The sequence below is a fragment of the Phascolarctos cinereus genome, unplaced genomic scaffold, assembly GCF_003287225.1.
Source record: "Phascolarctos cinereus isolate Bilbo 61053 unplaced genomic scaffold, phaCin_HiC Scaffold_2;HRSCAF=192, whole genome shotgun sequence".
Lineage (NCBI taxonomy): Eukaryota > Metazoa > Chordata > Mammalia > Diprotodontia > Phascolarctidae > Phascolarctos > Phascolarctos cinereus.
The window spans coordinates 60,488,459-60,738,197 of NW_027555625.1; the positions used below are offsets into that span (position 1 = coordinate 60,488,459).

At 40.2% G+C, this 249,739-nt stretch overlaps 2 protein-coding genes across 5 annotated transcripts; one reads left to right on the forward strand and one right to left on the reverse strand.

Annotated features, from left to right (window-relative positions):
* Positions 1-16,217: 16,217 nt before the first annotated feature.
* On the forward strand, positions 16,218-30,367 carry ESRP2 (epithelial splicing regulatory protein 2). Its single transcript, XM_020989292.2, has 17 exons — positions 16,218-16,527; positions 16,639-16,803; positions 17,213-17,341; positions 23,920-24,033; positions 24,141-24,255; positions 24,505-24,600; positions 24,704-24,758; positions 24,848-24,958; positions 25,072-25,202; positions 25,622-25,666; positions 26,237-26,538; positions 26,645-26,866; positions 26,990-27,188; positions 27,614-27,803; positions 28,184-28,349; positions 28,856-28,964; positions 29,460-30,367. Exons 1-16 carry the CDS (start codon positions 16,411-16,413, stop codon positions 28,943-28,945), a joined length of 2,247 nt encoding a protein of 748 aa, XP_020844951.1. The 5' UTR covers positions 16,218-16,410; the 3' UTR covers positions 28,946-28,964; positions 29,460-30,367.
* A 3,012-nt stretch (positions 30,368-33,379) lies between these two features.
* NFATC3 (nuclear factor of activated T cells 3) lies at positions 33,380-219,508 on the reverse strand. 4 transcript variants are annotated; one of them, XM_078149410.1, is made up of 11 exons: positions 219,378-219,508; positions 218,725-218,986; positions 168,704-169,838; positions 155,071-155,233; positions 115,359-115,558; positions 112,300-112,472; positions 111,679-111,819; positions 105,509-105,564; positions 103,212-103,338; positions 84,692-85,738; positions 33,380-36,602 (listed from the first exon to the last, which is right to left on the reverse strand). In XM_078149410.1, the coding sequence occupies exons 2-11, from the start codon at positions 218,822-218,824 to the stop codon at positions 36,481-36,483; spliced, it is 3,264 nt and encodes a 1,087-aa protein (XP_078005536.1). In that variant the 5' UTR covers positions 218,825-218,986; positions 219,378-219,508; the 3' UTR covers positions 33,380-36,480. The 4 variants fall into 4 exon arrangements, with proteins under 4 accessions (XP_078005536.1, XP_020844953.1, XP_020844954.1 ...); XM_020989295.2 differs by lacking the exon at positions 219,378-219,508 and adding an exon at positions 64,392-64,496 and having other exon boundaries at positions 36,514-36,602; positions 218,725-219,100; XM_020989294.2 differs by lacking the exon at positions 219,378-219,508 and having other exon boundaries at positions 218,725-219,099.
* Positions 219,509-249,739: the final 30,231 nt, after the last annotated feature.

Here is a 249,739-nt window from a genome sequence, read left to right on the forward strand (position 1 = left end):
ATAGCTTAATATACAATATAAAGGTGGAGGTTGATTGCATAAATCAATCGGGTCACCACCACCACCACCACCCACACACAAAGACATACTTAAATTAAATGATAAGATCTGGTTCACTAGTTGCCAACATGGCCTAGATACCTCCTTGAATTACTCAATGATATTTCAACTAGATTCAACGAGAAACCTATTCAGATCAAGTAAGAGACTTTTTGTTCAGTTGTGTAAGACTTTGTGACCCCATTTGGAGTTTTCTTGGCAGAGATACTGGAGTGGTTTGCCATTTCCTTCTCCAGCTCCTTTCACAGATGAGGAAAGTGAGGCAAACGGTGTGAAGTGACTTGCCCAGGGTCACACAGCTAGTAAGTTTCTAAGGCCAGATTTGAACTCAGGAAGAGTTCCTGACTCCAGGCCTGCCATTCTATCTACTGTACCACCTAGCATAGAGAGGAATAGCACCCTTCAATCCTCAGTCTCAATCTTCTCTTTTCCCTGTCCCTCAACTTAGGCCAGAGAAGCCTTGTGAACTTCAAAGGGTCAAGACAATTTAGATTTTTTATACAGATTTCTAGCAGTATCTCAGAAATATCGACAGCAATGTCTGTATCAGGAGCCAAAGAAGGACTAGCTGAGATGAAGAAAATAGATTCAATGCTCTATGAAGAGCCCAGAAGAAATGCTACACTATATTTGAGGGGAACATCTTGTGGACACCAAAAAAAAAAAAAAAGATTTCCAGAAGCTGTTACTCTTTGATCTGCTTTGGAACCATGTGAGTCCTATTTTCCCTCAAACTTTGTATGTACATGTGGGAGAGTGTGTCCTAACCTGTTACAGGATGTTTTGTGTCAACTATACCACTTCAGAAGGCGTTATTTGCTGTATTACTGATAATCGTGGTGCCAAGCACACTGGTGGGGGCTCATACTAGAAACATACTAGAAAACCAACCGCAACTCCTCAGGGTTAACCCTAGAGCCCTGAAGAGACACAGAAGCATACTCTGGGGACTTGCAGTGAAAGAGGGATCTGGGAGAGTGCCTTAGATAATACGCTACACAAAGCAAACACAAAGTAACTTGGGGGAATGTGGGCATTAGTGCTGAGTGGGATCAAGGAAAGGTCCCACGGAAAAGTAAGGATTGAACTGAGCTTTGAAATCAGTATGTATTCTAAGCAAGAGAGACAGACATGGGGGACGGCCTGGGCAGACACGAGGCAGGAGATGGGATGTTGTGTGGGAAGATCATTAAGCAGGCCAGTTTGGCTTGACTATAGGATTCTGCTGAGGAAACAATGTGTAGTAAGTCTGGGAAATCTTCGTGAAGGGCTTTAACTGTTAGATAGGGAAGCTTGTATCTTATCCTAGAGACAATAGGAGTCAGGAGGGGGACCTGGTCAGATCTAGGCTTTATGAATATCACTGCCATTTGTGTGGGCCAGAGACACTTTCTTTTTAGAATGGTGGGAAAGAGTGTCAGAATTAGAGTACTTGGATTCAAGTGGCCATTTACTACAGTGGGACCCTAGGCAAATCACTATGACCACAGTTCCTTCATCTGTAAAAACAGGTCGGTGGGATAAGAAGACCTCTAAAGTCTCTTCCAATCCTAAATCTGTGAAACTCTCCTCATGTGTGTTAGAGGCTCCCTTGGGGCAAGATTCGATCTTAGCACTTGGCTAAGTGCATTGTACATAACAGGAGTATAATAAATTACTCTTGATCTTGTGGAATTGAATTGGTCCAAACATACAAAGGATCAAAAAAATTTAGAGCTGGAAGTGACCCTAGACATTTTTTTTTTTTAGTTTAGCCCTCTCATTATACAGGGGAGGAAACAGCCTGGGGAGGAGCAAAGATTTGTCTAGGGTCACTCAGGTAGTAATTAGTAGCAGACAGATTTGAAGCTGGGCCATCTTATTCAGGTGTGTCTCTCTGAGGCAAGCCAGCCCAGGTATGGCTCCTGAGAACATTCGGCCCAGCCCTGGGGCAAAGAGGTCTGAGACCAAAGCTGGTGATGAAGACTGGAGGCTCTCCCTGTGTCCACCACTCATGGCTGGAGAGGAAGAGCCCTGTGCTGAACAGAGCTTGGTGTGTTCAGCTTCTTTGCACCTTAACTGGTATTCTCCTACACCTTCCTCCCCAACACATACTCTTCTTTCCAGTGACACTGGCTTCATGGCTGTTCCATGAATAAGACATTCATCTCTTAGCTCCCGAATTCTCTCTGGCTGTCCCCCCATGCCTGGAAAGACCTCCCTGGCTTCCTTAAAGTCTCAACTAAAATCCTATTTTCTATAGGAAGCCTTCCCCAACCCCTCTTAATTCTAGTGCTTTTTCTCGGTGAATTATTTCCGATTCATCCTGAATAAAGTTTGCTTTGTATAAATGTTTGCACATTGTCTACTCTACTAGACTGTAAACTCCTTGAGGGCAGGGATTACTTTTTCCTCACTTTTTGCTTCACAGCGTTTAGCACAATGCCTGGAATGTAGTAGGAGCTTAACAAATGTTTATTGACTAATTCCTGCAGTAGCAACAAATATTTATTGAGCAGTTATGTGCTTGAGAGAGGCCTGGAGCTGCAAAAATGTCAAAAATTGGTCACCCCAAAGTCGACTCCCTTCCGTCTCCCCTTCCTCCTCCATGCGAGTTTCCTAGTCTATCGGATGCCGTGGGAATTAAACCCCGCCCTGACCCCTTCATCAGCCAAAGAGGATCCCCTCGGTCTCCAAGGTGCGTTCTGAACCCTCCCCAGAACAGTCACACATTTCTCATTTTGGAGGCGTCTGGTTGCTCTTCCCAGCCCCCAACTGACTAAGTTTCTCCCTCTGCAAAACAAGGAGGGGTCTGGCCAAATCAAAGTAGGTAGCGTGAGAACCTGCAGTAAATCCAGCTGCCACAGAAAGGGCAGGGGACCAGGATGGGGTGGAGCCGAGAATTAAGGAGCTGGGCTTTGAGATCGCCAGATGAAAGTAGTCGGGCTTCTGGCGACTGTTATTAACCTAGAAAAAACAGCTGAGCGGAGGGGGGGGGCGTGCGGCGTGTAGGTTGTGGGAAGTCCCAGAAAAGTCCTAACGCCTTGCTTTATTCCCCCATACTCTGGGAGGAGGGGGCGGTTAATCGGTCCTGTTTTAGACCCCCGGCTCCCTCTCCACGAGGCGTCCGTAGGTCCCCACGTCCCCCCACCTCCTCCAGCAGGCAATGGTCTGAGGCAGCTTGGGCACTTGGGCGTATAACTAACTATACGCCCTCACCCCTTTATGGACGAGGTCACTGAAACAAAGCCGGGGTGGGAGCATGTCATCACACAGGGAGGGCAGAGCCTACTCCTCGAGGTCCGCAGACTCCCTCTGACTCTGACCGTCTGTCCCCCACTTGGGCGGTCCACACTGGCCCCGCCCTTCATTCTCCGTCCCGGTCCGGTCTCCGCCCCATCCGAACCTGGCCCTTCCTCCCATTCAGACTAAATTTATTCCTCGTTAATTAGGTGTCTCATAACTCTTATCCCAGAATTAGCCTCTTCTGACTCCTCTCTCTTTGAACCTGGACTCACCGGTGCCTAATCCCTCCCCTCCCAACCTGGCCAAGCCCCTAACCTGAGCCGGCTTCTTCCCTTCTGGCCTCGCTTCACAATCCCCATTCCTGGCTCCTCCTCGTTAGACACTTAACAAGTGTATGACCGACTGACTTCCCTGCACTACAATTGAGAGAAGCTGGATGCAGGCGCTGACCCAGAAGCCCGAACCCAAACTAGCAAAGAAGGAGCCGTGAATGGGGATGTGGGGGAGGCAAGCAAAACTGTAGGGGTTTTGCCATTTCCTTCTCCAACTCATTTTACAGATGAGGAAACTGAGGCAAACAGGGTGAAGTGACTTGCCCAGGGTCACGTGGCTATTAAATGTCTGAGGCCGGATTTGAACTCAGGAAGATTAGTCTCCCTGATTCCAGGCACTTTAAAAAAATTTTCCCCCCACTACATGCACTTTGACACCTAGTGAGGTAGGTGCTATTATTATCCCAATTCATAGATTACTGAGGCACCAGAGATGCTAAGTGACTTGCCCAGGGATCAACAGCTACTAAGTCTCTGAGGCAAGATTTGAACCCTGGACTTCCTGACTTCAAGTCTTCCACTATCTATCCTCTATACCACCTAACTGCCTGATTTAGGGGCAATCTTTATACAGTGGAAACAGCAAGGAGACTGACTGGCTGGAAGGCGGAATTTATGGAGGACAGTAATATGTAATAAAGCTGGAAAGCTTTGGAAGCCAAACAGAGGAGCTTTTATTTTATCCCATCTAGGCATAAAATGGAGCCAGCGAAGTTTCTCTATGCTTTAGGAATATCATATTTGCAGCAGGATGGAGAGTTAGAAGCAGGATGGAGAGCAGATGAGAGAAGGGAGAGTCTGGAGACACGGGGACCAATAATTAGGAGGCTGTCCCCATACCCTGGGTGAGAGATGACAAGGGTCTGAAATACTGTGGGGTGGTGACCATCTAATTAGAGAGAAGGGGATGAATAGGGCTGTATCACGGAAGTAAAACTGACAAGACTTGGCAACAAGCCGGATGTGAGGGACTCCAAACCTGGGGGACTGAAGGGATGGGGTTGTCCTCAACAGAATTAGAGAAGTCACTGGTATAGGTGGCTGGAGAAGAGGTCTGGGACAGACGCTGAGGGAGTGGGATGGACAGTCAATCCAGGAATGGTGAAAGGATTGGGACCATGGAAAAAGAACTGTCAATGGGCTTGAGTTTCAAATCCTCTTCTGATATGAGCTGTGTGATTGTGGGCGAGTCACTTAACCTCAGTTTCTCTCCATTTGGGAGTTCAGACTAGTTGATCTTTGGGGTCCCTTCATCTAAGATCTATGACAGCCAACGGCAGGAAGGGCCCAGTTGAGATTACACAAGGTACATTGGTAGTGGACTCAGTCAACCCAGTTGTGTGACCTTTTTCCATCCAAGCATGCATGCAGGAGCAAGAGAAAGCAGATGGTAGAAGTTACTCAGGACTGAGGTTTGGAAAGGGATAGGTGTCCACGCAACAAAAGAAAAATGGATTTGAGGATGGAACAAAGTATGAAGTTGAACTGGTTAACTATCAGGACGAGATTCTGAAGGGAGGGAAGTCAGTCAAGAAGCATGTATTAAGCTGCTGCTAGGGTACCATGCCCAGCGCTAGGCAGAGGATAAAAATGAACAAAAAACCTGCGTCTGTTCTCTAGGAGCTCACAGTCTAAAGGGAAGAAAACATGCAAACAATTCTGTATAAACAAGATACCGGATATATACTAAGAATGGGAACTGGGAAAGGCTTTTTGTAATAATTGGAATTTTTGCTGGGACTTGGAAGCCAGAAGGAAATGAGGAAGAGAAATCTAGGCACGAGGAGACTGCCAAGGAAAATGCTAAGAATTAGGAGATGGGGTGTCTTATGTTTAAGGAGGACAGAGACTACCAAGTGATGGAGCTAGAGAAGCAGGAGGGAAAGGGTAAACAGCAAAGAGGTCAATGTCACTGAATCCCACTCAAGGGGAAAGGAAGAGGGGAGAGTAAGGAATTTAAAAAAATTGGAAAAAGGGGAAGGGACTAGGGTATGAAGGGCTTTAAAAGCCAAATGGTGGATTTTCTATTTGATTCTGGAGGTGATAAGGGAGCTATTGAATAGAAAGAAGGGCAATATGGTCAGAAATGCAGGTTTTTTCGGTCTAGGAAGATCAATGAGACAGGTGAATGGCGGCTGGACTGTAGTGGCGAGAGCTTTGAGGCAGGCAGATACCATGAGGATATTGCAATGGTCCAGGCATGAGGTGATGAGAGCTTGCACCAGGATGATGGCAGTGTCAGAGGGCAGCAGGGGAGATGACAGTCAGTTCATAAACATCTATTAAGTGCCTACTGTGTGCCATGCACTGTATGAAGCACTGGGGACCCAAAGAAAGGTAAAAGACAGTTCTTGTTCTCAAGGAGCTCGATTTAATGAAGGTAGAATTGACAGCACCTGACAACAGTCTGGGGAAGGCTGGGATGACACGGAGGTTTCCAGCCTGGGTAACTGGGAGGATTCCAGGGAGCCAGGAGGCTGAGATGAGAAAGGAGAGAAGTCCAAGGAGGGAGAATATGACTGAAAAGAGGCCAGAGCAGAGTGATGGCCTGGGAAAGCAAGGAAGGGTAGAATTATATCAAGGGCTGGGTGAGGCACGGGAGAAGGATGGATGGTTATGGTCAGATAGAGGAATAGCAGAATTACGGATAATGGAGGTAGAACACTTGTTTAAGAAGTGGCTGTAATTCCACACTGAGAGTTAAAGGGGTTGAATGGGAAGCAAAGGGAGGTGCCAACATGTAAATTGAAATCTCTACCTGTAAGGGTGCCAAAGAGTGGAAAATAGTGGACCAGGTGCTGAATTCCCTGAGAAAGTTAAAATAATCTGGCAGGGATTACTGTAACTGGCAGGGAACAGCCACAGGGATCTGGATAGGCTGACATATTTGAATGGAGTGGTCCTCCAAAGAGGAGAGAGATCATTGAGTGATGGTGGTATGGAAAGTGTAATGAGGAGCAAGAAATGTGCCTCCTCAGCCCCCTCAGTGGGGGAAAGGGAAGAGAGAAGAATGAGTGGAGATCCATTCATTGATGGAGAAGGTAGCTAGGGATGCAGCGTGTTTGGGGAACCAGAATTCAGTGATTAGATGATGGAAGGATTGTGAAAGGCATATGTCTAATATAAAGGGCAACAGAATTGGGCTCTGGAGTCAGGACACAAGGAGGGTGGATTGACATAAGAATGAGAAATGTGGGGAACAGCTAGGTGTCACAGTAGATAGAGCTCCAGCCTTGGAGTCAGGAGGACCTGAGTTCAAATGTGACCTCAGACACTTGATACTTACTAGCTGTGTGACCCTGGGTAAGTCATTAACCCTGACTGCCTAAGTAAAAAAAAAATTTTTTTAAAAAGAGAGAGTAATGTGGGAGTGGAGATCACTGTGATTCTTTTTTTCCCTCCTTTAATAGTATTTTTTTCCAATTACATTTAAAGATAGTTTTCAACATTCACTTTTATAAGATTGAATTCCAAAATTTTCTCCATCCTTCCCTTCCCTCCCCAAGACAGCAAGCAATGTGACATAGGCTATACAAGTACAATCATATTCAACATATTTCCACATTAGTCATGTTGTGAAAGAAGAATCACAGCAAAAGGGAGAAAAACCGTGAGAAAGAAAAAACAAAAAAAAAGTGAAAATGATATGCTTTGACCTGCATTGACTCCATAGTTCTTTCTCTGGCTGTGTGGACAGCATTTTCCATCATGAGTCTTTTGGAATTGACTTAGATCCTTGCATTGTTGAGAAGAGCCAAGTCTATCAAAGTCAGTCATCGTACAGTGTGGCTGTTACTATGTACAACATTCTCCTGGTTCTGCTCATTTCACTCTGCATCAGTTCATGTAAGTCTTTCCAGGTTTTTCTGAAGTCTGTCTGCTCATCATTTCTTAGAGCACAATAGTATTCCATCACATTCATATACCATAACTTGTTCAGACATTTCCCCAGTTGATGGGCATCCCCTTAATTTCCAATTCTTTGCCACTATAGAAAGAGCTGCTATAACTATTTTTGTACACATGGGTCCTTTTCCCTTTTTTATGATCTCTTTGGGATACAGCCCTAGTAGAATCACTGTGATTCTGAATGGGGTCATGGAGCAGTATGTACGCCCTTCCCAGCAGCCAAGGTATTGCGGTCTTGATTATGGTCCTGAGCAGGAGGTGTGTCTGTCAGTGCGTGGGGGTCAGAGTGCAGATGGAGACCGCCTGGTAGGATCTGAGGGTCAAGGCAGCAGTAGGGGAGTCCCAGCAACTAGTTGATAATAGGCATATTGAGGTATTTGCCCCTTTCAGTACTTAGCTAGGTCAGCTCTGCCTCAGGCTGACACTTTGTACAACAGACTTCCCCCACTCCCCAATTCTCTATATACCAGGCACTTCCAATTTACTCTGAATAGAACTTTTATGTACATAATTTTGTGCATGTGGTTTTCTTCACTAGATTGTGAGATCCTTGAGGGTAATAAATGTTTTGGGCTTTTATTTATATACCCAGGGCTTGGCAGAGTGCCTGGTAGCACTTAGTAAATGTCCTTTCTGGCAGCTAGGCTTTGGAGTCCAGAAGACCTGAGTTTGAATTCAGCCTCAGACACTTACTAGCTTTGTGACCCTGAGCAAGCCACTCTGTCCACCTCAGTTTCCTCTTCTGTAAAATGGAGATAATAACAGCACCTTGCTGTCAGAGTTGTTGTAAGGATCAAATGAGATACTAACTGTAAAGTGCTTAGCAGAGTGTCTGGAACATAGTAGGCACACTATAATTGCTAGCTATTATCAGTATTATTGTTATCTTCTATTTACTTATACGCTTAGCTGTCTCTTTTAGAACGTAAGCTTATAGAAGACAGGGACTGTTTCCTTTTTTATCTTTGCATCCTCAGGACCTAGCACATTGCCTCTACAAACCTCAGTGATCCCCATTGCAACCCTTCTCCTGTAGATTGCCCCCTCTATCATCCCTACCCACTCACTAAATCTTCAGCCTTTTCCTGTGTATTGGCGGATTCCCTACTGCCTACACGTCTCAGAAGTGACCTGAGTTCAAGGTTCTTCCCCCTTACTAGCCAGGTGACTTTGACTGAACAAGTCAGTTTCTGGCTCTGAACATTCATTTCCGTTTCCTCATTGGTAATAATAATTACACAACAAACCTTTGAAGGGTTGTTGTGACCATCAGTCAGTCAACAAGTAAATATTTATTAAGCACCTACTATGTGCTGGGCATTGTGCTAAGTATTGGAGATATTTAGTCTAATGGGGGTGACCACATGCAAACAATTATGTACAAACAAATGTAGACAAGATAAATTGGGGGTAGAATCAGAGGGAAGACATGAAGATGAAGGAGGACCAGGAAAGGTTTATAGAACGAGGGACTTTAGCTGAAACTTGAAGGAATTCAGGAAAGCCAGGAGGTGGAGATGGGAGAGAATTCTAGGCGTGGGGACAGCCAGTGAAAATGCTTCTAATAAGGAGATGTTGTGTCTTGTGTGAGGAATAGCAAAGAGGTCAGGGCCACTGAATCACGGAGCACTTGGGGTGAAGTGTAATTAGACCGGAAAAGGTAGAAGGGGGCCAGGATAGGAAGGGCTTTAAAAACTAGAAGACTTTATATTTTATCTTAAAATTTTTTTATTATATCGTTATGCATGACTAATGTTTAACATGATTGCACACGTATAACCTATATCAGACTGCTTGCTGCCTTGGGGAGGGGGAAGGGGAGGGAAGGAGAAAAATTTGGAACTCAAAATCTTTTTAAAAACGAATGTTGAAAACTATCTTTACATGTAGTTGGTGGGGCAGCTAGGTGGCACAACGGATAGAGCACTCCCTGGAGCCAGGAGGACCTGAGTTCAAATTCAGCCTCAGACACATAATACTAGCTGTGTGACCCTGGGCAAGTAACTTAACCCCATTGCTTAGCCAAAAAAAAAAGTTTAATTGGAAAAAAAATACTATTTACAAAAAAAAAATTATACTGTGTTATGGAAATGCTTGTTTCATTCCATAAATTAAAATTTTAAAAATAATAGGGAGCCACTGAATGAGGGCAATGCAACCTTTTTGATTGGGTCTACTACATATATTTACACAGTCTTAACTGGGTCCTCACTGCTGCCAGGCAATTCAATTATCAATTCACTCTCCCACTCTCTACAGAGGCTCTTCCAAACCTTTTCATCCCTCCTGAAACCTCCTGCTCCACCCACTCTCAGCTGAGGACCCTGTCTCATCTTTAGCAGACAAAACTGAGGCCACTGGCCATGAGCTTCCTCTTCTGCCCTCTTCTTCCTCAGTTCATATCCCTCATGTCTCCTGCCTCTATCTCCTTCACCTGTATCACGTGATGAGCCTTAAAAGACTATCCCTTGTATCTGCTCAAGCAATCCCATTCCATCCTGTCTCCTCCAAAGTATCATCCCTTCTCTATCACTTCATTTCAATCTCTCCCTGTCTACTAACTCCTTCCCTACTGCCTACAAACATGCCCGTGTCTCTCCCATTCTCAAAAAATCCTCGATTGATTTTTTTCCATCTCCAATAACTATCTTTCTATATCTCTTTTACCTGTTGTGGCTGAAGTCCTTAAAATGCTTGTCTGAGGCAGGTGCTTTCCACCCTAATTCAGCTTCCACCCTCATCATTCCACTGACACTACCCTCTCCAAAGTTACCGAGAATCACACACAATTGCCCAATCCAACTGCCTTTACTAAATCCTCATTCTCCTTGACCTCTCTGCAGCCTCTGACACTGCCGATCGCCCTCTCCTTCTCGATACTGTCTTCTCGTGGTTCTTAGGAGGCCACTCTGTCCTACCTTTCCGGCCAGTCCTCTTGCCTTCTTTGCTGGATCCTCCTCCACTCTTAACCATAGGTGTCCCCCAAGGTTCTGGCCTGGGCCCTCTTCCCTTTTTCCCCTCTATACTTCTCTTGGTGATTTCATCAGCTCCCAAGGATTTAATGACCACCTTTATGCTAACAATTCTCAAATCTACCTATCCTATCCTAATTTCTCTGCTGACTGCCAATCTCACATCTCCAACTGCCTTTCAGACATCTTGAAGTGGATAACCAGCAGACTTGAACTCAACATGTCCAAAACTGAATGCATTATCGTCCCCCAAAAGCTTTTTCCCCTCCTACTTACTGTTGAAAGCAACACCATCCTCGTAGCTGCTCCGGCTAGAAACCCAGAATCATCTTTCACTCTTTACGCCCTCCTTGAATATGCAATCCGTTGCCAAGGCCTGTCCATTTCACCTCTACAGCCCCCTCTGTCGTCACTCTAGTGAAGACCCTCATCAGCCTCCACCTGAGCTATCATAGTCTACTGGCGAGTCTGCCTGCCTCATGTCTCTGCCCACTCCAAATTACCCTCCACTTTCCTTCAAGTCTGCTCTATTTCACCACCCCCATGTGGTGTGGCTCGCTATCATTTCCCGGATCAAATACAAAAATCCTGTGTTTGGCCTTCAAAACTGACCTTTCTAGCCTTCTTATACCTTACTTGCTCTCGAGTCCTCTCAGACCCAGTCATCCTGGCCTCCAGGCTCTGCCACCAACAAGACAGTCATCTCTCGGCTGTGGGCATTTTACATGGTTGCCCCCCACTCCTGGAAATGCTCTCTTCTCATCTCCACCTACTGGCTTCCTTTAAATCCCCACCAAAACCCTTCTTCTTCAAGAAGCCTTTCCCAAGCACTCAATTATACTGCCTTCCCTCAGTTAATTATTTCCTATTTATCCTGGGTAGAGCTTGTTTTTACATATTGTTTGCTCTTTGTCTCTCCCCTTAGACTGTGAGCTCCTTGGGGGTAGGCACTACCTTTTGTCTCTTTCTGGATCCCCAGGGTATTTCACAGTGCCAGTAGTAGGCACTTAATAAATGTTTAAGGGGTGGTGAAGTAGATACAGCTCCAGGCCTGCAGTCAGGAAGATTAGCTCTCCAAGTGAAAATCTGACCTCAGACACTTAGTAGCTAGCTGTATGACCCTGGGTAAGTCACTTCCTCCTGTTTGCCTCACTTTCTTCATCGGTAAAATGAGCTAGAGAAGGAAATGGCAAACCACTTCAGTATCTTACCAAGAAAACCCCAAGTGGGGTCACAAAGAGTCAGACGTGGCTGAACAACAACAATAAATATTTGTAAGACTGTATTGAGGGATGAGAATAGAGATGGGGTACACAGGAGGGATAGTATGAAGGCAGAAATGACAGGGTTTGCCAACTGATTCCTGATGGAGGGCAAGAGTGACTAGAAGGATGATGGTATGATTTATAGTACTGGTGAAGTTAGGAAGAGGGAAGAGTTGGGGAGGGGAATCATGTGTTTAGTTTTGGACACATTGAGTTTTAGATGTCTACTAGACCTCCTGTTCCATATGTCCAATAGGCATTTGGAAATACTCCACTGCAGGCCTCCAATTCTAGACTGAAGGTCTCTAATTCCAGACTTGGAGGTCTCCAATCACAGACTTGGAGATCTGTTCAAGACTGGAGGTCTCCAACTCTTGGTTTCCTTCAGGTCACAGCTAAAATCTCACTCATTACAAGATGCCTTTCCAGGTCCCCCTTAATTCTAGGGCCTTCTTTCTGTTGATTATCTCAAATTAATCCTGTATTTATCTTGTTGATATATAGTTATTCCTAATTAACATAGACTATGAGCTGCCGGTGCAGGCACAGAGTAGACACTTACTAAATGTTTCTTGACCAATAAAAATTTGTTTAATTTAATTTTCTAATTGAATCGAGAAAGTAGTGGGGGAGAACGGAGGATGCTGAGAGGAGTTCTGAAGTGTGGAATAAGGGAGAAGGGGGAGCTTACTGTGAATGCCTTTAATTTTCTCATTGAAGTCAGAGGAAATTCTTTGCTAAGCAGAATAAAGGACAGGAACTTAAAATAAAAAAAGAAGAAACTCACACTTTCACACCCTTCCCCAAAGGCCATGATATCACCCCTACACACACACACACACACACACACACACACACACACACAAATTCACTTTCCGCAACACTCCACATTCTAAACATTCAATTTCACAAGACACCCTAAACAGAAAAGACATTCGATTTTTGAAAATATACCCCCACACCAGCCACTAGATTACAAGAAGCCCACTCCACACACACACATTTACTTTCACGTGCACCTCCTCCCTCCATATACAACGATACAGACACTCCCTTTCTCGAGCACACCACAACACCGAGCACGCTCCCCTTCCAACACACGCACCCAGGATAACTCACACACACTTTCGGCCCCGTCCTCCAAGCGGTGGGTGGGGCGGGGCTGCTGCTCCTTCTCAGTTCCCAGGCAACCAGAGCTCTGGGATCTCCTCGCCAGCAAAGCCAAACAGTCTCAGGAGGGTTCCCTCGACCTCCCTCACCCCAGTCCCAGCACGTCCCGCAGTCCCAGACAATTCACAGAAGCCGCTTCAAAGCCCACTCGGTCTGGGCGTTCGTGGGTGTAGGATCCGGGAAGGGGCCGGCGGGGAAGGGGCTTTGGGAGAGACCATCAGGCACGCTCCAGGAGCCTTTAGTTAGCCCAGGCGGGTGGAGACAGGATTCAGCAAATCCCTCCCCTCTCCTCGAGCAATCCAGTGCTTCGGGGAAGGGGGGGTGATCAGGGTGGGGCCAGGAATCCCCACGACCTGGCTGCTGGACAGAGGTGCCCCACGGTGGCCTGCTGGGGGGAGCTCGATATTGGGTCCCCTCCCTTGCCTCAGTTCTCGGGTAGGTGAGATGATCTCCCCCTCCCTATTTTCCAAGGGGCTTTCAAACGAGGCAGTATTTGTAAAGTGCTCAGCACGGTTCTTGGCCCAGGAGTAGGCGCCACATAAACGCTCATTCCCTACAGTGAGATGATCTCCCCCTCCCCACTTTCCAAGGGTCTTTCAAACGAAGCAATATTTGTAAAGTTCTCAGCACGGTTCGTGGACCTGGAGTAGGCGCCACATGAATGCTCATTCCCTACAGTGAGGTTATCTCCTCCTCCCCACTAAGGGACCCTCTAGCCATGCCGGAGGTGGGGAGTGGGGACAGGGGGATATCCCGAGAAGAATAAAGCATGAGTGTGGAGCTCCGGGGAGGGGAGAAGAAGAGAGGTCCTGGCAGGGCAGGGCCCGGGGTGGGGCGGAGGAGGACGGGGCGCCCGCTGGACAGCCGTCGTCCCGCTCACCTGCGGCCGCGGAGCACGTGGGCCGTCGATTCCCAAACTTCAGGACACTGGCCAAAGGGCGCGAAAGTCTTGGGGGAAGGGGAGGCCAGGTGGCGGAAGGAGCCGCTTGGGACCCCGCCCCGGTCAGGTTACAAATTAGCCCGAGGTCTGGCGCTGGGCTCCGGCTGGGGGACAGGTGGAGAACAGCGGCGGGCAGGCAGGTGGACAGAAAGGCGGGCCGGGGTCTGCACTCTCGGTTCGGAGATTGCCTGGGAGTGAGGGGTCTTTCCCTCCGCCGCCATGCCTCTCTCCCGCCTTCCAACGCCGCATCTTCTGCATGGGGGAGGGGACCATTCCCTGGGGTCTGTTCTAGCTCTCCCGGGCTCAGCTGGCGGCTCCCCTTCTGTTTGGAGAACCTGGATCCAGCCCTCGGGGAGAGCCCTGTCTAGAACAGCCACCGACGCTCCGCTTTCCTCGTCCTGACGCCCAGCTCTGAAAGCCAGCCGGCCACAATCAAACGCAGCATTCGCTTCTGTTTTGTTCTCTGTTCCGGAGCGTTAATCCCGAGGCTTCCCCTTAGATGAGCAGCTCCGAGCCTGCGTGTCTCCTCTCTCAGCCCCCTCCCCTCTTTCTGCACCTAGGATTGGAGCACACAGTAGGCTCGAGAAATGCTTCCGCAGCTGGGAACTAATGCAGTGCATGGACTCGCAGAATTTGAGTGGCCTTAGAGGTCGGTTGCTCTAATTGCTAGTAGTAGGGCCATTATCAAAAACGAGGGTGGGGGTTTGAAGGGCAGCAGGGTGCCTTCCTGCTCCAACATTCTGTGTTCTAAGGGCCCTTTCCGCTCTTCCATTCTGGGATCTTAAGACTGCTGTCTACCTCTACATACCTGCTCCCTGGGTCACGTAGGGAGGAAGTGGCCTAGTGGAGTCGTAGCCCTGGATTTGGAGTCAATGACCTGCGTTTATGTCTTTGCCAACTTACTAGCCCAGGTGACCTTGACTGGGCAAATCATTTTCTGACTCTGAACCTCCTTTTTCTCGTCTGTAAAATGGCGGTAATATTTACACTATGTATTGTTGGGGGCATTCAGTCAACAAGCATCTATTATACACCTGCTAAGTGACAGACACTTTGCAGAGCACTGGGGAATCAAAGAACAGCAAACAACAGTCTGTGCTCTCAAGGAGCTTACAATTTAACAGATGCAAACAACTGTACAGAATAAACAGGATAGTCTGGGAGTAGTCTCAGAGGGGAGGCATTGAGAGTAGACACTGGGAAAGTCTTGTAGAAGGTGGGATTTTACTTAGGACTTGAGGGAGCCAGGGAAGCTGGGGGGGTGCAGAGAGGAGGAGAGAATTCCAGACTTGAGGGACAGCCAGTAAAAATGCTAAGTAGAGAGATGGAATGTCTTGAATGAGGGAGACAGCAAGGAGGCCCATGGATGCTGGATCTCAGAGTATCTGGGAATAAGGTGTGATTAAAGATAGAAAGAAGCCAGGTTATGAAGGATTTTAAAAGCCAGAGGATTTTATATTCGATCCTGGAGGTAATGGGGAGTCACTGGAATATATTGAATAGGGAGGCAGGTGATGTGGTTAGACCTAACTTCCAATGAAAGAGTGTATGCAAAACACTTTGTCAACTTAAAAGTCTTAATAAATAAATTAACATTAGTGTGTCTGGCCTGGGAAAGGCAGCCCCTTCTGAATGTTAACTTAAGCAAATTATCATCAGGGAAAGTAAACTTTGCTGGAGAAGCAGTCTCATAAAGTCCTTCTGTTCTTTGAACAGACAGGCACTAAAACCAAGTTACAGGGAAGGTGCAGGGAGGATTCAGAGATGAATAACACCTGCTTCTTTGCCCTCCAGGAGTCTATAATGTAGGGGAATAGAACCTGGGCACCAATAATTGGAACAGGAGGTGTAATGATGATAATGGAAGTGCTATCGGAGTTCAGATGTTGGGTTATCGTAAGTTCGGGGCTAAAGTCCCCTCAGGTGGACGCTTAGCAGCCACAGAACAAGAGTGGATCTTAATACCGCACTTTAGCGCTGGAAGCTCTAAAGAGGAAGCAGTCCGAGCCAGGACTGACCTGGAGGTGACCCCCGAACAGGGCCTTACTGTCCCCAGGTGACCTCGTACAGGCCCAAGTTGCCATTTTGTCCCCGTTGGGATATTTCCACCGGGCTTCCTGGAATCAGCAGCGTGGGCCGAGGGCCGAGGGCCGCAGGTGAGGGAGGACGTGACTTTGCCGTCCGTCCCCTCCGCCCTCCGGTTGGGGCATTCGGAATCCAGGCGCACCTGGCGGCCGGGGCCAGCGAGGGGCCGGCGGCCTAAACGGAGGGAACCGGGAGGGGCGAGGCCGGGTGGGGGCTGGGGTGGGTGAGTGTGTGTGTTGTCTCCTCTGCCTCCTCCTCTGATCTCCCCAAACCAATCAGGCCAGCTGCGCCGGGCCGATCCTCCCCTCCCCAGGTCCCTCCTCCACCACCCCGCAGGAGCCAATGCCCGCTCCCTAGGGGAGCCGCCTCCAGTCACGTGGCCCGGGCCGGGGCAGGTAACTCCGGCGAGGGCGGGGGCGGTGGGGGGAGCCGGAGCTGGCTGGGCCCTTGCCATGAAGCCAGAGGGGAAGAGCCCTAGCGCGGTCACCTCGCCTCCACTTGGCCCCGCGCGGAGAGGCGGCGGACGCAGGGCTGGAGGCGGCCGGACGGAGCAGCAGCCCTGGCTTCAGGTAGAGCCGCCCCGTCTGGGTTCCCCCCTCCCGGGTCTCACGGGGTCCCCTGTGTCGTGCTCCCGGTGCTCGGTGGGTGTCTCCGGCCCTGACCCGTGTCTTTGATTGTAGCCCTCCCCTCCCCGGGCCATGACGCCGCCGCCTCCTTCTGCGCACCCTGACTCCCTGGTGGTCTTGTTTGGGGCAACCGCTGGTGCTCTGGGGGCTAAACTGGGCTCGGATGAGAGGGAATTAATTCTCTTGGTGTGGCAAGTTGTGGATCTTCACAGCCGGAAGGTAGGGACGGCGGGGCCGCGGCCGGGTCGGTGCTGGTCGGTGGTGGTGGCGGCGCGGCGGCGGCGACGCTGGGGGCTGCGGGCGGGCTCGAGGCGCGCCGGGGCTGGGGGCGGGCGCTCCCGGGCCCCCGTCCCGGAGCCACAAAGGCGAGCCGGCCCTGCCCTCGGGGCGCTTCCCGAGCTGGCCGCGAGCTGCGCGCGCGTTGGCGTGCTGGGGGTGGGGGTGGGGGTCCGGCGGCTCCGGCCGCTCGGGGCCCCCCAGCTGGCTCCTTGGGGTCATGGGGGGGAAGGACGCGGGGCAGGCTTTGGAGGTGGGACGGGAAGGCCGCGGCCCACGGGGCGCGCCGGGGCTGGGGGCCCGGGCCCCCCGCCCGCCGCTGACTGCACCCCCTTTCCCCCCGCGGCCGCAGGTGGGGACCCTGCACAAGTCCCTGGTGCGCGCTGACGACACGGAGCTGAGCGAGCAGTGCAGGGAGGCGAGCGGTCTGAGCGCGGAGGGGCTGGGCCGGGCCGAGCCGCTGGACAAAGTGCTGCAGCAGGTGAAGGGTTAACGTGATTGGGGCTGGGGTCCCCGCCCCTCTCTGGCTTGGCTGCTTAGACTCTCTGCCTCCTCCCCCCCTCAGCACGTGTAGCTTCCCTCTGCCCCCACTTAGTTCAGCAAAGCTCTCCTTTAGGGAAAAACTTCCAGGGAAGGACTCGGCGCCGGAGGGGGGAGGGGAAGGGATCGAAATCTGCTCAGTTTGGGCTACTTCTCTCCCCCTCCTCAAGTATTACCCCTACCCCCGTGAGGCAGTTTGAGGGGATCCCCTGACTTTGGCGGGGGAGGGGGGCAGCTGGGAGTACTTGGGAGTTCCAAAGAGGTCTTGTTTTTGACGCAGAAGAGAGCTGGGTCGTTTTTTGTTTTATTTTTTGGGGGGTTCCAGTGTATATTGGGTGTCTGGGAAAATTCAGGTGGGGGTGTTGTGTTGGGGGGGTTGGCTGCCCCCTTGTAGTTAAGCCAAACCTGCCAGGGCAGTAGAACTAGTTTCTGTTGTTTTAAACTCTCAGTGACTGGGGTGATTTTTTGGGGAGGAGGGGTGGGAGTTTCTGCGAGGGGGGAAGAGTACTTCAGGGATGGGGGTGAGCCCCTTCTCCTGTCCAGCCTGGTCCCCTGCCCTGGATGTGGGGATGGGGGAGGGCAGGCTGTCCCCTCCAACTTTCGCAGGTCTGAGCTTGTCCTTGGTTTCACCAGAGGTTGGGGGTATATTATCCCTGCCTTTCCTATGAACCCCTTTATGACTTGAGCTACCGGGTCCAAGGCAGGTGGGATGGCAGGAAGGCCCCTAGGGGGGTGGGTGGGCATGGTGGGGTGGAGTAGGTAATTCAAGGGCCTGGGAAGAAACAGATTTTCCTGTCACAGTGGGGCTGGGCCAGGCATCAGGCCTAGGCTTGGGATCCAGCCTGGTGGGAAAAGCACATTTGGGAGAGCTGATGGTGCCTTTCATTTCTGCCTTGTGCTACCCTCATCATGGGTCTTTGAGGCCTGATCTCTGTTCTCTGTAGTATTTTTGCATGGTCCCCTTTCCTCCTGATCTAGGAAGGGCCATATCTTTCCTCTTAAGTTTCCCCTCCTCCTTCCCAAATTCAGTCATGCCCCAGGGGAAGCTCATAGTTGTATGCCTAACGTTAGAGGGGAGATGCTCAGCATTTTTCGCGCCTTCCTTCCTGCCCCCCCCCAAATATTTCAGATATAGCAGGGGCCTAGACTGGTGGACCTCTTCTGGGATCTATAGGTGACTCAAAAAGCTGGTGTGGGTGTGAGACTTTCATAGGCTTCAGTGGGGTATAATTTAAAGAGCACTGGTTTTACAATCAGAAGACTAGGTTTTGAATCCTGGTTCTACCATTTGCCTATCTCCTCCAGCCTCAGTTTCCTCATCTAATGAGGTAGTAGGTGTTTTTTTTTTCCTCTAGAGTCCCTTACATTTCATAGGTTCAGTGAATTTTCCCACCTCCACCCCTCTCTGATGGCAACTTGCCCTGACCTCTGAATAGGGAGGATAAGGTAGGGACAGGTTGTTTGGGTTCCTGGCTCCTTGCTGACTAAATGTGCCTGTGGGCTTCTGCTTGTGCTCTCAGGGGGCCCTACCCACTACATACATATCCCAGGTCACCCCATTGGTACTTGAGTCTAGGGGGGAGCATTCAGCCCTTGATTCCTGGGTTTGAGGGGAGGGAACTTGGATATCTGTCCTTTAGCTTATTGGCAGGGAGTGATGAGACAACCTTAGGGAATCCTAGCTATTGGTCAGGAGAGGGGGATATGCTGCACAGAATGGGGACTTATTTAATCATAGGGGAACCATGAGGTTGCTAACCGCTATGATCTCCCCTACCCGCAAGACCAGAGGTTCCTCCCTAGGAAAAGGAGATCCTTTTCTGGGGGATGGGGCTGGTGATGGATAAAAAGCCTGGTGGTCCGTCATCTTGGCCATTTGTCTGTGGGAGAAGGCCCCTTTTACTTTTGGGGGGCAGATGAGGACAGGAACAGTTTGGGAGTGGATTTTGAGTGTTTGAATAGACACTGATGGCCTGGATCCCTCTCCATTATGCCCTTCCCACCCCATCAAGGCAAGGCTGCTACCTTGCCAATATTTGTATTCATGACATTCCCACTTGAGAGTTCAGGTCTTGCTTGGTGTCTGGGTCTGGGTATGTCAGCCTGCCTCTCCCGCTTTCCCGAAACCCCTTTTCATTCTCAGTTTTGCTTTATAGGGTAGGGGAAAGTGACTCATTTTTCATGATTCCTCGCTCCCTCCCTTTCCCAATGGAAATAGCTTGATCAGCACTGGAGGTGGGGTGGGGAACAAGTCAAGAGTGAGAAAAATTGGGTGTGATGGGTTCCTCGTCCCCTAAGGTAATCAGTTGGAGGTTCCATGATTCTCCAGTAGGGCAGTTTCCAGCGGAGATTCTCCTTTGACTTGGGAGGCCCAGGGACCTTGTTGGGTAGGATGGGAAATGGAGCTCTTCACCCTCTTGATGTTCTTATTTGTGGCTTCTGACCCCAGTCTTTCTAAGCTATATATCCCTACTACTTTCCCAGCTTCTCCATAAGGGGGAAGGGACAACAGTGGCCTCACATTTGGCCCCAGTGGAGCATGCTAGGGAGGAAGGAGCCTTAGCCTTGGAGTCCAAAGTCCTTGGTTCAGATTCTACCTTTAAAATAAGGGGATGGGAATAGAGAATCTCTAAAGTGTCCCCCAGTTCTCACATCCTGGGATCTAGGGGGTGGAGGCTAGGCAGGGCTGTTTGGGAATGGGCCTTGCTCGTCCTAAGTAGACACTTGGGAACCAAGGATTGGTGATTGCTATGTTGTAGGCTGGTCAACAGAGGCAGTATCTAGGAGTTCTCATGCTCTGTTCCCATTAGCCCTGTTCCTTTGTCTTTTCTGTAGAAGGGTGTCTTCTAGGAGGCAGTTAGGTGGCATAATGGATTTCCTGGGGTTAGGAAGACCCGAGTTCAAATCCTGCCTCATAGACTAGCTTCGTGACCTTGGGCAAGTCACTTAACCTCTTCCTTGGTTTCTCCAGTTGTAAAATGAGGATAATCTCACAGGGTTGTTGTGAGATAATATGTGTAAGTGCTTATTAGCCCAGTGCCGAGCACATAGTAAGTGCTTAATAAATGCTTATTCCCTCCCCTGCTGATCTCTCCCTGGGAGGTGGCCCGCTTTCTGTGTTCTGGGTCCCTAGATTGGGAGCCCTGGCATATAAACGTGCCAGTGAAGGTGTGTGGGCAGAGGCCTCCACCATGAGAACGCTCCCTTTGCGGAGGCTGGCCTAGCCCAAACTCCCAACTGTGGGGAGACGCCTTAGCGAGCCCAGGCCTGTCTGAGCCTGGGCGCCGCCTCTGCCCCTAGCCTTGTGGGTTCCCTTGCTTAAGTCTCCTGCTGTCTCCCTTTCTCAAACGCTGCTCTTTGGATCAGATTCAGCATTTATTAAGTGTCTGTTAAGTGCAGGACCCCCTACACTTGCTGTCAGTGAGTATTAAGTGTCTGCTGTGTGCCGGGCATTGTTCTGAGGGTACGACATGGGGATCCCTTCTGCCAAGGATACAAAGATGGCCTGCCTTCAGGGAGGAGCTGAGAGAGAGAGAGAGAGAGAGAGTGAGAGAGAGTGAGTGTGTGTGTGTGTGTTGTATAGTGTAAATGTGATGTGTAAACAGATGCCCCACTGCAAGGTAGTAGGTAATTAAAGGTACAAATGAGGAGCAGGCAGAGATCTGGGAGCTTGAAGGAGAGAGCTCTTTTACTGAGGCTGGAAAGCTTGCTTCCTGGGGGAGGGAGGTGGTGTCCCAGGTGGCCCTGGCACGGCAGGAGGGAGGGACAAAAGGGTTTCAGCCCGTTCAAAGCCTGGTGTTTGGTTGGAGCAGAGGGATGAAGCCGGGAGAGCAGGGAATGACCGGTGACAGAGAGGAGGCAGGTGCCCTTGCAATGCAGGCAGTTTGAAGGGTGTAAGGTGAAATGAGGCTGGGCAGGTAGGCCCCAGAGCCTCTTGGTAGAGGGCCTTGAACGTCTGGCTTAAGGACGTTCGGTGGGGGAGGGCAGGCCTTCAGACTTCCATCAGCTTCAGTTAGAACCAGCATCTTGGGAGGGAGGGCCCCCGTCCACTCTGATGAGCTGATGACCTTCCCCCAGGATGGGGAGATCATGGCATTGGGGTTGAAGACCCAGAGGAACAAATGTCTTGGTTGAGGGGAAGGCCTGCTTTTCCTCGTTCCTAGCTCTGTAACCTTGAGTAAGTCTCTTACCTCTGGGTCTCTATAAACATAATACCTGTAGCATCTTCTCATGGAGTTGCTAAAAGGATCCAATCAGAGGTGTTCAGATAGGCTCTTTTTCTTTAAGCAGGAGGGTACCAGACATCAGTGGAGTATCATTGTAATTTTTTCAGGTGAACTGAGGCTCAGAAAGGGATAGACCTGAGCTGCTTGACAGTTTTTTTTAAAATTTTTAGGCAATTGGGGTTAAGTGACTTGCCCAGGGTCACACAGCTAGCAAGTGTCAAGTGTTTGGTCTGAAGCCAGATTTGAACTCAGGTCCTCCTGACTTCAGGGCCAGTGCTCTATCCACTGTGCCACCTAGCTGCCCCTTGACAGTTTTGTTTTTGTTTTTTAACCCTCTCTCCCATCCCCACCCCCAGCCCCCACCTCCAGTTTCCTAAGCAAACACTGCCTAGTACTCGGTGGATGTCAATACAGCCAGGGCCAAAGCTCATTCTGTCCTGGAAGGTTTGTCCTTGGGGAAGGGGCAGTCTGTTAGCCAGTCCCTGAGTCAGGCAGGCTTCTCTCTGGGCTCTGTCCATGGCTCTGGGGGCTGTGAAAAGGGGCTCTGAGGTGAGGCGGGAGCTCTACTAAGGCTCGTCTGACGTCCCCTCTGAAGCCTCTGCTGCTTGGCGTTGGCCCATGGAGAGCTAGGGGCAGGGCTGGGGTTGTCTGTTTGTTTTGTTTTTTGTTTTTGATCCAGTGTAGCCAGGATTTAGGCCCTAGATCTTTCTGTGGTTCTCTTCATGGCCTGGGCCCCAGAATTGCCCAAGATTAGAGCTTGTACTGGCTGAGCACACAGGTGACTCCACTGGGTTTATAGATCTGGGGTTCCCTCCCGTCTCCCTTTCTCTGTCCCTCTGTCTCACAGGGGATGTTTTTAGGGCCACTTGGCTAGCTCCTAATCTGGGCCCCAGAGTCCCAGGGATGGGGAATGAGATGAAACTGTTGAGGTGGGTCCTGGACACAGGCTTTCAGTAAACAGCTGCTGGCATTCTTTTGCTGCCTTCTCTCCATCTCTTAATTTCTCGTTATTCTTTGGGGAGGGGGAGGCAGTTATTGGGCTCATTTATAGGGGGCATTTATAGTGCTTTAAGGTATATAAAGCATTTTACAAATATTGCATTCGATCCTCCCCACAACCTTGGGAGGTAGATGTGCTATTACTATCCCCATTTTACAGATGAAACAACCGAGGTTAAGTGACTTGCCCAGGGTTACCCTGTTAAGTGTCTGAAGATAGGTTTGAACTCAGGACTCCAGGTCTAGAACTCTATCCATTGTATCACCTGGGTGCCTCACTGTGCACCCTCATGAAAGCTGTGCTGGGTGTTCATTTCTTGGATTTCCTTCAGGCCCAAAACCTCCCCCCTTCCCCATCTGAACTGGGTCCAGGGTAGTAGCCAGTTTGATCCGTGGAAAGGCGGTGGGGGGAAGTCTATTCCCATCCTGTTCCCCCAAACCCCACACACTCCCAACCCATTCCCCCAAACACACACACTCTCTCCAGGTGTGGCCCAGTGACAGAATCTTGCTGGACCAGTTTTTCAACCTGAATGTTCTCTTATCCTCCCCAATCCCTTGGTTAATGTGGACAGATGTGGCCACGTGTCTTGTGCACTCAAGCTTGAGTGAGTGTGTGTGTGCGAGAGAGAGCTCCACACACACACACACACACACACACACACACACTCTCTCTCTCTCTCAAGTGGCTGGTGTTTAGTGTAGGAGACATACTTGGGGGTGGAGGGGAAGCAGGGTGTCTAAGGCTAAGGCCCTGGTAATTTCAAAGATTCCTCCTCCCTTCCCCCCCATACACACATCTGATTTCTTCAAGGGTCCTCGCCTTCCTAGAGGAAGAGGGAGTTCTAGGGGTTTACTTTGGTGCTTTTGGGGGTATTGGGAGAAGACCCATTCAAGGGCAGTAGGTTTTTTTGTTCAGTGGTTGCCTTCAGAAGGCTGATGCACTGTGGCCTGCTTTCTCCTGGTCTCAGGCCTGGACTGGGGTGGGGAAGCACTGGGAGCCACTGGGGTGTTTGCCAAGCAGGATAGGACTGAAGCAAGCCCAAGCCTCCTGTTCCTTCCCAGCTCCTGGCCCTGAGGAGGGAGGCCTGCTCTCCTCATCCTACAGCCCAACCAGTTACTCCGGCTTGGACCCTGGGGGCCCCCCCTCACCCCCAGACCTCTCCCTTCATGCTCCAGGCTGCCGGGTCCCCGCCTGGGCAGGCCAGGGGAGGAAGAAGTCGGGAGAGAGTTGGGGAATGGCGGGCGTGCCCGGGCCGTGCCGCTGACCAGCGCCCTCGTCTTCCTCCTCCAGTTCTCACAGTTGGTGCTTGGGGATGTGGAGCTCCTGGGTGGAGGCTCCTACTCGCTCTGCACAGATGGGCCGCTCCTGGTTCGACAGGTCCTCCACCCGGAGGCTTCCAGAAAGGTGTGAGGCGGGATGGGGAGACTCTGGGTGCTGGCGAGCCCTCGGGACGGGCTTTTGGGCTCTGCTTTCTGCCTCTCAGCTCACCACCCCCACCCCCTCGCCCTCAGAACCTGGTGCTCCCCGACTCCTTCTTCTCCTTCTACGATCTGCGTAGGCAGTTCCACGTGCGGCGGCCTGAGGCTGGCCCAGCCCGAGACCTCACCGTTTCTACCATGGCCCAGAGTATCCTTACCCTCCCTTGATCTCTCTTGGGGAGAACTAAGCAGAAATCAGCTGTGGTTGGAAGGGGGTGTGTCCGTGTCCGTGGGCGTGTCCTTGCTCTGTGTCCCCACAGAACTTGGAGACGCTCGGGGCCTCAGGAGAGGGCCTGGGGACCCCTGTGGCCATGGGCACAGGGTGTGTGCTGTCCCTGTGGTTGTTCACTTCCACGTAGAGAGAGTTTTCCTTCACACATCCCCTCCAACTTCCCAGACTTGGGGCTGGAAACAGATGCTGCTGAGGATGACTTTGGTGTGTGGGAAGTGAAGACCATGGTGACCATCATCTGCCATCTCCTCTCAGAACAGAGTGAGTGCCCCGCTCCGGCGCTGCCCCTGGCACTCTCGGTCCCCCTTTGTGCCATGAGGCCGTCCTCCCGAGCCCCCGCCCCTCATCCGTTTCTCTCTCTCAGATCACAGCTTTATGGAGCCTGAAATCGTCAAGTGCAAGTATGACTCTGGACCCTGGTAAGATGCCTGGGGCCGGGAAGGGAGAGGGGCCCGGGCGGTCCTGAGGAGGGGCCTCCTGACGGCGCTTCGCTTTTGTCCCTCCGCAGCAGCAAGGCCGAGGTAGTGGACAACGAGACGGTCGTCCGAGCGAGAGGCCTTCCGTGGCAGTCCTCTGACCAGGACATAGCCCGGTTCTTCAAGGGGCTCAACATCGCCAAGTGAGGGGGCCGTGGGGGACGTGGAGGGGAGGATAGGACGTCGCCCACCTGCAGGGGGAGAGGGGCGCCCCTGGGAGCCTGGCGTGACCGTGCCATCTCTGACCCCCTCCCAGGGGTGGTGTGGCACTGTGCCTGAATGCCCAGGGCCGGAGGAATGGGGAAGCGCTCGTGCGATTTGTGGACTCGGAGCAGAGAGACCTGGCCTTGGAGCGTCACAAGCACCACATGGGCGCCCGATACATTGAGTGTGTGTGTGTGTGTGTGTGTGTGTGTGTGTGTGTGTGGAGAGGGTGGTGTGTGTGTGTCTCTATGTATGTGTGTGGGTGTGTGTGGAGAGGGTGGTGGGTGTGTGTGTGTGTGGGTGTGTGGAGAGGGTGGTGTGTGTCTCTGTATGTATGTTTGTGTGTGTGTGTGTGTCTGGGTGTGTGTGGAGAGGGTGGTGTGTGTGTGTGTCTCTATGTATGTGTATGTGTGTGTGTGTGTCTGTGTATATATGGGGGGTGTGGAGAGGGTGGGGTGTGTGTGTGTGTTGTGTGTGTGTGTTTGTGGAGAGGGTGGTGTGTGTCTCTGTGTGTATGTATATGTATGTGTGTGAAGAAGGTGGGGTGGGCCTGGGGGCTGCTTACGCCAAGCTAACAGGCGTGTGTGTGCCTCCTACTTGGCAGGTGTACAAAGCCTCAGGGGAAGAGTTCCTCAAGATTGCAGGGGGTGAGTGACTGCTGCTGGGGAAGGGGATGGGGGAAGGAGAAGACGGGAGAGCCAGGTTCTGGTTCTCTTAAGGCCGTTGATCCGCGTAGCCTTAGACAAGTGGCTTCTTTTTGGACCTTAGAAATCTCTGTAGTCTTATAGCTGGGAGATGGTGTGAACCTGGCGGAGGCTTCTGGTGACTAGTCTGTTCCGTGCCAGGCACTCTGCTGAGCACTTTATAAACACGATTTCACTGGAGCCTCTCAGCAGCCCTGGGAGGCTGTTATTACCCCATTTTACAGTTGAAGCTGAGGCGGAGTGGCTGTCTGAGGGTTGCCCAGCGCTCTGTCCACTGAGCTGCCCAGGCGCCTTATGACTCGACAGGGGGACCCTGTTACTTCCTTGGCAGTGTCCTGGGGTTTGGCACACACCAGGCTGTCCCGCTTCTTCACCGTGTGACTTTGGGAAAGTCATTTACCTTCTCTGGGCCTGTTTTCCCTGGGTGGAACCCATGTCCTCTTGAGTCCTAAACCTCTGGTCTGCCTCTTCCCCCCCTCCCTGTGTCTCCTTCCACATCTGTTCGTTCCCCAGGCACGTCCCATGAGGTTGCCCAGTTCTTGTCTCGGGAGGACCAGGTGATCATTCGCATGCGGGGGCTACCATTCACAGCCACGCCGGCAGACGTGCTGGCCTTCCTGGGTCCCGAGTGCCCAGTGACCGGCGGTGCCGAGGGCCTGCTCTTTGTCCGCTACCCGGATGGGCGCCCCACGGGTGACGCCTTCGCCCTCTTTGCCTGCGAGGAGCTGGCTCAGAGCGCGCTCCGTAAGCACAAGGGCATCCTCGGCAAACGCTATATCGAGCTGTTCCGGAGCACGGCGGCCGAGGTTCAGCAGGTATCGGCCGACGGCCGCCCCAGTCCCTGCGGCGATCCCGGTGGAGGGAGGTGTGTCCGCCTGCCGTCTGACACACCCTCTGCGCCTCCCCTTTGGTTTCCATCAGGTCCTGAACCGCTACATGTCAAGCCCGCTGATCCCGACGCTCCCAGCCCCTCTGATCCCCGTGCTGCCTGCCCCGTTCCCCTTGGCGGGGGCGGGCGTGCGGGACTGTGTTCGTCTGCGGGGCCTGCCTTACACTGCCAGCATTGACGACATCCTGGGCTTCCTGGGCGAGGCAGCCGGAGATATCCGGCCCCATGGGGTGCACATGGTGCTAAATCAGCAGGTGAACAGGGCGGACCTGGCGGGGGGCAGGAAAGGGTGTCCTGAAGAAGGAGGGGAGCGGCCGGGAGGCAGGTGGCCATGTGGAACGGCCTGCAGGGGAATAAACGAGCGTTGGCACGTGCAGGGCCGGCCATCCGGAGATGCCTTTATCCAGATGAAGTCCGCAGACCGGGCACTTGTGGCCGCCCAGCGGTGCCACAAAAAAATGATGAAAGAACGCTATGTGGAGGTTTTTCCCTGCTCCGGGGAGGAGATGAGCCTTGTGCTGATGGGGGGTACTCTGAGCCGAAGTGGCATGTCCCCCCCACCCTGCAAGTTGCCCTGTGAGTGAATGCCTTCATTGTCTCTCCACCACCACTGTCCTGGGCTGCTGGGGCATCAGGGTGGGTTTCCTTTCAAGTGGGAGGTCAGAGCCCTCCTGTAAAAGCTTGGGGAATTAGGAAGGGCGCTTATTTGGAGCAGGTAGAACTTTTTGTCTTGCCATGGAACAGGGAAGACATTTCTTTTTCCCTCCTTACTCTGGGACTGACTTCTGACTAGGAGAAAAGGAGTGTGTGTGTGTGTGGGGGGGGGGGCCTGGCTTTGATTCAGCCCCATGGTCTTTTGTCTACCCCAATAGCAGTCAGGATTTAGGTATGAAACCCGCTTCTGACACTGTTCTTTGGGACTTCTCTCTGAGCACCTCATTCATCTTCCATACAATGAGGGAAGTTAACTCTATATCTTGGCCCATGTTTTTTCTTCCCAGGTCTCTCCCCGCCCACATATGCTGCCTTCCAGACAGCCACAGCTGTGATCCCCACTGAGGCCACGGCCGCCCTCTATCCCCCATCAGCCCTTCTCCCTGCGGCTAGGGCTCCCTCGGCCCCAACCCCCGTCACCTACTACCCCCCGCCAGCCACTCAGCTCTACATGAACTACACGACCTATTACCCCAGGTATGAGTGGGGCTGCCCTGGGGGATCTGGTGCATGGGCCTCAGAGCAGCTCTGGGCACCTCCTTCCCCACCTCTCTGACCCTCACAAACTCCTGACGCTCCTTCTTTCCCCTTCTCTCGTTCCATCCCCCACAATGCCAGTGCCTCTCTGCCCCTGACAAATACACCAATCTGGGCCCACTTGGTGGGTCCTTTCTTCCTTACCCCATGCTCCAAGCCTCTGAGACTAAGTGTTTGTAGCTGGGAGTGACTGGTAGGTGAGCTACCCTGGGGCAGAGCAGGGGGATGAGAGGAAGGAAGCTGGCCTCTGACTATACTGCCCCAGCCTACTGCCTACCTCCCCCTTCTCTTTAGAGACCTCTCGTTTTCCTCCTCCTCAGCCCCCCAGTCTCTCCTACTACTGTGGGCTACCTCACCGCTCCCTCGGCAGCTGTGGCCCCAGCCCCTGCCTCTGTCCTGCAGCAGCCAGGAGCCCTGGTGAGGATGCAGGGACTCCCGTACACAGCTGGCGTGAAGGACATTCTCAGTTTCTTCCAGGGCTACCAGGTGAGTCCCCTTGGTCCCAGAGCCTTCCCTGGACAGTGGCCCCAGCGTGGTGACCCGTTCTTCTTAGTCCCGGTCTCCAGAGGGAGAGGGATGGTCGCTCCCCGGGGCCTGAGAGATTCTGGTTTGGTGATGGGCTTGGAGATCAGCCTGGGAAGATAAATTTGCTTCTCTTGGTCTTAAGGTTTACAAAGTCCCTTTCTTTGGAGGGAGATCATGCAGATATTAGCCCTAGTGTGCAGATGAGGAGGCTGAGCATGAACGTGCCTGGCCCAGCCCTAAACAGAGACTCTTAACTCTAGTGCCCGCGTTCTTACCATGCAAAGAGTGGGTCTCTTCTCTCTGCCCTGGGGCTGGCACACCTCAGCTAAGGGGCCCAGGGTAAATAGAGGCTACAGGGTTCCCCTTGAGCCTCGCTCTGAGATGAACCCCCCAGAATCTGCCCTTCTGACATTGCACCCTCACCTCCATCTTGGCATCCTCCCTGATCCCTCTGTCACCTTCTGTAGCTTGCCCCCGATGACTACGCCAATCTGGTCCCAGTTGGTGACCCCCCCCGCCCTGTTCTACAAGCCCCCAAAGAGTGGGTGTGCTTGTAGCTGTGAGGGACCCGAGAAGGTAAGAGGCCGTGGGGGGCCCCTTGCCTCCTGCCTGGCTGTTGGGCTCTGACCGCTCCACTAATCAACTGGTTCTTCTTGCCAATCAGCTAACCCAAGGGCCTTGGTGGGTGTGCTGTGATTGTGGGACCTGCTGGGATAATGGGGGTGGGGGCAGTGATCTTTTTCCAACTTTTTAAAAAACAGATTTTTCTGTCCCTGGCTCCTTAAGACTTTCTGTTGCTCTGCTTCCATATTCCCTCCTGTTCATAATGTGACGGTGGTGGGATTATAACATGTTTGTAGTGATGTAAGGTTCACATGGGTTGCAGGGCTATCTCTTCCGATTGCCTAGGAGCCACTCTGGACTAGGGTGGCTGGCCAGGTAGACTTGACTTCCTGTGCCTCCACCCCAGCCTGGCCCAGTCCCCTCATGCCTTGCAGCTACAACCCCACACCCTCTTCCCGCTGACTTCTTCTGGAGGACTCAGCCCCTGCTCCCCCTGTCCCCCCACAGCTCCCAGCAGACTCTGTCCTGGTCCTCCACAGCTTTAGCGGCCGGCCTCGGGGCGATGCCCTCGTCACCTTTCCCAGCCTGGATGCTGCACGTCGGGCGGTGGCTGAGGAACACGGCCGGACCCTGGGTGGTCAGCATGTCCAACTCTCCCTGGTATGACCCAGTATGCCAGGGGAGAGGGTCTAGACCCTTTTGTCTCTGACACCCAAGTGCCTTGAAGGGGAGAGGGGTGGAAGGGGCCTTCCTTCCTTCCCCCCTCCCCTCAAACAGCCCCTTCCCCTGTATAACCTGTGATCCTTGCCTCCTGCTCTCAGCTCCCCCAGCCTTTGAGTTCTGCAGAGGTGGACGACCCAATCCCTTTCTCCCCTCAGTAGTTATGGGTGGCCTTGGGTTCCTAGCCCTTTGTGCCCATCCTGAAGCTTGGCCTCAAGTTTAGGGGGTTGGGGTGAACAGCCCAAAGTGGGGCCTCCTCCCCACCCTCTGCACTGCCAGGCTGTAACCCTTTTAAGTTATATATATTTTTTTAATTTAAGCCAATGCAGAAGGGAGTCCCTGTTTACACATGTGTGCACATTGTACATTGTGCCTATATGTGGGACTGCTCTGGTCAAGACTGTGCATGGTCCAGGGTTTGTGGGTTGTAGGCCTGTCTAGCCCCAAGGATAGAAATGGGCTGCGTCCCTGTGTCCATCTGTTGTGGCTTGTTTCAGAGGAGACCCAAGCTGTGGCCCTTATTCTTCCCCTTGAAGAAAAGGGAGCCCCAAGGCCTGACCTCCCTCTCCCCCCATGGGTGTGAGTACGGGGTAGGTAGGGCTGGGAAGAGCATCCCCTTCTCATCCTGTATTGACCCAGACAGGCAGCCTTAGGCCTGAAGGGAGGAGGCCTTTGAATAAAAGATGGAAACACTAGCACTGCTTCTGTCCTGATTCCGAACCCATCCCCTTGGGGAGGATGTTTGGAGATGCTGATGGGGGGAATCCACGTCCTAATAATACACAGAACTGGGGCCCTTAGGTATCATCAACTCATTTTAAAACCAAGGAAACAGGCCATAAGGAGAGACTTGCCTACCAGGTAATTGAATGGACTCTGTTTAATGTCCAGCGCTTCTTCCTGGCACGGTTTTCTGTTACTGCGCTCTGTACCTCCCAGGCTTGTAACTGAGGGTTTCTGCTTCACTCCCCCCCCCCTCGCCCCCCACCTGGAAAAATGTGGACTACATATCTCTCAATGTCCCTGCGGGGCTCGGGAGCTAGTGACTGCTGTTTTGCCCAGCAGAGGGCACTCCGGGATCATGGGCCGAAAGCCTGGGACACAACCTAAGCACAGTCCTGTCCTCTTTCCCCAGCCCTTCCAAAGTTGGTGCCATTGGGGGGTGGGTTGGGCGAGCTGTTGACTGAGCAGGCTTAGTCTGGAAGGCCACTGAGAAAAGATGATGAGGGTGTTGATAAGTTTCTTGGGCGAGGGGGATGGATGTTTGGAAAAGGGAAAGATTGCCCCCTTCTGGGGTTGGGAAGAAGGTGTTGCTTAGGTGATGGGCGTGATAGCCACTCAGTGTCTGTTTAGGGCCCAGCTCTATGTGACTTTGAACAAGTCACTGAACAAGTTACGGTAGGCCTCAATTTACTGGAAGAATTGGGGTTAAACAAGATGACCTAAATGTTCATCTAAAGTTATGTTTTGTTTTTTTTTTCCTGCAAGGCACCATGGCGACTAGCCTACCTTAGGGCAAAGATCTGCCTTTAAAGGCTACCAGGCACATACTGGCCCAAACATAGGTGTGTTGGGCTTTATTCTTGAGACTATAGTTATCTCCATTGGAAGAGAGTGTTTACTTCTATCCGGAGTTCTGTATGCCAATGAAATCACAGGTCTGGGCTAAAAGAAATTTCATCGTACACTAAATATGGCCCCTAAGCTAGGCAGAACGCGGTGGCAAAGATTTGACAGAGTTTAGCATGGCTTTGATGTGTGAGGATTCAGCTTGCCTAAATGATTTCATTTGTGCAACTACTAGAGATTTCTGTGACCCAGAGAAATTTTTTTTGTATTTTTTCCCCACAAGTGTGATTTTTTCCCAGTGACCCTTATCTCCCATGATAGTCTTCCCCCATAACAAAGTAGAATTAAGCACAGGAAACCAATACGTTAGCCATGTCTGACAAAGTGCCATCACTTACCTCTGCTAAAATAAGGGATGTTTTATTCTCTCCTAAGGTTGGAATTGGTCACTATATACATTAGAATTCTGATGTCTTTCAGTGTTTTCCTTTATTGTGCTTTTCTAAGTTTGGTTTTGCTTGTCTGAATTCTTCATATTTGTCACATTTCTTTACATTATAAGAAACAATATTAAGAATTCAGAGAAGCTAGACTAGTTTTCCATAATTTCATGGAGAGGGGTAGGATTTGGGCAGGAGGATAGAGAAGGGATGCTGAGGATAATTTTCCCTAATAGGCATATGTTCCTTTCTTTGCACACTTACATCCTTGACTGATTCTAACACACTTCTGTGGGAGAAAGAGGCTGTATTAGCCTCAGTAAAAGAATTGGGGTTGTGGTGGTGGGGAGATTTCAGTATGAGGAACATACAGCAAAATGGACAGTGGGGGTAAAGATGTTTGAGGAGAAAGTGGATGAATTTTCCAAGAGAAAAGGCCAAGGAAAAAACTGAGGGTGACTCAGTTAAAAGGTAGAATATCAGACAACAAGCCACTGGAGAGTTTAGGACTAAGCCAGTGGGAGCACTTGGCAGGCGTCGCCAACAGACTGAGACCAGGCTGATTTGGCTGTTGAAAATCCCATGGGGACAGTGGAAAGTTTGTTTCTTTTACCAGCATGAGAATGCATCTTTAATAATCACCATATTTGTAATAATAATATATAACACAATAACTATTAAATACAGTTTCATAAGGATTTGACAAAGTGTTGGGGTTTTTTTTGATAGGGTACTCATGACAAACAGCACAACCAGTCGGCTAAGCTGTTTTTATGAAACCAAACAAACCCCTCAAGATCTTTTATGTCCATAATCTCAACCCTCTCGCATTATATTTTTCTACATGTCAATGAGGCAAATAAGTCTAGTGTGAGATTTATATAAATTAAGTGCAGTGGGTCTCAACAAGTGCTAGTAAAAACTCCGACAAAAACTGCTTTATATAAAAGTATCTACTATAAGGGCAGCTAAGTGGTGCCATAGTGCATAGAGTGCCAGGCCTGCAGTCAGGAAGACGGCTTCCCAATTCAAATCTGGCTTTGGTGTAAGTCCGGGGAAAGCATGTAACCCTGTTTGCCTCAGTTTCCTCATCTGTAAAAATGAGAAGGAAGTGGCAAACCACTCCAGTATCTTTACCAAGAAACCCCCAAATGTGGTTACAAAGAACTGGACAAGACTTAACCACAAAAACCTACATATGTTTCAGATTTGATTTTTTTTAAATTTTGTAAATTTTAAAAAGATGGGTGGCTGGAAGAGGGTATTACAAGTCAGAGACAAAAAAGAGTAAACAGTTCTAGGAAAATTGTTTTGGCATAATTTTCGGGACTGACCAAAATGACAAAGTTGTCACTAGAGTTGGGAGCATCTTGACATGAGGTAACTTGGTCAAGTGTAAAGTCTAGCATTCAAGTCCTGGTTGTGCCACCTGTGACATGCACAGTGGATGTAGGGAGTTAGACTAGACCTAAAAATCCTGAAGAGAGAGAGAATGGTGTTTGACTGTCCGCTCTGCCAGTAAATAAATGTGACCAATTTCACTGGGTTTTGATTTTTTTGTTTTGTTTTTGTATATCCCATGCCTGACACGTTGTTGATTGAGTCTAACTCTGCTATTTTCCTGGTTGGGAGAGGCTTCGGGGAAAGCCAGAAATAACTTTGCCTCTGGCTTTGCACTACTGATTAAATGAAGACACATTTGATCTTTCATCATTTATTTCAGCACTATGATTGAAAAGCCTCAAATACTAGTTCTTCCCTTTGTTTTATGCAAGTAGCACTGCAATCATAAAACTTACAAAATGTCTGAAATACAAAATGTACATGAAATTACAATACATAGCTCTGTAAACATAATCTAGCACAGTTTTATGAATCTTTTCTTTAATATAAAACAGTTTGCGGACCCATCTCTAAGCCTCAAGGAATGACGTCCATTCTGAATATCAAAAATAGTTTCAAAGCATGGGGGCCACTCTGCCCTCAGTCCCTTTTTCTCTTTGGTTTGCCAAGGAGTTCCACTGACCCTGGTCAAAAGGTTACCAGGAGAAAGCTAATGGACACTTTGGGGATTTGTTTTTCAGAAAATTTCTCACAGCCCACCTGTCAAATGCACAGATCATCCATGGGCTCCCTAATTTTGTGCCTTCCCTCTTCCTCCCCCCACCCCACCCCCCAAGGTGGCTAATGTCCCAATAGCTGTCTTCCCCCATCCCATGGCCGCCACCAGGCCCACCCAGGGTTCTGTGAAGAATTCCATTTGCATAGCCCAACAGTGGAGGGTTGTGTGCTTTTTACACCATTACATTGCACAAGGTTTTTAACAGTCTTTAGGATACAAGCCACAAAAATATTAAGACCCTTACACTGAAGCTTTTAAAAAGTAGATACAAAACTGTTCACATAATATCCAAAGCTGTATTTTTATTTTATGTAGGTCTACAGGCATCAAGGTATTTAAAGGCATCAGAAAATTTAGTGCATAGCAACTTGGGATCGTACAGGCTTTCATACTGGCCCTACTGCAGAGCGCCTCAGTGGGTGAGGGACACTAAGGATAAATACAGTGGTTAACTGAGAAGGGTTCCCAGCTACATTCTGGGCCCGGGAGCTCTAGAAAGAACCGTGTGCACTCAGAGTAACAGGTTCTTCACTCCAGCAGTCCTCACTGAAGGTCCTTCATGACAGATTGTTCACAGTTATGAAACTTGCCAATAGTAGGTGAGGTTTAGGAGTAGCTTCAGGAAGCAAAACCATGACCAGGGTAGGGACAGTCCAGACAGAGCTAGCTGGGTGTCCCTCCAGTGACTTTCATCTTGAATCCTAGGACCAGGCTGGTCAGCAGTGAAAAGGTGAACAGTACTCATCAAAGATAAAACTGCACCATCCAAAAAAGCAAACCACTCTTGCAATTACAAAAACTAACTTAAAAAAGCCCCCTACAATGACCATGGCTTAATTTGTGATGGCAACATTTTTTCCCCTTTGAATGGCAAGCCCATTCTAAAAAATTCCACTGGCAAATGATGTTCAAAAACAACAAACTTCTTGAGGAACTTTAACATTCGACCCCAGGAATGTTGGGTCTACTTTTCTCAAAGGGTACTCAGCACCAGGTTAAAGCCAGTCACACTTCATGGATTACTTTGCCTCCTTATTGAGAAGTGCTTGGTTATTAATGAGAATCACCCCAAAATGAAGTCAGCCACAGCAGAAACAATATCCCTGCATAAAGTTGCACTTAACAGTGGAAGATAACTTACACTACATTCCATGGCAACTAAATACCCTGGGAACACAACTGAGTCCCAAACAATGTTCTCCTACTTAGATAAAGCTAACTTTACAATGTGCCTGCCACCTGGAAAAAACTGAGAAAGTTTTAAAGAAATTGTTTATTTTGTCCTATCAAGGATGAAATTTACAAAGACCATCTACTATTCCCACCCCAAAGAAAAAGCCCCTTAGATTTAAAAAAACAAAAAACTTAAGCAAATAACATAGATGGAATTAGTTCAGAATATAGAACAGAAGTACAAAAAACCCATTTCAAGCCTGTGTGGCAGCCCCTGGCCTGCAAGACCAGCTTGACAGAGATTCATCTCCCCTTAGATTCTTCTAGGAGGCAACAGTTTATTTATTTGAAATAGCTCTTACTCCATTATTCTCATGCTTTCCATGCTCTTACCAACACAACTTTTATACTTGAATTCAAAGGTAGGGTCATCCCAACTGCCTCTAGATAAGTCCTTGGGAGAGGAACCTGAAGTCAATACCAAGTAGCTCCTGAAGTCAGAATCAGAATTTCTGTGCAGCCTAGCTTACAGAAAACTAGGAGTCTCTGGAGAGGAGTGAATTGCAAAGAAGAATTTTAGCAAGAACAGACCAAGAAAGCATCTGCAAATACTTCCCTATTTTCTCTTAAGAAAAAGTGGTTTTGAAAATGAGAGAATTTCAGTTAAAATCTCAACTTTCATATAGGATTGTCAATGTAAGCTTTCTGAAAAAAGCTCTGAATAAGGAAAACAATTTCAGTATACAGCCTGTGTAAGAAGAATATGGGAAGATTACCTGTAAAGTTACAAAAAGTTTGCATTTTGGAATGTCGTTTCTATCCCAACACCTGCAGTGATGGAATGGTCTCTTAATTTATCAAACAACACTTTACATTTATAAAGAAGTGCAGGAGCTACATTTCGTTTTCCTTCCTATCAATCTACAACATCCCCCACGACGTCATTTTTATGCAGAGGCTTTAGCTGGTGGGTCTCTTTGCCCCTGGAAGGTTTTATTATCAAAGTTGTCTTTTTAAAACATCAAAGCTGGAAGGTCTTTCTATTGACAAGAAGCAGTAGGAACCATTCCTAACTATTCTATGAAGCTTGCTTGGAAAAAAAAAGCTGCATGTAGAAGGCAGATTCGATCTTTCTTCAAATTCAGGGCAGCTTGGGATTATCAGAGCACACCGTCATACTTTTAAAGCACCCCTGATACAAAAGAATTCTCTTTAAATGCAGAAAAAGCAAAGCTCACTTTTAAATAGCACAAATATCCTATGTTGCTTGTTTTCATTTTTACAAAGTTCATTTATACACTGTCCAAGGACCAAGATTTAGAAATGCTGTCCCTATGTCAAAAAAAAATGGCACCCACAAAAGGGTCAATGCAAAGAATACACAGTTCCAGTTCATGAAGGCCACAGAATTGGAAGCACAATAGGTCAAAGAAGAGGTGGTAGACGAGTTATTCAGGGAAGTGCACTGGTGTTAATGAACATCTAGTTGCAAGGGTCACCATTCCTAGACTCCATCTGATATTCTTGAACCCAGTGAGTCCGGGACCTCAGGACGAGGCTGAATTGTCACTGCTGCTCCTCGTGAAACTGATATCTGGGACATATCTCTTCCTATGATCTCATTCACTGGAAAAGAAGAAAAGAAGGTTACCTCATTTTTGTGGTCCTTTACTGAACATACGCCATTTATGGCTCAGTTCTGCCTTTGGCATTATTTTGCAGTTGGTCTGGGCACAGATTTCTGGAAAAAACACACATACCTATAAAGTCATGCAATAAATAGACAACATTCAAATTCCACAATTGGGTACCATAAGAAAAAAGTGAAAACCAGTTCCAAATAGAGTACCTAGGGTGCTTGCTCCAAAAGGTCTCTCTTAATTTTCCTTTTACCTCTCATATGGAAAAGGTATGACTGGAAATACTATGTTGAACCTATAGTATTAGATCACAATGCAAAGTAATCTAGTCCATCCACCACATTTTACAGATAGGGAAACTAAGGCCCAAAAAGGGACCAGCAAAAGGCCTTGCTCAAGGTCCTGTGGAGACTGCACAGCAAACATGAGATTCCAACCTAGGTCTTCTGAAGGTCATGACTTAGTCAAAGTTGATCAGCTTTCAATTCATTTGTATGCTACAGGAGCAAAGCTTCACCCTCTGCAATCTAGCAAGGCACTTCGACAACATATCAGATTGCTTGGTCATGGATGGACACATTTACTGACAGCCTTTGATTATATTCTCTGTCCTCTTTGGGCTCCCAATACACACCTCTCCTCTTGGTAGTTCTACTAGGTAACACCATTATTGCACTTTAACCTACGATGACAGGATTTAGAGCTGGAATCCCTTAAAATCAACTAGACCAACCACCTTGATTTTTACAGTTAAGGAAACTGTGGCTCAAAGTAGTAGTGACTTGTCTAGGGCAACAACAATTAGTAAGCAGTAATGCAAGGATTCACATTTAGGTTCTGTCACCAACTCTAAAGCTCTATTCAAGATACTATGCTGCATCTCCCACTTGACATTCAAATTCTCATTTAAATTTGACTCTGATACTTCTTACTCAAAAATTTAATTAGTAGAATTTTAAACTAAAGGAACTCATTTGCTCCAGTTATTTCAACTGTAAAACAGAGAAGATAACAGCACCTATCTTGCAAGGTGGTTGTGAGATAATATCTTTAAAATGCCTGACACACAGTAGGCTCTATACCAGTATTTATTGCCTGCTTCCGATTTCCTGCCATCTCTAGGCAGGGCTAGAAGGAGCCTTAGAGATCATTTAGTACAATTTCTTCTTCCTGACAGAGAAAAGCAACAAGTGTGGAGATACTTCAACACAAAGGCAGTTGCCTAAGTTTGTTCAACATTCAAATCGACGAGGACATTTGCAGGAAAGACAACAGAGGCAGGCTGAGCTTGCAGTAACGCCTCCCTTGGCTTAAGCCCTACAAGCCCAGAGTCTAGCTTACTCCCATCCCTCACCCCCGCCCCCCACCCTCTACCAGGCTGAGCTAGTGCCCACCTTCCTCATTCTGTCCCAGATTTGTGATTTGTCCATGGAGGAACTCCCCTCTACCAATACAACTTGTGCAACTTCAAGCCAACGCCTGCTGCTGTCCAGGATGAAGCAGGGCAAATTTCCTGCCCTGGGGTAATTCATATACCCTAATTAGGACAGTGCCAGAGCCTAAGGTATCCAGGCAGGCTTCTTGCAACTGGTGGCACAACAACTGAAGAGCTTCTAACAAAGTTTCAGTAAAAAGCATGATGGGACAGCGAGAGGGAAGAAGGTGAAGGTGAAGCGCCATTTTGTATCTCAGCGAACAGAAGAATGGGTAGCAGAGCTGAGATTTTAATCCTCATTAGGAATAACGGCAATGCAAGGGAACAGATTTCAGAATCTACCTAGGAGCAGCTGCTTTTTCAGAACTGTCACCTTATCTATACTTTGTAATTAAGTAATCCTTCAGTGTTAAGGGAATCCTTTCGGGGATGTGCTGGTAAATGTTTAACAACAGGCAATCCAAAGATGCAGGACATGCTTTTAAATTTAATCTTCATTCTTAACATTTTCTCCACCACCTCTTGAAGTCTAGACAAGCAAGAAAACAGTAAGTCAAGCCCTGATTTGTTTGTAGATTTCTAAGGTGTTTCGAGTACTGACTACCAGGGAATGGTAGAATGTCAGAACTGAAAGTGACCTTAAAATCTATAATGTTAGGGCTAGAAGGAGCCTTAGACATAATTTAGTACAATTTCTTTGTTTTAAAGAGGAGGAAACTAAAGATACCTTAGGCCATATAGTGAGTTAGTGGCAGGATGGCTGGTGGTCAATTGTCATTCTACTGTTCTTTCTGCTATGCCATTTACTTTTAAACCGTTTATATTGTAGTCATCTCTTATGTAGAAACATGTTATTCTGAAAGGTTTATTATACTCTTCAGTGTGTTTTTATTACACCATGGGATTAAAATTTTTGATTCGGGGGAGCAGAACATATACTAATTTTATAGTACTGAATGAAAGAATTTAATAGAAATTTGCTTTAATTGTTGTTAGACATCCATTAACCACCAGAGAACTTCAAGTCCTATAGTAAAATGGAACTGTGTAAATGCAAGCTTTCTCTGACTTCTTTAATACCATTAGTTAAGAGGATTCATAAGTATCCCTTGATACATAAGACATAAAGACTCCAGCCAAGCTGAGTATAAAATGAAATTCTGTATGTTAATCCTCAGAATACACAGTGGAATACTAAGTCTCTGTGGGAGGCTTGTGATGCTCAGCCCTAAGGAATCCCGGTGTCCTCTTGCCATGTATGGAGTTCTTATTTTATGTAATTTATGCAGAGGGTGGCTAGGTGGTGCCAGAGTGCATAGAATACAGGCCCTAGAGTCAGGAAGTTCAAATCTGATTTCAGACACTTACTTAGCTGTGTGACCCCCCCGCACAAGGCACTTCACTTTCCTCATCTGTAAAACGACCCAGAGAAGGAAATGGCAAACCGCTCCAATATCTTTCTGAAGAAAACCCAAAATGGGATCACAAAGAGTCTAACACAACTGAAATAACTGAAAAGCAAAAACAATTTATGCAGAAGAAGGGAACCTTAAAATTTCACAGCTAACACTTTTTAGATAACACGTATTAATGTTATTCCTTTTTTTAATCAATTCTGCAATTTGTAAACTCTACATACATGATTGATCCCATTCCCTCTTGTCTTCTCCAAGAGATCGCTTTCTCCATCATCCTCACTCTCGCTTTTTAATCTCTCCTTGTCTACTGGCTGCTTTCTTACTGCCTAGAAACATGCCCATCTCTCTCTCATCATCAAAAACCCTTCAGTTGATCTATTCATTCCCACTAAGTGTCATCTCAAATCTCTTGTGCCTTTTGTGACCCTAACTCCTTAAGAAGGCCACCTGTAACACAGGCCTCTACTTTATATTTTCTCACTCTCTTAACCATCCCTTTACATCCTGGCTTCCAAGCTCACCATTCAATTAAAACTATGCTCTACAAAATTACAAACAGCCTCTTAATTGTCAAATCTAATGACCTTTTTTTGATCCTTATCCTTCTTGACTTCTCTTCAGCCTGACACTATTGTTAGACACCATTCTGTCTTTGTTTCTCCTACCTATCTGAATGCTCCTTCTCAGTCTCCTTTGCTGGCTCGTCACACAGGTATCACAGGGCTCTTTCTTGGGCCCTTTCTCTTCTCCCTCTCTATTTCATTTGGTGATATCATCAGTTCCTATGGATTAAATTATTACCTCACTGCTGCTGATTTCCAAATCTACTTATTCAGAACTAACTGCTCTGTTCTCCTATCTCCTACTGCCTACTGGAAATGTAGAACTGGTAGACACAGAACTCTCTAACTCAACATGTCCAGAAATGAACTCATCTTTTCCCTAAAAGGAGTGGTGCTCTATTGAGGGCACCATTCTTACAAGCTTGCAACCCAGTTGGCATCCTCAACTCCTCACTCACTTACCCCATATCTAATCAGTTGCCAAGTGCCATCAAATTTACCTTTGTAACATCTCTAATACACTCCCCTCTCCTCTGACATTGCCACTACCCTTGTGCAGGCCCTCAACACGTCAACAGCCTGCTGACTGGTCAACCTGCCACAAGGCTCACCCCATTCCTGACCATTTCCACTCAGCTGTCAAAGTGATCTTACTAAAGTGGAGGTCTGACCATGGCACTCCCTGGCACCCCCTGCTCAATAAACTCCAAGTGGCTCTCTAAGTTCCTGGATCAATTATGAAAACTTCATTTTTAAGTTCAAAGTCCTTCATAACCTACTCCCTCCCTGTTTTCCAGCTCTCTTTCTCCTTAAACCACCCCCATACTCTGATCCCATGCTGTTGGTCTCCTTTCTGTTCCTCAAACATGACACTCCATCTCCCAATTGCAGGCATATTCACTGACTCTCCCCCATGCCCAAAATATTGTCCTTCTTCATCTCCAGCCTCCTGGCTTTACTGACTTCAAGCCCAAGTTAAAATACATTTTTTTAACATAAATTTTTTTCAATTACATGTAAAAACAATTTTTCACATTTTAAAAAATATGAGTTCCAAATTCTCTCTCTCTGTCCCTCCCTTCCCACAACCTGAGACAGTAAGCAATTTGCTATGATATGCGCATGCAATCATGTAAAATGTTTCCATATTAAGTTATGTTGTATTGAGAAAACAGACCAAAAAACACCACACCATAAAAAAATAAAGTGAAAAACAATATACTTTGATCTGCATTCAGATTCGATCAGTTCTTTCTCTGGAGGTGGATAGCATCTGTCATCATGAGTCCTTTGGAATTACTCTGGATCACTGTATTGCTGAGAATGGTTAAGTCATTCACAGGTGTTCATGGTACAATATTCCATTACTGTGTACAGTGTTCTCATAGTTCTGCTCACTTCACTTTACCATTAACTGATGTCTTTCCAGATTTTTCTGAAATCATTTTGCCTGTCATTTCTTATGGCACAATAAGTATTCCATTACATACCACAACCTCAGCCATTCCCCAAATGATAAGCATCCTCTCAACTTCCAATTCTTTGCCATTACAAAAGAGCTGCTAGAAATACTTTTGTACAAATAGGTCCTATTCCCCCCTCCCTTTATAAAATCTCTTTGGGATACAGGCCTAGTTAGTGGTATTGCTAGATCAAAAGGTATGAACAGTTTCATAGCCCTTTGGGCATAGTTCCAAACTGCTCCAGAACGGTTGGATCAGTTCACATCTCCACCAACAGTGCATTAATTAGCATCCCAATTTTCCCATAACTCCTCCAACATCTATCAATTTTCTTTTCTGTCATATCAGCCAATTTGACAGGTATGAGGTGATACCTCAGAGTTGTTTTAATTTGCATTTCTCTACTCAACAGTGATTAAGAGCATTTTTTCATAAGACTACAGATAGCTTTGATTTCTTCCTCTGAAAACTGCCTGTTCATATCTTTTGACCATTTATCAATGATGATAAATGGTGAGTAATGCATATTCTTACCCTTTTTTTTTTTGGTTTGTTTTTTGGGGAGGTTTTTTTGGGCTAGGCGATAGGGTTAAGTGACTTGCCCACGGTTATACAGCTAATGTCATGTGTCTGAAGCCGCATTTGAACTTGGGTCCTCCTGAATCCAGGACTGGTGCCCTATCTACTGCGCCACCTCGCTGCCCCTAAATGATGTGTATTCTTATAAACTTGACTCAATTCTACATTTGCTGTAAAAAAATTTCCCCAGCTTTCTTTATAATCTTGGTTGTATTAGTTTTGTTTGTGCAAAACCTTTTTAATTTAATATAATCAAAATTATACATTTTATATCTCAAAATGCTCTCTATCTTTTGTTTGGTCCTAAATTTTCTTATTCACAGGTCTTATCTAATTTACTTATATTATCACCTTTTGTGTCTAAATAATGTACCCCTTTTAACCTTATCTTGGTAAATGGTGTAAGATGCTGGTCTGTCTCTAGGTTTCTGCTATTTTCTAGTATCCTAGCAGTTTTTGTCAAAAAGTGACTTCTTGTCCCAAAAGCTTGGGTCTTTGGTTTTATCAAATACTAGATTATTATGGTCAATTACTACTGTGTATTATATACCTAATCTATTCCACCAATCTATCATTTTATTTCTTCAGCCAATACCAGATTGTTTGGATGATTACTGCTTTATAATCCAGTTTGAGATCTGGTACAGCTGGTCACCTTCCTTCATATTAGTTTTCATTAATTCCCTTGATATTCTTGACTGTTTGTTCTTCCAGATGAATTTTGTCATGATTTTTTTCTGGCCCTATAAAATAATTAATTTTGGTAGTTTGATTGGTATGGCACTGAAAAAGTAAATTAACTTAGGGGTATAATTGTCATTTTTTATTATACTGGCTTGACCTATCCATGAGCAACTAATATTTTCCCAATCATTTAGATCTGATTTTATTTATGTGAAAAATGTTTTGTAATTGTGTTCATATAGTCCCTGGGTTTGTCGGGGCAGGCAGACTCCCAAGTATTTTATATTATTTATAGTTACTCTGTTAGTAATACAGAGAAATGTTGATGACTTATGTGGGTTTATTTATTGTTAATTATTTCAACTAGTTTTTCAGTTGATTCTTTAGGAATCTCTAAGTATAACATCATGTCATCTGTGAAGAGTGATAGTTTTGTTTCCTCATTGCCTTCTATGCCTTGCATTCTAATTCCTTCAAAAATTATTTTCTTCTCTAATTGCTATAGCTAACATTTCTAGTACAATATTGAATAATAGTGGTGATAATGGGCATTCTTGCTTTACTTCTGATCTTACTGGGAAGACGTGCAGCATATTCCCATTACAGATAATGCTTACTGATAATTTCATCTTTTTAAAAAAGCAAACCTTTCCCAATAACTCTTAATTCTAGTGCTTTCCCTCTGTTGAGTATTTCCAGTGTTCCAATATGTATGTATGTTTGCACATAGTTGTTTTTGTGCTTTCTTCCCCAACAGCAGGGACTGTTTTTTCTGTCTTTCTTTATATCTTCAGGATTTGTTTGCACATTGCCTGGCACATAGGCATTTGATAAATGTTTACTAACAACTCCACGTGTTTCAGATATACAAATATTTAAACTTAATAACTATGATCACAGAAGTCATACTCAGTGATGCAACACGGGGTAACTAGATTCATTAAACATTTAAAACCAAATAGGTAGGCAACTTAATCCAGTTCGAAATAACCAACATTTTTAAAGAGTCTGTGATGTAGAGGGCATTACTCTGGGCAGAAGGGACACAAAAAAATAAAAGCCCCTGTGATCTAGGAGCTTACATTTTACCGAGAAGAATATAACTCATATGTGGGTAAATAAATGTAATAATAGATAATGTAAATAAGGAATGAGAGCCTGGGGAGAGCAAGAAAGAATTTACATACGACTGACCCTGGCCTTGGAAAAAGCTCAGGATTCAAGAAGTGAGCAGAGAATGTATTCTAGGTATGGAAGAGGGAGACAGAATGATGAATTTATCAATAAAAGCCATTGAAGTTTGAGAAGGGGAGTGGTTGAAATTACTAAATAAATGGTCATGTTATAAAAACAATAACTTGGAATAATAAATCTCAGTGAGCCCATTTAAGATGCAGAACATTTCCTGATGAGACTCTATATTTATTTTTTCAATTAATAATTATTTATTTTCCTTCCTATGTTCATGCTGCCCCTCCTCCCTTGGAAAAAAAAGGAAAAAAGAAAAAAAGAAACTCTGGTAAAAATATGCAAACAAAATAAATTTACACACTGGCCATATCCAAAAACATATATCTCATCCTGCAATTTGAGTGTCTTTCCTTTATGGTGGGAGGCAAGTAGCATGATCCTTCACTAGTCCTCTGGGATCATGCTTGGTCAGTGCATTTAACCAGAGTTCTTAAGTCTTTCAAAGCTATTTGCAAGACCTCATATTCAGCTTTCTCTTTTTTTTCCAATGTCTATGAACCTGCCCCTTCCATTATCTGCCCTCTGGAGATAGATATGAGCAAATGACATGAGTATCATGAGATCATGAGATCAAAATGTCAGTCATTGCACTTTGATACTTTCGATAGGCTTGTGAGTTCACAGATGTGGGTATTTCCTCTAATGATGAGGGTGGCAACCATTCCACATCTTTCCTCCTTTGACTCATCCATGTCCTCTTGTAAATACTTCACAAGAGATCCACTTAATATACTGGGGGGTCTTCCTCTGGATCACCTGACATTCCACGGATACCAATGTGGTATAGAAGAAAGAGCTTACTAAACTGAAGGCCAGGAAGCTGTCAGGAATCAGTCATGTGAATTCTTCTCCCTAGACTTCAGTTCTCCTATTTGTAAAATGTGGATATTAAATTAGATGACCCTTACCATCTCTTTCAGTTCAAATGTTCCATGATTCTAAAGTCTGTGGCCATGCCAAATCTTATTATCAAAATTTATCCTTCTTGTACACTGTTGTAATTCATAGGCATTTGGCCTGATGAGAAACTCATCTGATTTTCTCTGAATATGCATTTTGTACTCATGTTCAAGAGTTTATGGTGGCAATGGTGGGGAAGTAGGGAGAAAGCTGTTCAAAGCCTAAAAAAAAAATCAGAAAAAAAGTCTGTTTTTTCTCCTTTTGAATCTTTTTGCTTTTTAACATGACTAGAGTGACTGTCATTTTAACCTTCATCTACTGTGACCAAGGTTTGAAAAAATTAGAATCACAAAATGATAGAGCTAGAAGGAACCTGAGATATCAGTGAGTTCCAAAGGATTTGGAGTCAGAGAATCTGAGATGAGATCTTAGTTCTTAAACTTATAACCTGTAACTCTGGGCCTCAGCTTTCTCACTTGAGAAATTTCTCATTTCATTTCATCTATAAAATGAAGGGGTAGATAAGGATACTCAGGTCTACAGGGACTTAACCCACAGTTACAGAGTGGAAAAGATAAGCATAGGAGTTTGGTCTTTTAATTGCCAGATCAGTGTTGTTTCTAGTATATCATGATGCCTCTTATCATATCATGTACCCTAAGAAAATCATCGGATTGTTCCAGCTGGCTAGAAACTACTATTTTAAGCTAAACTGCATCTATAAAAGATTATTTAGTGTTTATAATATTAGACAGAAAGTGAAGAATTAAGAAGCATCTTGATGAGGGTGAAAGTGGACAGTGTCAAAGCTGGTTTGAAGCTTAACGTTTTAAAAAAAAACACCCTAAAATCAAGGCAACTAGTCTCCTTCACTTCTTGGCAAATAAAAGGTGAAGAAATGGAAGCACTGTCAGATTTTACATTCTCAGGCTCAAAGATCACTGTAGACAGTGACTGCAGCCATGAAAATTAAAAAGACACTTGCTCTTTGGAAAGAAAGTCATGGCAAATCTAGGTAGCACACTAAAAAGCAGAGAGATCACCTTGCTATCAACAAAGCTATTGTTTTTTCAGTAGCAACATATGCCTATAAGGAAAGTTGGGCACCACAAAATCGACACTTTCAAATTATGGTGCTGGAGAAGACTTCTGAGACAGGACTCACTGGAAAACAATCTCACATTGGGAAAGATTGAAGGCAAAAGGAGAAGGGGATGGCAGAGGATGAGATGGATAGATATTGTCATGAAAGCAAAGAACATGAGCTTGGACAAACTTTGGTAGATAGTGGAGGACAGTAGGGCCTGGCATGCTATGGTCCACAGAGTCAGAAATGACTGGACTAATGAACAACAACATACTTAATTTTACACACTGAAGGCAAAAATACCATTTTCACTATAATAATTTATGAAGAAATTTGGTAATTCATAGCATTGGTTAGGAGCAGATTGGTCACAAAAAATGGGAAGCCAAAAACAGAAAATCTACATGGTGTAAGATGTACAATCTTCCATTAGACTAAGTACATAAGCATCTTACTTCAAAATATTTTTTTAAAAAACCTTTCAGTATCATTTTAGGGAAACGAGTCAAAGTTTTACCCAATTAATGAGCTTCACTTGCCTACATCTCCACCTCTCATCTCTTCTGGCCATAAACTGTCCAAGAGTAAAAGGACACAACATTGCAGCATTAGCCATAAAGGTCTCTACAAGGTTAATAAGCACTGCCTCTAATGAAGATTAGGTAGGAACAGGAGGCATCTAGTTATATTCTTGTCAGGAATAAAATATCATTAAGGGGCAGCTAGGTGGCGCAGTGGATAGAACACCAGCCCTGAAGTCAGGAGGACCCGAGTTCAAATGTGGCCTCAGACCAAACTCTTGATGCTTACTAGCTGTATGACCCTGGGCAAGTCACTTAACCCCAACTGCCCCCCCCCAAAAAAAAGAAAAGAAAAGATCATTAAGCTATAAAAATCCAGTATGTCTAGAAGGGTTGGCCTCATCATGCTACCCAATCTCATCACCTTCTTTTACATTTACTAGATATGACCTTGCACAAATCCTCATCTATAAAATAAAGATAATAATCTCTGCATTAATTTACAGGGTTGTCTTGATCAAAAGAAATACTGTATATAAAGTACTACGTACATCTTAAAGTACTATATAAATGTGAGCTATTATTATTATTATTATTACAAAGAACAGAAGAAAAAATCAATTTAATATTAATTTAAATCAAATTAAAATTAAATTAAATCAATTTAAAATTTAAATCAAATTAAAAAATTAAATTAAATCAAATAGTTCAACAAATGTTTAGTAAACGACTAATTTCCTTCACTCAAGAAACAATTATAGAATGCTTACTAGGTATATGTCCAGTGCTATAAGACATAAGAGGAGAAGACAGGCTGTCACCTCAATGCGACTAGCTGGAGATGGACACGAAGGAAGCATTGCTGTTTCTACCTTCACATCATCTCCTTTGTCTGATCCCTTCTCTTGACTGCACAGTTGCCACCCTAATTCAGGTTCTCATCACGCCTGGCTGAGATTATTGCAATGATTTTGGTAAGAGGTACCCCCGCCTTAATTCTTTTCCCATTTCATTCTATCCTGCACTGTCCTCGCCGAAATAATTTTTGTACTGACTATGTGACTTTCCCTACTTAATCAAACTGAGTGGCTTCCTATTGCCTCTAGGATCAAATATAAACACTTCTGTTTAGCTTTTAAAACCTGACACAATCTGGCCCCAAACTTATCTTTTCACCCTCATTAGACATTACTTTCCCTCTCACACTTTGTAATCCAGCCAAATTGGTCTTCTGTTAGTTTATTTGATCCTCACGACAACCCTGGGAAGTGGATGCTATTATTACCCCCATTTTATAGATGAGGAAACTGAGGCAGACAGCAGTTAAGTGACTTGCCCAGGGTCACATAGCTAGTAAGTGTCTGAGGCCAGAATTTGAACTCAGGTCCTCCTGACTCCAAGGCCAGGGCTCTAATCACTGGGACACTTAGCTTAGGTGAGGGAATGCTTCCTAGAGGTCAGGACCTTGGAGGAAGGGTAATGGATATGAATTAGCGGGTAGGTGGCAGTTCATTTGGCTTATTAGGTTGTCAAGCACTGGAGATGACTTCTAGATCATTTATTCATACAATCACAAAATCAGAGAATTGAAAGGGTACAGCCATTAAAGGCTAATCCACATCCAAAAGCAATCCTCACTTTAAGACATGTGACAGACACTCATCTAGAATCTGTTTGAAGACCTCCCAGGAAGGAGAATTCTCTATTCTATTCTATTCTATTCTATTCTATTCTATTCTATTCTATTCTATTCTATTCTATTCTATTCTATTTAATATGAAGCCTAAACTGACCTCTTTGTAATTTCTATCTTAGTTCTTCCTCTGGGACCAAATAGAGCCAGTCTAACCCTTCACCTGACAGTTCTTCAGATATCTGAATGTGACCCCCAACCTCCAACCTTCTCAGTGTTTTCCAGGTTAAATATAATGATACCTAGCATTTATGTAGCACTTGAGATTTACAAAGTGCTTTACATATATTATCTCATATTTGACCCTCACAAAAACCCTGTCAAGTAGATGTTATCCCCATTTTATAGAGGAGGAAACTGAGATGCAGAAGGGTTAAGTGACTTGCCCAGGGTCACACAGTAAGTGTCTGAGGCAGGATTCAAACTCAGATCTTCCTGACTCCAAGTCCAACCCTCTATCCAATCACTGTGCCATGTAGTTGTCCCACCCAGTCTTTACACAGGGAAGAAAGTGGACAGTACCACATATTAAGAAGATATGGAGGAAAAAAAAAAGAAAAAGAAGAAGACATGGAAATCTTTCAGCCAGAAGGAGAGGAAGCAGGGTGGTGACAATTCCTTCACTAGATCTTCATGTAACATGGACCCATGTCTCTTCACCATCAGGGCTGCTCTCTTTTGTACCTTCTCTAGTTTATCAATGTTCTTCCACTGTCTTGACTGCCCATAACATAATAATATTCCATGGTTTTTCCTCCTTGTTGGAATTGTTTCCCTTTGTTTTTTCAGAATTTCATTCTTAAGAGTTTTCCATCCCTCTTGAGCTGAATTGGTGCACAGAATTTTAGCTCAGGGATCCTATCTTTCCTTTTTTTTTTTTAATTTACTTTATTAATTTATTTTGATTTATCAACAATCACTTCCATATGCTTTTGAGTTTAAAATTTTTCTCCCCCTTCCTCCCCACCATCCTCCCCAAGACGGCACACAATCTGATATAGGCTATACATTTACATTCCTATTAAACATATTTTCACATTAGGGAAGTTGTAAGTAAAAATTAAAACCAACAGGAGGAACCATCAGAAAGAGGAAACAAAACTCAACAGAAGAGGAAAAAAAATAGAAATTCAACTTTCATAGTTCTTTCTTTGGATGTGGATTGCATTTTCCATCACGAGGCCTCTGGAGATGTCTTAGATCCTTGTATTGCCCCAGCACACAAAGCCAGTGACCAAGACCTAGGCTCCCAACACAAGAAGCTTGGGTCAGTGCCCTCTGTTCCCCAGCAGGAGAGCTCAATCTCTTTAAAGGCCAGGGAATAAAGAAACCATGAGTAAAAAGAAACATACCATAGATTCATACTATAAGAAGAGTGAAGATCAAGACAGAAATTCTGAAGAGGACAACATTGTCAACAAACCCACAACTGCAACATCAAAACGGAATGTGAACTGGTCTGAAGCCCAAAAAGCCTTCTTGGAGGAGCTCAAGGATTTTAAAAGTCTAATGAGAGAGGTAGAAGAGTCCTTAAAAAATACAACTGGCCAATTGGAAAAAAGTACACTGAAGAAAACAAGTCCATAAAAAACACAACTGGTCAATTGGAGAAGGAAGTACAAAAACTAACAAGAAAACAATCCGTTAAAAACAAGAATTGGACAAATGGAAACTACTCTATGAGAGAACAAGAATCAGTCAAACAGAAACAAAAAATTGAAAAAAAAACCAGATGAAAACGTAAAATACCTCATTGGTAAAACAACCAACCTGGAAAACTGATCTAGGAGAGACAATTTAAAAATTATTGGACTACCTGAAAATCATGATGAAAAAAGAGCCTGGACAGTATCTTTCAGGAAATCATAAAGGAAAACTGCCCGGAAGTCCTAGAACCAGAAGGGAAAATAACTATAGAAAGAATCCACCAATCACCACCTGAGATCCCAAATTGACAACACCAAGGAATACAACAGCAAAATTCCAAAATTACCAGATGAAAGAGAAGGTGCTGCAAGCAGCCAGAAAGAAACAATTTAAATATCATGGAACCACAGTCAGGATTACACAGGACCTTGCAGCTTCTACATTAAAAGACCGCAGGGTGTGGAACATGATATTCTGTAAGGCAAAGGAGTTTGGATTGCAGCCAAGCCCTGCAAAAATGAGCACGATTTTTCAAGGGAAGAGATATATATTCAACGAAATAGGGGACTTCCAAACTTTCCTGATAAAAAGACCAGAGCTGAACAAAAAATCTGATCTTCAAGTACAAGATTCAAGAAAGACATAAAAAGGTAAATGGGACAGAAAGACACAATATGTTGTTAATAAGGGCAGACTGTTTACATCCCTACAAGGGAAGATGACACTTGCAACTCTTGAGAACTGCATTGTTATTACACCATGTTGAAGGAGTATACATAAATGGGGTGGATATTAGTTGACTTTGATGTAATATTTTTTAAAAAATCTAATCAAGTGGGTTAAATGGATCCAAGTAAGTGGATTAGTCTGATCTTAGAAAATGTACTGAGAAAGGAGGAGGCAGATAAGGGTAAATTACATTACAGGAAAAGACAGAAAATCCTATTACAGCAAAGGGAAAGAAGGGAGGGGGTTGAGCATTGTTTGAACCTTACTCTCATCAGATTTGGCTCAAGAAGGGAATAACATAATCAGTTAGGTATAGAAATCTAGCTTGCCCTATAGGCAGTAGGAGGGAAAAGGGGAAAGAAAAGGGAGGGGGGACAAAAGGGAGGGAAGAAGCAGTAAGGGTAAAGGGGAAGAAAAGGGAAAGAGACACTGGAAGGGAGGAAAGACTGAAGGAGGCGGTAGTAAAAGCTGGGGGGGGAGGAGAAAGGAGAAAGAAAAGCATAAACAGGGGGGAAAAGGATAGAGAAAAAGACACAGATAGTAATCATAACTGTGAATGTGAACGGGATAAACTCTCCCATAAAATGGAAGCGGGTAGCAGAACTGATTAAAACGTTATCCACATCCAAAGAAAGAACTATGGAAGTAGAATCACTGTCTTTTTTTTCTCTTTCCTTTCAATCATTTGAAGTCTGCCTTCCTCAAAATCTGGGGTTCACATATCAAACTATGCCTAGTTTTCCTCTCCTCTATCATGAACTCTAGGAGGGATGGTCATTTGCATTCTGCCAACCCCTGTGACAACCTTCTCATCACTCCTGCACTCTAGTCTCCATTGTGACCCCTGTGTGACGATGCTGGGTAAATCACTTGATCTACTTGGGTCTCAGTTTCCTCAACTATAAAATGAGAGAGTTGGATCGCTGCATCCCCTGAGGTTCTCTCCAGCTCTAGTCTTAGGATTCTTTGATCACCACCTCAGCAATCAGGTCCTCTCTGCTAGTGGGAATCATATCCAGAATACAACTGGTTCTTCTACCTTTGGAAGGATGAAATTATCAGTAAGGCAAATCAGGAAATTATTAGCTGCTATTCACTCCAGGAGATGTGTGGATAATTAAAGTTCTCCATCAGTACTATATTGTGCCTCTGTACCAGACTTGTGATCCGTTTCCTGAACTCATCTATTTCTTCCTTCTTTCCAGTGAAGACTGGAGAACTCTGAAGACAAAAATGCTTCTGTTTTTCTCTAGGCTATCCTCTAAGCTTCCTTCTTGCTCTGATCATGGATTTCTGTGCCTTTTTTTTTTCTTGGCTAGGCAATGGGGTTAAGTGATTTGCCCAGGGTCACACAGCTAGCAAGTGTCAAGTGTCTGAGGCCAGATTTCTGTGCCTTCTTAATATATAATGCTACCCACTGCCTTTCTATGTAGAGGTGGGGGACAATGGGTGTAGAACACTGTTTACATTCCAGGCATGATTCATACATTTGCCTTTTTTTGCCCTCTTTGTTTTAAGGGATGGCCCTGCAAGCAAAGACGGCTCTCTGGAAGGGTAAGGGAGGAGGAATAAACTGAGAAATGAAGGTGATATAAGAACAAAAATATCAATAATTATTCACATTTAAAACACATAGAGAACCACTTACCCCTTTCCTTTGAACTACCATGTTTTTCCTAGCCACAGATTTCATTCCACTAAGTCTCAATGATATTTATGACGCACCAAATTTGCTTCCTTGTGTTAAGGCCACTAGTTATTGTTTGGTTGCCTAAACTTTGGGCATTTGGGTATAGGCCTTTGAAAACTTTGGGTTTCTTCTTCCTATATTATAGTTATCCTCTATTGTATCTAGGTCAATCCCCTCATTTTACAGGTGATAAAAAAGGTAAATCATAGTCAGTTAGTGGCAGACTCAGTACTAGAACTCTGGCCTCTTGACTACCTGAGTCCAATGATATATTCTCAGCCTTAAACCCATTAGTCCTCCTAGGGACCACATGGAAAGGGAAGCGAAAGTTGAAAAGGATAACAAAACCTGTGCTGCATGAAGCCTGTGCTGGGAGGTCCAGGGCACACTGGCCATAGTGTCAATGGCAGGTGACATCCTTTCAATACCTGAATGGCTCGTGATCTCTTTCCTATGTTATGTAGTCCTTCCTGTTCCTCATACGAGACATTCCATGACTTGACTGCCTGCACTTTCTCCGTCCCATGCCTGAAATTCTCTTCCTCTTCAACTATGCCTTTTGGCTTCCTTCAAGTCCCAGTTAACACCCTACTTTTTACAACTGCCTTTCCCCTGGGACTATCTCTAGTCTGTCCTGCACATATCTTCTTAGGACACAGCTGTCTGCACACTGCCTGTGATCCCTGAGAGCAGGGCCTGGCTTTCTGTCTTTCTCTGTATCCCTACACTCAGCACAATGCTTGGCACACAGTTGGCCCTAAATAAATGCTTGCTAACACATTTTAAAAAATAACAAATAGCTTGCTTTTACCTTTTTAAAAAAATATGAACTACATTCTCCCCCGTTTTGGGGGGGGCCATATTCGTTGTCCTCCTCTACCCTCGCCAGCTTTGTCCTGAAGTCACTAAGAATTAAAATACACGTGAATGTGCTCTGCGGGGCATTCTCAGGTTTCTCAGGGAATGTCTTCACTTAGGATGCTGGGATAGACGGCGATGCGTGTGGTTCAATGACCTTCAGGAGGGCTCCTTCTTGCTGTTGAGTCATGTCCAACCCTTCGCGACCCCACGTGGGGTCTTCTTGGCAAAGACAGTGCAGTGGTCTGCCATTTCCTTCTCCGGCTCATTTTACAGGTGAGGAAGCTGAGGCAAGCAGGGTTGAATGACTTGCTCAGGGTCACAAAGCTAGTAAGTGTCTGAGGCTGGATTTGAACTCAGGTATACCTGACTCTAGGCCTAGCACTCCATCCACTGTGCCACCTGGCTACCCTAACCATGATGGCTTAGGAGACTTTATTGACATATTCTGTGTCAATCCACCTGTTGTTTAAATGAGCATGGTTTTGCACTAACAGTACATTATCTTCCATTTTTGTTTACTATTTGCTAACAGAAAGGAAGGATATGCACTTTAATTTAAATAAGTGTCCAATAAACACTGTTTCTTATTGCCTTTGGGCAAGATAAACCAACTCTTGTCAATTTTTTTAAACTAAGGAGAACCTGTAAGCCATTCTTTTATTTATCTACAGCTTATACTTTTGGCTTCATTTATATTGAGGATGTCAGTAATGTTATGATTCAGCTCCTTAAGTGGTATATCAATATGGTCACCTGACAAGCATTTTTTAATTAGAACACCAACAGTTAAAAGCTTCTTAGGTAACAATTATTAAAATACACCTTTAAAAGAACTATATCAGCCAAGCTAACTAGTTCACTGCTTCAAGTTTCAAGATAGTAAATGGATATGATGACAACTTAATTTCCTCAAAAACCAGAAAAGATTTTAGCTAGCTCATCTTTTCCTATGGTAGAGACTATTCAATATTACACAATTCACTCAATAACCATCAGAGAAACTATAAGGCCCAATTAAAGAATCAATTTTTCTGAGACAGCCTGGTACAGTGGGACAAATATCCTATTGCTGGCTGACACTGCCTCACTGTTTGACAAATGGTACATTCGTTTGACCCCTTTGGATCATAATCTTCTTTTCCTATAAAATGAGGGATTTGGATTAGATGTTATCTAGGGTCCTTTCCAGCTCTAACATTAAGTGACGATACTGAATATTCCTAACTAATTTGACATCCTTGGCTGAGATTTAGTCTGAAATAACTGAACTGAAATAACTGGTACAACCAGAGACTGTCAGGGTCTTGTATAGTCCACAAGGATCTATGTCTGAAGGCAGCCAGCTCCGCTGAGAAAGCCTAAAGGTGTCAGAAAACCCTGGAATGAGAGACTTAGAAGTGCCAGGGAGTGACAGGGACTAGCATGTAGCTTAGAGCAGGATACCCCAAGCCCATGGGCTTTGAGGTTTCTGGCACCCTATCCTGAGATACCAGAGAAAGTTCAGAAAATCCAGCACTTTGAACCCCAGAGATCTGGGGGAAGGCTTAACCCTAGGAGGTACAGGTCACTGTGATGGTACACACCTGTAATCCCTGCTACTGGGAAGGATAAGGCTGGCAGATGAATTCCGAGCTGCAGCAGTGGGCTAAGCCAATCTAGTATTCACACTAATTTCAGTATTAGTATCGTGAATCCCCTAGGAATGGGGTGCTACCAGGATGTTTGAGAAGGGGTGAACAAGCCCAAGTTGAAAATGGAACTTGTCAACTCCTGTGTACACCAAATCAGGGATAAAATGAGGGCTAGAAAGGGGCTAGTTAAGGTTAGTTAAGAGGGGAGATAATAAGGTAGGGAATAGCTTTAAGCAAAGCAAACTTCCTCATTCTGAAGGGGAAATTAAAAAAAGAAAAGAATTAGAATCTAAGGGGTGCTTTAGTTTGCTTCATAGACATTTGGGAACGGTAAAACAATTTGCAGCTATTAATGAACCCTAAGAAATGACAAATGAGATGGTTTCAGAGATTCTTGACTGAGCAGAACTCAAAGAACAATTTATGCAGGGACAGTGACATTGTAAAGAAAACCAATTTTGAAAGACTGTGAATTCTGATCAAGGCAATGACCTACCATATCTCCAGAGGATGAAGCAGCAGATAATCCACCTTTTTTAAAGTGAGGTGATAGATACGAGGTGCCCTTTCAAAGGTGGGAGGAAGCTAGGGTTGGGGAACTTCAGCAATTGTGCCACAAAAAAGAGAGGGCCACTAAGACATTTTTTTAAAATGTACAGAAGAGAAAAGAAGGAAGTTCAGGTAGAAGTACAGACAAGCAGGACAGTTTTGAAATTAATTTATAGAATTTACTTTTTAAAAAACGCAAGCAGTATGAAACAGAGACTCATGGCTCCATATAGAATATTCTTCTTGTGTTTTGTTATGCATATGGGAAATTTTTGTTTGCTTCAGGCTAAAAAGGAAAAAATTAAAATATTAAAACCATATAATGAATTCTGAAATCTTTAAATCTATAGTCACTTAATAAGTCATGTATGAGAACTATCATGGAACAAATAATAAACATGAATAAAAAAGACAAATTTTTCATTTCAGAACAACTCACTGCAAAAATATTCCTTTATGGTCCTGAGAAGGCAGATTATTACTATTACTACTAATACTAGCTGACATTTCTATAGTGTTTTAAGGTTTACAAAATGTTTTGCATACATTATTTCACATATGAGATACAACTACCTTCTTTGATAAGTACTCTCATCACCCCCATTTTATAGGTGAGAATGAGTTTTAGAGAAGTTCAATGACTTACCCAGGGTTACAAAAGTAGTAAGTATGAAAAAATAGGATCTGAAGTCAAGTTCTTCTTTATTCCAAGTCCAGAACTCTTTTCGCTAAATCCATGGCCTCTAGAATTAGTAACTAATTGCTAAGTCCAAGTTAATTTAAATTCCATGGTCTTTCTTCAATGCCTCTCCACTTCACTATGATTCTGGGGCTTATGATGGGGTTCTCTGGGGTGGGAGGTTAGGAAACTCAGACTTTTGAACCTTCCTAGGAATGCAATTCATTTCTTCATTCCATTTGTGGTTTCTCTATTAATGTTCAGATATATTCTGTTATATCTAACCTGGATGAAAGATCTATATATGCCAGGGATGAAGGAAAGCTCTGGAACTGGGAAGAAAAATTTCATCTGGAAGGAAAGGGAGAGTTGGAATCAGGATCTAAGTAAGCATAAACCAAAAAGCAAGTCCAGACTGGTACTGAAGTCTTTTCAGAGAGCTAAAATATAAAGGGTCAAGACTTGAGAAACCAATTTCAGGAATGGAGATTTAGGTCAGGTGGACAGTACGGGATTAGCAAATAAGACATAGGGAGCAGAGGAAAACTGATGGATTCAACCAGAATTGCCAAAGCTTTAGGATTATGGAAGCTACATGCATTACCTTAACTGATCTGTTAGCATGATCATGGACTGCCATGTCCCTACCCTGCATCAGTAAGGCCATGCACTTGACAAATTTTCTTCAGTCTTCTGGATCAAGATAAAAAAATTCCAGTACCTGTTTCTCGGTATGAAAAGAAGGCAATACTTACTGGCCTATTTTATTAATCAACCAAATACTTATTGAATATGTGCCAAGTATTGTTCTAGGCTAGGCATTGGGGGGTACAAAGACAAAAGAGAAACAGACCTTCACTATGAAGGTGTCCTTTAATGGGCTTATGTTATAGTCAAGGAAGACAACATGTATACATACATACATACATACATACATACATACATACATACATACATACACATACAAACAAAAGGTACAAGATAATTTTGGGGTAAGGCATCAGCAGCTGAGCGGAAATCAGGAAAGGTTTCATGTAGAAGATGGCTGAGCTTTGAAGGAAACAAGAGGTTCTAAGAGAAAAAAGTACGAAAGATGTGCATTCCAAATTCAAGGGAGAATGAGTGCAAAACCATGGAGATGGTTGATGAGAAACATTAAAAAGGCCATTTTGGCTGAACCACAGTGTATGGGAAGTAAGTTCTAATAACATACCTGAAAAAGTAGGTTGGGCAGGTTGTGAAGGTTTTAAATGTAGGAAAGAAAAGAAAAGAAAAAAGGAGGTAGAGTTTACATTTTATATTGGAGATAATAAGAGAGTCATAGGAGTTTACTGAGCAAGGAAATATGTCACTAACCACTGAGGGGACTAGGATAGGTTTTCTGTAGGAGGCAGCATTTAAGTGGAACTTGGAAGGAAGCCTAGATTCTCTGTGAGGTAGAAAATAGTGAGGAGGAAGTATATTCCAGGCACAGGGTAAACAGCCTGTGTAAAAGCATGGAGCAGAAAATGGATTGTCCTACAAAGGGAACAAGTAGGATAATCTGCCATGGAGGGGTGGAGATAGAGATGGGATAATATAAGATTACTAGGTGCAGTAAGCATGGAAAGGTAAGCTGGAGTCACAAGGAAAAGGGCTTTAAGGGGGCAGCTAGATGGCGCAGTGGATAGAGCACCGGCCTTAGAATTAGGAGGAACTGAGTTCAAATCCAGCCCTAGACACTTGACACTAGCTGTGTGACCTCGGGCACTTAACCCCGATTGCCTCACAGGCAGGCAGGCAGGCAGGAAGGAAGGAGGCTTTAAAAGCTGATTGAGAGAATTTGTAATTAATCCTAAAGGAAAATGGGAACCACTGGAGGTTCTTGAAAAAGAAAGTGACATGGTCAGAACTGTGCTTTAGGGACATCATTTTTGGCCACTGTGAAAGGAAAAAGACTGGAAGCAGAGAGACAAATTAGGAAGATATTGCAAGCATCTAGATGAGAGTGATGAACTGAACTAGGATTGTGGTTGTGTAGAGAAAAGAGGATAGATGCAAGATATGTTGTGGAGGTAGAAATGATAAGATCTGTTAACTAATTTGATATGTTGTATGAATGAGAGTAAGGAGTCCAAAATGATTCTGAGGTTGTGAATGTGGGACAATGGTACTACTGACAGAAACAGGTAAGTCCGGAAAGGGGACAGGTTTTTTGGGAAAGCCAATGATTTCAGGTTTGTACATGCTGAGTTTGAGATGCCTACTGGCACTCAATTTGAAATGTCAAATAGGCAAATATGGTATTGGAGCTCAGATGAAAGACTAAGCTTGATATGTAGATCTGAGAGTTGTCAGCATTCATGGGAACTGATGAAGTCATGGAGAGAACCCAGAGAAGAGTCTTAGGATACATTCACATTTCATTGGCATGAAAAGGAAGATCCAGAAAATGACACTGAAAAGGAAAAGTCAAGACAGGTAGGAAGAGAATCAAAGAGCAGTATCAGGAAAACTGGAAGAGGAGAGAACATCTAGAAGGTTATCAAGTGCTAAATGCTGCAGGATTGGCTCAGTCAGTCCTTAATATTTCTGCGTTTTCTGCAAAGCTTGCTGCTTTAGCTGACTAGGTTCTTAAGTTATTTACCAAAATTATTTACTTCAGTACTTCAGAATCACGATTTTAATTGGTACAGGTATTTTGTTCCTTTCATCAGTGCAGATCACAACTCCTAAACCCTTAGTAAACAATGGTCTTTGTCAATATGGCAACAAGGAACCCAACCCCTAATAGCCACCCTTCTGGTGAGCTTCTCTAAATCTTGACAGACCGGTTGGTCCCTAGGCCCTTGCCTGTCACTGGACCCATACATAAAGTTTTTCCTACTTGGTAGGACCTGTCACAAAGTTTGAACTCTGTTGGCACAGCCTTTGTAAATTCAGCAATGAGAATCAAATTAATCAAATTAAATAAAACTTATTCTTAATTTGACTTACAAAGGGTCTTGGGGTCTGGCACTTCTGGTATAGATATTATTTCCAGGATCTTTCCAGCCTCTTCCCGATGTCTTATGTTTATATAGCACTTTATGACTCACACAGCTTTTTCTTCACACAAGTCCTCTAAGGTGGGTAATGTATTATTCTCATTTTACAGAAAAAGAAACTGAGACTAAAGAGGCAGAGCTATAGCTAGTAATTCTGGGACCTAGGGTAAACTTCTCAAAATATGTCTGAGGTAGCAAGCTGTAAGAAAAGTGCCCGCACATTAACTTTAAAACAAATTCAATTTGTTGGGAAACTGACTTTTAGGACAAAAGTACCCTTAAGGGAAGAGAGAGTAATCTTAAGATGCAGCTGCTAAGGAGGAAAGAGAAGAGTGTGGCAGGGCGGGAGAGAGAGAGGAGAGACACCAAGTGGTATCTTCCTATTTTAATTAGTTATTGCTAACTTGGTGCTAAACCAAATTGTTTCTTTGTGCTTCAGGAATGTAAATGTTGGCAGCAGCTTCTAAATTTCAGGAACCTCCCTTTTCTAGGTCTAAGGAAAGGGCTACAGATATGAAATGTATACACTGATGAGGTCATATTGGTTATGCTTAACTTTTTCTTCATCACAAGAGAAGTTGAAAAGGGGAAGGATAGGAAGGAAAGGATATTCGGAAAACGACTGTGGTGTAAAAAAACAAAGCATCGATAACTTAATCTAAAAAGTAAAATTTTATGTCTGTGGCAAAACCCCTAATCACGTATCTAGTGAGCAGCACCACTGTACTTCTAGTTAGTTTAACCCTATCCTCCTGACTATAAATCCATTTTTTTCCCCTACTATACCAAGATACTTATTAGACTGTTTAAAATACTTCCACATTTTTTTATTTTCTCTTGTCACTATGTAAAGAAGCAGAATGGCTGGTCTGTTATCCTCTTCCCCTGAGGACCTTGAAACCTTGTTAGTTAAGATTAGTAACCACCTCTGGAATTTTGAGATCAAATGTATGAGGCAGCTAGGTGGCACAACATCTAGAGTGCGGGACCTGCAGTCAATATTAAATCTGAGTTAAAATGACTTTAGAAGAAGTTTACTAGCTGTGAGACCCTAGGTGGGCAAGTCACTTAACCTCTGCCTGTCTCAGATGCTGGTCATCTATAAAATGGGGATAAGAATAGCATCTATCTCCCAGGGTTGTTGTGAGGATAACATGAGACAATACATCATGTGGACAGGGCTAAGGTTGTTGGTCTCTGACCAGCTGGTTCACTCTCCCTTCCCCTCCAATTTGGAAGTCCAACAACAGAAATGATTTAAAATGGAGAAATAGTGCACCAACACTTCCAATCAAGCTCAAGATGGATTTTTAGGTTAATTAATAAGATATCAGAACTTGTTATCTAAAATGAATGACCAGTGCCGTATGGTGCTGGAGTGACAAGTTAGAAGACCTGGGTTAGAAGCCTATCTTTGACACTTACTGGCTGTATTACCATGGGTTACATCACTTAGTCTTTTTTTAAGTCTCGGTTTTCTCATCTGTATGATGGGGAAAATAATATCACCTATGTCACCAATGTCATAGGACTGTTGTAAGATTCAAATGAGATAATGTAAGTACAGCATTTGCAAACTTTCAAGTTCTATATAAAGATTATTTATTATTCTAATTGATTTATTCACAGCTTCAACTGCTGGAACTGTATGCATTTTATGTATGTGATCAAATTCTGATGTTATTTTCTTACTTAGATATTTTAGAAACTTCAACCAATTTTCAGTGTAGTCTGGGTGCCAAAGCCTTGAACTAGGGCTAGAGGATGTCCTTTGGAAAGGGAGAGGGTCCTTCCCCTAATGAAGCTCCCAGTCTTTTGGCAGGTGTGACCCAAGTATTTGAGCTAAATCTTAACGACTAGACAAGTCAGAGATTGGTGGTGGCAGGGTAAGGGTATTCTAGGATGGAAACACATTAACTTAAAAAAAAAAGTAATTTAATTCAATCTGTTATCAAAAACCATGAAAACCAGGTTGACTTCTGTTTTTTAAGATTTTATCCTTTAGGTACTTGAAATTTCACCTTCTAACAGACCATTCAATATGGTCGACAAATATTGTTATTGATCAAATTATCAGCTATGAACTTAACTTTTACTAACTTATCCAAAGCATTTTTATGAAAAGAGTCCCAGTTCTCTAAGACAAGGGGATTTAATATCAAAAATGTTTATTAAGCACCCATATATATACCCAACTTCTATCTTAATGTTTTAGTCTAATCTTCTCCCTAATTTTATAAATAAGGATATGAAGGCCCAGAGAAGCAATGTGACTTGCCAAAGTAACATGGAAAGCAATTAGCAATTTGATCTAAGATTGAACTTGGGTTCTCTTGAATCTAAATCTTGTACTCTTGTTACTATACTACAACTATGCAGTTTTAGACAGATTGAAAATTTTTCTTCCATAGCTTACACCCTTTTTTAGGTTGTTGCTTGGGTCCAGACCTGTGATTTCATTCAAGTCAAAAATACTCTATTGTTCTACAACTGGGTCATTGGGAGTTTAAGTGACTTGCTTAGGGTCAATACTAGCAGCATGTGTCAAAGATTGGTCCTAAACTTAGGTCTTCCTGAGTCTGAAGCCAAAGCTGCTTCTTGATCCACCACACCATACTGTCTCTCTTGTAGCTTATAATGTGGTACACAACACAGAATTACTTAACAGTAGCTGACATTAATATAACACTTTTCTGTTTACAAAGTGCTTTACGTACACTTAGCCTCACAACAACACTGTGAGATAAATAGTACAAGTATTATTATTCCCATCTCACAGATGAGAAAACAAACACAGAAGTGTAAGGAAATTACCTAAGGTCACTATTAATAAGTTGTAGAGTCAGAATTTTAACCAAGGCCCTCTGACTACAAATTCAGTGGTTTTCCTATAACATCTTACAAGTTTAAACTGCACAAGCATGATACACATACATACATATTTGAAATTTATGTCTAAGTACTTTTGTGTAGTCAAAATTACATGTCCTGAGATGGTAGGTATGAGGAGAGAATCATTACTGTACTTCTAGTTAGTAAGAGAAGGGGCTTAGGATTCAAATGGTCTTAGGAAATGACAGAAGGGAGAGAATTAGGTAAAGTAGGAATGGGAGGACAAAGCCTCTTTATAATCCTTTTTCACATCCTGGGCAAATTGATGATGAAGACCTAAAAGAAGAGCTCAAAGTCATGGAAACATAAGATGGAAACATAAAGAACCAACAAGGAGATAAGGATAAAATAAGAGAGTTTCAGTGGTATGAGGAAACCTGGGTATCTTGTAGCTTAGGAATTTGCTACTGATAAAAATGGAAAGTTACTGAAAATGACCACCTGATGAATTAGAGAACACGACAAAAAAAAAAAATCAAGAGGTGTTGAGTAGGGATTCTAGTCCCATAAAAGATATCAGTACCATCTGTAGCTGTTCCCAAATCTCCAGGGGCCCATTATAAAAACATGGTTCTTGACCCCATAAGGTAAAAGCCTGATGGTTCCAACTTCTTCAGGTGAAGGAGTAGGGGGAAAAAGAGCTCTTATATTTGTGGATTTCTTGTTTCTCTCAGCTACTAAGAAATTCCCATAATAATCACTGGGGAAATAGGTGGAGTCTGGACCTTTCAAACACACATACAGCTGTCTTGATTTTGGGGTTTAGGATTTTTAAGATCCTTCCTAGAAGATTGTCCTAAGAAAGCTCAGGGTGTTACTAGAACTAGTACCTTTTATTCATCTACAATTAAGTAGATATAGAGGGGAAAAAATGTATAGAATCAAGATAGGATCTAACCACGAAAAAAAGGTATTATTACCTTAGTTTGTTATCAAAGGAAAATAAAGTAAGTGATCTGAAGCTATCCCTCTCCTTTGAATTTCCACTACTAGTCTAGCTCCTAAGAGAACTAGCAGGGGGGTCTTTCCAGCTAACTAGCTACTACAAAAGAAGAGCAAGGGATCATTCTTTTTGTGAAAAGCAAACTTTAACAATGGTTAAAAAAAAGCACAGAGCTGACTTTCTGTTTAAATTCAAAGACTTGTGACATCACAAAATATAACAGTATGGCTGAATTTGGGAAAGAATTTCTGATGACAATGCACTTACTAAAAATGAATATGAAGTGTATGAACATATGCAAGAAAATCTTTAAAAAATATTTAAACAGCTCATAAAGGAAAAGTTAAGCATGTAGAAGGTACATTTTTAGTTTGATCTGTACTTGGCAAGATTTTTTGGTACAATGTCTTCTAAAAACAAACTACCTAACAGAAAACAAATGGAATTCAAAAATTAAGAGCACTGAATGGGAAATCAAAAGGGCTGTGTTATAGCTCTAGCTCCATCACTAATTCAACTGTGTGACCTCGGGCAAGTTATTTAATGTCTTTGGACTGGTTTCCTCATTTGTTAAACATGGTTTTAATTATTCACTCTACTGAAAAGACTTAAAAACAATGCAAGTTAAGCTTCAAATGGCACTGTAAAAAAAACACCACCACCACCATCCCATTCTGATAATTGCACTTCTACAGTATCTACTAGGGTCTTGGATTGGGAGAGTATAGAAGGGCAGATAATCACTACCAGAAAAGCTCCCAGGATAGAAATGGGCATCTAAAATACAGATTATAGCTTCCAAGAGTTTAGGTTTGCCCATCTCAGCTAAACGGCCAATAGGTCAAATACACAGCAAAGCTCTCTTCTGGAAATGTGAGAGCTTAACTGTTTGGAGTCATATTTTCTCACATCATTCTTATTTCATATTGCCACACTTCTCCAAAATTGTGGTTATCTTTCAGCCTAGACTAGGTTAGGCTCACACACCCTATTAGCCTGCAGAGGAAGTTAAAACTTCAAAGGATGCCAGAGATGGAGATCTAATCTCACCTTTTAATTTTACAGATGAAGACACTGATGCTCAGATCTTTAAGTTATAGAGCAAAGAACCTCGAGGAAGAGTTACAGGTGCTGCAGCTGGGTTTCAGAAATGATTATTAGTCCAATACCCTGGTTCTGACCCCATGCACCTCTAGAAATTTTAACCTGAGACCTGGACATAAAAGCTACTTTGATCACCCTCAGCTTAGTTTAATAAATCATAGCAAGTGTTTGCTTTTAGTTCAAACTCTCACTATAATTTAAGAAGAGCCTAAGAGGTTTAATGTGGTTAGTTTTAAATGCTGAGTGTCTCAGCGAAATTTTAGCTATCAGTACAATGGATACAAATGCAAAAGGGGATACTTACTATGCACATGCATACCCTCACTTCTGCGCATGCAAATCAGGTAATTGCATGCTTAACTACCTGATTTGTGCATGCAATTACCAGATTTGTGCACACAAAAACTGAAGCAGTTTAATAAACACTCACCCTTCTAGGTTCTCCACAAAGGAGTTGGATATGAGAGCTGACTGGGTTGAATCCATTTCTTGGCTGAACCTGATGGCTGGTATTCCAAGTCAGAAATAAAATGGTCTGTGTCAGAGAAGAAGACATAGCTACTGAATGGAGCAAACTACAAAGTATGGTCATTTACTGCAATGCCTTGCCTGGTGAAGAACTCAAAGGGAATTTTTATGTTGAGTTAATTTTAAATTGGAGTTACCCTTTATTTGTAAAGAATCTTGGTTATTCTAGCAAATTTAGTCATAGGGATTTAGTAGCTAAAGTATTAGCTACCTCTGCCAATCAAGGCTCTTAACAGAATGGATGACTGTGACATCAGATTGTATGACTACATAGTGCCAGATTACAAAAAAATGAGAACTGGCATTTACATGAAGTACTTTAAGATTTACAAAATGTTTTACATATAGTAAGTCATTTGATCCACAACAACCCTGTGAAGGAATTACTAGAGACGCTGCCACCATTTTACTGTCATAAAGGAGTCAACTTGCCCACCCTCACACGAGGGTAATTCCAATCCTGGTCATTTAATTTATGTATGGCTGTTTGTGTCGGGAGTGCCCTTCACAGATGCAGATACACAGTTCCCTCAGTATAGTTCCAAGGAGCTGCCTAGGCACTGAAAAGTTAATCTCAAATTTCTTTTCATTTATATTTGAAAGTCTTTCTCCTAGTTTCTTGCAGAATTACAACTATGTGTCTTAAAAGTTTGCAGCATAAGGTATTTTCCTAGAGGTAATCTGTAGATTCTTTTGATTGGCACTTTGTTGTCTATGTTCAGAAGTTCTGGGAAATTTTCTTATATTATTCCTAACATTATGTTGTTTAGGGTTTTTGACTTGTCATAATTTTTCTGGGAGACCCACAATCCTTAAATTGTTTCTACACATCTGTCTTCAAGAGCAATATATTTTACTTATATGGAGATCATGTTTTCTTTTAACATTATTGTTTTTTGCTTCTCTTCTTCCAGATGTCTCTTTATTTCTGTGTACTTGCATTTCCAATCAGTTGTTCTGTTTCTTTGGTGAGGTTTACCATCATGTATTCAAGTTTTTATAATGCTAATTATTTCTGCTATGCAGGCCATGAATTTGGCTTTCACCATTAATATCATTTCTCTTTAAAATCATTTGGGATCATCCTACTGTGGCTCCACATTCTCTTGAGAATTCATAAGACCATCTGCCTCATCAGGTGTGGAATCTTTCCCTCGATCTTGTAGTATTTGTTCATTGATGATCTAGAGGCCATCTTGCTGTTATTACTCATATTTTTTCCCTGTTTATCTTCTTGTGCTCAAGGTCAACAGAATTTTACTCCTCCTGAGAGCTTTGGTCTTTTTTCTTCTTGAGCACAAGGAGATAAACCAACAGAAAAAATATCAACAATAGATAGGAAGATGGCTTCCAGATTCTTTTTCCTCTATTGTTAACTTTTTGATTCCTTCCTTATTAATTTCAGTTTCCCTGGCAGCTGTACTTCAAAGCAGCTTCAGTCTCAGTTTCCTCTCATGCTGGACAATTCCGTCTCTGCTCCAAATGACTTTCTGATAGTAGAGAACTGACTACAGCTGGCAATAAATTCCCTTTACTGTAGGCCTGGTGGAACCATACATGATGGCACCCTGCCCCTGTCCCTTCTGTTTCATAGTGCAGTCCTAGCCAGAACAAACTTCTGCCTTTTGGTTTTCAATAGGTGAGGTTTCAGAGGGAAGAGGAAAATTAAATCCTATTGTGACACTGTGGGTTGCCTGGTGCTGTCCTGCCATAGCATGGTAGCTGATAGGAAAGGGAGGGGTGAGTCAGCGCATTAGACATTAGCCTTCTCTGCTGTCAATTCATCCTTTTTAGGGTTCTTACTGTCTTACACCATGAAAACAGCTGAAATTGTTTTTATCTCTTGGGAATAATTCTTATTTTGAAGAGATCTGAGAGGTCATGAGGATCTGGGAAAGTATCTAGTCTTCTTCCATTTTGTTGGTCTACATAGCATTCAACTATCCATACCATTACTATATAAACCTTTGTTCCTTTTCACAGTAATGTCTTAATTCAGGGACATTTGTCTGAAGAAACGTATGGCACAATTTGAGGCAGAAAAGTTGTTCCTTCTTCCCTTGGTAGGGGCCCCTTTTCTCAACTGCCACAGTATGCCCTTCACTCCCAGGTATTCTTGTAATGCCCTTTTCCCTTCACCACTAAATAGACAGCACTTGAATAAGCAGAAAAAGTTATGTGGAAGACCTGCTGTCTGCCAGGCCACTATACATTCCAGACTCCCAAGTACTGTCAGCTGATTTGCTGATGCATCTCAAGGACCTCTGAGTCTTACCATTTGCCCTGCTGCATCAACATTAGGACTTCTAGGCTTTTCCATTTGCCCTGTACCTGAACTCTTTTGCATGTGCTGTGTCTCTCCCAGTCAGAGCTTAAGCTCCTTTGAAAATAGCAATTGTCTTGTTTTCCTATTTGTAATCCCAGCATTTACCACGGTACTTGACTTATAATAAGGGCTTAACAAATACTTTTTCATTATCGTTCCCTGAGAAAGAACAAAGAAAAATATCCTATGGTGTAGGGTTTCTTGAATAATGGAAATGTCCAATATAGTGAACATTCCTCAAACCACTTACTCTCAGTTCCTATTCCCTCCCTCTTACCCCATGTTTTCAAGTAAATCAACAGTAGGGAGTCTGTTTTTTTGCAATAGATTCAGAAGCAGAAAAAGCCATGGAGATCATTTAATATAGTCTCCCTATTTAGTGATGAGGAAACTGAAGCCCCAGAACTTTAAATGACTTGTACAACACCATATAAATAGTGAGAAGAAGAGGCAGAATTAAAACCCAAGTCTTCTGACTCGAAATTTCATTTTTTTTCTGCTATGGTTGCATCACCTCTCTTGCTTTGCAAGAGAAATCAGTTTCTCACTAGATAACCGTATTCATGCTGGTCCTGAATTCCTGTGCCACACTAAAAAAAAAAACTTTATATATCATCATTAGGTGCTCTATATAAACGAATTCAGTTAATGGCAAAATTTATAATTCATCACTAAAAGCTACACTTAAAGAAATAGTTCTATCATTTGAGCAACATGACAAATGCTATTTATTAATGGCTCATTCTTCATATATAGGCTTCTACCTGTAAGTGGGGGACTGGAATAAGATTATCTACAGTGCCCCTTCTAGCTCCAACATTCTATAAATCTATTTATTGTGTGATTCCCATGATATAATTGTTCAATGTTCATGTTACTGAGTTATTAAGGGTAGAGTACAACATATATTTCTTTAGATAAGACTATTTTGCTTATTAGGGACATGCAATGCCAAAATAGCTATGTTTATGTCAAGAATCACCATAACTACACAAGATGAATTTAGTGTAATATATTTAGCTTTGATTGTGACTACACACATCCTACAAGTGGTGGTACTATCCAAGTGGTATAGTGTCAACTTTCACTACACCAGCACGGAAGGCTATATTTAACACAACTCTCCCTCTACAGTAGGGATGCAGCTGTGATTTTGGTTAGCTTGCGATGGGGGGGGGGGCACGTGCCACCACAAATATGGTGGGAAAGGTACTCTCTCTAACAAGTTGCATCAAGACTTGGTTGGCTTTTATACAAGTTATTTTAGACCATAAAGGTCTGAGATACAGCAACTTCACAACTCTAGATTCATAATTAAAATGTTTAAAAGAGGAGCTATTATAGGCAATAAAATGTTTTTATTATTGGAACAGCAGGATTAGCACATGATATTATGCCTCCAAGAAAAGGGTGGCATAGTCACCACACCGCATGATGCACACTCTTACAAAAATGCACAAATTCCAATGCACACCAATTAATACACCGTTAGAATGAAAATTCAGTGCTAACTTGGCAGATATAAAGTATATTATTCAAGGTTAGGCAATGACATTAGAAAAAGCACAGAACATGTAGAGGAAGACACGGAAGTTAAGTTCAAGATGAGAGCTCCAAAAATGATTTGAGCAAAAGCAATACAGATGTAATAAGATAGTCTCTCATGTTAGCTATTTTGAAGGCAACAATTTCTGAATGATTGTTTAAATAAAATTAATTCTCCTCATAAAACCTGAATAGCATGCTTTTCCCCAAATATTCTAAGCTCCTTTGTAGCCAAGGAGATAATGATTTGATCCAACAAACATGTGCAGCCAACGGAACTCATGGGGATTAAATTTCTGGTTTTAAATTTCTGTTCTTTAATCATTCTTTCAACAAGCATTTATTAAGCAAGCGTGAGGTGTCCTGGCAATAGACATTGGGATAGATGCTGAGCCTAGAGATATAAAAGCGGAAATTTCTGCCTTCAAGGAGCTTACGTGAGGAATGAAAATATTCACCAAATACATTAATACAGAATACATAAGAAATACATACACATTGACTAGAGACCAGGGGAGACTAGGGTAATCAGAAAAGGTTTTTTCAAGGTTTAGTTCAAATGTCACCTTCTTCAAGGATGCCAGGGGTTCTGAGAGGGACAGCATTCCGGGCATGAGAGAGAGAGAGAGAGAGAGAGAGAGAGAGAGAGAGTACAAAGGCAAGAGGCAAAAGATGGAACTGTAAGTGTAGGCCAGTGTAAAAGGAGCACAGAGTAGACAAGAGGAAGTAATGTGTACTCAGCCTAGAAAGGCAGGCTGGGACAGATTGGCTTAAAAAATGCCAAACAAAAGAGTCTGTGGGTTATCCTACAGACAATGCAGGGCTACTGAAGCTTCTTAAGCAACAGGAGGATAAAGTCTGAGCTACAAACAATAAGAGACCGAATGCCTAAGAAGCGGTGGGGAATGAAATGCAACGAACATCCTCTCTATTCAGGAGTAAAAAAAATTTGCTAAATCTAATCACATGTAGCAAAAAACTAGAAACAAAGTATATTCCCCAATAACTGAGAATGACTGAAGAAACCCTTGGTATATGAATGTAATGGAATGACTAACAGGAAGAATTCAGAAAAAGAGGGAAGATTTGTGAGGACAACATGCATAATGACTATAATACATAGAGGAAAACAACATTAAAAGAGCCTCTCCAACAAAACCAAGTGACTAATCTAGGTTTCAAAGGGCACAAATACATTTTCCTTCTGAAAGGGGAGTGATCATTACAGAATTAGATGATGCACACAATATCTGAGGTGGTCTGTGCCATGTGGTTTTGCCTGTTTTTCTTTTATAAGGGAGACATGGAGCAAGGAGTGAGTATGCTAGAAAGTGACTATAGCATAAAAACCAAATGTGTCCCAGCCATTCTTATGGCAGTACCAGTATCCAGTATCCCTCCCTAGCAATAAAGAAAACCTACACTGACTGGTCAATAATGACTCCATATTTAACATTCAACTCTACCAATGCTTTGCATACCTGTATTCCTCTGCTTTCCTTCTGTTATAAAAGGAAGCAAGGTTTTTTTGTTTCCAAGTTTGTATGAGACAAAAAGATGGCAGGATCATTTGAGGAAACACAGGGGATGGTAGGCTCCATTATTGCCCTCACAAGACTGGGACAAAGGAAAGAAGGTTTCCAGCACACAGGATGGATGCTTCCCCTCACCCTTTCACTTTTGGGAGGACAAGGTCAAGAGTTGCACAGAATGGGCAGGAGTAGATGTTGGAAAAACTTCTGAGATCACAGATCTATTTGAATATCAGAACTTTTAAGAATTGGAAGAGACCTTGTAACTTACTTTATTCCAATTTCATTTTAAAAAAGAGAAAAATGAGGAAGAGAGTAGAGAAATAACCAGAAATAGAAGCCAGGTATTTTGATTACTACTCCTTCACCATTTCTACTATACCACAGAAACCCTACGGAATATTCTTTACATTACTCCACTCTCAACCCTGTCCCTACTTTTCAGGTTCTTCCACCCTGGACTGAAGCACTAGAATACTATTAAAATAAAATTGAATACAAAAAAATCTTGAAACGTGGTTCAATCCACATTTCCCATAATCAAGCCCTGTGACAGAATACTCTCTGCCTCATGTCCCATTCCTTTTTTTTTTTTTAATCTGGTGACCTGACAATCCACTGCAATGACAATCAAAGTTAAACTGAACTTTCCATAAAACCTCCTCTCATACTACACCTTACCTATTATTGCAAACTATTCATATTTTATCTAGGTTTAGGTAATAAGGACTTCCAATTATATGAAAATCTAATCACTTTTCCCTTGAATAACTCTAATTCAGCGCTGTACCAATCAAACAATCAAAGGATTATTTTATTAAGCTGGAAAAAAATAATGAAATTCATATCGAGAGACAAAATGATCAAGACTTCAAGGGTAACAACAAAAAAGTGGAAAGGAAGGAGGTCTTTTGGTACCAGCTATCAAATGATACTACAAAGCAGTAACCATTAAAATGATTCATTACTGGTTAAAAATTCCTCATCTTTCTTCAGGCTGCATTTGAAAGCTTCTTTACTAAACCTCTTCATTCTGGAAGATAATACCAGCCTAGGAATTCAAACACTGGAAGTATCCTCCCACTCCTCTGGCCCCTCCCTCTGACTGGACAGCTACTCTTAGAATATCTATTTAATATTTAAGCCAGTCTCTGACTCACTTAAATCCAATTCACCAGCAAGTCAAGACATCACCTTGTGATGTCGTCGGTCCTCTTCAAAAATGAAGGACCGGGGCGGAACCGACATGGCAGAGTAAAAGCAGTGACTTGCTTGAGCTCTCCCCCAAACCACTCTGAATATCTGTAAAAAAAAATGACTCTAAAATTCTAGAGCAGCAGAATCCACAAAAAGACAGAGTGAAACAAATTTCCAGTCCAAGACAACCTGGATGGTTGATGGGAAAGGTCTGTTGTGCCAGGCTGGGAGAGAAGTACGGTTCAGTGTGGGCTGCACATGCAAAGATGACCCAGCAAACCAGAGTAGGCCTCAGGGGACTGAATCACTGGCAGCTATAGTGGTTTCCAGACTTCTGAATCCACAAACACCAAAGACAACTTAGAAGGTCAGCTGAAGCTGAGTGAGAGAGAAGCCTGGTCCTGCCCCAGCCCTGGGACAGTGGTGGTGGCTGCTTCTGGAGCTCTCAGCCCACAGATGGAGGCAGGGTATCAAGCAGCTGATCAGAGGGAGATTGCAGGGATCTCTTTGCTGAGAGGCAGGATTCTCTTGCTTTGCCTGTGCTTGGATATGGTCGCAGTCCTGGCAAGGAGGAGTGCTGGTGTGGTGGAGCTTGAGGCAGCAGTGCAAGAGGAATCCTGCTCATAGTTCCAAGGCAGAAAAGAGTGCTTGCGGTCACTCATAGATCAGAGCACAGGCCAGGAATGGAGTAAACACCTCACCTTTGATGATACCACCTTGAAAGAACTAAAAATTTATAGGTCCCTAGAAGTACCTCTGAAAACAGCTGCACAAAACCCCCGAAGCTTGGGACAGTACACCCGCCACACTGGAAACAGAGCCCTACCTTAACAAAGAGTTAAAAAGTCAAGTAATTAGCTGGGAACACAGAAGGGGAAAAAAAATCAGACTATAAAATCTTACTTTGGTGGTAAATAAGATCAAAACACAACTAGAAGAAGACAACAAAGTCAAAGCTCCTACATCCAAAGCCTCCAAGAAAAATATGAATTGGTCTCAGGCCATGGAAGAGCTCAAAAAGGATTTTGAAAAGCAAGTAAGGGAAGTAGAGGAAAAACTGTGAAGAGAAATAAGAGTGATGCAAAAAAAATCATGAAAAACAAGTCAACAGCTTGCTTTAGCAAGGAGACCCAAAAAATACTGAAGAAAATAACATTTTACAAAATAGACTAAGGACAGCTAGGTGGCACAGTGGATACAGCACCAACCCTGAATTCAGGAAGACCTAAGTTCAAATCCAGCCTCAGACACTTGACACTTACTGGCTGTGTGACCCTGGCAAGTCACTTAACCCCACTGCCTAGCCAAAAAACAAAACAAAACAACAAAAAACAACAAAAGAGCTCCAAAAAGCCAATGAGGAGAAGAATACCTTGAATAGCAGAATTGGCCAAATGGAAAAAGAGGTCCAAAAATCTCAATGAAGAAAATAATTCCTTAGAAATTAGAAGGGAGAAAATGGAAACTAATGACTCTATAAGAAATAAAGAAATTATAAAACAATCAAAAGAATGAAAAAATAGAAGACAACGTGAAATATCTCATTGGAAAAACAACTGACTTAGAAAACAGATCCAGGAGAGATAATTTAAAAATTACTGGACTACCTGAAAGCCATGATCAAAAATGAAGGACCAAAACCAACAAGCTAGTCATGTCACCTTCTTTTCCAGGATATACTTCAAAAACTTCCCCACCCTCTCCCCCTACTTTTTAGTGTTGTCCTCTCCCATTAGAATAAAAGCTCCTCTAGGGAGTGGCTATCAGTCTGCTTATATTCATATTTCCAGAACTTACCACAGAGACTGGCACACAGTAAGGACTTGCTGGGCAGCTAGGTGGAGCAGTGGACAGAAAACTGGGCTTGGAATTAAGAAGATTCATCATGAGTTCAAATCTGACCTCAGATACTTACTAGCTATGTGACCCTGGGCAAGTCTTTCAACCCTGTTTGCCTCAGTTCCTCATCTGTAAAATGAGCTGGAGAGGGAAATGGAAAACCACCCCAGTACCTTTACCAAGAAAACCTCAAATGGGGACACGAAGAGTCAGATATGACTGAAACGACTCAACAACAACGAAAAACGCTCATTGACTTTAAAAACAGAAAGCTCAATCTGTAGAACATATTAAGTACACAAATTACAGAAATAAAGAACACAGCAGCTTAATGTTAGTTAAACTCTTAATTACTAGGGAAAGGATTCACTATTTGTTAATGATTGCTGGGAAAACTGAACAGGAGTCTGGCAGAAATTAAGTTTAGACCAATATTTCACATTGTATACCAAGATAAACTCCAAATATATGATTTAGATACAAAAGCAAATTATTGTATGTGTGCATGTGTATAGCAAATTAGAAAAACAAGGAAGAAATTACTTTTCTGATCTATGGACAAGAAAAGAATTCATGACAATCAATAGAAAGGATTATAAAGGATGAAACAGTTGATTTTTATTGCATACAAATTTAAATTTTTTCACAAACAAAACCAATGCAGCTAAAATTAGAAAGGAACCAGTTGAGGTTAAGAGACTTGCCCAGAATCACACAGTTAGGAAGTGTCTGAGGCGGGACTTGAACTTGCATCTTCCTGACTCCGGAGCCATGGTCTAGCCATCATGTTACCTAGTTGCCTTCAACTGTCCTTGTTCCTACATACTATTAAATGAAGGTGGAAATAATAAATCACACAACTTTTACTAAGTCCACTACAAAATTTTATTATAGAATCTAAACTGGGTATTCACTGCTACTCTTCAATATTTCTATATCTCATGTAACAGCTCACTATTCCACTCTCCACAGTGGCTTTCTCAAATCTTTTCATTCTTCCTCAAATGTCTCATGGCTTCCCTCTCAGCTGAAAACCTTAACTTCATATTTTACAGAAAAAAAAACTGAGGCCATTTGCTGAAAGCTCCCTCTTCTCCCCTCTTCCTTATCTCCTATCACTCAGATGCTTTCTGCCACTCTCTCCTCCTTCTCCTGTCTCATGTGAGCAGCTGACCTTACTCTTTGCCAAAGCAAACCTCCTACCTCCACAAGTGATCTCTCTCATTCCATCCCATCTCCTCCAACAGACTGCCACCTCTGTCATCCCTACTGTCATATCTTCAGTCTCTCCTTGAATAGTCCTAACCTACTGCTTACCAATGTGCCCACGTCTCCTCCACCTTCAAAAAATCCCTCACTTAATCCTTTCATTGGGGATTTCGTTGTCCTGTATCTCTTCTGCCCTTTATGTCAAAACAATCTGAGTAGACGGTAAAAGATGCCTCCACTCCCTTTTCATACTTCTCTTAATCTCCTTCAATTGAGCTTCCAACCTCATCATTCCAACGAAACTGCTCTCTCTGGCCTTTAAAGAGATTGAGCTCTCCTTCTGGGGAGCAGAGGGCACTGACCCAAGTTTCTTGTGTTGGGAGCCTAGGTCTTGGTCACTGGCTTTGTGTGCTGGGGCCTCCGATGTTGGCAACTGGAGGCTGTAGGGTTCTGGCAGCTTACCTGGTGTTGGGCACAAAAGCAAGGCTGGAACTCTAGGGCAACTCTAGGTTGCCTGCTTTTCCTTTCCTTTAGCTTTCTTCAGCTCCTTTCAGATGGATGTTGCAGGGTGTTTATCTGCCTGGGGCCCTTTGTAGTGCTGCTTCCCTTATTTTTGCTCAGGCACTGGGAGATCCGTTTGCTGTAGAATGCCCTGGCACCTGGTGGTTTTCTGAGCTGATTTTCACCGGTTTCCTCACCCTCACTGAGGTACTCAGAGGTCCAGGTGTTGGTGTTTGCCTGCTCCACCGCCTGGGCTTCAAGATGTCCTCCTGGTGTGATAAAATGGGGCTTTCTGCTGGCTTGCTGGGATGCCTTCTACCAGTACTCATCCCCTTCCCCCAGGGCAAGAGGGGACTTTCCTGTTAATCCTTCAAGCTACCTGGGCTACTGCACCACTGCTTCCGTCTTTCTTCTGGTTCAGCTGTTCCAGGGTTTTTCCTGGGGCAACATTTTCTGGGCTTTCAGAGGTTGATAAGGGAGGGTGAGAGCAACTACCTGAAGAAACCGCTCTCTCTCCAAAGCTATTAAAGATCTCCTAATTGCCAAATCTAGAGGCCTTTTCTCAATCCTTACTCTTCTTGACCTCTGCAGCTTCTGACACTGTCAATCACCATCTTCTCCTTGATAAATTATTCTCTTAGGTTTTCAGGAAACAACTCTCTTGTTCTCCTCCTACCCATCAGACTACTCCTCAGGCACCTTTGCTGGAACTTCATCCAGGTTAAACCCATTACCTGTGAGTGTCCCACAGGCCTCTGTCCTAGCCTTTCTCTTCTCCCTCTGTTCTACTTCACTTGATGATCTCATTAGCAACCACGGATTTAAATACCATTACTCTCTGCTGGTGCTTCTACAATCTACTTATTCAGCCCTTCCCTTCTCTGAACACCTCCAAGCGCCCATCTCCAATTGCCATGGATATCTCAAAATGGAATGTTTAGTAGACATCTTAAACTCAATCATGTTTAAAACTGAACTCATTACTTTTTCCCCTAAACTTCCCCCACCCCCAACTTTCCTATTACCATCAAGCACTTCACCTTAATAACACATCTGGAATACGTTCCTTTTATCTCCTCAGACATTGCCAACCCCCTGGTGCAGGCCTTCATACTTGGACTTTTTCAACAGGCTGCTGGTTGGTCTGCCTGCCATGAATCTGTCTCCATTCCATTCTATTCTCCTGACAAAAAGTGAATTTCCTGAAACTGGGATCTAACCATGTCATCCACAGTAGCTCCCTATTACCTCCAGGTTCAAACACAAAATCTCTTTGGCATTCAAAACCCTTCATAACCTAACATAACTCCCCTATATCCTTCCCAGTCTTCCTATACCTTAGACCTCCCTACACACTTTAAAAAATATATATAAATTTACTTATTTTTAGTTTTCTTTTTCTTTTTTTATATATAAATTTATTTTTAGTTTTCAACATTTACTTCCACAAGATTTTGAATTCCATATTTTCACCCCATCTTGCCCCTCCCCCACCCCAAGATGGCATGCATTCTGAATACCTCTTCCCCTAGTCTGCCCTCTCTTCTATCTCTCCCCCCCTTCTCTTATCCCCTTCTCCTTCTATTTTCCTGTAGGGCAGGATAGACTTCTGTACCCCATTTCCTGTATTTCTGATTTCCCAGTTGCATGTGAAAACATTTTTTTTAAACATGTGTTTTTAAAACTTTGGGTTCCAAATTTTCTCCCTCCCTCCCTCCCCACCCACCCTCATTGAAAAGGCAAGCAACTCAATATAGGTTGTACATGTGCAGTTATGCAAAACACGTCCATAGTAGACATGTTGTGAAAAACTAACTCTATTTCCCTTAATCCTATCCTGCCCTCCCATTTATTCTATTCCTTCTTTTGACCCTGTCCCTCCTCAGAAGTATTTGCTTCTGATTACCCCCTTTCCCAATCTGCCCTCCTCTCTATCATCCCCCTGCTCTCTTGTCCCCTTCTCCCCCTATTTTCCTGTAGGGTAAGACAGATTTCCATACCCAATTGCATGTGTATGTTATTTCCTCCTTAAGCCAAATCCTATGAGAATAAGATTCACTCATTCCCTCTCACCTTCCCCCATTTCCCCTCCACTGTAAGAGCCTTTTCTTTTGTTTTTTTTTTGTGAGATAATTTACCCCATTCTACCTCATCCTTTCTTCTTCTCCTAGTGTAATCCTCTCTCATCCCTTAATTTTACTCTCCAGATATGACCCCTTAATCTTCAACTCACCCTGTGCCCTCTATCTATCCATCCATCTATCCATCTATCCATCCATCCATACAATTTTTTCCCTCCAACTACCCTAATTCTGACAAAGGTCTCATGAGTTATAAATATCATCTTTCAACCTTAATAAGTTTCTTATGATTTCTCTTTCCTGTTTACCTCTTCATGTTCCACTTGAGTCTTGTACTTGAAAGTCAAATTTTCTACTCAGCTCTGGTCTTTTTATCAAGAATGCTTGAAGAACTGGAAATTGAGAGGATGCCCATCAACTGGGGAATGGCTAAGCAAGTTGTGGTATATGAATGTAATGGAATGCTATTGTGCTATAAGAAATGCTGAACAGGCTGACTTCAGAAAAACACTGGAAAGACTTATATGGTCTGATGCTGAGTGAAGTGAGTAGAACCAAGAGGACTCTGTACACAATAACAGCGACGTTATGCAATGACTAAGATTGTTAAACTGAACCCTTCTCAGCATTACAAGGATCTAAGACATCTCCAGAGGCCTCGGGATGGAAAATGCTGTCCACATCCAAAGAAAGAACTATGGAAGTCGAATCGCTATCACTTATTTTTACCTTCTGTTGAGTTTTGTTTCATCTTTCTAATGGTTCTCCTATTGGTTTTAACTTTTACTTACAACTTCAGTAATGTGAAAATATGTTTCATGGGTATGCAAATGTAAAGCCTATATCAGATTGTGCGCTGTCTTGGGGAGGGTTGGGGGGAGGAAGGGGGAGAAAAATTTTCAACTCAAAAGCATATGGAAGTGATTGTTGATAAATCAAAATAAATTAATAAAATTTAAAAAAAAAAAGAATGCTTGAAAGTCCTCTATTTCACTGAATGACCATTTTTTTTCCCTTGAAGGATTATACTCAGTTTTGCTGGATTCTTGGTTGTAGTCCTATCTCCTTTGCCCTCTGGAATACTGTATTCCATGCCCTCTGGAATATTGTATTCCATGCCCTCTGGTCCTTTAACGTAGAAGCTGCTAAATCTTGTGTTATCCTGATTGTGTTTCCACCATACTTGAATTGTTTCTTTCTGGCTGCTTGCCATATTTTCTCCTTGACCTGGGAATTCTGGGATTTGGCTACAATATTCCTAGGAGTTTTCCTTTAGGGATCTCTTTCAGGAGGAGATCGATGAATTCTTTCAATTTCTATTTTGCCCTCTGGTTCTAAAATATCAGTGCAGTTTTCCTTGACAATTTCTTGAAAGATGATGTCTAGGCTCTTTTTTTGATCATGGCTTTCAGATAGTCCAATAATTTTAAAATTCCCTCTCCTCAATCTATTTTCCAGGTCAGCTGTTTTTCAAATGAGATATTTCACAATGTCTTCTATTTTTTCATTCTTTTGGATTTGTTTTACACTGTCTTGATTTCTCATAAAGTCACTAGCTTCCAATGGCTCTATTCTAATTTTTAAGGAAGTATTTTCTTCAGTAAGCTTTTGGACTTCCTTTTCCATTTGGCCAGTTTTCTTTTTAGGGCATTCTTCTCCTCATTGGCTTTTTGGACCTCTTTTGCCATTTGGGTTAGGCTATTTTTTAAGGTGTTATTTTCTTCAGTATTTTTTTGGGTCTCCTTTAGCAAGCTATTGACTTGTTTTTCATGATTTTCTTGCATCACTCTCATTTCTCTTCCCAGTGTTTCCTCTACTTCTCTTACTTGCTTCTCAAAATCCCTGCTGAGCTCTTCCAAGGCCTGGGACTGATTCGTATTTTTCTTGAAGGCTTTGGGTGTAGGAGCTTTGACTTTGTTGTCTTCTTCTGGTTGTAAGTTTGATCTTCTTTGTCACCAAAGTAAGATAAAATAGTCTGACTCTTTTTGTGCTGCTTGCTCATGATCCTGGCCAATTACTTGAGTTTTAAACTCTTTGTTACGGTAAGCAACTGCTTCCAATGTAGAGAATGTACTGTCCCAAGCTTCGGGGGTTTATACAGATGTTTTCAGAGATACTTCTAGGGTCCTGTAAATTTTCAGTTCTTCCAAGGTGGTATGATAAGGGGCGAGGTGTTTACTCCTTTCCTGGCCTGTGCTCTGGTCTATTAGTGACCACAAGCACTCCTTTCTGTCCTGGGACTGTGAGGAGGCTTTGCTCTGCACAGCCACTACAAGCTCCACCACACCAGCCCTCCTCAGAGCCCCAGGACCACCGCCCAGAACTGTGACCCAGACCCAAGCACAGGGGCAAAGCAAGAGATTCCTGCCTCAGCACTGGCAAAGAGAGACCTGCAATCTCCCTCTGATCACCCACTCCATTGCCCCTCAGTCTTTGGTTCAGAAACTCAGGAGGCAACCCCTGCCCCAGGCTGTGCTTGGGGAATGGAGCTGAGACCACCTCGCTTCTCTCTCAGGACCGCAGAAACAGACTTTTCCCACTGACCTTCTAAGTTGCCTTTGGCGTTCGTGGGTTAAGAAGTCTGCAAACCGCCACAGCTGCCTGTGATTCAGTCCTCTGAGGCCTGCTCTAGGTTCACTGGCCTGAGCGCCCATGCCAAACTGCACTCCTCTACCAGCCCGTGCAATGTATCTTTCTAATCAATCATCCAGGTTGTCTTGGGCTGGAAATTTGTTTCACTCTGTCTTTTTGTGGGTTCTGCTGCTTTAGAATTTGTTTAGAGCCATTTTTTATAGGTATTTGGAGGGGTCTGGGGGAGAGCTCAAGCAAGTCACTGCTTCTACTCCGCCATCTTGGCTCCGCCCCCCTACACACTCTTTTGCTGCAGTGACATTGACCTTCTGGTTGTTTCAGAAACAAGATACTCCATCTCTTAGCTTTGGGCATTTTCATTGGCTGTCCCCCATGTCTGGAATGCTCTCCATCTTCATCTCTGACTTCTGGCATCCCTGGATTCTTTAAATCCCAAATAACAACTACAAGAAGCCTTTCCCAACCTCATTTAATCCTAGTACCTTCTCTCTGTTAATCATTTACTATTTATTCTCTACATTGCTTGTTTGTACATATTGTTTGCTTGTTGTCTACTCTATTATATTGTGAACTATTTGAGGGCAAGGTCTGTCTTTTTCCTTTTTTTTGTATCCCCTACACTTAGCAGTATTTACTGATGGAGCAATTAATAAATGTTTGGTGATGGTCTGATGGTTCAGGCTTCTTGTATCTACATATTAAGCTTTAAAAATTCTTATGATTACATTAAGAAATAGTCTAAGAATGATACATCGATGATGACAACAGCAACCTAATTGTAGCAATGAATCAAAGTTGATGATGTATGATAACGTAACCTTTTTATCAATAAATTCACCATCCTCTTCATTACCCTTGGTACTCTCTCCGTCCCTGTTTGGAGGGCTGGATGGAAGGGCAAAGAACTCTTCCCAAAGATTCTATCAGGACTCAAACATCAGCTAACTCTTCATTTCCCACCAGATATATTCTTTGACTTGAATTCCACCACACCTTGCATCGAATACCTTCCCCACTTTCACCTCCCACTCAGTTGTTTCAGCTTTCTTTTGTGTGTTGCCTTCCCCCACCAGATTATAAATTCCTAGTAAGGCAGGGACAGTCTTTCTTTTTCTTATTTGTATCCACAGCACTTAGCACTGTTTGGCATATAGTAGGCACTTGTTAAATGTTTACTATTACCTAGAATTTATAACAAAACTTCTTAATACCTTACGACAAAATTTAGAATAAGGCTTACGAACTTTCCCAAGTAAGGGTTAAACATTAGACCAGGGGCCAGAAAACTACTACATGAGGACTGACCACCTGTTTTTTGTACTGACTGCAAGCTAAGAATGGCATTTACATTAAAAATAAAAAAGTTTTTATTGGATTTGGTCTATAAGTCATAGTTAGCTGACCCCTGCCCCAGACCACTAATATTTAGCTAGCATATTTTCCAAGATACTCCCTTCACAATGATAGACATGTAAAGTATTACTGCTGCACAGTTTAATAATCTCCTATGTAAGCATTTTACCAATATGAATACTAATTTCATTAAACACATGGATAATTCAGACTTTCCTGAACTGTGTTCAGCAATATTTTCCAAACTAGAAAATATTTTCCATGCTAAAATATTAAGCATGACATTATGTATGTATAAAAGAATATTTCTAAGTAGCAAATTTGGGCTTATTTGGAACCTGGCTTAATTTCAACCATTTTACTCCAAAATGTCCCCAACCCCTCTCTTTACCTCCTATTCCTCCTCTCTACCTTTTTTTGGCTAGGCAATGGGGTTAAGTGACTTGCCCAGCGTCACACAGCTAGTAAGTGTTATGTGTCTGAGGCCGCATTTGAACTTAGGTTCTCTTGAATTGAGGGCTAGTGCTTTATCCACTGCACCACCTAGCTGCCCCTCTCCTCTCTACTTCTAAGATGAACATTTGTGGATTTCTTCAATACCTTTCAAGTTCAAACTGTTCTTTAGCTAAAAGAGTTTAGAAAACACTGAAATAATAAGTATTATTTCATTAGAGATTGAATATGGCCTCAAATCTGGCCTCAGATACTTAATAGCTAAGCAAGTCACTTCACCCTGTTTGCCTCAGTTCCTCATCTGTAAAATGAGCCTGAGAAGGAAATGGCAAACCACTCCAGTACCTTTGCCAAGAAAACTCCAAATAGGGCCACAAAGGGTCAGACACAACTGAAACAACTAAACATCAACGACAAAAGGCTACATAATCACTTCTATGATTATGTTTCTTAATCGCAAAATACAGCTTTAATACTTTAAGGACCTATAATTCTATTTATGGTAATACTTCCCCCAGAACTTAGCACATGGTCTCTGAGAATTGCTGTGGCTGAAAAATTCTTCACTCTGCAGCCAGCCTGATGACATGTGAGACCAGGTCTGTACTAGAAGCCTTTGCAATATGGTGAAACCTGCCAGAGCTTAAGTTTTGCTGGCTTTGCCTGTAAGGACCCAAGGTCATTTATATGTCATGATTAGACACTGGAGTAAAACATGTAACAACATATCCTAGAAATACGTAGATCTTTAATATCTCAAAATATTTCAACTACTCCACTTTTTTTTTTATAAGAAAAAACAGAATCAAAGAGTGAAGAAAAAATTTATAGAAATGGTCCTGAACTTCTGATGAGACCAATTTACTGACATGGCCAGTCTAAAAAATGTCTGAAGCTCTCATGTGAAGCTTTTGGTCTTTAGGCTAAAATCATATATGCAGACCTAGGTAAAAGAAGAGAAGCAAGGTAAAGTAGGAGACTGGGAGTCAGAAAGACCCAAGTTTGAATTCTGCATCAGACATTTAAAAACAGTGTAAAATTAGGACAAAATTAGCACCTCTCTCAGGGATGTTGTGAAAATCAAATGAGATAACACATGTAAAGTACTTTGCAAACCTTAAACTGCTCTATAAATACTAATTTTTATCATTACCAACATCATCCAAAGGCCAGGCCAAGAAAGATTTATAATCAAAAGCTTAAAACAATGGTGTATTATATTTTTTCAAACTACTGAGATTCAGTATCATTGAGTGGTACTAGTATCTTTTGTAAGCTTGCAAAAAACAACAACAACAACAACAACAAACCAGCAGTCTTCATTTTTAACCTATCAATAGATAATAATTAGGCAGGTAGGTGGCTCAGTGGATAAAGCACTGGGCCTAGAATCAGGAAGACCTGAGTTCAAATCCGACCTCCGACACTTTTGAACTATGTGACTCTGAGCAAGTCACTTAACTTCTGTTTCCCTTAATTCACTGGAGAAGCAAATAGCAAACCACTCTAATATCCTTGCCAAGAAAAACCCATGGACAGGTCCACAGGCTAAAGGTTGAACATGACTGAATGACAAGAAGAAGATAACCACCACAAAGACTAATCCTATTAGATCATTTAATCATTAAAGAGGGTTAACACAAAAATCTGTTCTGCTTATTAAGGCAAGTTTCTATGGAAACTATATTCCCAAAAATATGCTAAAAAGAATTAGAAGGATAATTCTTAAAAATGTAAAAAATTTTAAACCAAGTTATAAGAAATCCTATTTAAGTATTTTAAAGCCGATGCAATCCAGGTAAATGTACTCAAAGAGGATTTAAAGATACTGAAAAAATTTTAAAGTGTTCTCTTAATTTGTAAAATTTATCCAGTAGTTTGGTATTAATTTTTTAATATTCACTTTTAATTGCTTTTACTTATAGAGAACAGGGATTATCAAAATGAAAAAACACCAGTACAGTGTTCAAACCGCAGTGTATTTTATTTTAGGTTGTACTCTAAGACACCACATGTTCTAGGTCAAGTTACTAAAAAATTGCATTCAGTTAGGTCAAGTAGTTATGGTATACTCTTCTCTGAGTCATGGATATCACCAACTTGAAACCCTATATATGTCAGGATCTTATTTTCTTGGATTTTGAATTTTGGGCTTCATATAAGTACTCCTAATCACCCTCACCACACATATCTACTCAAAATACAGGGTTTGGTTTTTTTTTTTATTATTATATGCTTAATACATGAGGAGACAAGCACTATAATAAGAATGTATCACACCCAACATGATACTCACAAAACCCCCAAGATAGGCATGGCACGCATTAACCCTGTTTCTATAAAAGGAGACTGAAGCCCCAAAAAGTGGTGTCATTTATTCAAGATGACACACTCTGGGGAAATGAGCCACAACTTAAACCCAGGCATCCTGACTCCAAGTCTAGTTTGTTTTCCTTCCTGTCAACTATGTTTGCTGAAAATCTGGTTCTAGTGAATATTCAATCACTGACACAGACATTAACAGTTTGTTCCCTGGTTTAGATATCACATAAAATCAAAATTCAACAACTCAATTTTTGCTTAAACAGCAAGGATAAGTTTTTTACTTTTCACTAAGCCAGCAAAAACGCCTGGAAACTAGTCTCTTCTCTTTCTACTGCTTCTATTGGGGACTGCAAGTTTGATAAGTGGCATGAAGCAAATTACACACGCATTCTCTCTCTCAATGACCATGTTAAATGAGTAACAATGATTTTCCCCCCTCATCTTTATTCACTTCCTAGATCCTATTAACTTTGAAAGATGATTTGGAACAATACAAATCTTTTCTAAAACAGTGTTTACTGTGCAGATTTTTAAGAATGCACCTCAATATCGCCAAATTAAGAGATTTTGTGTATGTGTGTGTATACTTGTATTTACACACACACTTTTTTCCTTTTTCTTTTTCTTTTTTTTTTTTTTTAGGCAATTGGGCTTAAGTGACTTGCCCAGGGTCACACAGCTAGTAAGTGTCAAGTGTTTGGTCTGAGCCTGGATTTGAACTCAGGTACTCCTGACTTCAGGGTGCTCTATCCACTGTGCCACCAGTTGCCCCTCACACACACTTTTTCACTGGACCTTTGTAACTTACTCTGAACCAAAGTAAAGCTCCAACTTACCAGTTTGATGCACAAGGCTCTGAAAAGTGACACTTGCCCAGCTTCACACAGTGTCAGAGCTTAGCACTGAGCCCTGGTTCTCCTGACACTGAGGTCAGTTTTTTGTTTTGTTTTGTTTTTTTGGCGAGGCAATCTGGGTTAAGTGACTTGTCCAGGGTCACACATCTGAGGCAAAATTTGAACTCAGGTCCTCCTGACTCCAAGACCAGAGCTCTATCCACAGCAGCACCTAGCTGTCTCGGTCAGTTCTTTACCTGCTATGAAATGCTACTTGTCAACATTAAATTTTCAAGAAAAATAAAAGTATTTGAAAACCTAGACCATAGCAACATGGCATAAAATACAACGAAGAACTTTTCAAGAAGAATGGTCTCAGCTTTGTCTGAATGACAAGAACATAAGTATTAACTCACCATCATCTAACGTGATATCCTGGAGACCAATGGTTTCAAAATTCAATTCCTGATCTTCAGGTTCAGGTTTAATGTTCATTGCTGCCCCATCAGGTGAAAATGAAGATGAATCACATCTATGCTGACATACTAATGATGAAGGTACAGAAATACCTCCCACTCCAGGACTGTGTGCTTGAGGTGAGGGTTGTCCAGAGTGAGTTATGGTCGTTGGAGATGGGGATGAAGCAGGTCCTGAGCTTGGAGACTGATAAGGCATAGGCTGTAACTGAGGAGATGGGGGTCCAGATAGTGGTGAATGGACCAGGGGATGAGAGGCTGTTGGTGAGGAAGTTGTAGTAGACCCAGGGTTTGAAGTATGGTACGTTCCTGGTTGTAACTGAGGGGAAGGCTGTCCCAAGGACTGGCTTGTTGTAGAAGTAACAGGACCCTGTCCTATGTTTGAACAATGGTATCCCACTGGCTGCAGGTGAGGCAGTGACTGCCCTGAATGAGTTGTATGTACTAAGGGATGTCCTGCTCCTGGAGCAGATGTTGACAATGACCCTGAATTTGAAGAATGAAATTGTATTGGTGGCAGAGGTTGACAGCTAAGATTTATTAAATTAGGTACAGCTGTATCCTGTTGAAATGAATTTGCATCAAATCCTTGACTAGAGGCAGCATTAATGGGAAGACAAGTCTGTCCATTATACATAACATTAGTTTGCATAGGCTGGTAGGAAGACCTCACAGGAGGAGCAGATGTGGCTTGAAAAGACTGATGTAGCACAGAAGGCATCAGATGACATTCTTCACCAGGATTAATGTTCGTACTTTGCATATGGGACAGATGGGATGCTGAGGAGGTCACCAGTGATGTATACGGTTGCTGGATGGGACAAACAAGACTTCTAGGCAATAAACTGTCGTGTGGTTGCCCTGGATCTGAGGAAGGCAATGGTGTCTGGACAGTATGTAAGCTTTCAACATTGCCACTCTGAGGCACAGACAAAGATGGAACTGAAGACAAATCCATCTCTTCTCTATGCTCTTGTTTCATCAAAACTGCAAAAACAAAATGAAAACAAAACTGAAAACAATAAAATCACTACATATAACTAAGATATTCATTACTAGCAGCATAAGAACTACACACCAACCCTACTAATTATATTGCTTTGAAAGTGGTGAAGAAAACAGGCACAACCACTGCTACCTCCCTTCATTTAAGTTCTGCCAATGGTGAAATTATTATGAAATCCTAACATTTATTTAAGGCAGGGCTTTTGCCCTCCTAAGACTTACATTCTAATAAAGGAATGTGAGACACACACAATTTTTTTTAACCTATGATACAAAATATAAATACATAGGCAAATAATGTGCCATATGAGAGTCAAGAAAAAAAGTCTGTAATTTGGGGAAAAGGGAGTGGAATTCAAGGAAAGTGGTCTCAAAAGGTGGTATTTAAGTCGGAGTTTAAAGTACTGCTAGGGGTTCATCAGGTGGAGGGGGGGAGGAATGAACAAGAGTAAAGAGGCAGAAATGCATAGGCTATTTGGGGGTTGTGTCAGAGATGGTGAATAGTGTGATTCAGCTCATGCAGAGTGTATGTGAAGCTGAATAGTACGAGATGTTTGGAAAGTTAGGGTATGGCCCCAGCAAATGTCTAGCAAAGGATGAAAGATGAATTTGTGAAGGATGAATTGGAAGTCAGAGAAAGCAGAGGCAATGAAAGACCTCTTTGGGGGGATATTTCAATATTCCAGTCAGGTGGCCAAGGCATGAAGCGCTACAGCAGCATTAGTGGGAGGAAAGAGGAATGAATGGGAGACTTATTGCAGAGGGAGAACTGACATGGCTTAGTAACTGGCTGAATGTGTGAGATGAGAGAAAGTGAAGAGTCAAAGGAAACAGCAAGATTATATGCTTTGCAGAACAGGTGAATGGCAATATCTCTAACAAAGCGAAGTCACTTTTTCACAAGGTAAGTCTGAAGTGCTAGTAGAAAATCCAAATAAGCAGCTGTAGACAGAGGTCTGTGATTTGAATAGGTCAAGGCTGAAGACACAGAAGTGGGAGTTCTTCTATAGTTGAAATTCTGGAAGTGAACGTGATTTCTAAATGAGAGTGTAGAGAAAAGGGAAGAAGGCTGAAGGCAGGGGGACATACAACTTAGAGCATCTGGAAGAGGATGAGTAGCTAGGGGAAAATGCAAAGAACCAACAGAGAGACAAGAAGAGAATTAGGAAAGTGAAGGCTGAAGCCAAAGCAAGAAGCAGTATACAGAAGGAAGGGATGGTCAGTAGTGTCAAGCACTTCAAAGGAGCTCAAAGGATAAAGGCTAAAAAACAGCCATTGGAATTAGCATTTCAAAGATGATTGGTAAGTTCTCGTAAATGCTAGTTTCAATAGAGTAGTGTGGAGAGAGGTAAAGTAGTAAGAGTTGGGTGGGAGAGGGAGAGGGAAGAAGCAAGGGGAAAGGGGAGAGACAGAAAGAGAGAAGGAAGGAGAGGGAGAGAGAGGCAGAGAGAGATGCAGGCATGGGAACACAGGAAACTTTTGAAATATTGTGGCATTTAGGGGAGGAAAGAGAAAGGATGGTAGCCAGATGGGTTGAAGAATACCTCTAGGAAGGCACTGCTAGCCCTGTGCATGTTTAAAAAGTAGATGAGAATGAGCCAGTTGAGAGAAAATGACTGGAGACATATGAGAAAGAGCAGATCATTACTAAAGAAGTAAGGGGAAAGGACTGAGGGCATAATCAATCAACAAATAAATATATATTAAGGTCCTACTATCTGCCAGGCATGGAGCTTAAGTGCTGAGGGAACAAAGACAAAAACTGAACAATCTCTGCTTTCGAGGAGCTTACAATCAAGACAGGGGATACAACATATATGCATGTAAGTACATACAAAATATACACAAAATTTATTTAGGGAAATCAGAAAAGACTTCAACTAGAAGCTGGTACTTAAGTTGAATTTTAAAGGATATAAGGAATTCTAAGAAGTAGAAGAGGGAGGGTATTTCAGACACAGGGGACAACCAGTTCAAAGGTAGGGATATGAGAGATGGAATGTAATATGACAAACTCCAAAAAGGCCAATTTGTCTAGACTGTAGAGTATGTTAAGGGGGGTAATATATAATGAAGCTGGAAAGGTTCACTGATTGTAAAGGGCTTCTTTGACTGCCAAAAAGAAGAGTTTGATTTTGACCTTAGAGGTAGTAGGAAACTGCTAGAGTTTGCTGAGTACAGCAGTGACATAGTTATCTGGTAAAGCATCAAGGTAAAGAATCAACTAGAGAAGAGTGAAGAAAGGGAGACCATTAGGAAGCTATTGCAACAGACCACATGAGAGTTAGAGAGGGCCTAAACTAGGGTGCTGGCTGTGTGAGGAAACAGAAGTAGATGGATACAAGAGATGTTGTAAAGGCAGAGTCAAGAAGACTTTGCAACTAAATGGATATTCAAGATGAGGTAGAATAAGGAATCAAGGATGACCAAGGTCATGAACCTTAGAAGGAACACAGTGCCTTTGACAGAAAGAAATTCATATAAGTAGTGGGTTTGGGGACAAAGTATACATTCTAGTGGGGAAAATACCATGTATATCTAGCAGATGCAGAAACCAATAGGATTTCTGCCTGTGAGAGCTTCTGTCTAAGCTGAGCTTTAAACACAAAGCCTGGGATTGTACAAGGCAGAAATGAAGAGAAAGTACATTCTCAGCCTGGGTGAACAGCTTGTCCAAAGACAAAGAAATCAGAGATGGAAATGTCACCTGTGAGTAACAGCAAGAAATAAAGTTCTAGGCTACTGTGAGATCTCCAGATTAAGCAACAATAGCCTATTTAACCCACACTCATTTTATTACTAAGGACAATTCCCTCTAATATTTGAAATCATAATTTCTTCATGTCTGTATGAAAAGTTTCTTGAATTGTTCTGGCAAAATTGAACCACTTTCTGGTAACAAATCTTTCCAAACTTAGGAAAACTAGTTCCAGGTCTGTGGTAACAATGCATCACTAAGGCCTACATCTGAGGTCTTTCCAGTTTAACTTGGTATACTTCTTTTTAGGTTTTGGGGATTTTTTTGGCTAGGCAAGGGGGTTAAGTGATCTGCCTAGGGTCACACAGCTAGTAAGTGTTATGTGTTTGAGGTAGCATTTGCACTCAAGTCCTCCTGAATCCAGGGCTGGTGCTCGTGCCACCTAGCTGCCCCTAACTTGGTATACTTCTTGAGAAATTATAAGCACCTTCAAGCTTCTATGCAACAGAGGAAGACTGTAGTGAAGGATTGAAAGGCAGTGTAGCATAAAAGAAAGACAACTAGATTTGGACATTCAAATCCTGGTTCTGCTACTTACTATTCATTTGACTTTGGGCAAATCACTTCAAGTCACTTTACCTATCTGTAAAATGAGGGATTTGGAAGAAAGTCTCTTCTAACTCAATCTATGATTCTACAACCCTCTAGTGTAACTTATAATGCCGGTTACAAGTCATAATGGTTGCCCTAAGTGGCTAACTGTGAGCTCTAGAGGTTCATGTGCCTCAGGTCTAATATCAACTCTGGAGAATGGAAGTAGGAACCAGGCAGAGGCTCCAACAACAATAAGGATGGTAGCTAGGATGCAGGGATACAACAGCCATTTCATCTGTATGGTTTGTTAGCTGGAGACTGAAAACTGCCTCTTTCCAAAATGAACTGATGGCTTGCCAGATATCACAAGGTAAAGACTAAACATAATATAAAGAAAATTCATCATCTAAAATTATACCTTTCCAGGAGAGTTCTGCAATTGAATGTTCTTTCCTTAGACATCAACCAAATTCTATAGTTGTCAAGTTATCATTTTAATAAAAAAACAAACAAGGCTACATGATACATGATACGTGATATGTGAAAGTCAAAAGCCAGTCATTAAAAGTATATATAAAGCAACTCCAGCTTAAGTTTAACTGTTTTTTCCTGCTTTCTCATTATTTGCTCCTCACAGGGACAATTTGATTTTTCTTCTTTTACAAATTGTTTCACTGACACTTTTTAAAAACAGTATACTCACTTTCCAATATGCTACCCAACCTCAAATACAACTCTCAGTTATAACAAAGGAAAAAAAAAACAGGCAAAACAAACATGGTTACCATGATCAACAGCATATTAAAAAATTTGTATCCTTAGATGACTACCTCTCCACCAGGAGGAAAAAATATGTTTTATCATCAGTTAACTAGAACTAAGGTTGGACCTTGGGTATAATCTGAATTATGATGTCTTTTTTTCTTTTACATTATATTCCAGTCATTACATATACCAATCTCTTGGTTCTGCATCAGTTCATGCAAAATTTCCCATGTTTCTTTGAATTCCTTTTATTTATTATTTCTTTATGGGCAGCTAGGTAGAACAGTGGATATAGCAATAGGTCTGGAGTCAGGAAGACCTGATAGCAAATCCGGCCTCAGACACCAATTTAACCCTGTCTGCCTCAGTTTCCTCATTTGTAAAATGAGCTGGAGAAGGAAATGGCAAATCTCTCCATTATCTTTGCAAAGAAAACTCCAAATGGGGGTAATGAAGAGTTGGACACAACTGAAACAACTGAACAACAACAATAATATTCTATTACGTTAACATACCAAAATCAGTTCAGTTACCTCTCTATTTGATGGGCAGAAACTTTTCCCCCCTTTTTTACTGCCACAATAAGTATGGCTTTGGATTCTGAGATGACTACTTGTACAAGAGGCAAGCTGGCAGCCATCACATAGTAACTTCAGCAAAACCTTGAGGTTTGCACCAGAATAATAACAAGAAACCCAAAACATGTTCTACCCCAGAACTGCACAAAAATTCGGCTAGTTACCTAGAGATGACAGGAGAATGAGGTTCCTGAAGCAAAGCCAGCACCAATGTGACCAGAGATGAGGCAACTGTAGCCTGTAAGGTTTTGTGTCCAGAGGCATCAAGAACAGAAGGTTTCCCAACAAAGCTCCATGGTGGTCAGAAAGCCTAGCATGGGGATCTTGGAAGATCCATGGAGGCACAGTGTCACAGAGCACAGACTGTGAAAGACCAAGCTCTGAGGCTCCTAATGTGTCCTGAGATTCAAAAGAAGGCCTTGAATATCTAACACTTTGCACCACAAAGAGACAGATAGGCTACACCCTGGGAGGTGGACATCAAGCCACATTGTGAGACCGAAGAGGGCCTACTACCTCTAAAATGCAGCAGGAGGTGAGGCCTGGCTCTGGCACAAAGCCCTAGTTTAGGCACTAAAGCTGGAGAAATGAGCAAATCAAACCAGTTACAAAAAACTACAGCAAATCTAATAACAATTGCAAGAGAGACTTTAAAAAGTAGATTTTTCAAAAGGACTACATGAATACATGGAAGAAATGAAGAGATTTTTAAAATGAAATGAAAGCTATAGAGGAAATAATTGGAAGGAGAATAAGCAGTTCAGAAGGGAAAATGGTAAAAGGCAAACTTCACCCAAGAAATGGAATCCCTGGGAACTAGAACAAACCAAACACACATCAGTGACTCCATGATATAACAAGTATTATAATAGAAGACAAAACAGAAGAAAATGTAAGGAATTTGATATAAAAAAACAGATCTGGAAAACATGATAACAAAAAAATCTGGACACTATATATCCAGAAATCATAAATGAATACTGCTCATATCTTTTAGAAGCACAGGGTAAGGAAAAAATAGAAGAATCCACCAATCACCTCCTGAAAGGAAGCCCAAAAGGAAAGTTTCAAGAATGTCAGAGTCAAAATCCAGAATTCCTATGTAAAAAAAAAAATATGGCAAGTAAAGGAGCTACAATCAGGATCATACAAGAACTAGCATATTCTACAAAAAAAAAAAAGAGATCTTGTAATATAATATGCCAAAAATTCCAAAAAGTGACAGGAATACAACCAAGAACAACTTACCTAGAAAAGCTAAGTTTAATCCTAAAGGGGAACAAATGGACCAGTAATGAAGGACTTTAAAGTACCTTGGATGAAAAGAAGTAAAGCTGAATAGGAACTCTGAAGTACAAACACAAAAATCCAGAGACATTTAAAAAGATAAAATTTCTAGGGGCAGCTAGGTTGGAACAGTGGATAGAGCTCTGGCCTTGGAGTCAGGAGGACCTGAGTTTGAATCCAGCATCAGACACTTGACACTTACTAGCTGTATGACCCTGGGCAAGATACTTAACTCCAGCTGCCTCACCAAAAAAGAAAAAAAAAGATAAAATTTCTTTGTACAACTGGAAGGAACCGTATGCTGATACAGTGCTAACCTTATAATAGGGGGAGAAGAAACAAGTAAACAAGTGTCTCTTTAGAACCTTCAAGGGTAGTGAGAGAGGAAATAAAAATAGAGGTACTGAGAGTGAATTGGTTCTGTTCTTAGAGTCTAAAGAGAAGGCAGGGTGTGGAAATAAGGAAGAAGGGAAAGAGACTTGCTATTTCTCCTAACTGGAGTGTGTGAGAGGAATACACAGGAGAAAGGGATTAACATCACATAAATCTTACTTTTATCTGAAATGGACAAAGGAGAGTTACACACACACAGTGTAAAAATACATCAAACTCACCAGGAAAACAACTGGAGATGGAAAAGGAGGAAATTAGAAAGGGGGAAGTCAGTGGTGTGCTGGAGCCTATTCCTTTGGGAGAGTCAATTGTTAAATTTTCAGTTTAAGCATTTACACCTTGGAAATTTTTAATGCTACAAATTAGGTCTTGATCTGTTGTTTCACTGATTATCTACACTTAAAAGTGGCAGACAAAATGTAATAATGAAGATTAAACTTAAAAGAGTGGAGGACACCCCACCTCTCAACATTTACATGCCACTGAAGAGAAATAAAGTAAAAGTAAAATAAACTTTCTGATCCTGAAGGAGGGATTAAAGGGGGAACAGAAAAGAAATGGCTGCCTCAGCCTCAGACAATTGGGGAATGGCTGAACAAAATGTGGTATATGAATGAGATGAAAGAAATGATTTCAAAGAGTCTTGGGTAATATGAACTGCCATAGGGTAAACTGAGCAGAACCAGGAGAACAATTTATAGAGTACAACAACGTAGTAAAGACAAATAATTTTGAAAGTCTTTAGAACTATGATCAAAGCAATGGCCAACCATATCTCCAGGACTAATGAGGAAGCATGCTATCCACCTCCTAACAGGTGACAGACATGAGGTAAAAGGACCTACCCTTCTGGACACAGCATCAATATGGGGATTCATTTTGTTTCACTAGGCTTATTTACTACGAGGAATTTTTTTCTTTCTTTCAGCTAATGGGGGGAGGGGTTGAGAAGCAACAATGATGCCAAAAAGAGCCACTGTAACATTTCCTAAAAAGCACAGAAGAAGCAGAAGCAAGCTCAGAATGACACATAGAATAAGTAGGGCAAATTTCAAAGTTTTAATAAATTATAAAGTTATAATATATAAAGTTAAAATAACTTCTATGTGCATTTTAAAAGAAGTAATGTGAAACGGAGATCCATGGTTTTGTATAGAATCCTCTTTGGTCCTGGCTAGGTGTAGGGAACAGCTTTTTCTTTTTCTTTTTTCTTTCTTTTTTTTTTGGTGTTTTAAGTTTAAAATCTAAACAAAACTAAAAGCATGTGTTTGACTATTTTGGTATACATGGACTCTTTCTATCTTTGACTTGATTGGTAGACAAAGTCTAGTAATGGAATCATTACAAAGAGCTTGGTAACTTTTCTTAATTCCAAAGTTTTTGGATCAATTTATGTACAGATCATACATTAATAGTGGCATCTACATCTACACAATTTTTTCTAAACTCTGCCCTTACAACTGATGTGTGTGTGTGTGTGTGTGTGTACATGGTAGTGAGCTCCTGATGAAGAAACTTCTGCTACCAAAGCACATATACAACAACTCTTGTATAATTTATCCTCTTTAGAGAGTTGCCTAGTGGGCAGTGAGAGGTTAAATGCTTTGGTCAGGGTCAGAAGAGCAGTGGTGTCAGGGGTAGGACTAGTACTCAGGCCTTCTTTACTAGAGGCTAGCTCTGTATCAAACAACAACATTTATTAAATACTTAACTACGTGCACAATGTTAAATGCTAAAGTTACAAGGAAAAAGTAAAACCAGGACCTGCCCTCAAGTAGCTTACATTCAACTGGGGGAAACAGGCACATAAATAGGGTTATAAAAGACACATCTAAGAGAAATACAGAGGAAAAGAGAAGGGAGGTCACTTCAGAAAATAAGACACTAATAGCTATGAGGACTAGGAGAGGCCTTATGCAGGTAGTGGTGTTTGAGTTCATCCTGACTCTCTGTCCTTATAAAGGTGCACTGGAAACAGCAATGGCTTTGGTTGTCAGGAGTAGGAGGTTAGATTTCCAACTCTGACCTTTACTGGAGATTTTAAGTCTGGCACTACCTGTCCCACAAAACTACTGGGGGAAAAAAGTGTTCCGTAAATGTAAAGTGAGACAAAGGGAAGCTATAGGATTATGAGCTCCACCAAGGGCAGAGATTGTTTTTTGCCTTTCTATATATCCCCAGCACTTAACAAGTGTTTATTGACTATCACACCATCTACTCAATTTATATGTTGGATCCGATTTCAAATTTTGACTTTGCTACAGACTCTCTGCATACCTTGGGCAAATCATATGCCCATATACATCAGTTTCCTCATCTGTAAATAAGCATCTGTAAATAACTAGATGATCCCTAGTTGCCTTCCAGCTCTAAAATCTATGACTTAAGGAGGGTTTTTTCAAATAGTAGTTAATAACTAACATTTACATAAGCACTTTTAAGGTCTGTAAAGGCTTTATATATATTATCTCATTTATCCACATGCCTACCTGGGAGGTAAATGCTATTTTTATTCCTGTATTACAATTTAAACAGATAGAGAGACTAAGTGACTTGCCCAGGGTCACAGGGTTATTACTAGTAAGTAAGGCAGGGTTTGAACTCAAATCTTCCTTACTCAAGTCCAGTGCTCTATCCACTGTGCCACCTACCTGCCAATAAATATGGGGAGACCTGAACATGTTTGTAGATATCAGTGAAAGGGCCAGTATAGAGGGAATTGTACGTAATGTAGAATACAGGAGGTAGGGGAATGACAGTGGAGGCAATCTGCTGGCAAAGAAGGAAGGGGATTGAATTAACGATATGTATGGAAAGACTAACTTTGGGGAGCACAAAGTTAGAGAATGAATGGAGTAAAAGAGATGTTAACGGGGTGACGTCAAGGAATCACGAAATGAAAAGATAAAATTAACTGCGAATGCCTTCAAAAATATCTAAATCCAGAACACTGTCAATTCTATTCTACATTAGCATACTCAGGGAATTCCTTTTTTCCAAAAATAATAACAAAACATTTTCTTTTTTAAGTTTACACACTTAATAATTCAATTCAAACACTTATGCTGTGTCTGTGTGTAAGGCACACAGGGATACAAAAATGAAATAGTCCCTGCCCTCAAAGAGCTTTCATTCTTTTGAGGGTTAAAGAACATACACAATACAAAGAGAGAGCATCAACTGGGAAGGGAGCAGCAGTCACAAAAGGCTTTAAAAGTCTTAGCTTTGAAGTCCAATCAACAAGCACTTATTTTGTTTTTTAAGGCAACTGGGGTTAAGTGACTTGCCCAGAGTCACACAGCTAGTAAGAGTCAAGTGTTTGGTCCAAGGCCAAATTTGCACTCAGGTCCTCCTGACTTCAGGGCTGGTGCTCTATCCACTACGCCACCTAGCTGCCCTTATTAAGCACCAAATCCAATTTACTTGCAAGCCAAGACATCACCCTCCTGATGTCACTGGTCCCCTTTGAGAACAAAGGACAAACAACAATCTGTGAGTAGTAGTAGCTGCCCTCCCCTCCCCCTGGGAACCTAACTGGCCAGTTCCAGTTGGGCAATGCTGCTATTTCCTCCTCCCCCTTTCCTTGTCTTCTTCCTCTGTTCACGTGGAGAATATACCCTTACATGTGGGTGCTCTGTCCAAAGGAATATAAATCTTGACAGCTTATACTTCACAAGGTTATCCTGAGGTTTGGGGACTAGATTGTTTTTCTTCCCTACTTATTTATTCCATCATTTTTTCCCCGAAAAACCGAGATGATTAATTATTTTGTTTCATATAGTTTTCATTTATGATTTCTTGAAATATAGCTCTGAAAAACCAGACTTTGATAAAGCCCATTGGGAATTCAAAAGGAGTTACCTGACTATGCCTTTAGACCCAAATCACTCTGAATCTTACTGACTGGCCCAGCCCAAGCCTCACTTGCTCACTGTTTGGGTTTTGATGGCTCAGGGTAAGTGTAAACAGCAAATGTTTCTGTTCTGGACAGAAATTCTGAAAATCTTCCTCTTGTAGACTGATTCCTCTGTGAAGGCAAACTAGGCCATATTTTGTTTGCTTGTTTTCAATTTATTTATTTTTAGTTTTCAACATTCACTTCCATAAGATTTTGAATTTTAAATTTTCTTCTCCTCCTTCCCCCCCCCAAGATGGTGTACAATCTGATATAGCCTCTACATATACATTCCTATTAAACATGTTTTCACATTAGTCATGTTGTAAAGAAGAATTAGAACCAATGGGAGGAACTATGAGAAAGAAGAAACAAAACAACAACAACAAAAAAAGCAAATAATATGTTTTGATCTGCATTCAGATTCCGTAGTTCTTTCACTGGACGTGGATAGCATTTTCCATCATAAGTCTTTTGGAGCTGTCTTAGATCACTGCACTGCTAAGAAAAGCTAAGTTTATAGAAATTAGTTATCACGCAATGTGGCCGTTACTGTGGTACAATGTTCTCCTGGTTCTGCTCACTTCATTCTGCATCGGTTCATACAAGTCTTTCCAGGTTTTTCTGAAGTCAGCCTGTTCATCATTTCTTATAGCACAATAGTATTTCATTACATTCAGATACCACAACTTGCTCAGCCATTCCCCAGTTGATGGGCATCCTTTCAATTTCCAATTCTTGGCCACCACAAAAAGAGCTACTATAAATATTTTTGTACATGTGTGTCCTTTTCCCATTTTTATGATCCCTTTTGGGTACAGACCTAGAAGTGGTATTGCTGGGTCACAGATTTGGAGTCCTTCAGGCATACTTCCAAAATGCTCTCCAGAATGGTTGGATCAGTTCACAGCTCTACCAATAATGCATTAGTGTTTCAATACTAGATCTTTTTTTTTTTAAAGACCATCTTATAATCTCAATTCTTACCTGCCCTTAAACTACTGAATGGGTGTTGCCTCAGACAAACTGAGACCTGGGAAAGGCCTCAGCTTAAAAATGCCAAGGTCTCCCACAACATCAGGATGACTCTGGAGGAGAGAGAGTAAGGCTGATGACTCTGTACAGCTCTGTTTCACTTTTAAGTGAGAATTTATCCAATTCACTTGAAAGTCAAGACATCATCCTCCTGATGTCCTTGGTCCTCTTTGAAAACAAAGGATGAACGACACTATGTGCCAAGAATTATGCTAATCACCAGAAATGAAAAGAAATGAAAAAAACCAGTACATTCTCTGAAGTTCACAAACAAAAATAATGGCAGAGACAGCTTGCAAACAACTAAGCACAAACACGATATATACAGAATAAACTGGAGTAGTCTCAGAGGGAAGACACTACCAATTAAGAAGGACTGGGGACTACTGATTAGAGAAGTGCAAATTTAAACAATACTGAGGTATTGCCTCACACCTACCAGAAAGGACAAATGGTCTACTGCTTTTTAAAACTTTATTTTTCTTGTTTTGTTGGTCTGCATTTTCTTGCACAACATGAAATACGTTTCGCATGACTGTACCTGTATAACCTCTATCAAATTGTTTGCCTTCTTTCTCAATGAAGGGGAAAGGCAGGAGGTTTTGGAACTCATAACTGTAAAAAATGAAGGCTAAAAATGGTTTTTATGTGTAACTGGGAAAAATTATTAAAATGAGAAGATATGAAAAATGTGGGAGGGGATATAGGAAATAGGTGCACTAACACATTGTTGGCAGCATTGTGAACTGGCCCAACCATCCTGGAGTACAATTTGGAACTACGCCCAAAGGGCTATAAAACTGTACATCACATCCTTTGATCCAGCAATATCACTACCAGGTCTGTATCCCAAAGAGATGAAAAAAAAAAGGGTGGGGGAGGTAGAGAAGGACTTATTTGTACAAAAACATGTTCATATGGTGCCAAAGAATTAGAAATTGAGGGAATGCCTATCAACTGGGAAATGGCTAAAGAAGTTATAGTATATTATTGTGATGGAATACTACTGTGCTATAAGAAATGGTGAACAGGGGCAGAGCCAAGATGGCAGAGTGAAAGCAGTGATTTGCCTGAGCTTTCCCCCAAGCCCCTCCAAAAACCTACAAAAAATGGCTCTAAACAAATTCTAAAGCAGCAGAACCCACAAAAAGACAGAGTGAAACAAATTTCCAGCCCCAGACAAATTGGATGGTTGATTAGAAAGGTATATTGCACCAGGCCGAACGAGGAGCACAGTTTGGCATGCACACTCAGGCTGCCATGAACCTGGAGCAGGCCTCACAGGACTGAATCACAGGCAGCTGCGGCAGTTTCCAGACCTCTCAACCCACGGACACCAAAGACAACTTAGAAGGTCAGTGGGAAAAGTCTGTTTTTGTGGTGAGAGAGAAGCAAGGTCTCAGCCCCAGTTCCCGAGCACGGCCCCAGGGCAGCAGCTGCCTCCTGAGTTTCTGAACCAAAGACTGAGGGGGAATCGGGTGGCTGATCAGAGGGAGACTGCAGGGATCTCTTTGCTGGTGATGCAGTGGGAATCTCTTGCTTTGCCCGTGTGCTTGGGTCTGAGTCACAGTTCTGAGGGGCAGTACTGGGGCTCTGAGGAGGGCTGGTGTGGTGGAGCTTTTAGTGGCTGTGAAGAAGAAATCCTCCTCATAGTTAAAAGACAGAAAAGAGTGCTTGTGGTCACTAATAGACCAGAGCACAGGCCAGGAAAGGAGTAAACACCTCGCCCCTTATCATACCACCTTGGAAGAACTGAAAATTTACAGGGCCCTAGAAATATCTCTGAAAACAGCTGTACAAACCTCCAATGCTTGGGACAGTACATTCTCCACATTGGAAGCAGACCTCTACCTTAATAAAGAGTTTATAACTCAAGTAATTGGCTGGTATCATGAGCAAACCTCTCAAGAAGTGTCATACCACAGAATCTTCTTTTGGTAACACAGAAGACCAAAACATACAACCAGAAGACAACAAAGTGAAAGCTCCTACATCCAAAACCTCCAAGAAAAAATATGAATCAGTCTCAGGCCTTGGAAGAGCACACAGGGATTGTGAGAAGCAAATAAGAGAAGTAGAGGAAACACTGGGAAGAGAAATGAGAGTGATGCAAGAAAATCATGAAAAACAAGTCAACAGCCTGCTAAAGGAGACCCAAAAAAATACTGAAGAAAATAACACCTTAAAAAATAGCCTAACCCAAATGGCAAAAGAGGTCCAAAAAGCCAATGAGGAGAAGAATGCCCTAAAAAGGAAAATTGGCCAAATGGAAAAGGAAGCCCAAAAGCTTACTGAAGAAAATACTTCCCTAAAAATTAGAATACGGCAATTGGAAGCTAGTGACTTTATGAGAAAGCAAGACACTGTAAAACAAATCCAAAAGAATGAAAAGTTATTAAACAATGTGAAATATCTCATTTGAAAAACAACAGACCTAGAAAATAGATCCAGGAGAGATAATTTTAAAATTATTGGACTATCTGAAAGCCATGATCAAAAAAAGAGCCTAGACATCATCTTTCAAGAAATTATCAAGGAAGGGGCAGCTAGATGGCGCAGTGCACCAGCCCTGGATTCAGGAGGACCTGAGTTCAAATACAGTCTCAGACACATAACACTTACTAGCTGTGTGACCCTGGGCAAGTCACTTAACCCCATTACCTAGCCTCCCCCCCACCAAAAAAAAAGAAATTATTAAGGAAAACTGCCCTGATATTTTAGAACTAAAGGGCAAAACAGAAATTGAAAGAATCCACTGATCTCCTCCTGAAAGAAATCCCCGAAAGAAAACTTCTAGAAATATTGTAGCCAAATTCCAGAGTTCCCAGGGCAAGGAGGAAATATTACAAGCAGCCAGAAAGAAATAATTCAAATATTGTGGAAACACAATCAGGATAACACAAGATTTAGCAGCTTCTACATTAAGCGACTGGAGGGCACGGAATACAATATTCCAGAGGGCAAAGGAGATAGGATTACAACCAAGAATCACCTACCCAGTAAAACTGAGTATAATCCTTCAGGGAAAAAAATGGTCATTCAGTGAAATAGAAGACTTTCAAGCATTCCTGATGAAAAGACCAGAGCTGAATAGAAAATCTGACTTTCAAATACAAGACTCAAGTGAAACATGAAGAGGTAAACAGGAAAGAGAAATCATAAGAGACTTATTAAGGTTGAACTGTTTACATTCCTGCGTGGGAAAATGACATTTATAACTCATGAGACCTTTGTCAGTATTAGGGTAGTTGGAGGGAAAAAATTATGTGTGTGTGTGTGTGTGTACATGTATATGTATATGTGTGTGTATATATATATTATATATATAATATATACATATACACACACACACACACTCACACACAGATATAGACAGATAGATAGATAGATAGAAAGATAGATAGATAGATAGATAGATAGATAGATAGATAGATAGATAGATAGATAGATAGATAGAGGGCACAGGGTGATTTGAAGATGAAGGGGTCATATCTGGAGAATAAAATTAAGGGGTGACAGAGGACTTTACTGGGAGAAAGAGAAAGGGAGAGGTAGAATGGGGTAAAGTACCTCACAAAAAACAGAAAAGAAAATGCTCTAACAGTGGAGGGGAAACGGGGGAAGGTGAGAGGGAATGAGTGAATCTTATTTTCATAGGATTTAACGTAAGGAGGGAATAACATACACACTCAGTTGGGTATGGAAATCTGTCTTACCCTACAGGAAAATAGGGAGAGAAGGGGACAAGAGAGTAGGGGAATGATAGAGAGGAGGGTAGATCAGAAAAAGGGGTAATCAGAAGCAAATACTTCTGAGGGACAGTGTCAAAAGAAAGAATAGAATAAATGGGGGGGCAGGATAGCATTAAGGCAAATAGAGTTAGTTTTTCATGACTACTATGGAAGTGTTTTGCATAACTGAACATGTATAACCTATATTGAGTTGCTTGCCTTGCTTGCCTTTTCAGTGAGGGTGGGTGGGGAGGGAGGGAGAAAATTTGAAACCCAAAGTTTTAAAAACACATGTTTAAAAAAATGTTTTCACGTGCAACTGGGAAATAAGAAATACAGGAAATGGGGTACAGAAATCTATCCTGCCCTATAAGAAAATAGAAGGGGAAGGGGATAAGAGAAGGGGGAGAAAGATAGAAGAGAGGGCAGACCAGGGGAACTCAAAATCTTGTGGAAGTAAATGTTGAAAACTAAAAATAAATAAATTTAAAAAAAAGAAATGGTGAATAGGATAGTTTCAGAAAAAACTGGGAAGACTTATATGAACTGATACAAAGTGAAGTGAGCAGAACCTGGAGATCATTGATAGCATCAGTGATAGCAATATTGTAACAATGATCTACTGGGAAAGATTCAATTACTGTGATCAAGACAATAATTCAAGATTATTCCAAAGGACCCATGAAGAAAATGCTATCTACCTCCAGAGACAGAACTGTTGACTGTGAGTGCAAATTAAAGTATAACTTTCTCACTTTCTTTATTTTTCTTGCCTTTTTTTTTTTTGAAACACAACTACTATGTAAAAGTTCCCCATGATTTCACATGTATGGCTGATATTATACTACTTTCCTTGTGGGTGGAGAAGGGATGAAGGGAAAGAATTTGAAACTCGAGATTAAAATAAAAAGAATATTAAAAATAAAAAATAAAGGGATTGACAAAGGCTTCCTGCAGAAAGTGAAAGTTTAGCTGAGGAAAGCTAGAAGGCAGAGACAAGGAAAGACAGAATTAATTCCAGGAATGGAGGAGAGCCAGTAAATGACTACAATAAGGAGTCCAGCCTCACTAAACTGTAGAGCATGTGAAGGTGAGGAGTAAGTACAAAAAGGCCAGGTTATAAAAGGTTTTAAAAGCCAAAGAGAGGAAGATAAAGACAGTACGAGGCAGAGGTGAGGGAATGCATTCAAAAGACATGGAGACTAGATAAAGAGTGTTGATTATGGTGAACAACTAGTAGGTCATTTTGGCTAAAACATCAAGTGTATGAATGGGACTAATATGAAGTAAGTCTGTACAGGGTCTTAAACAGCAGGCTAGAAACAGGTATTTACACCTTTTTTTTTTCTTTTTGGTGAGGCAATCGGGATTAAGTGACTTGCTCAGGGTCACACAGCTAGTAAGTGTTAAGTGTCTGAGGCTGGATTTGAACTCAGGTCCTCCTGACTCCAAGGCCAGAGCTCTATTCACTGTGCCACCTAGCTGCCCCCTCAGGTATTTACATCTAAAGGCAATATGTAGCAAATGAATTTTTATTGTCTAAAAATTGATTTTTACAAACTGAAATTTCTCTCCTACCCCACAATGTCAACCCCTCAGCTCCAATTACACATTAAAAAAACAAAATCAAAACTCTCACAACAGATATGTATAGTCTAGCGAAACAAATTTCCACATTAGCTGTGTCTAAAAGTCATGTTTCATTCTTTTAAATCCATCACCTCTGTGGTAGGAGGTGGAGTCAGTGAAGATTTTCAGCCAGAAAAGTGGTAACATCAGATATGGTTAGACTTAGGCATCAGGAAGATTACCTTGACTGCAGCGTGAAGGATAGACTGGAGGAGACTGGAAGGAGACCAATTAAAAGATTATTTCAATATTTTACATGAAAGGTGATAGATAAGCCAGTTCAGTGTTAAATATAGAGAAGAAGATGATTCTATAAGACTTGGCAACTGATTGGATATAGGAAGAGAAAACTGAAATAGGGAAGTTTGGAGAAGAAATGAGTTCATTTGGAGGAAGATAATGAGATCAATTTTACATCTATAAAATTCAAGATAAGGACAAAATATTTGAGTTAGAATGTCTAGCAGGCAGTTACAGAAACAGGACTGGGGTTTAGGAGAGGAATGAAGGCTAGACAGATAGTTCTGGGACATGTCTACCCAGAGACTGTAATTCAGTTCATGAGAGCTAATGATATCATCAAGGGAGAATGTATAGAGATAATAGAGGACCTGGGACAGTGTTTGGGAGACAGCCATGCGTAGGGGTCAAAAAGTAATTACTTATGCCTTAGGTCAATATTTAGCATCAGAACAATGAATCTGGAAAGGAGATAAAAGACTTTCATTGCTTCTAAGTATTCTGTTCTAAAGATGTTGTACTACTCACTGAGCTTATTTTCACCCAATACAAACAAAAAAGCTTCTACCCAAGCAACTTTACAAGAAACCATTACAATAACTCCTTGTACCTGGTGTGTAAGTAAAACGTTGAGACTGGCTTTTTTTCCTCTTGCCATTACAAAGATAAAACTGCACCTGCACCGCAGCTTTAACTGTTCTGTTATGGTATGGAGGAACTTCAAGGACAATGTTCGCCTAAGTGAAAATTCAAACAAGATAATATTACACTTACAGCTAAAAATGAAAAGCACCTGTTAAATTTAGCACAACAAGGTGAAAACACTTCAGATAGTTTTGGCAGTGACTAGTAATACACCACTAAAATACATTGCATGTGAAAAAATTTAAGCTTTCTATATTGGCCTGGATGTAGCTCTTCCCATAAGTTTTTGGAAGTCAAAATATGAAAACAATTTTCCTCTCAATAGTACTGTTACAGAAGAAATAAAAATTCTTACTGTTACATAGTACATGCCAAGGAAATTTGAACTGCAGTGTAAATATGTCCCTAATAAATTTTAAAATTACATTTTTCTCCTTCAGCTTTGGAATCCATGTTTAATCATGTAAACAGGAGCCTGCAATTTAATAACTGCTTTACATTTCTTAAAATTTTTTATTAGGAATCCTCTAAAGTAGAAAATAATCAATAAACATTTATTGAGTGCCTATTATGTGCCAGGCACTGTGCCTGGGGGATACAAAAAGAGATAAAATACAGTCCCTACCTTCAAGAAGCTTACAAATCAAATGGGGGAGAGATAACATGCAAACATATATATTAAGCAAATTATATATAGGATTAATAGGAAATAATTAACAGAGAAAGGGCACTAGAATTAAGGGGGTGAGAGTGGAGGTAGGGGTGGGAAAGACTTCCTGTAGAAGATGGAATTTCAGTTGTGACTTAAAGGAAGCCAGTAGGAGGAGTTGAGGAGAGATAACATTGTAGACCTGGGGACAGACAAATTCCTATAGGTTATATGGAGTGTCTTGTTCACGGGACAGCCAGGACACCAGGGTAACTGAACCAAAGAGTACCTGGTGGGGATATAAGAAGACTGGAAAGATGGGAGGAGGTTATGAAGGGCTCTGAATATCAAGGAGAACATTTTTTTTTTTTGCTCTTAGAGGCAATTGGGCGCCACTACAGTTTAATGGGGATGGGGGTGATATTACTGGACCTGCGCTTTAAGAAAATCACTTTTGTGGCTGAATGGAGAATGGATTGGAATGAGAAGAGACTTGAGGCAGGCTAACCCAACAACAGGTTATTGCAATAGTCCAGGTGTGAGGGGATAAGGCTTGCACCAGAGTGGTGGCAGTGTCAGAGAAGAAAAGGGGGAATGTTTGAGAGATTTTGCATAAGTGAAATCTAAAAACCTTGGCAACATAAGGGAAAAGAGGTAGAAAGGAATCCAGTACGACTACTAGGTTGAGAAGATGGTGTTTGCCCACTAAAGTAATAGGAAAGGGGAACTGAGAGATGTTTTAGAGGGAAAGATAATGATTCCTGTTTAGGATATGTTGAGTATAAGATGCCTACTAGACATCCATTTTGAGATGTCTGAAGGAAGTTGGAGATGTGAGATTGGAAATATGTATGCTGATGCTTACCATTAATTTTAGAACATTACTAAATCTTAAAGAAGGGGTAAGGAGCCTCTGTTTCTCAGTTTAAACTGTACCAGGACCTTGCAACACACTCTATAAAGAAATACTGGGTCTGGGCCCAGTGCACTGGGTCCATGCTTTCTACATGTCTATGGCTGTAAGTCCAAGGAATAAATACTCCCCTATTCCCACTTAAACTTCAAACTGGCTGCTATATAGCTATCCCATTCAGAATGGAATTTCTGAAGGTAGGATAAAGTATCTGAAGTGCTATGAACAATAAACAGTCTAAGTCCAATAAATAGCCTGAGCAGTTTTTTTTCAGTTTGTGTTAGAAGGGAAAAGGGCTTATAATACATTTCCCAAATACATATTTCTGAAAAAATCTTTTCTCTTACCTTACCCTAACTCAAAATAGATATTATACTGAAATAAAGTCAATTTTTATTATTTATTTAAAAGTTACTTTCTCTACCTTTCCCAAAAAAAACCCTTTTCACTTTTGTATTATGAGGGCCAGGCCTGTTTCATTTTTAACTCTAAGTTTCCAATTCCTAGAACATTGCCTTGTACACAGTTGGTACCAAATAAATGTTTATTGTTGTTAAAGTGATGTTTTAAAATACTTCAGTGAACTGAGGGAAAAAAAGTTCCCACTGACTTAAAAGAACAGCATATAATTAATTCAGTTTTTCCATTTAAAGAAATTAACCAAGAATACTTTCTAAAGGAAAAAAATTAAATTTCTCACCCCTTGACACTTTTCCCTAATTATTTTTCCTTCTACTTCCCACTGAGGACGTCCATCTGTAGAGAGAAATGATTCAATTTACAAATAATTCAGGTTATAAAGCACATGAAAACATTCAGTAAGACTATCATTAGAGGATTAAAAATTAAATTTTAAGGAAGATATAAGTATATAGTTAAACACCGTTATGGGGAATGTATTTCCCCTAAAAATACCCAAGCTCCTTAAATAATTTAACTCATTCATGTCTTAAGCAAAAACTATACCATAGTTAGATGTGCATTGGATACTTTCAAATGTGCAGTATTTTAAAAGGCCATAACAAGATTGCTATTTCAGTGCCATATTAGTCCTTTTGTGGTACCAAAAGTTAGCATAGCTGGATTTATAAGAGCAGGTTTTAAAAATCTGCAAGATATGCCCAATGAAATACTTTTATAATTCAATAAGCAACAAGCTTCAATGGACAAAGTCACTAACAGTTTGTAGATGTGTAAAACCATAAATATTTTATTTCGAAGAAAACCAATAGATTATATTTATTTGCAGCCTTTCTACTACACAATAGCTCCTTCACAGATGGCAGATGTGGGATGATCTCTAAGGTTCTTTCCAATCCTAATAATCATGAAGCATTAAATGGGACACTACAATTAAGCGTGAAGTGTAAGGCTATAGATTCTATCTTGCAGCTAATTTATTGTTTTTCCTTTTTAGCTCTTCCATCAGAGCCTAGTATGTCTGAAAATTCTAAATCCATCTTCACCAAGGGTTACTCCTATTGCCCCCAGAAGAAGCTGCCCCTTAACCCACCCTCAAAACTTCCAGGACCTCTGGAGTACTATGTTTAGTTCTGAGCACCACACAGTAGGAAGGTAGTGAAGGCTATCTAGAAGATGGCAACCAAAAGTCAAATCTGTCCTCAGACACTTACAGTGATCCTGGGCAAGTCACTTAAGCTGTGTCTCAGTTTCCCCATCTATAAAATGGAAATAATAGCACCTATCTTCTAGGGTTGTTATCTGGATAAAATGAGATAATTTTTTGTTGTTGTTGTGAAAATGAGATAATATTTTAAAAACACTTTGCAAACCTTAAAGTGCTAATTGTCATTATCACCATTATTATTAATCATGTCACATAAAGATCAGCTGAAGAAAACTGGGGATGTTTAGACTAAATAAGAGACATTTTGGTGGAACATGACAGCTGTCTTCCAGTATTTGGAGGGCTTTCTTATGGAATAAAGACTAGAGTTGCTCTGTTTGCTTCTAGGTGATACATGGTGCGTAAAGTACAAATAGGAACATTTAAGCTTGACAAAAAGGAAAAACTCCCTAATACTTCTTGTTCACCCCTTTTTCAGTTGTGTCTAAGTCTTCCTGACCTCATTTGGGGTTTTTTTGGCAAAGATATCAGAGTGGTTTGCCATTTCCTTCTCCAGCCCCCAGTACTTAAAGCTACTCAAAAGTTGCAATTTGCTACACTGGGAGGTAGCGTACTATTCCCCCTTCATTAGAGATCTTCAAAGCAAAGTCTAGATTACTATTTGTCAGAGGATGAGTTACCAAATCTTTTTTGTGTCATGGACCCATGTGACAATTTGATGAAGTCTATGAGACTCTCTCTCTGAATGTTTTTAAAATTTTAAAATAAAACAAATAAGATTATAAAGGAAACTAATTCTATTAAATTAAGTTAACCATCTGTGGACCCTTTGTGGACCCATGGACCCTAGGTTATTAACTCTTGCTTTAAAGGGAGTTCTTGCTAAGGTATGGTTTTGACTAGATGGCCTCTAAGATCAATCAACTAACCAATTAATCAATAAGCATTTATTAAATACCTACTACATGTCAGGTAAGGTGCTAGGCACATGGTCAGAGCTTAGAGTAAGGAAAATCACTTTAACAACTATGCAGAATATAGAATGGATGAGCCAGGAAGACCAGGCTACTGCAGTAGTCAAGGTGAAAACTAAGATGGTGGCGGGGGGGGGGGAATAAAGTATCTATGAAAGAGATGTGGGAACTGAAGAGCAATATAGGAATTAAGAATAATGCTAGTTATAAATTTTAGGAATCTGAAAGAATCGTGGTGCCTTCAACAGAAATTGGGAAGTCTGGAGGAAGGTTATACTTGGGGGCAGAGAGCTAGTATAATTAGTTCAATTTTGGACAAGATGAATTTGCAACAGCTTTGGGACATCTGGTTTGAAATAGTCAACAGGCAACTGGTGATATGAGAATGACACTCAAGGGAGATCCTGGGGCTAGACACATAGATCTGTGGGTCATGTGCACAGAAATGATAGTTAAACCCATGGAACTGATGAGGTCACCAAGAATATGGAGAAAGAAGGAAAGAGGGTCTAAGATAGAACTTTGGGGGACACCTACAGTTAGGGGATGTGATATAGATACTGACCCAGCAAAGGAGACTGAGGAAATCAGACAGGTAAGAGGAAAACCAGGAAAGAGTACTGTCATGAAAACCCAAAGAGGAGAGAACAAGATGGATGAGGACTGAGAAAAGATCACCAGATTTAGCAATTAAGACATCACTGGTGACAAGCAGGATGATTTCAGAAAAGCCTGGAAAGACTTACATGAATTGAAGCAGAGTGAAGTGAGCAGAATCAGGAGAAAATGGTACACAATAACAGTAATACTGTACACTGATCAACTGTAAATGACTTAGCTATCCTCAGCAACACAATGATCCAACGCAATTTCAAAGGACTCATAATGAAAAATAATATCTACCTCCTAAGAAAGAACTGTCTAAATGCAGATTGAAACATACTATTTTTCACTTTATTTTTTTCTTGGTCTGTGGGGTTTTGGGGGTTTTTTGGTGAGGCAATTGAGATTAAGTGATTTGCCCATGGTCATGCAGCTAGTGAGTGTCAAGTGTCTGGTCTGAGGCCAAACTTGAACTCAGGTCCTCCTAACTCAGATCTGGTGGTCTAACCACTGCATCACCTAGCTGCTGCTCTGTGTTTTCTTTCACAACATGACTAATATTGAAATGTTTTGCATTATTGCACATGTATAACCTATAGCAAATTGCTTGCTGCCCCAGAGAGTGGGAAGCGGAGGAGGAGGGAGGGAGAGAATTTGGAACTCAAAATTTTAAAAAACGAATGTTAAAAATTGTTTTTACATGTAATTGGGGGAAAAGCATTACTTTTAAAAAGATATCACTGGCAACTCCGATGAGGTCATAAATAAGGAGTAAGAGAAAAGAGGAAGTGAGGCAATTAGTGTAGATAGCTTGGCTGAGACAGGGAGTTAAAATTTAGGACGATAAGTCATGGGGTGGTAGATCTAATGAAGAATTATTTTTTAAAGATCAGGGAGCCTTTGGCATATAAGAGAAAAGGGAAAGAATGAGTAGATAGGAAGAGTTTGATGACTGGACTGGGATGGGGTATGATTGAGGGAGAAAATCTATGGTAGAAGACAGGAGAGGGGCAGCTAGGTTGTGCAGTGGATGAGCTTGGGCCTTGGAGTCAGGAGGACCTGAGTTGAAATCCGGCCTCAGAAACTTAACACTTACTAGCTGTGTGACCCTGGGCAAGTCACTTAACCCTGACTGCCTCAACAAAAAGAAAAGAAAAAAAAGACAGAAGGAGATGGGATCAAAGGCATATGGAGAGAGGATATTTTGTCAAACAGAAAAAGGTCACCTCATTATCAAGAAGAGAAGAGGTTTGGAATACCTTCTGTGGGGAGTGAGTTACAGAAGAAACAAAGAATTACTTTGATACAGTAAGAGTCCAGTCAAGGTTCAATAACGTAATAGTTATAGTACTTGTATTCAGTAACACATGAGTAGTAATGAGGGATGGTGGGAATAACTCAGGGCTAAAGTTTGGCAAAGGGTGAGCTGCAAAAGGACAATGGAGTGTGGGCCTAAAGAACAGAAGGCACCATAAACTTGAATTGGTTACAATGTTGAAATGGTCAAGGCAGGAACGCCAAAAGGTAATGACCTTAAAAAAGTACTTAGGGTAGAAGGATTAAAGGTCATGATGAGGGTAAAAAATAGGTTTAGGAGGAGTGAGTCAAAAAGAGATGGAATTTTAGAGGATAAATCATTCAGAGGAATGTCAGTGTTTTTGATCAAGAAAGGAGAAGACTTGTGGGTAATGGTGAGATACACAGTGTGACTATATGCATGGTTACGGTGGACTGGGATTTGAACAGACTAAAGAATTGAAATGTTAAGGTGTCTAAAGAAACATCAAGATGAATGTTTAAACTGTATTGTTAGAGAGGCGAGGAAGACAGTGAATCAGGTGGCCAACAGCCGCCATGATCCAAATAGGGTGAAAATTTTTAGTAAGTCCTTTCTATCCCTGTGATTTTGTGACTTGGCTTGAGACTATGCCAGGAGGTCCTCAAATTTAACAATGTAAATGAACAATGCTTCTAATTTTGAGGTTATAGATTATATTAAAATTGAAATTTATTACATACATGACAATGTTAAAAATCACTAGTTTTTATTAGGCCCAAGCACAACAACAAAGGTCTAGAGAGGGCCTGGGCTTTTCTCTTGGAACTAGGAACTCTCCAATATACATATAATTTCAGAGCAATAAACTGCCTGCCCTTGAAAGAAGGGCTGAAAATTCCCTTATTCAGACTAGTTTCCACAATATAGCTAAATATGTAGGACAGAGAATTCGTCCTATAACACTTTGCACTCCCAAGAGTGCCTAGCAGAGTACCTTATATATAGTCAATGAACAACATGTGATTCTTCAACATGACTGTAGACAAAGATTACAAACCATCTACACTTTCTCATTCTGTGCAACTCCTGTCTGTGTCTGTCCATAAACAATCTATAAAATGTTTATCCAATTTTCTGAAGACAATTTGTGGCTACTAGTACAGAACACGGTCCGTTATACACGTGCTTACTGATGTTTAAAAAATAATATGCTCAATTACTTGGCAACAGAAATGAAACAGAGCCACATATCACATCTTGGCCAGTAATAAATACTCACTTGAATACTCTCATACTTTTCCTACCTGAACCCTTCCCAGAGAGCTTTTAATTATAACTTATGAGTATTTAATGGCTTATACCTGAACTGAAGACTAGCTCAACTAAAAGGAACAAATTTATTTATTCAGAATTTATTAAAAGCTTATTACATGTCCATGTGCTAGGTGCTGAGAATAAGTAAAAATAAATAAGATTCTCTTCCTTTGAGGAGCTTATAATTTAGTTAGACAGCTAAGATGTGCTCACAAGCAGCTATTACATAAAACAGAATATTATAACTGCATAGGAGATAAAAACAAATCTTTTATCAAAGTTCCAAATAATGTGACTCAATATTAGTTTCCCTTTAGGTCTGCTTTACATTTTTTCCAATATTTTAAAAAATATATGAAATATCAGGTGGCCAAATTTGATACAGCATGTCATCCTCTGGAAAAATATTCTGAAATTACATAAAACAGTGTGAAAATGAGAACTAATGAACATCATACGCATACATACACATCTTAGAAATATTCAATACATAAAGTAAAATACAATTGGATTTGTTCTTTATAAATTATTTTTCAGTCAATTTTTATAAAGCATTTAGGAATAAGTAGTTTCAACTTCTTGCAAAAAATTGCTACTACTGGCTAGGCACGGTGGCACTTGCCTGTAATCCCTGCTACTGGGGAGGATGAAGATGGCAGATAGTTTGAGCTCAGAATTTCTGAGCTATAGTAGCTGTAAAACCAATTGGGTGTCCATATTATGTCTGGCACCAACATGGTGAACCCCTGGGACTGGAGGAGTCACCAGGCTGCCTAAGAAGTGGAGTACTGGCCCAGGTCAGAAATGGTCAAGCCTTCCAGGCTGATCAGCACTGAGAATAACCACTGCACTTCTAGCTTTAGGTGAATTCTACATAGGAAGATCTAGTATCAAAAACTAAAAATAAAGCCCCACAAAATTGCAATTACTAAGCCTGCTTAGGGATGGAATTTCACTTGCAAAGTATAAGGACAGTTCAGCAGATAGCTTTGGTAAAAACAAATCACTAGTGAATTGATTAACTTTGAAAATTTAGGGGGGAAATGGTTTAGTTTCTTGAAGCTACCCTTCCTCTCCACCCCCTAAATTCCTCAGTTTAAAAATTCTATTACCTTGGCCTTTTTCAATAAAGATGATTTTGGATTCTGGAAGAAAATTTGATCCAGTCACCACCATTTCATGACCTCCATTTACTGGACAACTGTTGATACTGTACTTCTCAATCTGAGGGAGTTCTTGAGCAGATCGCTGTGCTATTTTTCCCCCCAAAGAGTTGAATAAAAGCATGTATTAATATGTAAATTTCCAAGCATAAAGAATACATTTTTTAAAAGATGAATATGAGAAAAATTATATTACATTTAATAGACTAACATTTCATATAACTCATTTTACTACTAAGCATAAATTTTATATTATTTAATTACAATAGACTACAATGTAACTTAGAGATATTGTTATACCATCATTATGACATTATGAATTCACATGTTCAGGCTTGGAACTAGAATCAAGGTTCAGATTCAGAGTCCAATGTGTTTTCTACTATTCTGTCTCATTTTTATATGCTAAACATAAAAATCAGCTTGCTTACTTTACCATCATACTAGATTATTTAAATTCTGTGTCTAAATTTGCTCTTCTGACCTAAACTTTAGATAGCAAATGAAGAGAAGACAATCTATTGGTTATTACTGAAGAAATTTTAAATAGATACCATCATACTCACTTACAGCATTCAACAGGTATGGAAGCAGTCTGCAGAGACAAGACTTTTCCATTAGGTTGGGGTATGTGTGCACGAAAGACAAGACGCACTCTAGTATTCTTTCTGCCAATATCAGTCTCTCCTTTTCGAAGTTCTATATCTGAATTGCGAAGTTTTAAAATACCTGCACAATCAATACTAGAGGGAAAACATAATACTTTACTTCCTGATTCATAAGCAATAGTTCCAGAAAACCCAGTAATTTTAGTTTTGTATTTTTAATCTGTTTTTATAGATTGCTATAACCAAAAAAAGTCATCACCTACTGGCTAATCTTCTGATGATGAGTCTTCCCATATTTAGCTAGATTAGCCCTAAAGCAAGAGACAGAATATGTTGCTGCGGCAGTCATATTCAAAACCCTGGTAGAAATTGCCAGAATATCCTCTTTCTATTGCTATAGTTTTTGCGAACCCCTGGTTATCTCTACAGTATGATTAAAGCATCAAAATGGAATTTTATGGAATGGTTGACCTCTAACTTCTTTTATACTTAAGTGTTAGAAAGGAAGTGTGGTGGTAGCGATCTTATTGTTCAATTATCATATAACTTAAAACCAGGCTAAGAAAGGAAGAAATATGGGTGATCAAAAGGATTTTTTGTAATGGAATGCTTTTGGAACAGAAAAGTCAAAAGAATAAGGAACACTGCATAATGTCAGGGCAGGAAAGTACAACTGTGGGGCTGAAATATCCTCAATCAAAGGTTTGGTTACTGACTAGTATGTATATCAACAAATACCATTCCATCATGTTAAAACTGGGTTTTCCAAATAATCTACATTTATGACTGTTTAAATGTTAAACAGTGTTATGGACAACAGTAGTGAATATTATTAAGAATATGTCCTAAATTAACATATATGACCAACCAAAAGCATAAACAATAAATACTATAGCAAATATCTGTTATTCACGTAAAGAAAAGAATGGAAACAGTGTATTAGTCAAAAATTAAAATTAGCTAAGTTAGTTTTCATTGCTCTGAGCTGTTTCTGATTATGGCTTCCTTTGTTTTTATCTTAAGGCACAATCTGTAGCCAGAAACCAACCTGTAAGCTTAAATCCTAAAGAGTTTGAAGGATAATTAGCAATGAAAATTAAAGGAGGGAGATTTGAGGGAGAAACTGCTTCACATTCTAATGTGAATTTCTAAAATCTAAAAACATTTTCAAATGTATAGATAAAATGCACAGAAAACAAATGAGGTCTTCAAATAAACAACGTGCAGCAAGGTGATGAAGTTTTATAAATAGAATTACTGCTTTTCCAGTTCCAGAGATGCTTATTAAAATGTAACAGAGTAGTGGTTATCCATGTAAACGTGACAAAATTCAGGTCTTGGTGCTGTTACATAGATTCTTATTCTTACAAATTATTATATATAGAATATTGGCAGGGTTAGGGCAATGATTCTGGTTTATAGCATTTAGATTCATTTTAGTTCAAAAGCCTCACTTTACAAAAAGGAAAAACTGCAAAGATTTAGATTGGAGTTATCACAAATAACCATTTGCCATGGTTTTCTGAACAAGAAGCCAGACTGCACTGCTTGTACGTGCTACAGGGGGAAAATATGTACTAAATGCTATTTAAAAACACTAACCTCTATATTAGTTTAAGAGGAAATACTCAAGTATTTCAGAAAGGAACAAAGCTTATTCAATTCAACTGCAGTTATAAAAAATGGAAGGGGAGGGGGGCTGATGGTGAGTGGGACAGTAAGTCTTAAGTCCAAGTTGTATACATGCCATTTAATAAAGAAGAGTGTTATTTAAAATGTTCTTCAGACTTGTAAGATGACAACTTTAACCTCAGATAAGTTAAATAACTGACACAGATGTTATCCCTAACTAAAACCTCACCTTCTTATGTTAGAAGCTTGTCCTGAGCCCCTTTAATGCTAGTATCTTGCCTCTAAGACTCTCTAATTTATACTGTCTAAATCTTTTTTCATGCATTGTAATCTGCAGTGCAAAGTGATCTTTGCCTCAGCAGTTGGCACTCTGAATCAAAGGGATAGGAGGCAGGAGGCTGGGGGTTTCCTTGCCATAAGATAGGGAAAGAACCAGTTAATGGAAGCTCTCATCACCATGTCCTACATAGCACTGGTACAAGATCAGCCTCCCATGACTTGTTACCCCAAAGAGAAGTGAATTAGAGGCATATATAGGTAGCAGCAAGTTATGCTCTGGCACCTTAATCTAGAAATACTTGGGGCTCATATACCACATACCCAGGGAGGCAGAAAGATACAGTGGGAAAAAACCTGGATCTGGAGTCAGAGAATCTGGGTTCAGATTTCCAGCTCTACCAAAGAGGGGTAGGAACAGGCATTAATCAAGCACCTACTTTGGGCCCTGGCTCACTATGCTAAGGGTTTTATAAACATTAGCTTATTAATACTGCAAGGTAGGTCCTATTATTATACCTATGTTACAGTTGAAAAAGCTGTCTGAGGCTGGTTTTGAACTCAGATCTTCTTGAGTCCAGGCCCAGTACTCTATCAACTACCCCTCCTAGGTGACTCCTACAAATTTCTTATACTCTCGGAGCTTCAGTTTCCTTTCTCGTAAAAGGAAGGAGTTTAAGAAGTGGTGAAGGAGTTGCGGGTGGAAAAAGTTTAAGAAGCCCTGGACTAAATGACCTCTAATTCTAAGCATACTGTTCGTCTTGCTTTCCTGCCAATTTTCCTGAGTCTCTTTCCTGGAACCTCAAAGATAATTTAGTCTAAAGCAGGGCCTATACAAGCAAGCCCAATTAAGGGTGATTCAAATTTACATCTATTTGGTTGTTGACAAGAGTTGCCTATAGTCCAGATTGAGACTGATTTCTCTTAGATAAAAATTCTCTAGTATAGCGCTATCAAGCAAAAATGAAGACAAATATTATACTACTTATTCTCTCTCTCTCTCTCTCTCTCTCTCTCTCTCTCTCTCTCTCTCTCTCTCTCTGTCACTCACTTTTATTTTTTCTTCATTATCACAGAATTTCCAGTCCATGTAGTGTTAGGTAAACAACATACCTGGCCGACATATTATTTTCAGGAAGAAGAGGAATTTCTAAAACTTTTGTGCTGGCAATTATTATTTCTTGGCTAGCAGTAGCAACAGTTTTCCCAGTGATTCGGTGCACCTGGTAGAATGCATGTGGTCGTAGGTAGCGATCATCTGCTGTTCCAATGAACATCTGTAGATTTACTGGTTTTTCATTATAGCCCAGGAGCTAATTAGAAAAAAAAATACAGATAAATTTGTGTTTCCAAAGTATAACAGAATATTGATAGTATGGTTACTTTTTTACTATTTCATTCTTTCTAGTTGTATCCCCAGCTCCTGGCACAGTGTCTGACAGATAACAGGCATTTAATAAATGCTTGCTGATTGATCTAAGTATTACATTTGTGGCATTTATGGCACATGAATAAAATGCCATTTGAGTAAAGTAATAGTCATGGATTAATCACAAATTTGGGGTATTTCTTTACAGTGATAAAGGATTCAGAGCATCAGAAGAAACATATAACAAATCCTAAGCACTTTTAATTTCTGAGAAGCTAGAGCCTGTTTGGGGTGAATGCTAAGTTAGATTCTCAATACACTGCATATGAGCAGAACATGTAAAGTAACTAGAAATAGGGACACAGAGAAGCCAGTACCAGAATTTTATTGTAAGCTCCTTTAAAGCAGGGGCCACATTTTATACTTTTTCAACAAACTCTGTTCAAGACCCAGGTTTAATACACAAAAGGTATTTAAAGACTTTTCTGATTTGACTATCAGGGAAGTTTATTCATAGGTCAATAAAAAGTAAATTTACTTCTTTAGTTTGAGATAAGTCATTTACTATTCAATAACATAATGAACAACTGTAATAACCATCTTTTGAGATTTCTGATAAACATTATTGCTGAGCTAACATTCTGAATAGTTATTGGCACCACATAATAAAGAAAAACATTTAGCAAAAGAGCAAATGTCTTTCCATTTAAAAAGATCAGGTTATTTAAATGAAATAATTTTAAAAGAGGTAAACTGTTCTTTAGCTCCATCCCTGGTGTTACGTATTTTGGGGAAAGCAAAGCATCTTAGTTTGTGAAGGCAGCTGCAATTTTCTTTGCTGAAGAGTGATTTTTAAACTGATTTTCTGCAGAAAATATATACCAACTACTTCTCCTCTCTTTGCATTATTAGTTTAAAAGTCATTTTATTAACAGCTAGATTTTCTGCGTTTCTACTCTATTACTCAACTCTGGGATTCTTGGCTTTAGGCATGCTATTTCAGAAGAGGATATGTAGCAACAGCTAGGACCTAGAGCTAAAATGCTTTAATACTGGTACATTAATTCTATCTTGCTTGCAGATTTCTCACTTTTACCAATCAACATTCATTTATTAAGCTCCCCCACGTGTCTGCTACTGTGCACTGCACCTAAACCCTATGCATTCCAGCTTCCAATTTTTAACTGTTTCAAGTGCATTTTCCTCCTTTAATCAACATTGTAGAAATAGACATAACCATTACAAGCACACAGAAGTATGAAGTGGTACCCTACAGGTAGGCTAAAGGGGGGGGGAGGCTGAAGAATAACAAACACATAGTCAACTTTAATGATTCAGTCATCTGTATGGAAAGCACAAGGCCTCTGCTTTTCAGGAATTAGTCTGGAGATGTGTTGGACTGATCACTAGTGGTCTACTACTCCAAGACTTTACAAAGAGGCAGAGAGTTGTGGGAATTTGCCTGCCCTGTTTTGTAAAGATAATCTACTCTGTACTTCCTATCACCAAACAGCTCTTAGGCTCTTTAGCTCAGGTCACTGATCTCTACACTTTGAGAAACACTTGAACTAAAGAGTAAGATTGGAAGAAAGAATGACTTGAAAAAAGTAATGTTCTCTCTTGGAAGAAAACTCAAAGTGACCATCTGTTAGGAGTATCAACTGTTGGTAACCTGCAGTGAGAACATGGAATTTGCTGCCATGTGGCTAATTTTATGCACTTACCTAATTACCAAAGAAAGTGAAAGTATAAGCTAGTATACTATAAAGAAACACTTATTATTAAGCCATCAAGGAACTCAGAGCACCACCATGTTTCCCTCACTGACCTTTCTTTTCCTCTTCCGGGAATATCTTGTTGCCATCTCCCAAAGATAAATATATCACTTTCACAACTACCCTTAGCACTAACAAGCTCCTCCTCTCAACTTTCCTATCTCTGTCAAGAGCACTTCCACTCTCTCAGGCACTGAAGGCTTAAAATGTTGGAATCAACTTCGACTAATGACAGTTCACATTCCTTTATAGATTACTGAGATCTATATCTATCTACCTATATCTATGCCTATCTACCATTAAGCAGATAAATACTAACATCCACATTTTCAGATGAAGCACAGCTGGAATTTAACCTTAATCCTGTGTTTTTTCTTACTATGTTATGATATTCAATTCTTTTCCTTTTATAACATATTTAATCAGTACCAAATTTGTTGAATTTTCCTTTAAAAATTCATTTTTTCAATCCCACTGCCACCAATCTGGCTGAGGTTTTCATATACCTTGGAACACAGTGATAGACTCCTAGTTGCCCACTTACATACCATTAGCAGATGAATCTTCCTTAAACACTGTCTTAATTAAGTTGCTCTAATATTTAAAAAGCTTCAATGGCTTGAAATTTCCTATGACATGAAATCTAAATTTTTCCACCTAATTTTCGAAGTCCTGTATAGTTTGGTCCCAACTTACATCCCCTTCTCACGTGTGTAATCAAGCCAGTCCAATAATAATACTATGCTCATTCTTGCCAATATACCTTTGCTCCTGTTCCCTACTTTGAAATGTCCTTTCCTTGTTCTCTATCCAACATCTCTCTAGCACCTAGCCTTTAGGGCCGTATAGTAGAAGGAGATGTGGACTTGAAGCCAGAAACCTTGATTTAAATTTTAAATCTTCCATTCATTAGTTTGTGAACATAGGCCAATCAAATCAAAACACAACCAAAACAACAACATCTGCTATGTGCCAGGTACTGTGCTAAAAGATAGGGATACAAAAATAAATAGATAAAAAGACAGTCCCCGCCCTTAGGGAGTTTACAATCTAATGGGGGAGACATGTGAATAAATATATAAAAAACAAGCTATATACAGGATAAACTGGAAAACAATTAACAGAGAGAAGGCACTAGAATTAAGAGGAGTTGGGAAAGCTTCCTGTAGAAGATGACATTTTATTGGGACTTGAAGGAAGCCAGGGAGTTAGTAGTCAGAGCAGAAGAGGGAGAGCATTCCAGGTATGAGATGCCTGGAGAAAATGCCCAGAGCCTAGAGATGGAGTGTCTTGCCAGGAAGCCAGTGTCACTGCATCGAACAGTATGTGTCAGGGACTAATGTATAAAAAAACTGGAAGGGCAGAAGGTTAGTTTTTATGAAAGGCTTTGAATGCCGAAGAGCCATTTTGTATTCGCTCCTGGAGACAACAGCGAGCCACTGAAGTTTACTGAGTTAGGGGGTGACATAATCAGACCTGAGTTTTAGGGAAATCACTGAATGGATGATGTGGGGAGTGGGGAGTGGGGAGATCCACCAGCAGGCTCCTGCAATAATCTAGGCATGAAGTGATAAAGGCCTGCACTAAAATGTATGCAGTATGACAGGAGAGAAGGGGGCAGATTCAAGAGATGCTACAGAGGTGAAATCAACAGACTGGCTACTGGGAGTGGAAGAGTATGAGAGACAGCGAGGAATACAGGATGACTTCTTGGTTTTGAGACTGACAGGATGGTGTTGTCTGCTACAGTAATAGGGAAAATAGGAGGATTTAGAGAGAAAGTTAATTAGTTCCATTTTGGATACATTGAGTTTAAGGTGCCTTTTAAAGATTATTTCTCCAGGACAGGAGATGTGGGCATGTTTGCAGGCAGCAGAAAATGAGCCAGTAGACAGGGAGAAATTGAAAATAATGAAAAGAGTCAGGATAACAGAAGAGGCAATCTGTTGGAGGCGATATGACAGAATTGGATCACCTGAACAATGGGAGGATTTAGCTGCTTCATCATGTGAGATGGAGGTGAAGAAAGTAGTGGAAAGCAGCTGACAAATAGAACAATTAACAATGCACTTCAATTTAAAATGTGATTATTGCTATTCTTTTATCTGTGTGACTCCGTATGTGTATTCTAATCTCACCAATATAACAACTGAACAAATATTAAACAAGCTTCAGGGTGCATGGCACTCTGAAAATATTACATGGGAAATTGGACAATTATCTATGATACAACATGAAATAGCTGATTCTCATATTAATGGTATTGACCCTCAAGATATTGCAAACAAACTGTTAAATTGGATAAATCAACTCAATCCTTTTAATAATGTATTAAGTTTGCTGTTGCACTGTCTACCTTGGCTATGTTTTTATTGGTTTTGTGCTTCCTACTTCCCTGTCTGCTAAAATGTACTCACCACGTCCTAGGCGAGCTTCATGCATCCATTCATTACCTCAAGCTAGCACAGAAAAAAGGGGGAGATATAGAGGGCCAATTCTGAAGAGTCAGAGGATGCAGACCAGGCCAGGTTTTACCAGTAAGTAGCTTGTCCTATATCCGATGGCTACATAATTCAGGCATGATTGGCTCACCACCCCCCTGTTCTGTCTCTTGGAGAACAGGATGCCCTTGGAAATTGCAAGGAGGTGAGGAAACCCCCTGTTCTGTCTCTTGGAAAACAGGATGCCCTTGGAGATTACAAGGAAGCAAGAAAATGGGACAGGATAACTCCCTGGTTAATGTTCCCATGAGATAAGGAAACAGCCAGGATAATGTGCTTGTTGTTACTTTGATTAGTATTTGCATGAGAAAAATTATCAGTGTTGCTTGTTGGTAAAAATATGTAAACTTTGTTGCTTTACTTGCTGTTACTTTGGGTGATATTCTCATGAGTCAAAGATATAAAAACCCTAACTCTCAGATCAATAAACAGAGCTTGTTCTTTACTTGCCTCCCACCTGGCCCGCGTGTTTCTTTCTCTCTTCATAACTCGGCTGGAATCTTATCACAGCCCGTGAACACTAGCGTTCGCAGCAGTGGATGATAGCAATATCACAGGTAGACCATCTTTGTGCTAAGAGGGAGTGGAGATGTAGGTCATGGAAACTAAGTACACTAAAGAACTGGGAAACTAAGAGTATTTGAGGAATCATCAATATATATGCTGAAATCCCCTAGGATGAGGGCAGGAGTTGGGGCAGAAAGACTGTGAATGAAGCAATGAACTCACTAAAGAAGGAAGGAAGGAAAATGTCTTTGGGGGAGGAGGAAAGGAGGCTTCACTAGATAATGGACACCAAGATCTGGATTGGATGATAAATTTAGATAGTGTGAACCTTAAAGGAGAAGAAGTTGCTGAGTGGTGATGGTAAAGGGAGGGCCTAGAGGTAGCATCAGGGAACAAGGAATATTTTGATTTCCCCATCAAGTCCACCATATCCACTGAGTCCAGGGCATATGAGTGAATATAAAGCAATATTGTAAAGGTGGCCAGTGATGCAATGTCATCAGGAGGAAGCCAGGTCTCAGTGAGAGCCAGAAGACATAGGGAATGAAAAAGGAAAAGGTTTAATATGAAAGCAAGCTTGTTAATTATGGAATGGGCATTTCAGAGAGGACAGGGGAAGGGGTGCATAGATGTCGACTGAGACATTTGAGATATAAGATTCAGGGAAATGGGAACAAGAAAGTGGGCAGTAGGATGGGGAATAGGATTTGTAAAGTGACAGCTAGGAACTGAGAATGAGTGGGATGGGGAGAAATGATGAGTGGGATTATGCTAACCATTAAGAAATGAGTCCAGGCAGAGTATCAGTGGCTGGAGAAAGTCTATTCAAGGTCCTTCCACAGAGTTCCAATTTCACATCAAGAAGAGATGTTTGTTGAGTGAGCCTAGGAGGCTAGACTCATATGACGCAGGAGCATGCAAAAGTACAGTTTATAAGAATCAAGATAGCAGGAAGAGCTGACAATAGCCATGTAAAGAAATCCAAGGAATGAAAAAGAAGAAGGCAGTAAAAGAAGATAAAAGAGTATGAAAACTATAGACTAGGGGGCTTGCCTTTAATTCCTGAAGATTCTGACAGTATCATTAAAAGCATGGTTAGTGAGCAACTAGTAAAGGAAATAGTGATCACAAAGAGACAGCATGGCTTCATAAACTACAGACCATGTCTAACTAATCTTGTTTCCTTTTTTTGAAGGAGTTACTAGTATGGAAGATCAAGGGAATACTATATAGTTTAGTTATGCTTCAAAAAATGTATGAAAAAGTATCTTATGCTACTGTTAAGAGGTAGGATGCGGAAAGGAAAGAGAAATATGGGCTAGATGATAAAAACAATCAGATGTATTTCAAACTACCTGAATAGCTCAACTCAAAAAAGTATGATACTAACTTGGAAGGAGGTCTGCAATGGAAATGTCACAGTAATCTGTGCTTGGACATGTTCTATTTAAAAAAGAAAAATGTTTTAAATCAATGACTTGAGATAAAGGCATAAATGGCTTGCTTATCAAACCTGAAAAGAATGGCTTAGCTAACATACTGTATGAGAAATAGTTTTGGGTTTTTTTTTTTAATCTGAACAGGTTAGAAAACTATGCCAAATCAAATAATATGAAATTTAATAACAGTATAATCCAAATCTCACACTTAAATTTAAAAAATCAATTTCATAAGTACATAATGGGAGAGACATGACTAGACTAAAAAAGATCTGAGAGGCCAAAGGGACTAGGAGGCAATATGAAATCCACAGTGAGATATGGCAGACAAAAAAGCTAAAGCTTATACTGCACTGAGAGGCACAGGTTCCAGGAAACAGCAGGCAATACTTCCACATAACTCTGTCCTGATCATAGCACACGTGCAGTACCGTATTCTGTTCTGGGCACTACATTTTAGGAAGGATGTGGATAAATTGTGGAGTGTCCAAGAGGCCAAAAAGGGTAATAAAAGGCCTTCAGATCATGCCACAAAAAGATCAGTGGAAAGGACAAGGGATATTTAACCCAGAGTACATTAAGGTGACTTGGAATGACATCACAGCTATCTTCAAGTATTTGAAGATAGCACCTAGAAGGACTGAACTTGTTTTTCTTGACTTCAGAGGGCAGAACTAGAACAGTAGAGTAGAATTTGCAAAGAAGAAAATTTAGGTTTGATATAAAGATAACCTTTCTAATGATGAGACCTATCCAAGAGTCAAATGAACAGCCTCAGAGGTAGTAGATTATCCTCCACATTGCAAGTCTTAAATAAGGGTCAGCTAATATTTGTCAGGTCTGTTGTAGGTTTCAGGTATGGATTAGATTAGATGGACAATGAAATCCCTTCCAAATGTGAGATTCCGTGATATCATGATGCTCACGTCTAATCCTCTAACTGGTTTCCAAGCCTTTCATGTATTCAAAAGAACTTTTATTAGCAAAGCTTGGGATACCCTTGTTTGCAGGGTACTCTTAAAAATGCTGCAATAGCTAAAGTGCTAGGTCTGAAATCAGGAAGGCCTGAGTTCAAATCTAGCTATATGCACTTACTAAGCTGTGTGACTCTGACAGAAAGTCACTTAACCATGATCTGCCACAGTTTCCTCGTCTGTAAAATAGGGTAAAAGTCTTCCTTAGCTGATGAACGAGTTACTATTTGTAAAGAGCTTAGCACAGTGCCTGACATACAGGAGGCCCATAATGCTTTTTCTCTTCCCCTTTGGTACGCCAAGCTTGTTTGCATGTGGTTTGCCATGTTTTGAGGAGACTTCCTGTTCTCATTCGAGGAACTTTCCCATTTTTCAAATGGAATGCTTTTCTTCCCACAACTCTTGTATACTTTGCCAGTTGGTTATGATTGGAACATGTGTTTTATTTGATTTGGAACACACATTCATTTGATATTCTTAAACAGTCTTTTGGATGCTCTGGCTTAAATTCTATGAGCAGGCTATTTAAAAAAAAAACCAAACAAACCAAAAAACATCTAATTGGAAAAAGTTTGTCTAGAAAACTGGATCATTTACTTTGCTGATTCTATTTGGTTTTCCTTCAAAAACTATCATTTTGTCATTATTTTTTGAAAACTGAAAAATCATTTTAAAAGGTTTTTTTGCCCCTACATTTTCAAACTTGCCAGAAGGCTGAAGATAATCCTTATGAAAAGTAACTTGTTCTAAGGGTAGGAAGCTGCCTTTTCTCTTACCCAAAAATCTTAATTTACTTCATAAGCAATTTAGAAAAGAAATTCCATATATCTATTTATAGACAACAAAAATGTTCTCATTAGTGGAATAAAATCTAATTCTGTAACTTCGACTTAAAAAAATTCCCATTATTGGGTAGCCAACATACTACAGTATAAAGAATACTGGATTACAGAGTAGGTCCAAATTGTGCGCTGCTGTCTGTATCTGCATGACTGCACATGTTTTCCTCACTGTAAAATGAGGGATATATATGGCCTTCAAGTTTCCTTCCAACTCTTAATTTATGTTCTATGCTTTTAACAGTCTTACAACTTTAGTCAGATGGTCTAAAGCTGAGCAGCTAGGTGATGCAGTGGGTAGAGTGCTGAACTCAGACTTAGGAAGGCTGATCTTCCTAAATTCAAATCTGGCCTCAGACACTAGCTATTTGACCCTAGGCAAGTCATTTCAACCTGTTTGCCTCAGTGTGCTCACGTCTAGAATGAGCAGGAGAAGGAAATGGTAAACCACTCCAGTATCTGTATCAAAAAAAAAACACCAAAAGGGGTCATGAAGAGTCAGACATGACAGGAAATGACTGCACAACTAAAGTTGTGCCAACTTATTTAAGTATATAATTCTACCACCTTAGCTTTGATGGTATTTCTCCTGTCTTAGGATTTTTACACTATTACTGTGGTCCTTCAAATAGGTTTAACATTTCCTATCTGCCCTTTTCTGCCCTTCCAAAGAAATTTGTATTCTAGTGACATACTCCATCATTATCCTTTCCATAAATCTCCAAAGTGCTAATTACATCAAAGTTCTCAACTTCAGCCAAATTTTCCAGTTGATACACTTTGCCTTTTAAAAAGCCATTTGTAGAGAAACACTTATTTATGTTGGCTTGATTTGTTTTCTACTTTTCACAGCTATCATTGGTTTCATTAGGTGGGTAATTATTTTGTTGTCCCCATCTGACAAAAAGCACGGCCATCCAATTTTCCCCTGGCCATTTTAGTGGATTTATGTCAGTTTAAATCATGTTCAATTTTACTTAAAGGATCATAAATTTAGAGCTAAAAAGGACTTTAGAGATTATCTAGTACAATTTTCTTCTTTTAGAAATGAGGAAATTGAGATCCAGGGCATTAAGTGACTTGCACATGGTCACATAAGTTACAGAAGCATTTATTAAGCACCTATTACATATGAGGCATTGTGTGAAGAACTGGGATAGACAAAAAAAGGTAAAGACAATACCTGTCCTCAAGGAGCTTCCACCATAATGGGGAAGACAACATATAAATAATTCTGTTCAAACAAGTTATACAAGATCTCAGACTTGAAGGAAACCAAGAGACAGAGCTGAAGATGGAGAAAATTCCAGGCAAAAGAGACAGCCAGTGAAAATACAGAATTAGGAGATGGAGTACCCTGAGGAAGAGAAACAGCAAAGAGGCCAGTGTCACCGAATTATAGATTATGTGAAAAGGAAATGAGTTGTAAGAAGACTGCAAAAGTATAAAGGAGCCAGGTTATGAAGGGCTTTAAAAAAAAAGTCAGACTGAGGATTTTATATTTGATCCTACAAAGTGAAAGGGAACCACTGGAGTTTAATGAAGAAAAGGGTAACATGGTTAGGTCTGTACTTTAGGAAGATCACTTCCCACAGCTGTGTGAAGAACAGACAAGACAGGGGAGAGACAAGGCAGGAAGATCAATCAGAAGGCTATAGCAATAATATAGGTGAGAGGTGATGAGGACCTGCACAAAGTGGGGGCAGTGTGCCAAGTGTATGGCAAGATTTCAAAGGCAGAAACGACAGGACTTGGCAACTGATACGTGATTGAGTAGGTTGTGGTAATTGAGAGTTAGGAAGAGGAGAGAAAGGTTTTAAGGTAAAGACAACGAGTTCCATTTTTTTTTAACAGCAACAAAATATTTAATGATATTCATAATCATTATTATCATACATGGTAATTAGGCATAAATGGTGAGCAGATCATAAACATACACAGAGGTGAACACACACCACACAAATAATGAATTCTATTTTTGATGTGTTGAATTTAAGGTATCTACAGGAGTTACACAACAGGCATGAAGAAGTGGTCTGTTACCAAAGCTTATTCCTCCCACCTGAACAAGCAATTCCTTTCCAATCCAATTCCTCCGATAGACTGTTCCTTCAATAATCCTCACTCTGTCACTTAACTTCAACCTTTCCCTACTGCCCATAAACATACCCACGTCTCCCCCATCCTCAATAAACCCTCACTTGATACTCCCATCCCCACTGTCATCCTATATCTCTTCTGCCCTGAACAAACTCCCAACAAACTCCTTGAAAAAAGCCATCTACAACAGGTGCTTCCACTTTCTCCCCTCTCACTCACTCTCTTCCTAACGCCTCCCTTACAATCCAGTTTCTAACTACATCATTTCAATAAAACTGTTCTCTCCAAAGTTATGAATGATCTCTTAGTTGTCAAATCCATGGCCTTTTCTCAATCCTCATTCTCCTTAACCTCTCTGCAGCCTCTGATACTGCTAATCTCCCTCCTCTCCCTGATATTCTCCTCTTTCTAGAGTTTGGTCCCTTCTCTCTCCGGTTATCCTTCTACCTATATACAGCCTCCTCTGCTGGATTCTCATCCAGATCATCCCCCACAGGGTTCTGTCCTGGGCCCTCTTCTCTTTCCCCACTATGCTACTTCAGTTGATCTTATCACCCTCCATATATTTAATTACCATCTCATGCTAGCGATTTTCAAATCTACCTTTCCTGCCCCAAACTCTCTGCTGACTTACAGTCTCACATTTCAAAGTGAATGTCAAGAATCATCTTAAACTCAACCTGTTCAAAACAGATTCATTATCTTTTGTCTAAATCTTTTCCCCCTCCTAACTATACTTAACTTACTTGACAGCACTGCCAACCTTCTAGTCCAGGGGCAGGAAACCTGCGACCTTGAGGCCACATGTGGCTCTCTAGGTCCTCAAGTGCAGCCCTTTGACTGACTCCAAACTTCACGGAACAAATCCCCTTAATAAAAGCATTTGTAAAACTTGGACTCAGTCAAAAGGCTACACCCGAAGACCTAGAAGGCCACATGTGGCCTCAAGATCACAGGTTCCCCACCCTGTCCTAGTCCCTCAAGCTTACAACCTAGGTGTCATACTCAACTCCTCATTATCTCTTATCCCCCCCATCCAATCTGTTACCAAGGCCTGTCAACTTCACCTTCACAATATCTCTGAACAGGCCTCCTTCTCTCCTCTGACACTGCCACCAGTTTGGTGTAGGCCCCCATCACCTCACTGTTGGACTACTGCCTCAAGTCTCTTCCCATTCCAATTCATCTTCCATGCAGCCACCAAAGTGATTTTTACTAAAGCACAGATTCCCCTATATCACTCCCCTACCCAGTAAACTCCAAAGGCTCTCTACAGCCAGAAAAAAAATACAAAATGTTCTGTTTGATATTAAAATCCCTTCATAACCTAGCCCCCTCCTACCTTTCTAATCTTCTTATCCCTTGCTCCTCACCATATCTTCCTCAATCCAGTGACATTGTCTCTGATAAAGCCCCCATTTCTCAACAGAGAACTGAGTCAAATTTATAAGAATATAAGCCATCCCCTAGTTGATAAACGGTCAAAGGATATGAACAGGCAGTTTTCAGATGAAGAAATCAAAGCTATCTACAGTCATATGAAAAAATGTTCTAAATCACTATTGATCAGAGAAATGCAAATCAAAAGAACTCTGAGGTACCACCTCACATCTCTCAGATTGGCTAACATGGCAGAAAAGAAAAATAACAAATGTTGGAGAGGATGTGGGAAAATTGGGATGTTAATGCACTGTTGGTAGAATTGTGAATTGATCCAATCTTTCTGGAAACCAATTTGGAACTATGCTCAAAGGACAATCAAACTGTGCATAGCCTTTGATCCAGCAATACCACTACTAGGTCTGTATCGCAAAGAGATCATAAAGGGAAAAATACCCACATGCACAAATATATTTACAACAGTTCTTTCTGTGGTGGCAAACAATTAGAAATTGAAAAGATGCCCATCAATTGGGGAAGGGCTAAACAAGTTGTGGTATATTATTATAATGGAACACTATTGTGCTATAAGAAATGACAAGCAGGATGATTTTAGAAAAACTTGAAAAGGCTTACATGAACTGATGTTGAGTGAAGTGAACATAACTAAGAGAACACTGTACACAGTATCAGCAACAATGTACAATGATCAACTGTGAATGACTTTGCCATTCTCAGCAATACAATGGAAAATGCTATCTACATCCACAGAAAGAACTGCTGGAGTCTGAAGGAAGATCAAAACATACTAATTTCACTTTATTTTTTTGTGGTTCTTTTCTTTTGACCTGTTTCTTCTTTCACAAAATGACTAATGTGGAAATATGTTTTACATGACTGCACACACAATCTATAGTAAATTGCTTACTGTCTTAGGGAGGGGGTGGTTAAGGGAAGGAAGGAGAAAATTCGGAACGAAAAAAAAATTTTAAATGAATATTAAAAATTGTTTACATGTAATTAGAAAAAATAAAATACTACTAAAAAAAAATCCAGTGACACTGGCTTCCCGGCTGTTTCATTAATATGATGCTCCAGGCATGTACTCTGGAAGTCCCCCATGCCTGAAATGCTCTCACTCCTCATTTCTGCCTAATGGCTTCTTGGTTTCCTTTAAGTCTCAATTAAGATACTATATTCTATAGCAGAGATGTCAAACTCTACTCATGCAGCCCAAACCAGTTAAGATACAACTGGGAAATCAGCAAAATAAAGTAAAATACAATACAATAAAACACAGATAATGTTAATGTGTGGTTTTCTAAGTCAATATGCAGCAGCAGGGATCCGTTAGTTTTTATAAGGTTGTCACTGCTATTCTACAGGAAACCTTTTCCAACTGTCTTAATTCTAGTGCTTTCCTTTAAAAAAAATTTTCCTACTTATCCTCCACATAATTTGCCTGTGTATATTTCTTTGCTTGTTGTCTACCTTATTAGATCATCAGATCCTAGAATGCAGGGGCTGCCTTTCAGCTCTTTTTGTATCCTCTTGGCTTAGCACAATACCTGCCATATAGTAGGCTCTTAATCTATGTTTATTGACTAAGTGACTAAAGGTCACTCCAAGAAGACTGAAGATCAGAAGAGAGGTTAGGGCTAGATATATAAATCTGCTAGACTAAGATATGAATCCAGGTTTTGTGATTCCAAATCACTATGGTATTCTTTGTGTTATACCATGTTAACTCTAGCTTTCCCATTTTTAGTTTTAAAATTGTTTTTCTACATATTTAACATCAGCAGTCTCTTGCCATTCTGATTCATACTGGATGCTCATCTAACCTAAATAATTACTAATTTCCTCTATCTTAAATCCTCCTTAAATCCTACTTACATGCAGCAAATTCTGGTATACAAGTTTATCACATGGGTCCTTAAGGCAGTGGGTACTTCTTGGTTTAAAGACAGGGGGGAGGGGAAGGGAGGCACAAATTCCCTATCAGTGAACTTACCTTCAATAGTTGGCCAGTAGGCACAATTACCTCAAAGCAAAGGTGTTTACTAAGACAGCACAGAAAGAACTGCAGCTCCAAAACATTCCTCTGATAAACTCTCCCATAACTATATACATAGTCCATGAGAAGTGGGGACCCAAAATTTAAAAGTACACCAGAGCAAGTTACAAACATGGAGAAACACAAGCAGCCAAGACAACTCATGCTTTTGGTACTACAGAGCCCCCTTGACTGTTCTTTCTTTGTGATGTCTTCAAACTGTTCTCCATTTATTTGCTGCTTTTGAAAATTTTATTCTTGATCACCACAACTACCTCTTGCTTGAATCCATATTCAGCTTTCTTTTTTGCTTTCCCTGAAGCTCATTCTGGCTCTCAGAATACTGCTCATCTTTGTATCTGTGTCTCCACAGACAGTGTATGTGGAGTAGTTCTCTGCTCTCCACTGGATGCATCTCAAATGTGCCTCAAACCCTCCTGAACTGCCCTGAACTCTAAATTACTTTCTCCTGGATGTGACAGGAGAGGAGGGAGAGGGAGAAGAAACACATCCTCAAGCTCACCCCCATCCCTGGAGATCTTACTCCACAAAACTACTCTCTGCCTGGACAATGCCGAACTTTTAAACTGCCTCAACTTACAGCTCAGGGTTGGCAGGCCTATCTATCTGCATATCTTAGAATGTCCTCACCTTTACATTCACCTTGGAAATTATACCGTGGCTCCCTAAAACACAGATGTCTTTATAACTAATAACTGTTGTTTCCCATACCACTTCCCTCTGTCTCAGCAAATCCTTTTCCTTAGGAGTATCTGTCCTCAGTGTAAAAAGATATTCTGGTATCAGCTCAAAGGTACATCCCATTTAGAAGTTTATTACTCTCCTTCTCCATGGCAGCCCGAGGGCTGTTTAATGGTGCTAGAACAGTTCTTTAAACTACAATGAAGTTTCATCAATTATTATCTTTCCCCTCTTCCTCTCTCTCTCTCTCTTTCTTTTAAAAAACAAGCCATCCTGACCCACTGAAAATTAATTTTTTCTCTGAAGGTCAGAAAACCTTTAAACATAAAATAGGCCTCTTCAAAAACAAAGGACAAACAGCAACAACTGTGCTATTGTCATAATCTGTTCAGATACCAGCAGAAACCACTAACAAGGGGCAGAGGAAAGGGGAACTAAGGTAGAAAACACGGCTCTATGGAAAGAGTACTGGATTAGGAGTTATAAGACTTGTGTTCTAATCTTAGTCCATCAACCTTCTGAGCCAGGTGACTCCTTAGCAAGTAAAAACTGCTTGGCTTCAACTGACTTATATATTCCTACTCAGTTAACCCCACTTGCCTTAGGGTCATAGATTTAGAGGTAAGAGGAACCTTAGAGGCCTTATGGTCTAAACCCTTCATCTTACACATGAGGAAACTGAGGCTGGGGATGCTTAAGTGATCTGCTCAAGGTCACACAGCTAATAAACTAGGCAGTGCAGTGGAGAGAGCCCTGGACCTGTATTCAGAAAAGCCCGAGTTCAAATTCTGCCTTAGACATTAGCTGTATGACCCTGGGTAAGTCATTTAACCATGATCTACCTCAATTTCTTCATCTGTAAAATAATGATAATAACAGCACCTACTTCTCAGGGTTGTTATAAGGATCAAATGAGAAATTTGTTAAAAGTTTCTTACAAATCTTAAATTGCTATATAAATGATATGATGATGATGATGATGATGATGATGATGATATTAAGCACCACAGTGAGGACTGAAATCCAGATCTTCTGACTCTAAATCAACACTCTTTACACCACATCATGGTTTCTTCTCGTATCTTTACGTGGGAAGGGGAAGAATCAAAGTTACTTTGAGGTTTCCAAATGTAGGGGAAGGAGAAGATCTAAGATGATATCATTACCCTTCAAGAATGATAGGAAACTAATTCCAAAAAGGTTTAGACAAACTGAGGAAAGACAGAAGTTTGAATTATGCATAGATTTCAACAAGAGATGAATGCATTGAGTGCACTCCAACAATGAGTTGTCCTGCGTGGCTGATGGAGTATGTGGAAGTTAGTAATGTAAGAGAAATCTGGAGTTAGACAGAAGAGGTCCTTGGAAGCTAAGTTACTGTTGTTGTTGTTGTTGTTGTTGTTGTTGTTGAGACATTCAGTCAGGCAGACTCTTCGTGAGCCCATTTGGGGTTTTCTTTGCAAAGATACTGGAATGGTTTGCCAATTTCTCCTCCAGTTCATTTTACAGATATGGAAACTGAGGCCAACAGGGTTAAGTGATTTGTCCAGGGTCACACTGCTAGTAAAGATATGAGGCCAAATTTGAAATTAGGTCTTCCTAACTCCAGGCCCAGTATCTATCCACTGGGCCACCCATGGACTTAATATGCAGTAGGTAACAGAGAACCACGGGAAGTTTCTGAGTAGTACAGGGACATGATCAGAGCTGCACATTAGGAAAAAAGCAGTTGTGTGAAAATTGAATTGACATGAAAAGTTTGATGTGGGGAGACAGATTAGAAGACCATTAGAATGAGCAAGTGTGAGACTGATTATGCTAACACTGGCATTGGTAATATAAAAATCAAAATGGATTTTTTAAGAAAGGAAAGTAGCAAAACTGAAAAGATTATAAATTCAACTCTCAGCTGCAATGGAATTCTTGTTTCCCTCTATATGCATTTTACTATATCTCATATATATCACATATACTGAGCCTTTGCACCTAGGAGATGAATTAAGAGGAATCTGTGCAGTCATAATTGATACTTATTTCTAAGCCTTCAGTGGCACAAAACTATTTATTTGGACAGAAATTTGTGGGCCAGGAGCAAGAAGCCTTGAAATCTGGCATGTAAATTTAGTGTGTGACTATCAAACTGTTATGTGTTTCCATCAAAGTTGACCTGAGAAGTAATCAAAAAGTACTTACCCAACTACCTACTAGGTACATAAAGAAGGAAAAAATAATGAGTCATTCCCTAGATACAAAAGAGATAATACAGTAAAGCATTACCCGAAAGAAAAATGAGCAAAAATACAGAGGCAGGAAAAGATGTGTGCGGGTCAGTGAAGAGACAGGACTGGTTAAAGTGGCTGGTATATATCAGAGAGTAATGAGCACTGAGAATGGTTAAGTATCCAAGGGCCTGATCTCTACGGAGGATCATGAAAAGTAGGAGGCTATATGTGAATCCATAGGCAAAGGGAACCACCACTATAGGTTAATAATAATTATGATAATAGGGAGGTGCTATTATTATCCTTATTTTACTGATGCAGAAACTGAGGTTGAGAAGGGTTGAAGTGGTTTGACCAGGATCACACAACTAGTAACTGGCTGGGGGCAGGATCTGAACTCAGATCTTCCTGCCTCTAAATTCATGGAATAATTAAAGTAATAATTTAAGAAGATTAGTCTGGCAGTAGTATGCTGAATGTATTAGAAAAGGAAAAACTCAGCACTAAGGAGGTTAACTAAGAGACTAGTGTAAAAAAGTTGATGTGGCCTTGGACTAAAGTGGCAGGAATATGAATGAAGATAAAAATAAGTGTTCAAAGGAAGAATTAGAAATGACTGAAAACAGGTATGGAAGAGAAGAAACCCTAAATGACTCTGGCTTGGTGAACTGGGAGAAAGGAATGGTAACATTAACAGTGAAGAGAGAATTAGAAGGAGAAACAGCTTTTAGGAGAACGATGAACTATGGTGCTAGAAAAAGCCAATTTATCCTCTAGATAGCTGCAAAATTGATATTCCTAAAACAGAGATCTGATCTTGTCACTACCCTACTAACACGTGTTGAAAATCTCCCCTCTTACCTATCAGATAACCTATGAGATACCTATGAAATAGAGAATTCTCCAAATGGCATTTAAAGCATTCAAAATATGGTTCGTACCTACCAGTGTACCTTTCCAGTTTTATTTCAGATCACTCCCCTTAATATTCTAGCAAAAGGAGTTCATTAGCTATTTCCCTTAAATGATATCCCATCTTCCACTTCTGTGCCTTTAAAACAGAGCTTCCTTCTCCCATCTGTGGAATGCACTTTCCTTCCCTTACTGATATTCCATAGAATTCTTGGCTTCCTTCAAAGCGCAGCTCAGGCACCAAAGGCTACAAGAAATCTTTCCTGGTCCCATTCAGATATTGGTGTTAATCTCTCTTGAAACTACTTTTATATACTTTGCATTTCTTTATGTTCATGTCCATTTTACTATAGTTTTGGAAAAAAGACTATAAGCTCCTTCTTCATTATTTGCTTTGTATTCCCAGTGCTTAGAATAATGCCTTGCCCTATGTTATAATGTTTATTAAATACGCATGTTGAGTTTGAAATGATGGTGGGACAAACAAGTGAAACATCCAAGAACAAACCGGAAATGCAAAAATAGAGTTGAGAGAGATTAGGGTTAAAGATACAGATTTGTGGGGCAGCTAGGTGGCACAGTGGATAGAGCATGGGCCCTGGATTCAGGGAAGACCTGAGTTCAAATCCGGCCTGAGACACATAACATTTACTAGCTGTGTGACCCTGGGCAAGTCACCTAACCCCCATTGCCCAACAACAACAACAACAACAAAAAAGATACAGATTTGTATCTTATCCACATAGGGATAAAAAGTCAAATGAGCTAATATTTATAAAGCACCTACGTATAAGCAGACATTGAGTAAATGCTATTTATTGTGGACAGGGGGTAGAACTAGGTGATACAGCACATACAGCACTGTGGTCGGGAAGACCTGAGTTCAAATATGATCTCAGACACTCACTAGCTGTGTGACCCTTGGAAAATGATCATTATCTGCTCAGTTTCTTCAACTACAAAATGGGGATAATAGCACCTTACATCCTGCCCCCCCAATTGTTGTGAAGATTAAATGAGGTAATATTTATCAAGCACTTAGCACAAAGCCTGACACATAATACGTGCTATGTAAATGCTAGTTATCACTACTGGTATTGTTATTAAAATAAGGAAATGGATCACAGGGTCAAAAAAGAAGAGAACAGCACTAATGGTTAATGTCCATATTTAGGACACTAGAATAAGAAGATAACCTATTAAAGTAGACAGAAATATTGTAGTCAGCATGGCAAGAAAACCAAGATAGTAGAACTGCACTGAAGGTGAGAAAAGGGAGTTTCAAGATAAAGGGAGCAATAAAAAAAAAAAAGACTAAATCTAAGAAAGAATAAGTACCTGGGGATATAAGCATAAAGAATAAAACAATGCCTTTGAAGTCAAGAGGACCTGAGTTCAAATCCAGTCTCTGACATTTGACACTTACTAGCTGTGTGACACTCAGGATGTTACTTAACCCTGATTGCCTCACCAAAAAGAAAAAAAAAAGAATAAAACAATTCAAAGGTAAGACAAAAAAAAATACATATACAAATACACACACCAGAAATACAAATATACACAAAAACGTATAGAAGGTAGTTAAATATATGTTAGCTTGGGAGTGAAGGCACTAATGCAGTTTCTTTTTAATGTATGTAGATATATTTTCTTGATGCTTTTTGTCTTTATAACAGCAATTTCAATGTCCCTTCACCTCTAAAATGAACTCTTCTCTTGTGACTAAGACAATTAACAAAAAGCAGTAACTATATTGTGACAAGCATACAACATTCTGTCCTGGTCCCCATTCTTCTGCTATGAGAGGCATGCATATAGCAATAATTTCTACTGCTAGAGTAGAAGAGACAGAAGGCAAACTGTAGTGGGCTTAAGACAGTCCATAAGTAGAGGCTGTATGGTTGGAGATTTCCCATATGCCAGAAAGAAAAAGAGGCTCATGCCAACCATTCTGGACAGCAATTTGGAACTATACCCAAAGAGTTATAAAATGGCATACCATTGATCCAGCATTACCACTAGTAGGTCTGTAGCCCAAAGAGATCATAAAAAAGGGAAAAGGACTCACATGTACAAAAAAATTTATAGCAGCTCTTTCTGTGGTGGCAAAGAATTGGAAACTGAGGGAATATCCATCAAGTGGGGAATGACTGAACAAGTTGTATATTAATCTAATGTAATACTATTGTGCTATAAGAAATGGTGAGCAGACAGACTTCAAAAAAAACGTGGAAAGACTTGTATGGACTGATGCTGAATAAAGTGAGCAGAACTAGAACATTGTACACTGTAACAACAACATTGTGTGATAATCAACTATGACAGACTTAGCTCTTTTCAGCAATACAATGATATAAGACAATTCCAAAAGATTCATTATATAAAAAGCTATCCATATCCAGAGAAAGAACCATAGTTTCTGAATACAGATTGAAACATACTATTTTCACCTGTTTTTTGCCTTTTCTTTCTTGTGGTTTTTCCCTTGTTCTGATTCTTCTTTCACAACATGACTAATGTGGAAATATGTTTAACATGATTGTACTTCTATCGGATTGATAGTTGTCTTGGGGAAGGGGGAGGGAGGAAAATTTGGAACTCAAAATCTTACAAAAACGAATATTGAAAATTATCTTTACATGTAATTGGGAAAAAAATGAAATACTATTAAGTAAAAAAAAAGAAAAAGAAGATCATGACTAGGAGAGGCAATAGTGTCATGTGAAGAATTGTAGGGGATTTGTTTTGAAAAACGGTAGAGATCAATACATGTTTCCAGAGAGGAATGAAGTAGGTAGTAAGGAGACAGCAGACAGCTATGGTACAGCAAGAATCTACATCTGGAGTCTCTGCTCCTTACTACTACCACCACCTGTGTCACTTCAGTTCTCTGGGTCTGTTTCCTCATCTACAAGATGAGAGGGAGAGCCAAGCTGACATCTATGATCCTTTCTGGCTATATTTTTGTTTAGTTTTTTCTTTTTACTCTAAATAGGTGAGTTTTTCCTCCCATAGAAAAGCAATCAACTACAAAGCTGTTATAGTTTATTCACTTATAACTATCATAACAGCTTTGTAGTTGATTGCTTTTCTATGGGAGGAAAAACTCACCTATTTAGAGTACAAAGAAAAAAACGAAATAAAAACATCACAATTTGATTCAGTGGAAGAGATACTTCACTTATTACAAGAAAAAGCCCTATTCTGTTGCTTAAATAAGAATTATGGCCACTAGATATTTTCTTACAATTAAATAATTACATCTTAAAAAGCAACATAAATAAAAATATCCCTGGCTGTACAAACCATCCAAACCCTATACAACATATCGGTAAGTACTATATAGCCTAATGAATTTTCCAATCATATTAGACTAGTGACATTAATACTAGCTTGGCAAAGACATGAGCCACATGTCCTTCATACTTAGATAGTAAACTGAACGGGTGATTGGGGGAAGGGAATTCAGAGTATTATATTACAAAAGGAACATACTTTAGTACAGGTATTTTGTTTAACATCTGTTTCATTCATACATAAGACAAAAAAAGCTTGCTTCTCAGGTACTATAAAAACACCAAATAAACCAAATGGATTTCATTTATCCCCAGAAGGAATAAGCTTGTTGTATATAGTGAACAAGTTATTACAACTGTCAGTACTGAACTCTTGAGTAGAAAAAAAAAAGAAACCCCTCCTCTAGTAATAGTATACTGAGATACACCACCCACCGCTTTGTAGAGGAAAGCACAGCCAAGTTGTTTTTGTGTTTCTGTAACGTTTCCATAGCAAAGGTCAGTGCCTGCGTAAGTTAAAATAAAGCTGGCAGGCTGAAGACTGAAGGATAAGTTAGAACAGCTTCAATACAAAGTACTTCTTTTATCAGTCCAGCTAAATTACTTGTGGGATCTTGTGAATACACTAGGAATGAGAAAACATACTGTAAAGATATTTTTGAAAAACACTCTGCGATGTTATTTAAAAATGAAAATTTGTACACAACTATAATACATTCAAAACAACTAATTATGGGGAAAATAAACATTCTACTTTATGTTCCAAGTCTTTATCCCCCTAGGAGATTGATTTTGGTAAGAAAAATACAGAAATCTGGGTTGGCCTACACAATGAGATTTGAACCCTTCCCCAAATAAATTTTAATAACCATCCAGTTGGGGGCAGCAAGGTGGCGCAGTGGATAGAGCTACGGTCAAGAGGACCTGAGTTCAAATCCGGCCTCAAACACTTGGCACTTACTAGCTGTGTGACCCTGGGCAGGTCACTTAACCCCAACTGCCTCACCAAAAAGAAAAAAAAATTAATAACCATCCAGTTAGTACTCAGAATATTTTTTTTAATTAAATCTTTTTCCAATGAACAAAAATCGATTTTCTCTTCCTCCTAACACACCTCTACTACTGAAAAAGGAAAAAAAAAAACTAAAAAAGACATGCCTAGTCAAGCAGAATAATTTCCACACTGGACATCTAAAAAATGCATATTTCTCATACTTTACCCTGGGGCCATCACTTCTGGCAGAAGTGACATCATATCATAGGCCTTTGGAATCATAGCTGATCATTACCTTGACTTATGTTCAAGGCTTTCAAAGTTGTTTGACTTTACAATGTTATTACTGAATAATCTGTTCTTGTTCTGCTAACTTCACTCTTTATCAGTTCATATAAGTCTTCCCAGGTTTCACCAAAACCTATACTTTTAGCACTTCTTATAGTACAATATTCCATTTCATTAATTTATCATAATTTGTTCAGTCATTTCCAAATTAATAGGCATCTCTCCCTCCCCTCCTCTCACTTAGTTTTCAGTGTTTTGATACTACAGAAAGAGCTGCTATAAATATTTTTTGTATATATGGGGGTTCTTTTTATCTTTATTTGAACTTATTTGGGTTTAAGCCTAGTAATGGTATGGCTAGGTCAAAAGGTGTGCATAGTTTATTACCTTTTGCAGAATAGTTCCAAACTGCTTTCCAGAGTATAACAATTCACAGCTCTACCAAAAAGAACATTAATATACCTGTTTTCCTGCAGCCCCTCCAACATTTGTCATTTTCCTTTTTTGTCAATTTTCCCAATATTCAGAGTGCCTTCGGTTAAAATACCCATGTGGTTTGGAATAAAATCTTTTATTATATAATTTGTCATCTGTTAAAGAGTATTATAATTCTACACTGTGGTCCACATGATTGGATATATTTGTCAAATTACAGGCTTAATGCAGCAGCTGTTACATATTTTAAATTGTAAATTGCTACAATTTTCATCTTCTGATTTTTAATTTTTTTGAACATAAGACATTTCTAAAATATCAGACAGTGCATTGATATTTCCATATTAATGACACCAAATTTTACTTTCTATGTCTTTATTTTAAAAGCTTAATTCTGAAATAAAACATATTTAAAGTATAATCTATGCTAATTTACTAATCATCATTTAAATAATTACACTAGTTGTGGCAGCAAGAAATTTTTTTTAAAAAACCTCAAAATTGTTAAACACCAACATATAAATTAATAAAAAATAAAACTGCTATGTTTTTATGTCTACCATTATTTTACAATTCTTTTATTGTCTCTCCTAAATCTGTTCTCTAGGTCAGTTGTTTTTCTAAAGAGATGTTTTACATTCTCTTTATTTTTAGTATTTTATTTTTTAAATAAATTTATCTATTTTTAGTTTTCAACATTCAGTTCCATAAGCTTTTGAGTTTTAAATTTTCTCCCCCTCTCTCCCTATCTCCCTCTCCCTCCCTACTCAAGATGGCATGTAATCTAATACAGCCTCTACATACATATTCCTATTAAACATCTTCACATTAGTCATGTTGTAAAGAAGAATTAGAACCAATAGGAAGAAGCATAAGAAAGAAGAAACAAAACAGAAGGGAAAAAAAAGCACATAGTATGCTTCCCCCCTAATCTTGGTTGCATTGGCTTTGTTTGCATAAAAGCTTTTCAATTTAATGTAATCAAAATTATCAATTTTGCATTTCATAATGCTCCCTATCTTGCTTGATCATAAATTCTTCTGTTCTCCATAAATCTTTCAGGTAAACTATTCCTTACTCTTCCAGTTTGCCTATAGTATCAGCCTTTATATCTAAACCATGTACACATTTTGATTTTATTTAGTATACAGTATATGATGTTGGTCCATGCTTAGTTTCTGCCATACTCTTCTCCAATTTACTCATTAGTTTCTGTCAAACAGTGAGTTCTTATCCCAGAAGCTGGAATCTTTGGGTTTATCAAGCAGTAGATTACTAGAGTCATTGACTACTGCATTTTGTGGATCAAACCTATTCCACTGCTCCACCACTTATGACTGCTGATTTATAATACAATTTAAGATCTGGTATGGCTAGGCTACCTTCCCTTACATTTCTTTTCATTAATTCCTTTGATATTCTGGACCTTTTGTTCTTCCAGATGAATTTTTAAAATTTTTTCTAACTCTATAAAATAACTTTTTGGTAGTTTGATTGGCATGGCACTGAATAAGTAAATTAATGTGGGTAGAATGTTTTAGTATTTCTTGGTGTCTTATAAAGTCATTAGTTTCCTATTGCCCAATTTTGATTTTTAAGGAGTTATTTTCCTCTGTAAGTTTTTGCATTTCTTTTTTCAATTGGTTGGCTTTGTTTTTTCATAATTTTCTTGCATTACTCTTATTTTTTCCCCCTCAAATTCTCTTATTTGATTTTTAAAGTCCCTTTTAAGTTCTTTCAAAAACTCTTTTCGCGCTCGTGATCATTTTGTTTTTCCTTTGAAATAGAAGTAGTTGTTTTCATTTCACCATCTTCTGATTTTGGACCCAGATCTTCTTCATCACCACAGTAGCTATCTATGGTTGTATTCTTTCTCTTTGGTTACTCATTTTATTTACATATCTTTAAAATTTTTTAGCAGCTTCTTTCTTGTATGTTAACTTTGTGTTAAAGTCAGGCTCATGTTAAAGTTGGGCTCTAGTCCCAAATAGTGGGGGATAATACCTCAGGCTTCAGTTTTATTGTGGTGTTGTTTTCTGAACTCCGTCTGGTAGCCTGACTTCAGGTACACCTTTCTGTCCCTGAGCCACAACTAGGGAAGTCCCCAGCAATGCTGTTACAGCAAATGCTCTTACTTCTTGTGGTCCTTCCTGAGACTACGAGCTTTAGCTCACCCCTTCCCCTGGAAGGAGAACTAGGAATTCCATTCTTTTGCCAGTGCTCACAGCCAGCAGAGGCCCCGCCCTCTGTGACAGGTGCTCGCCCTTTCTCACAGCCACAGCCCAGGACTGCATTTGGTCAACACACCTGGGCCCAGCTTCCAGAGACAGCAGAGAGCCCTGCAATCTTGTCCACCAGTTGTCCAACCCCCCAAACTGTCCATGAAGTGGAAGTTCCTGAAGCTGGGGCTGCCCCCTGACACAGTTGCCCCAGGGCTTTATTGTTTGTTGATTCAGAGATATCTCCCAAGGTATCTGAACTTTAATCAAGTCAAACCACCACCTCAGGAGGTTGAGACTTTCCTAAAGTCCTCCTAAGTTGTCTTAGGTGGACAACTGCTTTATCCCGAGTTTTAATGATTTCTGACACTCAAAGTTCACTTTGAGGTGTTATTTTATATTATCTTTGGTGAAATTTAGAAGAGCCAGGCATTTTCCTGCCTTATTCTGCCATCTTCCTAGAATCCCCTGCAGAACTGGAAACAAAGTAGGCGCTTACCTTTTGGGGAATGGCTGAAAAAATGATGGTATGTAACTATACTGGCATATTATTATACCACAAGAAAAACAGGGCCAGTTTAGCTAATCTTGGAAAGACTTATATGAAATGACTCAAAGTGAAGTTGCCGAACTTCATGTTAAACTAAACATATTAAAGGAAAACAATTGAAAAACTTAATACTCAGCAGCCAGTTGGCGAAGTATATAGTCCACTGGGACCTGGAGTCAGGAAGACTTGATTTCAAATTTGGTCTAGTACACTTATTAGCAATGTGACCCTAGACAAGTCACATAACCTTTGTCTACCTCCATTTTGGGGACTATAGTTATCTTCCCAGGATTACTGTGAGGGTTAAGTGACATCATGTTTGTAAAGCACTTTAACACAGTGCTGGTATATACTAGGTACTTAATAAATACTTATGTCCTTCCTCCTCTCCTGCCTCAGATCAATACAACGACTCATTACGACCCTAAAACTAAAAAATAAAGCATACCTCCCATCTCTGGGCAGAGAATAGTGATGGATTATAGGAACAGAATAAGACATACATTTACAGACATGATCAATATGTTAATATGGTTTTTTGCTCTATAGATTTGTTACAAGGGAGGAATGGAGGCAATAGTTGTTGGTAGGATCACAGGATAGTGATGTTAGAAAGGGAAAAAGTGCCAATGAAATATTAAATTTAATACCTTTTTTTAAGTGAAATCTAAAAGTTTCATATAAATCCTCTTTTTTCTCTTCTTTGTAAATGGAAATATTCATGCTTGCTGAAAATTAACAACTTTGTTAAAAAAAATTTTTCTTAAATTATACAATCATGGAATTAAAGCAACCTTATCAGTCCCTAGGTCATGATTGTTCTACAAATAATAAATATTCTACAAACTACTTCAGCTGATTATCCTTACTTCTTATATACCTAAATGTTGCCTCATTCAATCAAAACTCATTTTTTAAATTTCTGGTTTCTATGTAAATCGAGAAAAACATGTCAATATTTTCCTTAAAGTATATTTTAGGCACGTAATATACACAAGGAAATTATCACAGTAACCTAGTGTTTGATAAATCCTAAGATTCCAGCTACTGGGGCAAGAACTCTCTATAAGGGGGAAAAAAAATACAAAACACCAACTAGTGGGAAAACAAGAAAAGTAGTCTGGCAAAAACTAGGCATAGACCAACATCTCATACCATATATCAAGATAAGCAAATTAGTGGTACATGGGAGAAATTCCTGTCAGATCTAAGGATAGGAGAAGAGTTCATGCCTAAACAAAAGACAGATTCGCAGAAGGTAAAATTGATAATTTTGATCATATAAAATTAAAAAGTTTTTGCACAAGCAAAACCAATGCTGCTAAAATTAGATGAAAAGCCAGAAACTTGGGGAGGGGGGTGAGAAACGTCTTAGGAAAAGATTTCATTTCTTTCTTTCTTTCTTCCTTTTTTTTTTTTTGAGGCAATCAGGGTTAAGTGACTTGCACAGGGTCACACAGCTAGCAAGTGTCTGTGGTCAAATTTGAACTCAGGTCCTCCTGACTCCAGGGCTAGTGCTATCCACTGTACCACCTAGCTGCCCCAAAAGGTTTCATTTCTAAAACATATTGAGAATGGAGTCAAATTTGCAAGAATATGAGCCATTCTGCAATTGATAAACTGTGAAAGGATATGAATAAGTAATCTTCAGAAAATAAAAAACCAAGCTATTAAATCATATGGACGAATGCTCTAAATCACTAATAATTACAGAAATGCAAATTAAAATAACTCTGAGGTATCACTTCCTATGCTTCACCCTGGCTAACACAACAGAAAAGGAAAATGCCAAATGTTGGAAAGGATATAGGAAAATAGGCACACTAAATGCACTGTTAGTAGAGCTATGAATTGGTCCAGTCATTCCAGAGAGCAATGCGGAACTATGCCCAAAAAGCTATTAAACTGTACATATCCCTTGATCCATCTATACCACTACCAAGTCTATACTGCAAAGAGATTAAAAAAGAGAAAAAGGACTCATACTTACAAAACAAAAAATGGGGCAGCTAGAGGGTGAAATAGATAGAATGCCAGTCCTGGAGTAAGGACGATTCATCTTCTGAGTTCAAATCTGACCACTGACACTTACTGTCTGGGTGACCTTGGGCAAGTCATTTAACCCTCTTTGTCTCAGTTTCCTCATCTACAAAACGAGCTAGAGAAGGAAATGGCAAACCACTCCAGTACCTTTGCCAAGAAAACTCCAAAGGAGGTCATGAACAGTTAGGCACAACTGAAAAATGACAAACACAAAAGTATCTGGAACAACTCTTTTTGTGCTGGCCAAGAATTGGAAACTAAGGGGATGTTCCATCAACTGAGGAGTGCTTAAACAAGTTGTGGTATATGATTGTGATGGAATACTTTTTAAAAAAAATTTTTGGTGAGGTAATCAGAGTTAAGTGACTTGCCACTTAATACACAGCTAGTAAGTGTCAAGTATCTGAGTCTAGATTTGAACTCAGCTCCTCCTGACTCCAAGGCCAGAGCTCTATCCATTGTGCCACCTAGCTGCCCCAATGGAATACTACTGCGCTATAAGAAATGATGAAGGGGATGGTTTCAGAAAACCCTAGGAAGACTTGTATGATCTGATGCAGAATGAAGTGAGCATAATCAGGAGAACAACTGACACAGTAACAGCAATACTGTAAAGACAGATCAACTCTGAAAGACTAAGATACTCTGATTAACACAATGAACAACCACAATGCCAAGGATTCATGATGAAACACGTTATCCACCTCCAGCTAGAAAATTTGGAGTGCAGATTGAAGCATGTTTTCTTCTATCACATTTTGGGTGGGGGGGAGATGCATAACATTGCTAATATGGAAATGTATTTCATATATCTATACATATTTGTAATGGGTACTATTTTTCTTGCCTTCTCAATAAATGGGGGAGAGAAAAAACAGAGGGAGAGGATTTGGAAATGAAAATAATTTTTTAAAAACTGAATTTTAAAAATCATTTCGATAACACTAGCGACCAAGACACACTGTAGCTTTCTTTCCTGCAGATTAAATAAAATAAAATCACATTTCACAATGCGGTTAGGCCCAAGTTATTCAACTAAAAAGGACTGGAAGGTAAATGGAAATTAACATTTTAATCTAGGAATTTTAGTAAAAGAATAATTTGTTATATTTGAAAAATTATAGGAATAAACATGCCTGTACTTCTTTCTTTTCTAACCGAATTTAATTAGGCAGAAATCTGCAAAGAAGAAGTCTAAACAAAAGTACAAGGCATCATTATACAGATTTTACATCTACCTATAGCTCACTTCCAAATGACAAAATACAATACAAAAAAATGAAGTCACCCTATGTCATATAAACTTGGAATAAAGCTTTATAGAATCATAGTACTTCAAGACTCAAACATTAAAGACAATGAGAAATAGTTTTTCTCCTCACGTGCCTCTGAAGCTTCTACAAATGGGCTGTTGCCTATTATTCATGCGCATGCCATGTACTGGCACAAATGATCTCTTTCAACAGGTGGAATTCCTATAACTAAAAGCCTAGAAAAACTTTAAATGCAGAAAGAACAGGAGAAATTGAGCTATAAGTTGGAAATATGAACCCATGAATAATCTAACAACAGCTGCAGGATTAAAAACAAACAACTGTAGGTTGACTAGGGCATGGTATACATATAGGATATATGCAAAGATAAACTGAGCACTCCAAAGGGTAACTGCAATATCTTAGAACACAATGTTTCTGGGAAAGGCAAAGAAAGCCCTAGAAGACTATGATAGTGTCACAGGAAATAACTGTAATTTATTTGAATTATGGCTATATTCTGTTTTTTGAGATTAGCAGCTAATATTTTTTTTTTGGCTATAAACTTGATACCATCTCAAAAAACAATCCAAGTCCTAGTATAAAATAAAAATTAACTGGAAATTTTGAAGAGGGAGGTAGAGGAAAGGAGAAAAACTTTTTTAAGGAAGCATTTAACTTAGTCCAAACCAGCATTTTCAAGTAAAGAGCATCCCAAAATTCTTAGTGCTAAGTCTAGTGGGAAGACAGTGCAAAAGCCTTAGTGCTAAGACTTTTGGAACCACTGTATCTCATATTTCCAAGCCCAGTACACACAAGTGTTCACTTTATTTATCCTAAATAATATTAACAGGTTTTTTTTCTTCCTCATACTCAGGATTCCAACTGATTTTTTTTTTACTTTCCAAATGATCTTTATTAGTAATTTTACCCTAAAGCCCCAGTTTTGAACTAAATCTGTCCCTTCTTACCAAGCACTTCGGAGAGATTTAGCTTTACTCCACCTTGGTATGAAATGAAACAAGACACATATCATACTAAAATTAAAGATGGGGGAGGAGGGAGAATGTTTTCTTAACAAAAGTTTCAAGGAGAAAAGAGAAATTAAAAAACGCCAATAAGGAAAACTTGAAGTGGAAATAAAAAATAATTTCAATTTACTTAACAATAAGACTATTCCACAAAACCAGAATAATCCAGTTTAATAATAAAACATCTTTTAAGCCATAAATCAAACAAGACAGAAAGGTGAAAAATGACATTTTAAAAACAGCTGGGATACTGCTAGACATATATCCCAAGGAGATTAAAGACAGGAATAAAGGAAATTAAATAAAGAAGCACCCATATATACAAAAATATAGCAGTTCTTTTTTGGGGGGGGACCTAGGCAATGACTTGGCAAGGGTCACATAGCTGGTGTCAAGTATCTGAGGCCCGATTTGAACTCAGGTACTCCAGACTCCAGGGTCAGTGCTCCATCCGCTGTGCCACCTAGCTGCCCTCCCCCCCTTTTTTGAGCAAAGGACTGGAAGTCAAGGGGGTGCCCAACAAGTGTTGAACTTGCTGAACAAATTATGGTATATGAATATAATGGAATATTACTGTACCTTAAGAAATGACAAAAGGACTAAGTTTCTAAACAAACTTCTAAGACTTATGTGGACTAATACAGAGTGAAATAAAGATAGCAAGAACAATTTATAGATATAATAACAACATCGTAAAGAAAAATAACATGGAAAGTCTTTAGAACTCTGATCAATGCAATGCTCAACCTGGATTCCAGGGGACTAGTGATGGAGCTTACTATCCACCGCCTGACACAGAGGTCAGAGACTCAAGCTGAAAAACGAGGGATATCTTTTTGAACACGGCCAATGTAGGAATTTGTTTTGCTTGATCAGGCACAAGTGCTTCAAGAGGTTTTTTTGTTTGGTTTTGTTTGGTTTTTGTTTTATTTTAAGAGTTTTTGTGTTTCTTCTCCTCTCCCCCTCTCAAACTGGGGATGGGGTGATAGTGAAAGGGTTCTCACCTCCCTCCAAAAAAAAAAAAAAGAGGGTTGAAGTATTTTTAAAGAATACAGTCAGTCAATAAACACTAATTAAATGCCCCATGTGCCAAGTACTATGCTAAGACCTACAACACAAAAAGAGGCAAAAGAAAATCCCTGCCCTCAGGGAGCTCACATTCTGATGAATGATGGTATGGAAATGTTTATTGTAGCTAGTGTTTATTAAAGTCAGAGTAAAAAAAATTAAAATACAAACAGAAGGAACTATAAAAACTAAACTAAAAGTTAAGTAATTATAACAATCAGCTTGACTCCAAATAAGAGAGGAGAAAATGTACCTCCTTTCCTTCCTTGCAAAAGTGAGGGTCTAAGGATGTGGATATTGAATATAATATTGAATATTGAATTAGATTCAACTGATGCAGTGGTTAGTTTTGCCGCTGCAGCAACCGTAGTACCAGGAGCTTTCATTACCTAGAGTTGGAAAGTAACTGAACAGCTATATACAAGAAGATTACAGGGACCCCTGCGCTAGACTGTGTATATAGTGACCAGGTGCCATGTGGCAACTCCACTGCCCACTACCCAGTTCTGGGTCATATTTCCAGGGTAGAGAGGAGTGCCTGTAGTCACAAGGGAGAAGGGGCCCTACCTAGTTAAGCACCAGAGCTCAGACTAAGAAAGCATTCTGGATCACACCACCTTGGAAGCACTGACAACTTAAAGACCTCCAGAACTAGCTATGAAAACAGCAGAGAAAAAAGTCTAATGCTCAGAACAGTGGCATTCCCCACTTACACCCCGAGGAGAAGCAAAGCTCAACTCCAAAATAAAGTCCAAAGTCAAGAAATAGGCTAGAAAAATGAGCAAGCAACACAAAAAGAGAACCTGACCATAAAATGCTACTATTGGTGATAGGAAAGATCAAGATACAAACTCAGGAAAACAATGCCATAAAAACATCTATAAGCATAGCCTAAAAAAAAAAAATTACAGATTGAGCACAAGCCCAAGAAGAATTCTAGAAGACTGTTTAAAAGAGAAACAAAAAGATTTTAAAAATTGAGTAAGAGTGATAAAGGAAAATTGGGAAAAGAAATGAGAGCAATACAAGAAAATTATGAAAAGAAAATGAATAGCTTTGTTAAAGAGGCACAAAAAAATACTTAAGAAAATAATACCTGAAAAAAAACAAAATTGGTCAAATGGCAAAAGAGGCTTTTGAAAAATATTTTTGGTCAAGTGGAAGCTAATGACTCCATGCAATATCAAGAAACAATAAAACAAAGTCAAGAGGGCTTAAAAATACAAGAAAAAGTGAAATATCTCACTGGGGGAAAAAAACTGACACGGAAAACAGATTTAAGGAGAATTTTTTTTCACCAAAAAAATTAAAAGGGCTCTGATATCATATTTCAAGAAATTATAAAGTAAAGCTGCCCAGGCATCTTAGAACCAGAGGAGAAAATAAAAATTCATAGACTCTACCAATTACCTTCTGAAAGAGATCTCAAAACGAAAACTCCCAGGAAAACAGTCAAATTCCAGAGCTCTCATGTCAAGAAGAAAATATTGCAAGTATCCAGAAAGAAGCCATTCAAATACTGTGGACCCATATACATAAGAGTAGCAGCTACCAGGTTTAAGGAATGGAGGCCTTGGAATATGATGTTCTAGACAGCAAAGGAAGTAGGATTATAACCAAGAACAACCTACCTAGCAAAACTGAATATAATCCTTTGAAGGGGGAAATGTACATTTAATGAAACAGAGGACTTTCAGGCATTTCTCACAAAAAGACCCAAACAGAATAGGAAATATAATAATCAAACACAAGACCAGAGAGATGGATAAAAAGGAAAATATGAGTGAGAAATCATGAATAATTTAATAAGCTTACATTGTTTACATTCCCAAATGGAAAGATGAAATGTGTAACTCCCAAAAATTTTATCACTAGGCCAATTAGAAGGAGTCTACTCAGTGGGCATGAGTATGAGTTAATTATGGTAAGATGATCTCAAAAAAAACATGGCAGGCTGAGAAAGAGAGAGATATCGAGAAAAGAGTAAAGAAAGAGGAATAATAGGGAGAATTATCTCACATAAAAGAGGTATGCAAGGAAGAGTATTTACACTGGAGGAGAAAATGAGTGGGGAAAGCAGGCAATGCTTTAACGTCATTCTAATGTGACCTGCTTTAAGAGGGAAGAATACAAGAACACACACACACATACACACACCCACACACACTGGGGGGGGCGGAAATTCATCTTATCTAACAAAGAAGTAGGAAGAGAAAAGGATAAGAGGTAAAAAAAGGGGGGGGTTGATAAGGGGGAGGGTAGATTAAGGGAGGCTGTGGTCAATGCAAAACAGACTTTAAGAAGGACAAGGTTAAAAATGAGAGAGAAATGGAGAAACAAAAGAAAATAGGATGGAGAAACTACTCAGTAATCGTAACTGTGAATGTGAAAGAAATAAATTCATCCTAAAACTGCTGCTGACAGCAGAATGGATTACAATCCAACCATAGAATCCAACTGTATACTGTTTAGAAGAAACATACTTTAAACAGAAAGATATATACAGAGTCAAAATAAGAGGCTGGAGCAGAATCAATTATGCTTCAGCTGACACAAAAAAGGTAGGGGTGGCAATCATGATCTCAGATAAAGTAAAAGCAAAAACAGACAAGATAAGCAGGAAAATCACAACAACGAAAAAGTATCAATACTAGACAAATATGTACCAATGGCAGAGCATCCAAATTCTGAAAGTAAAAGTTAAATGAGTTATAGGAGGAAATAGTAAAACCATACCAGTGGGGGAACCTCAACTTTCCCTGCTCAGAACTAGATAAATCTAACCATAAAATGAAAACAAAGATGTTAAGGAGATGAATAGAATTTTAGAAAAGCTTGATATCATCCACTTCTAGAGAGAAATGGGAACAGAAAGGGATATATCTTTTGCTCAACTGTACACAGCACTTTCACAAAAATTAACCATATTTAGGGTATAAAAACCTCACAAACAAATACAGAAAAGTAGAAATATTAAATGTATCTCTTCTGGATGATATGGTTTTTAAAAAATTACATTCAATAAAAGGGCCCTGGAAGCACAGATTAAAAATCAATTAGATATTAAATAATCTAATCAGAATGAGTAGGTCAAAGAATAAATCTGAAAAAAAAAATCAATAATTTCAGTAATGGTAATGACAATGAGACAACATACCAAACTTTGTGGAATGCAGCTAAAGCAGTGCTTAGGGTTAAGTTTATATCTCTAAATGATCATATAAATAAAACAGAGAAAGAGCAAATTAATGAATTCAGCATGCAACTAAAGAAAAAATAGAAAAAGAATAAAGATTCCCCAATTAAATATCAAAAATTAATAAAAATTGATAACTTTAAAAAAATCCATTGAACTAATAAATAAAACTTGGAGTCAGTTTCATGAAATCAATGAGATGGGTAATTGGCTAATTTGACTAAAAAAGAGAGAAAAATGAAAATACCAGCATCAAAAATTATAAAGATAAATAATGCACATACAAATTATTAAGAGCTATTTTGCCCCGTTACGTGACAATGAACCTGACAATCTAAATAAGATGTATGAATATTTGAAAAAATACAAATTGCCCCAAGTTAATAGAAGTAAAATACTTAAGTAACCCTATCTTAGAAACAGAAATTGAACCAGACACCGCCTAAGAAAAAAATCTCCAGGACCAGAAAGATTTACAAGTGAATTCTACCAACATTGAAAGAACAATTAATGTCATTACTATAGAAACTGTTTGCAAAAATAGTTAAAGAAGAAGTCCTACACCAAATTCCTTCTATGACACAAATACGGTTTTGTTAACTAAACTAGAAAACAAAGAAAAAAGCCATTATAGCAATATATCACAAAAATCATATGCCACGACCAAGTGGGACTTATACCAGGAATACAGGGCTTGTTCATTATTAGGAAAACTATAAGCATAACTGGCTATATCAATAACAAAAAACTAAAAAAGATACTATATCAATAGATGCAGAACGAGCTTGTAACAAAATATAACACCCATTTCTGTTAAAAGTAACAACAACAATACCACTAGGAAGTACAGCTATCAATGCAGCTTTTCCTAAAAATGATAAGTAGTATCTATCTTAATCAAGAACAAGCATTATCTGTAATGGGGAGAAACTAGAAGCCTTTCTAATAAGATGGGGGGTGAAATGTATGTCCATAAACATCGTTATTTAATTAATACTATACTAGCAATGCTAGCTATAGCAATAAGACAAGAAAAAGAAACTGAAGGAATACGAATAAATAACAAGGAAACAAAACTATCACTCTTTGCAGATGATATGAAGGTAAACTTAAAGTACTCAAGACAAGTAAAAAACTAGCTGAAAAAAATTAACAATTTTAGCAAAGATGCAGGATATAAAATAAACCCACAAAAATAATTAACATATATATATATATATATATACACACATATATATAATACATATACACAAAAGACAGCAAGAAGAGATAGAAGGCAAAATTACATTTAAAATAACTGCAAACAATATAAAATATTTGAGAGTCTTCCTGTCAAGACACACCAAGGAACTATATAAAAATAATTATAAAACTCTTTTCACACAAATAAAAATCTAAACAATTTAGAGAAATACTAGCTGCTCACTGACAGGCCAAGCTAAGGTAATAAAAATTGCAATACTATATAAATTAATATACTTATTAAGTGCCATACCAAAATACCAAAGAATTATTTTATAGTGCTAGAAAAAAATAACAAAATTCATCTAGAAGAACAAAAGGTCAAGAATACCTAGGGTAATCAATTGGAGAAAAAGTGAAGGAAGGCAGCCTAGCAGTACGAGATCTTAAACTGTATTACAAAGCGGTAAACATCAAAACAATCTGATACTGGATAAAGAAACAGAATGGCTGATCAATGGAATAGAGTATAATACACAGAAACAAATGAGCACAGCAACCTAGTGTTTGATAAACCCAAAGACTCAAGCTATTGGGGGAAAGAACTCACTATTGGACAAAAAATGCTAGGAAAACTGGACTGGAAAGACTAAAAATTACTGGGAAGGCAGTCTGGCAGAAACTAGGCAAAGATAAATATCTCATAGCATATACCAAAATAAGGTCAAAATAAGTAAATGACTTAGACACAGTGTAACATCACAAGCAAATTAGGGAAGCATGGAAATTTTTACCTGTTAGATCTATGGATAAGAGAAGAGTTTATGACCAAACAAGATATAGAGAGGATTAAAGGAAATAAAATGGATAATTCTGATTACGTGATATTAAAATGATTTTGCACAAATGAAACCAATATAGACAAAACTAGAAAGAAAACAGGAAATTGGGGGAAATTTTTACAGCAAGTTTGATAAAAGTTTCATCTCTCAAATATATAGAGAAGTGAGTCAAATTTAGAAGAATATAAGCCAACCCACAATTGATAAATGATTAAAGGATATGAACAGATAGTTTTCAGAAGAAGAAATCAAAGCTATCAATAGTCATGTGAAAACATGCTTTAAATCACTAACAATCAGGGAAACACAAATTAAAATAAATCTGTGGTATCATCTTTTCCCTATCAGTTTGGCTTATATGACAGAAAAAGAAAATGATAAATGCTGCAGAGTATGGGAGAAAAACACTGGTGGTGGAGTTGTAAACTTGTCTAACCAACCCTTCTGGAGAACAATTTGGAACTATGCCAAAAGGGTGATAAAACTGTACATACCCTTTGACTCAGCAATAACACAATTAGGTTTGTATCCCAAAGAAATAGGAAAAGGACGTATAGGTACAAAAATATTTATAGCAACTCTTTCTGTGGTGGCAAAGAATTGGAAATTGAGGGGATGCCCATCAATTTGGGATTGGCTGAAAAATTTGTGGTATACAACTTCGATGGAATATTGCTGTGCTGTAAGAAATGATGAAGAGGATGATTCCATAAAAAACTGGGAAGACTTACATCAACTGATGCAGAATGAAGTGAGCAGAGCCAGGAGACCATTGTACAAAGTAACAGCAACACTGTAACAATGATCAATTGTGAAAGACTTAGTTACTCTAATCAATACAATGATCCATGACAATTGCAAAGGACTCATGATGAAAATACATTTTTTTCCACTTTCTTTATCGCCTTTTTTTTGGGCAACAGGACGAATACGGAAATATTTTCTGTATGACTTCAAATGTACAATGAGCATTGTTTTGCTTGCCTTCTTAATGGCTGGGGGAGGGGGAAGGAGGCAGGAGGGAGAAGATCTGGAACTAAAGATAATTTTTAAAAGAAAATAACCTTAAAAGATATACTTTAAAATAAAAGCTGTACATAAGATTCACATAATCCTCATTTTCTCTCTCTCTCTCTTTTTTTTTTGCTTTTTGGTGAGGCAATCAGGGTTAAGTGACTTGCCCAAGGTCACACAGCTAGTAAATGTCATGTGTCTGAGACTGGATTTGAACTCATGTCCTCTTGACTCCAAGGCCAGAGCTCTATCCACTGCACCACCTAGCTGCCCCCATTTTCTCTATTTTGTATATGTTCATTTTATTTGGTATTTAATAACACAATTTGAAAAAATGATGCTCTATTGCTTTAAACTACACTTCAATATATCTTTTGATACAACATTCCTTCTCCCACTCTTGATTACTTAAGCTACACACACACACACACACACACACACACACACACACACACACACACACACCTCCTACTCTCTTCTGTTTTCTATTCCATCTGATAACCCAGAAGAATTTTATTGTCACTAGTGCTTCAACAACTGGAAGTTATATCTAGAATTTCGATGTTGATGAGTTTCTTCTACCAATTAATGTCTACTAAGGTTGGTTCAAAGATAACATTAATTAAATCGCTCAAAATGAAATATCAACATCTCACAACCTCATAAGAATTTGACCTGCATCAGGGAAACATGAAAACCTAAACCTAAACTTCAACCTAAACTTATTATCAATATAAATCAAGAAGCCACCATTGTATCTGCTTACTTTGCCCACACACTATCATTCAGTAGTTTTATTTAAGAGGCTTATATTAAAAATTAAGCATTTCCAGAGTATTACCTTTTTAAATAATTAAAACTGTCTTAAAAGTGAAATAAGTGCTATCTATAAATTATAAATAAAATTGCCTCATAAGCAAATGAGTTACTCATCACTGAAGGTCTTCAAACAAAATCTTTGTAACCATTTATGGGATGTTTTACAAGAGGATACTTCTTTAGGAATGGATGGACTATAAGTCTGTGAGGTCTCATTCAACTGCATGATTTTGCAATTCTACATAAAAGAAAAAAAATTCTGTCATAATAACCTATCTAAACCAATTTCATACAGTTATGATCTATGAAAATATATTTTGTTCTCAGAGACAAAAATTATGTTTTTCACCGCTGAGGATTACAATCATAAATATTCACTTTAAACAGACAACTTTCTTATTTCACCAGCTACTGAAAAAACATAAGCTTTATAGGCTGTTTTAAATTTGTTAGATTCGTTTCTTAGTGACAGGTATAATGCAATATTACTAAATAACTTGAACAGAAAATAAAACTTCATCCATCTCACCTAAAAAGCCTTAACTTTAAAACAATAACGCTTATACATATTTGTAATAAAAGAAGTTATATAGAAACAAATTTTTCTCCTTAGCTCACAGTATCAAAACCCAAAAGTATACAAAATTCAAAGAACCTCAGAGAATGAAAAACTTCTATTTTTAACACTTGCACCATCCTACCACACAAAATACTATAGTGAGGGAAGTTATGGCAATATAAGCTTACATTCAGTCTGCTAGAGAGCATAACTCCAAGAACCAAAAAGCATAACTTTATTTTACCAATTTGTAAACTTGAATATTCAATTCAGTCGAATATGATAATTCAGCTGAATTATGACCCTAGGAGAATTGTATAAAATATCTAAGAATACTTTTGCCATAAGCCTAGGAAAAACCTTAGAAGAGTCTAGGACATTCAAGCTTACTTGCCAATTTGTTTGCCTTCATTCAGGTCGGCACTCATTCAAACATCTTTCAAACCTCCACCATGATTGGTTTAGTTATTAGAAGCTCCATAAAGAAGCAAGTCTTACAATGTATTTCTGAAATATCAAGGAGGGAAGAGTGGAGCTGAGGCTTGGTAGAATGTAACCATCCTTCTTCCCAGGTCTCAGAGACAACTATATTGCTTCTAGTTCTTGTGCTGTACTTTGGGACCAGAACTAATGATCTTCATAATAAAGGAGAAATCTAACACTTGAGCCTGGCCCCCCCCTTCCACCTAATGACAAATAAGGAGCTATCCAAGCCATGTGAAAGATGAGGAACCAACTGCCAAAGCGAGAGCTCCAGCACAACCATAAGGCAGAAGATGAATGCCCAAGTACTAGCACTAACTGATACTTCCAAGTATATCAAATCCACCTTTTCTTAAAGTACAAAATGGAAGGAAAGGCAACAGGTATAATTCTGGAACATTTAAATCATGAAAACCCTAGAGGCATCTGGTATAAAATGGCCAATTCTCCCAAGAGTGCCCTGGCTATAGCCACAGACCTGAGCCCAAGGACCCAGCAACAGGAACTGTCGCCACAGTAGAAAGTTTTCTGGAGGATATGAGGCAGACTACCCACCCAAAGGAAAATCTCTCAGTATTACTTAACAGTGCCACGCTGGCAATGTTTCAGCCACTATACCTCCCTTCTTGAAACAGTTCTCTTTGGGGAGGGGAAGGGGGAGGAGGGGAAGGGGGGGAGGGAGGGAGAGAGAGAGATTTACATATTCTTTATTGCTGAAGAGACAAGATTCGCAATTGGTTTGTCCACTGGCCAAATCACACCTCAAAAGCCTGATACCTTCACAACAGGATGTCCTCCAGTAGATGCTTTTACTGCCCCACGGCTCCCTTCAGTTTCATAGTGGGCTCGGTGATGGGTTTTAGGTTGTACTTCTATTTTCAGTTCACATTGTCCAAAATGAGTTGGTAAAGGCCAGTCTAGAGGAGGCAATGAGGATGTGCTACAAAGAAAACACAAAGGTGAGTATTGCTTTACCATTACCAAAAGAAAGAAACTATTTTGCCAATGCCAGCATTTCAAATTAACTGGTCTCAGAAACAAAGTATTTAAAAAATAAAAACTCTGTTAAGCAAAAATCACTTATTTAAAATAACAAAAACTATAGTTGCCCTCCCATTTTCCAGCTGTTTTTTTACTATTAGAAGAAAACAGCCAATTCTGACCTTTGAACAGCTTCTGAACTATAATTTTTTTTTGAAAAATAACACCCAAGGGGCAGCTAGGTGGCGCAGTGGATAGAGCACCGGCCCTGAAGTCAGGAGAACCTGAGTTCAAATCTGGCCTCAGACCAAACACGACGCTTACTAGCTGTGTGACCCTGGGCAAGTCACTTAACCCCAACTGCCTTTAAAAAAAAAAAGAAAGAAAGAAAAAAACCACCCAAATCCTTCTCTGTCCAAGCCTATAATTTTGTTGGTAAAAATAGCAAGAAAACTTTCTCTACCAATGCAAATTTGTGATGGCCACTTAGAAGCTTAAAGGGGTGCCTGGATTAAATGACTTGCCCAGTCACATAGCTAGTATGTGTCAGAGGTAAGACTTGAGGTGGGTCTTCCTGACTTTGAGACCACCTTTCACCTATACATATATACACACAATGGAGTTTATAGGTTGGCAGCTGCGTTAGTGAAGAAAAGGGAAAGAATCTAAAATATGTTGTGAGGTTACAAACACTATGTGCATCTTTGATCCCAATTTCAACACAACTTCTCTATAGATTGCCCCCACTTACCTCCTTCCCCATCCCTTCTCTCCTTTCCTCTCCCCTGCCTACCCTCTCTCTTCTCTCTCTCATCCCTCAACCTCTTCATATCTACTAAGTTCTAGAAAAAGCTATGTGTGCTTTCTCCCTCCTTTTTTATAAAATCATTTTTATCTTTCAATTATCAATGTATATCAAACCATGAACCTTCACTTTATAGTACTTACTTTTTTCTTTAAAAAGTATAATAAATGCTACACATTACTTTCAAAATTGTTCTGTTGGTCATTACTTCCTTCTGCTCCCTAATGTGCATGTAAAAAAAAGTTTCAATGGTCATCTGTAGAAATCTAAACCCCCTAATTAAATACTTCTCCTCCAATTAAAAGCTGAGGGAAAAAATTTGAATAACAACTCTATTCTGAGAATAACTCACAGTGTGATACAGAATCTTCTTTTTGTGTTTGGTTGTATTTAATAAGGCTCCTTTTTTTTAAGTGTTTATTAAACAGAAAATGAAAAAATAAGAACTATTCAAAAAAAATTTAAAAATGCAGGAAGTGAACACAGATAGCTTTTTCTATAGAAATATAGCTACACTAGCTATGTGACCCTGAGCAAGTCACTTAACCCCCAACTGCCTCACCAAAAAACAAAAACAACAACAACAAAAGAAATATGGCTACAAAAGAAAACAGAGATATTATAGCTTAGAGAGATAGTAGAGTCACGTGAAAGTTTAGGAATAAGGAAGATCTGGGCATTTTCAAAGGCAGCAAAGAAAGAACCAGGGAATAGGAGAGGTTAAAAATTAGAGGGGGGACAACTATTAAAAGGCAAAGCTCCAAAAGGATGATGGAGTACATGAGATCAAAAGCACAAGGGCAAGGGCTGGTGTTGGCAGGAATGGCTGCCTCATCCTTTGTAGCTGAAACAAAGGGAGACTGGATAAAAGATTTTTTATGTGATGTATAAGCCAAGGTATCTACCAAGAGAAAATGGGGCAGTGGTAGTAGAGGCAATCCAAGAAGAGAACAGCTGCCATGGGAAGTATGATAGAGTTGATCTGGCAAACAGCATTGAAACTGGGTAACAACTATACTAGAGGCTACCCAAGATGGCAGAGAAAATCCAGGGACTTGCTCGAGCTCTCCCAAAAATTCCCCTCTAGTCACTTTTAAATGCCTCAAAAAAAATTCTAGAGTGGAAGAACCCACAAAAGGATGGAATGAAATAACTTTCCAGCCCAAGACAACTTAGAAGGTCAGCAGGAAATGTCTGCTGTACTGGTTTTAGAATGAAGTGCAGTCCAGCGCAGACTACACCACACATGTCAGCAAACCAGCAGCAGGCCTTAAGGGCAACTGGATTGGCAGAGCCAGCAAAGGAGCCCAGAGCTCTCGGCCCACAGATGGTAAGAGGGTTGGACAACTGGTCAGAAGGAGATTACAAAGGTTCCTTTGCTGGTACTAGGGAAAGGATTCTGTTGCACTGACAATATAAGGATCTGTAGTTCCAAGGTATGAAGGAACAGTAGCACACCAGAGCCTGTGGCCTCAGGGGAGCAGGAACCCTGATCACAGTTCCAAGACAGAAAAGAGTGCTTGTGTCACTCACAGACCAGAGCACAGGCTAGAACTTTAGAATATAGAACTTTAGAAGAACTGAAAGTGTACAGACTCCCAAAACTAGCTCTGAAAACAGCTGAACAAAAAATCTGAAATTTGGGAAAGTACCCCTCCACCCCAGAAGCAGAGCGCAACTTTAATATGAAATTAAAAATCAAGAAATAGGCTGGGAAAAATGAGAAGAAAAAAAAAAAGATCTTGATCACAGACAGTTACTATGGCGACAAGGAAAACCAAAACAAACTCAGAAGACAACAAAGTCAAAATTGCTTGCATCCAAAGCCTCAAAGAAAAATGTGAATTGGTCTCAGGCCCAAAAAAATTATTAGAAAAGCCCAAAATGGATTTTTTAAATAAAATAACTAAAGTAGAGAAAAAATTGGAAAACTAAATAAGAATGATGCAAGAAAAGCATGAAAAGAGCCAACAGCTTGGTAAAAGAGGCACCAAAAAATACTGAATGAAATAACACCTTAAAAAAAACATAACAGGCCAAATGGTAAAAGAGGCAAAAAAAATCCAAAGAAGAGAAGAATGCCGTAAGAAACAGAATTGACCAAATGAAAAAGGAAGTACAAAAGTTCATTGAAGAAAATAATTCCTTAAAAACTAGAATTGAGCAACTAAAACTAATGGTGCCATGAGACATCAAGAAACAATAAAACAAAATTAAACAAATGAAAGGATAAAAGAAAATGTGAAATGCCTCATGAGAAAAACAACTGATCTGGAAAACAGATCGAGGAGAGAGAATTTTAGAATTATATGACTACCTGAAAGCCATGAACAAAAAAAGGCACTAGGCATCACATTTCAAGAAATTTCAGGAAAACTATCCTGATATTCTAAAACAAGAGATAAAATAGAAACTGAAAGAATCTACCTATCGCCTCCTAAAAGAAGGAAATGACAGCCAAATTCCAGAGCTCCCAAGTCAAGGAGAAAATACTGCAAGCAACCAAAAACAATTTAAATATCATGGAGCTACAGTCAGGATAACACAGGACTTAACAATTTCTACATTAAAGGATCAGAGGGCTTGGAACATGATATTCTAGAGTGCAAAGGAGATAAGATTATAACCAAAAATCACCTACCCAGCAAAACTGAGCATAGTCCTTCAGGGAGAAAAACAGATATTCATTGAAATATAGGACTTTCAGGCATTCCTAATGAAAAGACAAGAACTGAACAGAAACTTTTACCTTCAAATACAAGACTCAAGACAAGCATAAAATGGTAAACAGGAAAGAGAATCATAAGGTTAAATTGTTTACCCTCCTATATGGTAAGATAGTTTGTAACTCCTAAGAACTTTATCATTACTGGGGCAATTAGAAGGCATTTGCATGAACAGAGGTCATAAGTAAGAATGAGTTGAATATGATGGGATGATTATCTTAAAAAATAAAATTAAGGGCTGAGAAACAGAAACACACTAAGAGAAGTGGAAATGGAGAGATGGAATGGAGTAAATCATCTCATAAAAAAGACACAAAAGAGCTTTTACACTGGAGTGGAAGATGGGGCAACACAGGAAGGAGTGCATGAACCGTACTCTTGTTGGAATTAGCTCAAAAAGGAAATAACATAAACACTCAGTTGGGCATAGAAATCTTATCTTACCCTATAGAAAAGTAGGAGAGGAAGGAGATGGAGGGGAGGGGTAGATGATGAAAGAGAAGGCTAATGGGAGAAGGCAGTAGTTAGAAGCAAAACACTTTTGAGTATGGACAGGGTGAAAGAAGAGAGAGACTAAGATAAATGGAGGAAAATAGGATGGAAGGAATACACAGTAATCATAACTGAAAAAATTTTTATAGTATATTTCTCAGATAAAGGCCTCATTTCTCAAATATAAAGAGAAATGAGTTAAATTCATAAGAAATCAAGTCATTCCCAAATCAGTAAATGGTCAAAAGATATAAACAGGAAGTTTTCAGAGGAAAAAATGCTCTAAATCGCTACTGATTAGAGAAATGCAAATTGTACCACCCCACACCTGGAGAATGGCAGAGCAAATTGTGGTATATGATTACAATGGAATACTATTGTGCCACAAGAAATAACAAAGCAGGATGCTCTCAGAAAACCTGGAAAGACTTACATGAAGTAATGTAAACTGAAATGAACAGAACCAGGAGAACATTGTACACAGTAACAGCAATATTATATGATGATCAGCTGAGGATTACATAGCTATTCTCAGCAATACAATGATCCAAGATAAAAAAAATGCTATCCATTTCCAGAGAAAGAACTAATGGAGTCTGAATGGAAATCGAAGCACGGGCGGAGCCAAGATGGCGGTGTGAAAGCAGTGACTTCCTTGAGCTCTCCCCAAAACCCCTCCAAATACCCGTAAAAAAAATGGCTCTAAACAAATTCTAAAGCAGCAGAACCACAAAAAGACAGAGTAAAACAAATTTCCAGCCCAAGACAGCCTGGATGGTTGATCAGAAAGGCATAAGGCGGCGGGCAGGAAGAGAAGCTCAGTTCAGCGTGGGCACGCAGGCCACAGCAACTCTGGAGCAGGCCTCAGAGGAACGCATTACAGGCAGCTGTGGCGGTCTCCAGACTCCTCAATCTACCAACGCCAAAGACAACTTAGAAGGTCAGTGGGAAAAGTCTGTTTTTTTGGTGAGAGAAGAGCTAGCTCAGAGCCAGTTCCAGAGCACAGAGTGCAGAGCCTGGGCACTGAGGTGGTGGCTGGTGGCTGCGTCCTGAGCTTCCGGCCCACAGACTGAGGGGGAATCGGGTGGCTGATCAGAGGGGGACTGCAGGGATCTCTTTGCCAGTACTGAGGCAGGAATCTCTTGCTTTGCCCTTGCTTGGATCTGGGTCACAGTTCTGGGTGGCAGTCCTGGGGTGAGGAGGAGCACTGGCACGGTGGAACTTGTAGTGGCTGTAGAGAGCAAAGCCTCCTCACAGTTCCAAGAGAGAAAAAACTACTTGTGGCCAGTCACTTAAAGACCACAGCACAGACCAGGAAAAGAGTAAACACCTCACCCCATATCATACCACCTTGGAAGAACTGAAAATTTACAGGTCCCTAGAAGTATCTCTGAAAACAGCTATACAAACCCCCAAAGCTTGGGACAGTACATTCTCCACATTGGAAGCAGACTTTTACCTTAACAAAGAGTTTAAAACTCAAGTAGTTGGCTGGGATCATGAGCAAACCTCGCAAAAAGAGTCAGACTATATTATCTTACTTTGGTGACAAAGAAGATCAAAACATACAACCAGAAGAAGACAACAAAGTCAAAGCTCCCACATCCAAAGCCTCCAAGAAAAATATGAATCTGTTCCAGGCCTTGGAAGAGCTCAAAAGGGATTTTGAGAAGCAAGTAAGAGAAGTAGAGGAAACACTGGGAAGAGAAATGAAGTGATGCAAGAAAATCATGAAAAACAAGTCAACAGCTTGCTAAAGGAGACCCAAAAAAATACTGAAGAAAATAACACCTTAAAAAAGCCTAACCCAAATGGCAAAAGAGGTCCAAAAAGCCAATGAGGAGAAGAATGCCCTAAAAAGAAAAATTGGCCAAATGGAAAAGGAAGTCCAAAAGCTTACTGAAGAAAATACTTCCTTAAAAATTAGAATAGAGCAATTGGAAGATAGTGACTTTATGAGAAATCAAGACACAGTAGAACAAATCCAAAAGAATGAAAAATTAGAAAACAATGTGAAATATCTCATTGGAAAAACAACTGACCTGGAAAATAGATCCAGGAGAGAGAATTTAAAAATTATTGGACTATCTGAAAGCCATGATCAAAAAAAGAGCCTAGACATCATCTTTCAAGAAATTATCAAGGAAAACTGCCCTGATATAGAACCAGAGGGCAAAATAGAAATTGAAAGAATCCACAGATCTCCCTGAAAGAGATCCCCAAAGGAAAACTCCTAGGAATATTGTAGCCAAATTCCAGAGTTCCCAGGTCAAGGAGAAAATATTGCAAGCAGCCAGAAAGAAACAATTCAAGTATTGTGGAAACACAATCAGGATAACACAAGATTTAGCAGCTTCTACATTAAGGGACCACAGGGCATGGAATATAATATTCCAGAGGGCAAAGGAGATAGGATTACAACCAAGAATCACCTAGCAAAACTGAGTATAATCGGTCAGGGGAAAAAATGGTCATTCAGTGAAATAGAGGACTTTCAAGCATTCTTGATGAAAAGACCAGAGCTGAATAGAAAATTTGACTTTCAAATACAAGACTCAAGTGGAACATGAAGAGGTAAACAGGAAAGAGAAATCATAAGAGACTTAATTAAGATTGAACTGTTTATATTCCTGCATGGACAGATGATATTTATAACTCATGAGACCTTTGTCAGTATCAGGGTAGTGGGAAGGGAAAAATTATATGGATAGACAGATAGATAGACAGACAGACAGATAGAGGGCACAGGGTGAGTTGAAGATGAAGGGGTCATATCTGGAGAATAAAATTAAGGGTGAGAGAGGATTATACTAGGAGAAGAAAGAGAGGTAGAATGGGGTACATTATCTCACATAAAACAGACAAGAAAAGGTTCTTACAGTGGAGAGGAAACAGGGGAAGGTGAGAGGAAATGAGGGAATCTTATTCTCATAGGATTTGGCTTAAGGAGGGAATAACATACACATTCAATTGGGTATGGAAATCTGTCTTACCCTACAGGAAAATAGGGAGGAAGGGGACAAGAGAGCAGGGGATGATAGAGAAGGGCAGATTAGGAAAGGGTTAATCAGAAGGAAGTACTTCTGAGGAGGGTCAAAAGAAAGAACAGAATAAATGGGGGGGGCAGAATAGGATTAAGGGAAATAGAGTTAGTTTTTCACAACATGTCTACTATGGAAGTGTTTTGTATAACTGCACATGTATGGCCTGTATTGAGTTGCTTGCCTTTTCAATGAGGGTGGGTGGGGTGAGAGGAAGGGAGAAAATTTGGAACCCAAAGTTTTAAAAACACATGTTTTTAAAAAAATGTTTCCACATGCAACTGGGAAATAAGAAATACAGGAAATGAGGTACAGAAATCTATGCTGCCCTATAGGAAAATAGAAGGGGAAGGGGATAAGAGAAGGGGGGGAGAGATAGAAGGGAGGGCAGATAGGGGAAGGGGTATTCAGAATGCATGCCATCTTGGGGTGGGAGGAGGGGCAAGATGGGGTGAAAATATGGAATTCAAAATCTTGTGGAAGTAAATGTTGAAAACTAAAAATGAATAAATTTATACAAAAAAAGAAATCAAAGCACACTTTTATTTTTAACTTGCTTTTTTGGTCTGTTTTCTTTCATAACGTGACTAATATGGAAATATGTTTTACATGACTGCACATGTATAACCTGTATCAAACTGCTTGCTCTTCTCAATGAGGGAGAAGGAAGGGAGAAAACTTGGAACTCAACATTTTTTTAAAATGTTGAAAATTATTTGTGTAATTGGGAAAAATATAAAATAATAAATAAAACAATAAAAGCACCATGAGAAGAAAAAGAAGAGGAAGAGGAAGAAGAGAAATTGATAACAAATTTGTAGTTGGTGATGAGCTAGACACTAATTAATACATAAGGGCAGGTAGGTGGTACAGTGGATAGAGCGCTGGGCTTAGGAGTCAGGAAGACTCATTTTCCTCAGTTCAAATCTGGCCTCAGATACTGTCTAGTTGTGTGACTGCAGACAAGTCATTTAACTCTGTCTCCCTCAGTTCCTCATGCATGGATTAAAAACTGGCAATAATCAAATGCACCTTCCTATGACAAAGGTAGAAACAGTGACTTTAAATAGTTTATTACACACAGCAAGTGATCAATAAATGCATTTTGAATTTAACTTTCAAGAATAGAATATTAGAATAAAAATGAATGACACTAATAAATGATAAAGACCCTAGGGCTGTAACCCAAAGAGATCATAAAAAAGGGAAAAGGACCCACATGTACAAAAATATTAAATATTTCTGTGGTGGCACAGAATTGGAAATTGAGGGGATGCCCATTAACAATGGGGAATGGCTGAACAAGTTGTGGTATATGAATGTAATGGAATACTTTTGTTCTATAAAAAATGACGAGCAGGTGGATTTCAGAAAACCCTAGAAAGAATTACATGAACTGATGCTGCGTGAAGTTAGCAGAACCAGGAGAACATTATACACAGTAACAGCAACATTGTGTAATGATCAACTATGATAGACTTAGCACTTCTCAACAATACAATGATCCAAGACAATTCCAAGAGTCATGATGGAAAATGCTATCCACATCCAGAGAAAGAACTACAGAATCTGAACACAGATCAAAGCATACTATTTTCATCTGTTTTCGTTTTTTTCTTTCTCATGGTTCTCCCTTTTTATCCTGATTCTTTCATAAAATGACTAATGTGGAAATATGTTTAACATGATTGTACACGTATAACCTATATTAAACTGTCTGCTGTCTTGGAGAAGGGGAAAAAGGGAGGAAGAAAAATTTGGAACTCAAAATCTTATAAAAATGAATGTTGAAAACTATCTTTACATGTAATTGGGAAAAATAAAATACTATTAAGTGGGGGGGGGAAGGTAACATCATCTGAATGTTCAGATCACAGGAGGCAGAAATACTACTCTACACAGGTCAGAATGTTCCTAAAGAATTGTGGGGGCAGGTAGGTGGCGCAGTGAATAGAGCACTGGCCCTGAAGTCAGGAGGACCTGAGTTCAAGTCCAACCTCAGACCAAACACTTGACATTTACTAGCTGTGTGACCCTGGGCAAGTCATTTAACCCCAACTGCCTCCAAAATTTAAAAAAAAAAAAAAGAATTGTGTGCTTTATTTTAAGACAATGAAGACTGTAATATCTATTGCCCAGATGTCAACATGCTTTTGTACACTCTTATAAAGCTTGTCTAACAGTATGTACGTGTGCGACAGATAATAAAGATCGATAATAAACTGGGCCCAGAGTTGAAAAGGAGGAAAGAAGGATGGACTGCTTTCAGGAAACTTCAAAACTATTTTTCTGAACCAAGGATCCCCATGAAAGCAAAAGTTTAGTGGTGCTGCACTGTAGCAGTGAGTATACAATACCACTGCCTCTGAAGAGGTAATATGAGTACTGAAGGAATTGTAGGAATTGAGTGAACCACAACGATATCATCTTGTGACTCAACTCTGGATCTAGCTCAGTTCCCTTTCTATTCAATTATGGGTCTAGTCCAGTTTCTGTCTTATGAGAAAACTTCTTTCAATTATAGGAACTGGGAGAAAATTTTATTGCATTGTCTGAACCCTGCCCCACATGGCTAGGCTACCTCTACCTGTTGCTTAGAGACCCTTAACTAAGGACCTAGGTTATGCTGACCAGAAACCTGATCAGATCCAAAGATTGATGCAATGAATTTTCTTACAATTATATATCTCAAGCAATCCATGTAACCCATGTGACTTATCAGAAAACTGGAAACATATTGGTTAATTAGTTATTGTTTCCATGTCCTTTTGACTAAATGAAGTCACTTCGGGGGAGTGGGGCACCTCTTTTTCTGATTTCAGGAATCGAACCTGTTCACTCTCCCCTTTCCAACTCAGAAAGTCTTTAATCTTTCCTCCAATTAGAAATCAGATTACCAAATGTTATATCCTGGTTAATCATTTCCTTTTAATTAATTGGTCTCATTTGACTGTTTTTAATGCATAAAAATCCATCTTCTCCTGTATTCAAGGTCCAGTGCCAAAGGTGAGGACGGCTGGGTCCCAATTTCTTAAGCAATTAGCATTCACTGCTATGCTTGGAAGCTCGAACCTTTGTTTCCTGTCATTTCATCTTTTACCTGCCACAGTTATTACAGAGAGCAAAGGAGAGGCCAATAAGGCTACAACCATAACAATCATGAGACTCCAAAGTATACCAAGAAATTATAAGACAGGAAAAGAAGAAGGGGTGGTCATATGGCAAGAGAGATGACAAGTGAATGACCACAGCGTTACAGGAGTAATCTCATGATGTAGGAAGAAATCAAAGAAGGATGCCACAGCAAGTTGGGTACACTCTCACCCCTTCTGGGAGAACATGAACAAGAGGTATGCAAGATGACTAAACAAGAGTAGGTTATGATATGCATTAATGAATAGAATTCTCAATTCAATAAGATCACAGATCTAGTTGAATATGAGTATTTGATGAAGAATATTAACAAAACAAAATGTGTCCACAGAAAGAAAGTTATGGTTCCAGAAAAAAAAGCCCCCAGTTGAAGTAAATGGGCTGTGAATATGATTCAGTGTCACATCACTGGATATTCAAGCAAAGGATGGATAATCAGCTGCCAGTGAAGTTGTAAAAAGGGGACTGGGCATAATGTTGGACCAGATAACGTCTAAATTCTCTTCCAACTCTAAATATTCTATGACTAAGAAACAAAAAGATGGAGAATTTTAAGAAATATGGATGCTTTCCAAACAAACTGTGGGCATCATCAATTGGTAGGACAGAAAAGAGCCAAAAATGGCTAAAACTCACAACTAGAGATGCAGCTAGAAAAGCCATAAGAACTAGAAATTATACCAAATAATATGGAACATAAGGAAACAGCATAATTATACAGGGTTAGTATCACACAAACAAGAAAAGGATATATTTATTGGTGGTATAAACCACAACAATTATATTATCAATCGATAAAGAGCTAGGTCTAGGGTCAATTAGAGCCAAGTTCAAATCCAGCCTAGACACTAGCTATATAAGCCTGGGCAAGTCATTTAACCTCTGATAGTCTCAGTTTCCTCAACTGTAAAAATAAGAGTAATAATAGCACCTACCTCACAGGGTTGTTTCAAGGATCAAATGAGATAATATTTGTAAAAAGCATTTACCACTTTGCCTACCACAAAGGAGCTATATAAATATTAATATCCTTCCTCTTCTGAAGAAACCAACAGAATTTTGTGCAAGCAAACTGTTGTATATGATTTAGAAGCACAGAAAGTATAAGTTATCTTTTTTTATAGGTCATATAGACTAGAAGGTAAATAGACTTGAGGAAGTTTTATGTCTGCCCACATATGAACCATGTTCCTTGAATGGTAGAATTCCTGAGGCATACTTAATTCAGAATACATTAATGTGTAAGAGGTAAGTGGTAATTAATTTGCCACACTCAATACTGATCAAGTGCCTATTAAACTACCACCTCCCACTTTTTTTAGTTTAGTTTTTTTAAGTGTAATATATATATACATACACACATATACATATATTACACACACACACACACACACACACACACATACACACACATATATTTTAAGTCTATTCAGCAAATGTGAAAGGAACTATGCAAGGTCCTGGAAACTCAAGAGACACCAAATGCAACAGTCTCTGACAACAAGGAGGATACAACACGCACATGGACAAATTAAAGAGGAAGAAGCGTAATCACAGGGAGGATGGGGATGGGGGTGGGGAGGCAGTAGGGGCAGTTTGAATATTTGAAATTTGGATAGTTTGAAGGAAGATCAAACTTCTGAATGATGTGAAGGCATGTGAGGCCTCTAGGATGGCTGAAGGAAGGCTCCAAAGCAAGAAGTGGACTGCTAAGTTCAGAGAACAGCTCACAGCACAAATTGGCTGGAATGTAAAGGGATGAAGAGGACTAACAGGAATTAAAGTGGAAAAGCAAAATCAGAGACAGAAAGCTGATGGTGAAGGGATCTATATTTTTATTCTAGCAACAACAGAGACACTGAAAATTTTTGAAGGAAGGATGAATGGAATGAGTTGTGAGTACAACAAGGTGGGGAAAGAAAGAGACCGCACACATTAGGGCCTGAAGAAGGTTCTTTTGGCAGCTCTAGAGAGAATGGCTACAAAGGGGAGAGAAGGGAAGGAAGCAGAGATCCTGAGTAGGAGGTCATTACAATAGTCTGGGTGAAAAATGATGGGCATTGGATTAAGAGGGTGGTTATAGGAGTAGATAAGAGACAAATATAAGAACTGGGGTAGAGGCATGACATAAAGTTTAGAAAAAGCAGGAATATTGTTAATAGTAAAGGAAATGTCACTCGAAGTTCCGTAGCCTGGAGAAAAGGCTAGGGGATTTATCACCTGTTCTGAAGCATATGAAAATTTATATGGCTGACACAAATCAGTTTTATTTCCAAAAAGGACAAAGTAAGTGATAAGGAAGATAAACTATAATATAGAATAAATTTCTTAATTTTCAGAGTGATTAAACACTAAAGAAGTTTACCAAGGGAGATTATAATACCTCTCTACCATATCTGAAATATTTTTTTAAAAAGAAGATGCACAGAATTGAGAAGTCTGAAGTAACAGAGTCGAGAAGATGGGTTCAGGGCCCTCCTCCAAACACAGACCAGCTGTGTAACCACAGACAAAGACTCAACCACTCAAAGTCCCAGGAATCTTTCAAAGTACGCGGTGTTTTTGCACACTGAAAGTTTCTCACATGTAGGCCCACACCAACTCCATGCCATTCTACCCTCCCAAGCTTTTTTTTTTTAACCAAGGTTCACTGAGCCATGAAGAAAAAAAATACTAGTCAAGGGACACATGAGTATAAAGTATAAAAAAATACTTCCAAGGAACATGATGCTAAAATATACATTTCAGTTCTATATTATAATTAGTTAATGGGAAAGGCAGAAAAGAATTGACAAGGGAAACAGATAAATAGAAATGAAGAAAAATAGAAGGGGAGGGAGAAAAGTGGTAGAGAAAGACAAAGAAGTATAAATAAGAGAGAAGAGTTACAGATTTTCCACTAAGTTCTGATAAGATAAACTGTTTGTCACAAATGTTCATTTGTCAAAGGTTAGAGAGCTGTCTAGTAGAAGGCTGAAATCAGAACTCCACCAATCTAACATCCTATCACCAACATCATTATGTATCACGCCACAGTATAATCTGTCTGCCATTTACATATTCTATAATTATGGCTACCCAAAAAAGTATCAAAACCACCCCAAAACACCTTAACAAAAAAATTAATTGGATTTTACATTAAGTGAACCCTGTAATACATAACTAATTTATTCCTAAGAAAAAATCAAATGTACTTGTTTGTATTCCCTTACCGAAATATAGGGGTATGGCCAGGCTTTGGTTTATTCCAGGTAAAGTGCGAAGGAACTGAAAGAAATTGGTCACTAGACAAATCTTTCTTTAAAGGATGCTGAGACCCAGGGCTATCATCTATGGTAGTCTCTAGGGATGGTGATAAATTTCCTTGGTCATCTGAACAAACATCTATTTTTCCTGGTAAAGTAGCAGTTTGATCCTCAGAAGTCTTTCTTGTTTTTAGAGGGATGTCAGTCTCTGCACAGCACTGAAATGAAAAGTGTGCAGGACTCAGGCTTTGCACACCATGGAGAGAAGTACTTAGCCATGTGTCTTCTGTTATACTCCCCCTGGGAGAATGACCAGGAGAGTGGGTTGGTGAATGATGAGGTGAGAGCGAACCAGCATAACAAATCTCAGCACTGGAGTGTCGTCGCTTCCCACATGGGGAGGTAGGTCTTGATGAAGGCCTGGATGTTGGTCTAGGGCTAAGCCAATTTTCATCAGTGATACTAGTTCTAGGAGAATGACAAGGAGACTGTCTAGGTGATAATGAGTGTCCAAATCCATACTGTTGCTGCCAAGATTCATCACCAGGACAACCTCTTGGAGAACCACCAGGAGAAGCTAAAGGAGACCCAAGTGTAAATCGGGCAGCAGCTTCATTGAGCTCAGACTCTACATCATCATAAACATGAGAGATAGACTCACAAGAAGAAGCATCTGAGAACCAACTCCTGGAAGAAATGCTGCTGGCTGGGCTTGGACTAAGGGATGAGTCTCTGTATGATGGTTCAAGAGGAAGATAGAGATGATCCCTAGAAGGTCTTTCCAAATAATCACCTTCTGAGCCATTTGTGTGCAGTTCATCTTCATGAGCATCTATTCCTTGATGACAGTTGGGAGAAATGGATGTAATTTGAATACTAGGGCATTCAAAGGGTTTGGGACCACCTAGCGGACTATACTTAGATTCAGGAATCTCACAAATTCCTTCATAGTTTTTGTGACCTTGCAGCTGAAGAGGTGGTGACAAAACTGAGGTGTGAGGCTGTAATCCATGGTGAGGAATACAAATTGGCTGGTTTACAGTTGATGGAGATTGATCTACATTAAAGATGTAAATAGATGCACAGTCAGCTGGTTCAGTATCTGGCAGGGAAAGAAAAAAAACACAATGACTACAAATAATGTAAATGAGAAGAACATAAAAAATGAAGCTGAATGCTTATTAACTGTTACAACAATTGTGGTCCCCAAAGAATAGAATACTTCCTTTCTGTAGATAAAGGAGACTACAGGTATGGAATGTTGTACAGAATTAAAGATGCAGTCACTATACCCAGCAGATGGTTGTACTTAACTATTTTTCTTTGTTACAAGGAAGAACTCACAGGGAATTGGAGGAAGACAGAGGGAGATAATCATCTGATGTAAGAACAAAAGTCATCAATAAACTTTTAGAAAGAAACTGAGAAGGGATACTCACAGAAAATAAAATGGACAAGTCTGATTGCATAAAATTTACAAGTTTTGTACAAACAAAATCAATGAAGTAACTAAGAAAAAATCTTTGCAGAAGTTTGAACATAGTGGAATATTATTATGCCATGAATGTAATGGACTGTTGCAATGGAAAAAAACTGGCAATTTCAGACAAAACTGGAAAGAATTTTATAAACTGATATAGAGTGAAATGAACAGAAATAGGAGAACAATTTATAAAATGACATCAGCATTAAAGAGAAACAACTTTGAAAGACTTTAGAACTCTTGTAATGCAATGACAGATCACAATTCCAGAGTAATGAAGATAAAGTTAGCCACCTACTTCCAGAAAAGTGATGGACTTAAAAACGCAGAATAAAGCATATATTTTGGACGTGGCCAATTGCTACATGGACATATAGTAAATTATTTCATTTGAGTATGCATATTTGTTAATGGCGGTTTTCTTTTTCTTTATTGTTCAGCTGGGGAGAAAGTAGGAGGAAGAAAAAGTAAGTGTTTATTTGGAAAAAATGAAGATAGAAGAAAAAATTTTTAAGAGAGGAAAAAAAAATCAGCCTACCACCCTACTCCCCAATCAACATTTTAGGTCAGCTAGAGATTTTTTAAATTATGCACACACACTCATATTTCTAACATTTATAGAACTGTAAAAAAAAAAATAAGGTTAACACAGTTTATGTAGGCCAATTAACTCAACCTAGAACAGTGCTAAAAATTTTAGGCCAAGCTAAACCTCTGAATGGATATAGTCTTAATCTACATTTGCTGAAATGGTTGAGAGAATGATTCCTCAGCACCCTTAATGACATCCAGCATTTTGCTAGTTATTTAAAAAAAGAGAGAGAAAGAATATACATGGTTCAGTGAAACCCATCACAACTGCTACAAAGTTAACTCAAAGGTCATGGAGTGTCAGTGGCACTATCTTCACATAAAAAGTCCAAATCCTTCCTGGAATAATTCAATCCAAGCCAATCCTGCCATATTGAGTGCCCCTTGATATCTTTCCTATGTAAACATCCCATAAGTTCAACAATTATTAAAATAGAACTAGGCACTATCAGCTTTATCACTAAAATAAATATTTGTCGTTGTTGTTATTGTTCAGTCATCTCAGTCATATCTGACTCTTCATAAACCCATTTGGGGTTTTCTTGGCAAAGATACTGCCATTTATTTCTCTATAACATAAATATTTACAACACTTAAAATTCCCAGCATGACAGGCAGGGTATTTATGTTCATACTAGTTATATAGTTGAACTTGATTATCTATCTACCTTTGGCAATAAGAAGTAAATAGTATTTGTAAAGTGCTTTAAAGTTTGCGAAGTACTTTACATGTTATCTCATTTGATTCTCAACAATCCCATAGGTATTGTAGTTGCACCCATTTTAAAGATGTGAAAAGTGAGTCTTAAGAGTCACATAGCTAATGTCTGAAATCCTGTTTTCTAATTCTTATCCTAATCCTATGTTTTTGCTCTTCCTTATATTCTCATCTATTTGCACAGTTCCCGGCATATACAATGCACCTAAGACTGTTGAATGGAGCAGAATTCAAACTTAGGTTTTCTTGACTCTAAATCTAGTATTCCATCTACTATGACATTTAACTGTCTCTAATTAATTAAAAGCTAGATTGTACACTGAATGCTGTAGAAGTTCAGAAGAAGAGATCACTAAAGGTCCACTTAAGGAACACTTCATGGGGGAAATTGAAGAAGAGTTGAGGAAACTTTAATCCTTCTACTTAGGTTTGCGAATTTGTTTCATCCTGACTCCTCACTTTCATTCATCTCACATACTCAATCAGTTGTCAAAACTTATCGTTTCTGCCTCTACAGTATCTCTTGAATTTGACCCCTTCTCATCCACAGAGCCATCATTCTAATTCAGACCACCATCAACCTCTTGACTGGATTTACCTCCTGATTTGTTCCTTGCCTCAGGTCTCTTCTCATTTGAATACATTCTCTACATAGCTGAGGATGACTTCCCTAAAGCACAGATGAAATATTTGCCTTCTCAATAAACTCCATGGCACCTTATCATCTCTCTCTCTCTCTTTTTTTTTTTTTTGGGGGGGGAGCCAGGCAATAGTGTTAAGTGACTTGCCCAGGTTCACACAGCTAGTTAAGTGTCAAGTGTCTGAGGCCACTTTTGAACTCAGGTCCTCCTGACTCCAGGGCCAGTGCTCTATCTACTGTGCCACCTAGCTGCCCCAACATTAACATATCTTGAGTCAAATATAAATTCTTCTACATGGTGCTAAAAACCCTTCACAATCTGGTTCCAACCTACCTTTCCAGACTCGTTTTACATTATTTCCCTCATCGTCCCTATGGGCCAAACAGGTCTTCTTACAGTTCTTATTTCCTGTCTCTATGCTTTTACATTGGCTGGCTGCCTTCCAAATACGAAATGTACTTCTTCCTCAAAAATGCCTCTTAAGACTCTCCATACTACTTCAAGTCTAGATCAAGTGTCACCTTTTACATGAGGCTTTTTCTGATCCCCATCTGCTAATGTCTTCTTCCCCCTGAAATCACCCTTTACAATTTTTATATATACTTCTGTGTTAGAGGTACTTAACCCTTTTTTTTTTATGTGACAGGGACTTCTAAGGCAGTCTGGTGAAGCCTCTACGGATGGACCTTCCTCAAAATAATGTTTTTAAATGCATAAAATAAAATACACAATATTACAAAAGAAACCAATTATACAGAAATACAGCTATCAAAATACTGAAAAAACAAAGTTAAGAACCTGTGTTCTATATGCACATTCAATAGAATGTAAGCTCCTTGAGGGCAGAAATTGTTTCACATTGCAGCAATAGAGGACTAATACTTATTGACTGAATGGGCCCAGAACAAGAGTAGTACATAAGGAGTGATCCGGATCATATCTTGAGAAATTGTGCAGAATATTCAACGATCCTAAGCTGCTCTGCACCACAAAGACTCTACTATTTAACACCAATATTCTTCCATTGATGGCAAAAAGCTTCAAATCCTTGAACACTATAACACTGAAAGAATCAAAATTACAAATAACTCAAAAGATAATATAAAACTGACCCTAGAAATGGAGTCGTACAAACACAAAATTTCAAAACAAAGAAAAGGAAAGAGGACTGTATACGAAATTATTACATTTATTTAAGAACGATATATATTAAATTTAACATGGTTGTGTTCTATTTGTATACATTTCTGCATTTTCCTCTTTTGTGCATTTCAAGAAATACTTTATTGATGCTTTTTAACCAGTAGATAAGTATCTATTTTGATTTCAGTTCTTTCCTACAACAATTAAGTACTACTATATCCTTTTTTTATCATTGTTTTTTTTCCAATCAGCAAAAATTCACATTCTTGATTCAGCCAAGTTCCAATCAAACTTCAGATACTTACTGATTGTGTGATCTTGGGCAAGTCACTTAACAACTGTTTGCCTCAGTTTCTTCAACTGTGAAATGGGGATAATAACAACACCTACTTCACAGAGCTGCTGTGAAGCTTAAATGAGATATCTGTAAAAGTGCTTATTAGGCACAGTCCCAGCACACAGTTGGTGCTACATAAATGCTTATTCCTTTCCTTTCCCTATTGCTCCCTACCTTCACTTCCAACCCTCCCACTGAGAAAAATAAAACCTGTTAAAAATGTGTACAGTTAAGCAAAACTAAATTCCAAATTAGTCACCCCCCCAAAAAAAGTCTTATTCTGAATCCTTCCCCACCTGTCTGTTAGGATGAGGGTAGCATGTTTCGTCATTAGTCTTCTGGAATTGTGGTTGGTCAGTATACCAATCAGAGTTCCTAAGACTTTCAAAGCTGTCTTTACAACATTATTGTTACTGTATAAGTTATTCTCCTGGTTCTGCTCACTTCACTCTATATCAGTTCATGTCTTTTCAGGTTTCTCTAAATAATAAATACTCCATCACATTTATAATATCACAATTTACTCAGCTATTATCCAATTAACAGGCATCTCCCTCAGTTTCCAATTCTTTACCACTACAAAAAAAAGTAATAAATATTTTTGTACAAGTCCTCTTCTCCTGCATATTCTGTCCTCTCTAGGTTTTTCTGCAGGTAATGGATAAAGTGCCAGGACTTGGAGTTAGAGTGACCTGAGTTCAAATCCTTATTGAGACACCTGCTAGTTGTGTGACAGTGATCACAAAACTACAGAGTGACCTGAGTTCAAATCCTTATTGAGACACCTGCTAGTTGTGTGACAGTGATCACAAAACTACAGAGAACAGAGTATACAGGAAAAGAGGGTGACTGACTCTCAAAGGTTGCAGAAAAGTCAAGAAGAATGAGAATGGAGAAAAGGCCATTAGATCTGACAAGTAAGAGATCACTGGTAATTTTGAAGAGAGTAGTTTTGGTCAATTGAATGACGCTGTGTTACCTCATTAAACCTCATTAAAACCTCATTTAAAATGGAAGTAAAAAGGAATATAATGAATTGTTTTAAAAATTTGTTTCCATAAACCAAAGACTCAATACACACAATATTTATAAGCAATAAATAGGGGCAAGAAGAGGAAATGTTATATAAAATTTCAATTCAAAGTCATATCTATCAAAAAGGGTAAATAAACACCTTCAAAATATTGTGTTAACTTTTTTCAAGTATACTGTTTCTTAATTAATAGTTGTTCAGCTCTAAACAGTACAGAAATGACCATGGCGGCACAAGGAAATGCCCTAGGCAGGCTCAAAGAATTGCTGAAAACGTGTTGCTAAAAACAGACCCTGAAGTGCTATGGCAAGCCTCCAAAACCCTGCTCTCCACTCAGACCCAACATAGACTGTTTGGCACCCAGTGCCCTCACATACAACATCACATCTTACAGTTATCTATGTTAGCATCTAATTGCCCCCAGTAAAGTAAGCTCCCTGGCAGCTGAAACCCTTTATCTCAACTTCACAATCTTCCAGCGTGGAGCACATTAGTCGGCTAAGATCATACACTTATATCCCCATTTTAGAGATGAGGAAACTGAAGCCCAGAGAGGGTAACCTGGCCAAGGTCATGCAAATACTGATCTTTAGACCTGTATTTCTTTTTATTTTTCTGCTTTTTGGTGAGGCAATAGTGTTACGTGACTTGCCCAGGGTCACATAGCTAGTAAGTGTCTGAAGCCACATTTGAACTCAGGTCCTCCTGACTCCAAGGCCGGAGTTCTATCCACTGACCATCTAGATGCTCCTAGGGCTATATTTCAAACCCAGATCTTATGACTCAAATTCCAGCACTCTTTTCCTATACCACATTGCTTCCTACATAGGTGACAAGAAAAGAATCCAAAATGGTTTTTATTAGTGCTTTATGAATTACTAGATCAAAGTAAAACTGGTAATACAGTAATAATGTAACATAAATTGTATTTGCTTTGTGGTATGTGCTGCAGTCAGGACACATTCTATATCTATATGAGGCAGCAAGGTGGTACAGCAGTTAGAGCACTGGATCTGGAGTCAGGAAGACTCGAGTTCACATCCTACTTTATACAGTTACTTCAGATTTGTTCAATCATTTTTCAGTCATATCCAATTCTTCATGATCCCACTTGGCGTTTTCTTGGCAGAGATATTGGAGTGATTTGCTATTACCTTCCTCAGCTTATTTTACAGATGAGGAAACTGAGGCAAACAGTTAAGTGACTTGCCCAGGGTCACACAGTAAGTGTCTGAGAACAGATTTGAACTCAGGAAGATGATTCCTGATTTCGGGATTGGCGCTCTATCCACTGCACCTCCTAGCTGCCCTTATGTTACTAGTTGTGAGCAGGCCACTTTACCTCTGTCTGCCTCAGTCTCCTCATATGTAAAGTGAAGGTTAATAACAGCACCTATTTCCCAAGGTTGTTGAAATAACCATAAAGCATTTAAGCTGGGGGCCTAGTAGCAGGTGCTATATAAACATTAGCTATCATATTCCTTATTATTATACTTGTAGAACTTTAAAACAATAAGCTGCTAATTAATTATTCCATAAAACTAGCATTTGAAATTTACTTTTTATGTGCTAAGGGGATGGATGCTACAGTAAAAGAAGTACTCAGGGCAGTCTAGAAGGGAAAAGGAAAGCTTCACAGAAAGAAGTGGATTCAGAAGGAAGAGAGACAACCTGAAAGACAGGAGGCCAGAAGGGAGACGTTTCTGGGAGAGGAAAACCATGAGCAAAGTTTTGAAGGCATAAGTGTGTGTTGAAGACAAGCAAACAAATCTGCATGACCAATAAAGAAAGCCCAAGCTGGAAAGTAATGCGAAATTAGAGTAGTAAAACCTTGGAAGGACCTTGAAGAACATGGTAAGCAGTTTAAATCTGACAGATAAACAACAGGAAGCCACACAGATTTATGAGTACGGATATTCCATGACCAAAATGGCATTTAAGGAAGCTTGACATGGCCTGTCAGCTAAATCAGAGACAGGAGAAGACAGTAGGATGCCACAAAGTAGGAATCTTAAGTGAGATTAAGAGGACCTGAGCCAGGCTGGTGGCTATGAATGAGAAAAGATGAAGATCTGAGAGAAGAGACAAAAGATATAAATAGAACTTAATGAAAGACTGGTGTTAGAAGCACAGAAGAAAGAAAACAAAAATGAGTTTTGTGAAATCTGCAACACCCTCTACCAAAAGCAAGGAATAGTAAAAATTCAAATGACACAGAAAACATCCTTGGGTTTGAAATAAATAAAAACACATAAAACTCTTCAAGGGCAGCTAGGTCATGCAGTGGATACAGCATTGGGCCTGGAGTCAGGAAGACCTGAATTTAAATTTGGCCCCAGACACGTACTAGCTGTGTGACTCTGGGCAAGTCACTTAACCTTGTTTGCCTCATCTATAAAATGAACTACAGAAGGCAATGGCAAACCATTCCAGTATCTTTGTCAAGAAAACTCCAAATGGGGTCATGAAGAGTAAGACGTGACTGAACAACAACAAAAACTCCTACAAGATCCTACCTACTACTTACAATAACTGGAGCCAAAAATCAAATGAATGTACATTCACAGGCATGCAAGAATGGGGAATGTTACCCCTTCAAATACATATGCTTTAAAATTAAAAGATTTTTATTTTCCTAGGCCATAACTGTTTCTCTTTATAAGGTGCAACTCCTTTCCCCTCCTTCCTATTATTTATATGCTCCCAATAAATTTATGGTGAGAAACGTTTTTAATTTGGTTTGGAGTGAGTCTCCTTTGCTCTCATACCTCATTGCCAAACAAGATGCCAAATCTTGTTTCTCCCTCCACATTTCTTGCCTACATCACCTTCTCTCCACTCACAGCCAGCACACAAGTTCAGGCTCTCATCACTTCTCACCTAGACAGATGATAATGCAACAGACTACTAATTGGTATCATTGCCTCAAGTCTCTCTTCTTCGATCTTTCCTCCACACAGCTGCCAAAGTGATATTCTTAAACCCAGATCTGATCGTGTCACTGCCTACTCAAGAAGATCCACTGGCTCCCTAGTGACTCTAGGATCAAATGCAAACTTTTTCAACTATGTGTGACACCTTGGTAAAACCTGACCAGGTGATTAGGACATAAAATACACAAAAAACATAGGGCATAAATACAGAAAAGCAAAGCTATTAAGCATATCCTTTATTGACCAAAATACAAGAAAAAATATAATAAAGGCATTTGAAGAAAGCATTAAATTTTGAACGGAGACTGAATAATTTAATCCTAAAGAAGTTATGTGTCAAAGAATAAATCACAGAAACAAGGGACAATTTCATACCAAAATAACATGATAAATAATAAAAGTTCTGGCATATAGCAAAAGCAGTCCTCAGAGGAAAATGTATCACTCAACAGTTTCATCAACAAAATAAGAGATCAATGAATTGAGCATCCAACTTTTAAAAGTAGAAAAGCAACTGATAATAAAATCCCAGCTAAACACAAAAATATCAATTCTGGGGGAAAAAAAATCAAAGAGATCCACAAAATCAAAATCAAAACATTTAAATGATAAAACTAGGAGCTACTTGGTAGGGGAGAAAATCAATAAAATGAATAATCCAATGGCTAATCTTATTTTGGAAAAAATAATACCACATACAATTCTCAAGTAATGAAGAAATGAAAAAAAATTAAAAATAATCTTTCGCCAACAAAACTTATTTTTAATGAAATGGGAAAATATTTACAAACACATAAAATATATAGATTAACAGAATAAAACTTAAAGAATTTAAAGAACCCATTCGCAGAAAAAGAAATTGAACAAGCCATAGAGAAACTTCCAAAGGAAAAAAAAACTTCAGGACCACATGAATTTTCAAATGAGTTCTAACATAAAAGAACAATTAACTCCAACATTACATATTGTTTTCAAAAACAGAGAAAAAAGGCAGCCTACCAAATGCTTTCTATGAGACAACTATAGTCCTGATACCTAAATCAGGCAGAGTGAAAACTACAGACCAACAGCACTAATGAATATCAATGTCAAAGTACTGAATAAGATATCAGCAAATAAGCTGTAACAATATATTTTTTAAAAGACCACAAAATACAACTGGGTTGTATTTATACCTATAATGCAGAATTGGTTCAGTATTAGGGAAACTATAAACATAATAAACCCTAATAATAATTAAAAACACTGTTAAAAAAAAATCACATGAATTTCAGATGTAGAAAAAGCTTTCAATAAAATACAACTTTGCTGTCCATTTTGAAGATATTAAAAATCATAGTAAAACACTGTTTAACATGGTCATTAGTATTAACTAAGACCAGAAACAAGAATTTTCTGCAATGAAGAAATTCTAGAGGCTTTTTTCAATTAAGATCAGGGTACGGCAAGAACATCCACTTGAGCGCCAGTTGTAGAAATGTTAGGTAGAGCAATAAGACAAGATAAAGAATTTATGGTCAATCTCAGGCAAAAAGAAAAGGAAATTTTTTCATTTTGAAAATGAAATGATGTACATAGAACCTAAAAGAGTCTAATGTTATAGTAAAGTAACATATAAAACAAATGCACAAAAATCACTAGTCTTTTTGTATACTGTCAACAAAATTCTCAGCTAAATGCATAAAATATTTAGGAGTCCATCTATCAAATACCGAAGAATTATATAAACAATTATAAAACAATTTTTACAGAAAAAAAGTCAGACAAATATTTGAAAGAATATTAATTGACCATAGTGGACCATGACAATAAAATAAAAATGACAATATTACATAAATTAATTTACAGACTGTCATTCCAAACTGCCAAAGGGTTTAACTTCATAGAACTAGGAAAAAAAAAATAATGCAATTCATCTGAAGGAACAAAAGGTCAAGAATCTCAAAGGAAATCAAGAGAACTAGGAAAAAAAAAATAATGCAATTCATCTGAAGGAACAAAAGGTCAAGAATCTCAAAGGAAATCAAGAGGGAAAAAAAAGAAGTCAGAGGGCAGGGCTAAAAAGCAGTGATCATCAAATCTATTAAAAAAATTAAAATTAAAAAGCAAATATATATATATATATATATATATATATATATATATATATATATGAAAAGAGGTGAGTTTATGGGGCAACTAGGTGGTGCACTGGATAGAGCACCAGCCCTAGATTCAGGAGGACCTGAGTTCAAATCCAGCCTCAGACACATAACACTTACTAGCTAGGTGACCCTGGGCAAGTCACTTAACCCCACTACCTAGCCCCTCCAAAAAAAAAAAAAGATTGACATTTACCAGTGGAATAGATTAGATACATAAGAACTAAAAGTAACTGAAAATAGGAGGATCATATTTGAGGAGCTCAAAGACTACAAATACTAGAATAAGATCTTAGTATTAGAGAAAATCTGGCAAAATTGGAATTCAGTCTCAAAAAAATTAGTTTAGGCCAACATCTCACATCATATACCACAATAAAATCCAAATGGAAACAGGACATGGGTGTAAATGGTAACATAATAAACCAATGAGGAATCAGAAAGGAAATACTTTTCTCAATTATAAATGAGTTCTTGTCCCATCAGGGAACAGAAGAGGATCAGTAAAGATAAAATTGACAATTTTTTAAAACAAATTTTTTATTTTTTTTTTCAATTCCCAATTTTCAACCTCCTTCTACCCCTTCCCCCCATTCATTGAGAAGGCAAGAAAAAAGATAACTATTATATGTATGAAGTCATGCAAAATATATTTCCACATTAGCCATGTTGCCAAAAAAAAGAAAACAAGAAAAATAAAGTGGGAAAAAAAATATGCTTCCATCTGCACTCAGAGCTCATCAGTTCTCTGTCTGGAGATGGACAGCATTTTTTATCATGAGTAAAATGGAAAATTTTGTTAACATAAAATTGAAACTATTTTGCATACACAAAAATCAATGAAATAAGAGTTAAGACAAGAAACAGTTAAATGCAGAAAAGTCACCTCTGATAAAGGTGACAGAAAAATGTTAATATGACAGGAATATTGTTAATATCAAATAACATCTATTAGCAGCCACTCTTTAATAATCTTAGTAATGTCAGAATTCTAGTATAGTCCTTGTACACCTACTCTCAAGATATGGATTAAGATCTTGATTAGGTTGAACTGAACCATACCCTAAGTTCCCATCCTGGGATTTTACCTTGTAAAGGAACCTAGCTTGAACTGGATCTCAGCTCCTAATGTCCTTCCTTGTCCAGTTCGTTGAGCTTTATGAGAGTTAGATCATGAAGGTAAATTAACCAGAATGAGTGGAATGTCAAGGGTAACTGGGATCTCATGACCAGGCCTTGTTACCAAATACGACCCTCTTCCCCTTTTCTCTTAAAAGTTTAAGTCTGCTGGTGGGACATCCCTTGGGGTGGCAGGCTTGCTAACTTATTATCTCAATTAAAGACACTTTATTCCTCCACTCATGAGGTTGATTTATTTCAGGACTTGACAAAGATCTGATATTCACAAAGAACTGATGTAAATATTTAAGGATAAGAGCCATTCTCTAATAGATAGTTGTTCAAAGGATATGAACAGAAGAGTTTCCTTTTTTTTTTCTTTTATTCTTATCCCAAATTTAACAAATAGTAAATATGGGCATTTCTACATGCATAGTAGAACAGAAAATGAAGACTGTACATGGACCTACAAAATAGAAGAGGGCCCACTACACAGACCTATGGGATAGCCATGGTTAACAAGTGTGACCTCAATAAGGATCCAGCAAAGAATAATAAGGAGTGGTCAGATAGGTGAAAAACCAGGAAAGCACAGTGTCACAAAAACCTAGAGAGAAAAAAGTGTCAAAAAGAAGAGTCAAAAGCTAGGAGAGATTGAGAAGGATGAGGATTAAGAAAAGTCCATTAGACTGTACAACTAAAATTACATTAGTAACTTTGGAAAAAGCTGTTTCAGTTGAACGAGGAGGTCTAAAAGCCATCCTCACAATCCTGTAAGGTAGGTGTTTTAAAAATGAAATAACAGGCTAGGAGAAATTAAGTTATTTTTCCAGGTCCCACAGCTATTAAATATCTGAGGAAGAATCTGAACTCAGGTCTTCCTAACTCTAAGTCCATCATTCTATCCACAAATATAGCGTCAAGCCAAACACATTCCTATACTGGCTACGTCCAAAATAAAATATCTTATTCTGTATCTTGAGTCTATATATGCTTCATCACCAGTCCTCTAGAATCATGGTTGGTTTCTGCATTGATCAAAGTTCTCTAGTCTTTAAAGGTCAATTAAAAATGTTATTGTATGGTTCTGCTTACTTCATTCTGCATTAGTTTATACATATGGTGCTCCCAGATTTCACTGAAACCATCCATTTCATCCTTTTTACAGGCCCAATAATATTCTATCATGTGTATATCATATATATACACACACCATGATTTCTTTTTACCCATAATGGATGGATATTCCCTTAGTTTCTAGTTTTGGCTATTATGAAAAGAGCTATTATTTATACATAATGTTGGAGACGTGGCTCCTTTTCCTCTTTCTTTGATCTCTCTAGAGTAGCAGAGGCTTAGTACTGGCTGGGTTAAAGGGGTATGTACAATTTAGTAACTTTTGGGGTGTAATTTCAAATTACTTTCTAGAATGGCTAGACCAATTCTCAGTTCTGCCAACAGTGTACTAGTGTGCCTGTTTCAACAGCCCTTCCAACAATTATTCCCATTTTGGTCATTTTTTACAACATGAAAAGTGTGATATGGAATGTCACAGTTGCTTTAATTTGTATTTATTTTTTCTTTGGAGTATTTTTTCATAAATTTGTTGACAGCTTAGATTCCTTCCTTTGAAAATTGCCTTGAATGGGCAATTCTCAGAAGAAAGCAAACTATTCATACCCAGCAAAGTTAAGCATAATCCTGAATGGAGAAAAAAAAAATTACAAGTTATATATTATAGCCAGAGTTCTTATATGCTATGTCTACACCAAAATCTCCACAAAGGATTATTCTCAAATTGTACTCTCACTCCCTTCTGCTTGCTTCAGGGTACTTCCCTTCCCTCAAGTCAAAGACAGCCTTCAGAAAACAACATAAAATGCCCATGAAAGACTAATTATTTTAATCCTCACATTCTAACCATATTGCTATATGACAGAGAGGTAAGGAATACAACTATTTTCAAAGAATTAAAAATGAGTATCATACAGAGGGCAATGGAAAAATGCAAAGGTGAGCATGAATAGGATATAATATATAATCAGTGAGGAACTTCAAAGAACAGCAATAAAAGGTGCCATCAAGGAATTCTATGATAAGAAGACAATAAAGAAGGAAGGAAACAATTATTAATTGCCTATTATGCTCCAGGCATTGACTATGCTAAGCACTTTACAAATATCATCTAATTTGATGCTAACAACAACCCTGGGAACATTTTACAGTTAAGGAAACTGAAGCAAAAAGATGGGCTGACTCAAAATTTGCTAGCAAATGGCAGAGGCAAAGATTGAATCCAGGGCTTCTGACACCCGGTACATGGTTCTCTATTCTATAATTACTGTGTCTGGGAATATGAAAATTTCAGGTCAAATTATTTTCATCATATTGTTAAAATATTTAAAAATGGAGAGAGACAGAGAGAGAGAGAGAGATGGGTTGACTACAGGATGAAAATGAGGAATGACAGGAAAACAGCCAGGATGCTTCTTGAGTACCCTGGTGATAATGTCAGGAGCAAGCATAGAACGTAATCAGGAGAGATTTGAGTAAAATTAGTGGAATAATCTTCAATTTTTCTTCTTTTGATATACAGCTGACACATTCTTTCTGTCCTCTGTTCAAAGCTGATGACTGTGTAATAGCGGTCCTTTTCCTCAATTAGATTATAAGCTTCCTGAAGTCAGGGACCATATCTATACTTATGTGTCTATCACAGTACTGAGCACATTCGAAAGTGCTTGTTAATTATGGCTGACCCTTTTTATACCAGCAGAAAAAGACTGCTATTGTTGAAATGTGGATAAAATGTTTAGTATGATTATATATGTATAGCCTATATCAGACTGTGTGCAGTCATGGGGAGAGGTCATCTTTACTGATCCAAGGGGCGTGAGATGGAACCTCATAGTTGTTTTTAATTGATGATTTGAACTATTCTTTCTTGTTGTTGATAGTTTGCTTTAAAAAAAAAAACTCAGGGGCAGCTAGGTGGGGCAGTGGATAGAGCACCAGCCCTGGATTTAGGAGGACCTGAGTTCAAATCCAGCCTCAGGCACATAACACTTACTAGCTGTGTGACCCTGGGCAAGTCACTTAAACCCCAACTGTCTCACCAAAAAAAAACCAAACCAAAAAAAAAAAAGAAGCAGTAAAACAAGCCAGACAGATAAAAAGACAATGGGCAAAGACATAGAATTGGCCGTGTGAATTTGAGAATTATCAACAAAGACAACAAAAGTCATGAAAACGGATGATCTCTTTAAGGAAGAATGTGCAGAAGTTGAAAAGAGAGGAGTTGAGGACAGAGCCTTAAGAAATGTCCAGTTTGGGGACAAGAAGGAGAATAAGCAACTACAGAGAACTCTCACTTTATAAAACAGATGCATTCCAGAAATACTGTCTATAAAGAAAATTTTAGGTCAGGGTGGTCAAACATCTGAAAAGTTGAACAATTCCTGTTGATGAGGTCCTGCTGTGACTATGGTGGTACACGACTGACATAGAACAGGAGATATAAGTCTGTAAGGTTAAGGAAAGCATGAAACTACATGGTCAAACATGGTCAAAAAGTTAAAGTTCATTAAAATATGATTGCTGGAGTCTCTAAGGCAAAAAGGGAAGAATTAGAGGTAAAAATATTGAAGTGCTAAAACTGCCTCTGAAGATAAAAATAAAGGATAATATGCAACAGCAGTGATGATCTGGGGAGGATAATAGAGACAATTCATGCAGATTTCAAATTATAAGTGAAGAAAGGGTGAGAGCTCAATGATCAAAAAGAAACCCTAAGGAACCAAGAGAATGTCAGCTTCATCTGCTAAGTGACTTGAGAATGAGGTTGTCCATAAAAAAAGAACTGCAGGCATGGCATCTTCAAGAGAAAGTCAAATTTCAGTGGCTGCAAGGAAATGGCAGAAAAATACATGAAATAGATTTAGGATAATGAGGAATTTTCCCAAAAGTCAAGATTCTACAGGACACAAGAGAGAAAACAGGGCTGTAACTTTCTGTAGTAGCAAAAAAAACAAAACTGCAGTCAAGGTGAATGGTTATCAAATAGAAAATTGCTGGGAAAAAACTGCAAGTATATGAATGTAATGGAATAACTTTGTAGTCAAGCTAAGCATTAGTGATACTGTAACATAAGAAACCACAAATATAAGGAATTCAAAGAAACATGAGCAGATACATGTAAACTAATACAGACTAAAAGCAAACAAAACTAAGATCTGAATATATACAATTACAACGTAAATGAAAACAGTGAAAACATTGAAGGTCAGTGTAAGTGAGATTAGTTGTAATGCTCCATGTTAGTTCAGGAGAACAGATGAAACATTCTTCCTTCCCTTTCTGTAGAGGTGGGGTACTGTGGTTGTAAAATGTTGCAAATGCTGTTAAACAGGCCTACTGTGTCAAATTGGTTCTGCTTAATTTTTTTTCTTTGTTGCAAGATAGGGTTCAAGGTAAGGTTAGTAATGTGGTATTAGAGAGAGGGACAAACTAAATATTGAGTACAGTTGGAAGCAGCAGGACTAATCTGTACTCAGCCAGCAGGTGAATACAAGAAGGAAGCAAAAGCACTGGGGCACTTATTAGTGGCAGAGGCAAAGAGCACAGTGGGACGACATGACTAATTCGTGGTGGTGTGAGAGGTCAAGCAGGACCAGCTAAATTCACAGAAATTGACAGGGCAGAGCAACAAAAACCAGCCTAATGCAGAGCGAGCCAGTGCTCCAAATGTCATAACTATGTGACAGCATTTTCACAAACTTGCTCTTTTGATCAGAATCTTTGTCAACTTTGCTATTTTTATACAGCACTAGCTGTTTACAAGTTGCCTTAATTATAGCAATCAAAAATGGTTTTTTTGGCCATAATTATATGAATTATTAAAATTATTTGGAATTGATAATCATTATATGGTAGCTAATGGAAAGAAAACCAAAACCTTAATGGGATTTATTGGCTTCTTTAAGCAACAGAAAGCAGCCAATAAGAAATCATTTGCCAGCACAATTTTTTGTATACGTAACTAAAATAAGACATTTTCCAAGTTAAACTACCGAAATAGCCGATTTTTTTTTTTTTTTGCTTTTTGGTGAGGCAATTGGGGTTAAGTGACTTGCCCAGGGTCACACAGCTAGTAAGTGTCATGTGTCTGAGATCACATTTGAACTCAGGTCCTCCTGACTCCAAGGCCAGACCTCTATCCACTGCGTCACTTAGCTGCCTGTGATTTTCATTTTCTACTGAAAGGTTAGAGAACCCAGGAAAAATTTAAGCTTCTTTTTCAACTAATACCGCACTATTTTCTACAGAGCAATTATGAAGAAGAAATTATACTCGTTCAACTTCCGTCACCACAGGTTTATTTCCCTATCATACACAACCAAATTCTAAGACACGAGGGACATCTACATGAATGTAGTGATTAAACTGTTGCACACTCAGGTTCCTATTCATTTCTCTACCTACTTCTATGTCAAATACTCACTTTTCCTTTTTGTTTTTGGGTACAGAATATAGAAAGGGAGTGTGGTAAAGCAGTGGGATTAAGAAGCTAAACAAGCTAAAAAGACAAAAAGAAAATGGCCTAAGACATAGAAATGGCCACCAATAAAAATGACAAAAATCATGAAACTGGGTAGCATATGTCATGCAAAGGTTGGCGGGAAAATGTATGAGCTATAGAAACATAACAGTACCCTGAAATCACTTTACCTTTGGTAAAAGAAGGAAATAATACCAATAAAAGTCCTGTAAGGCCAGCTAGTCTAACCTTCTCCTTTAACAAATGAGGAATGGAGGCTAAGAAAGGTTAAATAATTTGCCTGTGGTTACACAAATTTTAAATGTTTGAGACAGTCTGAATCCAGGTCTTCCAGACCCCAAGTATTCTATCCCTTATATCAGCGGTATCAAACTCAAACTAAAATAAGGGATGCCTGCAGGCCACATATTGACTTAGAATACCACAAATAAGCAGAAATTACCCATGTTGTGTTGTATTTTTGTTTGTTTGTTTTTTTAAACATTTCCCAATCACAGTTTATTTCTGGCCCCAGTCAAACCAGGGAGCTTGACAGTAGCTGGCTGGCTGGTTTGACAGCTCTGCTCAACACCATGCTGCCTTTATAATTTACACTACCAAAGCACTGTTTTAACTAGGAACACACTTGTGTCTTTTATACTAAACAGATGAATTCCAAAAGCAAATTTGCCCATAAAGCAAATTTCAGTCAAGTATACCCTATTTTGCCACTGACTACAAGCAAATCCACAAAGGGGCCATGAGCTCTCCATAAATATGATCAATATGGAAGAACATTTAGACATAGTCTTTAGTCCACAACTGAAAGACCACACTGGGGAGAATTACTATGAATAAGAGGGCTGGTAAAATTGTACATGGAACAAACAGCTCTTACCAATTATCAGATTTTTTTCACCAGGGAGAGCCCCTAAAAATGTAGTCAATGTAGCAAAACATGCAGTTGCTCCATTATGTAACTAGTGATATATTTTTAATTAATATAATTTGCCAAGGAATAAGTTGAAAACTTTTGGCAAAAGGAAAAAAAAATACCCGACTGTCATGTACCTCCCTAATATGACTTCTGGCAAGTCATCATGTCCCTCTCACTTTTCTCATGCGCAAAATGAAGTCACACTAAATGATTTCTAAGATTCCTTCCAGCTTAGAGGCTGACTGAGAGGCATGGAATAGTCAGTGGATAGTGTGTTGGGCTTAGAATCAGGAAGACCAGTGAGGTCCTAGGCTTACTACAGCTTTTTGACCCTGGGCAAGTCACTGCATGTCTTGGCTTCAGAGTCTTCATCTGTAAAATGGGGTGGGACTCACTAACTCAAAGTCCCTTCTAGCTTTAAATCTATGATCTTCTATAGATCTTTTATATACAGAATGCCATTCTGATCACAGTGTAAACTAAAACACTTAGCTGTGGAAATTTTGTCCCTTTTTAAAACTTTGACATTCCTCTTAGCCACCTGCACCTCCCAAGTATTAGAATTTTTCCCATAACTGGAAATCACAGAATTCATAATATCCTGAGCTTTCCTCCTTCAGCCTATATAGAATCTAACACACTGGGTGGCCAAAAATAACACATTTCTCCAATTAAAATAATGTTTCCAGACTAAAAATCTCTTTTACGTTCAATGCTTTAGGCTTTATAAAATTGAATTCTAAAATTCCACATTTAAAAAAACTTAGTCTTGATCACATTATACAATAAATTATTAAAATCTTTGGGAAATGGCCCCAGTTTATTGCCTGTAGCAAAATTATTGCAGCTGCCTTCCTATTTACCTATCTGCTATACATACACATACACATAGGCACACTACAACACAATCATTTAAGTTTTTCATTATCAGTTTAAGCATTCTTTGCATTTATTTTCTTTCATTTTCAAACATTTATTTATAATCTATTATGTACAAGGCAATATGCCAGACATATTACCTTCTTTGAAATCATATGTATACAAATTGTATCCCAGTATCCCTCCTCATCTGCCATATTAGTAGGGACAGTTTGGTTTTTTGTATTTTGATATTTCCTCTAATAAACTGGTAGTCTGACTCTACACAGTCTAACTCACATCAGTAATCTTTTGCTTCTTGTTTCCTAAATGTTTTCTAAAATCAGTTTTAAAAAAGAAAAAAGAAAAAGAAAGGACCCTGTTAAGAGTAAGAATGTAAGTCACAAACAGAGAAGAGGAGGGGCAGTTAAAACATTCTACTTCAATTTTATCCCCAGTTTCACCTGAATAACAAATATTTTCCTTTCATAAAGTATTGCGGTTTATCTGTGAATCATTCAACTTTAAGCCCTACAGGGGTCTTAATTATTTAAGAAAGAAGGAAGGGGGGAAGGGTAGAAAGCAAAGACATTTGTTGTGCTTTGTCATCTTAAATTTCTTAACACAGGAAGCCAAGGGTTTCAAGAAAACCCTTAGGCACAATCAGATTAAACTTTACTATTCTTGCAAGTCTTAAAGCTATTCTTATAAAACAGTTACTTACAAAAGTAGTTTAGTTTATTATTAACTGTCCCAGGAGAAATCATTATACTATAATTTAGGAATCCTAGATTCTGTAAACAATGACTCACTAAGTAAACTTGGGCAAATCATTTCACCTAGTGCAAAACAAGCATGCTTCTTGTCTCTCCAGCTGCAAAATTATAATATCACTAACAACTACTCTATACATAAATGATTTGTAGTTTCAAAATCATTTCAACAATTAATTTTTCATTTATACTTTTAATTACCTGGTTAAAATACCTATTATTTATAGACATATAATATAATGACACATAGGAATATAAAAGATTAAGGCAGGTGCCAACAAAGAAACCATGTCATATCTTAGTCCACTCAAATTACACTGAAAATAACTAAAATCATTAAGGAACCATGCAACAATCCCTGTACCATGCCACAGATCAAGGTGAGAGAGGCACAAGTACATACCTCAAAGTACTGAAGATTACTAGCTAGAGCACTGAACTCTCTGCACATCAGCTCTCCCCACCATCTAAAGAAAAAAGACAGGCAGCTAGGTGGCGCAATGAATAAAGCACTGCCCCTAGAGTCAGGAGGACCCAAGTTCAAATCCAGTCTCAGACCAGACACCTGACATTTTACTAGCTGCGTGACCCTGGGCAAGTCACCTAACCCCAATTGTATCACCCAAAAAAAAGAAAAGACTGTTCCTCCCTTAACCTCCCAGTTTTCTTACTTATGAAGAATTAAAGGAGAGGAACATTAAGGTTCCTTACAACTGTAAAAGTGCTTTAGCTCTACCCAAGTGACCATGGGCAAGTAACTTCTCTCTAGAGCTCAATTTCTTCACCCATAAAATGAAGAGGGTACCAAATAAGCTGAAGAAACAAAGGTCTAATATATGCCAAAATAATCGTAACAGCACTCTATGGTAGCAAATAACATAAAGAGGGTATCTTTGATTGGGAAAATGGATAATAAAAAAAAAGATGGTGTACAAATGCAATGGATTATCATACAATATAAAATGAGAAATGAGAAATTCAAAGAAATAGGAATTCTCTCCTGACATAGTCTCTACACTAGTCCTGGCCCTCATCCCCTCAGGCCTGAACTGTTGCAATAGTTCAATATTTTGCTATCTTGCCCCAAGCCTCTCCCAACTCCAATCCCATCTTTCACTCAGTAATCAATTTGATCCTCCCAAAGCTCAAGTCTGACCATGTCATCCCCTACCATTCAATAAACTCCACTGGCTCCCTATCACCTCCAGGATCAGAGGCTTTTAAAGTCTTTGGCTTTCAAAGCCCTTGAGAATGTGGCCATTTTCTGCCTTTCCAGTCTTTTTATACTTTACTCACCTCTACATTCTCTACAATCCAATAACACTGGATTTTCTTACTGTTCCTCTAACATAATAATATATTTTCAGACTCAGGGCATTTTCACTGCTTGTCCCTCATGTCTGGAACTCTCCTTCCTTATCTCTGATTTCTGGCTTCCTTTAAGGCTCAACTGAAATCCCACTTTCTGCAAGAAGTCTTTCCTGGTCCTCTTTAATTTCAGTGCCTTCCTTCTGAAGCTAACTCTCTGTTACCCGATATACAGCTTATTTGTACATAGTTTTTGCATATTGCCCCCTGGGAACTGTCTTTTGCCTTCCTTTGTATCCCCAGCCCTTAGCACAGTGCCCAAAGTAGGTAGTTAATAAGTGCTTGTTGACTCTGATGTACCACATCACATCTATAAGATTGGCTAACATGACAAAACAGGAAAATGATAAACATTGGAGAAGATGTGGGAAAACTGGAACACTAATGCATTGTTGGTGGAGTTGTAAGCTGATCCAACCACTGTAGAGAACAATTTGGAACTATGCCCAAAGCGCTATAAAACTGTGCCTACCCTTTGATCTAGCAATACCACTAGTAGGTCTGTATCCCAAAGAGATCATAAAAAAGGGAAAAGGACCCACATATACAAAAATATTTATAGCAGCTCTTTTCGTGGTGGCAAAGAATTGGAAACTGAGGGAATGTCCATCAACTGGGGAATGGCTGAACAAGTTGCGGTATATGAATCTAATGGAATACTACTGTGCTATAAGAAGTGATGAGCAGGCAGACTTCAGAAAAACCTGGGAAGACTTGCATGAACTGATGCTGAGTGAAATGAGCAGAACCAGGAGAACACTGTATAACGGTAACAGCAACAGTGCGTGATGACCGACTTTGTTAGACTTAACTCTTCTGAGCAATGTAATGATCTTGGGGCAGCTAGGTGGCACTGTGGATAGAGCACCAGCCCTGGAGTCAGGTGGACCTGATTGCAAACCCAGCCTCAGACACTTGACACTTACTAGCTATGTGACCCTGGGCAAGTCACTTAACCCTATTGCCTAGCAAAAACAAACAAAAAAGCAATGCAATGTTCTAAGACAATTCCAAAAACCTCACAATGGAAAATGCTGTCCACATCCAGAGAAAGAACTATGGAGTCTAAACACAGATCAAAGCATACTATTTTCTCTTTTTTTGTTGTTTTTTTCTGTTTTCTTTCTCATGGTTTTTCCCTTTAGTTCTGATTCTTCTTTACAACATGACTAACATGGAAATATGTTGAATATGATATATACATGATATACATATAGCCTATATCAGATTGCATGCCATCTTGGGAAGGGGGGGAAATTCTGGAACTCAAAATCTTATAAAAACGAATGTTGAAAACTAAAAATAAATCTTTAATAATAATAATAAATGCTTGTTGACATCAGGCTTAAAAGAAAAAAAAGTCTTCAGGGAAAGTTACATCTGATTTAAAGTATATTTACATGAGCTATGATAACACTAACTAGAAATCTAGAGATTAAGGGTGCCCTCTGCTATTCGATGCACTGTAGCTAAAATGTGGAGTGACAGACTGGTACACATATCTGTGAGCAAAGAAAATGTCTATGAGGAAGATCTCTCACACATTAAATACTAAAATAAATAGAGGTAATTTGCAGGCAAAGAGCATCTCATAAAAATTTTGCTCAGGTTCCCTGAAATTCAAATCCTAAAAATATTCTTTAGACTGCCACAGGCTCAAGCTAAAAAGTACAAATACTGGGGCATCTAGGTGGCACAGTGGATAGAGCACTGGCACTGAAGTCAGGAGGACCTGAGTTCAAATCCAGGCTCAGACCAAACACTTAACGCTTACTAGCTGTATGACCCTGGGCAAGTCACTTAACCCCAATTGCCTAAAACAAAAATAAAAAAATAAAAATAAAAATTACAAATACTCACTGCCTTTTTCACTGTGTGCTTAGAAGGGCAATATCATTTCACCAGCATTCATTCTCTAAAGCACTAGGCTTCTAACTCCTAAATCACATGTGAAAGCAAAATTGTACCCCAACAATTTAACTAAAAAGTCAAGAGTCAGTACTCAAAATGGTGCCAACAGCCTGTTTGGGATGGACATCCTCAAAGGCAGTGGACCCCAAAGTGTTGGTCAGGTAGCTCACTCTGCAGCAGGACAGATGCTGAATAAGTAAGGACTAGGGTCCAGCAGCACCTAGCTTGGACCAGCAAGGAAAGGGCTGGGGCTGTAGCAAAAAGCTTTAGTGATTGAGGCTGGGGTGACAGTGAAGGTTCCTGGATATATGAGGCCCCCTGGACTCATCACAGTGGCTGTTGACTCATCTCTTTCTACTCACCTCCCACCAAGGACTGGGGAATTGTCATCCTGGAGACAGCTACAGGCAGAGCAAGCAGTGCAACCACAACCCAGACCAGAAGAATGCAGTCAAGATGTGGCAACACCCACTTCTTAGGAGGCCATGCGCCACAAGTGCCCGTGGAGTGGGTGCTGGGAGCAGCTAGGCCAGAGGAACAGGCCCAATATTGGTGCAAGGTGGCTGTCTGTCAATCAGTAAGTATTTATCATAATCTACTATATACAGGAACTGTTTTATGTATTAAAGATTTTTTTTAAAAAAGTAAAAGTTCACACCTTCAAGGAGTCTATATTCTATTGTAGGAGACAATGTATATAACACTGGTATATGCTAAAGAGATACAAGACCTAGGGGAAGGCACTAGTTGCAAGGAACAACCAGGAAAAGTTTCATGTAGATGACATGAGCTAAATATTGCAGGCAACTAGGGATTCTGGGAGGTAAAGGCAAGGAGAATGTGTTACAGGCTCTAAGAAGAACCAGTGCAACAACCAGGAGATGGGAGACAGAATGTTTTGCATGAAGAATAATAACAAAACCAGCTTGACTGGATTGTAGTGTATAAAAAGGAGGCATGATGTTTGGATGGATAGGTAGGCTGTGAAAAAGCTAAAAAATGACACAGAAACCTATTAAGAGAGCACTGAATGAAGAAATCATGTCAAAAGAAGGACTGTCTCTAACCTGAGTCGATATCAAGATGAAAAATCACTGAGTGAAGAGATTTCAGTATACTGCTTAATTCTGAAGGTGATTCCTTCTTACAGTTTTGTAGCACAAATGGAAAAAAAAAGTGGCACACTGAAATTTCATTTCCTAACCAGATCTCAGACCTCCATCTGGACTGCAAGTCACTGGTTCAAGCTCTTCAAGAACTGCCTCTCCTCAATCATTCTGGATAGATGAGGCTACAGACCTTCAAGAACTCCTGTAGATAAAACTAAGGAAAATGGGAAAATGGCAAGGGGCTGGCTGGGAACACAGCTGAGAGACAGCCACCTCACTGGGCCAGCACCCTGGTGCTGTCATCAGTCTAGTGCACAAAGGTAAAGATAGACTCAAGTAATGTTCTTCAAATTTGTCAGTCATTCCCCTTATAGCCAGCTGTAGACCCCCTGGATAAAGAACTAAAATCTGCTGCTAAGTTTAGATGCTCCTATAAAAGAAGGTAGCTTCTTTAACAGCTCAGGCATTTCAGGACACCAAATCCAAGAAAGATGGGAAGGTAGCCCAAGAGGAAATGTTCTTTTCAAACTCTGTGACACAAGAAGAGTCTAGAATCTGAGTAACCACCAAGTATATCCAAAATGTCACAGGAGAACTTGAAGACTTGGCTAGACAGCATGATTTACTAAAGGAAAAAAGTACTCCAAGAATTATGGTCACTTTATTATTTACAGGAGGTTTAAAGGAAGAGAGAAACAGAACAAGGCTATACTCCAGGATGATCTATTAATAAGTACAACCTAAATCAGTGTTCCAGAATGGTTACCACAATATGCCTTCCTCTATATTTCAGGCAACAGGTGATACAGTAAATTAAAGAGACTCATTCCAATCAATTATCCTTCTAGTGTACAATTCTAATAACTTAATTTCCATAAGCAAATGGAATGCTGTCCTGTATTCACTTGCCAGCAGCAAAATTTAGGTTGTTATCTAGCCCCCAATATTTATTTACAGAAAATTAGTTGGTTTTAACTAACAAGGTGTGACAAGAGCAAGGTATAGTTGATGCTTTGATGAATTTTGGGAAAATAAATTAACAAATATCAGTAAAAAAATAATAATAAAAAAGAAAGTAGGCTTTACTAACATTTAATATTTGGATTAACTCTGGTGCCTTCTCAGTCCATGTCAGAAAGTGACCTATCACTTACACTATGTAGGTACTCTGACACAAGAGCAGGAGCTCTACATCAGGAAGAGGCTGGCAGTGGTGCCCTCTCTTGTGCATTCGCTTCCAAAATATTGACATGTTCTGCATCACAAAGTGTTAAAATGTAGGGAAAACCAGGTCTATAAGTCAACCTTTCTGACTTTAACTCAGTGTTCCTGTCATTACATCATACTGCCCCTACCACAAGGACAAAAATGTAATGATTGCCTTACATTGGACTTTCTATAACAACTACATTGCATAGCAATTTTAAGAATGTAATTTAGGATGTTTCATTCAATTAATCAATATCAATCAATAAACATTAAGTGCTTACTATGTGCCAGACACTGTGCTATCTGCAATAAAATCTACATAGTCTAAACCTAAGGGTAGATTTATTTTGGAAACTAACATCTTCCGTACACTTTTGAGCAGAAAAATAAAAATTAAAATAATAATAATAATCAGACCATGGTAAAAGCAAATCCAATACACTGGCACTGAGCTAGCAATTTCAAACGTCAAGGACAAGCTCAAAAAGTAAGTAGGAAGCAAAAAAGACCTTTGAGAAGCCAAGGGAAGAAACAAAGTTCGAGCCCCTCACCTCATACACTTTGCTGAGATTCCCAGCTATTCTGTTTTTCTAGACCATAACAAAAAAGAAGTGGTTAAGAATGAAAGCTTGGCTCCCAGAAGAACTGACCAGACTATCTCTCTCCCCTCTTTGCAAAGGTAGGGAACTAAAGCTGTAGAAGACTACACATATTATCAGACATCCTTAATGTGACGGTTTTGCTGAACTGCCTTTTTTTAAAAATCTGTTACAAAGCTGGTAGCTGGGTGTGGGAAGGAGATGAATATATTCAGAAAAGCAGGTGATGTAAAAGATAAACTTACTAACAATTAAAGCTGTCCAAATGTAATATGGCTGCCTGAGGAAGATAATGGGTTCCCCTCTCCTCAGCTAAGGCTTTTTTTAATTTAAAGTTTATACTCATATCTTTTGTTTTTACATCACATTTATTTCCAAGTAGATTCCTCTCTCCAGCAAGGCATTCCTTGTAGGAAGATTAAAAATGAAAGTGAAAAAAAAATAAATTCAGGAACCCCAACCAATATATTGGTTGCATCTAGAATTTTAGGGCAGTAACAACACTTTACAGACACCATTCTTGTGTGATTGTCACAAGATCCCTGTGAGTAGGTAATGCAAGTATCATTTTCTTCATTTTATGCATTAGAAGAATTATTAAGTGACCTGTCTAAAGTTACGTTAATAACAATTAATGTCTGAGCTGGATAGATACAAAAAGAACTCCATAACTAACTTGGATTTTTTTAAGAGACACAACAAAATACATAGAGAATTAACATAAATTTATAAGACCAAGAGCCATCCCCCAACACTGTCATCAAAAGATGTGAACGAACCCGTTCTTAAGAGAATTTCAAGCTATTAACAAACATGTTAAAGCCTACCTAAAAGCACTAAAAATAAGAAAAATACAACCAAAACAACTCGGACTCTACCTTTAACAGAGCCCCTGGAGTTCAAATCCTAGCTGTGTGACCTTGATATAAATCACTTTAGAATTTAGTTTCCTCAAAGAACCCACATGTACAAAAATACTTATAAGTAGCTCTTCTTGTGGTGGCCAAGAATTAGAAATTGAGGGAATGTCCATCAATTGGGGAATGGCTGAACAAGTTGTGGTATATGAATCTAATGGAATACTATTGTGCCATAAGAAATGATGAGCAGGCAGACTTCAGAAAAACCTGGAAAGACTTGTATGAACTGATGCTGAGTGAAAAGAGCAGAACCAGGAGAACATTGTACACAGTAACAGCCACATTGTGCAATGACTGATTTTTATACACTTAGCTCTTCTCAGCAATGCAAGGATCTAAGACAACTCCAAAAGACTCATGATAGAAAATGCTATCCACATCCAGAAAAAGAACCATAGAGTCTGAATGGAGATGGAAACATACTATTTGCTCTCCTTTTCTTTTGTTTTATTTCTTCTTTCTTGTGGTTCCTCCCATTAGTTCTAATTCTTCTACACATTATGACTAATGTGAAAATATACTTAATATGAATGTATAAGTATAGCCTATATCAGATTACATGCCATCTTGGGGAGGTAGAGGAAAAAAAGGAAGAGAAAATTTAAAACTCAAAATCTCACAGAAGTAAACGTTGAAAACTAAAAATAAATAATTTATTTAAGAAAAAAGAAAAAAACAATTACAAAAAAAGAATTTAGTTTCCTTGATTGCAAAATGAGAGAGGTACACGAGATGCTCTCTGATGTGCCTTCCATCCCTAGATCTATGTATGATCCTATAACTCAAGTTCAAATCCTACTTCAACATTAACTAGCTGTATGATTTACCCTTAACAAAATCACACTCTGTGCCTTAATTTCCTTATCTACAAAATATCTGACTCATTTATCTTATTCATTTGCACTGTCTACCCCTCTCAAACTTGTTGCAAGAAAAAACACTTTGTAAATGCTAAAAGTTCAAAAGAAATGAGGTTTGTTTGGTTTTTATATAAGTTTTACTCTATTTAAGAAGGCAGGAAGCATATAATACACTTTAGAAAAATTTTCACCCAAAATGGTTTTATATAAACATTTTGATTTGACTATCTAGAATAATTCATTTCCCAAAGAGTCCAGATAGCCAGTGTCATTGTATACGTCCTCTACATTTCTAAAAGTAATATTTTTAAAAGTCTAAATTCTAAATCTAGTCAGTTTTCATAAAGCCTCAACCAATCAGATATTTGTTCAATTTAATTTCCTGAAACCTGAACATAAAAACCTACTTCATTACAAAGAGTACATGTAAGAAAATAGCCTATAGGATGGATTATTGACTCATCTACCATAAATCCAAATCATCTAAAGTAGATCAGCTGTTGCACTAATACTGCTTCTATAATCCCATGCCAGAGAATTCCACATTCTGCCGGCATAACACAAACATCTCCCATTGGCTTCCACAGAGGGTGTGGAGATGTCAAAGGATTTCTTGACAACAGAGGGGAATTTAAGAGATATCTAAAACCTCTACTGCTCCAGGAAGCCAAGAAAGATTCTGAGGTCAGGTGTATAAGAGAGCTGACAAAAAAATGATGAGTTCCATATTGAACATAAGGTAATTACTCCAAACATAGTAAAAGGAAACAGGAACAGGATGTTTAGAGAGGTGGTGGGTTCCCCCTCCTTAGAGTAAAGCACTTAGCACAATGCCAGGCACATAGTAGGCACTTAATAAATGCTTGTTTCCTTCTTTTTTTTCAGTACGTTATGCCAGGATTTCTTTTGTGTATGGTTTGGACTAAATGGTCTCTGAAATCTCATCCAAATCTCAAATTCTATCATCCTGATTGGGCTTATAACTCAACGCAGCACCTTCTGATTTTAAAAATCTTACCATCAGCCACTAGGGGGCCCCACTTTAACATGCTGTGATGAGCACTGCATCTTGTCTTTGACATCAATCAGCTGAGGGCAAGCCTCTTCTTTAGACTACTTTACATTTCCATTACTCTACTAACTTATTCAGTAATCATGAGTGACCAAAAAAACAAGAGTACTGGCAGTAGTCGCATTGAAATTAGAAGCAGCCAGAAGCCCATTTTTGTGGCATTAATAACTACTGATCATTTATACTGCATGTTAAGATTTGCAAGATGCCTTCCTCACAACCACCAAGTTAAGGGAAGTATATGAAATTATCCCCATTGTACAGATAATTACACTGAGGCTCAGAGAGGTTAAGTGACTTGCCCGGGTGCCAAAACAGTCAGACTAATTCAAATCCAGGCTTCTCCTGAACCAGTGCTGATTTCACTTAACCACACTACTATCAGAATCTGAGAAGAAAGCTGTTCTTTATTTTCTGCAAGTTAAGAAAAACACATTAAGCGAGATGAAAGTAATAAGATACCAAGCTGGCTAAACTCAGAGCTCTACCTAGACTGGAAGGACTAATTTCAAAAAAGAAAAGAAATTAGGAGGGGGAACCCAAATCACAAGATTATGTGGTAGTGAACTTAGTATGGCTTAAAATCATAAAGAAAATTAGATGAATGAAACGTTTTTCCCCTACAAATATATTATATGAAGAAAAGAAAAGGTCACAGGGCCACCCCAATCCACCTCCTTCCTTACTATTCTCTCTATCATTAAATAGAAAGGAAAAGCTCTTAACAAAGGGCAACAAAAAAATCAAAGTTTTTTATCATCTTTCACGCTGGCCTTTTCTGAAAAATATTAAATGTGAATAGTTGATTAAAGTAAGCTCTATCTCTAATGAAAGCATACAAATCTAGATCACAATAGGGATGGCTAGATGAAGATGACCCTCATGTTAAAACTACAGTTTAACTTCAATACTTATAAAGGTTAAGAGAATAAATCCATTTTCATGCACTAATATGATGAAGTACAAATGGATGATGATAACCAATTTTCAGTTCTTAAAAGAATTAGTCCTCAGTTCAGATTCCACCTCTTCCACTTACTACCTGGGTCTTAGTTTCCTCAACTCTAAGATGAAGGGGTTGAACATGAGTTTCCTTCCAACTCTAGATCTATGACTCTGCTATCCTAAATGACTCATTTCCTTAAGGTTCATGTATGCCCAGTTTTATTGAAAGTATACTTAAAAGTGCTAAATCTGCACTTTTAAAAATTAAATGTAGTTTTTATAAAATCTTGATAAATATTCTGGGGCCCAGGCACAAAATCCAAGAAAGTAAACTACTTACTAAAAAGAAAAGTCAATGCAATTGAACATGACAAACATTTATTAAGTACCCATTCTATATGCATGGCAGCATGCCAGATACTAGAGATACAAAGTCAAAAACATAACAGTCTTTCCCTCAAGGAGCTTACATCACATCACACAGGGGAATACAATATACACATATACAAAAATAATGAGAACAGTTTCAAAGAGGGAACACTAACAAGTAGAGTGGAACAGCAAAGGTTATGCATAGTGGATGGCACCTGAGCTCAGCTCAGATGGGAATGAATGATGCTAAGCACCTGAGGCAGTGAGGTAGCACAGCAGATAAGAGCACTGGACCTGAAGTCAGGAAGACCTGATTTCAAAACCAGTCTCAGACACTTACTGGGTGACCCTCGACAAATCACTTAAACTTTGTCTGCCTCAGTCTCCTCTGCTATAAAATAGGATAAACAATAGAACCCTCCTCCCAAGGTTGTTATGAGATTCAAATAAGATAATAAATGTAAAATACAATGCCTGGTACATTGTAGACACTATATAAATTCTATCTATTGTTATTATTTTCATTTTATTACTATTGCTAAAAGGTAGAGGTAAGGAAGAAGTGTATTCTGGACATGAGTGGGAGACAAAACTGTGTGAATGGGTAACAGCAGGGTCTGACTATAAGAAAAAAAAAAGCAAGTAATATTGGTGCCATATTGTGTATGTAGGATTTTAAATGTCAAACTGAAGAATTTGTAATTTATCCCAGAAACAATAAATCAGCCACTAGAGACTGAAGAGAGGGATGAAAAAATCAGATCTGTACTTCAGAAATATCAACATGGGGGCAGCAAGGTGGCACAGTGGATAGAGCACTGGCCCTGAAGTCAGGAGGACCCGAATTCAAATCTGTCCTCAGACCAAACATTTGACACTTACTAGCTGTGTGACCCTGGGCAAGTCACTTAACCCCAATTGCCTTAAAAAAAAAAAAAAGAAATATCAACATGGCAGCTATATGGATCATGGAAAACAAGATATCAAAGGACTAAAGAAGGAGACATGTTGCCCCTATTTTCAAAAAAGAGATCAGAATCTGAAAACTACAAGCCAATGAGATGAATTTCAATTACTAGGAAAATTCTATAAAATATTGTTAAAGAGGGTAGTGAACAGGTAAGAAAGGGGAAAATAGTAATAGTACGGCTTCATTTAGGACAGGTCATACCAATTAACTTTATTTCCTGTTTTAACACAGATTGGGGGATGATGTAGATATGGTTCACCTAGCTCTGAGCAAAGAATATGATACAGGATCTCATACTATTTTTGTGAACAAAATGAGGCAATGTGGACCAGATAATAATACAATTAGATGAATTCAGAAGTAACAGAACACCCTGACTCAAGAAGAAATCACTAACGTCTCAATGTCAGGACTGTCAATGACGGGAGGTCTCCAGAGGAGTACCCTTAGGATTTATGCTTGGCCTTGTGTTGTTTAACATTTTTTAATTAATTACTTGGAAAAAGGGCATAGATAAAATGCTCATCAAATATGCAGGAAACAACAAACTTGGGAGGGATAACAAACACAACGGGTAAAGTAAGAATCCAAAAAGATTCCAACAAACTAGAGCCGTAGGCTATATGACAAAATTCAATAGAGATAAATGTAAAGTCTTACATTTGCATTAAAAAAAAAATCAACTTTACAAGTATGGTTAGATAGCAGTTGGCCTAAAAAGGTTTTAAGGGTTTTAGTGGACTGCAAGCTAAATGAATCAGCAGTGTGTATACAGCAGTCAAAAGGCTAATAACATCTTGGGTTGCATTAAGGCACAGATTCCAGAAATTAAGAGATTAAAATTCTTCAATACCTTGCCCTGGTTAGGAAAATCACTTCACCTTCTGGGTCTCAGTTTCTTCAGCTACAGGAAATGAGAAGACTGGACTACATGGCCTCTGGAGCCTCTCAATCTCTAGATCTATGACCCAATGGCTACACCTGGAACACTGTGCTCAGTTCTGAGCATCACATTTTAGGAAGGACATTCACCAGCTGAAGACTGTCCAGAAGAGGTCAACAAGCTTGTTGATGGGCCTCAAGTCAATGTTCTATGAGGATAAATTGAAGGAAATCAGAATGTTTAGCCTGGAAAAGAAAAGATCCAGAGAGGATGCGACAGTTCTTTGTTCAAGTATCTGAAGGGCTATCATGTAGCAGAAGGACTAATATTTGTTCTGTTTGGACCTAGAGGACAACTCCAGGAATACTGGGTAGAAGTACACTTGAGGTCAGGAAAGACTAAAGAATTAGAGCTGTGCAAAAGTGGAACTGGCAGCCAGTATGAAGTGGTAGGTTCCGTCTCATTGGGGTGGGGATGTAGGAAGGTACAAAAAGAAGTAATAAATAATCAAATTATTAAAGATGTAGAAATGTGAAGATATCAGAAATGGCTTGAGGTACTAATTATTTCTAGCTGGAGTAAAATGAAAAATTGAAAAAAATGGCACCTGAACTACGCCTTAAGTACTTTCCAAGCACAGAGACAATGTGTACAGAGAACGGAAGGAAGGTGAGATTGGGAAATTGTGGGTAGTAGTAGTCCAATTTGCTCAAAGAATATATAGAAGGAAGTGCTGTGAAATAAAACTAGAAGAGTAATTTGAAGAAGCCACAATGAGTCTTGAAAGCTAAAAAAAATCTTACATTTAATAAGCAATGCTAAGAATTCAAAGGAACTTCAGAGGTCACCAAGTTCAACCTGTGCTGGAACAGGAAATTCCTCTACAAAATCTCTGACAAGTGGCTGTCCAAACTCTACTCATGGGTTTCAAGAGAGGGAAAACCCATTACCTCCTGAGGCTACTTTTGGACTTCTCTTTTTAGTAAGTTTTCCCTGGCATCAAGTCTAAATTTACTTCTTTGCAGTCTTTATCCACTACTCCTAGCTCTGCACTCCAGTGTCAACAAATCTTTATCTCTCTACCATATACCCACAATTCAAATAGTGGAAGATAGTTATTGTGTCTCACCACTCTGCTGTACTACTCCCTTCCCCCCTTCTCTCTCTCTCTATTTTTGATTTTTGGCAAGGCAATTGGGATTAAGTGACTTGCCCAGGGTCACACTGCTAATACGTGTCAAGCGTCTGAGGCCAAATTTGAACTCAGGTCCTTCTGACTCCTGGCTGGTTCTCTATTCATTGTGCCACCTTGCTGCCCTCCTGCCTTTTCTCTCTTCTCTCTACTAAACATACCCAGTTCCTTCAACCTAACTATGGAACATGAGCTCAAGGGCCATTGCTACCCTGGTTGCCTCCTCTAGATATTCTCCAGCTCATCAATGTCCTTCCTAAAATATGGCCCTCTGAGCTAAATAACATGCTTTAGATAGGATCTAACCAAGATATAATAAAAAGATATAATGTATATACAATATATAATATACTTCCTCCTTATTCTTGGAAGTTATTTTTCCTCTTAATTCAGTGTAAGATCACATTAGCTTTCTTGGTTGCCAATCACAATGCTACCTCTCATATTGAGTTTGCAGTCACCTAAACTCCTCCAGCTCTTTTTCTGATGAATTTCTTATGCCTAAACTAGGATGGCAATGGAAGGAGTGAAAAGGAAGGGGCTAAAGGAAGAATATTTCAGAGGCAGACTTGACAAACATGGCAATTAATTGGATATTAGGAGTAAAGGAAAAGAAAGCGTTAAGTTTTCAAGCCTAGGGTGAATGGGGAAATGATGGCACCATTAAAAGAAATGGGGAAATTAGAATAAGAAAGGTTTGGATAGGTAAGGTGAATTAAAAATTAAACATGTTAAAAGTTTGAGATGCTGGCAAGACATCAAAGTGAAGCTGTCCAGAAGGCAGTTGGAAATGTGGCATTAGCACCAAAGACAGAGAGAGAGCTTAAGACATGAGATACACGCTTGGTAGCCATTCACAAATAGGCAATCACTGACATCAGGAGAGCGGAGGAGATTGTGAAAAGAAAAGAACAAAGAATCATCTTTTCAGAATCACTGAATTTGATAGCTGTAAGGGACCTAAATGGCCATCTAGCCCAACTCATACACAAAAGGAATGCCCACCATTAACAACCAGACATGTAAGTAAATCTCTAATGGAGCAAGAAAAAACCCTGGGATAAAATTATATTTAGATGACAGAAGAATTAACCTGGAAAAGAAAAGGCTACATCAAGACTTAATCATTTTTGGATCAGCTAGGTGGCACAGTGGATACAGCACTGGCTTTGAAGTCAGAAGGACTTGAGTTCAAATCCGGCCTCAGATACTAGCTGTGACTTAATCTCAAATACCTCAAGAAAAAAAAAAAAGACTTCATCATCATCAAGATCCAAAGGGGTTCTACGGATGCTGACCAATTCTGTGCATCCACAGAAGACCAAAAAAGACCAGCTTAAAATGAAACAGAAGAGATTAACCAAATGCCGTTCTGATAATCAGATTCATGTGCCAAGGAACATGAAAAAAGTTGCAGAGTCTCTTCCACTAGAGATCTTTTTATAAAAGGTGGTTTAGTCATTTACCCACATAAAGGCTAGGAGAACAGCACCCAAGAGAGAGTTCAGGGCTTGGGATACATGCTTGGTAAACATTCACATAATGTTCACATTAAAATCATGAGTGGATATGAGATTAATACTTGCCTTCAAACTAGCTAGTCTCAATTCATCTTCAAGCTGTATTATCCTCAGATTCTATAAAATACACCAGTTTAGTTTTTCTTCTCCATCCCTATACTACCTTTTATGCTGTCCTATATTAATCAGTATTTTCCTTTGAAACCTACCTAAAGACTAAGAACATAGGGAGGGGAAAATATATAAACAGCCCTCAAAAGTATATATATACTTTGCTAAACCTATCAATGAGAGACAGAGAACTAAAACTGTCATTTTAAACTAAACCTCCCAATACCCCCCTGAAGAGGTAGCAACTAATCAGAGGTTAGTACTTCCTCTAAACAGTAGACAGAGCCTAATTTCCCCCTCCCAAAAATGATATCATAGCCAAAGGATGAAGCAGAAGGCAGAGGAGAGGGAAAGGGAAAGAAGATTAGGGAGTCAGCTATTCAACTATCCTTACGCCTATGCCTATGCCTATGCCTATGCCTTGAATGAGAGGGTGCTGGTGATGCATTGAGGACAAAGGAGGAGGAGGATCAAAACCATGAGTGATCTTAATGATTATGGAAATCAGATTTAGGATGGATAAGATGAGACAGAAGGCAGAAAGAAAGGGCATGGGCACTAACTAGAGGAGGTGGCATATTCTTTCAATTAGTCAATAATCATTTATTAAGCAACTGTTAAGCACTGGGGATAGAAAGGCAAGACAGTCCTCGAAGAGTTCACAATCTAATGGGGGAGAAAACAAACAAATATGTAAGCAAAAAAGCTATATGAAGGATAAATAGGATATAATTATTAAAGGGAAGGCACAAGAATTAAAAAGGACTGGGAAAGGCGTTCTGTAGAAAGTGGGATTTTAAGAGGAACTTGAAGGAAGCAAAGGAAGTCAGGAGGCAGAGATGAGAAGGGAAAATATTCTAGGCATGGAGGAAAAACTAGAGACAATGCTCAAAGACAAAAGATGTAGTATCTTGTTCCTGGAACAGCAATGCTACCACTGTAACTAAATTAAAGAATACAAGGGGCAGAAGAAGTGGAAGCATCTATTTACTGTAAACAGTCTTCTCAGTTTAGCCACAAAAGGAAGGAAAGACATGAAACAACAGTCAGTGGGGACAGAAGGATCAAGTGAGGGTATATGAAGAATGTAGGTGACACGGACAAGTTTGTAACACAGTAGACAGGGAGAAACTGAAGAGAAATGAGAGTGGAGGTGATAGAGGGGGTAATCTGTTGGAGGAAATGGGACTGAATGGGATCCACTTGTGCAGGTAGAGAGAGAGGTTGGCCTTGGCAAAGAGAAGGATCACCTCACTGTGTGAGATAATGGCAGAAAGTATCAGAGTGATATGAGATGAGGAGGAGGGGAAAAGTAAATATGAAGTTAATGTTTTCGGTTAAGAGGATCAGAGAAAGGGAGCCATGGAAGGTTTGAGAAGGGATGAAAAGGTTTAGAAGAGCCACTTCAGTGACAATGAGTTGATAAGGGAAATAAGAGTATAGTTAGTGCAGAGGTGATGAACTGGGAAAGAACTGAGAGGCTGAGGAAATGGAGGTCACAGTGTGGACAAAAAGCAGGGTTTGGTACTGAAGGGCAGAGGCAGAAATAGAGAGCTAATAGATTATTATTAGATAAGAGAATTTCAGTGTTCATGGCACAGAAGTAGTGCATTTGTAGGTGATGGCAAGATCAAGGGTACGATCATCTTTGTGTGTGGCTGAGATGGGGAAGAGATCATGAAAAATGTAGATGATCTCTAAGAGTTTTGTACACTACACCAGAATTAGGAGGCAGCTAGGAGGCACAGTGGATAGAGTTATGCACTTGGAGTCAGGAAAACCTAAGTTCAAATTCTGCCTCAGACACTTACTATCTGTACAACCTGAGCCAAGGCTCTTAATTTCTTTTTGTCTTGGTTTCTTCATCTATAAAATGGGGATAATAATAACACCTACCTCCTTGGGTTGCTATAAGGATAACATGGGCACTCTGCAAACCTTAAAGTGCTATATAAATAGTAGGTATCATCATTATTATTATTATTAGAGAGGAACTAACAAAATACTTCATTTTTAATTAATTTAAAAGGCTCTGTAAGAAATAATTTTTCAGGCAGCTAGGTGTATAATGCATAAGCTCCGGCCTTGGAGTCAGGAAGACCTGAGTTCAAATCCAGCCTCAGACACATGACATTTACTAGTTGTGTGACCCTGGGCAAGTCATTTAATACTCAACTGCCTCACCACTTTTAAAGGACAAAAAAAAAAGTAATTTTTCAAAGATCTTTTAATAATGACTAACAGGAAAGGTTATTAACTGAACAAGAGAAAGAATTATATGAAACAGCACAGATAGAGGCAATGTGATATCATGGAAAGAACACTGGTCAAGTTGAAACACCTGAATTAAAATCCCAGCTCTGCTTAGCTACATGTCATTTACTCTCTCTGGGACTCAACCTCCTCTTCTCTAAAGGGAGATGGCTGGACTACATCAGGTGTAAAGATCCATGATCATAGCATCTTATATGAATTAAAACTGTTAAGGAGGCTTTTTTTAATGTTAAATTTAATGCTGGCCAGGCTGTGGAGAAATATACACTCCTTTACATTGCTGGTATAGCAATGAAGAGGCACAATCCTTCTGGAAAGCAATATTAACAGTATACAATCAAAGCTTCAAAAGTGTACTCTTTGAACCACTGATCTCACTAGTAGGCCCTAAGAATGTTTAACAAAAGAAGACAGAGAGGTATATATAAAAAAAAATTCATAGCAGCACTATTAGTAATAGCAAAAAAAAAAGTAGAAACAACTCAAGTATAACATTTAGTGAACTGCTGAACCTTAATGTGCCACAGGAAATTACAAATGTGGGGGCAGCTAGGTGGTGCAGTGGATAAAGCACCCGCCCTGAAGTCAGGAGGACCCAAGTTCAAATCCAGCCTCAGACCAAACACTTGACACTTACTAGTTGTGTGACCCAGGGACAAGTCACTTAACCCCAATTACCTTTAAAAAAAAAAAGAAATTACAAATGTGAAGAATACAAATATGGAAAAATATATGAAGTGATAAAGACTGGAGAAAGCAAAATGAAAATATACATGATAACTACAACATCAAGACAGCAAAGCAACAAAATCTAAAAATACATAAAAGAAAGAACTTTCAGAAGGAAAGGAAGAAAACCTTTTATTCCACACCTACTACGTGCCAGGCACTATGCTAAGAGCTTTACCAATAGTATCTCATTTGATCTTCACAACAACTCTGCAAAGTAGGTGCTATTATTATCCCAGTTTACACTTGAGGAAATCAAGGCAGACAAAGGTTCAGTGACTTGCCCAAGGTCACTGGTAAGTGTCTGAGGCCACATTTGAATTCAGGTCTTCCTGACTCCAGGACCCACACTCCATCCACTGTACCACCTAGTTGCCCCAAGAGACAAAAGCAAAGAGTATTTTTTTAAATTAATATTTACCTTTAAAAATTATGATCTAGACTTGAAAGAGGCAGCATAGTCCACCAGAGAGAGAAAGATGGCCTTGAACTACAGAGACCTGATTCAAGTCCTACCTCTGATACAACAATGTAACTACAGGCAAGTCACAAACTCCAAGAGTCCCAAGCAAATCTCTAAGTAGTATCAGCATCAGGGTCAGTCAATAAGCATTTATTAAGTGGTTACCATGTGCCATGCACTGCATTAATTGCTAGAGATACAAAGAAAGGCAAAAGGCAGTCTCTGCCCTCAAGAAGCTTGCAACCTAATAAAGAAAGGAGTTTTCTATATTGACAGAATCACAGGTCATCTTTTTAAAAGCAAATTGTAAACAGTGGAGTTTATCATTTTGTGTGCAAGGAGTTTTTATTTTTGTGTGGCCAATGCTATTAAGTTTAGAATGTATTTTAAAGAAATATTTTATGAAGCAGTGCGGCATAGTCAATAGGGTGTTAGGCCAGAACCAGGTAGACCTGCTTCAGTTTAAATTCCGCTTATGACACTTATGAGCTGTGTGACCGCAGTTAAGTCACTTAATTTCCTTCGTGCCTCAGAAAGCTCCCTAGGACTTATCTCCTAAAACATAGATGAGCTGCAGTCTGTATTCTGACCTTGGTGGAAAGTGTTCCAACCCTGGCAAAATCATATACTTGCATTTAAAAAGAAAAATAAAATCTCAATGATCTAAAAAGATAAAAAAACAGTTTACTGACAGGTAGAAAGTAAATAAAAAGCAGGAGAATAGGTAGAAAAATGAAGATGATTTACTTAAGACATGGTAAAGGTACTTTTAAAAACAGACTTTCATTTACATCTCTTACATTTCCCCTGCATGCCACCCTCCCCTTCTCCTTCCCAAAAAAAAAACCCATCCCTTATAATAAAAGATTTTAAAAGAAAGGAAACCCTATCCCCCCCAAAAAAATCCAGCAAAACTGATAAATACATCCAAAAGAAAATCTGACACTATACATATATATGTGTGTATATATGCATATACATACATACAAATCTATACATATGCGCACACATGCACACACATACACGATATTTCACATGTGTAGACCTGTTAAACAGATTTTTAAAAACCTGACTCTGTGTGTATGTGTGCATGTATGTATGTATGTATGTGTGATATTCCATAATTCCTTGCCTCTGAAATGGAGTTGGGGAAATATGGGAAGGGGCACCTGTTAACAGCTGATAGGAATTTGGTCCTGATGAACCAACCAGAATACAGGCTGGCCTTGTGACAGTGACTTTCAAAGGTAAACATGAGCAAATGTAGAGAAAATAACAGTCGAGACAAAAGATTCAGACTAAGGATTTAGCCTAAAGAATAAAGAAAAGAAGCTCTGGCCTCAGGGTCAGGAGGACTTGAGTTCAAATCCAGTCTCAGACACATGACACTTACTAGTTGTGTGACCCTGGGCAAGTCACTTAACCCCAATTGCCTCATTAAAAAGCAAAAAAAAAAAAAGAAGAAAGAAAAGGAGAAAATAGATACTATTCAGGAAATAGTATCAGAATTAAACATGATAGGCTAAACAGATTTTAAAAACAATGACATTTATAATACATATTTAATATTTGCAAAGCACTTTTCTCCTAACTTTCCTGTAAAGTAGGTAGTACAAATGTTACTCTCATTTTTCAGTTAAAGAAAGTGAGGTTCCAACACAGTTGAGTGTTTTGCCTAAGATAACAAAGCCAATAAGCTACCTGAGGCAGGATTCTTTCCTAGGCCTCCTGAACCCAAGTTCAGCCACCTCCCCTGAGCCTCTACAAAATGGAAGAAATTAAGAGGTGGATGAAAGTGGGAAGACATGTAACCTAGATAGCAGGAAAATGTTATAACCCCAGTGTTCCAAAGGAGGTAATACTTTTTAAGCGGTTATGTAAAATGGAACATTCACTAAATATTCTTAATATTCTGATGTTGCAATAATAAAAATGGCACCTTAAATGTATGAATCACATTATCTTTTTCCCCTCCAATATGTTGTCATACATGACCTAACACAATAAAAATTAAAACGATGTTTTTCGTAGTACACATATGGTTCCTCAAGAATGGGAAAACCTAAAAAAACTGATACTGTTTGCTTCAAAAATTCACCAACTGAAAATATATTTTTATCTTCATTATTCCTGATTATATCCCTTTGTCTCTTTTAAGAGACACCAAAAAACATCCATTTCAATAATCTTACAACTCTGCCAAATGAAAACTAGTCTTGTAATCCAAAGCAACATTCTAGCTTCAGAGGATCACAAAAGATAATTCAAACAGTGGCATTAATCTGTAACTCTATTCTCATATACAGATATGTACTGATAGGTCAATTTACAAGCAAGTTAGAGGGAAAATAAAAATGTAAATGTTTCAAAAATGTTCTCTCCATCTTAATACCAATACCTGGACAGTTTGGGCAAATAAAGCACAAAACCAAACCCACAACCACACAAATATACACATAAGCTGCTCAAGGGTACCACATCTAAGCAATCTGTATTCCCATATACTTCCACCACTACTCATACCTATAGCTCTAATCTCAATACTAAGATTTCAATGTGAATGAGAATCAGATTTTTCAAACATATGCCTTGCTTATTTAATAAACATACTTAATAAACCAATAAAAATAATGCTTAACTTGACATTTTACTATCTTAATTACATAGTAAGGTAGAATTACTATTTTTCCTATACTAATCTTGGAACTTAATTTTAAAAGGGCTTGAGCAGTTAGCAAAAATCTATTTAAAAGGCCTTTAGAGTATTTTCCAAATACAGTTTAATGAAAAACATACATTTAAGTACAAGTCACATGCTGTTAGCAAAACTACTGAAAAATCTTTTTTTTAAAAGGTGCTTGCCTTCAGTATTTTCTCTTACAAAACAACAATCAACAATGGAAGAGTCTGGCTGTAAAAGATTTCAAATTAAACCAATTTTATATCTGATTTGACTAGTACAAAACCAGCAAGACTAATAAAAATTCAACAAAATGTTAAAAAAAATGTCATTTACAAGATTTTTTAACACACACACACACACACACACACACACACACACACACACACACACGCACACAGCCTCACCTGTCGTGGCGGCACAAAGCATACTGATACCAGCCAATTATATCTGAAAATAAACCCTGGAAGTTACCTCTCCAGTTTACTAGGGATTTTGCTGGCTTTCCTAAATTTACAATTCCCTTTTAGGCAGTTGATACCAGGATACTCAACTACTGTGACAGTGATTAAGTTTCAGCTTCTGGTAGGTTGTCAATTCACAACGCAGCCTAAATCTCACAGGGTTATTTGTTTCTCTTTCCTGAAGCCAAACAAATTCTGCCAGCGTACAAGAGTCTGACCACTCACGAAGGTGAGAACTGAGCAATAAAACTGTATAAACACCACACAAATACTAAAAACATATGCAAATCCATGTGAAGTCTGAGTAAAATGATGGCTTGTTAAAAAGCTTGCTCCTGCTTGTGATTCTCCTAAGCCACACTGATCATTTCACTCATCTTAAATTCCACTGTCATTTGAACCTCACATGGCGTGCCTGGGCAAATTTGATGACTTGGATGTTGTTTTAGAGGCCAGGCTTTCTGCCAAGTCTGCTATGTCTATTCCCCTGACCCACCAGGGCAGCTTTAGACAACACCTCCCTTATTTATGTTACTGCTGTGAACAGTCAAACTGCTGCTTACTATCAAATGAGGCCCAACCTACTCATGTTTCTCACATCTTTAAGACCAATACTATTGACTCTTACACCACTCCCTTATTTAAAGCTAAATACTGTAATGAAGAATCACTTGTCACTCCACTAGCAAAACTTAAAAGTAATTTCCTTCACATTCAATTTTTCTAATCCACGGAATCTGAACAATAAAAAAAATTTTTGTAAACACTGCAATTTGATAGAGGCTTTTTTATTACTATCTCCAGCAATGTAAAATAATTTTAAAATATCTTACCAAAAATGGTAGCTATTTGCTCCTTCACCAAAATAAATAAATAAATAAAACAAATCAGGGCTCTTAATGTACATTTAACAGAAACCGATAGATACTGTCAGAACTAACAGAATTTGGCCAAAATCAATTGTAAGTGAAGAATGCTAAATGATTCTTGAGCCTGAAACTTCTTCTTTCTCTTATGATACTAAATCAATTTCTTGAGTTTAAGGTATAATTCTTACTAAAAACTGACAAAGTCTTACTGCTGAAACATACATGATAAAACTCTTAATGCTACGACATCTAATATAACTGAAACCTCAGTACATGGTGAGCTACCTCCTTTAACACTGGGACTGGGAAAAATGCCAAAGTATTCCTTCTGTAACTTGGCAAAGGGAGAAGTCAAAGAAAGAATTGAGTTAACAGTACTAATTACAATGAGTTTTTTTTAACTTGCAGCATAAGATTCTTTAAAGGCAGTCCCCTCCACCCCCAATATTTACACATAGAAAGCCCCAACATTAATATAAATTTAGATTGCTCCTCTATTACTAGTTTATGCTAATGATCCCAGGTTTCTGCACCTAGAGCTCTAGAGATAAAAATTTTATTAAAATTATTAAATTTACTGAATTCTTCTTAGTGAAACTTACCAAGTCTAATTTATATAGTCCACCTTTATTCAACCTCAGGAGGCTTTACACATATGATCTAATATGTATATAATGAGCTTACAAACACATCATTAAGCTTCTACAGAAAAGAAGTTAAGGAAGTTCTTTCTCTCTGCGAGAGGAATTTATCTTTATAATTTGAGGCAGTTAGGTGACAAAGTGGATAGAGTAGGGGGCCATCGTCAGAAAGACCTGAGTTCAAATCCAGCCAAAGACACTTGCTTTGTATGTGACCTTGGGCAAGTCACTTAACCGCCATCTGCCTGTTTTCCTCAAGTGTAAAATGGAGACAATAACAGCACCTCAATCCCAGGGTTATTGTGAGGATCAAATGAGATAACCTTGGTAAAGCATTTAGCACAGTGCCTGGCACATATAGGCACTATATAGACCAAGATGATGATGATGATAATGATCATCATCATCATCATTCATAATTCCATGCTTACTAAGATTTGCACATGTAACCTACGGTTAAACTCCATCTAGAAAACAGGTTGGCTGGGCACATATTGTTTATTTTTTAATACATTTTGATACTTTGTTTTTACACTACCTACATTTCCCAATGTATCCCTCCCTCCATTTCTCTTCCAAAGGGACATCTCTTATAACAAAATATGTAAAAAGAGAAAACAAAATTTAGCAAAAGTAACCTTTATTTCTGCAAAGAAGTAGGTATGTGCTCTTCCCCTCCCCCCCCAAAAAAAGCAAAACACTAATAAATTATTAGTGCTTAGAGCTAGAGGCTCATGATGGAAGAGAAAATGAAACTTACATCAAAAAAATCAAAATGGAATTAGAAGGGCTAAGCAAGAAATCAAATATTCCTAAGTATGCAAAACTTTAAATTGGATATACTCATATAATTGTTTATATCCCCTCCCCCATCTGTTTGTTTGTTTAAAGCAAAAGATGTTGTATAGGGAAAAGGTTTTAGTATCATTTAAAAAATGTTAAAGCCCTATATGTAAATAATCCAAAAACTGACACAGGTAAAACAAAGTTACTATGTAATGAATAAAGAAAAAAATTTCTTCTTAGGGCTAATATTATTTTCATTATCTGAATAGGAATAAAAAGGTAAAGAAATTATGAAAATAAAAATTTCCCTCAACATTCCAGTAGAAGGAATGTAGTTTTTGATAGCACAAGTATAGACTATGTCAAACTGCCTACCATTTTCAGGAGAGGAGAGGGGAGAGAGGAAGAAAATTTGGAACTCAAAATCCTGTAAAAATGACTATTAAAAATTTTCTTGACACGTAAACTTGGAAAAAATAAAATAATATCAAACTTGAAAAAAGAAGGAATGTAATTTTGAGGGAGAAGAGGATAGTTCTTAGGAATATGCCTACAATTGATTTTTTTTACATCTCATCAAAAAAATGTACTAGGCCAATTATTTTTTCTTTAAAAAAGAAACAAAGAAAATAGTAAATGGGAAAATTGCAGAATGGGGGCGAGGCCTGCTATTATTTCACTCCAGAGCTCCCTAATATTGGCAATTTCTTTAGTAATTTTAATTTAGATCTAAACATTCAATACTTAGGCTAGGGAAAATAAATGGCAACTTAGCCAGAATAAAAAAAAATACATAATCTGCATATTCAGAGAATAAAACATAAAAGTAAAGATAATGGGGGAGGGGGAGATGGGGAGAAAATTTGGAACTCAAAATTTTATGGAAGTGAATGTTGAAAACTAAAAATAAATAAATAAATATTTTTTAAAGAGAAAAGAATGAAATAATAAAATAAAATGTAAATGGAGCACAAAGCAAAAAAAAAAAAAGATAATGAAATGTCAAACTAAATTGGAGCCCTAAGGTTAAGCTAACAAAAATTCATCAAGCAAGCTGCCCTTTGAAATGAATAAATCATGTTATCCACAGTATTACTAAGGATTGATGAATTACATTATTTTAAACTTCCTACTTAGTGTCTGAAGTACTTGAAAGCTAGGTCTAAGATTTTCAAAAAGGGAAAACAATGCAAATTTAAAACCAAAGCAGCTGCTTAATTCAGTTTGGACCTTACACTAGTATAAATCTAGAGAGCTAGTAGACTTTTGCAAGAAAACACTGATTCTCTTTTAATTTCAAGCAGCTTCTGTTAGTAAAACATCACCTCGAAAGAGCAAAGGTAAAAAGTGTTAGTGTGTGTATATTTATTATATGTGTATATTTATATATTTTTGTATGATTAAAAACAGTTCAAAGAAATATTAGCATATGCTGAATGTTTGTATTCTAACAATTTTAATACAGAAATTTAGTCCCTTGATTTGCTTTCTCCTCCTCCCAACTTTTAAATGCCCACTTAGGAAAGGTACCAAAATCAACAGCAAGAAGTCATAAGGGCTTCTCAAAGAAACAGCAATCTCCTTTTGTGTATATGTTATGATTAACACTCTAATTAGAGAACAAATGGAGATTCAGTTGTGGTAAAGGCCCCTCAAACCTTTAATAAGATCTAAAACCACACCAGCCCATCAGACAGACTAGGATGTGCTCAAACAGTACACATCTTCTGTAATTTGACAAACTGGGACAAATGGGTCTTACTAAAAAAACAAAGGATTTTCCAACAGATTCCTCTCTGTCTATAACAAGCCTACATGCTTAAAAAGGCAAGAAGAAGAAATATTTAACAAAAACAATACTGTACTGAATCCTAGAAACTGTTACGGCCCAATTTACCAGGCAAGTTCATTCCAAAGGCAAATCTGTTGAACTCACTTTTGGTTACTTCAAATAACAATTAATTCAAAGCTCAAAATGATGTACATCAAAATATATGTTGATTTCATGTGCAAATAAATTCTAATTCCTGAATTTTTTAACTGCTCCTTTTGATATTAAATCTAAAGTGCCAGAAGAGTGTAAGAGGGTTTCATTTAATTACTTACAACGACCTTGTACAGGTCACTATGCCTCATGAGCATCTTCCACCTCTAACATAGTAGGACTGTGTGTGACTCTTGGAATAAATCTTAACAATACTCTAAAATCCTAACCATCTTGAAACATATGTTTTACCGAAACACACAATAAAGACATTTTATGCCAAAATTCCAAAAGGGTATGCATTTTAAAAATTAAAAAGCCATGCCATAAACAAAATTATAGAATGGAAGGATCTATCTTTTACAATTACGAATAAAGATTTGTCAAACAAAAAATAAAAGAAAATCATATTACAATCACAATTTTATTGTTTCTAATTTAACATTTTATTTTTCCCCAATTACATGTAAAAACAATTTTTAACAATTTTTTTCATTTTTGAATTCCAAATTCTCTCCCTCCCTTTCTCTCCTCCACTCCTCATTGAGAAGGAAAGAATTTTATACAAGTTATACATGTGCAATCATGCAAAACATAACAATTATATTAATCTTTTAAAGCTTTTGGACACCCCAAAAAAAGCACTGATGCTAAAATCAGAAGATAAGACTTGGGGGAAAAATCTTTGCATTAAATAGCTGATAAATGTCTAGCTTAATAAAGGCTTGAAGTATGTTAAGATATATTACAATTTTCAAGCCAAAAAATAACTATCACAAAAATTAGAATAACCATGAAGTATCCCCTCATATCCATCAAACTAGCAAAGATGTTAAAATATGGGAATCTCTGTCCACTGAATCAGGGAAGGTAGAACTGTGAATGGTTCAACTGCTCCGGAAAATAATTTGTAATTATGCAAGAAAAGTTCCTAATTGTTCATACCCTTTGCCCTAGCCATCTCAATATCAGATCCATCAATACTACCAAAACTATGCCTCCAAGGAGGTTATAAAAACAAAAAACAAAATCAAACGCATAAAAGTATTCATAGAACTATCATTTGTAAAGACAAAATAGGTAAAAACCAAGAAAAAACCCAATGATTGTGGAATGACAGAACAATTTATGGAAGATGAACATAACGGCATATACATATATACGGTGTATACATATGCCATAAGACATTATGAATATGAAGAATTTAGAGGAAATACGGAAAGCCTTGTACATATACATACTAACTGCAACAGTGTAAATAAACTCAAAATGAAGATGAAGCAAAACTCTGGTCAAGTATAACCCTCAATGTTTGTACCATAATTGCAAAATGAGTCCTCCTTTGCTGTTAAAAAAAAAATCAATAAAATTACTTCCATGAAATATGCTTTGCAAAGAGAATTGTTTGGAAGTATCTACTGTCAAAATAAATGTATGAATAATTTTTAAAAATAAAAACAATGAAATACAGCAGAGAATTCTCTCCCCTTATAATCAGGAAAACTATATTTTCAGAAATAATGAATGAATGCACAATAATTTTTTACCTTATTCACTATCTTTTTCTGGCATAAAGAGATAAAAGAAAGCCCTACACAGAATATTTATTAAATGCTTGCTGCCAGGAAATCACAGAATTTAGAGCTGGAAGACATCAAAGATCAAGTTATTTCTTCTATAATAAAACTGTTTAACTCCAATTACCTATGAAAATCTAAGTATATTTTGGGTGGAAACTGCTTACTATTACATAGTCTAGGTATTTAGCAAGGAAGATAAAAAGTGATCAAAATAGTGATTGTTCCCAAGTCCAATGTACTATGTAGTCTAAAAACCCACTACAATTCTGATATATTTATGTAAATGTAATTCTGGCACGATCCAAGTAACAATAATCAAGTAGTTTATTGTTAAACTCCCACTAAGACTAACTCAGCTTGCTCTAGTCTCATTTTATACCATTCAAATGCACATTTAAGAAGCTTAATTAAAGGTTTACCACACTTAGGATTCCAAGCTAGGTCACAAAAGCACTCAGTTAAGCTGGTCAGTCCTCCTGAAAACTACTACAGGGGATTTTGAGTAATGCACTGGTCTTTCCTTTTTCCAAAATTCCTTTTAAACTAGTAAACTGGTTATATGGTAGAAATGCACCTTTCAAAATTAACTTTTTCTTATGGAAAAACATCTATTCTCAGAACATTCAAGTAAAATCTCAAGGAACACCAATTTCCAAAATATTTTGCCTTATTAATACCAACTTAATACACCTTCAGAACACTTTTTTTTTATCCTTTCAAATAAACTTGGTCTAGATTTACATAAACATATAACGTTAAAATAGACTATTAACAATTCTTACCTGTTTGGCAGAACTAAATACAGATTTCACCAACATTTTCACAAATTACTAAACACCTCAACTTCTAGAAAGCACAATAAACAACATACTTCCCCAAAAAAGCATAAATTTTCAAAGGAATAGATTCTCAGCAATATGCTCCACACCAAAAATGTATAGAAGAGTAAAGTATTCAACAGGGTCAACAAAACAGAGCATTTAAAATCTGTTCCTACTCTTGCATTTGTTCTACCAAATGGCATCCCAAATGGAAGTGTTAATCGTTTTTCCTTTCAAGTTTCAGCACTTGTTACTTCCACCTCAGTAACGTTCATTTACGTTTTCTTTTATTGCACTTCAGTCTTTAAAACATAAAAACCACTGATAACCACTACTATGCTATAGAAAATACTGACAACTTTTACAATAAGAGCTTGAAGTAGCTTTTCATTCCACAACTTTCTACCCAGGGTAAGTTTATCAAGAAAAAATGTCACACAGCATTCAAGACTGAAGCAGAAGAAGCAGGTTTTTGCATCAGATAAATATGAAAACCTCAGATACAAAAATTACTCCAAATTCAGCAGTGAGAATAAAATGCAGAACAGGAACCGTATAGTACAACTGTGACAGTTGTTATTTTTCACTTTCTCTAGCAGAGAAAACAAGGGTTTGCGGAGTTAAGATCAAAGTGTGCTTAGAAAGGTGATCTGATCTCTCACCTTCATTTTACAGATAAGGAAACTGAGGCTTGGAGAGGTTACGAGATTTGTCTAAGATCCCACAGTGACCCCGCAGAGTCAGTCATCTGACTGATTCCGAATCCAAAGCCCTTTCCACAGCACCCCTCTACATTAAGTGGATTTGCTAAACACCAATCGTTAGGGTCGTAAGAAAAACACATGCATCACATCATTTTGTGCACATCTGATAGCTTTCAACTTGAAGAAGCAGACAGGCGTTCATCTTCAGAACATGAGGGGCGGGCAGGGAAGGCTTTCCGAATTTGCAAATACCGAGAGATACCGAGCTGGACAGGTTTACTGGGGCCGGGAAGGACGGCAGAGGACCAGCCTAAGCCTCCTCTAACCCCTCCTCCTTAGATACACACACACACAAAACAGAGGCAGTAGTAAAATCATGGCACACACAGCCCATAGTAAAACCACGCTCTCTCTCTCTCTCTCTATATATATACACACACACACACACCCCGTAGCGCGCAGTTCGGCCACGCTCTCCCCCCCCCCCGCTATCTCAGCGGTCCGGCCATGCCCCCCGCCGGTCTTCACTTCCCCCCCCACCCCGTCTCCGTCGCTCAGGCGCAGCCCCGTCCCCGTCCCTTCCTCGGCCCCTTAGCGGGGGACGCAGACTCCCGGGCCGGGCCCCGCAGGCAGGTCCCCGGGGAGTGCGGGAGCTGGTGGGTGGGGCGGGGAGGCCGGCCTCCCGGCTCGGGGTCCGGGGCGCCCTCACCTGCGGGCCCCGGGGGCGGGGGCGGCGGCGGCTGCCCGTCCTCCCCGAAGATGAGCTTGAAGTCGAACTCGTCGTGGGCGCCGCAGTTTGCAGTAGTCATCGGCGTGGCCGGGGACTCGCGGCGGCGGCAGCAGCGGCGGTGGCGGCGCCTCCTTCTCCTCAGGCGGCGGAGGCTCGGCTCGGCTCGGCTGCGCCTCAGCTCCGCTTCATACCTGGCTCCGCCGCAAACTTCCCGGCCTCGTCCCGGCCTCCGGCCTGCTGCCTGTCAGCGCAAGGGAGTGAGGGAGCAAGTGAGCGCGGCCGCCCCTCAGCTGGGCCGCCTCCGCCTCCAACCGCCACCCGCCCCCCAACCACCGCCTACACCCGCCGCCGCCGCCGCCGCCGCCGCCGCCGGGAGAGCCCCCGCCCCTCCAGCCCCGCGTCAGCGCGCGCACGGCTGGGGGCGGGGGAGGGCGCCCCTGCTCCGCCCATCCCATTGGCCGCTGGTGCGGCGTTCGGGCCCCTCAAGCCCCGCCCTCTTTCCCTGCTCTTCACTGAACCCGCGTGACTCGAGGCGCCCGAGGGGCAAGGGACAGTGGGGGAAAGAGGAAGGGGAAGGGGGGGAAACGAAAGGAGGAAACCATGTGATCCCAAAGTCGTAGAGACAGCGCGACCTGCCGGGAGTTGTAGTTCTGAGCCTGAGGAGGTCCCGTGGAGAACCGTCGTACTCAGTGTCTCCGCCTACCTAATCCCCAAGTCTGAAAGGCTCTGAAGCGGCGAGGAGAACAAATCCTCTCCTAACTCCGGGAGAACTGAGAGAAGAGAAGTAAACTGCCCCTTATTGGAGGCAGAGTCCGCAAACTACCAATGGGAGAAGAGGACACGCCTTATTGGGTGGGCAGCCTGCTCTTGATTGGACGAAGCGGGATATGGGCAGAACTAAGGGAGCACCGGGCTCTCGAGTGCGGACTGAGGCTGGTAGAGCCTCCTGGGTCCTATGAGCTGGGAAAGAAGAGTGGCCTCGGCCCCTAAGTTTGAATCTCGTCTCTCGCTGGTTTTGTGACCCTGTGAGATGTGGGGTTCTGGAGACTGTGGCTTTTCCCCTCCGTCCCGGGCTGCTTTTCACCCTTTGCATAACCCTGGCTTAGCCAATTAGAGGACAAAGACCCCCTGACGACACACAGAGAAAGGAAATCCTTTCATTCGTGTTGATCATTTCCAGTGTAAACTGTTTGCATGTTGTCTTGTCCGTTAGACTGTGAGCTCCCTGAGGGCAGGGACAGTTTTACCTCTCTTTGTATTCGTAGCGCTTAGCTGATGCCCAGCACACAGTAGGTGCTTTAATGGATGTTTTCTGCCTGCCTGACAGTACGCACGATGCCCTCTATGTGCCCTCAGGTAAATAAATAAATGTGCACCGTCACCCAATCCAGTTTGACATGAGCTGATGACCTACTCATCCCAGTCCCCTGCCAAGCACCCCCTCCTAACCCCCCCCCAAAGCCACCATTCAGTGGAGGTGGTCCCCAGATAGCAACCTCGCTAGGTTCCAGATTGAAACCACATTCTGGCAGCTGCCTGATACTTCCATCACCTTAGTTTTTGTTGGGGTTTCCCTCTCCCTCACTTCTAAGAATTCCCAGGAGTGGAAAGGACCCTGACTTTGGAGTCACACTTGCTCTGCACACTAGGGAGGGAGGCTACCTGGTTCGGTTGAAGGAGCGCTGAATTTGGAGTCCCGAGACCTAAGTTTTAATTCCAGCTCTGCCACTGCCTGGCCAAGTTATTTAACCTTTATGAAACTCAGAATGTTCATCTGTAAAATGGAAATAATATTGGCACTAGCTTCCATGTACAGGAAGGTAAGCAAGAATTATTGTTCCGGACTTCAAGGATTCATGATTCTATTGGTGTGGATATTCCTCCCCCCCACCCCCCACTCACCCATACAGATCACAGCCTCCCTTCCCCTTATTAGATGGCTGACCTTGGTGAGTCACCGTAGCCATGGTGATGAAGCCTCTCTACATTTATCAGTCAGTCAAGAAGCATTTATTGAGCACCTACTGTGTGCCAGCCCAACCAAGAAAGACAAAAACTCTCCCTGCCCTCAAGGAGCTTAAAATCTAACGGCGGAATGACAGCATGTCAACAACTACATACAAGATACATACAGGATAAACTGGAGATAATCTCAGAGGGAAGGTGTCAGAGTTAAGGGGGACTGGCAGAGGCTTGTTTATAGGAGGTAGACTTGATGGAAGTCACTGAAGCCAGGAGGCAGAGATGAGGTGGGAGAGTTCCAGCCAAGAAGGACTGCCAGTGAAAATGCCCAGAGCCAAGATGACCTACCTAGTTTGGTTCTCATATCAATGCCAGGCTTTGCTACTTAACTAAACATGTAAACTGTAGGTAAGTCCTGGGTCCCAGGGGTCCCCTCATCTGTAATTTGAAGGAGTTAGACCCAAGGTCTAAGGTTCCTGCAAGTTCTAAATCTTTGATTCTCTGGCTGATATACAACATACCACTGGCCTTAACAGCTCGGTAGGAACCCAACAATGTGCTCCATCCTTGGCCATAATCTTCAGAATAATTATGATAATTATAATTACTCTCCATGTCCCACATATACCACAGGACAGTGTCCAAGAGATCTAGGTCCCTTCTCTCTACCAGGAGAAATTTTCCCTTGCCTTTCTAGCTGATTTACTTGCCCTTGGGTGAATAAAACACCCTCAAGTAGCTGCTTCTGCAGCCCCTCCGCTTACACCAAATCCTAATGCTTTCTGACTCCTCACTCTTCTCAATTTCTTTTCTTTCATCATCTCAATCCCTTTTAACCCCCCTTTCAGTTTGTGCAATTAGCACCCCCTCCCAGCCCACACATTAGTCCATTCTCCTCTCAGCACAAACATTAGCATATATAAAACCACACATTTATATTTTATGACTTTATCTAAGAGAAACAGATCACCACAGCAACTCCTAGGAATTGAAAGGACAGCCAGCATAGTAGAGAGGAAAGATTCAGTCCACAAGCATTTATTAAGCACCTAATATGTGTTTAGGTGGCACAGTGGATAGAGTGCCAGGCCTACAGTCAGAAGACTCATCTTCCTGAGTTCAAATCCGGCCTCAGACACTTAGTAGCTGTGTGACCCTGGGCAAGTCTCTTGACCTTGTTTGCCTCAGTTTCCTTACCTATAAAATGACCTGGAGAAGGAAATAGCAAATCCCTCCAGTAGCTTTGCCAAGAAAACTCTAGATGGGGTCATGAAGATCGGACACGACTGAAAATGACTGAATGCCAATATGTGCCAAGCACTGTTCTAGGGGCTAAGAATACAAATATAAACATGGAACCAGACAGCAAATGTGGAGTCAAAGGTCTTGGGTTCAAGCTCCAAATCTGCTCCTTTCTCACTGGGTGACTTTGGACAAATCCCATTTCCTTCTCTGGGCCTCAGTTTGCTCCTCTGTAAAATGAGAGGGTTGGACCAGGGTTAGAGATAGAAATAGCACCGTACAGATCACTCATAGATAATCCATCTAGAGCTGGAATGGACCTTGGAAGTCATCTAGCTCAACCCTCTCATGTTACAAATGAGGAAACTGAGGCCCAGAAAGGTTTAAGGGCTTAGTTCAAGGTCCCACAGGGACTAAGTGGGAGTGATGGGATTTGAACCCAAGACCTAACACTCCAAATCCAGCACTCTTCTAGATGGAAAAATCAGTGAATCTATGAATTGTGAGGAATAGGCAGGCTTTCTCTACCCAACTCCTAGCCCCCTCCCACTAGTTCAGGCCCTTCTCAGAACCTGTCACATTGACCCTCAAGGATCAGAGTCAACTCTGTCTACTTGAGGCTTCCCTGAAATCCTGGGGCTTGGGAAGGACTCCTTTCCATGACCCTCAGGACTGGTGACCGAGGGCAATCTTACTGTCAGAAACCCTCCCAGGATCCTGGAGGATTTGTACCAGGGCTGACCACTTCAGGACCATCTGGGGTCACTGCAGACCATGTGACAAGCTAGAAATCAGGGGAAAGCAGGGAAAAAAGAGAGTTAAGGTGAGGACAAGCCTCTTGTTTATCTCCCTAAGGGTGAGTGGTCAGCAGCTTTCCTCTCCTCCCCCAGTGCCAGCATTTCCCACTCTACCTCTTGACTCTCCCTACTCCAGGTGGTGCTTGGAACAGCCTACGGAGGCCATAGGGACTGTGTCTCATTTTTATACATCGCCCTCAGAGCAGATAGCATGGCCCAATGTGGTGGAGTGTCTGCGTTATCTGGCCTCCAGTTCAAATTCCAGGGAGGGCACTAGCAGGGTGATCATGCAGCATAATCTCTCAGAGCCTCAGTTTCCTCATCTGCAAAATGGGGGGGTGGGGTAAAAATATTTGCCTTATCCAACACACAGGAGAGCTGTGAGAATAGCCCTTTGTAAAGTTCAAGGTGCTTAAATGTCAGCTGTCCTATCAGTGTGAATGGTTACCTGTGCCCATGGTGAGTGCTTAATGGGGTTTGGTGAATAGTGAGTTGAAATGGGTTTTGGGGTATTGAACCAAACTTTTTTTTCTTTTTTTTCTGAAGTCATTGCAGTAACCCTTTCCTCCAGGGCTGGCCCAAAGAAAGGGTCTCTCTGTCCCACCCCACCTCCCATCCTTACTGAAAAACAACCACTTTATAGAGGTCTTAAAGTGAGCCTCAGGCCTACCAAGCAGAGAGTAGCTGAGTTGTTACTCCCAATGTTCCCAAGGCCTTGCCTGGATCCCCAAGGAGCTCTCAGCTCCTCCTGGACAAAGAAACTAAACACTGCCTCAGGCCTGGAGCTCAGGACCAGGCTCACTACCCTGTGGGCCCTGGAGGCCTCTTGTCCTGGGGCCCTGGGAGCCCTTCCTGACATTTTAATTGCAGGAGAACTAATAACATATCTGGGCAGCCTGAAGCTCCCCACCCCATCCCCAATGGGTGGGTTCCCAGGGGTTCCTGGAAGAGGGAGCACAGGAGCATTCAGGAGGGGTGAGGTAAGGTCTGGCTTGTTTACTCACTCAAGAAAGAAATCTTCACCTTGCTTACAGGAAGGACTCTTGGGGCTTTTAGTCAGTCAGTCAACAAGCAATTCATTAAGCACTACTATTTGCCAGGCACCGTGCTAAGCACTTTACAATTATCATTTCATTTGGTCCTCAAGATAACCCTTTGAGGGAGATGCTATTATATTTTACAAATGAGGAAACTGAGGCAGGTGGCGGTTAAGTGATTTGCCCAGAATCACGCAGCTAGTTGGATTTGAACTCAGGTCTTCCTGACTCCAGGCCCGGTACTCTATGCTACCTTCAAAGAGGGAGGACTCTTTCCAGACAGAGTGATAAACTGGGCCCAGACACAACAGGACACTTCAGGGCCCGGCTCAGCATGACCTTCTATCACCAGCTTTCCCTCCCCCCCCCAATAATGGCATGTGGGGGGGCCCTGGGAGGAGGGAAACACATGACTCTCAGATTCCTTGTGATCCTCTCTTAATCCCTTTCTTACACCACCACCACCTCCAGGGGTAAGTAGGGCTGGGGGAGCCACACAGGGCACCTCCAGGTGTGAAGTGGTTGCTAAGTGAACCCAACTGCCACGAATAGCAGGTGTCCCAGAAACCTCCCCTGAGGGGCAGGTGTGAAGGGCCCCAGAGGGTGACACAATGGCAAAAGGGATCTGGATGGGGAGGGGAGGATGGAAGAGTAAGAAAGCTTTCAGACAGACTCTCAGAGCAATCAACACAAAAAAACAAAAACATGTGTGCCTGCTCCCCTCCATCCTTCAAGGGGCTTACTCCAGAATAAAACCCTCACCACCAAAGCAAAGAAAGCAGCTCCCAGGGCCGAAGATGGGGGAGGGGGCCCAGCTCTGTTCATCCCCCTGCCCCAGAGACTGGCAGGGCATCTTATCTGGAGACAGCTATGTCCCCTCAATCTGGTATCTGTTGCCTCTCCTTTCCCTTCTCCCAAACTTCCTCAGAAGAGCCTCTCTGGTCATCCACCACATGGGGTAGTATATATAGTACAGTTGGGGAAAGAACCCAAGATTGGGCCCAGAGTCCTGGATTCTAGTCCTGCTTCTTCCATTTACTGTAATCTCTTTAATTGAGGACAATTCACATCCCTTTTGGTGCCTTGGTTTTCTCATGTCCAAAATGAGGAGTTTGGACCAGAGGACCTCTAAGTTTCTCGGCAGCTATGAAATCCTATGAAATGATGACAATGGGTGACCCAGGACTTTAAGGGACCTCCCCAGGCCCCACAGATCCCAGGCGCTGAGGCCAGGGGATACCCCAGATTTGGAGGAGATGGCTACCTACTGACCAGGAAAGTCTAAGCCTCTTGCCATGAACTGAGAATGCTGTCGGTGAGGGACACCAAACCCATGCCTGGAGTGTCAGTGGGGATGTGTGCATGGGACCAGTAGTTTTCTCCATTTCCCCGCATTCCCCTATGCCCCCAAACACACAGACACACTTAGTGTCTTGAGGGCTGTGCGCACATTATCCCAGAGACAAGGATGTAGAAAGAATGAGAAGGCAACAGGGCTCAGTGGAAAGAGCACTTAAGGTATAGTTAGAGTTTAAATGCTAACTCTGTTACTCTCTTCATGACCTTGGGCATGCCATTTGCCTAGGTCTAGACAACCTCAGAGGATCCCTTCAACTCTAAATCTGAGATATTCACAGAGCCCGTGGCCAGGGTGGCATGGGAGGGAGGTGTGACCAACACTTCAATTCTAAAACACTTCTGCTGCTCTTTGATCTCATCCCTGCGCCCCCCCTCCCCAACAACACAGAGCACAGCACAAGCAAGCCTCCACAGGCTGGATGACTTCCATCCATGGTCTCCTGGAAATCCACCACCATTCGGAATTTCACACACTGCAGGCCTTCCTCCAGGTCTTGTAGCATTCCTAGGGCTTCTGATGGCCAGACTGGATTCCTGCCTCCTAATACCCTTTCTGGATCATCTTGCTTGACTCCAATTTTAAAATCTTTACATAAAAACATTCATTTATAACAGAAGTGAACAGTAAAAAACAGTGTTTATTTAAAAAGATCATGGTTTTTGGATTCATTTGCATGTTGAGACAGAGTACCATCCATGATTGGGTTCCTGATGTCCTTTGCTTTGTAAATTTATAAAAAGGGGAAGAGGAATAATTCAAATGTTTACAAAGCTTTAAGCTCCCTCAGAACTTTTGCCAGTGTGGAGGGGGAAAAAATTTAAATAAAAATAATATTATTTAAAAATTTTTTTTAAAAAACATGTACATCAGAAAGTAGTCATAGTCTACATTCTTAGTGAGTGCAGTTTCATTCCCCTTACCCTCCAAAAAACAGTTTATATCTTAATCCTTTATAGATACTCCCAACTTTAATAGGGATTGTCTGGAGAAAAATCTTACTGCGGCCAGAACCTTCAGTGAAGGTACTGTGGCACTTCAGCTTGGTATGCTGGCTCATATCAGTCTCTTGCTGATGGAGAAGCTTCCTGACTACCTTCCTACTTCCCCTTCCCCAAATTACCTTGTTTTTTATGAATGTATGCATGTCTATATTGTGTACACATGCACATGTATATATAACATACCTACATGTGCATAGATATACTGCATACATGTATGTATTTATATGTGATATATACATGTATCTGTTTATACAATATATATTCATTCATGTACACACATTCATTCTTGTATATACACATACACTATATATATAATATACATAGATATAGGTATATCCATGTATACATGTGTGCATATATGTATATCCATATATATCTGTGTGTGCAGTATGTATGTATATACACAATATAGTATATGTGTACATGCATGAATGAATGCGTGTATAATTCATTATACACGCATTCATTCATTCATGTATTTATATGTATTTGGGGGCCCACTGTCTTTTCCCATCATTCATTTCCAGGATGACCTCTCTTATACCATTTCTTGATTCCAAGTTTTCTTGAGGTAAAATTCTCCAGATGATTTTAAGCCCACCAAATATCTCTCTATTATCTCTGACCTCACTCACAATATCGATTCTCCGATGATCATGGTGTTCTGTGATTTGTAGCTGTGGGCGAATATTGGTGTTTAACAAAGAGATGGATTTTTGCAGCAAGGAGTTACTTTTGACTGTTAAAAATGTTGTGCAATTTCCCAAATGCAATCTAAGCTGCTCTTCCTTTTTCTTTCTAGGCCCATCTGTAGTGGGAATGCAAGGTATGTGCACTGGCCGACTAGGCCCACCTCATGTCACAGCCTGGTCACAGATCTCAGTAATTTCCTTAACTTCCAAGGGGCAGATGTGAGAGTCACAGCAGGATAAAAAAAATCACAGAATTTTCAGAGCTGGAAAGAACCATGAAATCAGTTAGTACAACCCCTTAATTTTACAGATTCAAACACTTTCAATTCATCAAGCATTTATTGAGTACCTCTGGGGCCATCTTCAGTTGTCCTGATCTATATCTGGCCACTAGACCCAGATGACTCCTAAGGAAAAAGTGAGGCTGGTGACTTTGCACAGACCTTCCTCACTTAAATGCAGTTCACTTGCAAGTCATGGCATCACCTCCCTGATGTCATGGTCCTCTTCGGGAAGGAAGGACAAACAGCAACAGTGATAATGAAGCTCCTCAGAATTAGGGTTAGGATCAGGAACTATAACTGGGCTTGAAGGTACAAAAACAAAAATGAAATAATCCTGCCCACACGGAACTTAATCTACTGAGAGGAAACAATTATAAAGAGATTAGCAAATACAAAAACATATGAAAAATTATGTGAAGAAATTAGAAAGGGAGGAGCACTAACCCCTCATGAAAGGTCTCTTGAACTGAACTCAGAAAGATGAGGAAACATCCCCCCAAAAAGGAAAAGGACTTGACTCCAAATCATTAAATATCCTGTCTTCCTCCAAATACTTTTTATCATCCATAAAATAAGGAGGTTAGATTTGATGATCCGTAAGATCCCTCCAGTTATATATTTTATGATGCTATGATTCTTCACTGTATTCAATAATCCCAGATGTCAGATTCCATTGAATTGTCCCTTCAGGCCCCCTCCCCAATTCCTTACTTCTTTAATTTGGGGCAGCCATCCCTTACCTCCCTCTTCTGGTCCCCAGCCCTTCTAATCTCTAACCCCCTCCCCAGGCTGGTCATGCCTCCACGCCCATTTGTGCCTCATTGGTAACATGACCCCCAAGGCTTCAGGGAGCTCTGAAAGACTCACTTCCCATAAACCTTTAACAATACCTTTGGGTGCTTCCTCCCACCCCTTTTCTGACCCGCCCCCCCCAACACAGCTGTTTCATTGTATTTCCTGCCTCTCTCTCCTGTTAGAGACAAAGTCAGCCTTTGACTGCCCTATCCCCAGACATGACTTCACCCTCTCATGCTTGGCTGAGGGGATTTCTATGCTGCCCTTCTCTGCCCGGTACCCCAGCTAGCCACAGTAAGAATCTGGGAGGCAGTTTAGTAGGTCAGCTGGCCCAGGTTATTGTCTCCAGGGTCCCTTGCTCTGCATTGATTCTCCTTTCTTCTTCCAAGGCCAGGGATCCAGCCAGAGTTTTCAGAGGAGTGTGGATGGGAGTGGGAGGCAGGAGAGAGAGAGAGACAGACCCAGTAGAAATTGTCTGGGTGGTTTGAAAAATACCATCGTCAAGCACACTCCTCACCAATTGCCCCTGTGACCTTGGGCGAGTCACTTTGCCTGTTTGGGCCTCAGTTTCCTCTTCTGTAAAATGCAGAGGTTGGAGTAGATAGTCTTGAAGATTTCCTCTACTCTGGAATTCTGTGTTCCAAGGTCACTTCCAGCTCTAATGTTTGCCCATCACCTAAAGTCATACTTTTTGTCTCCTGCACACACCATGTTAATTAATGTTCTTTCAATCAATCAACAAATATTTGGTGCCTGCTATGTGCCAAGTGCTGTGCCAGGCACAGAAGAAACATCTCTACCCCCAATGAGTTTCCATTCTAATGGGGGAGGCAACAAATATATATAAAAAATATAGATGACCATTAGAGACAACCCAGCTGAACTGTCAACATTCCCCTCCAAACAACTTTAACATAACAACACAAATCAAATTTTGGAGCAGCAGAGCCAACACAAGGTCGGAGAAGACATTTTTCTGCCCCTAAGAAAATTTAGGAGGTCAGGAAGAGAAGTCCAGATGGGAGTGGAAGCCTGTCCAGAACCCACACATGCAGGGGCAGTCAGAGCAGATTCAGGAGCTCTCAGCCCAGAGATGGAGAGGGGGTCACAGAGAAGAACGGGGTCAGATAACTAGTCAGAAAGAGATTACAGGGGACCCTTTGGCTAGAACTATGTTTAACTGGCTCTGACTGACAACTCTGCTGCCCACACACAGTTCTAAGTCACAGTTCCAGGGCAGAGAGATGAGCTATGGGTTGGTCTTAAGGGATCTGGGGCCCTGGTCACAGTTCCAGGGCCAAGAGCTTGTTCAGACACAGAGAACAGTGATCACACTTCTTGGGTAATACCACCTTAGAAGCACCAAAAACTTGCAGACCCCCAGAACTAGCTCTGCAAACAGCAGCACAAAAACACCTGAAACTTGGGACAGTACCTCCTCACCTCAGGTGAGCACAGCCCAACTTAAATATAAAGTTCAAAGTCAAGAAATATGCTGGAAAATAATCAAAAAAAGAATTTGACCATAAAAAGCTACTACAGAAGCAGGGAAGACCAAAACATAAACTCAGAAGAAGAGAACAATGTGAAAAGACCTGCAAACAAAGTCTCAAAGAAAAATGTTAACTGTACCCAAATCCAACAAGAATTCCTGAAAGAGTGATAGAGATAAAAGTGGTAGAGGAAAAATTGGGAAAAGAAATGAGAGGGACACAAGAAAATTATAAAAAGAGAATTAACAGCTTGGTAAAAGAGATACCAAAAATACTGAAACAAATAACACCTTCATAAACAACATAGAAAAAAAAAAAGAAACAACATCGGCCTAATGGTAAAAGAGGCACAAAAATTCACTGAAGAGAAGAACTCTTTAAAAAATGGAATTGGACAAATGGAAAAAGAGGTACAAAATCTGACTGAGGAAAATAATTACTTAAAAATTAGAAGTCAGTTATTGGAAGCTAATGACTCCGGGAGACATCAAGAAACAATAAAACAAAGTCAAAAGAATGAAAAAAATAGAAGAGACCAAAAATAGAAGAGAGAAGATATGAAACGTCTAATCAAAAGAACAAATGATCTGGAAAACAGATTGAGGAGAGATAATTTAAGAATTATGGACCATCTGAAAGCCATGATCAAAGAGAGAGCCTGGACCTAACATTTTTAAAACTATCAAGGAAAACTGTTCCAGTATCTTAGATCCAGAGTGTAAAATACAGGAAATAATCCACTGATCAACTCTTAAAAGAAATTCCAAAATGAAAACTCCCAGGAATATTATTGCCAAATTACAGAGCTCCCAGGTCAAAAAGAAAATACTTCAAGTAGCCAGAAAGAAACAATTTAAATATCATGGAGCTACAGTCAGAATTGCACAAGCTTTAGTGGCTTCCATGTTAAAGAAGTGGAGAGCCTGGAATATGATATTCTAGAAGTCAAAAGAACTAGGACTACAGCCAAGAATCACCAACCTAGCAAAATTGAATATAATCCTTCAGGGGGAGAAGTAGATATTCAATGAACTAGAGGACTTTCAGGAATTTCTGTTGAAAAGACCAGAGCAGAATAGAAATTTTTTTTTTTTGGCTAGGCAATAGAATTAAATGATTTGCCCAGGGTCACACAGCTAGTAAGTATCAAGTGTCTGAGGCCATCTTTGAACTCAGGTCCTTCTGACTCCAAGGTTTGAGCTCTATCCACTGTGCCACCTAGCTGCCCCCCAGAAACGAAATTTTGATTTTCAAATACAAGACTTAAGAGAAGCATAAAAAGGTAAATATGAAAAGAGTAATCATGAAGTGTCTCAATATAGTTAATAGTTATCCCTATATGGGAAGATGATACATGTAACTTCTAACAACTTTATCATTATTAGGGCAGTTAAAAGGAGTTTACATAGACAGAAGGCATGGGTGTGAGTTGATTATGTTGGAATAATCTCCAAAAAAAAAAAGAAGAGGTGAGAAAGAGGGATGTAGTGGGAGAAAGGGGAAGGGAGAGGTAGAATGGAGAAAATTTTCTCACATAAAAGAGGCATGCCAGGAAGAGCTTTTACCATGGAGGGGGAAATGGGGTGGGGTGGCAGGCATGCTTGAACCTCACTCTCATCTGAATTGGTTCAAAGAAGGAAGAATATATATATACACATTTCGTTGTGTATAGAAATGTAACTTACCCAGTAGTGAAATATAGAAGGGGAACAGGATAAGAGATGGAAGTAGGAGGGATGATAAAAGGGTTGACAGATTAAGAGAAGTGATAGTTAGAGGTAAAATGGACTTTGAGGAGGGGCAGTATAAAAAAGAGGGAGAAAAGAAGAAACAGAAGAAAATGAGATTGAGGGAAATACATAGTAATTACAGCTGTGAATGTGAATGGGATGAATTCACCCACAAAATGGAAGCAGCAGAATGGATTAGAAACCAAACAATAATATGTTGCTTATAAGACAGACACACTTGAAACACAGATACATAGAGTTAAAATAAAGGTTAGAGGGGCAGCTAGGTGGCACAGTGAATAGAATACCAGCCCTAGACTCAGGAGGACCTGAATTCAAATTTGGCCTCAGACACTTGACATTTAGTGGCTGTATGACCCTGGGCAAGTCACTTAACCCCACTGCCTAGCCAAAAAATAAATAAATAAATAAATAAAGGCTGGTGCAGAATCTGATATGCTTTAGCTGAATGGAAAAAAAAAAAGGCAGGGTAGCAATCATGATCCCAGACAAAGCAAAAGCAAAAATACACCTAATTAAATGGGATAATCAGGGAAACAACATTTTGCTAAAAGGTACCATAGATAATGAAGTAATATCAAAAAATTTTACACAACCTTTCTCTGATAAAGACCTCATTTCTCAAATATATAGGGAACTGAGTCAAATTTATAAAAATAAGAGCCATTCCTCAACTGATAAATGGTCAAAGGATATGAACAGACAGTTTTTAGAAGAAGAAACAAAGCTATCTATACCCATATAAAAAAATGCTCTAAATCAGTATTGACTAGAGAAAGGCAAATTAAAACACCTCTGAAATACCACCTCATGCCTATCAGAAATGGCAAATGCTGGAGGGAATGGAGGAGAAAATAGGTACCCTAATGAAATGTCGGTGGAGTTGTGAACCGATCCAACCATTCCGGAGAACAATTTGAAACGAGGCCCAAATGGCTGCTTGACCCAACAATAGCACTGCTAGGTCTGAATCACAAAGAGATCAAAGAAAAAGGAAAACCACCGATAGGCACAAAAATATTTATAGCGGCTCTATAAAGAACTGGAAATCAAGTGGATGTTCATCCATTGGGAAATGGCTGAACAAGGCATATGACTGTGATGGAGTACTATTGTGATATAAGAAATGAAGAGAGCTTCTCAATGGAGGGAGGGAAGGGAGGGAGAGAGTTTTGAACTCAAAATTTGAAAAAAAACAATGTTAAGATTGTTTTTACCTGTAATTAGGAAAAATAAAATATTAAATAAGCTTTAAAAAAAAGAAAAGAAATGAGGAAAGTGGTGGTTCAGAAAAACAGGGCAAGACCTATATGAACTGAGACAAAGTGAAGTGAGAAAAACCAGGAGATCACTGTTCATGGTAACGGCAATGTTATAATGATGATCAACTGTGAAAGACAGTTACTCTGATCCATCCAATGATCCAAGACTATTCCAAAGAACTCATGATAAAAACTGTTCTGAAGTCACAAGACCTGGGTTTAAGTCCCATTTCTGATATGGAATTTGTATGACACTGGGTAAATCACAACATTTCTGGGCCTCAGTTTTCCTATCTATAAAATAAATGGGGTTATTAATAATAAATGCTAATACTTATATAAGGCTTTATGTTTGCAAAGCACTTTACAGATCTCATCTGATTTCCCAATGACCCACTAAAGTACCTTATAATCCTCATTTTACAGATAGAGGAAACTGAGGCCCAGAGAAGTTAAATTATTTGCTTAGGGTCCCACAGCTAGTGAGTTACTGAGGCAGAATTTGAATGCAGGCCTTCCTAGGTGCGTAGAGAGGCTGAAACAGCTGCTCTGGAGTGCTTAGAGCTTGGTCCAACATCAAAACACCAAAGTTACATACTGCATCTTGGGATATTGCCAGTTGTCTTGACTTTTCTCCTTGCCACTGACCTTCCATGACTCTGGAAGAGAGTGAGGATAATGACTTTGCACAGCTCCACCTCACTTAAATCCAACTGGGAGGAAGTCAAGATGTCACCAATTATGTCAGGATGTCATTAGTACTCTTCAAAAATGGAGGACAAACAATAATGGCTGAGTGCTGGAGAGACAAATACAAAAAAAGAAAGACAGTCCCTACCCTCAAGGAGTTTACAATATAATGGGGGAGAGGGGAGATAATGCACGAAAGGAAGTCAGAAAACAGGGGGTGGGGAGGAGAGGTGCCCAACTAGGAGACTTAGTGAAAAGTCACAGAAGTCCCCAAGTAGTTCGGTGAAAACGCCACCTCCTTCTAAAGCCCTTCCTCATTCTCCCTCATCAACTGTGATTTCTCCCTCAATCCCCACGGTACTTTGTACCTCTCTTGGGACACTTATCACATTCCCCTTTATACTGTAGTTATTGATATACTGTCTTATCTCTCCTAGATTCGAATCTCTAAGAGGGAAAGGGACTCTGTCTTCTCCATATGCAGTATCTCCCCTAAGATCAGCACACGGTAGGAATCATAGGGTCATAGGACATAAAATTAGAGAAGACCTTTAGGTTATGGAACATCAGAGCTGGAAGGAGCTTTTGAATATAGAACATCAGAGTAGGAAGGGACTCTGGATAGAATGCTGAGCCTGGAGTCAGGAAGACCTGGGTTCAAATCCAGCATGAGACACCTAATGGCAGTTTTAACCCTGGACAGAACTTAACCTCTTTCTGCCTCATTTTCCCCAGCTGTGAAATGGGGGATCAGGGAACAGGAAATAAGCACTTATATGTGCTAGGCACTGTGCTAGGCATTTTGTACAAATATTTTCTCATTTGAAATTTGAAATGGGGATGAGAATAGCACCCACTCCACAGAGTTGTCTTGAGGACCAAATGAGATAATATTTGTAAAGCACACAGTACCTGGCACATAGCAGTCACTTAATTAATGCTTCCTTCCTTCCTTCCTTCCTTCCTTCCTTCCTTCCTTCCTTCCTTCCTTCCTTCCTTCCTTCCTTATGTCCTACCTTCTGCAAGAAGCCTTTCCCAGTCCTCATGTTCAGTACTTTTTCTTTGCTTATTATCTCCCATTATTCTGTCTATACTTTCTTTGTACATAACCGTTTGCATGCTGTCTCCTCGATTAGATAGTAAGCTTCTTCACATTCTTTATATCCCAGAGAGCAGCCTAATGCCCAACACATAGTAGATGCTTAGAAGATAAAGGCTAGTGGACTAAGAGAAATGGGGGATACGAGGCAGCTGAATTAGCTCAGCCTTCCAGATCTCTGGACAGATGGACAAGCAACCCTATTCAGGTCATGCTGGGGATGAATTCACCCCAAGTCATTTCCCAGGACTGGTACCATCTGTGTGCTTCAGACATATGAACTCTTCTCCCTGACCTCCAGGCCTGATTCGTGACATCTTTCCTTGCCATAATCCTCCTAGTCTCATCTCTCAGCCCCAGGATGCTAAGCCTCAGTCTCTTTCTCTCTCTGACTCAGACTTAGGGCAGAGATAGGTAGGTGAAGGACAGGTCCCTGGAAAGGTCATGTTTCGCCATCAGCCTGACTGGGAGGGAGAGTGACAGGGAGAATTTCAGTAGGTATTTCAAGACTTCTTCCCCTTCTAAAGGGCACAGAGAGAAGTGGGAGAATGGAGTGAGGCAGGGTGAAGAGGGTGGCTCTGATTGAGGATGGAACACATGCATTGGGGGTGGAAGGAGTAAGGTGCATTTCACCCAGTGTATCTGGGCTCTCACTCCTCTGAGTGACCAACCACACAGCCTCAAGATAAAAGTTTGAGGGCAAAGTGAGGGAGGTCAGCAGCTCACAAGAAAACAAAGCCACTTTTTATTAGCAATTCCGTGTGTTGGAATGACGGGAGGAGGAGGGAGGAAGGCAGCCTCATCTCCAGTCTGACCTCATCCTCTTCCCATCCCTCCCTGTCCCCAGTGCTTAATCAGCCTCTTCCCTGGGTGCTTTGATGGTGTAATAGGACTGATGACACACCAAGGGCATGGAGGTTGGTTTTGAAGGAGGGCTAGGGTGCCTCTCCAGGAGAATCACAGATTTAGAGCTGGAACAGCCCTCAGAGACCATTTCATACAATGCCTCCCTATTCAGAGGAATGAGCTGAGGCCCAAAGAGGTTATTCAATTTGCCCAAATTCGCACAGGTAAAAAGTAGGAGATTTGGGATTTGAGCCCAGGTTTCCTGACTCCAAAGCCAGTGTGTTCTGTTTAGTATCTCATGACACATTCTGATAGATCTGTAAGCTCAACTCATCAATCAATAAGCATTTATTAAACACCTTCTATGTGTCAGTCACCCTGTCAAGTTGTTGTTGTTTGTCCTTCACTTTCTTTTTTTTGTTTGTTTGTTTGCTTGTTTTGGTTTTTTTTGGCTAGGCAATGGGGTTAAGTGACTTGCCCAGGGTCACACAGCTAGTAGGTTGTCTTGACTTGCTCGTGATTTGAATGTTAAGTGAAGCACGTTGTACAAAGTAGTCAGTCTTACTCTCTCTTCCAGAGTCATTGAAGGCCAGTGGCAAGAAAAAAAGTCAAGACAACTGGAGATGTCCCAGGATGCAGCGAATGACCTTGGTGTCTCTGATGTCTGACCAAGCTCTCCACAGGAGCTTCAGCTCCTTCACAGCCATTGGAACAAATTGTTCTCATCCACCAGGGGAAGTCTTCACATGCTTGGGTACATACCTCTCCAACTCACTGATGGGTTTGAGGCCTGGTGGTCACCTTCAACTTGGTTCAGCCCATTTGCCACAACGGTTTCCTGGGGTGTGGTCGCTGCGCATGCTACAGCTTCTTGGAGCCACAGGCGAGAGCTGGGTGAAGGTGGACATCAAAGGTGGATGAACAGCCCTGAAAAGGGCTCAGCAAACCCCTACACTAGAGATGCTGTTCCTCCCTAAACACCCCATACACCCTTGTTAGGAACCAAACACACAAAGACAAAAACATGAGACCAGCCCTGTTTTCCAGAAGCTCATATTCTATATTGTTATTGTGGGCGCTTTTTTTTTGCCAATGTAGAAGAACTGACACATGTCTTTTCATTTTCTGCTGTTCTTCTCTATGTCTTTTCATGAATCTTTCAATCAAGGTCTATCTAAAGGCCCGTTAAAGAAAAACAATAAAAATAATGGACATTTATGAGTTTATGGAATCTCAGAATTGGAAGCAACCTCAGATGACCTCTGCGTATCTAGTGATGCTCTAGTCCAATCAGTATCTGAGCAGAAATCCCCTTTGCAGTTCCTTGACAAGTAGTTGGTGAAACTTTGTTTGAAGATCTCCATTGAAAAGGAATTCACCTCAAGACTATACAAGGTAGCACATTCTATTTCTGGATGGTTCTGTTAGGAAGCTAATCACTGGGCCAACCAGTGACATAAGGAGATAATAACTGTACTGGGGAATGATATTGGGGATAACTTACCAGAAATGAGGGCTCAGGCCAATAGCATTAAAACAATCACACCCTGATCCCTTGGAGTTATTCCTAGTGCCCTATGGGGGAAAAGTAATCTAGGGACCTGACTTGCCCCCACCCCAGCCCATCCCAGAACAGTATATATGGTCTACAGAATGGAAGAATCTTGAGTGCAGAGACTCTCTTTTTCGTACGTATGTCCTCAGAACTTTGTACAGCGCCTCACACATAGCAAATGCTTTATAATTCATTCATTCATTCACTCAATTAGAGGATTCATTAGTTAAATGTAAAAGATATTTAATGACACAGCATAGTAAAATAAATGACAAGGAAAATATCTCCTTCCATCCCCTCACTCCCAACTTTATACTTTCTGAACTCAACGGCCTTCAAGGTCCTAATTTCCACACTCCTGCTGGAAAAGAAAACAGAGGGGAGGAACAGGTGTGACTAGGGAATATGTGTGGGATAGGGCAACTTATACTCCAATGGCTACATTCCAATAGCGTACTGGAGTTAGCTCAAACTAGTTTTAGAGAGCTGATTGTTAAATTTTCAATGTGAGCATTTACACCTTAGAAATCAGCAAATGCTACAAATTGGGGCTAAATTTATTGTTTTGTTGATTTTCTAGGCTTAGGAAAGTAATGGTGAAAATTTTAATGATGCAGATTAAACTTAAAAGTATGTTGTGCATTCATTTTTTCCCCTTTCAGACAGCTGGTTGTTAAACATTTAAGCACACATCCCTGGCTATATCCTAGCTGGTATCCCTCTGTGTCTCAGATTGTTGCTTGCTGCTGCCCTGAAGGAATGTCACTGCTCCTCTGCACGTGTTATTGACTCGAAGGCTCCTGCACTGTGAGTTGGTTGTGTCCACCGTCAGGAGATTCTCTCCACTGCATCCTCACCTGCTTTTGTTGTACAGCACTGTCATCTACACTGGGTCCTCACTGGGCTGCTCTCTTCCCTCGGCTGCACGCTCAGGATTTTCTCTGTCATTCAGAGAAGAAACTTCTTTACCTTCCCTGCAAGTTCACTTTGCTTCTGAACTTCTCACATAGGAGGTACTTTGTCCCTGGGACCACTGCCTCTGACTCGCTGCTTCTTCTCAGAAACTCCATTTTAAGGACTCCCAGGCCAGCCACTTTTTCATTCCTCTCCAGGCTTCTCTCCTGACTTTCTCTGGACTTTCTCTGCCCTCCATCCCTCTTTTCAGCTTACTTCAATATGTTGTCTTCCCTTATTAGAACATAAGCTCCCTGAGGGAAGAGACTGTCTTTTGATTGTGCCTAGAATACAGTAAGTACTTAATAAATGCTCCCTAAGTTGATTTTTCTCAGATCCTCAATTGCTCTCTATTACCAACCCATGCTCTTTGGATGAGCTGAAGGTGCTATGTGGCCTCTTCCCAAAGGAAGCAGTCTCAGCTCATTTTACCTAGAAGACTATTTCATTTCTTTCTGTGAGGCAGGCCCACAGGCACACCCAGCCAGCCAACAAGTCATTTGGGCCTGGATTACATCTGACTCCCTTGTTTTTGCCTCAAACTCCTCCTTAAACTTTGTCTGCTCTTTGGAATATAATAAGAAAACTTCTTTCAATTACTATCAAGTCCCTGGTCTTTATCTAGATCTATACAAATCAATCCAGGAGTTGTAGTTAGCAAGACTGGGTTAATCAGGGTAGAGCTAGTGCTTTTTTTTTTTTCTCTCTCCTGTATTCTTGGTATCAACAAAATTCCTGCTTTCCCTACACTGGCCATGGAAGGGGGAAGGGAACAAACATTTATTAAGTACCTACTATATGCTAGGCTCTTTGCTAAGTGACAATATATCTTATTTGATCCTCACAACCCTGTCAGGTAGCTATTATAATAACTCATTTTACAGTTGAGGAAACTGAGACAGAAGTAAAGTGACTTGCCCAAGGACATATAGCTATTAAGTGTCTTAGGGTGGATTTGAACTTGGATCTTCCTGATTCCAGGCCCAGCGCTCTATCTGCCTCTAGCTACACTGGACACAAAGCAGATAGTGGATATCTTTTTTTAAAAATGTGGCATCTGCAAATAAAACCAATGTATCCAAGATTAGAAGGAAAGCAGGAAACTGGGGGGGGGAAGTTTTTTTTACAGCATGTTTCTCTGATAAAGGCTTCCTTTCTTAAATGTCTAGAGAAATTAGTCAAATTTATAAAAAATATGAGTCATTCCCTAATTGATACATGGTCAAAGTATATGAACAAGCAGTCTTCAGGAGAAATCAAAGCTATCTGTAGTCATATAAAAAAATGCTCTAAATCACTATCGATTAGAGAAATGCAAATTAAAACACTCTGAGGCACTACCTTACAACCTCATGCCTATCAAAATGGCTAATATAACAGAAAAGGAAAATGACAAATGTTGGAGGGGATGTGGAAAAATAGGGACACTCATGCACTGTTGGTAGAGTTGTGAACTGATCCAGCCATTGTGGAAAGCAATTTGGAACTATGTCAAAAGGGATATAAAATTATGCATACCCTTTGACTCAGCAATATCGCTACTAGGTCTATATCCCAAACAGATTTAAAAAAAGGAAAAGGACCTACTTATAAAAAAATATTTATAGCATTTGTTTTTGTGGTGACAAAGAATTGGAAATTGAGGGGATGGCCATCAAATGGGGAATGACTGAACAAGCTGTGGTATATAACTGTGATGGAATACTATTGTGTTATAAGAAATGATGAGCAGGATGGTTTCAGAAAAACCTGGAAAGACTTACACAAACTGATCCAAAGTGAAATGAGCAGAACCAGGAGAACATTGTACACACTAACAGCAATATTGTACAATGGTCAGCTGTGAATAACTTAGCTATTCTCAGCAATACAAAAATTCAAGACAATTCCAAAGGATTTATAATGAAAAATGCTATCCATCTCTAGAGAAAGAACTGATGGAGTAAATGCAAATTGAAGCATACTTTTTTATTTTATTATTCTTTTTTTGTCTGAATTTTCTTTTGCAACATGGCTAATATGAAAATATTTTGCATGACTACACATACATAATCTATATCAAATTGCTTGCTTTCTCGAACAGACAGGAAGGAAGAGAATTTGAGATCCAAAATTTAAAAAGAGAATGCTAGAAAATTTTGTTGACACATAATTGAGAAAAAATAAAATTTAAATTTAAATTTAAAATTGACATCTGTAATTAAATATAACTGTCATGATCACTACAAAGACAAATGAGTTCAATCCAGAGTAATCTTATTTTCTGTTTTGTAAGCTTCCTAGGCTCATGGTTTAAGGGAAATAAGAGAACGCAGCATATCTAATTTTAACAAGGTATTTGTTGAACAAGGTATCTCTCATGAGGTAGAGAGATCTGGGCTGGATGATAGCACAGTTAATTCCTTATCTAACAGAATTAACCCTAATTCCATTTCTAACCCTGCTTTTAATTCTGTTTCTCTCAACACACATTTATTTATTTTTCCTAGTCCTTCTCTCCTTTTATTTTATTTTTTAAATTTTCACATTAGTCATGTTGTAAGGAAGAATTAGAATCAATAGGAGGAACCACAAGAGAGAGGAAACAAAGCAAAATAGAAGGAAAAAAGAGCAAATAGTATGCTTTGATTTGCATTCAAACTCCATAGATCTTTCTTTGGATGTGGATAGCATTTTCCATCAAGAGACTTTTGGAGATGTCTTACATCTTGCATTGCTGAGAAGGACTAAGTCTATCAAAGTTAGTCATCACATAACATGGCTGTTGATGTGTACAACAATGCTCACTTCACTCAGCATCAGTCCATACAATTCTTCCCAGGTTTTTCTGAAGTCCTCCTGCTCATCATTTCTCATAGCACAATAGTATTCCATTACATTCATATACCACAACTTGTTCAGCCATGATGGGCATCCCCTCAATTTTCAATTCTTTGCCACCACAGAAAGAGCTGCTATAAATATTTTTGTACGTGTGAGTCCTTTTCCCATTTTTATGATCTCTTTGGGAAACAGCCCTAGAAGTAGTATTGCTGGGTCAAAGGGTATGCACATTTTTATAGTCCTTTGGGCATAGGTCCAAATTGTTCTCCAAAATGGTTGGATCATTTCACAACTCCACCAACAATGCATTAGTGTTCCAATTTTCCCACATCTTCTCCAACATTTATCATTTTCCTGTTTTGTCATGTTGGCCAATCTTATAGGTGTGATGTGGTACCTCAGAGTTGTTTTGATTTGCATTTCTCTAATCAATAGTCAACACACATTTATTAAGTGCATACTCTGTGCTAGGCACTGGGGACACAAGACAAAAATGAAACAGGATAATAATATTTGGTGCTCCTCCAGGCATGTTCTCTGCCTATTCCCCATACCCAGAATATTCTTCCTCCTCATCTCTGCCTACTGGATTCCCTTGTTTTGGTTTTTTTTTTAAGTCCCAACTAAAATCCTCTCTTCTTTTTTTTTGGGGGGGGGGGTTAAGTGACTTGCCCAGGGTCAGCTAGTAAGTGTTATGTGTTTGGTTTGAGGCCGGATTTGAACTCAGGTCCTCCTGACTTCAGGGCCGGTGCTCTATCCACTGTGCCACCTAGGTACCCCTAAAATCCTCTCTACTACAGGAAGTTCTTTTCTCAACCCTTCTTAATTTTAGTGCTTTCTCTTTTTAAATTATTTCCTATTTATCCTCTATATGGCTTGCTTGTACGTATTTGTTTACTTGTAGTCTCCCCCAATAGACTGTAAGCCCCTTGAAGGCAAGGACTATCTTTGGTCTTTCTTCATATCCTCAGTGCTTAGCCCAGTGCCTGGTACATAGTAGTTGTTGAATACACGTTTACTGACTATTGACTACTACTCCCTTACTACCTTAGGAAGAAGGTGCTTTGATGTCCTATAGATATGTGAATCATAATTGTTATATACAGACTCTTCCCAAAGCTCCTTTCACAGTATCATAGATTCAAAGTTGGAAGCAACCTTAGACTTCATCTCATTTCTTTTTGTGTCATGGAACCATTCACCAGCGATGGTCTAGAGGAATCTGTGGACACTTTCTCAGAATGTTTTTAAATGTAATATGTAGCCCCAGTCCCAAAGCTTCTTGATATGAGACTCTTTTCTTTTTGGTGGAGATGAATGCATTCCCAGGGGTGGGATGGAGTTGGTGATGAAAGAGCTTCACTTCTTGATGCTCTTCAAGTGTCAAGTTGCTTTGGGTGCTTCTGGATTCCAGCTTCAGAGGGAAGATGGAAGAGGCTAACCCCACTTCAGGCTGCTGAAGAAAGGACTCTGAGAGAATATGAAGAACTGACAGTTGCCATCATGTCCCTATCCCCAGCTTGCCAGAGTTTCTTCATAGGTAAGACCTAGTATTTTCTCTCTTGGTTGAGCTGAATTATCTTGTTCCCAATGGCAGAGCTCCTTCACACTGCATTGTCTAGGATATATTTTCCTCTGTATAACTTCTCTGATTTGTGTTTTGCTACTGCTTTGGATACCTTCTCTATGTGTGTGGAAAGGGAGTCAAGTCTTGGCTATAAAGCTTGAGGTCTTTTTTCTCCCCAATGATGACACAGTGAGCAGAAGTTAGGTGGAATCTGATCATGTCCCCCAGACTCAAATATTTATGGGAACAGACAAATAGAATTCTAGACAATTACTCCCTCTTTGTGAGGAGAGCAGAGTGACCTCTGGTCCCAATCTCCTGCTTCCCCTCCTGGCAGAAATTAAAGTGTCCCTTGGGGAAAGGTGGGGAGAAAGAGGCCAGAGATGACTATTCTGCCTCCCTCCAAGCCACACAACACCACCACCATGCTACATATGGAGAATAGCCTTTGCCACATGTGGGACCTTGCTATACGTGGGGCATCTCTATACATAAAATAAAATGCTGTTCAGTCGTTTTAGTCACGTCTGACTCTTTGTGACCCCATTTGGGGTTTTCTTGGCAAAGATACTAGAGTGATTTGCCATTTCCTTCTCTAGCTCATTTGACAGATGAAGAAACTGAGGCAAACAGGGTTAAGGGACTTGCCCAGGATCACACAGCTAGTAAGTGTCTGAGGCTGGATTGGAACTCAAGTCTTCCTGAAATCAACAATATTATAATACATTCATTAAAAAAAATTTGTTTAAAGTTCACCGACCTCAGGTTAAAAACCCTGGACCTGGATGATGCTACTTAATATGCATGACCTTGGGAAAGTCACAACTTACCTAAGCCTCAGTTTCCTCATCTGTAAAATGGAAATGTTAATTGATCACAGTGGGAGGAAACCCTTCCTTTTTTACAGATGACGAAAGTGAGGACCAAAGGAAAGTGACTTATCTAAGTTTATACAGATTTGGGATAGTACAAACCTAGGTCCTCTGATTCCACTTTTGCTTCTATTATAGTTACTGTCCTCTCTCTTTCCAAGTGTGGGAGGGAACTAGAAATGTATGCATGGGAGTAAGAGGGGTACAGCCCAGTTCTGAGATATCAAACAATGTGACAGCATCCTTGGGGGTGGGGTGGGTGAGGAGAAGACATAGGAAGGTGAGAAGCCAAAATCTGTATTGAGAAAGGTTTGAGCAAGAAAAAGTAAAAAGGGGAAGGAAATTAGGAGCCCCAAACAGGCCAAACCAAACCTAAACCTTATTATTTGTTCCTCATCTTCTTATCCTCTTCCCCCACCCCCACTTCCCACCCCCGCTTCCCCCCCCAAGTCTCTAGCTCCTCAGCCAGATACATATGTGGCTAGTCTGAGAGCAGAGTCCCTGGGGCTCTGGCTGCCCAGAGAGGTAGGTAGGTGGGGGCCAAGGGGAGTGAAGGGAGGCAGCTGGGACCAGAGTAACTGATCCAAGGAGCTAAGGCTCCTCTTTTCCAGTCATGCTGCTGTATTTTATGGTCTGGAAGTTCACTGTTTTGTCACTGGCCTCCATTTTCTCCTCTATAAAATGGGGGGCTGAGGGAGCTAGACAATTGATCATTTATTCTGTGGCTTGCTCTCTATGTAAGGCAGGCCTTGGACATACGAGGACATGCCATTTTTTCTTTACCTCTGCTCGAGTCTTGGAGGAAGAGGCAGCCTCCTCCTTGCCAAAGACAACCCCTCTGCTTATGCTCAGTGTCCATCTCCTCTCTTCCTTCTTTGGTAACTTGCCCCTTCAATTATACCTCTCTCTTTCTAATCTTCAATCAACTTCTCCCTAGACGTCTACAAACTTCTTCCTAGATGTCTACAAACTGCCCAGGCCTCCCTCTTCCTTAAAAAAAAAAAGGCCTTTACTTGCATCTTTTATCCCAAGATATAATCCCATATCTCTCCCCTTGTTACAACCGAATTCCTAAAAAAGTTGTCTTCACTGGCTGTGTAAATTTCCTCACTTTCTTTTTTTGGTGGGGGTGAGAGGGTGGCCAGGTGGCCTGGGGGAAGGATGCCAAAAGTTTATTTTTTAGACTTAAAAAATGAAATGTTTTATTGGTGTTCTGTTTTGTTTTTTAAATATCAGGGTCACTTTCCAATGAATTTCTCCCCCCTCCCCCATCAGAACACCTTCCCTCCAAACAAAAAAATACAATAAAGTGAAACAATTCAACCTATGGGCTATGTCTGACAACTGATGCTTCATTTTATGCAGGCAGTCTACCTACCCACTCTCCATTGAGAGGAGGGAGTCAGGCTTCAGCAACAGCCAGAACACTGCATCAAGCAGAATGCTGTTTTCCTTTGGATTACCATTATCCTACTTCCTCACTCTCCATGTACATTTCAGTCTCTTATAATATGGCTTCTCCCCTCACCCCTCTACTGAGATAGCTTTCTTCAAAGTTACCAAAGATCTCTTAATTGCTAAATCCAGAGGCTTTTTCTCAGTCCTCACCCTTTTCAATAACACTGCCCAAACTGGACAGGAATGACCACTCTCTTCTCTTGCACACTGTGCTCCCTGAGTTTTTCACTGAGCTCGGCTTTCTCCTGGCTCTCCTACCTGTCTGACAGCTCCTCTGTCTCTTTTACTGGGTCATTATCCACACCCCTCCCCCTTTGCTTTCGCTTACACTCAAAACTGCTCTGACTCCTCTGCTCTCTATATTTTCTCAGTTGTCTCATCAGCTCTTTTGGGGTCAATTACCATTTTTATTTTGATAACTCCTAAACCTACATACTCAGATCTCATACCTCTCCCGATTTGCAGCCCCACATTTCCAACTGCTTGACAGATATGTCCACTTAAATGTCCCAGAGGCATCTCAAGCTCAGAGTGCTTCTTACCTTCCTTACTTCAGTTGAAGGAACCACCATGATTTCAGTCACCTTGATTCATAATCTATTCTAAATCATCCTTGCCTCTTCACTTTCTCTCACTCCCATATCCAATAGCCTAGTCACCTCAGTTCTACCTCATAACATCTCTCACTTCTGCCTCTTTCCACAAAGGCAGCCATCGCCCTAGTTCAGGTTTTCTTCATCTTTCATCGAGATTACTTAAGTATCTTCCTAATTGGTATCCCCGCCTCCAATCTCTCAGATTTCCGACCCAGCTTCTACATTGTTGCCATATTGACAGTTCCTAAAGCACTGGTGTTACCATGTCATCCCCTCCCACCCACACCTGGAAGCTGGAATGGCTCCCTACTGCCCCTAGGCTAAGATAAATGGTGAACTTCTCGGTTTGGCATTAAGGGCAAATTAACAAGCATTTATTTACCCGATTACTACATGCCTAGCACTGTACTAAACTGGAATACAAACTGAAGAAAAAAGGAAAAAACAGTCCTTGACCTCAAGGAGCTTACCTGCTAACGGAGAAGACAACTTCTAAAAGGGAGCTGAAAAATGAAGAAGGAAGATTCGGACAGCAGTGAAGGGAAGAAAAGAGCCCTCTGTAATCTTGTCCAGTTTATTTTTCTAGAATTATTGCACATTAATGCCCCTCACACACTTTTTGTTTCTGCTACACTGGCTGATCATAAATGACGTCCCATCTCCTACCTGGAATGCTATCCCTGATCATATGGGATCTTTGCTCCCTTAGCTCCTTCCAAGCTAAGCTTGTGTGCCCATTCCTACGAGACTTTTCTTCACCCCCCAACCCCCACCCCCGTTTTATTACCTTACACCCTACCATAGTACGGCATTTTACACTTTGTATAAAGGTTGCATTCAGTTATCTGGGTTCTTGCTCTTCTCTCCACCCCCAGAATTTTTTTTTTTTGGTCTTTGTATCTCGGGGCCTGGTATGGTGCTTGATGCATAGTAGGCCTTTTAAAATATTTTTTGAACTGAATCAAATCGAAAGACAAATTAAAACAGTCCCTGATCTCAAGGAGCTCACATTCTGCAATGTAATTCTACACCTCCTCTCAAGCTCCAACTTTACTTTGAAAAAAGTCAGGGCAAGGAAAAAAAGCTCTTTAGCAAAAAAAAAAAAAAAAAGCTCCTCGAAGCCCCTAGAGAAGAATTACATGAAGCACAGACTGACACACACTCTTTCATAAGTATGGGGCGGGGGCGGAGCATTTCTCACTTCCTCTTTCTGGACCACCTGCCTTTCCCCTCCCCCAGTTCTCAGGGCTCCACCATCTGGAGGGCGGTGGGTGCCTGCCCTGTCTCCACTCTTAGCACACCTGGATAAGTCGTCCATTGTCTACAAAGAGAGGGAGAGCAAAAATCACCCCAGCTTGCCTCCTCACCCCCCTACTCGAAGCGTCCCTATTGTACAAATGGAGCGCACCAATACGACCAGCAGCACAAAACACAAACGCTCCGAGTGCGCTGTCCCAGACCCCTATCCACCCGCTTATGTTGGGATGTGGGTGGGGCGGGTAGGGCCGAAAGAGGGGCTGGTCCGGGGGCGGATCTGTTTCCGAGCAAGAACTGGGAGGAGGACGCAGGTGGCATAGGGCCGCGTGACTCCAGCCTCACCCTGCGGTCCGCTGGTGTACGCGTGGGGGTTGGGGAAATGGGATTAACCTACTAGGCTCGGCCAATTAGCCCAACCTCTTGGCCACATGGCCTGGTCGTAGAGGGAGAGACCAGTTCTTTTCTCTTTCCAGACATGTAGGAGTAGGGCACACAGCTGTACTAACAGACAAAACTTGTTCCCACGTTCCCCGTTTCCTAGGAAATGAAATCCGTCATTTGGGTTGGAGCAGCCCCGACGAGGGCAGGGCCCCACACTGAGAAGCCAAGGGACTCAGGGTGGGGGAACCGAGCCGCTGCCCATTAACCCCTGAGTCCTTGCCTTCCCCAAGAGTGGGCAAGGTTGGGCTGGGACATGGTCGTATTAAAAAGCTGCGGAAATTATAGTAAGAATAGGGCCAGAGAGAAAATCTGGGACCATTTCATCCTTTCCCCATCCAGCCTGGGAGGAGACCCTGCTCCCCAAGGGCGCCAGGACCCCAAGTTTCTGGATTGGGAGAATCGGAAAAAGAAAGGCCTTCGAGCCCTCTTTGACGCCGATGACCTCTTAACGCCCATGACCTCTTAACGCCCCTCCCAAAGAGATAAAAGCTCCGGGCACCGTGATGAGGACACTAGCCGGGGCAGATACCCCTTCTCCCCACTAGCCGAAGAGCAGGATAGAAGAAGATGACCTACTTCCCTGTCCACAGCAAAACAAGACCAAGGCAATCTCAAAGCACCAAAAAAGTGGCGTCTAGAGAGCTTTGGGGTCCTGGGCTGAGCCGGTTTTGTTTTTTTAAGTAGAATGGGGTGGTGGTGCGGTTTTCTCCACGTGTCTCTGTGTAGATTGTCGTGCAGTCTCAGAGCAAACAGTCAATATTTATTAAATGCCTACTATGTGCCAGGTACTGTGTTAAGCCCGGGGAATACAAAGGAAGGCTTTCGAGGGGCTCACAATTTAAAGGAGGAAGACAAACACATAAAAAGAAGCTGAAGAGGGTGGGGTAGGGGAAGAGATGGTACCGGGCTTGGGGGCATGATGACTTTCTTACAGCTGGGTGGGATATGATGATCTCCCGGCCAACCTTCTTAAACAGAAGATATAGGAAGTGATCACAGGCTAGATCTTTTTATCCCCCCCAACAGATCAACAAATATTTATAATCTCTTATACTCTACCCTAGTCAAATTCAGGAAAAGGAAGGGCAACTGGGGGCGGGAAAGATCCCTGGACTTAGTCCTTCCTGGACAGTGGTAGTCCATGAGTCCTCTCCAAATCGCTGTCCCTGTGGGAATTTAGGTCTTTTCCCCTAGCCCACCTCTACCTGACTCCTCCCTGGTTAGGGTGCTCAGTGGGACAGAGGCTGTTGTGTATACTAGTTACTTCAGATGCTGCCTGGGCCCTGGGAAGGGGACCTACTAGCATTTAATGGAACTGGAAGAGACGACCTAAAACAATCTAATTCAACTTTTATCTCCTTCCCCACAGCACTCCCCAATTTTACAGATGAGGAAACTGGCTCAGAGGCTGTTGACTTGTGACTGGCCCAAGGTTTACCAGAATGCCACAGAACTAGAATATAGAAGCCTCCCCAAATAAAAACAGCCCAACCTAAAACTGACCAGTCTAAAGCTTGGGCATTTCCCTGGCCTGCTGGGAACGAGGATGGCTGCATTTTCTATCATCAGGCTAGTCTCCACTGTCATCCATTCCCTCATCTGTCATCACTGGACATTGATTGGAGCTGGGCTTTAGCCCAGGCATGGTATCTAAACAGGCTTTGTCCAGCACACAGCAAGACAAATACAAGATTCATGAAAGCCTTTACAAATAAGAGATGTTATGAAAGTGAACTAAACTAGTTTAGAAGTAAACCAATTTCTGGATCAATTACCAAAACAAACCTGCAGGTACTAGCAGAGGAAGGAGACCCATCAGGAGTGTGTGGGGAGCATGGGGGAACTAAGGCATTATGGGAGTAGCCCACTTAAACAAGGAGTTGGGGAGGTGGGTTTTCAGGAGTTGTTTAAACAAAGGAAAGATGAGTTGATGGGTTGGGGCTCCCCTCCCCCCAGTGGGCTGTAGGGGTGGAGACCTTGTTTATAGTTTAGGAAGTTGGGGTGGCTGATTTGGCAGGATGACCTTTAACAGGAACCCCACCGCCCCCTCCCTGGCCAGGAGTGTGGGAGGCAGCACAAGATGTGGTCAAAGATGTTTGTTTCTTACTGGGAGGAAATTAATGAGAACCTGCCACTTCCTTCCAGGTTGGGCAGCCAATCTTACAGGAGAATACAGGGACTTGGGGAACTCAAGGGTGGGGGCACAGGACCCAAGGCCAGAGCATAGGAGAGGTTTTTCCTTCAGCTCACCTCTTGGGGGGGGGAATCTCAGAAGACATTGCCCCAGGGTGTATGCCACCCTTTTCACTGGAACTGCACAGATCTTTGGGCCTGAAGGTTTACTCTAGTGTTGTCTGCCTCCTTATCTTGGAAGCAGAACCCAATCAGTAGATTCCCTGGTCCTGCAAAAGCTTCTGAAAACAGACCATACCTCCACCCCCACTTTCATTCAGTTCCACATGGACAGGATTTCCCCAGGTTTCTCATTTGTTTACTTAATCCTAATCCATTGACCATGACCACAGGTCCATTATCTGTACCCACACAATCCTCCAAAACCCTAGGAAGCATCTGACCAATAGGCATATTAGCCTCTATTACACCAAGGTGCCTCTGCCTCCCCCTCCCCCTACTCTACTCACGAAAGCCAACTCTGGAGTTCTCCCATCTGAAACAACCAAACATCTAAGCAATGCCTTGTAGAATTATCGAGTTTTTTCTGAATCTTTTGAAGTAACCATGATTTTTGTTTTTGTTCTGTGTTCAATTATACTTACTGCTTTCCTAATACTGAATCAATCCTGCATTCCTGGTATGAATCCAGCTTGGTCCTAGCATATCTTTGTGATATATTGTGTAATGTCCTTATTAGTATTGCATTAAATTTTTTGCATGAATATTCATTAGGGAAATCAGTCTATAGTTTTCTGTTTTGACTCTCCCTGGTTTAGGTATCAAGACCATACTTGTGTCACATGAGGAATTTTTGGACTCCATTTTTGCCTGTTGTTTTCCAGAGTCTATGTAGTATTGAAGCTAACTGTTTGATAGAATTAGCTTGTAAATCCATCCAGTCCTGGGGTTTTTTGTTTTGGGAGTTAATTTATGGCTTGTTGAATTTCTTTTTCTAAGATAGGGTTATTTAAATATTCTATTTCCT

What these genes read in the sequence shown, in the direction of transcription:
- ESRP2 (XM_020989292.2), top strand. Translation starts at nt 16,411, where the DNA reads ATGAAGCCAGAGGGGAAGAGCCCTAGCGCGGTCACCTCGCCTCCACTT. An exon ending in GTTCCTCAAGATTGCAGGGG is followed by an intron (nt 25,667 to 26,236) that starts GTGAGTGACTGC and finishes TTCGTTCCCCAG; the next exon opens with GCACGTCCCATGAGGTTGCC. An exon ending in TACACGACCTATTACCCCAG is followed by an intron (nt 27,804 to 28,183) that starts GTATGAGTGGGG and finishes CCTCCTCCTCAG; the next exon opens with CCCCCCAGTCTCTCCTACTA.
- NFATC3 (XM_078149410.1), bottom strand. Translation starts at nt 218,824, where the DNA reads ATGACTACTGCAAACTGCGGCGCCCACGACGAGTTCGACTTCAAGCTC. An exon ending in CTTTATTGAAAAAGGCCAAG is followed by an intron (nt 105,565 to 111,678) that starts GTAATAGAATTT and finishes TTCTCTCTACAG; the next exon opens with ATGGACGTCCTCAGTGGGAA. An exon ending in GGATATCACGTTAGATGATG is followed by an intron (nt 36,603 to 84,691) that starts GTGAGTTAATAC and finishes CTTCTTTTCCAG; the next exon opens with TGAATGAGATCATAGGAAGA.